This window comes from Taudactylus pleione, unplaced genomic scaffold (assembly GCF_031769625.1).
Source record: "Taudactylus pleione unplaced genomic scaffold, aTauple2 ptg000021l, whole genome shotgun sequence".
NCBI lineage: Eukaryota > Metazoa > Chordata > Amphibia > Anura > Myobatrachidae > Taudactylus > Taudactylus pleione.
Genome location: NW_028284423.1, coordinates 9,506,845 through 9,795,202, shown reverse-complemented (window position 1 = coordinate 9,795,202; position 288,358 = coordinate 9,506,845). Strand labels below are relative to the sequence as shown.

The 288,358-nt window shown below is 43.0% G+C and overlaps 1 protein-coding gene across 1 annotated transcript; it reads left to right on the top strand.

The window, feature by feature from the left end:
* Positions 1-82,131: 82,131 nt before the first annotated feature.
* Positions 82,132-228,114, top strand: HHIP (hedgehog interacting protein). Its single transcript, XM_088448037.1, has 13 exons — positions 82,132-82,700; positions 93,001-93,196; positions 112,662-112,818; positions 115,720-115,921; positions 174,760-174,911; positions 177,719-177,892; positions 178,951-179,094; positions 183,735-183,856; positions 192,140-192,263; positions 199,863-199,993; positions 201,751-201,832; positions 226,075-226,223; positions 227,485-228,114. The coding sequence occupies exons 1-13, from the start codon at positions 82,428-82,430 to the stop codon at positions 227,676-227,678; spliced, it is 2,100 nt and encodes a 699-aa protein (XP_088304163.1). The 5' UTR covers positions 82,132-82,427; the 3' UTR covers positions 227,679-228,114.
* Positions 228,115-288,358: the final 60,244 nt, after the last annotated feature.

The following is a 288,358-nucleotide window of genomic DNA, read 5'->3' as shown; positions in this document are numbered from 1 at the left end:
TACAGTATGTACAGCATATATGTGTCCAACTCTAAATACAGGCCGACGGGGGTGTAACCCTGAATCAGGAACAGTATGTGCAATGAATATAGATCCATTCATTAGAAAGAAGTCTGGACTAACTGGACTAACTTTAGTACATTAATAACACATATGACCCCTACTTTTATGTGCAGTTTTCTTGTAAATAATAATAATAATGTTATTTATATATTGCTTATAAACTTATAATATTAGGTATTAAAATGTTTTTAGTAAAAAATAAAGGGGTCATTAATGAAATGCTTGAGTTAACAGGTAAATCTGGAGTCTATTTCAGAAATTTTTAGAGTGGAAGCCTCTCAAACTGCGAGGCAGCGAGTTCCAGAGAATCAGAACCACAAATGTAAAAGCTAAATCCCCACATGAAGTATTGGAATTTAAAGATACTACTAATATACTTGTGTAACCCCCCTTCAGTGTCCAGTGATGCAAGGTGCATTTGGAGCGATATACCTCCCATTGCATCAGGCAGGGGCGTAACTAGACCTAGGGGGGCCCCATAGCAAAATTTTAACAGGCCCCCCTCTGGTTCACGCTCCTCCCCTGCACCCTCCTCACTCTCCCTCTTCTCGACTTACCTGCTCCGTGGTCGCACTGCGCAGGACAAGCACACTTTCCCAGTTGGCTCCATCTCTCTCTCCTCACTGACTTATGGTGGGAGGAGGTGGCCACACCTCCTCCCAGTATTAGTCAATGAGGAGAGCCAGAGGTGGAGTCAACCGGGAGGACGCGACCATGAAGGGGGGGACACAACCACGGAGCAGGCTGCAGGTGAGTCAAAAAGAGGGAAGTGAGGCAAGGTGAGTGTGGGAGCGGAGAGTGTGGGGCCATGGACCAATGCCTGGCACCGTAGGTGCAGGGGGAGGGCCAGGCCCGATTGCAGCCACACACTAGCTCTCCAGAGTGTGGGCTATACCTGAGAAGAGGAAGGGGCAATACCTGAGAAGGTATTGCAGTCAGACATATACTGTAGATTCAGGTATAAATATACTGTATGCAGCAACAGTTCTTGTTGAATAATTTGGGTGCCAGGCCTTCTCTTATAAAACTATAACTCTTTATTTTTTCCTCCTGCACATGACTTTAAAGAACAGGAATATTGTTACAGCAAGCTTCTCCTCTCCCTCCTAGTACTTGGCATGCCAGAAGATGATGATAAGTCAACTCATCAAAAATGGCAAAAAAATTCCTTTTCTTTCCTCACAGTATTCAAAGGAACTGTGTGAAATTCTAATTTGTACATTGACATTAAAATAACCATCCACTATTCTCCATCAGTCTATTGATGCATACTGTATCAGATTGAGTCATGTCACTTGAGCTAACAACTTGCTCACAAGGAACTCATAAGATCTGTTTCAGTTGGAAAGAAGACATTACATATAACTTAAACCTGGGGTCAAGCATGGTTGCCAAAATGTAGTGAATCAATTGCAAGATATTGCAAACCCTTTGGTTCTGGTGAAGGGATTAAAGAACTTGATCTACAAGTCCAATATACTTAGCAGAATTGCTACATTTCATCTCCTCCTTCAGCTTCTCTAGCTACTTTTCCTGTAGTTTAATTAAGGGAATCACTTAACTCAGATGGTCAGTGTCTGAACTCACTTCATTGGGTATAATTTTAAATGGTTATAGTAGCTTGCATAAAATGAAGCGCAATCTCCACTGTGCTGGACTAAGATACAATGACTCCCCCAGGCCCTATGTCATAGCTTTGCATAAACTGCATATTATGTATCAGGGAGAAAGTCCTTAGATGGTTAATGTCCCTATCCCTACTTACTTTGGCATATCACATGGTAGAGAAAAAATATTCCACACAAAAGGTGACTTTTTGGTCTTATGCCCAGGCATGACAATGCCCTTCTTCTTCTTATCAATGGCAAGAACTGCTGCCACTGGTGGCTTACACACTTTGACACATTCATCATCATTAGCCTCATTAGTGTCAAATACATAAATCCTGTTGCACTTCCACAGTAGTATCCTTAATTTCCATGTCATCATCATTACTTTTACTACTACTCATCCTCACATTTGTAGAGGGTGCAGAAGTGATTGAAGGAGGCTTCTCTATGATTATAGTGTGAGAATGTCAGACTCTCACATAGCATTCATGGATCTCCTTAGTCTCTCCTCAGAGTTCTGTGAAGTTTGTGAACACAGTTTGTTTTTCAGTCTTAGTGTTCTTTTTGTGCACTGATTTGCCAGTTCTAAATTTGACACCTATAGACTCAGAGCGAGCAGGTTTTGCATGTGAAGTTACAGCAGATGCCTGACTGTATTTGACACCGGATTCTGGAATAGGCATTCTAGGACATGAACCAACAGTAGCAGGACCACAACTCGCAAAAAAAGGCCATAGTCTGAGCCTTTTCTTGCCACTGTGTGTGGTAAATGGCAAGTTGGCAGTAAATTTTACCTTTATTGTTTTAGGTGATGTTTTCTTTAAGATTGTTAAATATTGTATTGATTTCAGGACAGGAGTGAAGCTACTGTTGTTCAACTTAACTGCCACTACACTAAGTGAATGTAAAACAATGAGATAGGGAAAAGAGGCACTGTTACCATGCAGTTGATTTTTTTTCCTTTGGCAATTATTTTCACACACAAGAAACAGAACAGATCTCCTTTACGATAATTGTTTTGGGGTGCATAGAATGAGGGGATACCACCACACACTGTAGATGACAATGGAAAACTCACTATGCATTTTTTAAATTCCTTTACAAAACACTTTCAATTGTTTTCATGCACCAGGAACATAACAGATCTCCTTTGCGAGAATTGTTTTGGGGTGCAGATGATGGGGGAAATCACCACACAGTTCTTGAAATATACAATATTTTTCAATTGAATTAGAAAAGACTGCATGTTTTTTCTTTTTTTTTTTAGACAACAGGAAACAGGAAATATTTTTTTTTATTATTTGTACAATTATTATTTGTTTTATAACAGGATAGTGCTCAAAAGATGTCTTCTTGGGGTGCAGCTCAGACACAACCAAGTATTTTTTGCACAGATAATCTTGAAATCAACACTGTCTCCTCATATACACAAGTGACGAGCAATATACTGCAGATTTCTTTAAGGAAATAAAGTGCAGGTTCACTTCAACAAACAAGAGCCTATTTTACTTTTTGCAGAACCACACAAAGGGCCTGATTCAGCAAGGATCACTATTCTGCCAATACACATGCAACGCAGTTGCTAATATTAGCGGTGATATGCAAATTAATGCATTGTGATCGCAGCCTAACATAAGGACGCCCACTCCCTCTTACTTACATCCGTATACTTTAGCAATATAGCAAAACAATCGGTAACATCGGACTCATACGCACACTTGCACAATCCCAGACCTTACTCAGAAATTACTAACATCCTCGCACATCCTCAGGCTGCGTATGGCAACGCAGTGGCTAATTTGTACACGCCCCTGCAACGGCGTGTGAATGCACTGGCACATCTGCGTTTTCACGAACACACTCCCATTACCACCCACAAATGGCACTTCCTGTCAATCACTCTGCGATGGGTCTGAATAGCTGCTGCTATCGCAGTCCCCATCACAGCGGCCGGTTCGCGCACTGCGATGAGTATGCATGCACAGTGCAAAACAATCGGCAGATTGCGTGCGTATTCGCAGTTGCATACAGTAGTGAATCAGGCCCACAGTACATTAGCCTCTTTGCTTGCAGTGTGTGAGTGTGCGACAAAGAAAACATATGCCCTGACAATGATGCCAGCTGTCACCCTTTCCAGGCACCTTCTCCATCTACCTACTACTACTATTATATTAAAACACTTTGGGCCTGATTCAGACCCACTCGCGAGCGGCTGTCTGCTCGCAAGTGGGTCGATGTTATGCACTGAGCATGCGCACGACGGAGGGAGCTCCGTCGTGCACATGCACCAGACGCGACGAGCGAAGGAAATTCCTTCGCTCGTTGTGTCCGATCAAAGGGGGCGTGCTGTCAATGTTGATTGACAGCACGCCCCCTTTGGTGGGCGTGCCGGGGGCGTGCCTCCCTGACGGGGGCGTTCCCACGGGAACGCCTCCCATCAGAAGCCGGCCCACTGACATCACTAGTGATGTCAGTGGGAGTGATTTTGGCTCTGATAGAGCCAAAATCACTCCGGAGCTTGCGGTTGAAAACCTCAACCGCAGGCTCCGGCTCGCAAATTCGATGGTCGCGATGGTCTCGACCATCGCGGCCATCACAAAGCACGCTCGTATAGCCTGTGGGTGGTGACCCACAGCTATACGAGCGTCCAGGAGGACGCTCCATGAAAATGGAGCCCGGCCCTCATTCAGAGCGTGCGCTCTGCTCAGAGCGTACGGCTCTGAATGAGGGCCTTTGTCCTCCTAAACTCCTAAATAGCACCCTAATGAAGCCTTGCTGGCGTGCTAATGGGTTTTTCTATGCAAAGCTACAGCCCAAAATCCCACAGCCTCTTCGTCCACTCTCCTGTGTGAAATGACGCTTGATCAGGAGGGTAGGACTTTTATATGCAATCCAAAACATGCGAGATCCGAATCCGGGAAAATTACATTTTGGCTCGTTCTGGGATCCGAGCTTGGTGGGAAGACCCGAGCTGGACTCAAATACACTTGGATCCCCTAAGTTTGGTTTTTGTAAATATCTAACCGCTCATCTCTAGTTTCTACTCTCTGCCTCTTTTGACATCTCTGCAGACAATGTACATAATGCCTCACACCCAGTCTGCCTCTCTCTGTACCCTGTGGGTCTGCAATATACAGATGTCACGCACACATATGCCTGTCTTTGAATGCCTTCTCCTTCACATGCAGAGCTGGCCCTAGCCCATTTGATGCCCTAGGCAAAATTTTGATTGGTGCCCCCTATAAACTTCCCATACCGAGCTGAACAGCCCCTGAGGAAATAAACAGGCGGCACTCCTCAGTAGGTGCTGTCGTTTTACGACCCATCTGTCTTTTCATCAGGACATCTCCTGATGAAAAAAACAATGAGTCTTGAAACATTAACAGCACCTATGTGATTTGTGACAATATATCACTTTTTTACAACTACTGACAAATGCCGTCTATTTTTTTTCCTGAGGGGGCTGTTCAGCTCGGTATAGATCACCAGTAAATTAATTCAAACAAACCGGCACTCCTCTAAACCGACCAATACATGCTCCTGTGCCTTCTGCAAACAAGTGGAACACATCAGCGGCACTTGGAGACTTGTGAAGAAGTTTAATGTGACCCTTAACATCACACCAATGTTTTTGGGCTCACACGCCTCTTTGTCAAGGTAGAAGAACTTAAAGACAGCTTACATTATAAAGGGAGAAGCCCGCCAAGAGAAGCGAACCGGACGCCGCCTGGGACTCCATGTGTCGCAGCCGGAGTCCCGCAATGATGACGTCGTCACATTGCATGTCTCCCGTTGTCAAGACAACCAGGACGCCAGCGGATCGACGCGGCTGGCTGACCTGTTACAGAAAAAAAGGTAAGATGGAAATAGCTAAGTGTAAATGTTAGAGACAATTATACAGGAAAAGCAAATACCTATGTGCATTGCAGCATATAATAGCGTCGGTGTGATGTGAGGTGTCACATTAAACTTCTCCAGAAGTCTCCAAGTGCCACTGATTTGCTCCATTCACATATGATATATATATATATATATATATATATATACAGTCAGGTGCATAAATATTGGGACATTGACATAATTTTCATATTTTGGCCTCTATTCACCACCACAATGGCTTTGAAATGAAACAAACAAGATGTGCTTTAACTGCAGACTTTCAGATTTAATTTGAGGGTATATACATCCAAATCAGGTTAACGGCGTAGGAATTATAACGGTTTCTATATGTGCCTCCAACTTTTTGAGAGGGCAAAAGTAATGGGACTATCAACTCAAAGGCTATATCATGGACAGGTGTGGGCTATTCCCTCGTTATTTCATTATCAATTAAGCAGGTAAAAGGTCTGGAGTTGATTCTAGGTGTGACATTTGCATTTGGAATCAGTTGATGTCGACTCTTAATATGAGATCCAAAGAGCTGTCACTATCAGTGAAGCAAGTCATCATTAGGCTGAAAAATCAAAACAAACCCATCAGAGACATAGCAAAAACATTAGGTGTGGCCAAATCAACTGTTTAGAACATTCTTAAAAAGAAAGAACGCACCGGAGAGCTCAGCAACACCAAAAGACCCGGTAGACCACGGAAAACAACTGTGGTGGATGACAAGAAATATTTCCCTGGTGAAGAAAAACCCCTTCACAACAGTTGGCCAAATCAAGAACACTCTCCAGGAGGTAGATGTATATGTGTCAAAGTCAACAATCAAGAGAAGACTTCACAAGAGTGAATATAGAGGGTTCACCACAAGATGCAAACCATTGGTGAGCCACAAAAACAGGAAGACCAGATTAGAGTTTGCCAAACAACATCTAAAAAAGCCATTACAGTTCTGGAACAACATCCTATGGACAGATGAGACAAAGATCAACTAGTACCAGAGTGATGGGAAGAGAAGAGTATGGAGAAGGAAAGGAACTGCTCATGATCCAAAACATACCACCTCATCAGTGAAGCATGGTGGTGGTAGTGTCATGGCGTGGGCATGTATGGCTGCCAATGGAACTGGTTCCTTTGTATTTATTGATGATGTGACTGCTGACAAAAGCAGCAGAATGAATTATGAAGTGTTTTGGGCAATATTATATGCTCATATTCAGTCAAATGCTGCAGAACTCATTGGACGGTGCTTCACAGTGCAAATGGACAATGACCCGAAGCATACTGCAAAAGCAACCAAAGAGTTTTTTAAGGCTAAAAAGTGGAATGTTATGCAATGGCCAATCCCCTGACCTGAATCCGATTGAGCATGCATTTCACTTGATGAAGACAAAACTGAAGGGAAATGCCCCAAGAACAAGCAGGAACTGAAGACATTTGCAGTAGAGGCCTGGCAGAGCATCACCAGGGATGAAACCTAGCGTCTGGTGATGTCTATGCGTTCCAGACTTCAGGCTGTAATTGCCTGCAAAGGATTTGCAACAAAGTATTAAAAAGTGAAAGTTAGATTTAGGATTGTTTAGATTGTTCCATTACTTTTGGCCCCTTAAAAAGTGGGAGGCACATATAGAAACCATTGTAATTCCTACACTGTTCACCTGATTTGGATGTAATTACACTCAAATTAAATCTGAAAGTCTGCAGTTAAAGCACATCTTGTTTGTTTCATTTCAAAGCCAATGTGGTGGTGAATAGAGGCCAAAATATGAAAATTCTGTCAATGTCCCAATATTTATGCACCTGACTGTATATATATATATATATATATATATATATATACACATACACACACATCATCATCAAAAGTTGATAAAACTACTGAAACGTTAATTACACTTATGGAGTAGTGTCTCCTGATGTATTACCGCTAATATCAAGTCCGGTGAGTGCCACTGGTGAAAACGTTCTACATACCTGGGCTGTGGGGTTCGCTACTACGCAGCAGGGAGGGCACCAAGGCAGAGTATTTTTAAGAAGGAGCGAAGGAGCTGAGTGCCAGTCTTTTTGGAAATATATTTATATATATATATATATATACACATACATATACACACATATATACATTTACACACACACATATATATATATATATACATACACACACGTATATATATATATATATATATACATACACACACACATATATATATATATATACATATATATATATATATACATACACATTTACTGTACATGGTGCCCACCCCAACATATGTCCCTCTCCCAGCTAGAGATAGCTAATAAAGCTAAAGGATTTACTAACCTTTATTTAAATTATGGAGCGCAGCGCAGCTAATCCTGCTGCTGAAGATGCCACCTGGTCCGATGGCTGGGCGGCTAAAATGGGGTCGGAGGCGGAGCCGTGAATTGTCACTCATGGCACTGCTCTGCAAAGGCCCATGGGAGGAGAGGACGCAGCTGGGCATGCGCAGCATGCCCTCCCGCGGCCTTCTTGTTTTCTCCTGTAGTCTGAATGAGCTTCTGTCCAGAAGCTCATTCTGACTTGGGCAGCTCACCTGACCACTGCGCTGTCTGATCGGAGCTGAGCTCCGATCGCAGCAGCAGCGTCAGCAGCAGGGAAGGGGCGCAGGGCGCTGACCGATCGGAGCTGCTCTGACCGTGTCAGCAGTGCAAGGGAGCGCGGCAGAGCTCTGGAATGCCCCTAGGCATTCCAGTCGTCCCTAGGCATATGCTTATTATGCCTATGCCTAGGGCCGGCTCTGTTCACATAGGATCGCACTATACAGACTTCTACAATACTGTTATGACACTCTCTGCTGCAGCCCACCCCTATCCTACAGGGATGGTTCTTATAGCTGCACTGCTCCAACAGTGACAACCCCCCCCCCTTTTAATGGCTTCAGGGGTCTGTTATGTATAAAGGTCTGCTTTTCTCATCCACTCAGCAGGCCTGGCAACAGGAGGGCAGAAACGGGACTTTTGTACCGGACCCAGAGATTCCTCTCAAATTACCAAGAAGTGAGTTTAGCTGAGAGTGAGATGGCCGATGGTGAAGCAGAACGAGATATCTCCCCGAGTAGCACGTTTTGAAGGAGATTACTCACCCACGATTGCAGTGTCTTCTCATTGCAAAACTCTCCCGAGCAAGCAGCCTGCACATATCAGTGAGATATGTGAAGGCTGCTTGTCGTCTAGGCTGTTAAAAAATGGGTTAAAAGTTAGAAAAAAAATTACATAGGGTCCCCCCTAAAGCTTAACCAGCCCCAGACTTGCCAGCCAGTCCTGGCTCCTAAAATTACAGGGAACAAAATGAGTAGGGTTCCACTGTAATTTAGGAACCAGCACCTGGCTGCAGGGCCAGTCCTGGTTTTAATTATAGGGGGAAAAAAATTGCATAAGGGTCCTCCTATAATTAAAACCAGCACCAGACCCAAACTGGCAGGGCTGTAATGCCATTGCCTGGAGACCCTTTTACTGGGGCTCTGTGGCCAAAGCATTATCAGCCCAAGCCGGTCAGGCCAAGCCGGGGATCTCAGGAAAAGTGGGGAAATATGGGGTCCCCCCCTAAAGCCCAAGCTTGGTCTGAAGCCCGGGGCCCTTTCCCGCACACCTGGAGCAGTGGGTATGGGGGTAATAAAGTAAAAAATGTAAGTAAACTATTATATTTTACAGTGGGACTACAGGTGCCAGCATGCCTGCCCTTTGGCACTTGTGGAACTACAAGTGCCAGCAGGAGGCCGACACCCGTAACCCCACTGTAAAATAAATAGTTACATAAAGACACCACACATACCATGCCAAGTAAAACTTTAATCCATACACCTACCCACTCCCACATACTTACCTGCTTCCAGATGTTTCTTTCCCCTTCTCCAAGTTGAATCCACGGCTGGAGCTGAATAAATAAGTCTATACTCACCTCCATCCTCGCGCTAGTCTCCCCAGCATCCAGGGGGTCTTTGTAAAAAACATAATGAGTACCCGATCCATATACTTACCATTAGCGGTGTATGTGTGTGACCACATACCACGCTAACCGGCTCCCAGCTGATTGGCTCTGGCTCCTGACAGTTCCCACGTGGGCTGACTCGCCCATGGCTGGAGCTGAAAAAATAAGTCTATACTCACCTCCATCCTCGCGCTAGTCTCCCCAGCATCCAGGGGGTCTTTGTAAAAAAACATAACGAGTAACCGATCCATATACTTACCATTAGCGGTGTATGTGTGTGACCACATACCACGCTAACTGGCTCCCAGCTGATTGGCTCTGGCTCCTGACAGTTCCCACGTGGGCTGACTCGCACACGTGGGAACTGTCAGGAGCCAGAGCCAATCAGTGGCCACTCTACAGTAAGCGGTCGCTGATTGGCAGGCGACTCCTGACTGTTCTCACTGAATAGTCGGGAGCTCGTTAGTGGGGTATGAGGTCACAAACATACACCACTAATGGTAAGTATATGGATCGGGTACTCGGTTTGTTTTTTGCAAAGACCCCTGGATGCTACGGAGACCAGCGCGAGGATAGAGGTGAGCATAAACTTTTTTTTGCAGGTCATTCCACACGGATATAAACTCGGAGAAGTGGACAGACAGGCTGGTACAGGTAAGTATGTGTGATTGATGTTTGTTTGTACTAAACTTCAACTGGCTAAAGTGTGTGTTATGTCTTTATTTAACTATTTATTTTACAGTGGAGGTACGGGTGCCTGCCGCCTGCTAGCACTTGTAGTTCCACAACTGCCAAAGGGCAGGCATGCTGGCACCTGCAGTTCCACTGTAAAATACAATAGTTTTTTACTATTTACCACTTTATCACCCCCATACCCAGGGGTGCGGGGAAGAGCTCCAGGCTTCAGACCAAGCCTGGGGTTTTGGGAGAGGGGAGACCCCTTTTTTATGGTGTCCCCAGCATTATCACCCCAAGCAGCTGAGGCCAAGAATGCTTTGGCACTGGAGACCCGGTAATAGGGTCTCCGGGCTGTGGCATTACACCCCGGTCATTTTGGGTCCGGTGCTGGTTTTAAATATAGGGGGACCTCTACGTATTTTTTTCCTCTTATATTTAAAACCAGGACTAGCCTGGTGTTGGTACCTAAATTATGGTGGAACCCTACTCATTTTGTTCCCAATAATTTTAGGTACCAAGACGGGCTGATAAGTCCGGGGCTGGTTAGGCTTTTGGGGAGGGACCTCACTTCATATTTTTATAAAAATGAACCCTTTTTTTCTATTTAAAGGCAGAAATATACATGGATCACACTGATCTGTGTATGTTTCTGCCAAACTCGCAGCTGATAGGCAGGTGAATTTATTTCCCAAATGTTTACAGGAGAGTTGTCCCATCTCATGAGAGTTTAGAAACTCTCTGCTTGGTAAATTCCCAAATCCTATCCTCACTAGTGAAAAGGTTCTCGAGTTTAGCCGATGGTGAATTAAAGAGAGTTTGCTAACTCTCCAGTATTTTCCCGTAGCAAAGGAGATCTCTCTCCCGAGTTTAACATTAGTAAATTTGCGCGTGGAAAAAAATGCCCAAACTCTCCAGAGTTTGCTAACTCAACCAGACTCAATTCTTAGTAAATTTACCCAATGTAATCAGGTTGACAGGGTTAAATGGTCAACACATTCAAAAGGTCGACATTTACCATGTTGACACTAAAATGTTGACATGTTATTATTTGTTATTTTAGCATAACCCTAAACCTAACCATCTTGGTAAAATCATATGTCAACATTTTAGTGTGAACGTGTTAAATGTCCATCTAACCATGTCAACCTAAATACATGAGTCTACATAATTATGGTCGACCTATGACCATGTCGGTCGGCCTTTTGACAGTTGACATTCAGAATGTGTCAACCTTGTGGTGTCGACCAATCGACCAAATACCCAATGAATTGTGCAGAAAGGAGTTTAACATATAACTTAATTAGACATTTGAAAGTGTTGCTAGAGGCTCTGCAATCAAGGTTCCTTTGGTTGTCTGATGCATGAAGTACAATGGATTTGAACAGTTGCTTAGGTAGTGAGGGTGGGAGAATGGTAATGGTCAATGTGATGTGTGTTGTAGATGGGAAGGCAGGACTAGACAAGTTAGCAATTTCCTTTTAAAATATATATTTTTACAGTGTCCTTTTCCTGTATAAAGCTGGAGGGGGTACTACTAACAGATGATTGACACTGTTAAATTTATCAAGCATTGCCTCAGAACGTAAGGGAATGCCTGCTGAACTCAGGTGACCCATAGGATCACCTCTGAGCACCTGAGAAGGAAGCAGCTGTATCTTTCAGCTGTCCAGCCATTTCCATTATTAGCTGAGCCCTGCTAATTAACATGGATCTCTGGCTTCCCCTCAAGCCAATGGTTTCTGTTAAACAGCAAGGATCAAGACAAAATGAAAATGGCCACACCATTGACATGACAGCCAGTTCTTGTACCCAGTGATAGGATGAACCCCTGGAGCCCAACAGATATGATCAATGGGATACAGTAATATTAAGAAGAAATTAAAAATATATTTTGTCAGATATTAGCTAAAGCAGGAGATCTTTTATTTTATTTTACATTTAGAAATAGGGGAAGGAGCCCCCTAATTATAAAGTTAATAAAAATAGAAAAAGAGGCAGGCAGGTTTGGAGAATAAAATAAGTTAAATACAGCTGACAGCTTGATTTTCATTAGGCCAGATTGAAAGTATGTAATGCCATAAAAGAGATTGGCAAGCACATGTAATGCATTCTCCCTAGCACCATGTGTACATTTACAATGTTAGTTTTAAGTTGGGTAAAACAAATTATATATTTGGTCATGTGTTCTATAAAATAAATATACAAAACGACACCTTACATGCCACCCTGACTCATGCTAACTTTGCTAGTTCTGAATTTTCCATTTGTTTTTTACAGTAAATTTACTTAAATCATCTGAAGTAATTTTAACATCAATTAATTCATTTGGCTGAGATTATTGTAATTGCAAAATAAATGAAATAAAATAAGAAGCTTTAAACCCCACTGTGGATAGGAATAATAACATAAGGTAATGTGTAATGGGATTACAACATATATTCAGTATATATTATAATGCATAAGCCAACAAATTACACAAAACAGTCAGTGTTCATATATTAACAAATGTATACTTACACGTTTCATTAACTTATCAGAACTAAAGTTGAGAAAAAGTTAGATCATGGTGGATGCAGAGCAGTAACTAGACTTTTTGGTGCCCTGTGCCAGAAAGAGCATTGGCGCCCCCCTCATTTTTCAAAGGGACATAATGCACCCAAAAAAGGGCCATGGCCTCATGGGGAAGGGCCAGGGAAGAGATAGGAGAGGCCAGGAGATGCTGGAGATGAAAGAGGAAGCTACAAGTGAGAATGATAATAAACAGAAATTTGACAGGCCCTGTGGTGCCCTGTGCGATGGCACCGGACGCACTACCCCAGCTACGGCCCTGGGTGGATGTATGGCTTCATATGCACATTCCATTCTGCATCGGTAAAATTGCTTAATATATCAAGTGTGTGTGCAGAGGCGTATCTATAATGGGTGTGCTGTGCACACGGACCCTGTGTCCATGGGGGCCCACACCCTGCACCCATATAGTTTCATACTTACCCGTCCGTAGTCACCAGCATGCTGCTCTGCAGCTCTAGGCCGGCACTGCAGAGCCGGAAAAATTACTGATAAAATGGCGTTGACATTTTCACGGAGACCCGCACATGCGCAGTAGATTCTGGGCACTAAGCCACAATCTACTGCTGCACCACCTGCCGCGGCACCACACGAGAGAGGAGGGGACCTGCATGTGTGTGTGTGTGTGTGTGATAGATCTATCTATCTGTCTATAGTATCTATCTATAGTATGTAATCTATCTATCGTTCTCTATCTATCTATCTATCTATCTATCTATATATCTATCTATCTATCTATCGTTCTCTATCTCTCTATCTATCTATCTCTCTATCTATCTATCTATCTATCTATCTATCTATCTATCTATCTATCTATCTATCTATCTATCTAATCTATCTATCTATCCCACAATTAATTATTACACCTGCACCTTTTGTCATGCACTACAGGTTTAGATTCCATTCATTAAAATTGTAAACAAATCTAAGCATTCTACATTGTTGTATGAAGTTATATTTAACCCTTTCATTTACACATTTCAGTCAAATTGGAAATGCTGTTTGCGGAATTACTAAATTTATAATTCAATTTTATAATTAAGGCATTTAAATATGTATTATTGTTATGATATGATGCTTTCATTAATATGCATCCTATGTTTGACATTTGATCATTTCATAGACTTGAATAAATATTCAAAAGATCAATTTCTTCTGCATGGCAGTAACTGGTTAACTTGCTTAGCTTAGAGCACAGTGGGGTCACTGTGTTTCCACAATGTGTCAGTCCTTTGTCCTCAGAAATAGGAAGATATTTCAGCCAGGTGTTCTGTATGACCTTGCTCACATAACTTAACCCTGCATTGTGCTAAACATCTGTAAGTTACAAGTGTTCACACTCCCAGCCCCCGAGAACAAGAATGTTCTGCTTCACTTCAGCTTGCTCATTCAAGTACTAGTGTTTCCACCTATTGTCCTGGTAGAGAACATAGGGCCTGATTCACTACGGATCGCTATTGTGCACACAGTTCTGCTGCGAAAATATGCTAATGTCAGCAACCGCCAAGCCAGCATAGAGACGCCCACTACCGCTATCTCACATCCGCAAGACCTCGCAGACCTGCGTATACATCGGTACCATCCAGTAAAATCAGACCCTCACTCACAATTACAGCAGCCCTGACCTGTCTCAGAAATGACAACTCTCGTCGCACGCAGTGAGTACTCAAACTGCGTATGCCGTCGCAGTGGCTAATTTATGAACACCCAAGTAACGGCGTTCAAACAGACTGGTGCGCCTGCGTTTCTCCGACCACTCACACGTCACCACCCCCAAACGCTGACGTCCTGTCAATGACTCTGCGATGGCTTTCTTTCTGTGTGCGTGATCGTAGAGCGCTTGCAATGCTAACTCACGCACGCGCACTGCGATGCATACACATGCGCAGTATGCACCAGCGACCGATCTGCGTACTTGGTTGCAATTGCGATCCATGCTGAATCAGGCCCATAGAACATAGAAGCATTTCATAGGACCATTACACAGGTTCATTTTGCAACCAATATATATTAATCTTAATTTACATTTGATATACACCTGTATAAACATATTCTATAGATTTACCGCAAATAACAGAAAACAGACGTACAAGTATTTGGATTTGAAGGCAACACAAATATATGTATGGAAAAAACCTTTTACAGTATTGTGTTTCATTTGAAATAAGTTGGCCTGCTTGCTAAATAAGATAGCACATAAATTATACTTTAAAAAGCAATAACATGTATTTATGGAATTTTAAAAGTCTAGTTATGGCTCTGATCATCGAACCTCCCCCCCCAAATGCCACTCCGCTCTACTCCGTGCCGCCAATCCCTCTCCCACACGTACAGAACAAAAAATACACTGTCTGGTCTCTTTAGACCACTGGCCACTGAGGCATCCCAGTAACAGCGCTGCGGCACACAGTTTGGGAACCGCTGCACTAACCAATAGTAGTTACTGTACCAACCTGATATCTCTATCATTGTTAATAACTTAATAATAACAAACAACCCTACCCCTCAAGCTTGCTGTCTAGGTTTCGTCCTTGACTCTGAACTGTCTTTATTTCTCACATTTAATTTGTTCCCAAATCCTGTTGCATCTGAAAAACATTCAGAAGACACTGCAAAAACTTTAATTCATACACTCATAATCTCCTGCATTGATTATTGCAATAGTCTCCTTACTAGTCTTCCGCCAAATGACTTCTACCATTACGATCAATTTTGAATGCAAGCTGCAAGGGTGATCATCCTCGCCAAAAGTTCATCGTCTGCTGCTCTGCTCTGTCAGTCCTTCCATCATTTAACTGCATATTACCAAATTCAATATAAATTATTTTTACTTAAACATAGAGCTATTAAAAAAATGACAACAACATACATCTCTTCACTTATCTCAAGATATATCCCAGCTAGACCTCTCCGATCTGCACAAGATCTGCGTCACTCATCAATACCTGCTCCTATTAATGGTTGCAGGACTTTTTTCCTCCAAACCTTCAATTGTTCCCTTCAAACTCACCTCTTCAGGCAAGATATCAAATTCCTGAACCACCCACATAACCTCCAGAAGCTATTCTACCCAATTACAACCATTGAATACAGGCCCTGATTCAGACTCGGACGCTCTGACAGAGCTCTCGCTCTGAATCAGGGGCGAGCTATTTTTTTTGTTTTTGAAGGGCCTCCTGGCCGCTCGTATAGCTGTGGGTGACCACCCACAGCTATAGCAAGCGGCCAGGAAGATGGTCCAGATGGTCAAGACCATCGTGACTATCGGGCTTGCTGCGAGACCCTTGTGGTAGGGTCTCGTTGCCGCAAGCCCCAGAGAGATTTTGGCTCAAACAGAGCCGAAATCTCACCCACTGACATCACGAGTGATGTCAGTGGGGCCGGCCCCAGACGGAGGCATTCACATGGGAACACCTCCGTTTGGGCAGCCACTCCCCTGGCCCGCCCACCAAAGGGGGCGTGCTGTCACTCAACATTGACAGCACGCCCCCTTTGGTACGAGACCCGGAATGACGGATTGCACGTCGCTATCCAGGTCTCGCGCATGCGCACGAAGGAGCCGGCTCCGTCGCGCGCATACGCTCTGGGCCACCATCGACCCGGTTGCGAGCGCTCAGCGCTCGCGACCGGTTCTGAATCAGGCCCACAGTCCACACATAACAACATATATTCTCTTTTTTTACTTTCACATCCCACTGACCTTAGGCCAAAAGTGTCATGTGACTGGATCATACAGCCCACCAAAAACCTCTGCAATCTAGCTAATTCAATATGCAATAGGTAGCACTTATCCTTGTGTATCAATGACTGTTTCATTATAGATTGTTATCTTGCAAGCAGGACCCTCTTACCTCTGTGTATGTCTGTTATTTCTCAGTCTTGTTTTATTACTGTTTGTTCCCAATTGTAAAGTGCAACAAAATATGCTGGCATTATATAAGTAACTGTAAATAAATAAATATATGGTGCTAGGACTCACTAATCAAATACTGAACATTATATTTTAACAGCAACCTCTTGCCCCGATAATTAAGTATCCAAAAGTATTGGATACAAATTCTCTGGAGCAATTCAACATTGTGCACAAAGCCCAGCTTCTGGTGGAGGAGCCGGACAGCGGCAGACGAATCCGAAAGGATCCCTCTTCACAACCCGGAACGTCTTTCCATAGGGAAGGAGAGGGGGTACGGGAGCAAATGCCATCTAAGATGGTGAATGCTCCCGCCGCCAAGCTCTGAAAATTTTAATTTTTTCAGAGCTTGATGAATTTAGGTCACCATACTAGTGTATGGGGACATCGGGACAGATCGGGGCTGAAAGGTAAGCAGGAGATATCAGTGATATATCCTGCGTTACCTTTATAATGAATTGCCCCGATCCATAATTTCTATAAATATAGGTGAAAATTTTATTTTTCACCTGCTTGATTGACCCCTAAAGGTTTTAAGGAATCTTTTTCAATAAAACCTCACCTGAACAATTGTGGTAATAAACATATACAGATTTAATATAGCTGGAAAAAAACAAATTCATAAGTGTTGCAGATAGGTTTACTCACTTTTGAGACACTTATGATGATGATAATGAGTTACCTTATGTAACCACATAAAGGATCAAAAGATTATTTATCTGCAGACTTTTCCACTGGCAAGGTAAAACATTTTTTGAAGCCAGAGAAAACAGCAGGAAAATACTGCATTGAAATATGTTAAGGGTAAAAATAAGAGAAACTAAAAATAGAACTGCACCCATGATTTTTAATTTTTTAATTTTCTATGTAAGATATATAGAGATATAGAATTTAGTGCCAAAAAATAAATAAATGGTCTATCTAGTCTCCCATTAAAGCATAAAAAATATGCTCTCACTATAATTTCGCAATGCCCATACATTATAATTGATAAGAAGAGAGAGAGAGATCTAATGCTGTTACCTAGCTTTTAAAGCTGAAATGTAATAGTCTCCGATCTGGTGTTCTCTGTGTGATTTAGGCTAGATTTAATTCTGCAATTAGATTAAAGGCAAAAACCAGCGACTACATGTATGTCACTAGAATCACACAGAGACCAGCAAATCAGTGTCTATTACATTTGAAACATAATGTTAATACTTCTTCCTTAACATGATTTTTCTACAAAAGTGTGATTAAATAAAGTAATGCTGAGTCTACCATAAATAATGGCAAAAAATACACCCCATAGTTTATAGCCAATGACAAGAAAACTGGTTACGTGGATTGCAAATCTATAACAGCAAATTATAACACGACAGTCGTACCTCTGCACATAGTAACTGGTGGATCTTGTCTCTCTGTCTCTGAATCCAGTAAAATATACATAAGATTTCCATTAGTAATGAGAATACAGCGAACTACTCACACTTCCTCTCCTCTTTCTGCTCATTACAGAATGATTAACATGCATGGTAATGGAGAAGTTTGAGCCAGGACAATTCATTAAACATGTCAGCTGTCAGCAAGGGAATGAAACAGATATAAAAATGAACAGCTAGTTATTAATTATGATATATATATATATATATATATATATATATATATATATATCCCGTGTGATGTTTGAAAGGCACTCCTACGGTAAAGAAATAAATTCACACCACCCGGCGTCTGTAGTCAACGTTTCAGAGGACTTTAACCTCTTTTATCAAGACATCATCCATGATGTCTTGATAAAAGAGGTTAAAGTCCTCTGAAACGTTGACTACAGACGCCGGGTGGTGAGAATTTATTTCTTTACCGTAGGAGTGCCTTTCAAACATCACACGGGACATGTATACAGCCATTTGGCTGTCAGAAAGTGCACCCTGGATCTATTGTGTTAAAAGGAGTGCCGGACAATAAACTACATATATATATATATATATATATATATATATATATATACATATATATATGTATATATATGTATATAAAAATATATAAATGTACACTGTATATATATATATATATATATATATATATATATATACTGTATATATTTATTATTAATAACATGTAATATACTGTATAATTACATGTGCTAATAATTGTTGTTTTTTTCTGCTACCACCTGGTGGAAATAAAGTGCATTTTAAGCAGATCAACTTATCTGCTGAAGAATTAACCTAAATGTCCTCAGTGATTGTAATAGTTTACTGAAAATACAATTAATATTTATAGTTTAAAACCTGTCCTTAAGTACTACACTACTTCATTTATGCAGGGTTCCGGTGAGAAGACCAGAAGGGGCAACATTATTGTCCCACATAGCAGTCCAACCTTGTGTGGCCCCGGCAATTGCATATTTTTATGCTTAGTGCAAAATACCTGTCATTGTGACAGGTTTTAGGCTAGGAATGGTGCAGTGGCAAAACCAAATTGCTGTACAATTTTGTTGATGCGGTCCTGTAAATCACAATGACAGTTCAGCATAGAACGGTCACTATATCCACAGGTCTTCAATGAGTAGAGTCAGATGACAACGCAGACCAGCTGAAAACAATCTCCTTGTTATACAGAGTATGTGGTAGTAACATTATCTTGGTGGAACTTCTCACTGAAGGCCTGTACAAACTGTAGAGAGTGCAGAGGGAAGAATTTACAATAGGTGAATGAGGAATATATTTTTTTCGGTTTACACATAGATATTGTATGCAGAATTTGACAACTACACTTGTAATTTTGAAAAGTTTCATTAGTAATGAAACTCTTGTAAGTAATTACTGCACCTGAAGAATGTGGGAGGAGAGCATCCCTCCCCCTTAGAAAATGTCATATTGATTAGTTTGGGTTGGGTATATGAGTTTGTTATTTAAAATGTTGATAACGAGAACGGGGACAGTGTGAGATCGAACCCAGAGTGCCAACATGTTAATAATGTGATTTATTGCATTTTGACTAGAGATGAGCGGTTTGGTTTTGGCTCGGATCTTCTCACCAAGATCGGATCTCAGAACATGACAAAACATCATCTTTCATGGTCATCTTGGCACAGATATCCGTGAAAGATTAAGTTTTCCTTGTTTATATCCCCATCTGACTTTAATGGATATTAATAGAAAAATGAACGGCGCTAAAATAGAATTTAAATGATGCTTAAATGGAATGGATAGTGTACATGAATTATTTAATAAAAATAAAAATATATTTTCATACAATTAATAAAACCATATATATCAATATGAATAATCATGTATCATCATAATACAGTGATTCCCAACCTCGGTCCTCAAGGCACACTAATAGTCCTGGTTTTAGTGATATCCATGGTTGAGAACAGATGGTTAAATCAAAATAACTGAGGTACTAATTAAGTCACCTGTGCTCAACTATGGTTATCCTTAAAACCTGGACTGTTAGTGTGCCTTGAGGACCGTGGTTAGGAACCCCTGTCATAATACAATGAAAAGTAATCACAATACCATAGTAGGATTTCAATGATCTATAAGCATCTGGGGTCATAAAAGTGTATAGCAGTAGACATCTGCCCCTTGTAGAGCCTCTTTATGATGGTGAAATATATTGGCTGGTAACATATAGATGGTATATGGATGGATGTCAGGCAGTCTCATATAATTACCACTGAGATCCAGGAATGTAGGTTTCACTAGCAGAAGTTATCCTGCATGATGGTATTCCCTTTATTCGCTTTATTGATATATATGGTTTTGTTGATTGGATGAATATATCATTTGATTTTTATTAAATAATTAATGTACACTCTCCATTCCATTTCATAGAAGCATCTTTTAAATGCTATTATAGAGCTGTTCATTTTTCTATTAGTTTATTTACTTATTTAAGGTTTGACAAGCCTTAATCACAACAGCTGCTTTGGAATCACTGCCCCACGCAGTGCCTGAACTAGAACCACTTGATAGTTCATCTTTAATAGATATTAACTTGATTCATTAACCAAGTGTTGAGCAGTGACAATTGTATAAGAGACTGTGGATTTAGGAGAACCACTGTCCCTTTTGGTAAGAGATTGAGAATTTACACAGTCTGTATATATAATACTCCAGCAGACCTTGCCAGGCACAAATATTACTGATACACTCAGCGCCGGCAACAGAAATCTTGGAGCGTGGGATAATCTTGTTTCCCCCCCCCCCTCCCATTCATACATGGTTGGTACAGGCCAGTTGGTCATTGGCTCATCCCTCCGATCTCTCCCCAGCCTCATCCCAGTCTGTGTCTCTCAGCTTTAATCCCTGTGTCTCTCCAGCCTCAGCCTCCCCTCTCTCCAATGTCATTCTTGCCTGTGTTACTCCAGCCTCATCCTTGCCTATGTCTCTCCAGCACCATCCCTGCCATGTCTCTCCAGCACATCCCTTTGTCTCCAGCCTAATCCCGCTATCTTTCCAGCTTTAACCCCCATCTCTCCATCTCCAGCCATCCACTCATCTCCCCTGTGTCTCTCAGTCTCATCCACTCCTTCCCTGTGTCTCTTAGTCTAATCCCCTCCCCTATGTCTCTTAGCCTCAACCCCCCCTCACACCTGTCTCTCAGCATCATCCCCCCTCTGTCTCTTAGGCTCACCCTCCCCGTGTTTTTCAGTCTAATTCCCTGTGTCATTCAGCCTTATCCTGATGTGCCTCTCAACCTCATACTCCCCATGTCTCTCAGCCTCATTCTCCTCCTGTGTCTCTCAGCCTCACCCTACCCATGTGTCTCTCAGCATCACTCTCACTGTGTCTCAGGGCCTGATTCAGCAAGGATCACTATTCTGCTTATATGCATGCAACTGCATTGTGAATATCTGCAGTGCTATTTAAATGTGTGCATTCACATTGCGTACGCAGCCTACTTCCCCTTACTCACATTCCTTTATTAGGGAAACATAGCGAAATAATCAGTAACATCAAGTAACATCGGACCCATGCGCGCAGTTAAGGAAACCCAGACCTCACTCAGGAATTGCTAACTTCTGCGCACTCTATGAGACCTCAGGAGGCATTGGGTAATGCAATGGCTAATTTATGCACTCCTATGCAACAGCGTTGAAACGCCTGCGTTCGCCCAATCACCCCTCCAACACCACCCACAAACGGCACTTCTTGTCAATCACTCTGCTCTGAGTCTGTATAGCATCTGCAAATGCATCACAATTGCTAGTTCACGCACGTGCACTGCGATGCATACACATGTGCAGTGCAAATTAATCGACCGATTGCGTGCGTATACGCAACTGTGTTTTTTGCTGAATCAAGCCCTCAGTCTCACCCCCCCATGTCTCTCAGCCCACTCATCCTGTGTCTCTCCAGCACATCCTCTTGTATCTCCCCAGTCTTCAGCTTCATCCCCATCCTGTGTCACCTCATTTCCATCTCCCCCAAATCCACCCGACCCGCCATGTCTCTCCAGTCCAGCTTAGCCCACACGTACCTCCTGATAGCTGCTGCAACTGCTGCTCCTCTGTGCAAGCTGTTTGCTCCTCTGTGCTCTACGATCCAGTGGTGTGACGTCATGGCATCACGAGTGCTGTGCCGGCATAATAAAAAACTTTAAAATAAAAATAAAAAACTGGGAAAGACCCATGTTGTGGAATGTAGAGCAGCTCAGTTACAAAAAGATACCATAAATGAGAATAGGAAACTGAGCGTTACTGACTGCACATTCACCTTAACTTTGTGTCTGCTTTTCAAAGGTGAATGTGCAGTGTGTAACAAATAGCAACATTCTACACCACTTGCAAACACAAAGCGCTCAGTTTCCTATTCTCATAAGAAAAAAAATTATTGTACTGACTGCCAGGGTCCTATTTCTGCCTATGCCCTGCTGAGTGCAAGGCAAGGGGAACACATGAACTGGACTCCTGAGATTCCTGATTCCGAGGCCTGATACAGGTGTCCCCCTTGCACCCCCTTGTCGCCCGGCCTGTACTCTACAACTCTAAGAGATTGAAAATCACCACTTGCACAGTATCAAAAAGATCCATCTACAAATCTTGGGAGCCATCAAATGTATAACAAATTTCACCCAGATCTAGCTGCCAACATTCTAGCCAAGTTGTCAAATCTGCCAGGGCATATAAAATGTTAGTATTGTAAAAAAAGAGCTGATACATTTCCTGGAATACAGTATTTGTCCTAAATATCAACTAATTCTCACAAAGACATTCTGGCCATTATAAGATTTTTTTTTCATTTGCCAATGATTTTTTCCATTTGCCAGTAATTTTTGTCTTGGAATTGCTTTGTTTTACTAGGTTCAAACCCAGCACAAAACCCATGGAAAAAAACACATTTTAGAACAGAACTGCCATTGTAATTTTTCCCTCTAGAAGCATAACAACCACTAGATTTACCATGGAGCAGGTTTTAAACCCACTTGAAGAATCACTCCATAAGTTAGTTGCCTCTTAGAGGCATTTTGTGACAAAAAAAAAATAACCAGCACTAGGCCTTTAAAAAAAATAAAATGATTTGGAGTCCTCCTCCATACTGATAACCAGCACTAGGCCTTTAAACTAGAAATGTGTTAAGACTCCCGTGTTTTGGTTCTAGTTCTAAACCATCAACATATGTTTTTGATTTTGGCGATTTTGGCGAAAACCACCCTCAAGTGTTTTGGTTCGATTTCGGTTTTGAATTTCATTAAAAAATTATAAAATCAACTAAAATCAAGTCACATGGACCTGTTTGTGTTCCTGTTGTATTATTAACATCAATAACATTTATTTCCAGTCATTTGCAGTCAATTTTGACCATCTCACAGCACCTGAAATTACAAGGGAGTGACTTAAATGCAATCCAAAATACGCAAAATCCGTTTTTTAGCTCAGAAATTGGTGAGAATACCCATCTCGGAACTTGATTCTACTCGGAACCCCAAAGAGATCTGGGCTGGGACTCAGTTCAACTCGGAACTCCAAAGTTTGAACCGCTCATCTCTACCTTAAACCTAAAATTGGGGGGGGGCAAAGATCATAGGGTCTCCCAAAATTTTCCATTCACACTAGACTTTACCAACAAGGGCTGATGGCATTATAGCAGGAAGAAGACATAGGGGCATATTTAATTGGGCGCGAGGTTTAGCGAGGTAAAAAACCTTGCGCCCAATTTTGGAAGATCGTGGGTATGCATGCTCCCGACACCCGTGGTATCCAATAAAAAAAATGGTCGCAGGGTTTTCAACTTTGAAAACCCTGCGGCGTGAGAAAAAAAACAAACCTTCATTTACCTGGCCGGGGGTCTCCGGTGGTCCCCGCAGCTCCCAGTGGCCTCCTCTCCATCTTCTCACTGGAGAGGGGGCTGCTGGGAGCCCCGGGGGCTGCTGGTAGGCTCGAGGGGCTGTTGGGAGGGGCAAGGGCTGCTGGGAGATGTAGTTCTCCCAGCGCCCATTCCGGGGACATACACACACAGGCACTGGGGGGGGACCACACACACCAGGGGTCACACACAGAACACTTATGCACACTTACAAACACTCACACACACTGACATACTCAACCTGCAGCAGAGGACCCGATTTCCGACGCTGGATGAAGAAGAAGATGCAGAAGACAGCGCTGCAGAAGGTGAGTAATTATGGACTAATTAAGCTAATTGGATACAACCAATTGCTTAATTAGTCCTCAGGGGGATTGTCGCCGAGGTCCCAGAGCAAATCCCAGCGATTTTCCACAAAAATAAGATTTTGAGAAAAATCACACTTGCTTTGGTGGTGTTGGAAAAAAAACCTCCCGGGGCACAAAAATGCAAAAAACACGCACCTAATGGAATAGCAAAAATCCCGCACCTGTAGGTAAAACCTTCCATGTGCAGGATTTTTGCTATTCACGCACCCTATTGAATATGCCCCTTAGAGTGGAGGTACCCCGACATAGTGCCAACCAGCTCCCGGTAGAATCAGCTCTGTGCTGATAGCACTAGAGCTATTCTTCACACCCCTGGTCTAGTGGATCTGTGGTTAATATTGTGTATTAATTGAAGAAATAATATTGTTCTTTACTGGCACACTACAGGTTCCAGCTAGCCCCATCATCCTCAAATTAAATGGCTGCCAGGGCATGCTGGCACTTGGAGAAGCACAAGTGCCAGCATGCCCTGGCAGCCATGAAAATGTTTGAACACATTCCCTCTCACACCCTCATTCACCACTTTATCACTTGCTCAGATCCATATGGATAGGGTCTTCTATATTCCATAGAGGCAAAAAAAAAATAAGAGAGTACATATACAGTAAATTTATTTATTGCCATAGGATTGCTTTGTAACACTTTGATTGGTCAGGATGGCCCTATTTAGAGTCATATTATTTTACAACTAGAATGGCACGATATATTAAAAAAAAGTACAATTAACTTTGCTTAGAGCTACTATTGAGTATTAATACTGCAGCTGTTGAGCAATAATACTGCAAACATTGAGCAAGGGTTGGGTATATTAGGTTGACAGTGGCCATGTCGACATTCATAATGTCAACACAATAAATGTTGAAATGATCATAATGCCAACAATACAGTTTTCAGGTATCCTTGATGCTAACCCTAATCCTAACACTAACCCTAACATCAAAATTTTTACTATGTCGACATCATAAATCATAAATACCATGAGACAATACTGCTAATTGTAAACCAGTCATGTGCTTGAATATACTTATCATCAACTGATTATAAAAAACAGCTTTTCCACAATTATGCAGCTATGGACAATTGTGAAATTAAAATTAGCTTCTAAATATAGCCACCATTTACTTATCTTTGGTAATGTAGTCTATAGGTATCTTAAACTATGATACTAGGCGCAAAATCTGGTTTGGGGTTAAAACAATGGCACAAAAATACAACCAAATTACATTATGCCACAAATGTGTGAGAAGTGAGACCTCTGTCGGTGTGACCGTGCACGGGATTACTAGAAAGCCTTAGAATGTTCTTCCTAATTGTAAAGGAAAACACACCAACTGTTCTTAAACAATGGTTTTACAGGGAAATCCCATTGGGAAATCAGACCTCATTGTCTAACTCCATTTAAAATTAGTAATATAAAGTGGACAACTCTAAGCAATAATGGGAAATATCAGCAACTTTTGAAACAGAGAGGAGTGAGGAGTGGGCAAACATTGTTGAAGAAGTAGGAAAATTACATAACTCCTTGGCATTTGGCATTAATGACTCCATCCATATGCGTATGGTTTCTTAGAAACTGAGAAGAGACAAAAACCTTCCTTCATTTAAGAGCGAACTCTCCTAAACAGACTAATATGAGTTAAGCAAAGTATTTACATTTTGTTGAAATATAAAATCAAACTGCACCCTTTGGATTCATTACTAGGCTTCTCTATCACTTACTAGGTAAGAAAAAGAAACCATATTGGTTGCAGTTATGCCTGTGTTTTTATAGTGGGCACACTGGCAAACACTTGGGACAAGAAATTAATGAATAAAAATTGCTTCTCTTAGACATTATTTAAGCCATAATACAGACTTTGGTTACGTCTTTCAGACCTACATCAAAATCCAAGGTTTTTGCACGTGAATGCGCATTGACCCGGTATTTTGTTATGTTTGAAGTCCCGGTTCCACAACTTTGCTCTTTATCAGGGTCGGGGTGAGACCCAGGTTTTCCCGTGTCTAAAGTCTTAAAGACGCATGACTGACAAGAGAAGTATTATTTCTGTAACATAGTCAGAATGCTGCAATTAAACACACCGGACAAAATCATATGGAATGCTCACATTAGATGTTAATATGGCATTACATCACCGCCTGCTTTAATGGCAGCTCAGATTGTCATAGGTATTCTATCAATATGACTCTGGATCACATTCATATCACTTTACCATGACCAAGTGGTACTTCAATGCAGCCAAATTCGGAGGGTGTTTGTGTTTTTTCTTCACAGCCCGTTTCAACATGTCCCAAATTTCTCAATAACATTGAGATCTGGCAAATTGGAGGGCCACGTGAGATGGGGCACGTCAGTCTGGTGCTCTGCAAACCAATCCTAGCACAATAGACAGTACAGTTATCATCCTGACACAGTGGATCCACAAGATGGTCTTCGTCTTTCAGAAACTGGACAAATGGCACAACCGTATGATCCAACAATGTCACATAGTCCACCCCTTTCATGCGATTGGATACCTCGACCAAGGATCCAGCTCCAGCACTCGAAATACACCCCAAAAACATGACACTTCCACCTCCTTTCTGCACAGCTTGTAGGACATAGCATGGTTCTGGAATGACCGTCATTGGAATATAAGAAAAATCTGGATTCATCAGACCATACACAGTTGTCCAGTGACAATGCTGTTTGGCCCATGTCAGGCACTGTTTCTTTTGTATAGTTGTCAACCTGGGACGCACCTGGGCTATATGACTGAAAATTCGCAACCCATGCAGTTCACGCCGAAGTGTTCTTTCTGATACTGTTTGGAGCAGTTCCTGATGCATTTGGAACCGATTGGTGGTTGCTAGGTGCCCTAATGCCTACGGTCCCGACTGAATTTTGGCCATTGTTCCACGCTGAGATTCTTGGTGTCCATACTTCTTCCACTGTAGATGGATACTGCTCACTGTCTTCGAGCGCACACCAAAAAATGCCACCACCTCCTCCAGGCTATGGCCATGCTCACGGCCAAAAACAATGGCTCCCTTTTGCCACTCACTCACGTCACATGTACGACCCATAGTTCCACCTGAAAAAGAAACAATATCTCAACAAGTTAGCATTGTATTAATAGCTTAGACATTCACAATGATCATCCAATAGTTTTAGTGTCACCATCTACACGCTTGTTCACTTCCTGCTTCGTTGAACTTATACCACCTTGTCTTTCCGCATTCCATATTATTTTGTCCGGTGTGTTTTATATGACAAGTTTTTAATTACTGCAGTGGCCAACTAGTACTTAGGAAATGCTGAATAATAATAATAATAATAATATACTATCCATTACTTGGAATACTGACCCCCTGAAAGAAAAATTATTGCGCATATTGTTAAATTCTTGTAATAAACACAAAGGGCAAATAACAAACTGATGCAACAATCAAAACTATGATTGTGTAACACAACAAAGGAGTATGAAACATTATTAAATAATGTCTATTTATTATATTGAGAAGCATGAAGTGAACCTGTCACTGTGTACTACAGAGGAGGTATATATTAAACTCCCAGTCCGTATACACAAGCTAATTTGTTTTCATTCATTAATAGGTAACTAGCAGCAATTAGCTGAATTAACAATTTACTTTAATTTCACCTCGTTACAGAGGAGGAAATTCCCTATTTACAAAAAATATTTTAGCATAACATTATTCTTTTCAGCCCTCACATTTAAAAGTAAAAAGGAAATACCTGATTATAGTTCAGTGGCAAATCTCATGGGTCACTTACAGTCAGAATTGTGCCTCTCTCATGCTCACCATAGAAGCGGTGGTGTATTGTGAATAATGAAATAAGAAAGGAGCTTGGTGGAAGAAGGAAGCAGAAATGGGTAGAAAACCATTGAACCATAACTAACAGCAACTGTGAACCATTATTAAAGCAAATGTTACCCCCTTCCTCTTATTATCCCAGCTTAACTATTTTCCTTTACATTAGGGGGTAAAGGTTAACAAATAAGCACATATAAGTATGGGATTTCCTGGTAACTCCAATTTAAACTGCTATTTCAAATATGTATACTGAGCCTAGAGGAGCACAAAGTCAGACCAACACAAAAAAATCACTCAATGCTTGATGTTAAAGAAATTCAATGTGATTATTTTAATGTTACTTATAAAATGAATTTGGCTGCAGATGCAATGTTCTAGCAACTGGTAATCATAGTAAATAGGGCTCCTGGAATGAGATTCATAACTCATAGCATTTATTTAGACATTTGTTTATAAGCATGTTTTGATGCAAGTTCAAACATATTTTATGGGATAGTAATTGTTGTTTATGCAGTAATTATGTGCTACATATTCTGGACTAGTTTCCAAGGACAATTTCCTATTGCCCATCTAAAATCTTTAACTCACAAGTGTAATTCAAGATTCTGATGTTTCCAAAATAAATGTTATAATAGTTGTTTTAGTTCACTTGGGAACTTCATTTGGGAAATAGAGGGACATAAAAGTTGCATGGTCTGAAAAAGTCTCAGGTTGAATGACTGTCCTGGTTGTGTTATGCAGTAAGGGCCATCAAGAGAGAGTGAGAACATTGTGGAAAACCAGCGCCTCTTAACATTCATTCTACTGAAGGGGGTGTGTAGTTGCGGCTTCCTGACACTCCCGGGTCTCCATTGGGGCCCCAGACAACCCTCAGAGGTTTGTTCTAAACCACATATTGAATTCAATTTCAGTTCTCGCTTCAAAACTGATGTATACAAAGCCTCTTCTTAATAAATCTCTCCATTTAAATTTAAAGGGAATCCAATGTAGACAATCCCTCTATGGAACAATTAAGGTTTCCATCCCAGCAACTAACTTTAAGGCATTTTGGAAGTGTACTAAACCCAACCTTAAATTTAAAAGATATCTAGTCCCCCTACACTATTTGCCTGAATTCTAGGAACTTCATAAAACATCTCCACTTGTCTAACAAGGACCCAACTTAAAGGAAATAGGAGGGGGACATAGGAGAGATCTTGGTGTCAAAGACTTTCTGTCTGTTCTTGTTATGATATCTATTTACACATATAAAGCTGAAAAGTGATAACATTCATGGCATCACACTGGCATGTAATGACAGTTGGTATGACTTCTGACCCCCTCCCAGCAGTATCTGACCCCTCCCAGCAGTATCTGACCCCTCCCAGCAGTGTCTGACCCCCTCCCTGTAGATGTTACTTCCAGAGAGTTTCAACCTAACACACGACTACAGCCTTAAACACATCCATTGTTTTCCATACTTAAGCTGGGTACACACTATATAATCCATCATACAATATATTGTTCTGTCGCGAACCGGAACTATATACAGCATCATACGGATCATGCAGTGTGTACACCCATTCCATCATTCACAATGGTCATTCATGGCATCGTCCCTTCTGTTGTGCTACATGCAGCATGTAATGATATATTGCACAGTCGTACACCGAATCGTGCATTGTGTACGGTGCACACGACAGTGGCATAAGTTTATCCAAGTTGCTCGGTGGCAAGGTATAGTTTTGCACCCTCCCCACGAAAAAAAAAGGGAATATAAATGTGGTGCATATCTATCCATCTATAAACGCACATACAAACACACTAAAATAGATTATGTTTCTATTGAGCCTATTTACTAAAGTAAATTTGCAGGATATCACCCGGTGAAAACACCCATTTTCAGGAGACACCCGAATGGGTTGGGTATGAAGTCTCGGCAGCTAACCCTACTCCCCCACCCCTAACCCAAACCCTCCTTTAGGGGTGCCTAACCCTAAAACTCCCGGGGTGGTGCCTAACCCTAAGTGCCCCAGGGGTGTCTAAGCCTAGCTCCCCCTTCCCGCACCCTAAACCTAACCCTCCTGGGCTGGTGTCTAACCCTTACCTCCCCCCGGTGGTGCCTAACCCTAGCCCCCCTTCCCGTAGCCTAACCATAGCCCTCCCCGGGGGTGCCTAACCCTAAATCCACCGGGGGTGCCTAAACCTAATCCTCCCCCCCACGGCTAACAGCTAACCTTTCCCGCTTACCTTCGTTCGGGAAGCCGTCTGTCAGGATTCCATTGTCAGGCTAAAGATAGGCGTCGGTATTTAGATGCCTATCTTTAGTACTAAATCGGGATTTCGATGCCGGGATTCAGTTAGACGGCTTCCCGTGCATCTGGATTTTGACTACACGCCCCGCGCTGAATGTATCTAGGGGGACCTCACCAGATATCGGAGATATCTGCTGTAGTCCCCCATTTTTGCTCCCAAAAGCGAGCACACACCTATATGTGGCCATCTGTGCAGAGGAATAGGTGCAGTTCAGTTAGAACCCACAGCATACACAGGGAGAATACCGTTCCAAGGCTCAGAGGTGCTGAATCATTGGAGACAGTGCAGCATGAAGGACTGTCACAGCTGCACTGTCAGTATAGCCGGGCCTGTGTGGTTTACTGTAATTAAACATGTTGGTGCCAGCTGTCGGTATATTTGCCAGACGTCTGACCCCACCCTCTGAAACCAGACACACTTGCCTCTACGCCATTTTTTATTTGAAAACAAAACAGTCAAGTGATCTGTCAACAACAAGTAATTTATTGTGTTTACTAAACCAACCAATTACACATTTCCTTCTATCTGTACTCCCTTCTATCATTGCTTCTATATGTGTAGGCTTGCCAGATCATCCCTTTAATTCAGGACACATATTGCAAAGGTTTTGTGGCTGGCTGACTTCAAGTCTCCATTTCACATGGTTTTAATCAGCCACAGAACCTGTGTAATCCACATGTGTCTTGAGTTAGGGAGGATATGGCAAGCCTATACACTGCATGAGCCCCATTCTTCCTCTCAGTTCCCCCCTCCTACCTTTCTGTGCCTCTACCTGTACCCCTTCTGTCTCTCTGTCTGGGCCCCCTTCTGCCTCTTTGTACCTCTTCTATACCCCCTTTTGCATATCTGTGTCCCTTGTGCCTCTATCTGTGCCCCTTTCTGCCAGTTTTCACTTCTCTCCTTTCTCTCTTTTACCCCCTCTGTGTTCTCTCCTGGCTACCATGATACCCCCCCCCCCCCGTGCCTGTTGAATGCAGCTTCCACTCACTTTGTTATTCTTGCCTGTTACTATATAGTTCAGCATCAGCTATAGCCTGTTCAGTGTCCCTTCCCAAGGTCTGGGGTGCCTTGCTGGGACATCTATAGCCAGGGTCTCCCACTCCCTCCATGCCATGCAGGTGAGTCAAAGCACCAGTGCCTGCCCATGGACGTGTCTCCAAGTTTCTCTCTTTGCAGGAGCCCAGCAACCTGCTTCCTTCACACCCCCTCGTGCCATTGGCTCCAGCAGCTCCCTCTCCGCTCACACACTACCTCTCCTCAAATAATGTGCTAGCCGCTATATATGGGATAAAGTCAACATCTCGGCGGCTACGATGTTGGCGCTGATATTACAGCCGCTGCAATCCTGACACCTCTCACAATCCAGGTGCCGGCATCCTGACCGCCGGGATACTGAAAGTAAGTAGCATGGTGGGGGGAGGGTTAAGGTTAGGCACTAGGGGGAGCATTAGAATTAGGCATTAAGGGGGAAGGGTTAGGTTTAGAATGCGGGGAGGTGGAGGTTAGGTTCAGGCACTAGGGAGGAGGTTAGGATTAAGCACCAAAGAGGGAGGGTTAGGGTAGGGAGAGGGTTAGTATACCGACCCACAAGTGTCTGGGTTAGTATACCGCCCAACGACTGCCGGCATCCCATACACAACCCAAATATATGTGTATAAATATATATATATATATATTGGCACGGGAGGTGTATCTCTTAAAGACATTAATACACCATCTTTACACTAACTTGTTTTTCTTAAAATGTGAATATGGAATATGTAATGCCGCCCCCCTCCACACACCACCTCCTTCCCCACCCCACAACCACATAGGTCTTGCACTTACTATAATGTTTTTCAGCCACTGCCCTGCTTATCTGCTGGCTGCTCTTCTGACTTCCATCCATTCCCCACAGTGACAGCCACCATGCGGTTCTCTGTATGAACACCCGGCTGCATTGTCTCCGGGTTCCCAGTCAGCAGGCAGGCTCTGGGTCACGGTCACATGCATGTTATGTGACTTCTGCGACCAGAGCACAGAAACCAGGTCATGGAGGAGGAGAGCCACTGATGCTGATCGGCGCTCAGCTCGGTGGCTCTTCTGTTAAGCAGGAAGGACATGGAAAGGGGACAATGGAGGAGGTGCTCCCTTCAGGGCTGGAGCCCGGCGGCAACTGACTCCATTGTCTCCGGCAGTTCCACCATTGGCGCACAATATATCATTACATTACTTTGTTCTTTGCTGGGCACAATATCGTATAGTGTGTACTCAGCTTTATTCATCATATTTCTGTCAGAGTTCAGCCGGGGATCGGCCATCCCTTACCGTCCCGCCGGCTTCCTCTGACTTCCCGGGCAGTCGGGCGGCTGGTGCGGTGACGTGGGAGGTGCTGAGCATTCTCCCTGATGCTGGTGTCTCGGGCGGCTTGGTGCGCGGGGATCGGAGTTCCTGTCATGGGTGCCACCATGACACTTCCTTCTCTGACTATCCTTCCTTCCCTGACAGTCTGGCCGGTCAGATGATGCTGTGGACCAATCAGTGGGCTTCCAGGGGTATATATCCGGCTCCTGTGTATCAGGTAGTTGCCTGAACAACCATTGTCGCTGCTAGTGTTACTAGTGGTCTCTCGTTACAGGTTCCCTTGCTTCCAGTGATCTATTCCTGTGTACAGCTATATCATCCATCTCACCAGTGCTTTACCATCTCAGCCTGTGTGCAGCTATACCATTCATCTCATCAGTGCTTTACCACCTCAGCCTGTGTGCAGCTATATCATTTATCTCATCAGTGCATTACCACTTCGCCTGTGTGCAGTATACCTCCATTCCACCAGTGCGTTACCACCGCCGCCTGTGTGCAGTATACTATCCATTTCACCAGTGCTTTACCATCACAGCCTGAGTGTAGTTATACGTACCCACCTCTCCAGCATCATAATCTCTGGCTGGCTCCAGTACCACTACCCACCTCATTACTGGACTCTGTGGTCCCTACCTACGTGTTACAGTATTGCACCGTGGTGCACTCTTTCTAACCAGCAACCCGGTAGAGTGTGTCCGCAGTGCACACTTCCTTGTACCTCAAGTACAGTGTCCCTACGTGCCCCTTACTGGCACAGACCCTTTGGGCCACGAGTGTTTGTCTCTCCTTTTTCCAGCAGGCTTTGGTCACCTAGTCAAAGGACCGCGACCTGCTTACGAGAAGCAGCTCAAGCCCATATCCCGATTGGTGGGGTCACTGGCGAACACCATCTCATGGGTTAGATTCTGCACCTTTGACTAGGTCTCGCCAACGACCAAGACCCGTGGATGCGGAGGTCGTACATTCAGGCCCCTAGCCTCCGTTTCCTCCCGCAGCCTCAGGCCTCAGCTTCCAGAAAACCGCCTCCCAGCATGACAGTTTGTTCAGGCCAAATGGAAGCTACAGGCTCCCCAGGTACTGGGAATCTCCAGGAGCTAACGACTCGCATGGACAGCCAAGAGGCGGCACAGCAGCATGTGGCCCAGTACCTACAGGAATTATCTGGTCAGCTCCTGTCTATTCAGAACACTCTGGCAGCTATGTCTCATGCTCCACCTTCTGTTGCTCCTATGGTTTCTCCTGTATTACCTTCGGGGGTCGTTCCTCAAAAATCCCGTTTGCACTTGGCTACTCCCGAGAGGTTCGATGGTACTCCTCAACGATGTTGTGGTTTCATAAACCAGTGCAAGATCCAGTTCGAATGCCTACCTCAGCATTTCCCTACCTCCCGGTCTAAGGTGGCCTATGTAATTTCATTACTAACCGGGGCAGCTTTGGATTGGGTCTCCCCCTTGTGGGAATGAGCAGATCCGCTCGTATCTAGATATGAAGAGTTCGTGGCAGCTTTCAAAAGGATCTTCGATGAACCCGGGAGATCTGTCTCTGCTTCTTCAGATTTGCTTCGTGTCCGTCAGGGTACCCGGTCCGTCGGGCAATATGTAGTACAATTTCAAACCCTGGCGTCCGAACTAAAATGGAACGAGGAAGCACTTAAGGCAGCCTTCCTACATGGCTTATCTGAGAGGATGAAGGATGAATTGGCATCTAGGGATTTACCTCCCACCTTCTCGGATGTTATATCCCTCTGTATAAAAATTGACCTTCACCATAGAGAGCGGTGGGGAAATAGGGGGCGTGGAGATCGTCCTCGGGATCGCCCATCCTTGAGAGGTAATTCCTCTCCTTCCTTCTCTAGCAGTGAGGAGCCGATGCAAATGAACAGATCCCGGTTAAGTACCGCCAAATGGAACCGGCGTTTTCAAAATAAATTGTGCTTGTATTGTGCTGCTCTGGAACACACATTAAGGAATTGTCCTGTGTTGACGGGAAACGCGAAACCCTAATTGATGTTGGGAGCATGCAATTGGGGGTTATTTCTGACTCCTCCCAAATAAATGACAGTTTATTGCCTGTGTCGCTCTCCTACCAGTCCAGGACAAGGATGGTTAAAGCCCTTGTGGATTCTGGGGCTGCCGGCAGTTTTATTTCTAAGTCACTGGTTCAGACCCTAGGCATTCCGGTGATTCCATTGCCAAACAGATTACTGCTCTCTGGTGTAGATGGCAAGACCTTGCTAGGGAGATTCATTTCCTCAAAAACCCTGCCAGTGTTCCTCCGGATTGGATGTCTGCACCAGGAGACTATTGAATTTTTTGTTCTTCCCGACTCAGCCTATGAACTAGTTTTAGGCCTCCCCTGGCTACAAAAGCACAATCCTACGTTTGAGTGGTCCAGTATGCAGATTTTATCGTGGGGTCCAAGTTATTTCCATGGATGTCTCATCCAAGTACTCCCTGTCCGCACTAACGCGGTGTCCTCCAGTGGAAATATAAGCTTCCCCCCGTCTGACAAGCCCAAGTGTTCCTCTGTTCCTGGTCTCCCAGCAGCTTATCAAGATTTTGCTGATGTATTTTGCGAACAGGCTGCGGATAAACTTCTACCTCATCATTCCTGGGACTGTGGTATTGAGCTCCTGCCAGGGAAGAACCCTCCTCGGGGTCGAACCTACCCATTATCAGTTCCTGAAACAGCCGCTATGGCGGCATATATAAAGGAGAATCTAGCTAAGGGGTTTATCCGGCCCTCCACTTCTCCAGCAGGGGCGGGGTTTTTTTTTGTTAGCAAGAAGGATGGCGGGCTTCGGCCTTGTATTGACTACCGGGGTCTCAACCAGATTACTGTAAAGAATCGATATCCTCTGCCTCTGATTCCGGAGCTTTTTGATAAAGTTTGCGGGGCCTCTTTGTTCACCAACTTGATCTGCGGGGTGCGTATAATTTAGTATGTATTAAAGCTGGAGATGAGTGGAAGACCGCTTTTAACACCAGAGACAGCCACTTCGACTACCTCGTAATGCCCTTCGGACTCTGCAACACCCCAGCGATATTTCAGGGTTATGTGAACGAGATCTTCCGGGATGTACTCTACAGTTTTGTTATAGTCTATTTGGATGATATTCTAATTTTTTCCAAAAATTTGCAAGATCATCGCCAGCATGTCCGCAAAGTCTTGTCACGCCTCCGGAAGCATCATCTTTATGGAAAAATATCCAAGTGCCTTTTCGAACAAACCTCGGTACCCTTCCTAGGGCACATAATTTCTGGAAAGACCCTCCGGATGGATCCGGAGAAGTTAAAAGCCATTTCTGACTGGCCGTTACCAAAATCCTTGAAAGCTACTCAACGCTTCTTGGGTTTTTCAAATTATTACCGGCGGTTTATACCAAATTTCTCCACACTGGTGTCTCCTATCACAAATCTCACAAGGAACGGTGCCAATCCCATTTGCTGGCCAGATACAGCCATCCAAGCCTTCCAAAAATTAAAAGAAGCCTTCTCCACTGCACCTATCCTGTGCCAACCCCAATTGGACAAACCATTCACAGTTGAGGTAGATGCTTCTTCAGTAGGGGTAGGGGCAGTACTGTCTCAAATCTCAAGTGATGGAAAGTACCATCCCTGTGGGTATTTTTCTCGTAAGTTTTCCATTGCCGAAAAGAACTACGGAATTGGTGACCAGGAACTACTAGCAATGCGGTTAGCTTTAATGGAATGGCAGCATTTGTTGGAAGGAGCCAACTTCCCAGTTACCGTGATCACAGATCATAAAAACTTAATCTACCTCCAAACGGCTCACCGTCTAAATGCTAGACAGGCCCGTTGGTCCTTGTTCTTTTCAAGATTTAATTTAAAACTTCAATTTCGTCCTGGCAGTCTAAACAGAAAAGCTGACGCCCTCTCACGGTCTTTCTTGTCCAGCACTCAGGAAGAGGATCATCAACGTTCCCGACCAATTTTAGATCCTGTAGTCTTCGCCACTACTCAAATTTAGACTCCTCCCCCAGGGAAAATTTTTGTGACCCCAGAACTACGGGGAAAATTACTAACTTGGGCTCATAGCTCTCTGTTTGCTGGCCATTCTGGTATCCTCAAGACTTACAAGTTCCTTCAGCGTTCCTATTGGTGGCCCACAATGAAAGGGGATATTCGAGAATTTATTCTTTCATGTGTAAAATGCGCTCAGCATAAGACTCCCCGCAAGAAGGCAGCAGGTCTCCTGCGACCCCTGTCCATTCCTAATACTCCATGGACCCATATATCCATGGATTTAATCTCTGAACTACCATGCTCCCAAGGATACAATACCCTATGGGTAGTGGTGGATCGCTTTTCTAAGATGGCACACTTTATTCCATTGATGGGTCTCCCTTCTGCTCCTCAGTTGGCAAGAGTCTTTGTTAAGAAAATATTCAGGTTGCATGGACTTCCTAAAGAGATCATTTCTGACCACGGAGTTCAATTCGTAGCTAAATTTTGGAGAGCCTTATGTAGCACTTGTGGAACCAAGTTAAAATTTTCTTCAGCCTACCATCCACAAACTAATGGGCAAACTGAAAGAGTTAATCAAGAGCTGGAGACTTTCATAAGACTCTTCGTTCCCTCCTCACAAGATAATAACTGGCTGGATCTATTACCTTGGGCAGAATTTTCACACAACTTCAAATATCACACTTCCTCCAAAGCCACTCCTTTTTTTACGGTGTTTGGGAGACATCCTCGTGTCCCAGATTTTCAAAATTTGCCTACAGTAGAGGTCCCTGCAGTTTCTGAATTGGTGGAGTCTTTCGCAACCGTTTGGAAGAGGGTTCATTCCTCTCTGAAGCAGTCGTCCAAGAACTACAAAAAATTTGCGGATAGACGACGTGTCGCTGTTCCACTGCTGAGAGTTGGAGATAAAGTCTGGGTATCCTCCAGGAACATCCGATTGAAAGTACCCAGTATGAAGCTAGCCCCATGCTTCATTGGTCCTTACCGTGTTCGCAAGGTCATCAACCCTGTCGCGTATAAGTTGGAACTCCCTCCTCAACTAAGAATATCCAATACCTTTCATATTTCTTTGCTGTGTCCTCTAGTGCTGAATCGTTTTCAAACTTCTGCTCCCAAGTTACCTCAAGTGCAAACTTCTCAAGGTACAGAGTTCGAGGTAGGGAGGATTTTGGACTCTCGATTTACCAAATCTAACAACCTCCAATATCTCATTGACTGGAAAGGGTACGGTCTGGAAGAAAGGGCATCAATCAGAGCCACAGACGTTCACGCGCCTCAAATGGTTCGAGCCTTCCATATTAGATTTCCTGGTAAACCTGGTGGGTGTCCGGTGTCCACACTGAAAGGGGGGGGTACTGTCAGAGTTCAGCCGGGAATCGGCCGTCCCTTACCGTCCCGCCGGCTTCCTCTGACTTCCCGGGCAGTCGGGCGGCTGGTGTGGCGACGTGGGAGGTGCTGAGCATTCTCCCTGATGCTGGTGTCTCGGGTGGCCTGGTGCATGGGGATCGGAGTTCCTGTCATGGGCGCCACCATGACACTTCCTTCTCTGACTATCCTTCCTTCCCTGACAGTCTGGCCGGTCAGCTGATGCTGTGGACCAATCAGTGGGCTTCCAGGGGTATATATCCGGCTCCTGTGTATCAGGTAGTTGCCTGAACAACCATTGTCGCTGCTAGTGTTACTAGTGGTCTCTCGTTCCAGGTTCCCTTGCTTCCAGTGATCTATTCCTGTGTGCAGCTATATCATCCATCTCACCAGTGCTTTACCATCTCAGCCTGTGTGCAGCTATACTATTCATCTCATCAGTGCTTTACCATCTCAGCCTGTGTACAGCTATATCATTCATCTCACCAGTGCTTAACCACCTCAGCCTGTGTGCAGCTATATCATTTATCTCATCAGTGCGTTACCACCTCGCCTGTGTGCAGTATACCTCCATTCCACCAGTGCGTTACCACCGCCGCCTGTGAGCAGTATACTATCCATTTCACCAGTGCTTTACCATCACAGCCTGAGTGTAGTTATACGTACCCACCTCTCCAGCGTCATAATCTCTGGCTGGCTCCAGTACCACTACTCACCTCGTTACTGGACTCTGTGGTCCCTACCTACGTGTTACAGTATTGCACCGTGGTGCACTCTTTCTAACCAGCAACCTGGTAGAGTGTGTCCGCAGTGCACACTTCCTTGTACCTCAAGTACAGTGTCCCTACGTGCCCCTTACTGGCACAGACCCTTTGGGCCACGAGTGTTTGTCTCTCCTTTTTCCTGCAGGCTTTGGTCACCTAGTCAAAGGACCGCGACCTGCTTACGAGGTGCAGCTCAAGCCCATATCCCGATTGGTGGGGTCACTGGCGAACACCATCTCGTGGGTTAGATTCCGCACCTTTGACTAGGTCTCGTCAACGACCAAGACCCGTGGATGTGGAGGTCGTACATTCAGGCCCCTCGCCTCCGTTTCCTCCCGTAGCCTCAGGCCTCAGCTTCCAGAAAACCGCCTCCCAGCGTGACAATTTCTCCTCAAACACAGACACAGATAATCAAGAATAAAGGGAGGCAGTACACACACATGCACAGAAAGATAATACACTCTGTATAGAAGAAAAGGTGTGAAAATCCCAAAAAGAAAAATAGTAAAGATGAAAAGAAAAAAGGTAATGCTAAGACAACCTATGTAATAAAATCAAGTGCTGATTCCAAAAATAGACAGATGAGGGGGAAGACAGAGAAGAAGTAAGAGGGGAAGAAACACTAGTTTGCAGGAATCTATGATCTGCAAACTCTCTTTGTTCTTGGAAATAAGATTGCCACCTAGCAACAGCTGGTGGGTTAGGTGCAAGCCTCCCAACTATGCTGAGAAGGTAAAGTGAAAGAAAGTTTAAATTACCTTCTCACACAGGCCGGGGGAGTGGGCAATGCTGGTGCCACGGGATGCTCATGCACGTCACCGTAGTGCACGTGCGCATCATGTGCACTACCTAGGCAGGTCACGCGCACACTGGTCATATTTGCGCACTCAGAGCACACAGTCACTAGGCTCCGCCCCCGACTAAAAATTTTCAGAAGCTTACAGATGGCAATCCTGAGTAGAACAAACGAGCGTGAGACCAACCAGATTCCTGTATCCTATTAACAAAGAAGACAGGAGACCATGTAGATACAGAAAAAACTAAGTTTACTTGAAACCATTGTGAATGTGAACGGAAATTGTTTAGGAGCCCAACTGGTAGTGGGTAGAAGGAGGAATTATCATGTTGCCTTGGACCACGAACATACTCCATCCCCCAGGAACTTGGGGAAACTTCCAAAGAGAAAGGCAAAGTCATTTCTGTTCTTTAGGTGGTTGGGCCTGCTGCTACTTCTGTACTCTCGGAGCGTCTGGCACCAGAGATAGATCAGGTATAAAATACTGAAGCTTAGAGAATACAACCAATAGACCTAGCAAGGTAACTTGGTGGGAGCTGTTGCTAGGTGGCAATCCTATTCCCTAGAACAAAGAGATTGAAGATCAAAGATTCCTGCAAACTAGTGTTTGTTCATCAGGAGGCTTGCCACCTAGCAACAGCTGGTGGGCAGACTACTACATACCTGGTGGTTGCTCTAAGGAATTCTATCCTCTGAGTGTCTGAAGGCCTAAAATAATGTTTCACTGAAGTACCAACATGCAGCCTGCATTATGGATTGTAAAGGAAGACCTCTAGCGGCAGCCGAAGTAAAGGCTGCTCTGCGTAGGGAGTGACCTTTGAATAAAGAGGTGTCTATTCCTGAGCTCTGTATGGCAGAAACAATCCAGCCCCTGATCATAGAAGGCCTAGCCGGGTGAAAGGGCTTATGACACATGATGAATATGTTGTAAATGTCACCTCTAATTGGTGCCATGAGTTTGATGTAAGTGGATATATACTGAACTATGCAGAAGTTGGGATCGGATTGGTCATTTACCAGGTTGAATTCCATCAGGGGGTTTCGAACAGAACTGTTTTTTGTGTGTCCTTTAAGAACGACATGAAAACCCTCTGGGATGGGGTTCATCCATGGCTGTGAAGTGTGGATCAATGCAAGCTCTGCGCCTCTGGCAGCAAAGGCCAAAGCCAATAAAGAATCTAACTTCCGTGAAAGACAAAAAATGTCAGCCGAGGAAGGGATAGTAGCTAAAAAGTTTTATCAAATGGTTAATGTCCCACATAGAAGAGTAGCATGGGCAAATGCCCTTGAGCAACGTAAGGTATAGCTTATTTTCTGTAAGGCCGGGGATTAAAAGTGCCAGGGCCAAGCCGTATGAGTGTATCGTGGTGGAAGCTAGGCCTGTTTCAAACTTAGTGGTCAGAAAAATCTATTGCCGAGTTGATTTTGGAATTTGAACCTAAGGTAGGAGCGTGTGAGTTCCCCCAGGAAATTAACTCGACTACGATAGACTGGTATCTAGACCTCATTCTTGGCCTGAGTGAAGCATTTATCAAAGCCATGGAAGAGACTGAGAAATTGGCATGGGCTAGCAGCCAAGTATTGTTGGAGTGCTTGCAGTAGATCTGGAGTCCCCTGAAAGCAGTACCTGGACAGTCCTAGGGGAAGTTTGTGTCCCTTCCAGAGTTAAGTGATCAAGGGGAACCAGATTCTGGAGGGCCAGACAGGGTACACCAGAATGAAGCAAGACACTCTGATGTTTCAGTCCACTCTGACCTTGTGGAGTACCTTCAGTAGCATGGCAGGAGAGGGAAAAGCATATGGGAGGGAAATATTGGTCCATAGAAAGAACATGGCATCTATGTCAAGGGATCCTTGGGTCCTAATTTTGGCCATGAAGGTTTGGACCTGTGCGTTGTATGGAGTTGCAAAGAGTTCCATATCCAGTTGGCCGAAGTCCTTTGTTATGGAAAGGAAGATTTCTGGCCTGAGGCTTAAGTGATCCAATGTGAGGCGTTTTCTGGACAGGGAATCAGCCAGTTCGTTCAGCTCCCCAGGGACATATATGGCAGACAGGAGTATGGATCGATGCACCGACTAGTTACAGATGTCTACTGCCTCTTGACAGAGTGCGGGATCGTGTGTCTCCCATTCTGTTGAGGTAAGATACTGAAATCCTGTTGTACAGGCAGAGCTGCACCGAGATCTTCCGAGTATTCAGAGGAACTAAAGAGGATAGAGCTATTTTGGCAGCCCTTAACTCCAAAAGGTTGAAGTGGGCTGTTGATCCCGAGCAGACCATCACCCACTTACTGCTTTTTGTTTTGTGAATGCTCCCCAGCCTTTGAGAGAGGCGTCAGAGGTAATGACAATTTCTGGGGGAGGGGTTAATAGGGGTCTGGGATGAGGTAGCGGAAGGGTCGTCCAACTGAGAATCTCCCTGTGAGCTGTGGTAGGTAGGGGAATGACGTCTGACCAAGCAAACCCTTGTCGAAGGAGACATGAAAGAAGGTCTTGGGAGTGTCTGCATATGAGGGGACCGTGGATGAAACCTGGATCTAGCGCTCTCATTTTACCTATGACCTTGGCTAAATCTCTCAGGGAAAGCTGATGGTGAAGGACTTGGGTTACAAGTCTTGAATGTCTCTCCATTTTTCTGAGGGAACTGAGATTGAGAAAGAAGGGGAATCTATGAGAAACCCCAGGAAAATTATTTATTGACAAGGCATCAAAACTGATTTGTCTAGGTTCACAGTGAAATCTAAATTCTGAAAGAGAGACAAAATGATGCCCCTGTGAGAGAGAAGGACTTCTCTATCTGGGTGGATAACCAGGAGATTATCCAAGTATATGACACAGTGGACTCCCTCCTAATGGTGGAGTGTCACAACAACCTTCATGAGGCGGGTGAATGAGTATGGGGCGTTGGACAGGCCAAACACCATCACTGTCAATTGATAGAAGGCATCGTTCCAGAGGAACCTCAGGAGTCTCCAGTGGTTCAGGTGAACTTGGATTGTATGAAAGGCCTCTTTAAGATCTATTCTGATACAAAAATCATTCCTGATGAGCAGGAAAGACATATCTGCTAGGCCCTCCATACAGAAGGAACAAGGCTTTATGTACTGATTCAGGGATTTGACGTTTACAACGGGCCTGTAGGAACAGCCTTGTTTCATCAGGTGGCTGACACAACCCTTTTTGGACATGTCTGCTAGCTCGATTTTGCCTTAATGTAAAGGTAGGGATATGACCACGTTTAGCAGGGGACTGGCATTCTTTTTGCATGGTTGTGGAAATCAAAAAAGGGACAGACTATTTTTCTATGATCTTTAGCAACCACCGGTCTGTGTTAATCTGCTTCCAGACATCTATTGCTTGAAAAAGACAAGGAGAAGTGGTTGTACAGAAGCAACTTACCATATCCTCTGTCTTTCCTGGAGGACTTGGAGTTATTGAACACTGCATGTCTTGCTGCTCGTGTTCAAGAGAAACCTCCTCTAGGTGCTCTGGGGGCACCTCGCTGATCTCGGGTTGAGCTACTGGCTCCAACAGAATGACCCTCCTGGCGAAAGGGTTGCTTTGGAGACTGGGGGCCTTGCAGATCTGCAAAGGATTTACAAGCTTTATGTCACGACTGGCTCAGGAGGATCTCCTACTGAGGAACTGAAAGCTGAGGTCTGGGGTTGAGGAAGAAATCGGAGGCGAGGGGCCTGGATGTACGACCTCCTCATCCACAAGTATCGAATGTTGGTGAGACCTCACCATAGGTGTGGACGCTAACCTGCTGGAAGGTGTTCACCAGTGACCCCTCCAAGTGGGATATGGGTTAAAGCTGCACCCAGCAAGCAGGTTGTGGCCCTTTGGTCAGGTATCCGATACAGGTGGGAATGGAGGGAGATAACACCGATAAGGCCCAAGCGAGTTGACTTCAGAAAGAAGCACTAGTGAGGATTCTGAATTATGATGTTGTACTGAGTGTGCGGGGAGGTATCAGATGCACCACTGGCACAGGAGAGTGACACTGTAATAGTAATTGAAGGATGTACCAAGCATGCGGGCAAGGTATCCAGATGCACTGCTGATACAGTAAAGAGACACTGTGGTTGTACTCAGAGGATGTACAAAGTACATGGGCAAGGCATTGGATGCACCACTGGCACAGGAGAGTGACACTGTGGTTGTACTCAGAGGATGTACAGAGTACGTGGGCAAGGTATCAGATGCACCGCTGGCACAGGCGAGTGACTAGAAATTACTTGAGAGTAGAATAGTAAGGGAACCTGGAACAAAGTGATGGCAAGCAAACACTAGTAGTAATGACATTGTACAGGCAACTTCCTGTTGTCCAGAGCCCAGTAATATACCCCAAGGTAGCAGTCCATTGGAGGACAGCGTCAGCTGACAATAACCATGCTACCATTGGAAGACGGGTCAGTCAGATGATGAAGACTGTCATGGCTGCGCCTATGACGGCAACCTCGGTAACCAAGTCATGAGGCAACACATGGATGTCCAAGTGCACCTAAGGCATAATCCTCAGCGCGTCACTTGCCGCCACTGATGTCTGACTGCACGAGAAGACAGGGGAAGTCGGCACTGTGGTGAGTAATGGCAGATTCCAGGCCAAAACCTGACACTTTATAGCTGACTTTTACCTCATCTATAAAGTCGGGACCAAATAGGTCAGAGTCTGTCAGGTTGGGAACGTCAAGCCTGGGAGCTAGATTGGTCAGACCCACACTAACCCTGATAATAGCTTTTAAGAGGGCCATTTTGGAAGCTACCAGGGAGTCTAGGGAGCCGCTAGAGACTCCTTTTTTTCTCCTCCTTGTCTAAGACAACTGAAAAGAGGCCCAGCTGCATCTGAGACTCTAAACTGTATCTTTCTTAGCAACTTATAGATAATGTCACTCTGGGTTTTATCCCCGACTAGTAACACAAGAGCCGGATCGATCTCCAGAGCAAACAGGTCAGGAATGTCTGGAATGCCAGTATGGTTGCAGAGAACCATCTCGTGCTCCTTAATGAGGGCGGTTCTTAAGGCCAATTGAGCAAACTGATATACCTGGGAGTGCTCGCTGAGAGCCCATTGGGATGTATATAATTTAGAAGGTGGTATTTGCCTCAGCGAGAGGACACACTGGTGCTCATTACCTCCTCCGACTCCCAGTCCACGGAGGGGTAATTGATATCTTTATATGAGTGAGCAGGCGATAATGATTGGTGCTTACTAGCTCCTTTATGAGTGCGTTGTTGCGCATAATACCTGTCGGAAGCAGGGAAGGTGTGCCGGCCATGGGCAGGAGGAAGCAGTCTGCTGCGGACCTTAGAGGTATTCCAACTACGGGCAATACCTGAGAAAGAGATGTTTTTTCCCAAACAGGCATCTCTTGAAGTAACACCATGTGCTTCTTTTTAGAAGTGCATTTTCTTACCACTCTGGGAGAAAATGGGGGAGGGGAAGGAGACTCCACAACTTGATTCACTGTTTCTTTCTCAGAGGAATCCCTGCTGTCTTTCGACCTGACAGAGTTAATTAACTTCCTCCTTCCTACTTTGTATCCCGATTTTCTGTGAGGGCACTGGCAGCAGCTACAGTACGTTAGTGGGAGTGCCAGGCCTTTCGTGTTTGTATATATATATATATATATATATATATATATATATATATAGACATTTACACATACACACATATACATATATATATATACACACACACATTTCCCCATGCTTACCTCCTCCTCCTCCTCCTCAAGGAACAGCCTGTGTCGCATAGACTGCGTGGAGAGCCCCCCAGTGAAGAGAGAGGCCATCAGGCTAGAACATCTGTGTGCTCGGTGGCTCAGGGGTCAGCACAGGATGGGAGGAGAGGTGCATTGGCAGATGGGAAGGGAATCTATTCACTACCCAGAGCTGGATTAAGGCTTTGGGGGGCCCATGGCACTTAATACTGGGTGGCCCTAAAGACCAACATTTTTGGGAATGGGGATCAAGTCATAGTGCGTAAGCCATTGGCTTGCACATGAATAGGGGACATGGCTACATGTTACGCTCCCAATTCACTTCATGTTCAATGGGTGCACATCGCTGCCACCAGACACATGTACAGCAGGTGGGAGCGTTCCAGCACTACATTTCCTCAAGTCCACAGGTGGGACAGTACCCAAAAACAAGACTGTCCCACCAAAATTGTGCTGATTGGGGGTATATGCATACATAGTCACAATTCATATACTGCACACATACATACAATCCACACATATACACATACATACATTCGCACACATACACAATCATATATACAGTTGCACACTTAAATACATACTGTCCACACATATACACATACATACTGTCCACACATATACACATACATACAGTCCAACACTTATATACATACAGTCAAACACTTATACACATACATATATAGTCACATACATACATACATTATATATAGTCACACACTACATACATACAGTCACACACTTATACACACACTGTAACTTAAAATATACATACATATGTAATATAAAGTCACACAAATATATACATACTGTCACACATGTTTACACTCACATAGGGCCTCATTTACTAATGAGTTTTATCACCAAAATGAGTGATAAATTTCACTGTGTATGATAAATGGTGCTCCAGCCAATCAGCTCCTAACTGTCAACTGTTAGAAAAATGACAGTTGGGAGATGATTGGCTGGAGCACCATTTATCATACACAGTGAAATTTATCACTTAATTTGGTGATAAAACTCATTAATAAATGGAGGCCATAGTGTCCACATCTCTGTTATCTTACACTGTGTACAGTACACTGTCTGCTGTGCTTCCTCCCCCCCCCATGCTGTTCACTGAGTCACCGGCTGTTGCACAGTGCTGCCATGTAACCCCACCTCCCTGCTCAGACTACTCTGTCCTCCCTCCCTCTTCCCTTCACTTTCTACAGCTCTCATAAGGCTGGGAGTCGGGGGGCCCTGGATAGAGGGGGACTCTTGGTAATTACCCCTTGTGCCCCCCTTAATGTCACTGAGAAATGGAGACAAAGCGGCAGAGTGGGCCGGCCGGGGACATCATTAGATGCTGTGGGTTGTGGGTTGTCCCCTGCAGCTTTTGAGTGGTTTTTTTTGCCTTGTCTGGGGAATAGATGGGCGACAGCCTTCACCGGGTGTCTTCAAGTGGCTGCCAGGAGGAGCAAGACCATGCCCCCTCTAAAAGGCAGCTTTGCATAGCCCAGACATCTAACAGACATCTATCACATTCGTTAGGTATGCATTACCAATGGTATGGCAGCTTTAAAAACACATAGTGCACGCTAAGAGCTATGACGCACGTTTCGCTGGATAGCTTACTCATAGGAGCAACCCGCCTCCGGGGTTGTAACATCCTATATTGGATTAATTCTACAATCACCAACTACTGTGATGATTGACAGGACCATTAGCCAATCCCCTAAACCTGTCAGCATAACTCACTTATCTGGAACAATGATAAGACTTTCTACGTAAATCCAACCAAGGGAGACATTTTTTTAAATAAACTATTAAATGCATATCCTCATTAACAATTTATTATAATTATATCTTATCTATATGTAATGGATTCTGACCATTTATCTAGGATACGTTTTATTTATTAATTAATTTAACTATAACTCTGATTGTAATAAATGAGTACACCGAGTAGTTATAATCACTTCTAGGGTCTATGTATATGAATACATTTTGAAGCATTTTTATTTAATTCACACTATTATTGAATATCACCGTTAGGGGTAACACACTTAATATAACACAAAATATATTTGTACACTCTATTTATGATCATAGTCTAAGATTTTTTAGTAGCTCATTATCACGAGGTATTTTGATACACTAAGTCAATGATAATTAGGGTATCATGAATGAGGGATTTACACTTAACAATACACTATACTATATACTTTAGTAATTTTATTAATATAAATTTTTTATAAAATCTTTTTATTATTCTTTCTTAATATCTATTTTTGCATTCTGAATTGTTTATTTTTATCACACTGTATATATATGTTTTACTGTTTATTTTTTATTTTCACACATTTTAAATATGCATTTTCTGTATTATAGGAAGGATATTGAGTTTATAGAATATAATTTTTTTCTTTTTCTATTGAATTAATTTATTAATAAGGATTGACATTAAAATAATGGCACTAATATGGTTTACTGTAATTTATTTGATTATGTTGGTTCACGTAAAATTAATTATTTTACAATCAGAAGTGATATTATAAATGACATGTTTAGAACATTAAAATAAGGATATTTTATAGTGAGGGATTATTTCAATATATTTTTTATGGCACATTATTGGTTTGGAATAAATAGTTATCTATTTTGCCTACTATATTGATGAAGTTATCGGTTCACTTTCTTTTTTATGTATGAAGAATGATCTCCTTTGGTTGGATTTACGTAGAAAGGTCTTATCATTGTTCCAGATAAGTGAGTTATGCTGACAGGCTAAGGGGATTGGCTAATGGTCCTGTCAGTCATCAGAGTAGTTGTTGATTGGAGAATGAATCCAAAATAGGATGTTACAACCTCGGAGGCGGGTTGCTCCTATGAGTAAGCTATCCAGCGAAAAGCGTGTCAGGAGACACGCGGTGCATAGCTCTTAGCATGCACTATGTGTTTTTAAAGCTGCCATACCACTGATAATGCATACCTAACGAATGTGATAGATGTCTGTTAGACGTCTGGGCTATGCAAAACGGGCACTTGTTACCCTCAGTGATCCCTTGTATAATCCAATGTTACTAATATACCGGTGGTAGCCGGGGATGAGTCACTAATTGTGCGGTGCAGAGCACAAAATGAATGGTGCTTAATATAGTATGCACTGCACACTCATTTGAATACTGCAGCAGTATGAGATAGTTGGATTATATGGGTTTTGATATTTATATGTGTCGCTAAATACACTGTTTCCAGTGTTAATGAGAGATAAACATTGTTTTATACAGAGACCTATATTAATTACTTACTGCGGACATGGAGCGTACCTTAAACTAATGTGACAATATGATACTGCAAGATATTTATCGGTACACTGTTACTTTAACCAAAGCACTGGATTCAATTGTATCATTAGCCCTTTGATCTGCAGCCATCTACCCATATGGCAAATATCACTATTGCCCAATATAAGATCAATAATAATTCTGAGAAGGTGGTTATTAGACACGTGGTGCATAACTTTTAACGTGCACTATGTATTTAAATTGCCATACCACTGACAATGCATATCTAACGAATGTGATGGATGTCTGTTAGACGTCTGGGTTATGCATAATGGGCACTTGCTACCCTCAGTGATCCCTTGTTTAAGCTAATGCTACTAACATACCGGTGGAAACCGGGAATGAATCACTAACTATGCGGTGCAGACCACAAAATGAATGGTGTTTAACATATTATGTACTGTACACCTATGTGAATATTACAGCAGCATAAGATCGTTGGATCATGTGGTTTCTTGATATTTATATGTGCCATTAAACATACTGTTCCCAGTGTTAATGAGAGATAAATATTATCACATATAGAGATCCATATGAATCACTTGCTTTAGATACGAGCGCACCTCAAATTGATGTGACAAGTGGACACTGCAAAATATTTACTGGTATACTGTTACTTTATTCAAAGCATTGGATACAATTGTATCATATTTGGATATATCAATTCAGTTACAAGTAGAACCTGTGGATTTGCAATATTGGCTATACTACTAAAGATACGATGTGCCTCCGGAAGTACTAATGAGGCAATTTGTCACATATAAACTAATTTTCAGGGCACCATACGATAAGAATATTCTCTATCTGTATACCGAAAGTGATATGTATAGTGATATTTCTACAATAATTATATACAGTGGTTAGTATTGTTTAATTGATTAGCCCTTTGATCTGCAGACATCTATCCATACGGCATACATCATTATTGACTAATATAAGTTCAATAATAATTCTGAGAGGGTGGTTAATGGCAAAATTATTTTAATTTGTTTCCATATATGGTTTTAAGGAATATTTAATATTTGAGTAAGTAATATTATTTATAAATAAATATTTCGCTGACTTAATTTTAATATATCAAATAAAAGTTATTTTTTAATATTGTACAACAGTATAATTGCTATCTTATTAAGAACATTATGGTAGTATCATAACCAAACATGATATATGTACAGTGAGTGCCCCGTTATGGGAATACTTTCTTCTTTTTTCTGTAACTGTAATCCATTTATTCCCGGGTGCACCTCCCCATAGTGAGACACTAATTTGTCCTGATCTGATAATACAGGGCATTATTTGTTCATTATTGAGATTAGTCTGTGCGGATCATTGTTTTCTTTTTCACACTGACTCCCTGCCAGCAGCACATATTGAACCCTTTTAGCACTTACCCCTCCCTGCATGCACTGACTCCCTCTCAGTTCAATGCTTTCTCCCAGGTAGTGTCAGCACCAGCACACTTACTTTCTTTCTGGTTTTGTTTCCTGTTGCACACTTAGGGCCTGATTCAGACCCACTCGCGAGCGGCTGTCCGCTCGCAAGTGGGTCGATGGTCTGCACTGAGCATGCGCACGACGGAGGGAGCTCCGTCGTGCGCATGCACCAGACGCGATGAGCGAAGGACTTTCCTTCGCTCGTTGTGTCTGATCAAAGTGCTGTCGATGTTGATTGACAGCACGCCCCCTTTGGTGGGCGTGCCGGGGGCGTGCCTCCCTGACGGGGGCATTCCCAAGGGAACGCCTACCGTCAGAAGCCGGCCCACTGACATCACTAGTGATGTCAGAGGGAGTGATTTTGGCTCTGATAGAGCCAAAATCACTCCGGGCCTTGCGGTTGAAAACCTCAACCGCAGGCTCCGGCTCGCAGTGGCGATGGTCGCGATGGTCACGACCATCGCGGCCATCAAACTGCACGCTCGTATAGGCTGTGGGTGGTGACCCACAGCTATATGAGCGTCCAGGAGGACGCTCCATTTTTATGGAGGGCGGCCCTCATTCAGAGCGTGCGCTCTGCTCAGAGCGTACGGCTCTGAATGAGGGCCTTAGTTTAATAGTCAGTAGGGATGGCCATCAACCGTCAATGATTCCTAATCATCGATGGTTTATGGCCAATGTAGAATGCTTTTACCAGATGGTTCCCTCCATCAATGGCACAGCATAACCGAATGTTTTTTTTGCCCACAAACCTGTGTAGCCCCACCCCCAGGTTCTGATTGGCCCACGGGCCAGTCTGCCAAAGTACAGGGATGACCATCGGCTGGTCATCCATTGCATATGGTAACCATCGATGGCCACTTGCTATATCACCATTGATAGTAACCACACCGATGGCCATCCCTAATGGTCAGTGGCACTATTCTGTTCATGGCCCTGCAGTTATTGGACCGTGGGGAACTTAGGCTCAACGCTCATCTGGACAGTGAACAGGCTCCTCTGAGTCTTCACATTGATGTGGCACACAGTGCGTCATGACATCATGAAAATGTCTCCAAAGCTTGCTGAGAGAGGAGTACAGCGAGGCAGAGCTGCTCATCCCCAGCATCGCCCCCCTTACCCTGATGCTGATACTGATTACACAGACCCAGCAGGCAACTGTATGTTCTATACAGCAGTGTGACTGAGCGGAGAATGAGGCGGACTCTGCAGGCAGTATAGGCCCCATAGCATCCACCTTTGGCTGTGACCTTAGCATCAATCATTGTCTGCAATAGTGAGTGCAGCTGCGTCACTGGTGGGGTGAATGTGACAGCGCCCCAGGCAATAGACCTGCCAGACTGTCCCTTGAGCCAACCCCTGCGTATATATCACCATGCCCCGTTTGTGCTATCAGACTCCTCCACATGCCCCTTTTATCCCATCAGACTCCTCCACATGGTCCTTTTATCCCATCAGACTCCTCCACATGGTCCTTTTATCCCATCAGACTCCTCCACATGGTCCTTTTGTGACAACAGACCCCTCCATTTGTGCTAATATGCTTTTCTACTTTCTTTAAATTTACTGCTTTAGCAAAGGACTGTCCTCTGTTCCCCTAACTCCCCCCCCCCCCTCCCTGCCCCTCCACACCACCACCTTTCCCTGGGAATGTTCATCCGCCATTGCTGCAGCTGCTGGGACAGCATAGGTGTCTATTTTCAGCACCACCTGCGACCACCCTGGCTATGCTACTGTGTATACCCTGAGCTTGTATTATCCACATGGCACGATGTACTATTTTTGTTTAAGGAAGACCTGTTCAGATAGGTAGGTAGATGAAAAGTTTCTTTTAATAAAAAAAGTACATTATATTTTAGCTAGTGTAATATTTAATTAATGTACTTGACAGAACCATCTTAATCATGGAAATTGTTATAAGGGAACTATGGCCCTCATTCAGAGCCGTACGCTCTGAGCAGAGCGCACGCTCTGCATGAGGGCCGGGCTCCTTTTTCATGGAGCGTCCTCCTGGACGCTCGTATAGCTGTGGGTCACCACCCACAGGCTATACGAGCGTGCATTTTGATGGCCGCGATGGTCGTGACCATCGCGACCATCGAAATTGCGAGCCGGAGCCTGCGGTTGAGGTTTTCAACCGCAAGCTCCGGAGTGATTTTGGCTCTATCAGAGCCAAAATCACTCCCACTGACATCACTAGTGATGTCAGTGGGCCGGCTTCTGACGGGAGGCGTTCCCGTGGGAACGCCCCCGTCAGGGAGGCACGCCCCCGGCACGCCCACCAAAGGGGGCGTGCTGTCAATCAACATTGACAGCACGCCCCCTTTGATCGGACACAACGAGCGAAGGACTTTCCTTCGCTCGTCGCGTCTGGCGCATGCGCACGACGGAGCTCCCTCCGTCGTGCGCATGCTCAGTGCAGACCATCGACCCACTTGCGAGCGTACAGCCGCTCGCGAGTGGGTCTGAATCAGGCCCTATATCTTTTTTTTCTTTCAGATCCCATGAGTAGGAATTGGTGCTTTGTGATAACTTTGAGTCGTATTGTTCTCGTCCTTATGAGGGTAAAAAGATTCTAAATCAGTTTATACTTTGACCATTTGGACGTCCTTCTCTCATTAAATTGAAGTTATCCTGAACTGCTCTTATGACCCCTGTTAAGTTGTTAATTACCTCAGGAAAATAAGGGGACAGCATTGCTGTGTTTATATTTGTTAAATATGTAACATAAAAAACATTAGTTTATTTGATTTACTTGCACTATATCGCAGGTTTGCACAATGGTTAGCAGACTCCTTATATTGTATTTGCTCCCGTGTGGCTATGATTTAAACAGTGCAGACACAAGAAATCGGAGTGAGATTTCTGTGATCCCAAACAGTTAAAATTCCTAAATGTCACCAACCCATTGGTGATTGCCAATGACGTCCCCAGATGTTGAGCACAAATATATAATGTTTTGAAAATATGTTTTACTTTTGCTCTTTAATACTGTGGCTGTATTGCTAAAATTGTCATATTGATTTTATTTGAACTTAGCAAAACAAGAAGGAATAAATACAGTGGTTTATGTATGGGACCCAATGCCAAGTCAGTGCACATCAGTAGCGCAGAAACATCACTAGAATTATCATGGGAAAGTACTATAGCCATGTCATCACACAGTGACCTTCATTTAGAACTGCCACACAGACCACACTGGTGCTTATGCAGTTGCAAGGTGAGAGAACAACCAACCAGACCTGTGTGCGTATCATATTTCAGTTGCAGTCTGGCTCCTGGTACTTTTACTTCTGCCGCTGCTAACAACACTTCTGTGGCTCTTTTTCTGTGGGACATTGTCAATGCAAATCTCTACTAGACATACGTGTTTGCTGTTTGCCTTCACAATGTTTCAGGTTGAGTGCTACACAGTGGCGTATCTAAAAATATTGCTCCCCCCTGCCAAAACAGTTTCTGGCACCCAGAGAGATAAAGACATTTCGTGAAAAAGATATACTGTATTATAAAAGATATATTATAAAAAGCTGACATCAAGCTTTTTATAATAAATCCTTTTCATGATAACCAGAGTTTATTTCTTTGATTACAGTTGCAGACCCTAGTTTGTTACACATATATATGTACTGAAATAAATGTCCCCCCCACTCCTTCCCAAATACTGTATATATTTAATGATTTTATGCCCCACCCCATGCCATACATACAGTATATTTAGTAATTTGGTGCGCCATATACTGTTTCCCTTTATACAGTACATATTTTATTTTATGTTTTGTGCTCATCTCTCCCAACCCTTATATCTTTTATACCCATCACCTATCAGCCCTTATATATTTTATAGCCATCACCTCTCACCCCTTATATCTTTTATATCCATCATCTATCACCCCTCATATATTTTATACCCATCACCTCACCCCTTATATAGTTTATACCCATCACCTCCCAGCCCTTATATCTTTTATACCCATCACCTCCCAGCCCTTATATATTTTATACCCATCACCTCCCAGCCCTTATATCTTTTATACCCATCACTTCCCAGCCCTTATATAATTTAAACCCATCACCTCCCACCCCTTATATAATTTATACCCATCACCTCCCAGCCCTTATATATTTTATACCCATCACCTCCCACCCCTTATATCTTTTATACCTATCACCTCCCACCCCTTATATATTATATATCCATCACCTCCCAGCCCTTATATCTTTTATACCCATCACCTCCCAGCCCTTATATCTTTTATACCCATCACTTCCCAGCACTTATATATTTTATACCCATCACCTCCCAGCCCTTATATAATTTATACCCATCACCTCCCACCCCTTATATAATTTATACCCATCACCTCCCAGCCCTTATATATTTTATACCCATCACCTCCCACCCCTTATATCTTTTATACCTATCACCTCCCACCCCTTATATTTTTTATACCCATCACCTCCCAGCCCTAATATCTTTTATACCCATCACCTCCCAGCCCTTATATAGTTTATACCCATCACCTCCCAGCCCTTATATAATTTATACCCATCACCTCCCACCCCTTATATATTTAATACCCATCACCTCCCAGCCCTTATATATTATATACTCATCACCTCCCACCCCTTATATATTTTATACCCATCACCTCCCAGCCCTTATATATTATATACTCATCACCTCTCACCCCTTATATAGTTTATACCCATCACTTCCCAGCCCTTATATATTATATACTCATCACCTCTCACCCCTTATATATTTTATACCCATCACCTCCCAGTCCTTATATCTTTTATACCCATCACTACCCAGCCCTTATATATTTTATACCCATCACTTCCCAGCCCTTATATATTTTATACGCATCACCTCCCAGCCCTTATATCTTTTATACCCATCACCTCCCAGCCCTTATATATTTTATACTCATCACTGCCCAGCCCTTATATCTTTTATACCCATCACTTCCCAGCCCTTATATCTTTTATACCCATCACTTCCCAGCCCTTATATATTTTATACTCATCACTGCCCAGCCCTTATATCTTTTATACCCATCACTTCCCAGCCCTTATATCTTTTATACCCATCACTTCCCAGCCCTTATATATTTTATACCCATCACTTCCCACCCCTTATATATTTTATACCCATCACCTCCCAGCCCTTATATCTTTTATACCCATCACCTCCCAGCCCTTATATATTTTATACCCATCACTTCCCACCCCTTATATATTTTATACCCATCACCTCCCAGCCCTTATATCTTTTATACCCATCACCTCCCAGCCCTTATATATTTTATACCCATCACCTCCCAGCCCTTATATCTTTTATACCCATCACTTCCCAGCACTTATATATTTTATACCCATCACCTCCCAGCCCTTATATAATTTATACCCATCACCTCCCACCCCTTATATAATTTATACCCATCACCTCCCACCCCTTATATATTTTATACCCATCACCTCCCACCCCTTATATCTTTTATACCTATCACCTCCCACCCCTTATATATTATATACCCATCACCTCCCAGCCCTTATATATGTTATACCCATCACCTCCCAGCCCTTATATCTTTTATACCCATCACTTCCCAGCACTTATATATTTTATACCCATCACCTCCCAGCCCTTATATAATTTATACCCATCACCTCCCACCCCTTATATAATTTATACCCATCACCTCCCAGCCCTTATATATTTTATACCCATCACCTCCCACCCCTTATATCTTTTATACCTATCACCTCCCACCCCTTATATTTTTTATACCCATCACCTCCCAGCCCTAATATCTTTTATACCTATCACCTCCCAGCCCTTATATAGTTTATACCCATCACCTCCCAGCCCTTATATAATTTATACCCATCACCTCCCACCCCTTATATATTTTATACCCATCAACTCCCAGCCCTTATATATTATATACTCATCACCTCCCACCCCTTATATATTTTATACCCATCACCTCCCAGCCCTTGTATATTATATACTCATCACCTCTCACCCCTTATATAGTTTATACCCATCACTTCCCAGCCCTTATATATTATATACTCATCACCTCTCACCCCTTATATATTTTATACCCATCACCTCCCAGTCCTTATATCTTTTATACCCATCACTTCCCAGCCCTTATATATTTTATACCCATCACCTCCCAGCCCTTATATATTTTATACGCATCACCTCCCAGCCCTTATATCTTTTATACCCATCACCTCCCAGCCCTTATATATTTTATACTCATCACTGCCCAGCCCTTATATCTTTTATACCCATCACCTCCCAGCCCTTATATATTTTATACCCATCACTTCCCACCCCTTATATATTTTATACCCATCACCTCCCAGCCCTTATATCTTTTATACCCATCACCTCCCAGCCCTTATATATTTTATACCCATCACCTCCCAGCCCTTATATCTTTTATACCCATCACTTCCCAGCACTTATATATTTTATACCCATCACCTCCCAGCCCTTATATAATTTATACCCATCACCTCCCACCCCTTATATAATTTATACCCATCACCTCCCACCCCTTATATATTTTATACCCATCACCTCCCACCCCTTATATCTTTTATACCTATCACCTCCCACCCCTTATATATTATATACCCATCACCTCCCAGCCCTTATATATGTTATACCCATCACCTCCCAGCCCTTATATCTTTTATACCCATCACTTCCCAGCACTTATATATTTTATACCCATCACCTCCCAGCCCTTATATAATTTATACCCATCACCTCCCACCCCTTATATAATTTATACCCATCACCTCCCAGCCCTTATATATTTTATACCCATCACCTCCCACCCCTTATATCTTTTATACCTATCACCTCCCACCCCTTATATTTTTTATACCCATCACCTCCCAGCCCTAATATCTTTTATACCCATCACCTCCCAGCCCTTATATAGTTTATACCCATCACCTCCCAGCCCTTATATAATTTATACCCATCACCTCCCACCCCTTATATATTTTATACCCATCAACTCCCAGCCCTTATATATTATATACTCATCACCTCCCACCCCTTATATATTTTATACCCATCACCTCCCAGCCCTTGTATATTATATACTCATCACCTCTCACCCCTTATATAGTTTATACCCATCACTTCCCAGCCCTTATATATTATATACTCATCACCTCTCACCCCTTATATATTTTATACCCATCACCTCCCAGTCCTTATATCTTTTATACCCATCACTTCCCAGCCCTTATATATTTTATACCCATCACCTCCCAGCCCTTATATATTTTATACGCATCACCTCCCAGCCCTTATATCTTTTATACCCATCACCTCCCAGCCCTTATATATTTTATACTCATCACTGCCCAGCCCTTATATCTTTTATACCCATCACTTCCCAGCCCTTATATCTTTTATACCCATCACTTCCCAGCCCTTATATATTTTATACCCATCACTTCCCACCCCTTATATATTTTATACCCATCACCTCCCAGCCCTTATATCTTTTATACCCATCACTTCCCAGCCCTTATATATTTTATATCCATCACCTCCCATCCCTTATATATTACATACCCATCAATGCCCAGCCCTTATATATTTTATAACCATCACCTCCCATCCCTTATATTTTTTATACCCATCACCTCCCAGCCCTTATATATTTTATACCCATCACTTCCAAGCCCTTATATATTTTATACCCATCACCTCCCAGCCCTTATATATTTTATACCCATCACTTCCCAGCCCTTATATATTTTATACCCATCACCTCCCATCCCTTATATATTTTATACCCATCACTGCCCAGCCCTTATATATTTTATACCCACTGCCCTGCCCTTATAACTTTTGTATCCATCATCTCTCACCCCTTATATTAAGGCTGCATAAAAAAAAAAATGGATTTCTCCATAGAGAATTCTGAAGGGGGGCAGGGCGTTCAAGGGGCTACACCTCAAAAACTATTAGAGGTACGGATCTGAAATTTGGCATGGCTAGGTAGAACTGTCACTGGGTGCTGCATGCCAAATTTTAGGGCAAAAACATAAAAAATGAGGACTTGGGAGTAATCTAAAGCTCCAACTGTCACATTTTTGTGACATTCTCAATTAGGAACTTTTTTTTGCTGTAGTCTATGGGGGATTTTTGGGAAGGCAAAACTCAGGGTAGGGGTGGAATTAGACTTGGTTTTTTTTTTATTAGGTAGCTATTGTGCCAAGGTACGTGCTTTTGGGGCTCAGGTAAAGTAGAAAGTTACTGTTTTAAACTATTACCTCAAGAATGCACCATTATAAAGATAGGACTTTTCAACTTGTTGTGCAGCCGCAGTAGGAGCCTCCAGCAGGTGTAGTCAATGTGGCTTCACTTGGGTGCACAAAGATGGCCGTCATTTGTGGGCGATAGCGGGCAATGGTAGCAGCATCAGGGACACGGATGCGGCGGTGGCGGCGAGGACAAAAGCCACTGCGGGGACATCAGCGGCGGCAGGTCGCGGGTGTCAGCAGTGGCGTGGGGGAGCGGCGGCAGGTCGTGGGTGTCGGCAGAGGGTCCGGTGGTGTATGGCGGCGGTGAGGGCGTTGGCGGCGGGCCTGGATTTGAGAGGATACAGTCCCCGCCAGCCATTCTGCCGAATACGGCAGCGGTGACCATTTAAAAAAAGGCGCCCCATCACCATTTTTGAAATTCAAAGATGGCCGCCGCAAGCCAATCACTGCCTTCCCCTAAGCCACGCCGCTGTCTTCCTTTCCTCTGTGCCACTCTTTCTTCCTCCATCTGCACCACTCTGTCCCCCCCAACTGTGCAACTCTATCTCCTCCCCCATCTGCACTACTCTGTCTTTCTACCCATCTACACTAATCTGTCTTCCCCAATCCCTACTGTTGTGTGTTCTCCTATATGTGCTAGTCTGTATTCCCTTATCCGTACCAATCTGTCTTTACCCATCTGCACTGCTCTGTCTTCCCATGTCCATGCCGCTCTCTTCCCCCATCTACATCGCTGTCCCTCCAAACCATGCCACTCTGTTTCCCCCCTTCTGCACCACTGTTTTCCACCCATCTGCATTACTTTGGCTACCCCCCCTGTACTGCTTAACCTTCCCTCCACTACACGCCTTTGTGTCTCACCTATCCACGCTGCTGTCTCCTCCCCCCATCCACACCACTTTTATCCCATCTGCACAGCTCTATTTTCTGCTTTGACCTCAGTTGCATAGACTGCATATGTGTATTCCAATGAGCACACAATTCTGTGAATTAGCAGCTCCACCATTCTGTGAGTGACAGCAATCTCATTCTGTGAGAGTGCTGAATCTGCAGTGAACCACGGGATGTGATGGCATACCATATCTGTATTGCACAAGGAACACATCCATTAAGGCGTCAGCCTTAGTGATCGCAATTTCAATGCTTTTTGAAGTTTGAGTGGCTGAAAATCAATAGGTTTTGTGAATTTTCAGATCATGTCTAAGCAGTCTTAATGGGACATATGAAACCATAAGGTTTTTTGTCTATGGAATATATTTTATACCCATCACAGCCCTTATATCTTTTATACAATTCACCTTCTTGCCCTTATATTTTTTATACCCTTCACCTCCCAAATCTTATATATTGTATACCTATCACCTCCCAGCCCTTATATTTTTTATACCCATTACCTCCCAACCCTTATATATTTTATATTCATCACCTCCCAGCCCTTATATCTTTTATAGCCATCATCTCCCACCCCTTATATATTTTATACTCATCATCTCCCAGCCCTTATATCTTTTATAGCCATCATCTCTCACCCCTTATATATTTTACACCCATCACCTCCCAGCTCTTATATATTTTATACCTATCACCTTTCAGCCCTTATATCTTTTATAATCTTCACCTCCCAACTAGAGATGTGCGCTGACCCCAATTTTTTTTTTTTTATCTGGATCTCCCCTGGTTTTGGATCTGGATTGGTTTTGCCAAAACCTGACCTCCATGTTTTGTTTTTCAGTTTTGGTTTTGGATCCGGATTTTTTCTTAAAAAATCATAAAAACAGCTAAAATTACATAAAATGGGCTTGTTTTGTTCCTACGGTATTATTAACCTCAATAACATTTATTTCCACTCGTTTCCCGTCAATTTTGACCACCTCACAGCTCACAATATTGATTTCATCCAGTTTCGGCCCAAAATTTGCAACAAGCTAGCTGGCTGACTAAGCTAAGTGGCAGCAGTGGGCAGCACAAACAAGTGGCCGTTTAACTTCCAACATGGCACATCAGGAAACAAATGTTTTTATTATTCAATTGAGGCCTGAGGGAGTTGGAGTATGTATGTAGTTGAAGGCAGGGCTGGGACAGGAAGGGTTGATTGCTAGTAAATTTAATTTCATATTCATATCACATCAGTCCTTTGCTGAGAAAAATCCTTGAGGACCATGTCTGCTGCTGGGAGTGTATTTTCTCATCCCAGAAGGGGACCAGGAAGACTTCTAGTAGTGCTTTCCACATGGAAAAGCATTTCCCAACCTGTACAGGGACATTAAAAAAACATAGTTAGTGGCCTCAAGGTGCTACTTAACCAGCACAGATATGAGGACAAGCGTAAGATCTATGATTTAAGGAAGGGGAGCCAACCCTGGTCCTCGAGAGCTACCAACAGTGCATGTTTACCAGGTCTCCTCACAGAATCACAAGTGTAATAAATAATTAACTCCACTTGTGGATCTTTCCAAATATGTTGGTGAGTAATGAATACACCTGTGCATCAGCTAGGTGGTCTGGAAAACGTGAACTGTTAGTAGCTCTCGAAGGCCGAGGTTGGCTACCCCTGATTTAAGGCCTTCCGTTGTGTCTTTCTTGAGAATCCTGCACCTGCTTCTGCGGCTAGGAGTGGATTTTCATCCCAGAAGGGGACCAGGAAGAGTGCTTTCCAAAAACAATTGACTGTTAAATAATCCTTTGCAAACCTTCCGAAAAAGCATTTCCCAACCTGTACAGGGACATCAAAAAACATAATTAGTTAGTGGCCTTCAGTTCAAACTGCCGTTGTACCCACTGTCCACTTAACTGGAGCAGATATTGTGGACAAGCCGAACAGAGAAGCAAACGCAACATTTACGTTGTGTCTTGAGCACCATGCCTGCTGCTGGGAGTGGATTTTCATCCCAGAAGGGATGAAGACATTTGTTTTTCTTCCCAATGGACACAGATCTGAAGAGATGTAAATAACTACTGATAGGAAAAAGAGGCAATTTGGAGGCCCTTACATAAAACTGAATTTGTTTTATTTGAGCTGCCCACCTTCCAGTGTGTACTCAAAGAGTTTTCAGCACAGCCGGGAACCTTGTCAGTGAATGGCCTGAGACTACTTCCCCAAAATGTGGAAAAGATGATGCTCATCAAAATGAACTACAAATTCTACGAGAAAGACCTTTACCATCAAATACGTGCAAAAATTACAGAGGCACCTGTAATGGTGGATTCCAGTGGGGACAAATTAATATTGTGTGAAGATGATGTATACATCACCCCAGATTATACCATCACCCAAGCCTATATCATCATCCCATCCTGTGCTGTGTATAAATTACAGCTGTGTTCCCTGTTAGGCTGGGGATTCATTGTCCACTTTAGTGGATGTGAGCTCCATTTTAGTCCACATCATCACCACACCCCCTACACATCTTCTGACCTGGGCTACAGGAGGAGCAGCTGCACTCTTGAATACGGTTGCATGGAGTTGCCCCTCTGACTCACTGAAATTCAGGTAGAGGGGCCATGGGTACGGAGTAGGGTCACTATAGTCAGAGAACGCAGTTTTAGCTGCTTTATTCCATATTTTAAACCATTTCCTCTATTTCCACCTTTAAAAATGTTTATGCAAATCTCAGCAGAGGCGTTTGTGATGCCATGGCTAACACACATACACACACAAAAAAAAAAGATTGATTGATTGCTTGAATTAACTTTTTGGGGGCACTTGGGAGGGAGAGCACCCAAACGAAGCAGCAGCCTCTTGATAAACGACACAGGCAGCACCCCTGCACAGCTACATTGCTGGTGATAAGTGTGGCTAACGCGCACACACAGAAAAACAAAACCACATTGAATGATTGAGTTTGATTGATTGATTGATGTCATTAATTTTTAGCACCCGAACGAGGCACCAGCCTCTTGAGAGGGAGAGCACCCGAACAAAGTAGCAGCCTCTTGATAAATGACACAGGCAGCACCCCTGCGCAGCTAAGTTGCTGGTGATAAGTGTGGCTAATGCGCACACACACATAAAAAAAATACATTGATTTTGATTGATTGATAGATTGAATTAATTTTTGGGGGGCACTTGGGAGGGAGAGCACCCGATCGAGGCAGCACAGCACCCTTGCGTACCTACGTTGCTGATAAGTGTGGAACACACAAAAAATTGGTTTTATTTTTATACACGGCAGGTGTGGCTAACACGCACCCACACCAAAAGTTGGTTTCATTTTTACACACGGCAGGTGTGGCTAACACGCACCCACACCAAAAATTGGTTTCATTTTTACACATGGCAGGTGTGGCTAACACGCACCCACACCAAAAATTGGTTTCATTTTTACACACAGCAGGTGTGGCTAACACGCACAAACAAAAAATTGGTTTTATTTTTTTCACACTGGGGGAGGGAGTGGGGGAAGCACCCCTGAACAAGGCAGCAGACCCTTGATAAATGAGACACAGGCAGCACACCTGCGCACCTACGTTGCTGATAATAATATGTGTGGCTAACGCAAACACAGAAATAAAAAAATATATTTTAATTTTTTTCACACTGGGGGTGAAGAGCACCCCTGATGGACAGAGCACCCCCTGGACAACAGAACAGCCAGCCCCTATGGACAGGACAACAGCCAGCCAGCCAGCCCCTATGGACAACAGCCAGGCAGTCCCTATGGACTACAGCCACCCCTATGGACAGGATAACAATTAGCCAGCCCCTATATGGATTATGTTATGGACAACAGCCAGCCAGCCCTTATGGACAGGACAACCTCACAACAGCCAGCCAGCCCATATATGGACACAGCCTGCCCCTATGGACACTAAGCAGCCAACCCCTGAGTGACTAACAATGACAAGTTCAACACAACTGTAGACAGCCCCTATGCACAGCACAGCACAGCTCCCACCTCCCTCCCTCTTCACTCCACAGCTGGAATGAAAAATGGCGGCGATCGCAGGACCTTTTATACAATCCAAAACCTGTGAGAAGTCGACAGCAGGATGATGACATTTTGCCTCGTTTTGAGATCCGAGTCAGGTGGGAAACCCTAGCCGGATCTGATTCAGATCACCTAAGTTCGGGTGGGATCGGATCTTTAAGATCCGAACCCGCTCATCTCTACTCCCTACCCTTATATATTTTATACCCATCACCTCCCAGCCCTTACATATTTTATACCCATCACCTCCCAGCCCTTATATCTTTTATATCCATCATCTATCACCCCTTATATCTTTTATATCCATCATCTATCACCCCTTATATATTTTATACCTATCACCTCCCACCCCTTATATAGTTTATACCCATCACCTCCCAGCCCTTATATCTTTTATACCCATCACCTCCTTGCCATTATATATTTTATACACATCACCTCCCAGCCCTTATATAGTTTATACCCATCACCTCCCAGCCCTTATATCTTTTATACCCATCACCTCCTTGCCCTTATATAATTTATACCCATCATCTTCCACTCTTTATATATTTTATATCCATCACCTCCCAGCCTTTATATATTTTATACCCACCACCTCTCACCCCTTATATATTTTACACCCACCATCTCCCCCACTCCTTATATAGTTTATAGCCATAATTCCACACCCCTTATCAGTTTTATACCCATCATCTCCGATATATTTTTTCCCCATTACCCCTCCCCCCTTTATAGATTTTAAGCACTATTTTAATGTACTTTTCACCAGGCTGACTGTGGCTGGGGTGGTTCCTCCAGGATGGGAAGTTCTAGGGAAGGCGCTCCTCTCTGTATGCTGAGCACTAGTCTTTTCTTTCACAGCCAGGAGGCAGAGCCGGCCAGGGTCATGAACTTTGATAGATGAACCAGGGACAGCCTGGGCCATGCATGCCTCCCTGCCTCTCAGAGAGGGGCCACTGGTTTGGCTGCAAAGAGGAGGAGGGCCCTAGCTGACCAGGAAGAACTCAGTGGGAGGGGACAACATGCTGCTGGAGTCGGAGTCCACGGAGCGAAGCAAACAGCAAAGGCCCATGGGAGGTGCTACTGTGGCTTGACATGCGCAGCAGCCCCCCCATGGCCATTATATTTTATCTACAGAACCGCTGCCCAGCAGAGCTACAATCGCTGTAGCCTCCATCCAGCCCAGCAGGCATTGTAAGCCAGCCAGGCAGAGGGGATCATGGGACCGGCCCAGCGGGAAATATCCAGCTGTTCCAGTGGCTCAATCCGCCCCTGTATGCAGCAACCAATGCGCCCCTCCACTGGCCCTGCTGACGCCCCAAGCCACCGCAGGGTCTGCAGGGACTGTTGTTACGCCACTGGTACTACATTATAGTAGTAATCAAGAAAGAGTTTAAATATTATCATATGCAGTAGTCACCATGGCTTTAGACATTGACCTGGAAAAGTTATATTTAAAATGTAAAAATTTATTTGGATGGGTCTTGTGACAACATATGCACAGAGACTAAGGGGCATATTCAGTTAGATGCGAAAAGTCCCATACTTTTCGCATGAGGGACTTTTCACTGACATCGCTGGTTTTCCATGCGAAAAAGTATCGCGCGTGTCCCCATTTATCCCCGTATTCAAATAGAAATCGGCAAAAACTGCACCCGGCGAAACGCAAACAGGCGAAAAGTGCTGTCAGATTTAGGGAAATCAGCCTGACACCCCCCAAAAGATGCACTAACATTGGGGATCATGGTAGATGCCCCTGAATAGCCCCGCTGAAGCTATTTGGGGTACGTAAATGCTCTCTTTAACTGCTAAATAGCGTCTTTGCACAAGTGGTGAAGAATAGCATTTCGCAGTTTCTTTTGGTGAAAATAACTAGTCCCAGCAAATTTGGAGTACATGAAAATGGGTGCAAGCATGGTTAAAAATCGCAAAAGTGAGGTTTTAAATAAAGTGAAAAATGCACCATCAGCAAGCACCTACGATCAAAAAAAACCTCCCCCATACTTGCAGACCCCCCCAAAAGTCTATTTCACTAGTTTTTAAGTTTGTACCCCAACTTTTTACTTTTTCGTAAATTTTTGGGGTGTTCTTTTAATTTTGGGGGGATTTTTTGTCCGCAGTTTATCTTTGGGGACCTGTCCTAAGGGTGCAGGGTGGTTTTCCCACCTTTGATCCCAAAACCGCAATTCTGCACTTTTTTTCGACAGCTATTCATAGGTAAAACTTTTCCGCCGGTTACATTACATTGCGTTTTCGCACAGGTGAAAAGTCACCACAATTGAATACAGGGATAAGTTTCCGCTGGTAAAATAACGTCACTGGCAAAACTTTTTTGCATAAAACGGCTTTTCGCTGCTAATTGAAAACGGCCCTAATAGTGGGATGTACTAAGGGCCTGATTCAGAGCTGAACGCTCTGACCAGAGCGCTCGCTCTGAATCAGGGCCCTCCTACCTTTTTTTGGAGCGTCCTCACGGACGCTCGCATAGCTGTGGGTTACCACCCACAGCTATAGCGAGCGTCCATGATGATGGTCGCGATGGTCTTGACCATCGCGACCATCGGGCTTGCGATGGAGACCCTACGGTAGGGTCTCGCTGCCGTAAGCCCAGGAGTGATTTTGGCTGTTTTCAGGGGTTTTACCACATTTCCCATATGTACTAAGCACTGGAATGCGAAGCATTTCTGTGCTTTGTCCTGTGGGTAACGTCTTCTTTAGACAGCGTTACCCCAAAGAAGCCTGTGGGTTTCTTTTCAGGACATCCCCTGAGAGGGAGCCAATTGGATCCCTCCCAGCTCCCCACGCAGAACACACATACTTCAGACCAATTCCATCACAAAATAAATAAAATTATGCAAAAGTGACATTTTTGAAAGTTACTGTATTTGCCCTGTTATTACTGTCTGCATGTTTAGATCCACCCTGCTTGCATGTTTCAGAGTGACAGAACGGTCGGTATCAGCTGAGAAAAATAAAGTATCTGGTCCAGAAGCTGGCTGGCAACTTTAAGCATGTGAGAAAGTCCACCCAAGTGGCCCAAAGTTTGCCACCAGAATTGACATGGCTAAGTCAAGGAGCGGGCAAGTCTAGTACTAGACTACACTTCAACCACTTCCTCTACATCTTCCCTGGACATGTATACACAGTTACACACACTCCACAATTTACACAAATCAAAATCCACAATATGAATAAATATCAATCTGTACTACCTGACTGAGGACAATGTGATGGACTGAGTGAGTTCATATCTGAGCACAAAGGCTGGCATTAGTAGCAGCAAATCAGGATGTAGTATGATCATCATCAGCCATGTAAGTAACAGGGAATAGAGGCCCTGATTCAGAGCCAGACGCTCTGACAAGAGCGCTCGCTCTGAATCAGGGCCGTCCTACCTATTATTGGAGCAGCCTCCTGGCCGCTCGCATAGCTGTGGGTGACCACCCACAGCTTATGTGAGCGGCCAAAAAGATGGTCGCGATGGTCAAGACCATCGTGACCATCGGGCTTGTGATGAGACCCTGCGGTAGGGTCTCGTTGCCGCAAGCCTAGGAGTGCTTTTGGCTCTATCAGAACCAAAAGCACTCCCACTGACATCACAAGTGATGTCAGTGGGGCCGGCCCCAGACGGTAGGCGTTCCCATGGGAATGCCTCCATCTGGGCAGCAACGCCACAGCACGCCCTCCAAAGGGGGCGTGCTGTCACTCACCATCGACAGCACGCCCCCTTTGGTGCGAGACCCATAACGACGGCTTGGCCGTCGCTATTCGGGTCTCGCGCATGCGCACGACGGTGTTCCCTCTGTCGTGCGCATGCGCACTAGGGCACCATCGAACCGCTTGCGAGCGCTCGCGAGTCTGAATAAGGCCCAGATAGTCATCCTGAATGTAATGGAGATGGTATTAGGTGACAAAACCAGCAGCAGCACCCTAAATTCAAAATGATCAGGGAACATCTCTGAGTACGCAGAGACCTCTTGACTTTTAGCGACTGAAGCTCAATACTGCGATCATCCATCCCGTAATCATACAGGTGAGTCTCCTCGCACAGCGTGAATTCATGGCCCTCCAATATCAATTCCTGACATCGCCTATATTAATTCAAACAACACCAAATTCATGATGCTCAATCCAATAATTCATAGCTGCCCTGAATCACTCCTTGTGCTAAATTTAATTTATGCCGTCCCAGGTCACTTTATGCACCCCCTCCTACCAACTTTTGCCCTATGTAATTAATTTCTTGCCAAGTGCCACCCACCTCAATTAATTTCAACTCAATTTGTTTATGCCCCAGTAAACATACACATGCCATAGTCACAGTCGACAATAGATGTTGCGCATTTTTGGCAACAATTTAGGACTCGTGCCTCTCAGTGAATGCGTCATGCCCCCTAAGTCTTTATAAAACTGCTTGTGACAGTCCTGTATGCAGAGTCATGCATGCAGTCATAAATTCACATTATAGATTATACAAATTATTATACACAGATAAAAAGTGATATCACACACATAAACACCTAAGGTATGAAGACTAACCATGGGCTCCATTTATTACCAATAATAAATACTGGTGGCATATTTTGCTTAGTATCACATTAACATTACTTAGCTGTCTGGTGAGGTCCATCAGTGTCCTTCTCAACTGTGGTAATCTCTGCCAGGCTGTTGGCGGCCTACTGCTGCCAGCGATGGGTTTTTCACTAAGGCTCATGGCAGACGGAAGGCTTCACTGAAAATCAAAATTTTTTACTGAGTACCCATTGCCGACAATGAGGCCTGTACCGCTTATACCATCTATAGATGGCGGTAAAGTGACTAACAGTGCTCAGCATACCACTCTTTGATAAATACAGAACGGAGCCTTTAGCTAGTGCTAACGGGATTATGTCTCATGCTGTGCATTTGTGTAACTAACTCATGGTTATTTCTCATTCTATGCATTTGTGTAACTAACTCGAGGTTATGTCTCATTCTATGCATTTGTGTAACTAACTCTGTGGTGAATTTGAATGGAAATTTGTACATTTAAAAATAAAAAAAACATTTAGAGTACTGTGTGAATATATACAGATACCAATACAATCTAAAAACATTAATTTACAATCAATAAAAATGCAGAAACAAATTATTAAAAATAAATGCATGTGTGAAATTTTACACACAATGTATAAGATATAAATATATATATATATATATATATATATATATATATATGTATGTATATATAATGGGATGTGCAGGCTCGGATAGGTTCGAGTTTGCACGTTGAGTTCGGATTTTTCCCTCCAAAAAAACGGAACTCAGAAAGAGGCAAAACGTCATCTTACATGGACGAACATCATCATTCCTGGACTTGTCCAGGAATGATGATGTTCGTCCATGTAAGATGACGTTTTGCCTCTTTCTGAGTTCCGTTTTTTTGGAGGGAAAAATCCGAACTCAACGTGCAAACTCGAACCTATCCGAGCCTGCACATCCCTAAATATATATATATATATATATATAAAGGTTGGGTAAGGGATCCCGCTGGTCAGAATAGCAACAGCGTCATCCTGACAGTCAGAATCCTGACAGCATAGGGTAGGGAACCTAACACTAACCATTACCTCTGCCCCTAACCCTCCATCCCCAGTGCCTAACCCTAACCTCCCCCTGGTGCCTAAACCTAACCCTAACCTCCCCCCTTAGTACCTAACCCTAATCCTCCACATAGTGCCTAACGCTAACCCCTAAACCTAACCCTCCTCCTAACCCCCGATACTTACCTTCCGGATGCATACGTCAGGATTCCAGAACCAGGATCCTGAAGCTGTCGGGATTCCGGTGCCAGTATTTTAATCGTCGGCATCCCGCACGCCGGGATGCTGACTACATCCCATCTATAAAATATACTGTAAAAACATATATAGGTAATGGACTATTATCACAATATTCAGTTAGTGTGCTGTAAATGTACAGATGTGTCCTAGGGGTATATTTACCTAGGGGTATATTTACTAAAGGTCGATTTTAATCAATTTAGAAGAGATGACAATCGATCAAAGTCGATCAATATCAATGTTGTATTTCTGGGACTAAATCACACATTTACTAATTTTTAAATTGTATGTTAGTAAATGTCAGATTTATCCCCAGAAACTCAAAATTGATTAAAATCGACCTTTAGTAAATATACCCCATAGCCTCAATACACCATAAGGCATGAGAAGCCCAGCCCTTAGATGCATCTTACTCGCGTCTGCTATATACCGCACATATGATACCACTGGAATCACAGATTTTTGTTTGCAGCCCTTTAGGGATGCGTAGAAAAATCCACAAGTCTGGGGCAAGAGTGGGCCATGAGGGTTGCAAGTTGTGGGGGCGGTTGGTGTCGTTTCCACATAGTTACAACAACAACCTTGCCCCTCTCGCGGCTCGCTCTCATCCCAGACTTGTGGATTTTTGTTACACAGAACTATGAGGCTGGAAACATCAGTGTCCTGAGGTATCGTAAATGCGGCATTCAGTATAGACTCACTCATTCGCTAACTCCAGTAAGATGCATCTAATTGAATTGACACCTTAGAGTTCTCGGCAGAAAAATAAGGATGGGAAAGGGGGGGAGGGGAGGGGGATTGAATCTAGTGACAATCAGCAAAGGGCTTGATTCCTGTAAAAATCAGAGGGTGGGAATTCTGACAATAGAGAGGGCAGAGATTCCTGTCGGAAGCAGTCAGGAAGGAAGAGGGTCACAGCCAGGACACTTGTCATACTAAATATAGTTAAGAGGCAGGATTCATACTACCTATACAGAAAAAGACAGATACATACAAAATATATAGAAAAGTCTGAATACACACTAAATTTGCACAAACACATTGGAACAGGGGCGCAGAAAGGGATGAGGATGTACAGAATATGTGAGCACTTGAGCATGTCAGGGAGGGAGGGGGGGGTTTAAGCCAACCAGGGAGGAGGAATGCACTCCATTATGATCTGTGTGAAGCCACAACCCCATGCATGGTCATGCTCCATCTCTATCACCAGGGTCTACCAGATGTCTCAGCGGCCCCTAGGTAGCAGCCCCCCCAGTAAAGTCTGCTACCTCAGAGAGACAGTTGCAGTCTATGACAGCACTGGCTACACTGTGACTGGCAGTGGCTTCCCACAAAGGACAGGCAGCCCCAGGGGGAGGTGTTTTCTCCCCCTGGGACTGCCAGTTCAGGCTGCATTTAGCAGAGAGGAAGCCACTGCTCTGCCTTTCGGGCAGCCCTGCATGGCTTCTAGGGGCTGCAGCCAATGTAGTCCCTAGAAGCTGGTGTTATGTGCATACGTGGCATCACCGCCACTTGTGTGCATTCGCCGGTCCAGGTGCCTTCCAGATCCATTGCACAGGTGCAGGGACCCCCTCATGCAAGAGAGTAGGAGCCGCTGCTGCATTAGATACACACTAAACCACTCTGATCCACACTAAATTCACCCAATCACACCCGGATCCTGCTGGATCGACACTTAACAAACAAAACCACCCACCACCACTGACACTAAATTCAGACAAGCACATCCAAGTACACACTAAATTCAACCAAGCAGCACTAAATCATCACTAAATGTACACAAATAGCCAGATCCACACTAAATATATAGAAAAGGCCAGATTGTTTGTAATATATATGCAATAAGTGTGCCCCCACAAATAGTTTATCTTTCTTTCTTTTTGCTCACTTGTAAAACAATCCTTTTATAATTATCCAAAACAAAACAGTAGAACGCATACAGCAAGGCACAGTCGGGGCTGTAACTAAAGGTGCGTACACGCCGATATTTTAAGCGACTGAACGATAATGATATCATTATCGATCAGTCGTTCACTATATCATACAATGTGTATGCTAAAACGATGAACAATAACGATGAACGACCAACCATGCGCGGCCCCGCATGTCGTTGGTCATTGTCGTTCATAGCCCGAACATGCAGGCCAACCTGACAATATTATCAGGTTGTTGCATGTTCGGGGATGAGGGAGGGAGCCCGACACTGAACGTTCGGTGTGTGTGCACAATGTCTTTAACGACATTGAGCACATCCCTGCCAGGGACACATTAGACGATATCACTACATTACATGTTCAGGGGTGGGGCTTGCACAGAGCAGAACATCATCCTGCTATGGCCCTGAGCACAATTACAGAAAATTGGTGCTTTTCATTAGAATATATGGGAAAGTTTTCTGGACTGCACAACCTGACTATATATATATATATATATATATATGATGGGAGGTGCTACCTAATGAGACTAATTGCAGGCATAGAAATAGACAAATCCCAGGTGCACAACTCCAAATTATTAATAATATATATAAATGCAATAAAATGTTGCAATCAATAGAGCTTTTTAGCATAATCATGGCCATGGTTATTGGCCTACCCACCATATCCAGGTAACCTCTTTCGGGTAGGTCCCTAACATACTAGGTTTCAAATCCAGAGTGCAGGACCCCCCAAAACTGGCCCAGCCAAGCTGCCCCAGGGCACCACCATAGTAAGAAAAGTGCAGTGTAAAGAGATAGTTAGGAGCAGCTGCATATAAAGAATGAAAATAAAAAAGTGAAGTACATATATATTAAACACACAGTGAAGGGTTAAAATGTGTTAAAATTCTAGGTAAGTCCTCGTAGGGCGGGAGTAGCGGTGGTTGACTCGGGTAACCGACTGGAAGTGCTTCCACTGCCTGTCGGTCCTTCTTCATCATCACTCAGGTGGTCGGGATCCTCTGGGTGTGCACGATCCCACTCCAACAACCGTAGTACCAGAATCTCCCGGGTGTCAGTCCCATTATAAGCAATTCCCTTCATCCTGCAAAATCCTTGCAGGTGCGGTTTCCGGGCTGTCCGGTAAAACTTCTCCTGCTCTCTCATGACTTTTTCAATTTGGCCGCCGGTTGCAACTGCTGACTGACTCTCCATGCTGATATTCTCTGGTATTAGCGTGGCTTCTACTCACTCCCCTGGAATTACTGCAGGAACTGTGTGACGTCCCACCGCTGCCACCAAATGTGAGGATAGTTATATACTGTAGTGCAACTTTGGTTCAATTTTGGGGCGTGGGTCCCCCTGGATTGCATTGGTTGATCTATCTCAGGGCACCGCATTATAACACATTTTCCTTTATAACACATTTTAACCCTTCACTGTGCGGTTAATATATATGTACTTCACTTTTTTATTTTCATTCTTTATATGCAGCTGCAGCTGCTCCTATCTCTTTACACTGCACTTTTCTTGCTATGGTGGTGCCCTGGGGCAGCTTGGCTGGGCCGGTTTTGGGGGGTCCTGCGCTCTGGATGTGAAACCTAGTATGTTAGGGACCTACCCGAAAGAGGTTACCTGGATATGGTGGGTAGGCCCATAACCTTGGCCATGATTATGCTAAAAACCTCTATTGATTGCAAAGTTTTATTGCATTTATATATATTATTAATAATTTGGAGTTGTGCACCTGGGATTTGTCTGTTTCTGTGCTTTTCATTAGAAGTTCAGACCAGAAGGAGCTTCGGATCTCTTAAAAATGATATTATTAATAAAAGTAAAAAAAAACTTTATTTAAATTATGACATTGACAAGATTTCCTGCTTCCCTCTCACTTTGTGCATGAGGGAAAGCAGGTATTGGCAGTTGTTGATGGCGATATTGGTGCTGGATCCTTGAAGTACAATTTTCCTTGATAATACCAGGTGTGTGTAACACCACCATAGTTGTCTGTGGCAGTACTGATCAGAGCTGCCTGCTTTACCATTTGCAAGGGCAAAGGCAGATCTCTTTAGTACATATCATGAAATTATATGTACATTCATAAATATTAAGTGCCTGTAGCGTTTTGTGCATTCTACACATAATTCATTGTCCCACTATTATAGTGAGGAGAGAAATATGATAAAAAATAATAATAGGAGCAGGCTGAGAGGAGCAATTTGTGGGGCAAAAGAGAGAATTGGACAGGAAGAGAGTAGAGACAATACATTTTGTTGAGAGGCTCTGTCCCTATTTATTAATTATTGCATTTGCATGTGCTGTGATCATTGTCGGGGGAGGGTTCCGAGGGAACCCTCTCCCGGCTAACTATGTGATGTATCCCATAGACTACAGCAGATAGCGCCATCTTAGCTGAGGGGGCCAATATCGGGAATGCATCGCATTCCTGATATTGGTAAATCTTGTGGCTGCCAGTGGGAATGGAGGGATCGCAAGAGGTATCAGAGATACCCACTGCGGTCCATCCCTAATACATCCGGGGGAAACTTAATATTTGAGGATAACCACCAAAAACTGGTGTTTTCGGGGATTATACCTCCTCAAATATGCAATGAATAATGGGCCCCTCTGTGAGAGCAAAGTGACAGTCCAGCTGCAGTGAATGTCAGCAGGCTGAGCAGAAGCACCCTTCTTCTGACACTGCATCTGAAACCTGAGGAGACATTCCCTGAGATAGGTTGGTCCCTTATTGAATAGACCACCTGAGGGAAAGGTGAGATAAGTTGCACAGTGTGCTTACTGTGGGAAAGATTTGTACTATTGTAGTTGTAAGTGACCAGTTTGTGACAGCCTTATGTCATAGCCAAGAGGCATGATTTCACCACTGACTTATGGCAGCGTCGTTCAGCTATAATTTCCCGGTGTTTGTCAAAGTGCTCAGAGACTTGTCATAAAAGAAGTCTGATAACATCCAGGCCATAGATTACAAATTGGCCGTAGTGTATTTATTAACTATATATACACACTTCTGGATTTATATTTTAACTAGGACAACTTGGTAACGAGCTGCAATGAGGGTCATCAGGGGGACTGTGTGGAGCACAGATGCCTAGAGGGGGGGAGGAAGGGTACTAAAATGTATACATACCGCCCTGTAATAGTTTACCTCAAGTTTTGTGTTATTACCACTTCAAAGGAATAACTACTGTATTGCTGATTACATGATGATTTGCTTGTGTTATCACATCTCAAAGACGTATGCGAATACATACAGTAGCGATGTTGTTCCAATTTGGTCGATTTGGCCAAATCAGAATGACAAATCATGCATAACGTGCAGTGTGTATACACGATATGCGAGTTCCCACGGTCAGGTTGATCTGCTGCAAATCAAACTTGATGATATCTCATGCAGCACTAGGACGGAATCCTTCATTAATCGTTGCAGTGTGTACCGGCAATCATGCAATGTCCAGAGTGTCCCTGGACATCGGCATAATTGCCGGTCGCACAAGTGTGTACCCACCTTTAGAGCTAATAAAGATTAAAGCAGTTTGGGCCATTGAAATGTGTACACACAGTCAGGGGAAGACAGATGCCCTGAGGGTGACTTAGAATGAGACACTACCCCTTCTGACAACTCAGAAGCAGCACATTTTACCTTAGCATATGAAAGGTGGGGGCAACTGGGAGTGTGGTATCTGTCTGTGAATCCTTAGCCAAGCGCCATGTTGACAGCATACCACTGACACGGAGGAGCAGCAACTTCACATGTGCTGTCTCATGATGGACTCATGATGGTTGTTCATACACACTGAACATGCATCACTGCGGTCCCGTAGGAGGGTTATCCCCCTTATATAACAGTAACCAGCACCAGGCTGAACCAGCCAGAAAGATAATGCCATAGCAGGGGTACACTCAGTGTGGGGTCCCCCTGCCATCACATTAACCAGCCTTATACTAGTCAGTCTAGGGCTGGAATTCCCCCTTCCCGAGCAACAACCAGCACTGGGCTAAAAGCCCAGTGCTATGGCCCGCACTCCTGGAGGCGGTGGGTGCGGGGTTCATGGTATAACATTGTTCTTTACAGGCGGTTTACAGGTCCCAGCAAGCCTGCTCCAGCATGCCAGCACGTGGAGAACCACAAGTGCTTATATGCCTGGACATAAAGGGCACGCTGGCACCTGTAGTCCGCCTGTAAAGAAAATATTAAAATAAACACAACACGCTTTAATATTTTAATAAAAGTTTATAATACAGTATCTTCACCTGGGGGGCGGTGGCCTATCAGAGGGGTGAGCTGTGGATGTTGTGAAGTTACAGACCCCATCTGATGCTTGTGGCTCTCCTGAGGTGACAACAGAGCCATAACCAGTGGTCCCAGCACCCGGTGAAGGCCACGCCCCTTCTGTGTGATGTCATATGGAGGGGCGGGGCCACAAATGGGAGTTACAGCATGGATGCTTTGGGATGCTGTAAGCGCAATGGCTTGCACGCTTGAAGCGTCCTAAGCACGCTTCAGGCGGCACTGCTGCAGAGATTCTGGCTACAGGGTGCCTGGAAATGCACCCTGGTAGTCAGATGCACGGCCCGTGGGTGAGCGGTGGTGTCGCCCACGAGCCCTGCGCTCTGTGCACCCACAATGCTTGCACACCCCTAGTTACGGCCCTGGGTGACAGTCAATTATTTAGGAATCACCTCCTTCTGACCTGGTTCTTCCCTCAGATGGGCTGGCCCCCTGCCCGCCTCCTGAAAGAGAAATCCCACCTTCCTTCACACAGCTCCTGCCGCAAGTATCAGAGAGCTGTGGGTCTGTAACACACTTGTGGGGGATCTCTGCTGCTTCCGCAGTCAGCGCTGCCTCTCTCTGTTCTCCGGCTGTCAGCTGCAGTGGATCAAATTGCCTAATGCTCCAGTCCTATCGGTCAGCTGCCGCTGTTCTGTATGCCACTCTCACAGACAGCACCCGTAACGCAGCTCCTGCTCCTTCCTTACAATTTCCCCAGGACTCTCTGCAACCAACGTAACTGTCCACCTCAGCCACCAGCAGCTGGTCCCAGCAGATGCTGACTCACCAACAGTCAGGCAGCTGGGCTTTTTATAACCTCCCTCCAGTATTGGCGCGTGCCAGCTTTGTTCCCGTCTGTCCCTTGGCGAGCAGAGCTCCCCATTTAGAGTCTGATGGGAGAGTCCCTGTCTTGATAGCCCCCACAGACTTGCATAGGCTGAGGCTGTTCGAAAGGGACATTATGTCGCTGCTGAAGGGTGTAGCCAGCAGAGCTAATGGCAAAGGGATAAAGGGCCTGATTCAGAGCCGAATGCTCTAACCAGAGCGCTCGCTCTGAATCAGGGCCCTCCTCCATGAAAATGGAGCGTCCTCCTGGACGCTCGCATAGCTGTGGATGACCACCCACAGCTTATGCGAGCGTCCATGATGATGGTCGCGATGGTCAAGACCATCGCGACCATCGGGCTTGCGACGGAGACCCTGCGGTAGGGTCTCCCTGCCGCAAGCCCTGGAGTGATTTTAGCTCTATCAGAGCCAAAATCACTCCCACTGACATCACTAGTGATGTCAGTGGGGCCGGCTTCAGATGGAAGGCGTTCCCATGGGAACGCCTCCGTCTGGCAGCCACGCCCCCGGCGCGCCCACCAAAGGGGGCGTGCTGTCAATCACCTTCGACAGCACGCCCCCTTTGGTGTGAGACCCGGAGCGACGGAGAGCCCGTCGCTATACGGGTCTCGCGCATGCGCACGACGGATCTCCCTCCGTCGTGCGCATGCGCAGTGGGGCAACATCGACCCGCTTGCGAGCGTCCTGCGCTCACGAGCGGGTCTGAATGACCCCCAAAGTGCCACTAGCAGAGAATGAACATATTTTTGTCCACAATATTGGGTTAAACTATATACACAATGCTTACACAAGGGCACTCCCCCTGGGATGCTAAATAAAGGAGAAATAATTGTGGCAAATATAACAAACAGGCAATCTTTCCATACATTGGAATTTGCTTATGTACCCTTTTTACACCTATATATACAGTATATATATATATATATATATATATATATATATATATATATATATATGTTTCTTGGGGCACACTTACATTCACCTGGTTTACCCAGATTCTGGGGTACCGCATTAGCATATAATGTAACTCACATGTGCTCTTGGGCCTTTCAGAAGTAATCTGCCCATTACAAAATGATCCTTCCTTGGTGTGATTTTACGGATCAATTACCTGTTCCTGACATTACAACCTATTTACAGTTGATCGCATATGCAAGTTTGTACTGTAGCTGCACTCCCTCCCCTTCATGTACCTGGGTGAGATATAGCTGGAATACAATTGGAGGCTTGGCTTCTGAGTGACTACTACAAAAGATACCAATTGCAGTACACAATGCATGCACATTTCATGTAATGGCCATACAGTGCAGATAATAAGTAGTCAAGTGACTTGAAGCATCTGAACTGCAAAGTGAACCAGACACAGGTAACAAATTGTATATTTTCCTTTGAGTAAAACCATTGTAAATTGACTTTGAAAACACTGCCAGCAGTTTTACTGTTTTTTGCATAAATGGGTGTGCTTTTAAAGTACACAGTCATCTTCATCAGTGTGCAGCTTACATCAGGGATCAGGGTTGTAGCAACACAAGTCTGTGTTGGTCACTTTTTGCTGGCATATTTAGTCACAACTCAGGACTACATTCCTAACCATGTCCTTAAAATATTTTGCCTGTATCTTCAAGCCCACTGCCTACATCTAAAAGTCCACTCCAGCCCTGTTCCCTATCCCCCAGGTGTACACATTTTAAAGTCCAGTGTATGCTTAAAAAAAAATGCTTGTGCGCTTTAAAAAATTGCAAATTGTAGCTGAAAATAGCCACAACTTTACTTTATGTCTGACTCTGAATAATGCCCATTGGCTGGACCTGATTCTTGCTACCTGCTTTTGTCATTTCTGTCCAAATTACCTTGACAGGATTTTGGTCTGTATACATAAATTTTTATTTTGTCCCTCTCACTTTGATTGGGATGTAGTCGGCATCCCGATGGTCAGAATAACAGCGCCAGAATCCTGACCGCTGAAATCTCATTGGTAAGTATTAGGATTAGGGGAAGGTCAAGGTTAGGCACTAGGGGGAGTGTTAGGGTTAGGCTGCAGGGGGAGTGTTAGAGTTAGGCTGCAGGGGGTGGGTTAGGGTTTGGCTGTGGGAAGAGAGGGTTAGAGATAGGCTGCTGGAAAGGTGGGTTAGGGGGTAAGGTTAGGGGTTAGGGTTAGAATACTAACCTAATCCTGTCGGGATGCTGCTGTCGGTACTCTGGGCCTGATTCAGAGCCGCTCGTAAGCGGCCGTTTGTTCGCTATGAGCGTTGTTCGCCCAACTGCGCATGCGTATGGGTGGTAATGCGCATGCGCAAACCAGTCATTGCGGTCGGAAATCGTGCACTCGCAAAACAGCGAGGGGCTGCTAATTTGATTGACAGAATGTACCGTTTGTGGGTGGTAACAGGGGAAGGAACTTGAAAACGGGGGAGTGGAGATCCAAACGCAGGCGTGCCTAATGGTAAAAAGGGCATTTAATGGGAGTGCATAATTAGTAAAGGAGCGTCATCGACCACGCAGTGATAGCGGTAGAAAAAACCTACCACAAGCACTGCGAGCAGTTCAGATGCCTTTCGATGTACCCGATTAATACCGACGATGACGTGTGATGCGAACAGCAAAGGGGCGTCTTTACAAAATAGTGAGCGCATTTTTCGTTCGCTCGCTCATACATAGAGGCGTCAACAAACCGCAAAGAGCGAGCGCTCAATTTAAATAGCCGGCCCCTTTTTTGGAACGACCATCCGCAAATAGCGTCCGACTCTGAATCAGGCCCTCTGTCCGCCGTGATCCCGTACCCAACTCGTTTGATCATAATTTTGGGACCAGTGACTTACCCTGGCAGTAAGAAATAAAATGTACAATAGATCTAACTCATAATACATTATCATTATCTTTTTTCTTTAGATATTATTTTGTACAGATGTGTTTTAATATTTTTGCTGTATTTTGTTGCAGTGAATGTTTCTACATTATGGAGCTGCAAAAGTTATCTCCATAGCTTTTTATCTGATTCTCTATGGTTTGTTGCTATTTCACTATGCTGCAAACAATAGGAAGTTGTATTATAGCTAGTCTGTCTGGGCCACGCTAACTGAAGGAATTATGTTAATCAGTCTGCATGTCCATAATTGTATAATTGTGCACTATTCGCTGCCTTGGTAAGGGAAGTTCTGAAGATCCCACCAAAAATCAAAGTGCAAAGTATCGGACACAAAAAGAAATGTGTGTCTAGGTTAAATGACTGTTCTCCCCCCAAAAAATTGTATTGCTTGTTGGGCAATATGTTTCAAATATATTTAATATATATTCTCATTATTTACATTTTTGTAAATATTCTTATTAATTGTATTAATTGTAAGTTTGGTGGTTGTCGTTATGTATTGAAATCTACTTATCCTTTTATTCTGAATGTTTACAAAATGTTTCTGTCATAATGGACACTTTCATTTATAGCCTAGACATACTGTATATTTATAATGTACACTACTTTGTTGCACTTTTAATGAATGAATCAAGCAGGAGATAACATATCAAAGTGAATCCTAACTAATGTGCAGAAGTCCCCACAAACTGTTTATTACAATTTAAATGTACAATTTAGTTGTTTTAGATCAATATGTGCCAAATGGGCATATTTACTAAACGGTAGGTATGGAATCGCAGAGGGATTGCATCCTGACGATTTACTAAGAACTAAACTACAGTACTGCAAAAATGCAGAAAAACCACACTGTAGAATAAAAATCTCCATCCGAACCTTTCCCCATTGAAAGGATACAAACCACCAGATATACCAAGGGATGGGTTTGAAACCTCCAGCAAAACTGCCACAAAAACACCCCAAAAATGAGTTACCTCTGAGAAAATATAAGGAATCCCTCAGTATAAGGGCAGCACTGTTACAACAGGATGCTTACACAGGCAGCTAGTGGAGTGAATGCCATAGTAAGTATAGGTATATGGAAACAGCGATGGTAAGGAATGAATTTATTAAAAGTAAAGATAGGTCCATCTGTCACAAGGATTGTAATAGATTTTTGGGAGAGGCTGTGGAGTAACCAATAGTCTTATGCTCATATTGACTCCAATGGCAAAGTTAGAGGCAGCTAGATGGTTTACAATAATTATTTCAGACATTTAGGGGCCTATATATCAGGGCTGTAACTAGGGTAGTGCAGCCTGTGCCATGGTGATGTTCGGACCTGTCAATTTTCTGTTTATTATCATTCTCACTTGTAGCTTTCTCTTATTTTATCCCCAGCATCTCCTGGCTTCCTCTATCTCTTCCCTGGCCCTTCCCCATGAGGCCATGTCCCTTTTCAGGTGCAATATGTCCCTATTTGAAAAATAGGGGGGAGTCCAATGCTCTTTTTGGCACAGAGCACCAAAAAGTCTAGTTACGGCTGTGCTATTTATTATAATATAATATATAATATTTGAGGGAAATCCCCCTAAAACAACTGCTTTTGGAGGGGGGCTGTTTCTGATCAGAGCTGCTTTTTTGACGAATTTACCAAGTTCCAAAATGTTATGCATTGCATTAGCCATTGTAACCTATAGGCCATATTCCGCAACAGTTCAGTCCATCATCTATGGCTTAGCAAAATAACAAACCATATACAGTACGATGATGACTTGACGCTCTGGATGTCCAGGGTGAATGACTTAAAATGGGCCCATGTTCTCTATTTATACAATGTGTTTTCCCATAACCTGGGTCAGATTATAGGGATTCCCTACTGTAATATAATGAAGTGATTTGCCTCTAGCGTAACACACACTGGGCGGGATGTATGACGCATCGCACTCACGATGTGATGCATTCCGCCAGTCATCCCATGCATGCCGGCGTTCTGTCGGTAAAAGCGTCCCTTTGCGATGGAGGGACTTCCGGGTCTAAGACCCAGAAGCCCCTCCAGCGTCCTCTGTGCATGCGCAGAAGGACGCGCATGCTGCGGGGGGTGCCACGGGGGGGATGCTGGGAGGAGTCCAATTGGATCCCTCTCACAGCACTCTGCGGAAAGAAGCCCATAGGCTTCTATGAGTAACGCCATCAGGAAGATGGCGTTACCCACCACAACTAAGTCCCAGATTGCATTGCACTCCGGGGCTTAGTGCATTTGAGAAATGTGGTCAAACCGCATTTTTGGGGTTTGACCGCATTTCTCCCCTTCCTACATCTCGTCCACTAATAGAAGTTCTTACTCTATTAGAATATATTATACTATTTGTGTAGATTACAAAGAAGAGATGCAAGAATTGTAAGATTTAAACTGCATGTACTCAAAACCGTCTTACACATCTTGCGTATATATCCAGCTCAAGCCGCGGAAAATGCTCTTTTTTTTTAAGAGGGGTGCATTCTGCACTTTCAATTTACATTCAATTTCCATTTGGATGTAGTTATGACACTGGTGGCTGCGATCCCGCTGGTCTCAATACTGTGCTATTTGAGGATAGGTGGTTTAGGAAACATCTGTACTTTTGTGATGGTATATAATTGATATCAATGTACTGTATACAGGTCATGAAAAGAGACATATGCACAAGTTTTAAAACCACCTGAGATGTGTTATAATAAGCGAGTACAGTACATAAGACATCTCACAGTATCGTCACCTGAACATGTTGCAGTGTACCAGACACAGTCCATTACTAGCATGTGTGCACACTAAAATGTCTTGCTCAGCCCACCGGAGCCTATGTATATACAGATCCCAACCCCACTCTGGTGCATGCATGGCGTGTGTGCAGGGGGCAGTGACGTCAGGGGGCGCTCCACTTAAAAAGAAGCAAAAAGAGGAGCGAAACATGAGAGCCCTGCGGAGGAGATGCGAGAGCAGAAGCAGCACAGGCAGCAGTGACCGGCAGCAGCAGCAGCATCCACAGCCAGAGGAGGGAGAACATTGCAGCGCCCTGGGATCCCATCCAGCAGCAGCACACTGAGCAATATACCCCCAGCACATGAAAACTAGCAGCACACCGCAAGCTCACCTGTCCCCATCATCAGTCTCCATCTACTCTGCACCGCAATCCTAGCTACTTATCCAAAGTCCCATCATCACGGGGAGTCTGCACTTAGGAGAGGACACTTGTTGCTGGAGGACTGCGGAGCGGGGTAACAATGAAGAAGATGCTGATGGTTCAGTGGATGCTGATTTGGGGAACCGCTTTGCTGCTCATCCTTGAATGTGAAGCTAAGTATGGAGAGAAAGGTGAATCAGGGACCAGGAGGAGAAGGTGCTTAAATGGGAACCCCCCAAAACGCGTGAAGAAAAGGCATAGGAAGTTACAGAGCCTGGACCTGGGGGGAGCTGGCGATGGGTGCAGAGGGCTGTATCCCCGTCTCTCCTGCTGCTCTAAGCCCGAGAGCCCAGGATGGCAGCTGGACCCCAGGGTAAGTCCCACAGGCACGCGTTGAATGAGGCCATGAGAGGATGAGTGGAGGTTGGTACCTTGCAGGACACTGAGTGGAGCGCACACGTGTTCCCAGCTGGGGGCTTGGCGTCTGTGCGCACTTTGCAGGTGTTTGAAGCGCTGTTTGTCGGTAGTAGCAGCGAATATGACACATCCTATGCCCTGAGTTACAGTATGCAAACGTTTGTGTTTTATTATGTAGTTATTCTCAACCTGCTGTAGCTATCATGTACACAAAAGGCGATCACACCACTCCAGCAAAAAGCTACTATTGCCATGTGTCTATATTATGTATATTTGGTGGCCATCCACGTGTGTAACTAATCAGAAGTCAAAAACTTCCTGCGAGGTTGTAACATTATTTATAAGATCACCTATTGCTGGATTATGTGCAAAACACAGGTCATATTGTTTCTGGTTTTGATTAGTAGTTTGTGTATATGTAACTAGTTAGGGTGTAGTTGCTGTATGACACTTATGAGGCATGTTACTGTTAATTTGTTGATGAACTATAATATCCAACATGTCCTGCCTATCATATATTTGCATGGCATGCTGGGAATTGTGGTACCCCAACAGCCAGTGCGCCAGTGCATTCCACAATCGCTGCAGAGCTTACCTACTGTACTCTATCTGTTTTATGCTTTCAGAACTTCACCATCTGTGCTAACAACTCTTGACACTAAGAGGCTCCAGATCATCACATGTGAGGAAAGCAGGCAGGCATGGAATTTGATTAACATCCAATACTTCATACTAACATACTTCAAAAGTTATCTCAAGCTACAATGCCCCATAGATAAGACATTCAAGTAACTTTTTAAAAAATATGTGCGCAGTTTATTTTTATATCATCATTATATACAGGGTGAGAGCTTGAAAAACATTTTCTTGTCATATTCCAATATAATTGATTGTGTGTAATCTATCAACCACTTCACAGAACATTCATGTGTGTCATTCTAAGTGAATATCTCTAAATGATCTAGAATAAATGGGACTTTATGATTTCTAAGGATATAAATCTACTCCACTTGCTTATTTATAAATCATAACATGCTCTGTCATTAACTGACAGATAAAGCTGGGAGCTTTAGTTTAACAGCACTTGACTGAGTTAATCTAACAAGATCTCCATCTTAACGGCTGGGTTGCCAATATGCCTTTCAGGACAAACTGTGTGTAATAAGAATTTGCATTGTATTTATAAGATTTATATGAGTAGAAAATGTCATGTGAACAGAGGTTGAATTGTGCTTCTTATTTAAGAAAGTGCAACTGAATACAACAGTTCCTAAAGCACCTTATTTTTTGTTTTCTTGACATTTTAAAGATTGTGAACCACAGTAAATTATGCTTTGGAGCTGCAATATTGTATTTCACGTGGGGTCCTGTGTGATGAGACACCTGGGGCCAGTGTAATGCCAATACACAGGAAGCATGGGTGCAAGGGGTTAATAGTGAGTCTGTATGTGTAAGTTTGTATACACATGTCTATAATGTTTGTGTTACCATCTGTGTACCTTTTAATGGTGTTTATAAGTCTGAAGGAAAGGATACATGCATGTGTTTATTTATGGTAAGTATACAGTACATATGTTGGAGTTAAATATATACTATGTATATACACAAATTGTTTTCCTGTGCATAAATAAGAGCTGTGTATACATATAGGTAAGCACACATTTGTAGAGAGTGGGTGTATGTTTGTATGTGACATAAGATATTTTATTTAGAATAAAGTGTAGGCACATGTTTTTATACTGTATGTTTGTATATGTTATCCTGATTAGCCTTAAATCAGAAGGCTATGTTTATCAGCATTGTGTGTCCTTATAAAAATACATTACAGGCAATTCTGTGTATAAACAAGCTTCTTATTTAATCTGTTTGTTACCCTCATGGTTTTTACATTCATAAAAGGATCTATGGCATGTTAGATCCATATAAGTCCTGTTACTGAGATAAAGCATATACAATCAGCTTCCGAGAAGTGGTGTTAGCAGGACTGGGCATCATTGTATAACGAGGATGATCACTAGGAGTTTTGTTGTTGTTGCTACGGTGATTACCTCAGATGCTCAGACGTTGTACCTCAGATCCATACCATGGGCAGAGACATCCTTGCAAACAAACCTCATGTTACAGACCACACAGAAAAGATCTCACCAAACGCCAGATTTTAGAGTAGAAAAAAAATTGCTGGAGAAGATGTTTATCTTGACACCTTTATAACTTCCTTCACTTTCTGTAAAGATTGCAACATCTTGGCTGTCTGAGGTCTAACATGTAATGAGTGGAGAATTGGGCAGCACATTACTGTGTCTGATGTCTAAAATAGGTTCACTTTCAACAAGTATCCATTTGGTTGCCAGTTTTAACTTGGATTTTATATGTTAATGACTGCGGGGGTACCAATAGTCGTGTCAATGTCAGTGGTTTTAGTAGCAAGATGCTAAAACTATTAAACCACTGGAGGTTTAAAAGGCTCTTCTGAGGTTATTTAGTGCAGAGTATTACCGCCTTAACCTAAAATAACTGCATAAATCAGAGGTAGGCAAACGGAGCTTGCCACTACTCCTAGCAGTATACTCAGTGTGAGGAAGAGCAAGGTTGTGGTGTGAGTTCCACAACAGCTGGAGAGTCACATGGTGCCTAAACCTGACCTTAGGGCTGCTAGTTAGTGATATCATAGAGCTTAGTGTCCTTCCCCTGGAGGCTCCAATGCATTACATGTGCTGTTACATCAAGTGGACTTATTACCTCTCCCTTTAGTACGGTATATAAGAATGTATGTTGTTGTTTATTGTTCATAGTCATGGGGTAGTAAAAAAATAATTGGCACATGCCATATGTTAATCTTGGAATTATTCTATCGCTGTCTAGTTGATAAATTTTTCTATACCAGGCCCTAATAAGGTTGGACAATGTCAAAGGGTAGTGGTGGTGTTCTAGTCTTACCAATATTTCAACAGCACAAAAATTACATGCAGGCTGCTGGCTGTCAGGACTTTGGTTTGATTGATATATTGGATTGATAACTGACTTGAGACAGTTGGGGTCTCAAAAATGTTCCTTGGAATGATGAGATACCCTTGTCAGGTTCCGGAATAATTTTGAAGCCCAGAGCTGTTTTAGAGTTGTGACAGGACAATAGAGGACAGGCCCAGGTGAATGGTGAATGTGCTAAATGTATCCATTGTATTGTGCGTTTATCTGTACTGCCCGTAATGGATCATATCATTAAGAACCAGTGCACGTGAAATAAACGATCAGGTGTCCCTTTTTTTTCCTTACTCTGGTTTTAGTTTAATTGCAAATTCCTCAGTGACAAGTGTCTTGTTGTCAGGTCCTCGGAGTCTCTTGGAAAACTTGTGTTTCAGCCTTTCTGGCCCAAGCACAGTAAAGAAAAATGGCCATTGCTGAATCGAATTTTTATGCTTAGTTCACGGTGGATTTCATTCTATTCTCATGTAAACAGCTTCTTCGAATCAACATATGTGTCTGGGTGGTATCTTTCACTTTGTTTTGTAACAAAAAGCCATATTGCATCATTTAATTTGCTCAAGTCATGCAAATAGAACAAAATCAATAGGACAAAAAGGGGTCGACTTCTCCTCCTCCTCACTAAACTGCTGCCCACACACAGAGTCTTGTTGCTTATGGCAAAAGAATAACAACACCATTGTGTTTGTTAGTTGGTTCTCTAATGGGTGAAACTGGAGAACATCATTCTCGTTCAGTCCCCGTGCTCTGTCCAAATGTTCTGGCCTTTTCAGGGGGAATTCGGGATAGGCCCCTTCTCTTATCCTAGATGAGTGAGAACTGTCTTGCTGCAGGTTTAAGTGTCAGCGTGTCCATTATTCTCCTAGTGACCAGGAGCTGTTCTTACAATAAGTAATAGTCCTTTAGGATTTATTTCACTTTAGATAATAAAGTATATCATTGATACATAGGCCAAAAACAGGCGGTTGAACCCAATTGTTTTCTAGCTGCATACATCACATAAATAACTAGCTGCAGTGCACAGGGTTTACTCACCATTGGCTATGCCAAGTGCATTGTCTATTGCCCATGTATTCTTTTGCTCACAACCCTCAGCTAGGAACAGAGTGTATGGTAGGTTTACACTGTAGCAATGATGAGATGCATATGTGTTCAAAGCTTTGATTTTCAACCCTGATAACCCAATCAAGGCCTACTACTGTATAGCACAAAGAATTCACAGCCAGTGCTGCCAAGATGTAGTGTGAAAAGTGTGTTCTCTTACAACCATTTGTTTTCTTTAGCTTTTCAGAGACAAAAGCTTTTGTCAGACTCATCTGACTAAACAAACAGTGTCACCTAGGGTCTTCTCTAACAACCTCCAGGGTATTATCATTTATTTACACACTGGCTTAAAGTTGAAATTGAACTCTTTAATAATATAATTCAGGGTCACAGTTTAGACTAATTACCTTATATCAGTGGTTTTTAACTCCAGTCCTCGAGAACCCCCAACTGGTCATGTTTTCAGGATATCTGTATGTGGAAAGAGATGGCATAATTACCGGCCAAGCCAAAAAAAAGAGTAACTTACCTGTGTATATGATTAAAGAAACCTTGAAATATGTATGTAAGTTAAAAAAAAGGGGCAACTTAGGCAATAAAGTTTCCAAGGTATCTACAATGTTCCATATAAGCCAAAAGAATAGTATTTTGTTAACAAACCTGATCTACTGTAAGTATTTTAAATATGGAACTGATGATTCCGTAGGTTTCTTGTATTACATAAGTAGCTTTGGTATTCTATGGGCCGGATTCAATTAGCCACGAAAAGCTGTGGTTTGGCGAAAAGTTTTTGCAGGTGAGAACTTTCCGCATAAAAATGTGTATCGTGCAATCCTATTGCTGAAGTGTTCGCATTGTACGACTTCTCCATAGCCAAAACTATTTTCACCATCTCAGAGCAGGTGAAAACTTAAAGTTGTGCAAAATCCCTATTTTTGCTTAAATATGTGGGGACTTGATTCAGAACCCCTTGGACACTCCCCCTAATAACAAATTAGGCAAAAAGAATTGTTTAATTAGCTTAATTTGGCATTTCAATTTTGGGGTGAAACAATTTAAAGTAGTGGAAAATGGGATTATAGTAGTGGGCCAGGTATTTAGGGGGTCTGTATGGATAGAACAGGTGTTTTGAACATTGCTGGTGTCTATACCTGGTGTATTTTTTGACTCAAAAATATACTTGCACCCATTTTAATGTACCCCCAATTTAACTGCAGCATTTATTTTGATAAAAAAAGCTTTTTATTATTTTTCCACACTTATGCAAATGTGCATATAACAGCCATGTGACACAATTTAAGAACCCCAAATACTCTTATTAGGGCCACTAATACACTTCTAAAATGATTACTTATGTCAGTTACCTATTTTAAGGGGTACAGACAGATTTCCCCAAATTCACCTGTACTTTTCGCTGGTTAATCCAAGAACAGTTTTCGTGCTAATGTATTTTTGCGTATTTTGTAAACGGATAGTACGAAAAATGGAAACAATTTTATTCAAAAATATCACACCAAAACATGCTAATTGTGCTAAAACTTCTCCGACTTTAAGTTTTTGCTTTTTTGCGTCTAATTCTCCCTTATGTCTCGTATACTTTTATTTTGTATTTCCTCATTATAAATCTCATCTGCATGTATTGCCCGTCCTGTCAATGGTAACCTATGTTAATGCGCCCAAGATGGTTGCCGCACTTGGTATCTCAATGGGTTGTGTGAAAATCTGTGGAACTGATGATTCTGCCGTTAACTTGTATCTGTACTTTGTCATATTTTGCATGTAATGTAAGGCTGGTGCAAGGGAGCACTGATAATGATGGGTATCAAACCAAGCGTACGGATAGGGGCTCCCAAATATTCATGCAACATTGTGTATTGGCAAATATACGCATTTAGTTCCGTACACACAATATGGCACAATTACGGCCAATTTGCATTCAATTCTACATCATTCCTTAAGTGTATATGTCAACATGGGCCATAACGATCACAGTGCAAATGAGAAATTCTATAATTATACAGCAAAGCAGCATATGAAGAATCCGTTTAAGGCACAGAATCTGCAAATGCGGCAACCTATGCAGATTCAGTCCTGTGCCTTAAACGGATGCAGACAGATTCAGCCCTTGTGCCTTAAACGGATGCAGACAGATTCAGCCCTTGTGCCTTAAACAGATGCAGACAGATTCAGCCCTTGTGCCTTAAACGGATGCAGACAGATTCAGCCCTTGTGCCTTAAACAGATGCAGACAGATTCACCCTGTGTGCCTTAAACGGATGCAGACGGATTCAGCCCTTGTGCCTTAAACGGATGCAGACGGATTCAGCTCTTGTGCCTTAAACAGATGCAGACAGATTCAGCCCTTGTGCCTTAAACGGATGCAGACAGATTCAGCCCTTGTGCCTTAAACGGATGCAGACAGATTCAGCCCTTGTGCCTTAAACGGATGCAGACAGATTCAGCCCTTGCGCCTTAAACGGATGCAGACAGATTCAGCCCTTATGCCTAAAACGGATGCAGACAGATTCAGCCCTTGTGCCTTAAACGGATGCAGACAGATTCAGCCCTTGTACCTTAAACAGATGCAGACAGATTCAGCCCTTGTGCCTTAAACGGATGCAGACAGATTCACCCCGTGTGCCTTAAACGGATGCAGACTGATTCACCCCTTGTGCCTTAAACGGATGCAGGCAGATTCAGCCCTTGTGCCTTAAACGGATGCAGGCAGATTCAGCCCTTGTGCCTTAAACAGATGCAGACAGATTCACCCCATGTGCCTTAAATGGATGCAGACTGATTCACCCCTTGTGCCTTAAACGGATGCAGGTAGATTCAGCCCTTGTGCCTTAAACGGATGCAGACGTGGCTGCGTCTTTTGCTAATACCATGCCCAATTTTTGTAATACTGAGACGCCCACTTGCAGAGTCTTGCGAAAATGCATTTCCATCTTGGTGCATCTTTAGACGTCACCGTTGGACACACCATCTATGACAGGTGCAGTTTCTCCTTTGACCATGGCCTCCAGCGTGAGCGGCTGTACGCCTTTGGGTGCACCCGCTTCTAGAGACACGCCCACATTGCTTAGCCACCCCCCTGTTGCCTTCCAAGAACTCCCACTGAATACCACAGTCCAAATCTGTACATTGCTAGCAATCGGGGCATCAGCCAACTGCGTACGTCATCGACACTGCGTCTGACCCGGAATGTCAAATATTTCCTCAATACTGGCACAGTTTAAGAAAATGTTTTAAAGCATTATGGGAAAAAAAACGACTTTGCAATATACTTAAATGTGTCCCTATGGCTTTCTTTCATTCTGCGTTCTGTTCATTAACAACATTTACTTCATAGTGGGTCCATCAGTATATGAGATTGAAAGGGAAAAAAGGAAATGGATGAAAAAGAAGCCAAGAGAGTAGTACTGTCCATGTCCCAAAGGAGTATTGCATGTCTCACATGCCTGTCCAGCAGTTCATGTGTTAAATAGGGCCCTAAGGCGTTATAATTGACTTCACAGAGAGTATTAGTTTATTGAAACCAAACCTGGAATGATGGCTCTATCAATCTTCCGGAAAGGTAATTCCACCACAGACCTCACACAGAACAAGATGTGAGACTCCTGCTGTTTTGGAACGACAAGAGACACACAAAAAAAGGAATCATATAGCTGAATTTTGACAATTTATGGAACCCTATTCCACATCTCATTTCTATAAAGATTTTTTTGCGTGTGCCTGCAACATTCATTAATAATTTCCTTTGACAGTTCAATAGAAGGAATTGCATTTTGCCAAGAACTGATATATCTCTTCCAATTATATTTTCTTTTGCAGTACTTTAATTTCACTACTGAGGGTGCAGGTCAGCAGGCTACTTAGCTATTTTCTTTTACATATTCATTCACCTTAACCAAACCGAACCATCCTGTGTTTCAAAATCAGTTATTCAATATAAAAGCAGTCTCAAAGACCCTAGGGTCCCATGACACGAGTGTGATTTCCATTAGGGTCATTGGTTCTGCATCTTATTGGCCTACTATCGGCAATGGATGAGACATGTTCCGTGTCCCTAACAGCACACCCCATGATCTATAGGCCTATATTCTATACTTTCTAACTTTAATATGGATAAATTAGGAAAAATCAGGGTATTTATTTTGTATTTTAGCTGATAATGGCCCTCATTCAGAGCCACTCGCTAGCGGCAGTACGCTCGTTCCGAGCGATGTTCGCACATCTGCGCATGCGTACGGATCGTTATACGCATGCGCGAACCAGTCAGTGCGGCCGAAATTCATGTGCTCGCAATATAGCGAATGCCTGCTATTTTGAGTGACAGAATGAGGCGTATGTGGGTGGTAACAGGGGAAGGTGCTTGAAAATGGGGAGTGGAGATCCGATCGCAGGCGTGCTTAAAGGTCAAAACGGGCGTTTTAAGGGAGTGCATAATTAATACAGCAGCGTCATTGACCACGTCACTTGGTTTTTTTTAACTCAGAACTGCTCGCAAAATAGCGGCTGAAAAAACCAACCACAAGAATAGCGAGCAGTTCATACGCTGTTCGATGTACTCGATTAATCTAATAAATAGCGGACATGACGTATGGTGCGAGCGGCCAGGGGGCGTTTTCAACAAATAAACGAGCGTATGTTTTGCACGCTCGTTCAGACTTAGAGGTGTGAACAGACTGCAATTTGCGAACGGATCATTTGAATAGCCACCCCTTGTTTTTGAACGAACGACCGCAAATAGCGAACGGCTCTGAATCAGGCCCAATGACTCCAAACTAAGGACCTGATTCAAAGATAAATGGAATTGCAATTGCATCCATCTAAAATGCTAATGCAGCAGGAGGTGTCTTTAGGAAACAGACATATCCTTGCTGCATCTGTGATCCTAGCGCAGCAATCGATGGTCGTGATGGTTCACCCATTGACCAGGCTGCCGTGCTGAAGCTTACCGCAGCCTGGCTGGGTGCTTGCAGCTGCGAAGCCGGGAAATCTGTGTTCACCGACACAGACCATGGTCTCATCCCTTCCAGAAAAGGGAAGGGATGAGACCATCCCGCTCCGCCCCCAAACTCTGCAGCATGTCAATCATGTTCCGGCTTGAGGTTCTGTGAGCGAGATGACACGCCCTGTTCTGCACATGTGAAGAACGGGTCCGGCACTTGCGCAGACCCTAAACCATCGTAGATGTACCCTAACCATCGGGTCAGCATACTGTACATCTCTAAATCAAGCCCTAAGTATTGAATTATTCCAAAAATACATACGGCGGGATTCAACAAGCATAGCATTTTGCATGCAATGCAATCCGCCACTCATCACATGCATAGCGGCGCTTATTATGCCGGTAGGCATGAAGATTTGCGAGTAAACTCGCAAAGGACAGCTCTCCCAATTAGAGCTGTGCTTAGCAATAAAAGGAATTCCGGGTTTATGACCCAGAAGTCCCTCTGCGCATACGTCGTATGATGCGCATACTGTCGGGGGGTACTAGGACACCATAATAAGAAGCCAATAGTCTTCTATTGGACAATGCCATCTGAAGATGGTGTTGCCCACTAGGTCCAAGCTGCGGAAAGCTTTGCTTTCTGAAGCTTGGTGCTTATGACAAACCCCTGAAAACTGCATTTTCGGGGGTTTGACTGCATACCTGATAATAGTACATCCCACCCATAAAGAGTAAAACTACGGAAAAATATTAAATCTGGAAGTTTTTTGTTTTAACTCTGCGAATGTCCAAAAGGAAATTTTAAAATAAAATCACAAATGATTTAAAATTTATGAAAAACAATATATTCCTAGTGGAAGACTTGTGAAACAAAATGACCTCAAAGGGGATATGGAGAACCCCTAGTGGGAAATTCCACAGTAGGAATTTCAGGAATAGGATCAAACGCTGTAATCTAAAGCATGCATATTTTACCCACCTGCATACAGTTTTTTTTTTGTAATGCTTTTTGACATTAGAAATTGAATGCTTAATCTAAATCCACATAACCTCAATCAGATACAGTGCCTGAGCATAGAACAACTAAAGTCAACTACAAATATTAAAAATACGATATACTCAAAGCCGTTCTGTGGATACATCAAGGAAAAAAAATGTGCATCCAAAATGTTTTTCTCCATTGCAGTTTATTGTTATAGAGTCTCTGCTTTAACTGTATGCCCCAGTGAGGTGAACCGCCAATGTTTATTATTCTTTTATTTGTGACTTTCAGATATTCTCAGTTACCAACAACACAGAATGTGCAAAAATCCTGGATGAAGTCAGATGCGCCTACTGTTCACCATATGCTCAGAATCTTTTTCACCCACCTGAGAGAAGAGACACATTTGACAGACAACTGGTCCTCCCCACTCTGTGCAAGGATTACTGCAAGGAATTCTATTACACGTGCCGAGGACAGATACCAGGTAATGGGATTGTTTTAGTCAAACTGTGGAAGTAGAGATGAAAAGATCTAGACGTAGCTGTGCGCAGTTGACTGCAATGAAATACTGTACATTCCAGCTCAGACTAGGATACAGTGATCATCATATAGGTAGTGATTCTGATTCAATGACACTTAACACGTAAGTTTCAAAAATGTCCATGTTTGGTCATTCAGTAGTTTATTGTGTTACTGAATAATTCCCTTGCAACAAATCAGGTGTAAGCAAAGTACCCATAGATACTGTATTTATTTATTAACAGTTATTTCTCAGGGACGAAACTAGGATTGTTGTCACCCGGGGCAAGGCAGTCATTTCCCACCCCACCCTCCCCCATTCCCTGCCATAACTGTATACAGCCTTTGGTTATGTTACCCATCCCCCCACCACCTGGATCTTCTCCTTGCTCCTCCTTAAGGCAGTGACCGCAGCAAGCTCCTTACACACTGTCCTTCAGTCTGTGTAACGCCACGGCAGGCTTCTGACTCGTCACAGGTTTCCCGCTTTGTGTCTCCGACCATCTCGGCACCCCCTCAAATCCGGCGTCTGGGGCACGTGCCCCCCACCCCTAGATGCGACCCTGCATTTCAATAGCACACACATATTCATTCACTTCAGTGCCTGTTCTATTAAATCTATATTCCCTACTACAAGGACACACATGCACACTGGGGTTATTTTTTGTCAGAGGCCAATTTACTTATCAGATTTTGAGAGGAAACCAAAATACCTGACACAGATTTAGGGGCCCATTTATTAATGATCACATTTTGCAATGCGATCAGGGCATGCAGTACCGCCCCTGATCGCCCCGAGATCCCTCCGCTGGCTAAATATGCGGTAAGTTGCCTTAAGCTGGCCACACACTAGACCAACTTACATCCAACCAGCCAACTAGTTGTCTGGTTGGAATGAAAATCTGGTAACGTATGGGAGTAAATGATGATCAGCTCTTTGCTCCTAAATGCCAGAAAACATGAAAATGGTCGTCAGACAAGTTTGTTAAATGTTTGATCTAAACAACAGTTTTTGTCCATTTTCCGGCATTTGGGAGCAAATTGCTGATTGTCATTTGCTGTCATACCTTACCAGATTTTCATTCCAACCAATCAACTAGTTGGCTGGTTGGATGTAAGTTGGTCTAGTGTGTGGCCAGCTTTAGACTACAGCGGCTAACGCTATCTACAGATAGCGTTAGCTGCTGGGGCCAATATCGGGAATGCGATATAATACATTTGGCAGCATCGCATCTCCCATAGAAACCTATGGGGAAGGCGGCTGCCAGCGGCAATGGAGGGATCGCAGCAGGTATCGGAGATACCTGCTGCGATCCCTCCTTCATACATCCAGGGGATACTTAGTATTTGAGGTAAACCCCCGAAAACAGGTGTTTTCGGGGAATTTACCTCAAAATCACTTTGATAAATGGGCCCCAAAGTCCTGGTCAGGAATTGAACTCATAATCTCAGGGCTGTGAGACAGTAATGCTAACCACTATGATGACCGTGCCTCATTAGCATATTTGTTAACATCGGTAAAATGTGTTTTTCCCTAAGATTTGGAGCTCACTAGGCTCCCACGTTACATATACCAATGGCAAATGCATATTTATAGAGTAGCAAAACATCATCCACTGAATATTGAGTATTGCAGCCTGGCAGCTTTTATTAAACCAAATCACAATGTATGAAGATGAACTGTGACCCATAACCGAGGAGCCTCATTCACTACAATAATCTCTATCCAATTTGTATTTTATAATGTAGTTAGTGGATCTAAGGATAGAGGAAAAAAATTACATTTTTCTGCTATATTTTAATGAATAGAATAGGTGTAATATAGGCAACAACCTCATTAGTCCAGTGGCTTTGAAAGCAAAACAGACTGACACATTGGGCCAGAAACAGAGATGAAAAATTGTGTATTTTTGCCCATATGCAGAGTTTTATGCATCTCGAGAGGTGGCTGCATTTGTGTCCATAGCATATACCCCTGGTTTACTATTAGTCGTTATCTACAACGTGAACTTGCACCTGCCCTATATCAGGTGCCAAAGATAAGCCTTCATAAAGGAGTATGTTCACTTTATGTCCAGGTCTGCCTGGGACATACAGTATCTGCCTGAGTGTGCCCCCATTCAACTTTGCCTAGATGAGAACGCCCGGTCACAGGTCACTTCCGCATATTTGTTTCTTAGGGCCTGATTCAGAGATGTACGCAATGGCAATTTTACGCAGGATGAGCGAATTTTTTTTTGCTATTGCGCATGCATCAAAGTCGCACTGTGCACACGCAGCGTTTGTCTTGCGATTCTACATGCAAAGAGAACCCATTCCCAAAGTGAGTGTTTGGGAGAAGTAACGGAGGTGGTTAGAAATACGCAGGTGTGTCTTACATGGGCACGCAAAAATTAGCCATTGCGATCTCCTACGCAGCACGAGAGATCTCTGTGTGTCAGGAGAGCTGCTGTATTTGAGACAGGTCAGACCTTCCGCAAGGGCAGCATGGCGGGTCCATGTGCATCGATGTTACCGATATTTACACTGGTATGCGATGTCAGACGCAGATGAGAAGGCAGCAGTGGGTGTCCCTATGCATGGGTAAGCTTTAGAATTATTAGCATATTTTCGCAGCTGCAGTCTGTGCGAAATCACAGCTGCGATCGCATTAGCATCCATTTTGGAATCAGGCCCTAAGTAAAGATGCAATCAAAATGTGTGCGACTTGGTATTTTCTGAGGATGCGCAGTGCTAATTTACACAGGGTGTGATCAGCAAATGGGTGTATTTTCAACTATGCGACAGTCCCATTATATTCATGTAGTACTTTAAACATCATACATAGGGGCTAATTCAGAATTGCACATATATGAAATGCTGCGCGTGTGCAGGACCCCTTCTGTGAATATTCAAAACGGGTCCTGCGTGATCGCACACAGGGGGTCATTCAGACCCGCTCGCGAGCGCAGGACGCTCGCAAGCGGGTCGATGTTACCCCACTGTGCATGCGCACGACGGAGGGAACTCCGTCGTGCGCATGCGTCAGACTCGGCTAGCGACGAGGTATCCGTTGCTCCGGGTCTCGCACCAAAGGGGGCGTGCTGTCGATGTTGATTGACAGCACGCCCCCTTTGGTGGGCGTGCCGGGAGCGTGGCTGCCAGACGGAGGTGTTCCCATGGGAACGCCTACCGTCTGAAGCCGGCCCCACTGACATCACTAGTGATGTCAGTGGGAGTGATTTTGGCTCTGACAGAGCCAAAATCACTCCAGGGCTTGCGGCAGCGAGACCCTACCGCAGGGTCTACATCGCAAGCCCGATGGTCTATCGCGACCTTCATCATGGAGCTCGCATAAGCTGTGGGTGACGCTCCATTTTCATGTAGGAGGGCCCTGATTCAGAGCGAGCGCTCTGGTCAGAGCATCCGGCTCTGAATCAGGCCCACAGCCCCTTCTATTTCTCTGGCTGATTGACAGGCAGAGACATTTAAAGGGCGATGTCGGCCCAGTTTTCCGGGAGTGGCAAGGCAAGGAGAAGCTCAGTGGCCAGCATCGCGACCAAGTGTTGCAATGGTGTTCCCAGCCTGCAACCTCAGTCGCAGTGCTCGGATCTCAAATGCAGCAGGGATGTCATACACCTCCTGCTGTATTTGCATATTGTGTGCAGCTTTGCAATTCGGTCCTAATAGTGTATTTGGCCACTTTGTAAATATACCCCTTAATCTGATATTTATAGAACTATAGCAGCTTTTTATGAGAGAATAGGTAATGTTTGTTACTATTTGTTGAGAAAACAATATCAAATTTCAATAAAAATTATTAAAACACAAAAAAAGAAGAATTAAATAAACTCCAGAATTGTTTGTTATTATATGAAAACGTGTTAACATGAAATTTCTAGTCAACCTTAAAGGCTGATTTCACTGTTTTAAAAATAACATTAAAAATGATTCCACCCACACATCTTGCTTGAATTGTGTGAAGCCTATCTAGGATTCCATTCCACATTCCAAATTAGGCCTCCCCAATGGAGGACTTCATATGTGATGGCACCTCAAGAGAGCATTATGTCTGCTCATCCTTCACCCGCTTCAGGCTAGTATTCCACAACTCCCATATGTGTCTATGGATCCCAGAAAATATTTCCACCAGACATTATGTTATTGTAGACTTATCTGCACTGCCCGTCGGGGTCCAAAATAACTGTATATAGTTAATGAAAGGTAGTGAGATCATGAGGATAATATTATCACATGAGCAGGTCTCTCTCTTTTTTTATTTCTCTCTCTCTCTCTCTCTCTCTGCAAACCATATTGAGGAACATACATTATCTGTCGTGATAAAGTAATGTTTGGGAAATACTTTAAAATATGTTAGACACATACAAACTCTCCATGAAATCCAACATCAGGTATTAGGTGTAAGGGTTAAGATCACTCCTTTCAGTGGTTCCCCTTATCACCACAGTGCACATATGGTATGCCTTTTGTGGGGTAGGTTTCATCGGCACCCTAGTTACATTTTTATTGTGATAACTGCACCGCACACAAATTACCATATCAAAAATCTATCAGATATTTATAGAACTTTCTTCTTTTTTAGGCTTGTTACTGTAGCTTTCTATGTATGGTGGGTGCACATTGTGAGCTTTGTATTTTACTTATGTGACTTCCTGGGTATCTTGAACACTGTGTGTTGGATGAGAAGTGCTCTGCGCTGCCTCCATTCATTTTGATGAGCTGGCAGTCTCTAGGACCCGCTGCCGCTCAGTCGGATGGTCTGACCTACAATAAGCACTTCTACGCATGCGCTCCTTTACTGCGCATCTTTCTCCTCTGTGTCCATAGCATGTGAACGTGTCCCTGGGAGTCTTTGCAACATTAGTGCTATTAACACCCCCCAGTGTGCCCTAATCCTCTATTACACCACTGCATAGGACTAGGAGCATACCACTGTGCTGCCAGAAGCATAGGTGCTGTCATCACCTGGCACATTACAATGCCCAGCATACCCTTATAGCTCCAGGCTGCATATGGCACAGAAACTACCTTGTACCAATTTAACCCTGTGTTCAAGCCACCTGTTAATCATCCTGGTTAATTAACCTAAAATCTGGTTTAAGTTGCTTCCTGTGTGGAATAAAGCTGGCCACACATCTATAGATTATCTGTCCAACCAGCCAACTAGTTGATTGGTTGGAATGAAAATCTGGTAACGTATGGGCGTAAATGATGATCAGTTCTTTGCTCCTAAATGCCAGAAAACATGAAAATGGGCGTCAGACAAGTTTGTTAAATGTTTGATATAAACAATTTGTTCAAACAACAGTTTTTGTCCATTTTCCGGCATTTGGGAGCAAATTGCTGATTGCCATTTGCTTTCATACCTTACCAGATTTTCATTCCAACCAATCAACTAGTTGGATGGTTGGACAGATAATCTTTACGTGTGTATGCAGCTTAACTGCAACTCACACACCTGCTGCGCAATCCAGCAAACAACACTAGTACTTCCTAGGCTAAGAGTACTATTAGGCGTCACATTCTACTAAACTCTTTTAACAGTTTATGGGCCCAGAGTGCTGTCCCAGCCAGTTCTGCTAAACTCTGCTAATACTGTGCAGTTTTCACAAGAAGACGCATTGTTCCTTTTTAATCTGTACTGCCAATAAATAATGCATACATTAGAATGTCAACATTCTCAAAATGTCAACATGGTTACAAAGTCAACATCTGAAATGTCGCCATATGAAATGACGACATTCTGAGGATGCCAATAGTTGGGGTTAGACCACTAGGAGAGGATTGTGTTCAGCTGTGGGGGGAGGTTAGGGTTAAGCTGCGGGAGGAGGGAGGATTAGGGTTAGGCACTAGAGTGAGAGCTAGGAATAGGGGAGAAATACTTACCAGAACGCCACTCCTCAGACACCTCCACCGGAACTGCTCCCCACCTGGCCGTCGGAACCCAGAAGAAGATGCTGGAGCCGCTGCTGCCACCAGGGGAAGGTAAGACACCACTAAAACTATAGCGATGGTTTGTAGACAGTTCATCATATCAACCGTGTAGACATGAGGAATGTCGACATGCTAAACATGTCGACAGTTCAACCATGTCGATATTCTGATGTTGATCTGATGACTGTTGACATAATAACTGTCGACAAACCATACCATACCCATGCATATTAGGTCAGTGCATTATACATACATGCCTACTTTCCCGGAAGTGGCGGGAGGCTCACAATCTTTCGGGTAACCCCCCTGCACCTACGGAAGAGTAGGCACTTCTCCCACATTCCTGCCCACTTCCTAGTGAAGTGGGCAGAATGGGGAGAATTTTCACGGTGATCGGGCATCCCTGAGTAGGGGCCGGGGTTTAATGATGCGATTCTACAATGAATCGCGTAATTTAGCCCCGTCCTCTATTTAAATATGCGCTATTCAAGGCATTTTACCATGAGGGGGTAGGGCTTAATGATGCGAACTGTCAGGCCCCACCCCCATTGCCACCCACCTGCTTCTTCTCCCCAGACTTCTCCCGGGGAGGAAGAATGAAAAGTAGGCAAGTATGGCATTATACAGTATAGTGGCTTGCATGAGTATTCATTCTCCGGTTTCTGTATTACAAATGACTGGGGTAACTTTACTAAAGTGAGAGTTTTTAGAAGTGGAGATGTTGCCAATAGCAACCAATCAGATTATAGCTATTATGTTCTCTAGAAGGTGCTAGTTAAATATTAAGTAGAATCTGATTGGTTGTATGGGCAACATCTCTTCTAAAACTCACTTCTAAAAACTCTCACTTTAGTAAATTTACCTCTTAGATTGTCCCAGACAGTATTTTCTCAGTAAGCTCTTAAAGTACATTTTCAAATTCATAATTCATAATTTGCCTGCAGGTTTTTGTTTCCTCAAAATAATACAAATTTAAATATGATGCTTACAGTATTCAGATCCAAAACCAAAACACGAGGGTCGGCGCACATCTCTACTTTTAATTAGCCTCTACCTGTCCCGTGAAACATTAAAAAAAGGTCAGCGCTTATAGGGCCTGATTCATTAGGGATCGCTATTGCGATTACGCATGCAGGCGGCCGATTGTTGCATACTGCGCATGCATATGCATCGCAGTGGGCGAGCGCGAAGGCTACACTGTGATGGCACTGTGACCGCAGAGACCATGCAGAGTGATTGAAAGGAAGTGAGCGTTTGGGGGTGGTGATGGGGGGTGGTAGGAGGAACGCCGCAACAGGGACGTGCATAAATTAGCCACTGCGATGGTATAAGCAGCTTGAGTAACGGGGATAGCAACTTCTCTGTATGGTCTGACCTTGCAAAGTATTATGGATGTGAACAGTGACAAACACAGGATTTTTATATATATACAGTATATATATATATATATATACAAACACACAGCATACACACACACAAGCATGCATGCATACATGTCATGCACACATAACATACATACACACAAATATCATACATACACACACAACATACATACAGTACACACTAATAGCATACACACACGCATAGCATACATACATACAGTACACACACATAGCGTACGTACGTACGTACGTACGTACATACATACATACAGTACACACACAGCATACACACACATAGCGTACATACATACAGTACACACACACAGTATACACACACATAGCGTACATACATACAGTACACACATATAGCGTACATACAATACACACACATAGTGTACATACATACAGTACATACACACACACATAGCATACGTACGTACGTACGTACGTACGTACATACATACATACAGTACACACATATAGCGTACATACATACAGTACACACATATAGCGTACATACATCTTGTACACACACATAGCGTCATACATACAGTACATACACACACATAGCGTACGTACATACATACAGTACACACACATAACATATAGTACAGGTTGAGTCTCCGATATCCAAAATGCTTGGGACTAGGGGTATTTTGGATATCGGAATATTCCGTATTTTGGAATATTTGCATACCATAATGAGATATCTTGGGAATGGGACCCAAATCTACACACAGATGCATTTATGTGTTATATAAACCTTATACACACAGCCTGCAGGTAATTTTATACTATATTTTCAATAATTTTGTGGCTCAAACAAAGTTTGTGTACAAAGATAAAATTTAGTTATGTTTCATATACACCCTATGCACACTGCCTGAAGGTAATTTTATACAATATTTGTAATCATTTGTGCCTTAGACAAAGTTTGTGTACATTGAACCATCAAAAATCAAAGGTTTAATTTTCTCAGTCAAGCCCAAAAAATTCCGTATTTCGGAATATTTGGATATGGGAAACTCAACCTGTACTTACAAAAGGGCTGAGGAGAGGAGGCTCACTGCCGCAGCTCGGGTCCCATAACAGTTGGTATGTGAGCGGACTTGGAGCTGCTGCTGCTGTGCATGCGCCTCTTCTCCAACCGCTGTCTGTATCTAGTGCAGAGAGCTCTTCCGTTCAGAGCTCTCTGCCTGAGGAGCTGATGCAAATGTGCGGCAGCTCGACTCACAGGTCGTCTCCGTCTTTGAAAAAAATGTGGTTAATTTGGGAAGGAAGAGGGGGAAACCCCCCCCCCTGCGTGCGCTTCAGGTGAGTAAGGGCAAGTGGGCGTCTTTATGTTGGCCTGTGACAGAATTGCGATTGCAAACAGCATATTTTCGCAATAGGTCTGCGTGCGTAATCTCAGCTGCGATCGCAATGGCGATCTGTAATGTATCAGGCCCATAGATAAAGACCCCACATTTCAAATTACATTGGTCATGCTGATGGAACGCTGTGAAATGTAGACCAAATACCATACTAAAAAAAATTGATCACTGATGGATCAATTGTCAGGAAATGAGAGCAGCATCATACCACCGAGGCGCTGCCTAGATATCCATCCTCAGATCTCAGCATCAGACCAAGGAGACTTGTGAGGAAAGCCACAAAGGGGACAATAGTTACTGAGTTCAGTGGCAGAGACTGGAGTGAAGGTGCACCAGTCAGTCATAGCAAGAGCTCTGCATACAACTGACCCGAATGAAAGAAATCATTATTGAAGAAAAACATATCAAAGCATATCAGTAATTTGCCAGAGATCGTCACAGTGACTTAGCTAAAATGTGGCATAAGGTTTTGTGGTCAGATGAAACAAACATGGAGCTTTTTGCTTCCAGTTCATGGCACACATCTGACACCGCTCATTCCTCAGTAAACACCATCCTAGCAGTGAAGTATGGAGGTGACAGCATCATGTTGTAGGGATGCTTTTCCTCAGAAGGGACTGGTCATCTTGTTAAAATAGAAGGACTGAGAGGTGATGCAAAATACAGGGAGATACTACAAGATTACATGATTTTCAGTCTGCTAGAAAACTAATGTTTGGAAGAAATTCCACCCTTCAGCAGGACAGTGATCCCAAGCTTAAGGCCAAAGCAACACTGGTGTGGCTGGTGTGGTTGAACAACAAAAAAGGTGAATGTTTTACAATAGTCAAGTCAAAGTCCAGATCTCAATTCAATTGAGAATCTGTGGCACTAATTTAAATATTTCAGTCCACAAACGTCATCCAACCAACCTAAAAAACCAAGATCAAATCTGCAAGGAAGAATGGACAAAAATCACTCTCAAACAGTGTGCAAACCTGGTAGAAATTTACAAAAGAGACTTAAAATTATTATTGCAGATCCCCATGTTTTGGTTTTGGATCTGTATCTCTTTCAAGGTTTTGGATATGGATTTGGTTTTGCAAACCACCTTCAAGTGTTTTGGTTTTGGATCTGGATTTTTTAAATATAAAATAGATAACAAATTTGAAAACCAGCTAAAATCATGTAATTTATGCAATCCAAAACCCGAAATTCGGAAAATCCGGATTCCAAACCGCAAAAAGATCAGAACCGCAACCCAGATTTACCCGGATCTCCTCAGGAGATTAGAACCGTGACTCGGATTTACCCGGATTCATGAAATTCGGGTGGATTCGGATTTCTGGAGAACCGAACAGCACATCTCTAGTTTGAATACATATGCAAGATATTTTTTTTTGTTTTTAGTAAAATAATAATAATAATAATAATAATAATAATAATAATAATAATTTAGCAGACAATGAATTATGAGTTTGAAAATTTACTTTGAGTAACTTTGTTTACTTTTTAGGGGTTTGAATATTGTTGCAAGCCACTGTATATAGTATATAGTGGGTAGGCAATTTGCTGCCATCAATAACAAATTATTGAGTTACTGAGCCTAAAGCTGAGACGTACACAGTAATGCATTTCTGCCCATATGTTGACCGAATCATAAGAGGCAGCTGCAGCACGTGCTGCAGATTTATGTCAGTCCTACATACAACCAGAAAAACCAAGAAAAGTTTTTCAACATTTCTTTTGATAGTGAAAAACACATTTAGCTATTCAGTTTCATATGAAAAAAGACCCAAACAACCTGTATATCACAGCATATTTAATATTCCTTTTAGTGTGTGAATCAAAGTAGCAAAAATTATTTTTAGAATATGCCTAGAAAACTATGTAATAAGGGCACAATGAATAGATAAAGCACCTTCTGGAGTGAACTTGCAATCAGCCAATCAGAAGTGGCTAGCTATCGTGGGTGCCATTTTTCCGGGGATCCATTCATGCTCGGTAGAGCAATCACAGGGAAAATGATAGGGGGTGGCCCTCAAGGATTCTGCACATGAGCCCCCTTCACTCTTAATCAACCCCCTGGTGTGTGTTGTAATGTTTATAATGAATCACAAAATAACCTTTTCATTAGATTGTACTTTGGGTTAGACTTAATAGACATGTTATCCCTATTTTAATATGTAAATATTATTATTGTCTTTGCTAACCATGATTTAGGAGCGTGTCCACAAGTCAGGCCAAGACAAATATGTCAAAATTGTCAAGAGTGTATTGGTGCCGTTTACAGAGACATTTGTGATCTGACTTATGACTCGGTATGTATTACTAGAGGACACAGACTATTCTCTGGTTGAAACAACACTTAGCTCACTCCAGAGGGGTCAAAATAACAGCTCTGTAACAAGATCCTGGACACTGACTTTTGGGAAGGTCAGCTGTGGAGAGTCAAATATAAAAATATTAAACAGCATAGATACTAGTACACTGGTTATAGAGTTTGTAGAATTGATCTGTGATAGAAGTTGTTCCACCCAAAATCATCTTAAGCTTTCAGTACTTTATGTAACAATTGGTGACACTGCACCCTTGAGTAACATAACACTTCAGTGTTGTCTAACTTTGAAAGGATTAAAGACCGCCCACAGTGGTGCTGCAAAGAAGATCAAAGGCAAAATAATGACCTTGGCTTTTTTTTAAAATTGTGTAATCAACAAGAGAATCTTTTTAACATAATTCTTAGATCTTGTGTCAGTGCCAGAGGGAAGACAGTAAATTTTGACAATTTCTTAACTTACCCGTAATCGGCAAGAGTCCTGTGATGCAGTATTTTGACATCAAGGCAATGTTTGCAGGAAATCATTACTATTTTACTTACATGAAATTCACTCCAATGGAATTTATTTTAATCTTACTATTAATAATGTTTCTAGTATAATTATATACATTAGTAAATCAGGTGAGCAGCATAGCATAGTGGGTGAGAGGAGTGTACAAAGCCATGCAACCTACACAACAGAGCTAGAGTTTAGTCATCCCCTACACAAGCCGGGTGGAGCAGCAATGGACTTTCCAGTGGCAAGGTATACATTAGTATAGAATATGATTTACAAGCTCTAAAAACAAATTAAGATACTCCAAGCTTATGAACTTCCAAATAAAGATAACCAAGGAACAGACTTTAACGTTATCCTGCAAATATTGGAACTATATAATAGGTGAGGGAGTATTCCTTCCTTACAGTGGCTGTGCACCTGATTCATGAGGTCAAATTAAATTATCATCTGTAGGCAAAAATCAGGCTGAAATAGAGAACAATGTGGTTACAAGTACAGGTAAGCTTGTCCACAGTACTAAAGGTAGCAATAGACGTCAATGAGTAAGAAATAAATAAACTAGCATACACCATCTGAGATATTTATTCTAACAAAGTTACAGAAACAGGGTGTCATGAAACTGACTCTTGATCATTTCAAACTGACTAAAGTTTCACTCATAGGCAATATAATGGCTTATGGGTAACCAGATAGCGGGTGACAAATCTATTATATTTTTCTTTGGATTTATAAAAGTAGAGCCCCAGATAGAGAAGAACATGGCCTCTTTCCTAAACAATGGATGCAATGGTAAATTAGGGGGGGGGGGTTTGGACGATGACGACTCATGTTGTGTGTACATGATCAATTTGTGCAGACGCACTTTGAGTACAGCTGCTGAATACAACTGCACATTGCCCACTGAGATAGGAATTTACCCATGCTGTTTACCAGCAAAATTTGCTGTATTGCTGAGATTCGTTTCCATATGATTGTTCCACTCTTGAAGGGAAATTTAATAAACCTTGATGAGAGATATAGTAGTGAAGTTTCCCATAGCAACCAATCATATTATTTCATTTTACTTAATACTTTTGGCAACTTCTTTGGAGAGCTAAATGAAGGCCTTGCTTTTTAACTCTTTTTAGTTCACGAATCCTCCCAATGAGACCCCTCAGAGGAATTCTAAGACCAGAGGAGGCATCTGGAATAGAACTGTGCTTGGCAGATTGCCAAATGAAGTAGTGATTGGCCACATTGGTCCTTTCCTCCTTCTTATTCTAAGCTGGAGTGGAAGATGTGTGCAGTAGATAACCTCTACACTCTTAGCAGTCTTGATACCTTCAGACTAGGCCGACTATCTCACATTGATGTACACATGGCCTCCCAATCGTGTGTAACATTAATATTTACTACATCATACTCTGTGTGGTCCACAGAACCATTTCTAATGCATGTTTACTGACTAGTGTTGTACTGTTTCTGAATTCTGATAGTGTCACCGGAACACACTGTACTTTATGAATCATTCCCAGCTTAGTCCAAGAACGTTATGCTGAGATTGGGCGGCTGGTGGTGTATGATGTATGTCTCCTTATTATGATACTTTGTTTACCAAGAGCATTCTGTAGTAAAAATGACTCCCTGACTAAACAAGTGCTGTTGACGAAGGAGTTAAGGTGATACAAGAGAATAGGGTCTTAGAGAAGGATGGAGGAACACAGGAGCCAGAGCTGCTGGAACCTCACTCCCCAGATCAACATATGTGGTGACGAATGACAAATTTATTTTTCTACAAAGGCTGTGTATATGTAAAACTGCTGAAGTGCATCAAGATGTCAAGTGCTTTCTGTGACCACCCAGGCTGCTCTGAAGGATAACCAGATGAAAGCATAACTCTCGCACTGGACAGAGCCATGCTGCTCTGTACCAGAGGAAGCGAGAGAAGCGATCACACACTGTACAATCAAGGAGAGTCAGATGCTAATAATTAGTGGAAAATCCTAGTATAAGAGATAACAATTATAGAGGCAGACAGAAACAGAGATAATTGTTTTCATTGTTAGTAGTTTAAATGTAAAAACTCCTTTTAAGTATGGAATTGGAAGAGATTTTCTCCTTGTCCTTTTTATTATTTTTCATTTTCATCACAGTAATTCTTTTTACGGTATAGACTACTGCAGGAATGTGTCTAAGTATGGAGACTAAGGGCCCTATTTACTAATCAGTTCCTGGATTTAATTACTGCGCACGCATGGCCGAAAGTCAATTAAATTGCAGTTAGTGAAGCTAACTAGTGCCAGAGCTTTACCATGTGAATATGGTATGTAATGCCATCTTCAGCTACCTAAGCTTTCCAAGGATTCATTAATTGTATAATATTGCCGCCTCAATAGAGAGCTATGGGGACAGTGGTATCTGCTGTTAGTTATGTTAATGTCATAGAAACCAGTCATTTCTCTGAAGTTAGGGCTTTTAATAAATTGCCTTGATCATAAAATGACCTTTTCACCGGTGAAAACTGCAGTTTTTGGCAAAGTTTGGGTTTGATAGATTGGCCCATTAATCTGGTAATGTACAGTACCAACAAATTCCACACTGCTACAAAAACATCAAAAGGTTGTTAATAGAAGATATCACTCAGTTCTGTCTGTAATTTGATTATTATTTACACTGTGTTATTAGCTGCGGGCTGTGTATGAAATCCCGGCTGTCGGGATGCCGCTGGTCAGAATACTGACAGCGGTATCCCGACAGCCAGAATCCCGACACCCATAGGGAAGACTGGTAAGTGTTTTTCTAAAACCTATCCTAACCCTCCCTCCCTAATGCCTACCCTAACCTCCCCCCTAGTGCCTAAGCCTAACCTCCCCCTCCCCGCACCCTAAACCTAACACCCCCTTCCTGGTGCCTAAACCTAACCTCCCCCCTAGTGCCTAAACTTAACCTCCCCCTCCCCGCACCCAAAACCGAACACCCCCTACCCGGTGCCTATCCTTAACCCTCCACCTAGTGCTTAACCCTAACCTCCCCTTAACACCCGATACTTACCTTCGGGATGCCGGCGGTTGGGATACTGGTGATGGGATCCCGACCTGTCTGGATTTCGGCGCCGGTATTCAGACTGTCAGCATCCCGCACACCGGGATGCCGACTACATCCCATTAGCTTCATACAAGTGTACAAAACTAGACTATTGAGTACATACGGTCTGACAGACAGATCAGACAAATGGGATGTAGTTGGCACCCTGGCACACAGAATGCCGGTGCTCGGAATCCCGGCAGCTGCGATCCCGACAGTAAGTATTAGGGTTAAGGTTAGGTTTAGGATTAGGCACTAGCAGGAGGGTTATGGTTAAGCTGCAGGGTGGAGAGTTAGGGTTAGGCTGCGAGGTGGAGGGTTAGGCTGCGGGGTGGAGAGTTAGGGTTAGGCTGCGAGGTGGAGGGTTAGGGTTAGGCTGCGGGGTGGAGGGTTAGGGTTAGGCTGCAGGAAAGGTGGGGTTGGGTTATGGGAAGGGCTAAATTACTTACCTGCATGCATCGGGATTTCCAACCTTCGGTATTAAGGCGTCGGGATTTTAACCACCAGCATTGTGTACGCTGGGATCGCGTACCCAACCCAGACAAATGGTACCTGTACACCTAAAAAGATGCAAACCGTTGCAAACTGTAGTGAGACAGTAGACTGTGACTGGGATGCCAGAGAGGGAATAATGGAGATATGCAGAACAAGCTAAATTGGAGAATAATAGGTTTTTATCTCCTAGCATTAGCTTAACACTGTGCCCTGTAAACTGTGTATGTTACAAATTATATGTTAATAGCTAAACTTTCTGGGAAAAGTCCATTGTGCATGGGTTGCACGGAACAGCAGATTCTTAATGCAGTCCGCCAGGATGTAGTTCTTTTTTAATAAGCTAGGATACAGTGATGAGTAGAAAAGTTCTTGTGAAGTAAAGAGCACAACATGATGTTATAGCAGATGGATATGCAGAAAAGTAAGGAATAACATGATCCCATGATGTGTATTTACCTGAAGGTGTGGAAAGGTGCTGTGTAAGTTCTACAGACCTAGTATAGTGGCATATTACCCATAAAGAGGCAGCAGATCCTTAATGCCAATAACATTCCTGTACTAATTATTACCCTATCTCACCTGTAGGGTCAGAGGCATGTGGTAATAGCATCCCTGACAGTTCTACACTAATTAGTCATGTATAGAAGAGTTCATTCTGAATCTTATCACTATCTCATCAGCATTGACACAAACAGAGAGTCTTTAAGGGTGGTGGCTGTCTTTCAGGTGGAATCTGATGAAGCTTATACTAAAGCTATATAATTCTTACATAGACACCTACGCAGGAAGAACAGAGGTGATTACATAGGTTGTAAGCGTGATTGAAAATTATGATCAGTTGTTGCCAGCAGCTGCTGGAAGGAAAGTCTTCTTGCTCCCAAATATGCAAAGGAGACAGGAAAGTGTTAAACTGGCCTCTATATGGATTTTTGGAGCAATGCAGCCAGGCTCTTACCCAGCCAGCATGAATATAACAGTACAGATGCCAACAATCTATGAACAAGCCTAAGCCCATGTTTCCTGACTCCTGGCTGAACTAGTTGTCAAGAAGAGGACTCGGAGCGATGTGAAAATGATCCCAACCTTGTCTGTCTTACTTTAAGCTTACCAGAGTATAAATCTATACACAAGACCAGGTCATGTCCAGGACAATCAGGTGGCTGGGACAGAGACATGCAGGAAACATCATGAAAGTGCAAAGGTGTGGCCCCCGTGGCACAAATTACTTTATTTTATTTATTGCTCCTGCTTTTATGCAGTACAAATTATTATTGCACCTCAAAATGGCAACATTGTATAGGCTTACAAACTCCTTCCATTGTGAACATCCGAATGTGCAAGGACTGAGATGCCCACTATTAGCACCCGTGCACGCTGTAATGCTGATTGGTGCGTCCTATTTCGCCACCATCAAAAATTGCACCAGTCCTATGGCAGATGCAGTGTATCCATCTGACCATGACCTCCTTTGCTTGCGTCTGTGTGTCTGGGGACGCATCCGCTTGCATTGACACGTTCACGACACTCCCATAACACAACCACTGAACGGCCCATTTTTATGTACACTACTGTTCACCACCCATCAGCCCTCTTCGTGATGCAGTCTGAAGCGATCCCAACAGCCCCTCTGTGCATATACTCTGTGTAACGCTTGTGCCGTTGGAGTCTTCAATTTTTTTTTTGCACATACGAAATTCCTAATAATCGCTCAAATACGTGAGCATCAGAATTGCGTGCAGATCACATGCATCTCAGAATTAGGCCCATAGTTTCAAGGTATGGCGAGGGGCCATTTATGGGTCTTTCCCTTGTTTATGGGCACTCACAAAGCCTTTGTGTTCTGCAAAAATCTGTTTTTTATCTTTTGTACCATCTAGGGGCACTCTGTGTGCAAAAGTAAATTTATACTAATATAATTCTTACATTTATATGTAAAAAGTGTAAATCTCTGCGCTATTATATATTTCTCCAAGAAGATCGATGTGAATGAAACACAATTAACACAATATATAGAAAATATATTTTATATTTTTACTAATATTAGTTCAGTTGACCGGTCAATATGAATAAATAATATAAATAGAACAATCACAAAAATGTAATCATTGTAAAATTTGTTAAATACAATAAACCAATATATTAAAAAAGGATCGCTGGAGGAGGTGGATCCCAAAAAATTATCTATATAGGATATTATTGTCATCCAAATTGAAAACGTGGGTTATTTCTTAAAAATCCACACCTGCAATATTGTATTCGATGATCTCACCAGAGAGTAAAATGCCTTGTGCTCAATCATGACATGCTCCTTGGAGCTTCATATCCTGGGAGACAGTATCATGTGGGGTTCAAATGCGGGTTGTTAAGTCCACATCCAAGTAAATGTGAAAACGTACAGGTATCGGAGGAGGCTGATGCACCTGGAGAGACAGGAGTAAAGCGGCTAACCTTACAAAGAGGTGATGTTGTTCCAACTACGTCTCGATCCTGGCCTCTACTACGACTGCCAGCATATGTCCACCGGGATCGCGGGTCTCGCGTCTCGGATTGCAATATTGTATCAGGTGCTCAATTGGATTTAGGTTGTCCCAGCAGGTACAAAGCTTATCCCCTGATGCGTTTCGCTCCACAGGTCTGGGGCTTTATCAAAGAGTATCCAGGCGTATACATGTGCTGCCACAAGCACATCGAGTTTTTCTGCAGCTAATTCAATGTGATTATCATGATGACCTATACTTTCTTTTTATTTGGATAAACACCCCATTTACAATTATATTTAAATAGCGCTGAGTTTTGTATCTTTCTTACATTTATATGTATTATAGTTACACAAGTAATAAATACATTTCCAGTGTCCTCTCACTCACATGGTTTATTTAGCACATGAATGGCACAAAACCAAGCAATCATTTGGGATAAAAATAGAATGGTTTACATTAATGAATGGTAGTGGTCCCAATGTAGTAGTAGTAGTAATCAAGACATTGAAGTGACTTTTCTACACTATCCGACAAGTGTATCAAGCTTTACCTGCAGACCCGCAAAGTATGTGTGCTCCTCTCTATGGCTGAGGAGGACAATTAGGCATATTCTAGCAAAATAAAAATAACCCTGACTTGTTCTTCAGCATTTAAGCAGCTGTATTAGCAGTGAAACTATTCAATTATAAAAAATACTTTTTTCCTAAAAACACTGATATTTTCTCTTAAACTTAAAACATAGGCCCATCATCATCATCATCACAGCATGATTACTAGCTGCCTAGCTGGCCACACAGTCAGCCATAAATCATCAATATTTAAATGGTTTTTCTAGTTTCCTACAAAATTATGCAATTTTTCAAATTTTATGTATTTAAGGTGACAGTGTGGCTAATAGTGTAAGGAGTGTACTCACTCACGTGGCTCTGGCCACACTCACACAGCACTGGTCACAACTCTCAAAATAGGCCCTTGGACATTTTCAGCACCAGGCCCATGTGGACCTTAATCTGGTCCTGCATATATTAAGTGGACAGGTATTTATAAAAATGTTTTATTGCTTATGGAAACCAGAAGGAAGTATGAACTTTCATTTACAAACTGAGAAAATGTCATGTACCCTGAATTCATGTTTCAAAATTATGGAATCCCTACAATAACCATACTCAACGCCATGATGTCATATTAATAGCTTAACGCGGTGTCTGTCAAACTGGACGCACTTTCTGTCCATCTTCTGTGATATCATCTATGGCCTGGAGGTTAACCGTTTATAATAAGCATCCTTAAGCAGTCATTAGCATTGGGTGAATTATGTTGTTAATGGTGCCACACACAATCAATACTCAAGCAGTTATCTCTGTACAAGTAGACTTGTTGCATTTATTTTCCAAAAGCAAATATCTTCTAGAACAGGGGTGGGGAACCTTTTTTCTGCCGTGGGCCATTTTGACATATATAACATTATTCGCGGGCCTTGTGCAGGCCACGCCCCCTCTGTGTGATGCCACACGGGGACGGGGACACAATCGCCTGTGATTACAGCAATGCCCATTGCATCCTGAGGATGCTCCGGGGATCTGTAAGGGCAGCAGTGTGACCGTCTGAAGCATCCTAAAGACACTCCAGGTGGCACTACTGCATAGATTCTGGCTGCAAGGTGCCATTCTAGGTATCCTGCTAGCCAGATGAGGCTAGCAGAAAAAAGCTCAGGGGGCCAGACAAAATGATTCTGGGGGCCTTATACGGCCCCTGGGCCTGAGGTTCCCCATCCCTGTTCTAGAACAATGAAGTACTGGTGTCTTAAGATGCAATGTATATGATATCTTGCACCAGCAGTAGAGTGTTTGCTGTTTGCACTAACCTTTTTCTTACTGCTCTTAGGGTTACTCCAAACCACTGCAGATGAGTTCTGCTTCTATCATGGGATGAGGGACAGCGGACTGTGCTTTCCAGACTTTCCAAGAAAACAAGTGCGAGGGCCAGCAACAAACTACTTGGACCAAATGGAGGAGTATGACAAAGTGGAAGAGATCAGCAGGTTCATATAGATAAATGTTCTTTTATCTTACAAAACATCTTTTTGTTGTTTTGACAGTAAATTAACTGAGTCTGCCCTGATGTTCAGCAGCTGTACCCTCCAGATGTTTTGTTCATCTGCTGTTTATGTGATTGCCTGGGAACAAATGCCTTTTTAATATTTTGGATGCTTGTCATGCTTTCTCAGTTGTTAGTATGTACTTCCGACCCACATCGCTCTCCCACAATTTTGTTTATAGATTTTCTGTTGTAATGAAATCTAAGTTTAATTTATCCTTTCTCTTTTTATAAGAGAATCAAAAATAAAAGTAAGCAATGCCTATAGTACGATAATTTCAGCACTTTTTTCCTAGCCATTAAAAAGAGGAATAATGGATCTATACACAATCTTTTACAGTATTGCTAAAGCAACTGTCACTAGACTGTTCCAGATGTATCAACCAAGTACAAGTGATATTAATTGGAACATAAAGGGGGCGATTCAATTGTGTCGCGTGCGGCGATAATTAATGAGTGCCCAGTTTTGCAATTCAATTGTTCTCAGCGACCATTAATTATCTCCATTTTCACGGCCTATTAGACCGGTTTAGCCGTGTAAAACTAACCCGTCTAAAGTCCTGGTTAAGGGGCCCTGACCATGGGTTTCTCGCACATTTGTGCTCGCATCCTCCTGCGGGTACGAGCAGGAATGCTGGCCCCGGCGGCTATCGCGCTCATACGGAGCAACAATTGAATTGCTCCATTGGACGCCTTAAAAAAAATAGCTGACCAAAAAACGATTGAATCGCCCCCATTCAGTGTATAAACTACACACACTTAGTAATTGTTAGAGCTGGCCATTGGACAAGTTAAATGTTTTAACATTCAGCTGATAGATTCTAATCCTAATTATATCTGCTGTTAAATCGCTTTCTATCTTTGTAAAGATGACAAAACTCAACAAGTGAAATTCCAGTACGTACATTGAGTATTAAGGGATAATGTTATATTCAGTGTCACGCTGACTTTTTCTTACAATGATAGAGAGAATGTATAGAGTGATGGAGAGAATAATTGAAGCTGGAGAAGCAGCCGTTGCCTGCTTATTGTACAGTACTGGTAGATGGCATGTCTAGCATACTGGACAGGTCTAGCTAAAGCAAGCGATCATGAAATTTGAAAATGCTGGACTGCCTATAATTGTGGCAAGTGTTGGGCAAGCGGAGACCTCAGTGCTTTTCAAAGAGGATTGACTATTGTGTTTGGCAAAAATGCCAATAAATATGACAGTACAACTTGCTAATGTTTTACGAACAATGGTGGCTTATATAAAGTCAGCATGGACCTCCAAACAAAAACATTATCAGCAAAGGTGGCTGGAAACACACACACCATGATCGTGATATTAGTTTAAAATGAGAGGTTTAATAGACGAGCCTCTACATTTCAATTCACTGCAAATTTCAGTCTGTGGCATGAGCAGTCACTTTCCTCTAAAACTTCTAAGAATCCTACAAAGCAGAATTTCACAGCCGGGTTGCAGCGCACTAGCAGTTCATCACACCTGACAATGTACGTTTACAAGTTCAATGGTTCAGAGAGCACAGGCAATGGGCTAGCAAGCAGTGGAGGAAGGTGATATGGTCAGATGAACCATCCTCTTGACAAACGGGCGAGTGCATATGTAGCACCAATTTAAAGAAATCTACAGCTCTGCTTGTTTCCAACAGCGAAGGGTTCTGGTGGCTCTGGAATATGGTGAGGAATATTTTCCTGGTATGGTCCTTCCAAACACAATGCAAGTCGCTACTTTATGGTATGGAGAAATCATCTCAAACCATGTTACAGCATTTCATTCATGACAGGCGTGTCTTCCAAGATGATAGATAGTGTGCCTGTCTACACAGCATGCCCAATAAACTGATGAACGTGACACTGATATATCCGTATGTCATGGAATTCTCAACCTGCTACATTCACATGGGTTGCTTCTGTGCTCTAATAAGGGACTATGGGGTCTATGTACTAAGCCTTGGAGAGAGATAAAGTGGATGGAGATAGAGTACCAACCAATCAGCTCCTAACTGTCATTTTTAAAACACAGCTTCTAAAGTGACAGGAGCTGATTGGCTGGTACTTTATCTCCATCCACTGTATCTCTCTCCAAGGCTTAGTACATAGATCCCTTAATATTGGTGGTTCCAATGTTGTTATTGCTCACTACCTGTGCATTTGACGACTCAGTTACCCTGCTCTGGTCGCACAGGATCCTCACCTCACTACAATGTTATTAAATTAAACTGTGCCAATTTGTAATCTGTAAAGGTGAATAAAACAAATGATTTTAATATTAATTCATCATTACATGATGGGCAAGAGATATATGTATTTAATATTCACCATTACATGATGGGCACCAGATACATACAGCTGTGTATTATAGTATCATAAACCCGTATGATAATGTCAGAGTATAAAAGAGGATAGTGTACTCAAATTCAGAGTAATAGATAGACTTTCAGCTGGTAAAACTGGGGTTGATGGATATTTCAGTTTATGTGTTATAAATATAATATACAGAAAATGAATGGAAAAAAAAACAGCTGATTCTTTCTTGCAATGCATATCCACTTCTCACTGTGTTACACTGAGGCTGATATTAACATGTTTTATTTACCATTATAAATATTTAGCAAGATTCCTAACCATGTAATGCTCCGAAAGCTCACACATATGTGTGATAACTGGTACTACAAGACGTCACAAAAACAATATCAGGAACATACGGCATTTTTCCTGCACTTGCTAAACCTTGGTAACCAATGGACTTAGCAAGAGCATGGACACTTTGAAGGAATATATTACATTAGTGTGTATTACTATACATTACAGGTACTTGATAACACTTTCAATCTGTTTGTAGGAAACACAAGCACAACTGCTACTGCATTCAGGAGGTTATCCGAGGCCTGAGGCAGCCTGTTGGAGCTATGCATAGTGGGGACGGTTCTCACCGACTCTTCATCCTTGAAAAGGAAGGTTATGTGAAGATTCTAAGCCCTGAGGGTGATTTGATAAAGGAGCCTTTCCTTGATATACATAAAGTGGTGCAAAGTGGAATTAAGGTCAGACATGATTGTGTTTTTCATACTTAAAATATTATGTTTCTTTAAACAATTTGTTCTTTATTGAAGCATAAGTACATAATATGATAATAACAAAGTTGTCAAATATAACAAAAAGAATATGTAAGACACAAAGAGTATCAGCACAATATATAAATAAATAACAAAATATCAACAAAGTTCACATATTACTAAATACAGAGTGATTAGACTCAATCAATAGCTATTGGGAGGACTTAAAATATTTTTCTCCACTATATGGCTGTCCCCAGATTTTACAGAGGCCTAAAATATTTCTGCTAGGTTTGGTATGGATTTAAATATGTTATGGCCTCTCGAACAGTCTACTAAAATAACTTGAAGTCTATATTAGCTTACCAAAAAGGTATCTATGTTTTGTGATAACCTAGACTCATGTCTTAAGCTGTGTACACATTAGACGATATGTGTACCCAGCGATGCAACGGGCGGCGGCGACGGGCCAACATATCGTGTAGCTGGTACACATTACACGATCCAATGCCCGTCCACCCGATATGTCGGCCAAATGTTTGGTACATGAGTGTTGTTTAGATGTCCCAGTTGGGGGAAAAATAGACACAGGGAGACAAAGGGTTAAATCTGTGTGACTGACGCAAACATTTTGGAAACTTGACTGGCAAGTCATTAATTAATTAAATTTTTTTTAAAGTTGGTCACACTTATTAAAATGCACTTTTTTTAAAATTAGGCCACATAGCATGTGTCCATATTGGAAAGTTCCACTTAGGCCAAATGACTAGAATGCACTGGATCTAATTTTCCAGGTTGTCCGATGACTGTATACACAGAGATTTCATTCCTAACCGGAGAAAAAAACTGATAGTGCACACAAAGGCTGATTTTTAAGATTAACTTTATTGGCTAAATTGGTTTGCAACAGTGCCACGTGTCATAACCTTAAGGCTAATGTAAGTGACACCTATTTATTGTATCTGTGTTACTGAACCACTTAACAAACTATTTCAGTCATATTTTATAATGTATTTAAAAATTATATTAATACTAATTTGTAAATATGGTAATATCAAAACATGAAGTCTGTGAAATAAGAGAAAATGCTATTATATCAGTGATTCCAAAAGGTTAATCTCACTTGCTACCTTGTGGGACAATCTGGTTACTCTGGAATTCAGTGAGGTGGTATTAGCTTTCTCACAGCCATTGACTTTAATGTCTGCCAAAATATTTCTACTTCACTATCTGTTCAAGCTACTCTGCCTCAATGTGTATTTCAAGGATGTGATTATTTCACATAGCTCAGTGCTATGTGCCATGCCTCTCTGCCAAACAGATTGAGTATATGTGTTTTTCATTATGTGGTTTCAAGAGTAGAAGTAGAATATTTACTTATTTCCCATCAAGGTGCTTAAATAATTCCAAATAATAATAACAAGTAATATTTTATCATATCTCTAAATATGTTGCTGTGATCTGATTATTACTCAATAGTTAAATAAATATACAATTTACCGTATCAACATTTATGTGCAATACTGACATTGGTGCCATCGTGCAGTGGGGGTGTAGCCATATTGATGTGAATTGCACCATTAATCCCCCATGTGAAGTGGGCAAGATCCGGGAGGGTGGTCCACTCTCCCAGGATTTTGAGAAAGGAGAGTAGGGAAGTTCTGCAACCATTGACAACCATCTGCATTAGAAATCACACTGTATACTTGCAGTAAAGTATTTGGTAAAAGATATCTGTAAATAACCTTTGAATGGGGACTGGAGAATCCAAGTTGTTCTCTCCTTGGATCTGGGTGCAGGATGTTGTTATTACCACCAGATTACATCAGTGATAATGAGTATGAATGTAACTAATGTTCTTCACTATATATTAAATGAGGTAAGGTTTTGTCATTATTTGCAGTTCGCAGAGAGGACAAATATCATTGTATAAAATTACACGTTGCCAACTTTAATTTGTACTATCTGTAATTTTCTAATTATATAAACAGAGCAGATCATGCAGTTTTATAGATGTACACACCTTTGTTCTGCAAAATTAAAACTCTTCAATTACTCTTAGAAAGTACAACATGAAATATGGAAGTTGTAGTTGTACTTTCTGCTTTGATTCAGGTAAAGATCCGCAAGATCATATTATATCTAAAGACACACTAATCTCTAAACACATCCTTGTTTCAGATTCTGCCTAGTATAGTAGGCCGCATATAATAGAGGCATAGCTTTATATCAGGGGCCCCCTCCTCCCTCCCCAGCTGCTGTCAGCGAACTGACAGCAGCAATAGACTCCGGCACTAGAGTGTACCCGGAGTCTACTGCGCTCAAGCCTGCCGCACAATTTTCCCGGTGATTTCCTACTGCGCATGCACAAAACGCTGGGAAAATGGCAGAAGCAGCCATTTTCCAGGCATTTTGTGTAGTGCTAGTCCGTGGGACTTCGGAGAGGTAAGTATAAAAAAAAGGTATGGGTGCAGGGTGTGCGGTGCATGCCCCCTGGACCCAATATAAATACGTCCCTGCTTTATATCATCTCTCTGCCAGGGCCGCTGAGGTATCACACGGGCCCTGATAATGAGGTGGGGGCCAGCCCTGTCTGGTGGTTGAGTCATCTTGGGTGGTACGGTTACTTAGGAGTTGTGTCTGTCTCCCCTTTTCCTGCTTTCAGTTAGTTTTGCTTGATATCTATCTTGAGTGTCTGTCTGTCTATCAATCTATCTGTCTGTTTGTTTGTCTCTCTCTCTCTCTCTCTCTCTCTCTCTCTCTCTCTCTCTATCCTCATTACAAATAATACAAATGTTATGTTACAGTGTCAGCGGCTGTGACACTGTAACGTAGCATTTCTCATGCAGATACACCCACAGTTGCAGACAGAATATGGGCATGCCACATATGAAGGTAAAAAGTTGCACGAAAAGACGCTCATCGCTGCCGGGTCACTGCACGGCATGGCTTGACTAGAAGGGCTGTTTAACGCGCATGGAAGCAAGATGTATGTGGACACATCTGTACAATTGTGAGTCCAGTATATACAGTCCCAAGTCCAGCATTAGATGGCAGAAATGTAAATATATACTCAAGATTTTTTCTATGAAGAAATGATGTTGTACAATAGAGGTTTTGGAAGTTACAGCAAAGATGAGAACGACAAAATACCTTTGCGTATGAGACATACCTAACGAGGTGCCAGTCGGATAGCCTTGGCCTTATGAAATACAAGCTCTGTCTTCCCTCCTGATAGAGAAGCTTCTTTCTCCTGACTGTCAGTGACAGTTGTCTACTAGGTAAAGCATTCATAGTGATGTATTAAATCTGTCACCAGGTTTCACCATTCTGTTTCAAAGAACACAGTAGACTTGTTTATGATTTGTTGCCATGATATTTCTTTTGGCTTCAGAAATAGTCATCTCATTCCTCGTGGGCAGCCTTGGACTGTTTTGATAACTTCCATCTCAACTGTGAATGTATTTTGTTAATTTACAATTGTATTTCCAAGTTACATATACCATGAATAATTCAGTAACACAATAGCTAACAAAATAAGCATACTATAGCTAATGATAGGAATGGGTATGAAATACCGGCGGCTGTTTAAACCCCAACTACAGAAACCCGACAGGACAAGATCCTGACTAGGGCTGGTAAGTACCCTAACCTTCCCCTCTTGCCTCTTAACCCTAACCATCCTTTAGTGGTGCCTAAACCTAACACTCCCGGGATGGTGCCTAACCCTAAGTCCCCCCCCCGGGGGTGCCTAAAACTAACCCTCCCGGGGGGGTGCCTATCTCTAACCTCCCCCCAGTGGTGCCTAACCCTAAGTCCCCCCCGGGAGTCCCTAAACCTAACCCACGGCTAAGTGCTATGACGTCCAGACTTACCTTGATCGGTCCAGCGTCCTTCTATATTCCGGCGTTGGGATTAAGTTAGGCATCGGTATTTCAACGCCTATCTTAAGTCCCCCGTCGGGTTTTAGTTGTCGGGATATAGACCGGCAGCATGTATTTCGCCGGTCTATTAACTACATCCCCTAATGATGTATTCTGATGTGTATACTGAAGGGTTGAAGGAACATTACACAAAATATAAGGCCACCCCATGGCCTAAATACTGTATATACATGGGAAGCTAACCTTTGTTGCCTTTTGGGTATTTTAAATAACTTTATTTTTAGAAAACAATCAGGAAGTACTAAGACAATGATGGTGCACAAGGAACCTTTTTCTTCAATGTTAAAAATATTACATCATGTACAATGATACATACTGTAACTTTTTGTTAAAATGTTTGTATGTATGTTGGGGGAATGTACCTTTTCTGGGATAGGTCAATAGTTAGCACTAGCTGATGGCATTTGCCTGTTCATTTCCAAGCTATAACTTGTTGGGTGACACTGGGCCTGATTCAGAGCCGGACACTCTGAATCAGGGCCCTCCTACCTAAAATTGGAGTGGCCTCTTGGCCACTCGCATAGCTGTGGGTGACCACCCACAGCTTATGCGAGCAGCCAAAATGATGGTCGTGATGGTCAAGACCATCGCGACCATCGGGCTTGCGATGAGACCCTGTAGTAGGGTCTCGCTGCCACAAGCCCAGGAGTGCTTTTGGCTCTATCAGAGCCAAAAGCACTCCCACTGACATCACTCGTGATGTCAGTGGGGCCGGCTCCAGACGGTAGGCTTTCCCATGGGAACGCCTCCCTCTGGGCAGCAACGCCCCCGGCACGCCCACCAAAGGGGGCGTGCTGTCACTCACCATCGACAGCACGCCCCCTTTGGTGCGAGACCCATAGCGACGGCTCCCTCCGTCGTGTGCATGCACACTAGGGCACCATCGACCCGCTTGCGAGCGCTCAGCGCTCGCGAGCGGGTCTGAATCAGGCCCACTGTGTTTTATTTAGTCCCTCCTCTGGGGGAATCCCAAAAGTGTTGCCTAAAGGGTTTAATGGAATATAAACCGCATTAGGAAGCAGTGGAGCCCAAGCCATGAGACAGAAAGAAGGAGTGCCATTATTGGCTGTACCTTGTTTCTATTACTAAAGTGAAGTATACATGACCTACACAGTAAGTATTATCTGGACCCCCTGCTTATGTAAACAGTTTGCATCTTGAAATTCAACTCAGGGTCCTGTGTATTACTGAGTTTCCAAAGATATACAGTGCATCCAGAAAGTATTCAGAACGCTTCACTTTTTCCACATGTTGTTATGTTACAGCTTTATTCTAAAATGGAATAAATTCATTTTTGTCCTCAAAATTCTACACACTATACCCCATAATGACATTGTGTAAAAAGTTTTTTTGCAATTTTTGCAAATTTAATAAAAAAAAAAAACTAATAAATCACACATACATTAAGTATTTACAAACTTTGCTCAATACTTTGTTGATGCACCTTTGGCAGCAATTACAGCCTCAAGTATTTTTGAATATGATGCCACAAGCTTGGCACACCTACTTTGGGCAGTTTCACCCATTCATCTTTGTAGCACCTCTCAAATACATCAGGTTGGATGGGAAGCGTCGGTGCACAGCCATTTCCAGATCTCTCCAGAGATGTTCAATCGGATTCAAGTCTGGGCTCTGGCTGGGCCACTCAAGGACATTCACAGAGTTGTCCTGAAGCCTTTGATATCTAGGCTGTGTGCTTAGGGTCATTCTCCTGCTGAAAGATGAACCGTCGCCCCAGTCAAGAGGTCAAGAGCATTCTGGAGCAGATTTTCATCCAGGATGTCTCTGAACATTGCTGCATACAACATTTGCTCTCTCCTGACTAGTCTCCCAGTTCCTGCCGCTGAATAACATCCCTGCAGCATGATGCTGTCACCTTCATGCTTCACTGTAGGGATGGTACTGGCCTGGTGATGAGCATTGCCTGGTTTGCACCAAACATAATGCCTGCCATTCACACCAAAGAGTTCAATCTTTGTCTCATAACACCAGAGAGTCCTTCAGGTGCATTTTGGCAAACACCAGGTGGGCTGCCATGTACTTTTTACTAAAGAGTGGCTTCCGTATGGCCCCTCTAATATACAGGCCTGATTGGTGGATTGCTGCAGAGATGGTTGTCCTTCTGAAAGGTTCTCCTCTCTCCACAGAGGAATGCTGTAGCTCTGACAGAGTGACCATTGTGTTCTTGGTCACCTCCCTGACTAGGGCCCTTCTCCCCCGATCGCTCAGTTTAGACGGCCGGCCAACTCTAGGAAGAGTCCTGGTGGTTCCGAACTTCTTACATTTACGGATGATGGAGGCCACTGTGCTCATTGGGACCTTCAAAGCAGCAGATGTTTTTCTTCCCCAGATTTGTGCCTCGAGACAATCTTGTCTCGTAGGTCTACAGACAATTCCTTGGACTTCATGCTTGGTTTGTGTTCTGACATGCACTGTCAAGTGTGGGACCTTATATAGGCAGATGTATGCCTTTCAAAATCATGTTCAATCAATTGAATTTAACAGAGGTGGACTCCAATTAAGCAGTAGGAACATCTCAAGGATGATCAGTGGAAAGAGGATGTACCTGAGCTCAATTTTGAGCTTCATGGCAAAGGCCATGAATACTTATGTACATGTGAGTTCTTAGTGTTTTTTTTTATTATTAAATTTGCAAAAATCGCAAAAAATATTATTACATGTTGTCATTATGGGGTATTGTGTGTAGAATTTTGAGGACAAAAATGAATTTATTCCATTTTGGAATAAGGCTGTAACATAACAAAATGTGGAAAAAGTGAAGCGTTGTGAATACTTTCCCGATGCACTGTAAACATCATACACTATAGTGTGGTCCATATTATACATCCCAATCCTAAAAACGTAAGTCAAATGTAGAATATAAATAGCCTAATTTTCATACATCTCCAGTGCAAATATCCAATGTACACAGCTCAATTTCCAAAAAGTAGGGTTCCATGTTCTGGATATATATCTTAATGTCCAGAACATACAAATGATGTTCCTATATTTTTTTCTACTATCAATCCAAAGCTCACATAAATGTCCCTTTATGTGTCTTAAACATTCTGGCGAATGTCTCCTGCTAATGGTTGAGGTGAACCTTGCGTTTACATCATTGGATACAATGTAGCTGTTCCTACAATAGACTTCAATGGAGATTTCACACCATTGAAGTCTATGGAGGAGACAGGCTGACCATGCACAGCCAATCAGCAGGCAGCTCCTACGGAGGCACCCGCTGATTGGCTGGCGGCTCCTGCAATGACCAGTCATTCATGTGGGGAAAGGTTTTTTATTACAGGTACCCTATGAATTCCTACTGGACAAGGGGACATGATGGCTTCAAGGATTCTAGGTGAGTATGTGTGATAGTGAGTGTGTGTGTGCATGTATGTTTTAATACATTTTTACTGTCACGGTGTGTGTGTTCTGTGTTTTTTTAAGTATTTCTTTTGCTGTGGAACTACAGGTACCAGCGGGCCCTGTAATGCCCCGCTTGCTGATACTTGTGGTCCTCCAAATACCAGCATGTGGGGGAGGCTTGCTGGGACCTGTAGTTCCACAGCAAAAGACAATATTATCACATCTAATTTTTACACCACACTACAAAGGTCAGGGGTGCCAGGGATAGCCCCGGGCTATCAGTCTAGACCTGGGGTGCCCTGGAGAGAGGGCCCCCTTTATTGGTGGGGTCCACACTTCCCCAGGGATCCAGCGGTCAGCGGTAATGCTTCGACATTACCCCCCACCTCGTTAGTAAGAGTCAGGTGCTGGTTATGGAATTTACAGGGGACCCCTACTCATTTTGTCCCCTGTATTTGCACAACCAGGACCGGATAAGAAAAGCCCTATGCTGGTATTTAAAATACAAGGGCCCCCTACGCATTTTGGCCCCTGTAGTTTTAGAACCAGGACAGGCTTTAAATAGCCCGGTGCTGGTACTTTAAAATACGGGGGCCCCCTACACATTTCAGCCCCTGTATTTTAAAAACAAGCACTAGCTGTACAGAACCCGGGCTGGTTATACTTTTGGGGAGAGGGTATACGTCTTTTTTTTTATTGTAAAAATATTTTTTATATGTACACACAGAAACATGCACATATCTCATGGATATGTACATGTTTTTGTGTTACTTTGACCTGCTCAGGATAAACTCGCTATCCTGAAGCTGGTCTATTGTTTTTGAAATTTCTCAGGCAGTAATGTGTTGCGAGTGAAGAACTGACACTCTATTTCATTGCCCGAGTTCTATCTGGGAAAACATCTGTATGCGAGATGCTTTTTTGTGAGTTATAGTAAAGCCCGAAAAATGCAAGTTTTACTATAGTCACAGCCTATCACATTTGCAAGTGAGTTAAAAATGCGAATTTAGTGCTGAACTCGCATTTTTTACAAATTCAGAACCCCATATCTGATGAACTTGATATTTTGATGCCTTCAGTCTGCCCCCAAGCAGCAATACAGCTGTACAAAAGTATCAGGCAATGGAAATGCTCAAACCTGGACAGTCATTTTTCGGGACAATGGGCCTGATTCAGCAAGGATCACTATTCTGGTTATACGCACGCAATGCAGTTGCTAATATCAGCGAGGATATGCAAATGTTTGCATTCACAATGCGATCTCAGCCTAACATGAGGACGCCCACTTCCCCTTACTCACATCCATACACTGAGGCAACATAGCGAAACAATCGGTAACATCGAGTAACATCGGACCCATACGCACAGTTAATGCAGGTCAGACCTCACTCAGGAATTGCTAACATCAGCGCACGCTATGAGGCCTCAGGCTGCATATTGGTTTGCAGTGACTAATTTATGCACGCTCCTGCAACGTCATCAACTGGCACGCTGGCGTTCGCCTGACCACCCCCCCTTCACCACCCACAAACGATACTTCCTGTCATCACTCTGCAATGGGTCTGTGTACACACTGCGCTCTCATTCCCGATCACAGTTGCTAGTTCGCACACACACTGCGATGCATACGCATGCGCAGATCGTGAAAATCGGCCTATTGCGTGCATCTTAGCTCTTGCGATCCTTGCTGAATCAAGCCCAATGTTCTCAATTAAGATATTCTGAGTAAGAAAGTTTGTGTGCTGCAGATGTTGTGATAAATGTAAGATCTCCTTGAATACGATCCTATATTAATAAAAAAAAAAATGCTGTTTGTGTAACATTTGATCATAAACACCTGCCAAACGTCCCATTGCTTTATATCAATGCATGCTGCCAAAGAATATATATTGCTTACAAAATGAATTGTGATACTTTAGAGCACCATGTAATTTAAGCTTAGGAAGTTTAAATGGCGCTAGCAGCAATGCTCATCATTAGTTTTGCATTTTTAATATTATCCGTAGAACTTTCAGTGAACGATTCAACTTGGAGTGTTACAAATACTATGAAATTACATTTGTCATATACTTTACACTGTATGTCATACATCACCATGGAAAATGTAATCTAGGTCTTGGTATCTGATGTTACTGGCTTTTCGGGTGGTGTGGAAGTGTTACATAACTTACAGCCAAAAACGGCTAAGAGTGTGTGTGTGTGTGTGTGTGTGTGTAGGGGGGGGTGGTATGCAGACTATGAGTGTGTGTGTGTGTGTGCGTGTGTGTGTAGGGGGGGTGGTATGCAGAATATGACACTACCAGGTGGGTGTGTGAGTGTGTGTGTGTGGGTGGGAGGGGGGATGTATGTACAAGATAGCCACCACCAGGAGAGAGAGAGTGTGCGTATGTAGGGGGGAGGAGTGTTATTCCGGAAATGGGCACTGCCAGGAGTGAGTGAGTGTGTGTGTGCGTGCGTGAGTGTGTGTGTGCGTGCGTGCGTGTGTGTTGGTGGTGGTGGGGTATGCAGAAGATGGCCACCAACACCAGGAGTGTGTGTGTGTGTGGGGAGTACGCAGCATATGGGCACTACCGGGTGTATGTGTGTGGGAAGGGGGGAGTGGTATGTAAAAGATGGGCACCACCAGGAGTGTGTGTGGGGTATGTAGAAGATGGGCATCATCAGGAATGTGCATGGGGGGGAGAATGCAGCACATTGGCACTATGGGTGAGGTGAGGGTTACAGGAATGGACACTGGGCCTGATTCAGAGCCGGACGCTCTGAATCAGATAGTCAAGACCATCGATAGTCAAGACCATCGCAACCATCGGGCTTGCGACGAGACCCTTGTGGTAGGGTCTCGTTGCCGCAAGCCCAAGAGAGCTTTCGGCTCAAACAGAGCCGAAAGCACTCCCACTGACATCACTTGTGATGTCAGTGGGGCCGGCCCCAGATGGTAGGCGTTCCCATGGGAACGCCTCCATCTGGGCAGCCACGCACCTGGCCCGCCCACCAAAAGGGGCGTGCTGTCACTCAATATCGACAACACGCCTCCTTTGGTACGAGACCCGGAGCGACGGTTTGCCCATTGCTATCCGGGTCTCGCACATGCGCACGACGGAGCCAGCTAATTCGTGCGCATGCGCACTGGGCCACCATCGACCCACTTGCGAGCGCATAGCGCTCGCGAGCGGGTCTGAATCAGGCCCACTGTCAGGAGTGTGAGGTGGATATACTGTAGGAGATGGGCACTACCAGGAGTTTGAGGGGAGTACAGGAGATGGGCAATAGAAGGAGTGTAGTGGGCGGGGGGGTGAAGGGGATGAGCACTATCAGGAATGTGTTGCGAGTTTAGGAGATGAACACTACCAGGAATGTGTGGCAGGTGTAGGAGATGGGCACTACCAGGAATGTGTGGCAGGTGTAGGAGATGAGCACTACCAGGAATGCGTGTCAGGTGTAGGAGATGGGCACTACCAGGAATGTGTGGCAGGTGTAGGAGATGAGCACTACCAGGAATGTGTGGCAGGTGTAGGAGATGGGCACTACCAGGAATGTGTGGCAGGTGTAGGAGATGGGTACTACCAGAAATGTGTGGCAGGTATAGGAGATGAGCACTACCAGGAATGCGTGCCAGGTGTAGGAGATGAGCACTACCAGGAATGCGTGTCAGGTGTAGGAGATGGGCACTACCAGGAATGTGTGTCAGGTGTAGGAGATGGGCACTACCAGGAATGTGTGGCAGGTGTAGGAGATGAGCACTACCAGGAATGTGTGGCAGGTGTAGGAGATGGGCACTACCAGGAATGTGTGGCAGGTGTAAGAGATGAACACTACAAGGAATGTGTGGCAGGTGTAGGAGATGGGCACTACCAGGAATGTGTGGCAGGTGTAGGAGATGGGCACTACCAGGAATGTGTGGCAGGTGTAGGAGATGGGCACTACCAGGAATGTGTGGCAGGTGTAAGAGATGAACACTACAAGGAATGTGTGGCAGGTGTAGGAGATGGGCACTACCAGGAATGTGTGGCAGGTTTAGGAGATGGGCACTACCAGAAATGTGTGGCAGGTATAGGAGATGAGCACTACCAGGAATGTGTGGCAGGTGTAGGAGATGAGCACTACCAGGAATGCGTGTCTGGTGTAGGAGATGGGCACTACCAGGAATGCGTGGCAGGTGTAGGAGATAGGCACTACCAGGAATGTGTGGCAGGTGTAGGAGATGGGCACTACCAGGAATGTGTGGCAGGTGTAGGAGATGAGCACTACCAGGAATGTGTGGCAGGTGTATGAGATGGGCACTACCAGGAATGTGTGTGTGACTACTAAATTGGGGGGAGAGCAGGGGCAGTGCTGTGTAACTTTGCCTAGGGCACCTGGAAAGCTTGCACCAGCCCTGTATGTATCTGTACTCTGTACCCGATCTCCAGCTCTGCTCCATACTTGCCAACTCTCCCTTATTGTCAGGGAGACTCCCTGAAATAGCAGCAATCTCCCTGTCTCCCTGAAGAGTCTAGCAATCTCCCTCATTTCACCTTACCCCCATTATGACACTTATATAAAAGAAAAAGCAGAGATATATACATTCAAATAGGATCATTAGTATAATTTCCCTGCATTGGGTATAAGGCACAATGATCCCTATGGCTACATGTATATTCTGAGAAGTATCAGTGTGTTTCATCAACAAGTAGATCTGACTGACTGCTTTGGTGCTCATTTACATGTGGATGTAAATCAATTTTAGGACACGCCTCTCAGATGTAGCAGTACACGCCCACTTTACCGCCTCGCTCATAGGTGCTGCTTTCACAATCTCCCTGAAATGCTTTTTCAAAAGTAGGCAAGTATGCTCTGCTCTGCTCCCTCATTATTTGCTCTGAAACCTGACTCCAGCTCTGCTTTGCACTGCACCCTCACTCTGTGCTCTGTAACTGATCCCCAGCTCTGCTCTGCATCCTCACTTTGGGGCCTATTCATCAACACTAAAATAACGTTTTTAAGGACATTTTCCTTAATTACCGTTTTTTTAGTATTCATTAACACACTTAGCACAGGAGATATCACTGATATCTCCTTATTAAGTTTGCCTGCATTTATTTCCACACTTCCCACATTAGTATGGGGATGTAGAAATTAATGTATTCATCAAATTCCGAAAATTATGTATTTTCGGAATTTGATGGTGTTACTATACCTGCTGTCAGCATGAGCAGGTCCCCCTCAGCCCCCCCCCCCCCCCGGCGCTCTATGGTCCCTCCTCCGGCTCCAGCTGTTTTCCCGGCAGAACACAGTAAAGTTTTTTCCTAAACTGTACTGTGTTCTGCCAGGAGAACACAGTGTCAGAGCAGCAGCCGGGTAGGTGGGGGACAGGGAGGTGAGTGGTGAGGAGGAGGGGGGGGGATGGGGGAGACACACAGATTTACTGCAGTTGTAGGCAGTGCTGCGCATGCGCTGCTTTTCTGAATGTAACGGCGCATGCGCAGCACTGATTACAGCTGCGGCAAGTTAGAGTAGAGAGGGAAAAGTATCTATTGCCCGAAAAGCTGTCATCGCAAAAATGACAGCTTTTCGGAATAGATACTGATGGAGAGGAGGAATGATTAATTCCTCTGGTAATTAGGTCGAACTCCATGCGAGTTCTAAACCTAATTACCTCCATCAAATTTTTAGTAATGATGAATAGGCCCCTTTGTGCTCTGTAAATGGGCCTCTGCACCCTCACTCTGTGATCTGGAACCGGGCTCCAGTTCTGCACTCTCACTCTGTAACCAGATCCCAGTTCTGCATCTTCACTCTGTGTCCGGGTCCCAGTTCTGCACCCTTGCTCTGGAACCAGGCTCCAGTTCTGCACCCTCGTTCTGTAAACAGATCACAGTTATGCATCTTCGTTCTGTGTCCGGGTCCCAGTTCTGCACCCTCGCTCTGGAACCGGGCTCCAGTTCTGCACCCTCGTTCTGTAAACAGATCACAGTTATGCATCCTTGCTCTGTGACCGAGCTCCAGTTCTGCACCCTCGCTCTGTAACCAGATCCCAGTTCTGCATCCTCGCTCTGTAACCGGGTCCCAGTTCTGCACCCTCGCTCTGGAACCAGGCTCCAATTCTGCACCCTCGCTCTGGAACCGAGCTCCAAGTCTGCATCCTCGTTCTGTGACCGGGTCCCAGTTCTGCACCCTTGCTCTGGAATCGGGCTCCTGTTCTGCATCCTCGCTCTGTGACCAGGTCCCAGTTCTGCACCCTTGCTCTGTAACCGAGCTCTGTGCATGTTCTTAGGGCAGACTAGATGGGCCAAGTGGTTATATGTAGTAAATTCTATCACCCCCACCCCCATGTTTGGCCCATCCTCCGTTATTGTCTCTGCTATCCCTATGTGTTTGTCACCATTTTTATGTTAATATTTCTGTCACCAACATACAGTATATGTGATGTGTACCTGTCTCTCTGTTCCCATATGTGAGCTACTCTGTGTCCCCCCTTTGTGTGTATGTCTCCCATTGTCTCCCCATCCCATATGTTCTCATATATGTTCCCCTTCTTTTTCTCCCATCTGCTCCCACAACCCACTATCCAATTGCCACACACCTCTCCTCCATTGTCTTCCACTTCTCCCCTCTTTACAGGGTAAGATCAGCACAATTTACCCTTTGAAGAGGGTGATAAATTAATAAGAGCAGAAAGTTATTTTTCTTTTTAAGAGGCCAAACAATTGAGTCTCAGCTGGTGACAGGAATTTTAAAGACATCTAAAATGTATTTCACATAACCAAAATCCCTTTAGTTTCTGGGGGCCTAGGTGGCCCCCACCATCAGTGGCACCTTTGGACCCCACTATCAGTCGCACTGTTGACGTATGTTACTGTGTCATTCATGTCTCTGTACACACCTACTATCAACAACCAGTGACGTATGGTGAGGTAAATGGCTGGGGAGGCACTGGCTAGTATCAGAGCCAGATTTACAGACACATATATGAACCCGAGGGTTCATGTGGACAGTATGGTTACAGAGCGAGGGTGCAGAACTGGGACCTGGTCACAGAGCGAGGATGCAGAACTGGAGCCCGATTCCAGAGTGAGGTGCACAAAGCATGATTGCAGTATCTGTAGACATTAAAAGTGGGTCGTCTCAGTCTCTCACGTTCAGATGCACGGATGTACACCAGGTAAGTACTCTGTAGCAGCATTAACATTTATACCCCTTTCAGATATACAACCCGGGAAATTTCCTGCTCAGACCCGGGAATTTCTCCTGTGCAAATTCCCGGGTATTTGGTCGAGACCCCCCTTTCACACTACAGTGTCTACCCGGAAAATTCCCAGGTAGACCCCTTTCAGACAAGAGCAGGGTTTTTCTGCTTACCTGCCTCTTCTCTGCCGTCTGCTCCTCCTAGCCTATCCCCTCTCTGGCTGATGATGATGATGTCATCATTCAGCTGCCGGAAGCTGGCCAATCATAATGCGGATTTTAATTTATTTTTTTTTCTTATTATTATTTTTTGAAAATTTATTTTAATTCCCGGGTGGTCCAGCGGGAGTGAACTGGTGGCCCGCTATGGCTGGGATCAGTCGGCGGTCTCCAGCGTGGGTGTCCCCGGTGTCCGGCTGGGGTCCTGTGTCGCTGACACAGCGACCGGCGTGGCGGGCGGCCCGCTGTGGCAGAGACCCACCGGCGGGTGTCCCCACCATCCGGCTGGGGTTCTCTGTACACAGCCGGCCGGCGCTGGGGATGGTGAGCAGCAGCGCTGAGTGTCCTATAGGACGCTCTGCGCTGCCAACTCAAAGCAGCAGTGCTGAGCGTCCTATAGGATGCTCTGCGCTGTCAACCCCATGTAAAAGCTGCTTGGTGCTGCCCGGGAGTAGTAAATTCCCGGGTAGCACCATTCAGACAGAAGCAGGGTAATTTCCCGGGACTTAAGTTCCGGGAAAAACCCTGGTCGATTGAAGGGGCGGCTACCCAGGAACATGTTCCCGGGTAGGTACCTTTCATACAGACGCGGCAACCCGGGAATTTGGCTGAGGCAGGCCAAATTCCCGGGAATCTCGAGATGTCTGAAAGGGGTATAAGTCACCAACGCAACTGCAGAAAAAGACAGTAGGAGAGCCACCACTGCATCCAACTCAGAAAACGTCCCTCTGCAGAGGGAGTGTCCCGCCCCCTCCCCCTCCACTAACCATACCCCTTCAACAGACCCCACCTCCATTAGGGCTGCTTCCAGAAATTTCCTGGGCTGGTTTTCCATCCCAATCTACCCCTGAACCACAGTGTGCATATTAAGTGAATTTATAAAAGAAACAAAATATTTGAAGGCACTTTTTTATTTTATTTTTAATTGGTCTAAACCTGTGCTACAGTTTTTTGTTATATCCACTTATGTTTTAACAATCTGTGATTCACTATTTCTCATTGTAAGCGGATTATTGTATAGTGAAATCAGACTTTCTTATATTAACATTAATGTATATTATTAATGGGAGGATAAATTATCTACGTGCTAGTTGTTGTCTATTTTATTTTACTAATAAAAGTTGTGAGGAAAGTTGGTATGTATTTAAGTATATGAATGCATACACCTCTTAAAATTATAGTAGACTTTGTGCAATTACCAGTGGGGTATCTCAATTAAAATACATTCTGTCCCTGTCTAAAATTCCATGAAACCTGATTGGTTATGGGACAGACACCTGTGTGAATAGCGCCATCTAAAGGTGAAACTGCATACTACATATTTTCATAATTAATTTTAAAAGGACAACTACTGCTAAGGGACAGTATCTTCATGCACCCCTAAGCAAAAGTGCAGAAAATAACAGCCCTTCCAGCATGACCGCTGGTTCAAAATGTTCTGCTACAAGAAATTCCCACTTTACTTACTGTTGCAATTGCCTGTCCTGAAGTAAAATGTGTTCTTTTTTTTAAGATATCAAATCATTTAAATCAGCCCAAGCAACGGTAATTAGAAGTTTGTGAGCGGAACATTTTGTAGCAGGTGGAAGGAGTCCTGTTGCATACTAGACTGAAATTAGATGAAATAAACAGGGAAAGTCAAATATGTTAAAACTGACCCCTTGCAAAGCATTATCACACAGATGATTAATAATCCACTGTCATTCTCTATTCTGACAGCCACAAATATGCTGACAAAGTTGTGGCCTCAGGATCAGCTTTCAAAAGGAATTTTTCCAGTCGTTTCAGAGCAACAGGAAATATGAATTGTGGGACATTTATGAAAACTTGGGCAATGAAAAAAGGTGATATTGACCCCTAGTAACCAATCAGATTTCATCTTTAATTTTCTAGTGTAGTTCAGAAATGAAAGCAAACATTTGATAGGGTTCTATAAATAAAGCTATGTTTTTCCTCTGTGATAGTTATCATAAATGTCCTCCCCTCCATGTTATGTGGTGGAGCTGCTCTCAGATGCATCCCAGTCTCCAAGAGCCCAAGGCAGCTGCCTGTTCTGACACTTTCTGTGGAAAATCCTGTTTATATGCAATTTTAAATTCTCCATATGCTACAATGTTTTCTGAAATATATACAACATGGCACTGTATGGCAGATGGATCAGTTTGTCAGTTCTACAAGGAGTTGTTCACACTTCATGCATGAGTTCATCTTGTAATTGGATATCCCTCTCAAGCGTTATTTGTGGAAGTCCTAATGAGTATGACAAGAGTAGAGGCACATTGAGCCTGAAAGGCCAGCATTTTTGTGGGGGAGCACCTTTCACCTACCCTACTAGCCAAGAATGCTGTTCACGGAGCCTTAGGAAATTCACTCTTTCTTGGTTTTGTTCCTATTATCTAACATTTCAGATTCTGGGAAAGAAGATAATACTTCATTGGTTTACATACACATGTGTACATTTCAATGTTCTCTGTTTCCTTGAGAGGAATCCCAAGGAGCCAATTAACCTAACGTGTTCCCAAACAATTCTCTGTTTGGAAAGAATAATTTTCAGTGTGGGTGTTCCTTGAAATTGTATGCTTCATACCCTGTTATTACTGAAATGTGTGCACTGCTCGACAGAGTGCCAGCTACGTTCTCATGCACTGTATAGATTATTGCAGTATCCCACACACAGTGCAAGATAATCCCTGTTTTGATTTTGTTAGGCGTACAAATCCTTTTTGAATGTTTAGTAATTTAAAAAATGTAGAAATCCCATCTGTATCTAGAACAACGATGTGTAAACAGAAATTGCTTAATTTAAATGTTTTAATTAGGGATTTATTTGGTTAAAACAGTAGTGTGACATGTTTAAAGAGCTTTTTATATCTAGAAATCAATGCTGGTTTTCTTCTACATTACACAGTGCTGAAAATGGTTTACTTACTGCGAGGCTTGTCCATTTAAAAACTATAAATTCAAGATTGTACTAATTGCCTTTGTAGAAGCATGACGTATTATAGTGATGATTTGCTTTTCTTGGCATTAGCTACATTGCAAGCATTTGCAATGTTTGATATGTTTAATAGTATGTAAATTATATGTTTAGTGAAATCAGTTCCCCTCAAAACTGCCTTTTTCAGTTTGAACTGTATCAAGAGTAAAGTATTGTCTTTTTAAAGGGAAAGAATAAGAGGCATATTTTACCTAGGTTGTAAAATAGAATTATCCCTGGCACTTCAATGTGAGGGTTTGTTAAAGGAATCAATGAACATGAATAAAAAATAAATTAAATTTATTTCAAGGTTAAGTAAAAAGGCACTCCAAAAATTATAAATAAATATATAAAACACATCTACTATTAGCAGACAACATATAAAAACAAACCACATAAAACATATATTATGGGTTGCAGCCCTTTGGACGGGGCAACAATGAGGAGATACACTTATGGCGTTTTACTCTTAACCTCTTAAATAATGGTATGCAACACCCTCCAGGGTGTGTTACTCCAATTTCCTATTGGACAAAAGTCAATGTCTGAATGTAAAGGGGTACCTTCATTAAGGGCTAATAGCCCAAGTTCCTGGTGTGTCAGGGATGTCTGTAGAGGTTGAGGTCGTTTGCCGGCAAACTTGTAAGGGTGGAGAAAGTGTGAACCACTTCTCTAGATGTCCCTTACCTCACTGGATCTACGCGTTTCGCCCCGCACCTCGGGCTTCGTCAGGAACCTAGGGGCTATAAGGCTGCAGCCAGGGCTGCCGTGAAGGGGTAGGAGCAGGTACTAATTACCCAGGCCCAGGCTTGTTGGGGGGGAACCCGGGTCCGATGCCGCCCCCCTTCCCTCTTACCTGTCAGCCGCTGAGCAGCAGCAGTCTCCTCTCCTCTGCCTGTGGGGGGAGTGATCACACCGATTGTGCCCCCCCTGGATCTGCACTGGGCTGAGGGGCTCACAGCGTCTCCCTCCTCAGCGCACAGTGCTGCAAATGGTGTAGCCGCTTCTCCCGCAATCAGGCCACACCCCCTATAGAAATGGTGCCAGGGCCGGACTCTCTACGGTCCTGGCTACAGCCTCCCTCCTCCCGCTCCCAGTAAAAATCTGTCACCTGTAGGGACTGCCTAGCAGTGGCAGTGACATCCCATTGAAAGTTCTCCCTTCTAATCACATGATGGGCAGGCTGTCCCAGAGGGCCATCAGAACTGTGTCTGGACTATCGGGAAAAATAACTTATCTTATTGGAGTGGACTTTGGAGCCTATGCAAGGTACTCTGGAGGTGCCTTGCATTCTTTTCACCTGCAGCTCCAACACCTATTCTGGGTAGGAACTGTCCGTTTATGTCCTTAATTTGACATTTACATTTGCACTTTACTCATAAGATTGAAAGTGCTTATTGGACGCTCCACTGGAACCTAGGAACACAATTATACGTGTTTACTTGCATAATTTCTTATATTTGTCCATTGCTGCTATATTTTAGAATTTTTATGTACTTTTTATTCATTGTTTCATTATGGTGTCATTCTATTTACTTATGTTGTAAAAAAAATATTTTTTTCTATCAGACAATTGATATTGAGTATCATATATAGCGCCAAAGGGTCAATAATATGTACTTTTTCTATTAGTCCCAGAGGGATGTGTTTTCTTCCCTACTGTTACGGCAGCCTTAATTGGCTTCTAGATAAATAGAAGCAGGACGGCTTGCTAATTTATGCGCATGCATCAGATCACGATCACAAATGGAAATCACACTTTATTAATAATTATGTTTTCTTTTTCCTTTCTTTACTATATTGTTGTTGTTTTTTTATTATTTATGAATGGTCAAAGTATTACACTGTGCGTTGTCGGGATCATGATACAAATAAATAACATACCATCAGTATAACTGAAGGTAACAATGTAAGAAGAGGGGGAAACGATTGATATATATGGTGTCCTGCATATGAGCTTGCCATTGTAGAAATCATAATACTGTCAGCTGCTGGCAAAAAATGAATGTCCTTCACCATTTATTTTGATTTAACGTACTTCCTCTTCTGTTCCCGGAGAAGGCATTTGATCTTGTGGTTACCTACCAGGGCGGAGTGGCAGTGTGCCCAGTATTTTCCTTCAGTTTAATGCTCATTGGTGGACACAGGTTATGGGGGTATACCATGCCTATCAGAGGTATTTATAGTGCTTCTAAATCAGTAGACTGCACAAACCCATCTCCCATCACCCCCAAAAAAGCTTTTGTATCTCCGCACTAACTAGTGCCAGGTGCTCCCAGCACTCTCAAAAAATAGTGATTCTCTGGTTCCTGGGGATCTGGGCAAAGGTCTCCCAACTGCCCCATTTAGGGGATAATAAGATCTATGACTATACTAATATATTTTAATTGTAACTTTCATCCAGTTTTTAAAAAAATATTATTAAATATAAGTCCTGAATAAATATGCGATTGCATATACACATACCACTAGTGATAAAATCAGATTTAAACTGTATCCTCGCTATCATTGTACTCCCTACTAAATATCTTAGGCATTATTTACATTCAATGTTGGTATGAATGGAATACTACATCTTCAAGCCCCTTAGGAAATTGCAGAATCCGACTTTGCCCAGCCTGTACAGGGATGCCCTATCTTGATTTGTCTGTGAATGTGCCAAGAGGATTGTGGTCGCAGGCATCGCTGGGAATACCCCACCTACATGATGTTCAGAGAGGCTACGGCCTTGCTCATCTCCAGGCCCCATAGACACTGCACCCTCGGCACCTGCCCTAATGTGAATGTAGCGCAAACTATAGAGCTGTAATGTTTATACATTGGCTATTCATCTTTTTAATATATTTATGATTGGCTTTTAACAGCCTAAATTATTTCAAATAGGACATCCACAAACAAGTATGTATGCCGTGTCCATTATACATTATACATAAAGTAGATATAATTTACTATAAATGTACAGTATGCAAACTAGGCAGATTGTGTTGAATTATACTATATCTGTCACGATAATCCCTGCCCTCACATGTTGCTGGTAATTACTGATATATTAACCCATGGTTCCAATAGCAAGTATAATACAATACTGAAATCATTGGGTCAGAAGTTCCCACTCACCTATAACCATGAGCAGATGTGACATTTTACCTAATGGACAATTGCCTGCTCCTGGGTTCTCCTATTATCAGTTGCAGTAAACTCAGCTGAATTACTTCATAGATATTACAGGTATTTTTTTTTTCACATCCGTTAATTAGTTCGGCATAGTTGACTGAAGTGTGACAAATGTGTTTAGACAGGTGTGTACCTGGTGGGTAATGCTGGAAAGAATGCAAATGGATTATATATTTTGAAAAGATAACAAAATCAGTTCTCTCTGGAAATAAAAGCGGCTAGTATCATACTTTAGAATAATTCATAAAATATTAGGAAAATAGACTTTCAGCTGCTTATGTGATTCTTATACTTATTTGTCTTATGAGTTTTGTACTGTTGCTACCTCTAAGTTATATAAGAAGCCACCTTTTGATAAAGGCCCTTGTTACAACTTTAATTCACCCATAACTAAAGACCTTACATCTGTACATTCCTGTAATGCTTCTTAATTGAACTTTCAAGGTACTGAAAGGGTAAATCCCTCCCAGACTCCGCAAACTGTTTAAATTACTTTAAGAAAGAAGTTTAGTGAATTTTTACATTACAGACCTACATTCCGAGGGTTTAAATTTCAAATGGCATGTCAGTCATTATTTGTAGTTGAATTATTTACCCCGTCAGTTTTTACTGTATCCTTTCTATCTCATTATTGTTTTATGTGTGCGCGTAATTCAATTCCTTTCTTGTAAATATCATTTGATTGTACAATATAGTGACTTCACCTGGTGAGTATACAGTATTGAACTCTAAAATATGAACACTTGATTGATTGTGTGTTACACAAATGGTCCTGTTTCAATAATTTATATATTTTTTTCACAACTATTGGAGCATACACACGGTCAGATTTGTCAGATGAACGATTGAATGATTTGAACGATTTTACCAAAGTTTTTGAACGATTTGAACGATTGAACGATTTTTGACTGCATTGAAATGAATGGAATCGTCCAAGTCTGACTGCAAACACATCAGATGTCAGATATCGTTATCTGACAAACGGGAACGCGCATCGTTCAACGTTCATCGTTCAGGCATGTCAGATATGTCTGATTTTCCTTCAGATATGAATGATTGAACGATTTTTTAAATCGTTATCGTTCAGATCTGAAGAAAAATCTGACCGTGTGTATGCATTAAAGTTCTGGAATACAAGCTGCCCCCCCTTGTCCCTTTAATTTAAATAAAATGCCAATAGCTACAGTGAGAAAAAGATAAATGAAGTAAATAACTAAAAAAGGATTGCAATACATTAAATATACGTGGTTTGTAACATAATATTAATAAATTATATGCTACAAATATATATACTAATTATAATTATATACTACTCCTTTTTAGATAATTATAATAAATGTACTATAATGAGGTTACAGTTATAGTTATATAATAGACTTCTGGGTTAAAACATCTTTAGGCATTTAATGTAGGAAGTACCGCTGACTCTCTCAACTGAACGCTACCAATGAAAGCAAAGCAAACACCTGTCCCTTTGAAATATTACACCACAGCTAAGCTTAACATTCTGCAAGAAAAATAACAGCAGAGACTAAACACAAAGCCAAAACTCCAGGCCAACCAAAATAAAAATGATAGATTATTTAGTACAGATTAGTCAGAGAAGGTGCATGAGGTATTATAAATTAATCATAAAAACACATCATAAATGCTTATAGTTATTGGGGAATTGATGTTGGTTTGGAGCAGAAGGAACTCCTAGTAACAGATTTAATTAAAATCTGTTATGACATGTGTGAGGCCACGTCTATTAAAAAGCTGACACTTTCTTTAAGGGTAACTGACTGCGACAGATTTATAAATCATACATCTTCTAAAACAAACTCATCAACCATAATCTCAGCGAGAAGTCAGGGATGTCTAAAATCCAGAGCATTTAGGGGCATTCTTGCCTACCCTCCCGATACGTTTGGCAGCCTCCCGAAAATTGGGTGCCTCTCCTGGCCCCCCGGAAAGGCAGGCAAGCCTCCTGGCCCCCTGCGATTCGTCCGTGCCCCACCGCCTGCAATTACAAGATATACCCCAGCAGCGGGGGGGGGGCGCAGAGGCGCGATTCGCACTGCATTGCGTCATCGTGGCCCTGTCCCGTTTCACATTGCCGTTCACAATCTGGGCATTGTGAAGAGGGGGCAGGGTCATGATGACACGATCGCGTTGTCACACCCCATGCTCCGCCCCCTTTTTCCACGACACTCCCCCCACCGTGGAAGCCTGACACCTCCTTCCCGAAAGGAGAGAGCTAAGAGTCGGTAAGTATGTTTAGGAGTAGAACTAAAGCTTATAAAACAAGCAGGTGGTGGTGTTGCCCATAGCAACCAATCAGATTCAACCTAGCATTTCTCTATTACATTCTAAAAAATTAGAGAGAAATCTGATTGGTTGCTTTGGGCAATGCCACCACTTGTCTGTTTTAGCAACTTTAGTAAATCTACCCTACAGAGTTGGAGGCAAAGGGCCTAATTCAGAGTCACACACTATGCCGATATTCACCCAGCCAATGTTTTACCTTCTGTGCATGAGTCGCACTGCACATTCGTCCCGATTTTGTTCGTGCACAGTCACAGATGGAATTTAGGCGCATGGTAGCATAAATGTAAATAGCGTTCCTGGATGGTGACTGAGAGGTAACAGGGGAAGTGACGAAAAAGATGCATGGATATGTTGCCTCTGAAACGGTTGTCATGTTACCTACAAAGATGCTGAACCGCTCACACAGTAAGGCCATACTCAGGCAGAAAAGCTGTACCTGCCATAGGACAGGAGCAATTATCGATGGTGCGACCGATGTTTCATCTAAAGATGCATCAATCAGTATTTCAGTGTCTACGGACGCTGACAGTGCTTATACATTTAGACACATGGATTTACACCTGGAAGAACTTTGTAGCAGCACTTTCATAGAGATGCAGACGTGACTGCGGCAAAAGACGCAGCAGCGTCTGCGTTCTACTCAGAATCAACCCAAAAGTGTGTTTTTAATTGTGAAATTCTCTTAAACAGGAATGTGCATTACATTGCATATCACTGTGTGTAATGCTGATTATACCGGCATCTCCATCTGTCAGGAGGTAAGTCTGTTGAGGGAGATCGTCCCCTGGAACCTGGCCTGTGCTGATGACGATGATCATCAAAGTGGACTTTTGCAGTGCGTATAGAAAGGTTTAACTAAATAAAAATGGCATGCCCCATCCTCCCCCCTTCCCTATAAGTGTAATCCAAATGCAGGGCTGTAACTAGGGTGGTGCGACCTGTGCCATGGCACAGGGCACCGCAGGGCAGGGGGCGCTGTTTGGGCCTTTCAATTTTCCTGTTTATTATCATTCTCACTTGTAGCTTCCTCTTCTTTTATCCCCAGCATCTCCTGGCCTCCTCTATCTCTTCCCTGGCCCTTCCCCATGAGGCCAGAGGAGTAGCGTGGAACCATGGCGCCCGGAGAAAGTGCATGTCATAGCGCCCACCCCCCTCCCTGTACTGAACTGTGCCCGTGGGTTATGGCCAGCCTGCAGGGGAATACTGAAATGAAGAGAAAAACAGCAAATAGTGGCAGTATCACGCTGGGTGTTGAGGTCCCATTGGGGGAATAGAATGCTTTGGTGATGCACTATCTGACATTAAGCACTGCTTTATTTATGTATAGCACCTAGGGTCTGACTTTTATCTCCTTTGAATCATTGTTATTAGTTAATGGAGGAAATTGTATGATATATTCTGATCATTTAACTTAAATGTACAGAATACATGTGCTAGAGTGAGATTCCACAGGGTGCACAGCTTATTACTGCAATTACTGCCCCAAGCAGCTAACACTGGAGTGGGAACACCTATGGGAAGCTCCATTCTCAGTTATGCTCCTACTTCGCAAATATACATTGCACCTATATTAATGTGAGTACTATTAATCATGTCATGTTCTGTCTACCACCTTTATTATTATTTCAGGTCTCCTAATATTTTAAAAGTCCTTTCAAATAACACTGTGTGGTCATGCCTTGGAACACCTCCATTACTTTAAATAGCAAAGACTTTTTTTAAACTCATACCTTATAATTGAAGTTTAGGATTTTACATCAGATGTGTTACTTTTAAGTCCATTGAAGCACAATGAGTGAATGAGGAGAGAAGAAGGGAGGAGATCAAAGAGGAGAGGGGAGAGGAAAGTGCTGATCAGAGAGTGAAGTTGACGAGCCAATAAGAAAGGAGAGGGTAGGTGACAGAGGCCAATAAGAAAGAAGAGAGGAAAGGCGAAGCCAATCAGAGAGGGCCAGTGAAAGAATCCAATAAGATAGAGTCCACAGGGGCAAAGAGCCAATCACATGGTACAGAGGGGAAGGAATGAAATAGGTGAGAAGTGAATGTAATCAATCTGACAGGAAGGGGGAGGTGACAGAAGATGATCACATAGGAGGGAGGCCAGAGGGGAGACAATCTGGCCAGTTTGAGGGAGCATGAAATGTAGAAACGGATCTCAGATCCTTACATTATTTAGGATATAGAGCAAACAAACCGAGATAAAACTAACAGGTGGCCGTCATACTGTGTAGCATCCCATGACTTCCAGAACTCAGGATGGTGCCCTCTGTCCATTTTGGTTCCCAGAGGTCATGCTCCACTGGAACCACCCTCGCTACTCCCCTGCATGAGGCCATAGCCCTTTTTCACGTTCAGTATCTTATGTCCCTATTTAAAAAATGGGGAGGGGGCACCAATGCTCTCTCTGGAACAGGGCACCAAAAAGTCTAGTTACGGCTCTGTCCAAATGCCGGCATTCATAGACTGGGCTTATTATGGCACGGTTTTAATTCTGTGCATGTGTCCGTGACGCACCGCGCATGTGTCACGATGGTTACCGCCATTGAACGCATATTAGAATTGCATGAAGATCCTTGCAGTTTTGATAGGCGTTCCTGAGTTGTGACTGGGGGGAGGCTGGCTATCGGCGGCGGGCGTGTTGGGGGCATTCCAGTGTCAGGGGTTGTGTTGAAAGACACAGTTCCACTGTCATCGACGGCCATGTACTATCAGACATTCTGAGCAACCATAGGGTTGCACTAATGTCCAATGGTGTGGTCAATGTCCACTCTGTGGTGCTACTTTCAAGGCACCACAGGAGATTAGAGCGGCAGTCAGTGCGCATCTCAGTAGGAGGTCCATCGGCTGCGGTATTAGCATAAATTTACAGTACCAGCTGTGACAAAAGTCGCAGCCACTACTACACCTCTGTCCACCTCTGAATCAGGCCCACAGTCTCAGCCTGTTCGGGCTTTTGGTTCCCGAGCGGCCTGCAGCGAAATGGGAAAAAATAAAGTGCAAATCATCCTTTAACATGTTTCGCCCCAACAGCATGAGGCATATCTCTTTGATAAAGCCTCATATTGTGGGGGGGGAACAAATCAGACGACTATTAGCACGCTCCTCATTTTGTCTACAAGCCGTTCCCTGTGAGGTATAGCCCTGTTCGTTCTGGAGATCATCAGTATCGGTGCATCTTTCATCATACAGTACTTCCGGATGAGACCGAGTTGCCGTGGCTGTGAGCGGAAGTGGAGCATTACAATTCGGTTGGCCAACTGCGTGTTCACTGGACGTGGGATATCAATATACAGCTGGAGCTTCTGGTAATAAAGTATTCTTAACTCATTCAACAGTTCCAGACTGTACTCATAATATAACACACTATGGGACTTGTGGTTCCTTACTTCACAAGTGATTTGTTCATTTAACTCTTCAAATGCCTCTATTGGAATCCTGAGAGCATTAATCGGCCTCTGTATGACAATATAGTTTGCTATACTTTTAAAGGGTTATCAACCCTATTAATTACCTCAACTGTGATTTTCTTATGTGAATATATATATATATATATATATATATATTTGTAGTTATTATTGAAGATTTTATATTTTTACATGTATGATACATATTCATTAAATTGTTTAATTTATAAGTAGCGTGTCTTGACGTTCTATTTCTGCCATACCAATCAATGTGGTGCTTTTTATGAGCGCAGTTCCCTATGCTTCCTTTTATTAATCCATCAAATGGACTGGAGGAGAAACATGTGCACCATGGAGTAGGTATCTCCCCATTTCATACTGCGGCAAAATAAACTGTGACCTGTTATAGCATAGCTTGTATCAGGTAAACAGCATACAGACTCCAGCAAGTAGCATTCTGACTTCTATCTGCTACGTTTGCCCAACATTTTCATAGATGACTACCTAAGCCGTCTAGATATTAGCAGGTGCATTGGGCATAAAGCAGTAGCCTCATACCTTTACTAACGGCTTTCACAGTAAATGTGGGCTGGTAATAGCTGTATTAAAATAGTTTTGTTATCATTTACAACATGCTTATGATGTGACCTCTGTGCAGATCTGGTGCTAAAAATTTGAATACAGAGAAAGTTGTATGTTTTGTGGTTGTTTCTTTCATGTTCTAAATAAAAACGCAGTTAATGACTTGTAAGACGTTTTCATGTTCAAAGTATTTTATGTGAATGTTATGTATGATCAGAAAACACACACACATATATATATATATATATATATATATATATATATTTATATATATATAAAATGAGAGGTTTAAGATTCCTCACACAAGCCATTGGTCAGACTAATTGAATAGTTAAATGACAGTTTGCTCCCTTAGTTGCAACAAACTCATTCAATGAGCCAGTAGAACCTAGCCAAGCCATGTTATTAAGCCATTAATTCCACTGAAAAATGAAGACCTAAATTGATTAGGAACATTATTATAACCTGAACCATTTGTTGAAATCCCTAACCAATTAATGACCATGATGACATTTTTATTGTGCGCCTCAAAAAATTTATACCATTGCTAGAGGAGACAGGTTAAGGAAACACATAATAATTGTAACAATTAATAATGATTTGTTGTTAACACATATTAGTAGCAAAAATGAGCCTAAACAAGATGCAATCTAATTCAAGAGCAGTTTGGGAGTACTGATTCCTTTTACAGTCATTACCTGCAGTATTTTTAACATATTCGAGTGTGGGAAAAAATCATACATGCAAAATTATTGATGTAGCTTTAATTTGTAATTTATTGTTTTTAGAATATTTTATACTTGCTTAATATTTACGCTTTCAATATAAACATTATAGCACCTTACTTATCTTGAGGGCCAAGAGTGTTAATATTGAAATTGTTTAATGAGTTTTTTCAATTTTAAACTGTTGTAGACTATTAAAGGTGAAAGTTTTAAAATATTTTTATATAGCTTTCTGAAGATTTTTAATATGGTTTCTCTTTCAGTTTTTGACAACTGCGCCATATTACACAAAACTCCTCGCTGTAGGCAACTATGATTACCGTAACAGCTCTGTATAACACTCAGCGGGAACTGATTTAAGAAACTAGAAATTATGAGACTTGGGAATGTGTATATTGCCCTTATATATTATTTCTTAATCAGTTTCCCAAGCTGGCTATAATGAAATAATAAAAGAATTGGTCCTGGCAGGCTTGTTGGCGTGTAGTTAGACTGCAGTAAGACTGGCAAATTACGATTTTGGATTTTTATAGCTTTATAACAAATCAGTTAAATTGCTAGATTTGCATTCCCTGATATCTGCAAAGCACAGCTGTGTCAATTCATTCTGTTGGTTATCCCTAATTAAGTGTTAGGTACTGGGCTAAAAAACTGGCTTTCCACACATCATTATTAAAGTATAGACATCTGTTTTGTCACATTCCCTGGTCTGTTCCATTTTTGAACCCTGACCTTAAGAGGGCAAATGTCATTGGCCTCCGGAAGGTGAAGCAATATGGCTATCAGACTCATCAGAACTGCCACTCTGCACACAGGGGCTAAATTGTGTTGTATGAAGGAGTAGGTTTACACTCTTACTCACTCAAGGTCACCTGACCTCTTTAAAGCTAATGAGTTTATAATGCAAGTCCTCCTCATTTAACTTCTTATTTCCTTACAAAGTATTCTCGGCTGTATTAGAGCAGTTTCATCTAGGTTTGCCCAAGCTATGACATAGGTGATTATGTAGCATTAATACATTATTGGTACAGTTGTGCACTGGCTGTGACACAGTTTAACATAAACCCACATTCAGTTTAGCTTTGTGGTAATGTATAATAACCAATTTAGAAGATCAATTGTTTAACTATATCTTTTACTGTACTTTTTAAGATTTGAGTTTATGTAATTAAGTAGTTCTGTTCTGTTCTGTTTCCGCCTTTCAAAGAACCTTCTGCAACTGACAACAATGTATTTCCAAGGCAAATGCCATATATGTGGTGTAAGTAATTACATTCTACTGTCACTCTTCAGTAAAACGATTTGTACTATTAAAGCTATGAAGGGTCTCCGAGACTTTGAGGTGCCAAAGAGGCTCATGAGGCAGCAACTGAAACAGGATGTAGAACACTAGTTATTAGTTACTCTGGGGCCCATGTATTAATGATGGTCATGATTTTGCCGCCCATGATCACATTGAAAGATGCGATCATAGTGCCAGAATGTATCATCCGGCACTCGCAGGTACAGGGGCTCTGTTAGGCTGACTCACATGCGCGGCTGCCATTGCCGGGAAGGGTTCTGGTGGAACCCTCTGCTGGCTAATTATGTGAAGTGTAGCCCGTGCGGTACAACAGGTTAACACCATCTCCAGATGGCGTTCGCTGCGGGGGCCAGTCTCCGGACGTTGGTAAATCTGGCAGTGTCGCATTTCCCTAGAAACCTATTGGGGCTGCAGCTGCCAGCGGGAATGGAGGGATTGCAGCCGGTTCCTGAGATATCTGTTGCCGTCCCTCCTTCGTACGTGGGGGTGATACTAAATATTTGAGGTAACCCTCCACCATAAACGGGTGTTTTCAGGGAATAAGCCGCAAATATTTAATGATAAGTGGACCCCATAGTGCTTAAAATTTAAAAGCTTCAGCTTGTGCAAAGTTCTAAGCATCCAGAGGAAGCCAAAGCAAAACCTCCATCGCAACATCTGCAGATTTACCCTGACAGGTAAAAACATTATTTTAAATTCTGGTAAAGAGCAATAATGGTGTTCTGTCAACTATAGTAGTTAAACGGGGGATGAAGTTAGCAGACCGGTGGCCGAGGTGCCGCTGGTCTAAATCTCGACAGGGCAAGCTCAACATGGGACTTAAGATAGATGTCGAAATACTGATGCCTATCTTAATCCCGACGCTGAAATCCAGAAGGACGCCATCCCGAACGAGGTAAGTCTGAGGCATCTTAGCTGTTAGCTGCTTGGGGGGAGTGTTAGTTTTAGGCAGCATAGCGGGGTTAGGGTTAGGCAATAACTGGGGAGGGTTAGGTTTAGGCACCAAGGGGGGAGACTTCGGTTTAGGCACTAACAGGGAGGGTTACGGTTAGGGTGCGGGGTGGGGAGAGTTAGGGTTAGGCTACAAGAAGGGAAGGTTAGGGGGAGTAGGGGGGAGGGTAAGTATACTTAGCCGACCCCTGTCAGGATACCGAACATCGGGATGCCGCTGTCTGTATTTTGACAGGAGGCATCCCGACTGTCGGTATTACATACCCATTCCGTTAAACGGGCCAGTGCTTTTTAATATATATGTTGGTGATATTGCAAATGGTATTGAAGGGAAAGTATGCCTTTTTGCAGATGACACAAAGGTATGCAACAGGGTAGATACACCAGGAGGGGTAAAACAAATGATTGAGGATCTTGGTAGACTAGAGGAATGGGCAAGAACATGACAACTACAGTTTAATGTCATAAATGCAAAATCATGCACTTGGGTCTCAATAACCTAAAGGCTGAATATAGTATCAAGGGCTCTATATTGGAAAATACAGAGGAGGAAAGGGATTTAGGAGTCACCATTTCAGATAACTTGAAGGCAGGTAAGCAATGCAGCAAAGCAATGAGGAAGGCAAGTCAGATGCTTGGTTGCATAGGGAGAGGAATCAGTAGCAGGAACAAAGGAGTGATAATACCACTGTATAGGTAATTGGTACGGCCTCATCTAGAATACTGTGTTCAGTTCTGGAGGCCATATCTCCAGAAGGATATAGACACGCTAGAGACGGTACAAAGAAGGGCAACTAAAATGGTGCATGGCCTACAGCACAAAACATACCAGGAAAGACTAAAAGATTTTAATGTGTATAGTTTGGAACAGAGAAGGGAAAGGGGGGACATGATAGAAACTTTCAAATACATGAAGGGTTTTAACAAGGTACAGGAGGGAAGAATTCTTCAAAGGAAGAGATGTACAAGAACACGAAGAATGATAATGGAGGGATGTAGGCTCAGAGGAAATTTGAGGAAAAATTACTTCACAGAAAGGGTAGTGGATAAGTGGAATAGCCTCCAATCAGAGATGGTTGAAGCTAAGACGGTGGAACAATTTAAACATGCTTGGGATGGGCATAAGAATATCCGTAAGAGAGACGTAAGGAGCAAATAGGGTTGAGGTTGCCAAAATGATAAATGAAAAGGGGCAGACTAGATGGGCAAAGTGATTCTTATCTGCCGTCAAATTCTATGTTTCTATGTTTCTCCTAGACAGGACTTCCTGCAACTCAAGCTCAAATGTCTGTGGCATACAATCAATTGGGTGGATTTAGTACAACACTAGTAAGCACAACCCTCACAGCTTGGGGACTCTATAGTTTGATGGAATGTGCACTAAATATACATATAGACTGTTGACCTACTTATTTATTATTTACAGAGTTAGGGGCCTCTTATTTATCAGGGTTTTCACTGCTAGATTAAGGCAACATTGGCAATATACTTACTTTTTTATTATTATCATTATTATTATTATTACCAGTTATTTATATAGCGCACACATATTCCGCAGCACTTTACAGAGAATATTTAGCCACTCAAATCAGTCCCTGCCCTGAACAGAGCTTACAATCTATATTCCCTACCACATGCTCACACACATACACACTAGGTTTAATTTGTGTTAGGAGCCAATTTACCTACCAGTATATTTTTGGAGTGTGGGAGGAAACCGGAGTACCCGGAGGAAACCCACACAAGCACAGGGAGAATATACAAACTCCACACAGTTAGGGCCGAAGTGGGAAATGAACCCACGACCTCAGTGCTGTGCGGCAGTAATGCTAACCATTACACCGTCTGTGCTGCCCCTACTTTGACATTTCTCTTGTATGCTTGATGCTAATAATGCCTCCATGTTCAGCATAGACCTTATACAGTGACATTCTGAATAAAGCTTTAACATCATTAGGATCTAACTGACCTAAAATATTAATTTCCTCTCCCCAGTCTCCCTTCAGCTTTGTGCCTTTTGTAGCTGCCCCTCTCGCACAACCTTAGCTACGGCCCTGGGTTAATGTGGAAAGGATCTCTAGAGGTTATGTATTTTATGATGTGATATGTAATTTGCTAAATGTACTGTGTATAACTAGCAGAAGATGTTGCCGTACATAGCTGACAGTTTTCACCGTGCGCAGGCTATGTTTAGGCATACTGATGCATAGACTAAACCTTGAACACTCTGTTAAAATAAATCATATGAAAATTATAATGCTGCTCTTTCCAGCAAAGCCGACATAATACACAATTCCCCAGTTTGACCTTAAGTGAATCTATCACTAGTTGTCAGGAAGACCATACTCTTAGTTTCGGGCAGATGGAAAATGATGGTTTGTTTTTAAGTGATATCATATTTTGTACATTTGCAATAATTATTTTGTACATTTGCAATAATTATTTTTTTCTATACAACTAAACGAATCACCCCACAGTAATAAACTTATGTTATTAAACCTTTGCTCTACATTGTGTTTTGTGGGTTCTACTAAATTACAGATAGGACATTGGGGAGGGAAGCAATCGGGAAGCCGACTGCCTAAATACCGGCAGCCGGCTTCCCGACTGTCATATCCCGGCAAGGGTGAAATGCCGGGCATCTAGATGTAGACACCCGCATTTCCCCGATGCCAGGAGACCGGCGCCCGGCATCCCGATCGTAGTGATGCCGGGCGCCGCGAGCGGACTGCCGCGGGGGGGAGGGTTAGGTTTAGGGCTCCCGGGGGGGACTTAGGGTTAGGCACCCCCCCGGGAGGGTTAGGGTTAGGCTAGGGGGAGGGTGGGTTAGGGTTAGGCACCCCCGGGGGGGATTTAGGGTTATGCACCTCCCCGGGGGACTTAGGTTTAGGCAGCGGGGAAGGGGGTGGTTAGGGTTAGGCACTTAGAGGAGGGATTAGGGTTAGGCACTTGGGGGGGAAGTTAGGGTTAGGCACCCCTAAGGAGGGTTAGGGTTAGGGGGGTTAGGTTAGTAGATACTTACCTATCCACGATCGGGATTTCCAGCGCTGTCGGGCTTCCGCTGCTTCTAACTCTGTTCTTGTCGGGCTGCCACTGATGGGAATCATACCCATTCCATTGGTATAGTTAAACAATACAGGTTTACAGAAGGCAGTATATGGTAATAAACCTTGCTGTACATTATAAGAATTAATCACGCTGCATTTTAATGTCAGTGCAGTGCTTAATATATTTTGAAATGTGATAATTGTATGATCGGCCCAATAACTGTTTAGTGTGTAATGCCGGAACATGGCCAATAAGCTGCTTCAAACGTTCCTACAATGGTCAGCAGCTCTTTCCCATCTGAACATATTTCACCTGGCTGAATTATAATTTCTTTTCACTACAATAAGATATTCAATTTCTAATTAACTTGGTAAATTTGTGTAAACTAATAAATAGGGGTCTACAAATCAAAATAGACAAGTGATGCCAAGCAAAAGCCATTGATTCCCCTACTAATGTGTTTTGTCGTACGTCATATTGGATTGAACAGTCCTGTTTTCTGAAGTGAGCTTACACAGTGACAGCCCCAGCCATTGCACAAGGAACATGTGTCTAATATTATTGACATGATGAGTGAAGGTTTTTTTTTTCTGTGACTTGATATAAAAACATAGGACCACAGTTTACAGTTGGCATTCTCACTAATGTGTATAATTTGCAAGTGAAATTTATGCATGTTGAACAATATTAACAGAGACATGTCATATAAATATAGCACTTGGTGCTCACAACCTGTGAGGCATACAACTATTGCTAATAGGCAAAGCCATGTTTGACATTTCATGTTATAACACTCATATTGTTAGTGTTTGACTTTTCATCTTAATAGCATTGGAGGTGGATTTTGGATTTAAATGTATTCATGTTCACTGTTATATATATATTATATATATATATATATATATATATATATACATATAGTATATAGTATATTCTTAAGAATGAATACAGTGTTGTTTATCATGAGACATCACAGAGACATCACTGGTTTAGGGCCAGAAGTCTACTTTGTAAAAGAGTGACAAAAAGCTGGGCAGCATGGATGGTGTAACGGTTAGGGAATCGGTATGAAATACCGACAACTGAATAGCCACCAATTCTCATACCGATGCTGGAAGTCCGATGATGTACAATCCCGACTGGGGCTGGTAAGTAAGCTAACCCTCCTTTAGTAGTGCCTAACCCTAACCGCCCCCCGGTGGTGCTTAATTCTAACCCCCCCTTCCCACACCCTAAACCTAACCCTCCTGGGGGGGATGCCTAACCCTAAACTCCCCCCTGGGGTTCCTAACCCTAATGCCCCCTCCCTGTAGCCTAAACCTCCCGGGGGGGGTGCCTAACTCTAATCTCCCCCTGGGGGTGCCTTAACCTAACCCCCTCATCCTCGGGCAAACTATATACTTACCCGGCTGTGGACGATCGGGATGGCGGGGGTCGGGATGCTGAGGCTTGTACACTGATGTCGTTCAGGATATCAGCGTTGACATTACAGCGTCGGTATATCGACGTCCGGGATCCTGACCGCCAGGAAACTAACTACATCCCATGGTTAGTAATACTGCCTTACAATGAGGTCATTGGTTCAATTCCCAATATGGCCCTAACTGTGTGGAGTTCGTATAATCTTCCCATGCTTTCATGGGCTTCCTCTGGGTGCTTCGGTTTCCTCTCACAATTGAAAACTATACTGGTAGATTAATTGGCTTCTGACAAAATAAATTAACTCTAGTGTGTGTACATATGGAAGGGAATAAAGAGTGTAAGCTCCACTGGGGACTGATTTGAACAGCCAAAATATTCTCTGTACAGTGCTGCGGAATATGTGTATGCTATATAAATAAAATAAATAATGAAAAGTTATACAGCTCTCATCTTAGCCAGTATCTTAGAGAAGATGCTATCTGCTTCTACTGATATACTATGAAGCATGCATTTATATTTATTGTAGTAGGTTGCATTAATAACCAACTTGCATCTTCATTCTCCAGTAAATAATTATGCTGCAGAACATTTCTTTAGCTCTTCATAAGTAATAACCAATAAATATACACCTCCACCCCATTGGTTCTAAGTTAACTGAACTGTCTCAATGTTTGACTGTGAAAAACTGTATAGCTTGAAAGTGTGGTCCATCATCCATACAATGTAGGTATGGTTGGGCATGATTTTACCAAATAATTTTTTTCCATCAGTGTTGGTCGGTACGGTGATAATAATATGTGACTTTGAATAGCAATTTTTACATTTGAGTTAAATAGTGCCACTCTGACAAACCTGCGACTTCCCCAGTCCCAAAATACACAAGATTAAACTTGCACTTATACAGTCATTGTGTAACTAGAATGGAAGACATAAGTAGACCTGAATTTACAGTCAGTCCATGTGATTATAGATATATGCAGCACCTTTCATTTACATACCTATTGGCACAGACTAGTAACACACAAGGCTTTCACATGCTGTTTCCAGAGAAATTATAGTCCATCTGTACAAGTGACTCTTTTAGAATAAACATTTGCAATCATTGAAAAGCAGTAGGGTACTCACAGGGCTCTGGTTGTGACATTCTCCAAAATGTAACACTTTCACTGTTTCTTAAGTAAGGGTGTAAATAAATACACCTGTAACACAATGTCTGTACATATTGTGGGCCAGAAGGTATTAGCACTTAATTATAATACTGAGTAAATGCGTTGCCACGTGGTTACACTGCCAGAGCTGGGATCCCCGAGATTCGATTAGCTGGGTCTGTAGGCTCAGTGTTAATAGCCAGGTAATTCCTCACACCTCCAGCAATTCACCATTCAGTCATTTAAGAAGACTGAGAATCTCTATTTTTAAATTAAGAAAAAAGACTATTTTATGTGTGGTGAAAATACATTTACAGTCCTGCCAGGCTTCACATTCCCAGCTTGTAAAGTATATTTTATCCATATTATCTGAGCAGAGTGAAAATGCTGTTGATATCAATGTTACCAAATAAGTTGCAATTTTATTAGTAAAGAATAACCATTAAAAATAAAGATATTTAATTTTGTTCATTGAGAACTAATGTATTCTGTTAATAATTTAGCAATACACGCTGTAATACTGTAGCTGAGCTAGTTCATTTAAACTTAGGGTGTCAATGCAGGTGTCAATGCAGATTTTGAATGCAAGTCAGTATAGTGTATTCATCATGTGTTTTCAATGAGTGCATGCTACAGAGGTGACAGTACACAGCTATGGGTGATACTGATGCTGCCCATCCACTAGGCGATTAAATTGAGCGATTGAACGAAACTGAAATCGTTATTGTTCAATCGTTCATTAATCGTTTGCAAATCGTTCACTAAAATGTCTAAAACGACCAGCGATGCGCTTTCCCGCTGGTCGTTTTAGACATCTATCATCGGGCAAACATGCTGGACAACCTGACAAGTCAGGTTGAGCATGTTTGCAGATGATTGATGTTCCTACACTGAACGACTGCTCGTTCAGTGTAGGCACATCACAGACTGACAAACAACTGCACGATTACAATGTTGTAATCGTACAGTCTTTTGCCTGTCTTATGGTGGATGGGCAGCATAAGTCTTATGCAACGCAATTGCATCCAGAGGGGCAGATTCAAGGTGGGAGGGATGATCAGTGTGATTCCTCCAGCACCTTTGCCTGTAACACTTCTCACCTGCCCACTACATTGAACAGGGAGAAAAAGGAGACTGCTGTTCCTTGGACCCACCACAGCCCAGCACAAAGTGGCCAGCGGTAATGGGAAGGTGAGAAGTGTTACGGGGGGGTGGAGGGATATTTCAGTGGCTTCATTTCCACTTGTGGATGAATGGGCGTAACTGTGTGTTAAATGGGGTGCTTGCACATAGTCAAAGGTTAGCAAAGGCATGTCATGGAAGTAGCAACGGAATTGAAGGCTATGCAGTTGTGCATACACAAATGTATGCCTGTTTTCAGATGGATCTCTTGCACAGGGATAAGGCTGGTGCAAATGTGCACTGATAATGGTACAAAGTGTTTGGATAAAGGCGGTGAGGCCCCAGAGATGCCTGCAACGGGCAAACATCTGAATTTTTCTCCTTGCACGCAATGCTGGTGTAATTAGTAATGGTGTAATTACTAACAAACATGTTTCATTTTTTTTGTGTTTGTTTTCGTGTCATGTGATAAAACATGACAAATATAATTTGATTATATTTTGTTTTCAATCACATTACAGTTTTGTAAAGCAGGCAAAACGCATTGATTCAAAGGGAAATGAATGAATGAATCGATCTGCGGGTCTATGACTAGTACTGCGCATACAATATGAAATAAATGTCTTTCATATTTTTCTTTAGTAAACGTAATACATATTGCTGTGATACTGGTAACATTCGTTGAGCCGTCTTATTCTATAGAGTTGAAGCTAGTCAGCCACCAGGAATAAAGAGGTGTGACTCAGCCATGAGTTAATTGACAAAATTATTACTGAGCTATGTAATGCTTCTCTGAAGATTACCCTATTTTCGTAGCTGGTTCTTTATTAGTTGCAGGAGCCAGTGGGACTTTTGCAATTGTGTGTGATACTGCCTGAATAGGGAGGAGGCATCAGGAAAAGGCTGATTATGTAATCTACGTGCCACTGGGAGAATGAACAGGGGAACTACAGGAGCTACTGAAAAGTGCACTTGTGCTGTTTCACTCTGCTCTGTTCTGTGGGGATTTTCATCATCCTATGAAACATGTGAGGCCTGTTTTATTGATGTGCAAAATGGATAAACTTCTTAGACATCTTACTATAGAAATCCTTTCCAACCAAGAAGGTTTTTTTTTTAACAAACAGGAAACACCACTAAATATTATCCAACATTGAGGAATGGAAAGCTGCATGGATGAAGTCGCACATTACAAATATTATTTGTACTTTCAGACTTTTTTTTAAGACATTATGAGCATGACATCATACATATGACTAGTTTTTAATAGCTTTTTCTTCAAAACCCTAGACTGGAACTGTTAAAACCAGTGTTCCAAGATATGCAAACCTCGTCCATACTCCAAATACTATGTTAGACCAATTTTGTTAATAAAATCTTGAGTATAGACCTGTACAGTAATTTAACAAATGCTTTTAATTTGCTTATAATGTACAGCTCTGGGATAAAAGATGATACAGATTTATTGTAAGCTTGTAAAAAGAGGGAAATGAGCACATTTTATTTGATTCCATTCAGCTTTATGCTGCTTGGATTGGCTGACGGAATTTGTTATATTTATTATGTTTGGGGAAAGATTGTGCAGAAGACGAGAGTAACTTATTACATTTTATCCATTATGGAGCAACCTTTATTCCCAAAGATATTGTCTACACAAGCTGCTGCTTTCTCAGTCTTCTACACTCCTCATTGCATGGTCAACAGTTCAGTCTTGTTCCTGGGGGGCTGAGAGGGGTTTGGGACAAGTACAGATTACCTGGACACGGGCCAGCGCACACATTCATAACAGTGCACAATATATTGAGAGGGGTGTGGCCATGCCTTCACTCTAGCACCGGGGCCTGACTGACATCTGTCATTTGAATTTTGGTAAATAATGTTCAGTCTTATGTTTTAAAAGGGAAATAATAAAAAGCAACAATACTTTGGAACAAATATTTATGCAAAATATTGACATGAAAGTGTTAATAGCTTAATATTATCATAATCCCATGGTGGAAGACATCATAAGAATCTGCTGTTTAGTTCAGCCCTGCCACGCACACTTATGATGTCTTCACTTATAGACAGTGACCATCTGGAATTTCTAAAGCTCCGGATTCCGGACATATGTGAGGATATCCTGACAGCAGCCTAAAATGGCTGGCAACCCTAATCCAACTCAGCATCAGCCCCTGTTATCTCTCCTAACCATGTTTCTATTTCAACTGAGCAACAGCCCCTGCGTTCTCTCTCCTCATGTTTTATTTCAACTCATCATCAGCCCCTGTGTCCTCTTTCCTACTCATGATTCTGTTCCAATTTTGACAGCTCCTATGCTCAACTTTCCTACTCATGTTTCTATTCCAACTCCGCATCAGCCCCTATGTTCTCTTTCCTACTCATGATTCAATTCCAACTGAGCACCAGCTTCTATGTTCTCTTTCATACTCATGATTCCATTCCAACTGAGCATCAGCTTCTATGTTGTCTTTCCTACTCATGTTTCTATTCCAACTCCGCATCAGCGCCTATGTTCTCTTTCCTCCATATGTTTCTATTCCAACTCTGCATCAGCCCCTATGTTCTCTTTCCTACTCATGATTCCATTCCAACTGAGCATCAGCTTCTATGTTCTCTTTCATACTTATGATTCCATTCCAACTCCGCATCAGCCCCTATGTTCTCTATCCTACTCATGTTTCTATTCCAACTCCACATCAGCCCCTATGTTCTCTTTCCTCCATATGTTTCTATTCCAACTCTGCATCAGCCCCTATGTTCTCTTTCCTACTCATGTTTCTATTCCAACTCCGCATCAGCCCCTATGATCTCTTTCCTCCATATGTTTCTATTCCAACTCCGCATCAGCCCCTATGTTCTCTTTCCTACTCTTGTTTCTATTCCAACTCAGCATCAGCCTCTATGTTCTCTTTTGTACACATGTTTCTATTGCAACTCCACTTCAGCCCCTATGTTCTCTATCCTACTCATGTTTCTGTTCCAACTCAGCATCAGCTCCTATGTTCTCTTTCCTAATCATGTTTCAGTTACAACTCATCATCAGTCCTGTTTTCATTCCTATTGATGTTTCTTTTCCAACTCAGCATTAGCCCCTACGTTCTCTTTCCTACTCATGTTACTATTCCAACTCAGCATCAGCCCTAATGTTCTCTTTCCTACTCATGTTTCTATTCCAACTCAGCATCAGCGCCTATGTTCTCTTTCCTATTCATGTTTCTGTTTTAACTCCACATCAGCCCTAATGTTCTCTTTCATACTCATGTTTCTATTCCAACTCATCATCAGCCCTAATGTTCTCTTTCCTACTCATGTTACTATTCCAACTCCGTATCAGCCCTAATGTTCTCTTTCCTACTCATGTTACTATTCCAACTCCGCATCAGCCCTAATGTTCTCTTTCCTACTCATGTTTCTATTTTAACTCATCATCAGCCCTAATGTTCTCTTTCCTACTCATGTTTCTATTCCAACTAATCATCAGCCCTAATGTTCTCTTTCCTATTCATGTTTCTATTCTAACTCATCATAAGCCCTAATGTTCTCTTTCCTTTTCATGTTTCTATCCTAACTCCGCATCAGCCCTAATGTTCTTTTTCCTACTCATAATTCTTTTCCAATTTAGGATCATCCCCTATGTTCTCTTTCATAGCAATATTTCTAGTCCATCTCATCATCAGCCCTAATGTTCACTTTCCTACTCATAATTCTATTCCAATTTAGGATTAGCCCTAATGTTCTCTTTCCTACTCATGTTTATATTCCAACTCATCATCAGCCCTAATGTTCATTTTCCTATTCATGTTTCTATTCTAACTCATCATCAGCCCTAATGTTCTCTTTCCTACTCATGTTTCAATTCCAACTCCGCATCAGCCCTAATGTTCTCTTTCCTACTTACGTTTCTATTCCAACTCTTCATCAGCCCTAATTTTCTCTTTCCTATTCATGTTTCTGTTCCAACTCCGCATCAGCCTCTATGTTCTCTTCCTATTCATGTTTCTGTTTTAACTCTGCATCAGCCCTAATGTTCTCTTTTCTACTCATGTTTCTATTCCAACTCATTATCAGCCCTAATGTTCTCTTTCCTACTCATGTTTATATTCCAACTCATCATCAGCCCTAATGTTCTTTTTCCTATTCATGTTTCTATTCTAACTCATCATCAGCTCTAATGTTCTCTTTCCTACTCATTTTTCTGTTCCAACTTATCATCAGCCCTAATGTTCTCTTTCCTACTCATGTTTCAATTCCAACTCCGCATCAGCCCCTATGGTCTCTTTCCTACTCACGTTTCTATTCCAACTCATTATCAGCCCTAATTTTCTCTTTCCTACTCATGTTTCTATTCCAACTCCGCATCAGTCCCTATGTTCTCTTTTCTACTCATGTTACTATTCCAACTCCGCATCAGCCCTAATGTTCTCTTTCCTACTCATGTTTCTATTCCAACTCATCATCAGCCCCTATGTTCTCTTTCTAGCTCACGTTTCTATTCCAACTCATTATCAGCCCTAATTTTCTCTTTCCTACTCATGTTTCTATTCCAACTCTGCATCAGTCCCTATGTTCTCTTTTCTACTCATGTTTCTATTCCAACTCCGCATCAGCCCCTATGATCTCTTTCCTCCATATGTTTCTATTCCAACTCCGCATCAGCCCCTATGTTCTCTTTCCTACTCTTGTTTCTATTCCAACTCAGCATCAGCCTCTATGTTCTCTTTTGTACACATGTTTCTATTGCAACTCCACTTCAGCCCCTATGTTCTCTATCCTACTCATGTTTCTGCTCCAACTCAGCATCAGCTCCTATGTTCTCTTTCCTAATCATGTTTCAGTTACAACTCATCATCAGTCCTGTTTTCATTCCTATTGATGTTTCTTTTCCAACTCAGCATTAGCCCCTACGTTCTCTTTCCTACTCATGTTACTATTCCAACTCAGCATCAGCCCTAATGTTCTCTTTCCTACTCATGTTTCTATTCCAACTCCGTATCAGCCCTAATGTTCTCTTTCCTACTCATGTTACTATTCCAACTCCGCATCAGCCCTAATGTTCTCTTTTCTACTCATGTTTCTATTTTAACTCATCATCAGCCCTAATGTTCTCTTTCCTACTCATGTTTCTATTCCAACTCATCATCAGCCCTAATGTTCTCTTTCCTACTCATGTTACTATTCCAACTCATCATCAGCCCTAATGTTCTCTTTTCTACTCATGTTTCTATACGAACTCATCATCAGCCCTAATGTTCTCTTTCCTACTCATGTTTCTATTCCAACTCATCATCAGCCCTAATGTTCTCTTTCCTACTCATGTTACTATTCCAACTCCGTATCAGCCCTAATGTTCTCTTTCCTACTCATGTTACTATTCCAACTCTGCATCAGCCCTAATGTTCTCTTTCCTACTCATGTTTCTATTTTAACTCATCATCAGCCCTAATGTTCTCTTTCCTACTCATGTTTCTATTCCAACTAATCATCAGCCCTAATGTTCTCTTTCCTACTCATGTTTCTATTCCAACTCTGCATTAACCCCTATGTTCTCTTTCCTGTTCATAATTCTATTCCAACTTAGGATCAGCCCCTATGTTCTTTTTCCTACTCATGTTTATATTCCAACTCATCATTAGCCCTAATGTTCTCTTTCCTACTCATGTTTCTATTCCAACTCATCATCAGCCCTAATGTTCTCTTTCCTACTCATGTTACTATTCCAACTCCGTATCAGCCCTAATGTTCTCTTTCCTATTCATGTTACTATTACAACTCCGCATCAGCCCTAATGTTCTCTTTCCTACTCATGTTTCTATTCCAACTCATCATCAGCCCTAATGTTCTCTTTCCTACTCATGTTACTATTCCAACTCCGTATCAGCCCTAATGTTCTCTTTCCTATTCATGTTACTATTCCAACTCCGCATCAGCCCTAATGTTCTCTTTCCTACTCATGTTTCTATTTTAACTCATCATCAGCCCTAATGTTCTCTTTCCTACTCATGTTTCTATTCCAACTAATCATCAGCCCTAATGTTCTCTTTCCTACTCATGTTTCTATTCCAACTCTGCATTAACCCCTATGTTCTCTTTCCTGTTCATAATTCTATTCCAAGTTAGGATCAGCCCCTATGTTCTTTTTCCTACTCATGTTTATATTCCAACTCATCATCAGCCCTAATGTTCTCTTTCCTATTCATGTTTCTATTCCAACTCATCATCAGCCCTAATGTTCTCTTTCCTACTCATGTTTCTATTCCAACTTAAGATCAGCCCCTATGTTCTCTTTCCTATTTATTTTTCTGTTCCAACTCGCATCAGCCCTAATGTTCTCTTTCCTACTCATGTTTATATTCCAACTCATCATCAGGCCAAAAAGTTTTGTTTCCTATTCATGTTTCTATTCCAACTTTGCATAAGCCCTAATGTTCTCTTTCCTACTCATGTTTCTATTCCAACTCCGCATCAGCCCCTATGTTCTCTTTCCTACTCATGTTTATATTCCATCTCATCATCATCCCTAATGTTCTCTTTGCTACTCATGTTTCTGTTCCAACTTAGGATAAGCCCCTATATTCTCTTTCCTACTCATGTTTCTATTCCAACTCCCAATTAACCCTAATGTTCTCTTTCCTACTCATAATTCTATTCCAACTCATCATCAGCTCCTATTCATGTTTCTATTCTAACTCATCATCAGCCCCTATGTTCTCTTTCCTATTCATGTTTCTATACGAACTCATCATCAGCCCTAAAGTTCTCTTTCCTACTCATGTTTCTATTCCAACTCATCATCAGCCCAAATGTTTTGTTTCCTACTCATGTTTCTATTCCAACTCATCATCAGACCCTATGTTCTCTTTCCTATTCATGTTTTCTATTCCATCTCCGCATCAGCCCTAATGTTCTCTTTCCTACTCAGGTTTATATTTGAACTCATCATCAGCCCAAATGTTTTGTTTCCTACTCATGTTTCTGTTCCAACTCTGCATCAGCCGCTATGTTCTCATTCCTACTCATGTTTGTACTAATGTTTGTTTTAGGATTATAAAGTATTTGGAATGAGCTAATGAGGCAGATAATTAATTGTACCAAAACTATAGTTAGCAATAATAAAACAAATAATAGTGACAGTATGTGTATACATTGTAAGAGCATGAAATTATTAACCTTATTAACCTTTACTTATTTAATGCCATCATATTATGCAGCACTTTATAGAGAATATGTAAACACTCACATCAGTTCCTGCCACAGTGGAGCTTACAGTCAAATTCTCAATCACACAGTCACTAAAAGTTTGTTATGACAATCAATCTACCAGTGTGTTCTTGGACAGTGGGAGGGAACTGGAACCCCCAGAAGAAACCCACATAAACACTTGTAGAACATGCACACTCCACACAGCTGAGGTCATAACTTTCATTCCTGGATGCATATGCGCACGCAGGGGGGTTTCCGAGTACCTAGAAACCCCCCCTGGCCGCCACTCCATCGCCATGCAGCTGAATGATTTTTTTTTTTATAAAGAGAAGGAGCAGCCGGAGTTCAGCTAACTTGCAACTGGCTGAATGTAGGGAGGCTGTAGCGGCAGCGTGCAGCTCCTCCCAGGCAGTTCCGATGGGGCATGGTGAGAGGCGGTTGAGAGGCTCTCTATTCCCGGTGCCCTATCTTGGAGCCACAGGTGAGGGGGTGGGGTGGGTTTATTTAATAAATGATGCTGTCATTGTTTGCTTGTATGTGTGTGTGTAGTCTGTTTTGGTGTGTGTGTATTCTTTGTGAGTGTCTGTCAGTGTGTGTGTGTGTGTAGTCTGTGTCACTGCCGCCATCAGGGGGGTACAGCCGGCACTTATGTAACAGGCGCAGAGGGGGCCCTGCACAGTGCAGATGATCCTGCCTGGGAACTGCTACAGGCAGATGTCTGCTTGTAAGTACAGAGCAGTTTGCTGTTAGGATCAGCTGCGCCCTGCGGGCCCCCTGTTACTGTGACTAGTGGCATGCAGGCAGCTGCTGGCACCCTTCTCATAGGAGGGCAGAGCAAAGGCTCTAGCACTGCTCCATTCACAATCTGCGATATTGTGTCTATGCAAGGCCACCTGTTCTTCTTTCTCCCCTGCAGGGGATGAGTTAAATCCCCTCTCCCCTCCCCCTAACTGAGTCCCGATCCCTCCTCTCTCTCTCCTGCTCTGCCTGGCCTGTCTATCTCAATGTGAGGTCCCTTCTCAATGTGAGGTCCCCGATCCCTCCTGCTTTGACGGGCCTGTCCATGTCCCATGCAGACAGCAGCTGGTGTGTGAGGGACACATAATGCTGCAATCAGAGGTCGGTACCTTAGGGTGATGTACAGTACTTATTCATGTTATGTGGGTGAGGTGGGGGTATATACTTATATTACCTGGAGGGTGAGGTGGGTTTAGGGGTGTAATGTATGGGGGGTAAACATATTGTCTGGGGGTTGAGGGTTGTAATGTATGGGGGGGGTGAGGTGGGTTGGGGATATAGTAATGTATGAAGGGGGTGAGGTAAATGTATCTGGGGGTGTATAGTTATGTATGCATCAGTGATGGGAATGGGGGATGAGAGGTATAGTAATGTATGAAGGGGGTGTATACTTATATATTATCGGTGATTTGAGATAGGCTTAAGGATGTAATATATTAGGGGGTGTGTATACTTATTTTATCTGGTAGGGAAAGTAGGTTAGGGTGTGCACTATTGTGGGGGGTCGTATACTAATAGTTTTTTTGGGATTGAGATGGGTTAAGAGTCGTAGTATTTCTGGGTGGCTGTGTAGTAATATTTTGTGCCGTGCGGTATATCGGGTTGTATACTATGTTCTTTCAGGATATAGTGACATTATTTGGCAAGTCTATAGTGTGTATATATATATATATATATATATATAGTGTGTGTGTAATTAATTTAGGGGGTAGCTCAGTGGGAAGAGGAGGTGGGGGGCCCTGCTTTTTTTGTTTGTACTGGGCCCCACAATTTGTGATGGCAGCCCTGTGTGTCTGTATGTGTGTGTGTAGTCTGTGTCAGTATGTCTGTGTAGTCTTTGTGAGTGTGTCTGTCACTGTGTCAGTATGTGTATAATACTGAACAGTCCATCAAATATATATATATATTTCAAACAACGAGTGCTGCTGCTTGTTTTCATCTGGTTTCATATCAAATCTTTCCAAAGGGCACCGTTGGACATTTAGTAAGATTGTGGGAGTGCCGGGCTATTGCCATGTATACTGTGTATATATACAATATATATATATATATATATACATATATATATATATATATATATATATATATATCTGTGGATTTTTTTCATTGGCTCTGTATTACGTATTTGGAGACCCCCGTTTCAAAATCCTGTGTTTTCCACTGCATGGCCTATCGGTGCGAAGTTTGTATGTTCTCCCTGTGCTTGTGTGGGTTTCCTCCTGGTGCTCCGGTTTTCCCCCACACTCCACAGACATACAAGTAGGCTAAAATGAAACCTCGTCTGTATCTGTGTCCGTAACACCGACCTTTTCTCTGTAAAGAGCTGAAAAATATGTGTGTGCTATATAAATAATTATTAATAAAATAAATAATAAAATAAGTAATAGTAACAATAAGTAACATATTTTATATCTCATGTACTGGAAATGTATACCTATAATCATAACTATAATATTAATGTTGCTTAGTTTTTAATGTGTATTTTAGTCTGCGAGCATTAAATAACACAGTTTTAAATGTTATTGTTTTCTCTTGCTCTTTGTTTGCTATAGAAGAATTGTAGTTGTTCACAAACGCTGTAATCCTATTTATATTCCTGGCATCTAGTCGTTGTCACCTTTGTTGTAAAAACAGAATACTTTTTTATTACAAAAGTATGCCGTACATTTTATTTTAACTTGACCTTTAAAGCAATCTGTTGCAAAACTCCGCAGGGGCAGAAACATGATAGAAACCTCATATTTCAGAAAATTTATGACTGTTTCTTGGTGGTCTACAAGCCCTTCAGGAAAGGGAGTACTTAGCCTTCTAAATTGTTTAATGTTTGTTCTTAGGGAAGGTCAGTGTAAGTTCTTATTTAGATTTATTGTTGCAAATATAGAATGTCAGTAGCAAATCCAAAGTCTAGCAAGTTACAAGTCAGGGTTACTGGATTTATGTTTCATTATAATGATGTGAGGATAATTCTTTTAGCTGCATGACCATTCCATTAGTCACAGTTTGTAGAAACAAATCTTTGTACAAATAAAGGTTTGAATTAAAACAAAAACAAATGAAGTCACGTTTATCCTGGTCTTCCGTTTGGCAAGAGCATCAAGACATTCTTACTGATTGCTCATCCAGTTAAAATAGCAGCAAATTCAATATTTTGAAACTGTCTATTGCTGGGGCAATGGCACCTTTACTAGTTCAAGTATTGGAGTAAAAACCAGAAGTAGAGCAGCCAGAAGTAAAGTGTGTGCGTGTGTGTGTCTGTGTGTGTGTTTATATATAGGTATATATGTATGTATATATATATATATATATATATATATATATGTTATACAGCATATATTTATACGATATAGATACACACCGTTCAGCCATAACATTACAATGTAAATCTTGTTACAGTGGCACCTTTCAAGGGGTGGGAAATAATAGGCTGCAAGTGAACACTCTTGAAGTTGATGTGTTGGAAGCAGGAAAAATGGGCAATGATGTGAGCAACTTTTCGCAAGGGCCAAATTGTGAACGCTAGACGACTGGGTCAGAGCATCTCTGAAATGGAGATGTTCCAGATATGCAGTGGTTAGCACCTACCAAAAGTGGTCCAAGGAAGGACAACAGGGCCAACAATGGGTCCCCAAGTCTCATTGATGCATGTGGCGAGGAAATTGCTGAAAAAGTCAGTGCTGGTTATGACAGAAAAGTATCAGAACACACAGTGCATCGCAGCTTGCTGTATATGGAGCCTGTGTAGCCGCAGACTGGTCAGAGTGCCCATGCTGACCTCTGTCCACTGCCAAAGCACCTACAATGGACACATGAGAGCAGGGCCATCTTAACGTATAGACTCACTGGGCAGCTGCCCAGGGCCCCACGATTCTAGTGGCCTTTGAGCATGGGTGGACTGTTACAGGAGGCATCTACATGGAGTGTGCAGCCGCTTGCTCTGTGCATAGTGCAGCCAACATAGAAGCAGGCAGAGAAAGATGCTCCCCTGCCACTGTGATTGTAAATTACATACAATCAGAGCAGCCAGACAGCATTATCTACTTGCCTCCCAGCCTGCAGCCACAGAGCCGAATTTAGGGGTGGTGGCACAGAAGGCACGCCCCCCTGGGCCACCCATGCTTTAATCACAGCTGCAGGGCAGAGCAAGAACTGCACTGTGAGCTAGACAGTTGTTGACAGTACCAATAAATCTAAAGGTTTATTTTATTGACCGCTTAAATTTTTATTCCCGTGGTTGGGTGGGTAGGGGCACCGTTGCAATGCTTTGCCCAGGGCCTACAATTCTGTTGAGATGGCCCTGCGTGAGAGTCAGAACTGGACTATGGACCAATGGAAGAAGGTGGCCTGGTCTGATGAATCACATTTTCTTTTACATTATGTGGATGGCCGGATGCTTGTGTGTTGTTTACTTGGGGTAGAGATGGCATCAGAATGCACTATGGGAAGTAGACAAGCCTGCGGAGACAGTGTAATGCTCTGGGCAATGTTCTGCTGGGAAATCTTGGGTCCTGGCATTCAGGTGAATGCTACTTTGACATGTACCACCTACATAAACACTGTTGCAAACATCTATCTAGATCGACCAGAAAAATCCAACGGGGAATCTTCAACGTATCAAAAAAATTAACTTTCCATACCACAAGTAGATGTTCTTAATAAGGGTTTCAAATTCACTCCTGATAACCATGTTAATAAATTTGATTAGTTTGTTGGGTTAAATAAGTTTGTTTGAAATCTAACACTCCAACGTCACTTTCTGAAAAATATTGTTCCAAAATTGTCATATGAACCTATACAGAGACCACTAGTAACCCATCCTTCAAAATACTACCATTTGAGTCAAACTGGAGTTGTGATGATAAAGAGTCCTGGAGTGTTATATGCCAGCCTTTACTGTGTCTATGTACATGTGCATTTGTCTCAAGTAAAGATTTTGAATGTTAAAAAACATTCTTCACTATTGAGAGCCCCCTCTCTTTGTGGGATGTTCCCGGTATGCAGTGGTCAGTACCTATCAAAGGAAGTTGTGAGATCTTGCCATGACAAAACACATTAAGCAGAATACCTACCTGAGCTAACTATACACCTGGAACATTTTGGATCATCTTGTATATGCATCTGGACCAGCCGAATATATTCTTCCTTTCCAGCATTACTTACTGCCAGCCATCCACTATACTGTGAGGACACCTTGCTAAAGACAACTGGATGGACATTCTGGTTTTTACCAAACTGGTAAAATCTTTTTTTAATTTATATATATCTTATTGATCATCCCATGATTTTTACTGAATTTGCACTTCATTCACACCAGCATTGTTCACCCATCTTTTTTTGTTGCTATGGATATATAAGAGAGACTGTCACCCTCCTTTGAATAGCTGCTTTGTTTGACAGCGCCCATTTTTTCATTACATTTTTTTATTCACTTACTTTAAAGAGGTGGTACAAAATCTAGCAGACTTGTCTGGAAATGCTTCCATGGATGTCACAAATAGTTTCAGCTCCATACAGGCCAGTCACTTTCTGCAAAAGATGACAAAGAGTGATGACGTTGAAATGTATTTAACAACTTTTGAAAGAACAGCTGATAAGGAAAGTTGGCCTAAAAATCAGTGGGGAGTCCTTCTGGCACCCTTACTGTCAGAGGAATCGCAAAAGGCATATTTTGACTTGAGCTTTACTAATGCCAAAGGCTATGACAAACTAAAAACTGAAATTTTAACTAAGTTTATAATTGCTGTTTATCCCAAGTGGATAAACCTCCCCGCTCTCAAGTGCATGACCTCATCCATCTCACCAAAAAGTGGCTATTGTCAGAGACTTAAACAGGCCCATAGATCGTTGAAAGGATCATTTTGGACCAATATCTATAGTCCCTGCCTGCAGTTCTGCGCAAGTGGTTGAGCCACGGAGACCCTAAAACAGCAGACTAGCTTGTGGAAATGGTGATGTATGTGGCGGCTGCAGAACTGTTGAATGTATCCCAACAACCCCTAGTCCCACAAAGGCGATCTCCAGTTACTTCTGGTAGACTATTCCAAGGGAAAATGGTGCTGAGTGGTGGAATGAATTTAAACCATCCAGAGACTGTAGGCTTGGAAGGTTCCTGCTTCTTATAGGACTTGATAAAAATATAGTCAGATGTTATAGATGTGATTGCTTGGGCCATGTTGCTCTCCACTTACCTATGAACCTATGCAATGTGGTACTACTTATGTATATTGCAGAGTACCTTTCTTAGCTTAGCTAGTCTGCACTGCAGACCGACAAGCTCAGCCAGATAAACAAATGTGTATAATTACTGTAGAAGGCAAACGGTTAAAGACTCTGTTAGATTCTGTTAGCCTGGTTACTCTTGTAGTTGGTGAGCCTTTTAGAATATCAGGGAAAAACAGTTGGTGTAACCTGTATACATGGGGATACTCGGTGTTATGTTAGTATTGAAGTGAACGTAGAAACCTAATGTGGTCCCACGGAAGTCACTGTGGGAATAATTCCTTCTTTGGTGTTTGATGCTATATTGGGAGAGATTTTTCCCACTTCTGAAAGCTTTATGAAATCCAATTGGCTACAGAAGTAAATAACCCAGTAAAAATATTCCCAGAGTCTGAAGTATTCCCTTTTCCAAACATGATTTGGGAGTCAGAAAATGATGAGAGCAGCAGTGGAGCGCAGAATGATGAACTCCCTACTGAAGCAGAAATTGTTGTTGAAACAGTTTACTTAATGCCTGATCTTGAAGTGAGAAAAATATATTTTTGCCTCAGAACTGTTGAACTATTAAAGGCTAGACAGCATGTCAAAGTGGTTAATATAAGAGCCTGATTGTAGTTTGTCATACCATTACATGACAGTACATCACGATTTGTTGTATCAAATGTCCAAGAAAGGAGAATATATAGTGGAACAATTGTTAGTTCCTTAGGCATATAGAAGAATGATGTTCAACTTGGCACATGGTTTCTCTGGTTGTATCTGACTTCTGTGTATCTGACTACCCTGAGTGTCAGTACCAAGCCCCCAGGCCACATTATAGAAGTTCGCTTGTCCCCTTACCCATTATTGAGGCCCCATTTGATAGAATAGCTATTGATTTGGATGGACCTCTACTAAAGTCTGTGGGGGATCATCAGTATATTTTGGTGGTAATGGATTACCCTACCAGCAAACTTGCACAATACATCAACAAAGACACTTGCTAGGCAACAAGTATATGTCTTTAACAGAGTAGAAATAGCTAAGAAAATCCTAACTGATCAGTGTATCCCATTTATGTCAAGAATTAAGAGTTGTGCCACCTGTTTAAGGTTATTTAACTAAGGACCTCCATATGTCACCTTCAGACTGATGATTGAACAAATATAAACTTGTAAATGATATAACTGTACAAAGAAAATATGGGAGATTTAATATCCGAAGATGGACCTGACTTGAGATGAGGAAGAATCTTTTCTGAACACTTTATAATTGAATCTGTCAGGCAAGTTACAATTTGTGGAGTTGATTTAATAATATGAGAGTAAAGGTGGCGTATTCTAAATTTATATGAACGGCAAGAAGTAAGTATGCTGGAGAGGACTTTTGGAGGGTTTGAAAGTGTTAGAGGGTTATCTACATATTGAATATAGTGACGGGTGTGTAGAAACATGAAAGAATGAGAACGAGGGAGGCCATATTTCTCTTGCAACTCCGTTAATGAGAGGAAGTGGCCGCCTGGGTCAAATACATAGTTAATAGACATGGTACCCTTTTGACACCAGTATTTGTAGGCTGAATTAGTGAGAGATGGAGCAAAAGCAGGACTACCCCAAAGAGGTATGTAGGGAGAGGAATGTGGGTCACTCTTTAGGTGTTTATCAATGTTTAACCATGCTCTGTAAGTGTCCCAAAAAAGGATGTTAGAGCGAAACATTGTATACAGCAACGCTGCTGAGGCGTATGGATGGAACAGTGCCTCTTCTAAGGCGGAATTAGTATAGTGATCAGTGTGTAATAGCCACATAGCGGAACAGAGTGGAGTTTGCAAATACTGCTGTTTGAGGAACATTAAGTCCTCCTTTAATTTTTGGTAGATAATTGCGTGCATGATTCATTCTAGGTTTGTGGTGATGCCAGATAAATTTAGAAAAGATTTGTGTGCATTGCAGATTAGCAGCTTTTGTAAGTGTAATGGGCAATGTTTGTAGCAGATACGCTAATTTAGGAAATACTATGCTTTTGACTACCACTACACGCTCTAACAAAAAAGCTTGAGCTCTTTCCAGAACAATAGTTTGGATCGTATTTTGTTTATTACTGGCAAGAAGTTATAATTAATGATGAGATAATAATACATAAATATTTAAGTTTATGTGACATAACAGTAAATACTGAAGCTATATGTGGTTGGGAGCACAAAAGTAATGAAGTATTGATAGGGAGTAACTCTGATTTATCCAATTTAATGCGGTCTCCTGTGAAAGAACTAAAAATATTTATGAGTTTTAGTATTGCAGGTATAGAGTGTATTGGATCTGAAATAAAGAGCAACATATTGTCTGCAAATAATAATAATTTGCATTCTTGGTCTCTATTTCTTAATCCTCAGAAAGTAGGGCATATCTGTAAGGCTATTCCTAAAGGTTCAAGGACAGCTGCAAACAAAGGTTGGATAGGGGACACCCTTGCCATGTGCCCCTCTGAATATAGAAAGGTGACGAGAAATATCTACAGTATTAGTTAAAATTTGAGTAGTAGGAGCCAGTTTTGAGGACACTCAACTTTAAAATGAATATTTTGTGCAGCTAGATGCATCAGATATAGGGATAGGTGCTGTGTTGTTTCAAAGATAACCAGCTCCAGGCTAAACCAGCCAGGGGGAACACGGTTTGGAAGGTAGACAACCAGCCTTGGAGAGGGATACCCAATTTTGGGGGGGATCCCAACGTTCCAAGAGATTCCAGTCCTGGGCTGGGCAGTTTGGGCTGGTTATAGCAGAGGGACCCCACGTTGTGTGTCTCCCTGCTATAGCATTATTCCTCCCAGCTCCATCAGCCTGGTGCTGGTTATACAAAAATAGGAGAAACCCGGTGTTGTTTTTCCCCTGTTTTCTAATACCAGCCCATGCTCAGAGGTCCAGGGCTGGTTATTGGTTTAGGGGTTGGCCTAAATTTAGCTATTTCTACACTTTTAAACATAATGAAGCCTGCACAGATCATAGAGATCTTTGCGGTGCTTGTCTATTGTTTAGCTTCTATTTCACAGTGATTTCATTTGAAACCGCTGTGGAATAAAACACTCCACGCTGGATTGTCATTTAGAGACTGCCAGGGATCAGTTTAGACATCAAGACTGACCGTTAGTAAATTCTGTTAATTAGACATAGAAAATGCCGTCAATTGACGGCGGTTTATAAATCACACCAACACTGGCACTTAGTAAATTTTGCCATATGTATTGCCGGAATGTACCATTATTCACATGCAGGGACAGGGGCGCCAAAGAAGCCTGTCACTGCTAAGTGTAAGAACTAAAGTGATTGTAATGTAAGAACTAAAGTGATTGTTAATGCAATCACTTTACTTTCAGTACTGCACATGTGTGACTATGAGTGAACATTACTGGATGATGCCTCTCCCAGAAAATGTTGCAATACGTAGCTCATAGGCTACAATGACTAAAGGTGGCCATACACGGCACGATATACCTGCCGATCCGACCTGATACACGGTATCGTACCTGATATTGTGCTGCGCGCTCCCGCGGGGTCGTACATCGCATTCCCAGGTCTTCCTGCAAAACCATCTGACCTGGGATGTGATGTACAATCCCATTCAAATGGTGGAGGGGGGAGCCGGCATATCGTGCGGTCTGCGGGGACCGCGCGGTCTGCTGACGGATCGGCAGTCACACTACACGGTGCATCGGCCCTGATTCAGAGCCGGACGCTCTGACAGAGTGCTCGCTCTGAAACAGGGCCATCCTTCTTAGTTTTTAGAGCGACCGCCTGGCCGCTCGTATAGCTGTGGGTGATCACCCACAGCTATAGCAAGCGGCCAAAAAGATGGTCGCGATGATCAAGACCATCGCGACCATATGGCTTGCAACGAGACCCTTGTAGTAGGGTCTTGCTGCCGCAAGCCCTGGAGTGCTTTCTGCTCTATCAGAGCGAGCCGAGAGCACTCCCACTGACATCACTTGTGATGTCAGTGGGGCCGGCCCCAGACGGTAGGCTTTGCCGTCGCTATCCGGGTCTCACGAATGCGCACGACGGAGCCGGCTCCTACGTGCGCATGCACACTGGGCCAACATCGACCCGCTTGCGAGCGGGTCTGAATTAGGCCCTAAGTTCCATTATACTTTACATAAGATGAATTCAAAAATATATCCACAAATCATCTAAAATAATATAGCGATGTGCTCACGATCAGCCAATGTGTACAATTTCCCTTGAAACTCTCCCCGGCAGCTCTGCACACAATCTGCACACGATTTGGTGTCCAATCTTCATACGATGTCTCCTGCATCCAGACTTTCACAGGTCATTGCTTTCCTAGATTGTCAGATCTGCCCTACTGCACGGCAGATCTGACGATGCAATGTGCGACCAGCAGGGACGCGCATTGCATCGTGATCGTGAGTGGGGACTCACAATTTCCTCACGATTTTGGCATATTTTACACGTTTTGATCGTCACGATTCATCAAAATCGGCCAAATCGTGTAAAATATCGCTACGTGTGTGGCCAGCATCAGGTCCAATCAAGGAAAAAGGCACTAACAGCTTCAGAGTAGTAATTGCATCACCCCTCAGGCATCTCTATTACTGACTGTGTTTAACTGGCCCCTCCCTCGCCCATTCCGCATCTCCAAGCATGAGGAGATATAATTGTCAGATCTGTGAGCGGGTGCAGGTGTTGCTTTTTTGCGGACATGTGCAGTACAGATTTTCACATTTTTCTTTAAACAAATTTGTGCATGCCCAACTCAGCATGAGCCCCTTGAGAATAAGATAAAGGTAAATTCCAGAATGTAAAATGATATTATCTATAATTTTAAAATCTATTAAATCAATTATACTTATTGATGTTATTATTTTTTCAATTAGTTTCACACCCGCGATACTTTTGCGCCTGTCGGACTTTTTGCCTACATCGCGTGTTTTACATGCGAAAAAGTATTGGGTGCGCTCCCGCTATTCCCCGTATCCAATTAGAAAGGACGCGACAATGGCACCCGGCGAAAGTGAAACAGGCGTTAGGTGTTCTAAAGTCTATTTAAAAAAAATTTGACACAATTTATCTTTGGGGGACTGTCCCAAGGGTGCAGGGGGGTTTCCCGAAGTTTGCACCCCAAAACCGCAATTCTGCACTTTTTTCCGCCTGCTATTCATAGGCGAAACTTTTCCACCAATTGCATTGCATTGACTTTTCGCATACGCGAAAAATCTTTGGAATTGAATACGACGAAAACGTTCTGCTTGGCGGAATGACGTCATCCACGATACTTTTCTGCGAATTTTGACTTTTCGTTTCTAATTGAATACGCCCCTTAGTGCTCTGAATTCCTATACTTTCATGTTGTCACTTGTTCATATCGCCAAACATTTAGTCTTAATGAGTCAGGCAGTTGGCGTTTCGCAAGGTGAGTCCGTTTTCTGTTACCCTCAAACCACACATTCACTTCTGCGTGTTACAGTGACCTGTGCTCACTGCACCCATTCACGCATAGCAGAACAACAATGGATAGAATATACCTTTTTAACTTGCAGGCCATTCTGGACAGTGGAACAGAACTCGCAAATCGGGACTGAGGGTGCTCTTGTTAACTCCTCTCCCATTGCTGAAAAATGCCACACATAGACACGGCCATTGGCAGTGGCAGCAGCAATATTTGGGTGCTCAAACACCCATAGCACCCAGAGAATTGGCTCCTAAGGTTGGGAGGTATGCATGTTGACCTTATGGCACAACAAAAATTAGAAGCGGAATCCTAAGGTCCCGTGGAATTCTCCTACAGCACATTCTCTTTGTCTAGGAGGAGACTAACACTGAAATGCCTTTTCTAATTACAGAGTCTTGCTGGAAGTATTTAATCATGAGGATCACAGATTACAAGTTTTTTATATGCTTGCGGTAATTGAAAACGATGACAAGGAACTCTGTTGAACCCTTTAGAAGCATCTCATTCATTTGGAAATATGTACAATAAATATTTCACTCCTAATGCAAATCTTTGGATTTTTGAAATGTTTCCCATTTGCATTCATCAGCTGGAACGTGGCATTCTAATCTACAGTGGGACATGGTGCCAGATTCCAGTGACAGCACGAGTGGCACTAATATTTGGGAGCTGGAGTGTTTTCTTGCCTAACAAGATATTGAGTATCATGCATTTTGGAGATGCTTTCAAGGCACGCTTAGCTAGGGAAGTAATATTTTCACTGACTGGGTCACTAGGTACTGCATTGTCTGAGCCTGTATCCAGAGTTTGTCACTTAGAGGGGTATTCAATATGAAACGTTAACTTCACTGTCGAAGTTAACGTTTCATATCGGAGTTTTTACCTGCGTTAAAGTATCGGGCGCGCTCCCGCTTATACCCGTATTCAATATAAAATTAACGAAAACGGGAAACTCCGAAGTTGGATTTGCGTAAAGTTACGAATTTTTCCTTAAAAAATTGTAAGACCCCCCTAAAGTTGTAAAAACATGGGGGATCACTATGGGTACCCCCGTTTTAGCCTTTAATTGAAAGTCGGGGATTTAAATAGCCGCAGCAGGTGTTTTTTTTCTGACATTGAAGAAGTGATGCAGAAGAGCACTTAGGGGTTTTTTTTCGTTTTATTAAGTGGTCCCCTCAAATTTGGGGTACATGAAAATGGGTACTAGCATATTTTTATGTCCCTAAAGTAAGTTTTTAAAAATTCTGCATTTGGGCACCTGACGTTATAATTCTATTCTAGAAAACACCTGCCGCATACTTGCAGAATAGCCCTGAACCTATTTCCCTATTGTTTAACAATTTTTTCCCATTTTTTTTTTTCACCCCAATTTTTAAATTAATTTTTTGGGGTGTCCCTATTTTTTTTTTTTTTTTGACACAGTTCTTTTTTAAATGTCAGTCCCAGGGGTGCAGGCTATTTTTTTTAAGCCTGCACCCCTAAACCCCAATTCTGCACTTTTTTTCGACACCTATTCAATGGTGAAAACTTATCCCCGTTTTATATCAAAGACTTTTCAAAACTGCGATAAGTCTTTGAAATTGAATACGGTGTAAAAGTAAAACCTGCGATAATGACGTCATACCTCCGATATTAACGCAAAAACGATGTTTTCGCTCCCATATTGAATACCCCTGTTAGTGGGTTCTATTTAAACATTGATATTAGAAGAGTGTGTTCATGTGAACTAGAATATGAGAAGAATTATTTGCAACAGGTTTGCTGATCCTTTGAAGGTGGCTTAATTTCTAAATTTTCTACATTCCTACCTTATGCTGTAGCATCTTACCAGGGCCGTCCCGAGGGCACAGTGACCGGAGCTGCCACCCAGAACGCAATGCTGAGGGGGCAACACAGTTGCTGCCCCAGCAGCACCTATCTCCAGCTTATGAGTTGCCTTTGCTTTCCAGATAGGCGCATCCTTAGGTTGTGCCCAGTTATCTCCTCTGATGTAACATTATGACTTTTGCTGGGAGCTGGGGGCATTAGTGGCTGTCCTAAGGAGTAGATGTGCCCTGATACGGCACTGCAGTCTTACTTAGGACATTACATAAATAAAATGAACCCTTGTTAATAAGTCAAAATAAACTCAAATATTCTGAACAATCTCCCAGTAACTTACTTGTTGGATGATGTCTTTTGTCTTGGTTTATTACATGCATATATCATAAATGACAAAAGTATTAAATGTTCCAAATGTATAATTTAAAGACATTATGTAATGAGCAAATTTGCAATTTAATAGAGCCTTTGCATAGTCATAAATAAAATGAAGCCTTTACTTTTGCCAGTTCTAAAATATAAAGATGTAAAATATTGTTAAAAGCAATTACTTGCAGTAAAAATATGTGCAAGCACGTGTTTTCCGAGGGCTGATTTGTTGCATCTATATAAAAAATGCCTCTGCTAGCACTGACCGCATGCTCAGCTACGAGGTCAGTGCAGGAGTCCAGAGATAGTGGGTTATTAACTACAGTGAGCTATGAAGAGGAGACCACCGGAGTTGTGACAAGTGATGTAGCTGCCCCCTAGGGTAAAACAAAGGTTTACATATTACACTAGCAATTTAAATGTTTTCAAACATATTGCCAAGTTAGTGGGGCTTGGCAACCATGACTGTTTTTTTTTTTTTTTGTTAGTTTTGCAGTAGGATCAAATGTCATTAAACTTTTTTTCCCTCATTTGCCTACAAGAAACTACAAACATCTTGGTAACCCAGCTAAGAATTCTTCACAGCACTTAAACTTGTCTTCATGGCTACCAAAAGATTACACACACAAATCACTTCACACAAGTAGTATAACAGCCTAGTGCACAGATAACCATGCAGGACAATTGTCTTTCCAAACTCTTAAATAGTCTCCCAAAGTGAAATGTTTTATAATCTTTTTTTGTGCAGTAGTCAGAGAAAAAAGAAAGACGTTTGGGCACAGATTATCCATCAGACAGAAAGAAACTTTTTCTTTTTTTTTTTCGGGGTTCCAGCTAAAACACAATAAACCACATAATTAACTTTACAATTCTTTGTGTTTCTGGTTTGACTGCAGGGAGGAGATGAAAGAGGACTGCTAGGACTTGCATTCCATCCCAATTATAAGAAAAATGGAAAGCTGTATGTGTCGTACACCACCAACCAGGAGCGCTGGGCCAGCGGACCTCACGATCACATTCTTCGAGTTGTAGAATACACAGTATCTAGGTACTGCATCGACATAGCAGCATGTCACTGTTCTTTTTATTAATAATATGCTTACAAGATCTAATACACTTTCAGGTGTGTATGTTATTTTATACAGGGTGTAAATTTGCACCTCGACAAACCATGCCGCAATGCGAGGGGTACAAACGGAATTTTTATTTTTATTTTATCGCTTTAAAACAACCACAAATACTGTCAGATTTATTTTGCACTGAGAGTCAGAGCTGAATTATGTAGGGATGCCCTCCCTACTCACGCATGTTCAATTTGTCCCCTCCTTAATGCAATACGATTTTGTGTAAGTGTCAACTTGCACTTTGTAAATGGATTTACTCCTAATTCTAAATAGCCCATAGTTTGTAAATACTTTTGGTGAATTCAACACTGTATACTGTACATTGGACCTTATTCTGAGGTGGGATTAAAGCAATAAAGAGGAAGTAACTGTGCATCTTGGTAAAACTATGTTGTACTGCAGGTGGGGCAGATTTAAAATGTGCAGAGAGATTTAGATTTGGGAGGGGTGTGCCCTAACTGACATCTAAATTGCAGTGTAAAAATAAAGCTGTGCAGTATTTGTGGGCTGCATGCAAAAGCAGCCAGTATTTACCCCACATGCAAAGTAAAAATAAAACCCCTTGCATTGCAACATGGCGTGTCCAGGTTCACACATACTTGCTATTTTTTGCTTTACTCCCACCTCAGAAGAAGGCCCATTATTTTCTGCAGTTATGCCCTATCTCTTTGGAACGAGACACCTGCCACAGTTCCCATGCTACATACTTTTTCCTCAATTTTGCTACGTTTTCCTCAACTTTTTCCCTAATTCTGCATCTTTGTTCGCAAATAGTGTACTAGGTACTTAAGATTAATTTTTTTTGTCACAAAGGCATTAGTATAAAGAAGCAGATAAAGCATAACAATGCATGGCGTGGGTCACTCCTATCAAACCTGTCTTTTGCCTGTTTAACCTGGATTGTGTACTTTTTCCTCAATTTTCCTACTTTTTCCTCAGTTTTGTATTAGTTCACTTATAATGTACTAGGTTCTCAGGATTAGTATCTTGGCACAGCTAAGTTGCAAAGTCTGTGGCACGCTAACAAGGGCTATTTGGTGTGATTTGAGGATATGTGTTTGTGGATACATTTGTACCTCCAACAGGTGATATTTTCACAAATGTGAGACCCCATTGTAAGCTATACATAGTATTAAATAAAGTCCTTAGTAGGCGTCTGTCTGTTTGTTCAAGCTAACCCCGAGAATCATATATAGAGCATTTGTTAAGAAAGGTTTAGGTGTAAAAAACATTAATGTATGACAAAGGGAGCTGAGCAGTGACAATTTTAGTGAAGCAAGTCACTGAAAAAACAGACGTCAGCAATTTATTGGCTTATGCTGGCTAAACCATTACATATCTATCACAACAAAGGACTTTATTTTATACCATGTAGAGATTGATACGTATTATCCGGTTTCTCCAGAAAAATTGATGTAATCCCTGTTTACTAATACAAAATTTCAGTTCTTCCCTTTTTTTTGTTACCGTTCCTATTTCATTTATGTGAAAAAACAATTCTTTAATTTCAAACGCGTCCAATTCCCGGTAAGAGTCTGCTTTGGCATGACCATAAATAAAGCACAGGGACGGACATGTAACGTGGCTGGAGAAGACCTAAGTAGGGACTGTTTTTCTCATGGACAACTTTACGTGGCCCTTTTACATGTCATGTCAAAACTAAATCTAAGGCCCTCATTCAGAGCCGCTCGTTAGCGGCAGTACGCTCGTTCCGAGCGATGTTTGCACATCAGCGCATGCGTACGGTTTTTAGTACGCATGCGCGAACCAGTCAGTGCGGCCAAAAATCTTTTGTACGCTATATAGCGAGTGCCTGCTATTTTGAGTGACAGAATGAGGCGTATGTGGGTGGTAACAGGGGAAGGTGGGGAGTGGAGATCCGAACGCAGGCGTGCTTAAAGGTCAAAACGGGCGTATTATGGGTGTGCATAATTAATACAGCAGCGTCATTGACCACGTCACTGGGTTATTTTATAGCCAGAACTGCTCGCAAATTTGTGGTAGCAAACACCAACCACAAGAATAGCGAGCAGTTCATACGCTGGTCGATGTACTCGATTAATCTAATAAATAGCGGACATGACGTATGGTGCGAGCGGCCAGGGGGCGTTTTTAACAAATAAACGAGCGTATGTTTTGCTCGCTCGTTCAGACTTAGAGGTGTGAACAGACTGCAATTTGCGAACGGATCATTTGAATAGCCACCCCTTGTTTTTGAACGAACGACCGCAAATAGCGAACGGCTCTGAATGAGGGCCTAAATCTTTTCGTGTTGATGTCAGGAGGATAAACGACTAATGTCGTCTACAAGGCAGTCTTATAAGACCTCGGTTAAAAAACACTATCGCCGTAAATTCTAAATTGCTCCCGTGTGAAGGCAGGGTGGGTCACTAGTTTGAGTTCAAGAAGAACTAATGAAACAACTTGTGACCTGTATAAAAGTTAAAGGTGACTTGTAATATACAAATTATACAAAATGAATTACTCTATAATACATGTGGTTTCTTGGTCTTATTGATGTGAATGTAAACATATCTAAGCATCCATTGCATAAAATATACAATGCAGCATATTGCTCACTCAAACCGTCAACAATCTGAGGTCTCCAGTATATTGTTGTTAATATTTGTTTGTTTTGAATTGAATCTGATTCATTATAATGCAGTATTACATATGGTATACTTCAATTGTAAAATAGAAGTAAGTGGTGTTAACTCCTCATTTGATACAGGAAGAACCCAAGCCAAGTTGATGTGAGAACAGAGAAGATGTTTCTAGAAGTAGCAGAATTACATAGGAAACACTTGGGAGGACAGCTTTTGTTCGGTCCAGATGGCTTTTTGTATATTTTTCTAGGAGATGGAATGATAACTATTGATGATATGGAAGAAATGGATGGTTTGAGGTAAAAATACACACATTTAAAAACAGTTTCATATGATTTCTGGATAATGTTGTGTGTTCCTAAAGTTAGTCACCTCACAAATGTAGAACAATTGGTCTAATCTATTAAAATTGCATTTAAGGGCAACATTTTTACTTAACCATCAGCAACCAATCAGGTACAAATTCATAGACAAATTCATTGTCTAACATTCATTGGACAGATGAAAGCTTTGAGCTGATTGGTTACTGTACTTCCCTCTAAAGGCAATGTAAGCAAATGAGCTAATTTGTATTATTCAGTTATTTATTTGTATGCTAGCAGTGGCAGCTCCTGGGGTGGGGCTGCAGCGCAGTCCAAAATTCAAATATGGGAGTCACACCAACTGCCAGTGAGTCACCGCCGGCGACGTATAACAGTATTTGGAAGGGCAGTAGGTGTGGCTCCCCTATTTGAAAGTGGAGATACAACTGAGTATATCTGTGAATGGAGCTACTGTAACTCTATAATACACCAGTACTGCGTGTTACCTCACTACTGATACGTTGTATTGATGAACCTCGGACAAGTGAGAGATACATTTAAATAAAGCGTTATTGGCAAATTTTATCACTTATGTTTCCTGCTTGATAGTATTATGAATTACTGATGGTCAGATTTTACTTACACATCATTTTTTTACAAAACGATATCTAAAGCTGAAAATAGAGAGGAAGAAAATGTATTAGAGCTTTTCAGCACTAGAGGGTCTCAAAGCCATTGTTAAGATTCTATAATATGGTTTCATTTTGCCAGAATACTGTGAAATTACCTACTGATCTTTTAGTTTTTGTTATGCAATAAAATATTTTATTTAAGCTTAAGGTGGCCAAACCGTGAATTTTGTTTATGTTTACAGCAAAACATAACATTAATGGACAAAATAAGTTAAAGTATGTGTAAGTTATGTATCATTATTTTATGCATACTGTAATAATGTATAGTTTGTGAAAAATTAAATCTTGCAAATTTCCTTCCTGTAATATTATGAAAATTACACAAAGCAATTTACAGATTTCTGTTCTTTTTGATTTTTTTAGTGACTTCACAGGATCAGTGCTGAGACTGGATGTTGATATAGATGGGTGCAATGTCCTTTTCTCTATACCAAGAAGCAATCCTCATTTTAATAGCACTAACCAACCCCCTGAAATCTTTGCTCACGGACTACATAACCCAGGCAGGTAAGCCACATGCATTTGCTGTGAACACCTCAAGATTTCTTTATCTTCATAGAATCTTATCAATTTTGCATCATAAGACCAAAGCACCTATAGAGATCATACCCTATGCAAATATATATTGTTATAGTTTTTAGATATTTCCCATAAGAACCAAAGTAGCATGAGCAGGTTTTTTGGCGGACCAAGGACACCAATGTTTTAAAAAAAAAATAATACCAACATAACAACTGGCAAGATTGGAAGGAAACGGCCTAAGCAAATTTTTAAAATTAACCTTAGTCTGGATGTGTGTCCATGTGATAAGGAATACAGATTACAAGCTTCACTGGGGCAAGAACTGATGTGAATGACTAAAATATTCTATGTAAATTATCAAATCTTGGAGAGAAATAAAGTGGAGAGAGATAAAGTATCAACCAATCAGTTCCAAGCTGTCACATTACAATCTTGAAAAATGACAGGAACTGATTGGTTGCTACTTTATCTTGCTCCATTTTATCTCGCTCCAAGCTTTGTAAATCTCCCCTAAAGTCTGTGAAAGTCTTGGTAAAGAAGCACTGCGTCTCACACTCACCAGCTGAAACACGGTCTCCACCAGCTCTCAGGTGCTAACTTCCCCAACCTCCAGCAGCATTGCGAACTTACATGCGAATGCCCCAAGTGGACACCCCTGGGCGTAGGGCCATGGCACCTGAGGTGGTACTGCTGTGGGTTCTGGGATCTAGGCCAGGACTGTTGCGGCTGCAGCACACTGGAAACTTCTCCCAGACAGGTGCATCCCCCTCTTACTCACTGCCAGTCCCTGTTCTCCCTATGCAATGTTGCTATTTAGCTTGTTTCTGGATGCCAGCCGCAGACTCTTGCCATGGCAGCACTTGTTTTTCAGTTTTTTTGTTTTTTGTTAAATAAAAGTACAAATTTATTACAAGCAGCAATAAATTAAAATATAGTAAAAATGGAAAATGGTTCTATTTATGAAGAGCAGATAAGCCAACTCACTGTTGTTTTCAGCATAGATATGGGTTATCTCCGCTTCTCTCAATTATTGATCATTTGCAGTGGTGGAATGGCTGGGATTTATAGTGGTACACAATGATTATTACTGTATGGTCTTGGTAAATAGATCCCATAGTTCTTTACGTTTAATGATTTCTCAGAGTAGAAAGCGGTACAGCTGGGGGTCTGTGGTTCCTCCATGTGTCTATGACAGAGGTTCCCAAACTTTCTTGAATTACGGCGCCCTACAGTGTCAGTATTTTTTTCACGACTCCCCTAAGCCAAAAATGTCTTATTAAGAAATTCAGAAAACAATATTAAATGAAGTAAATTGTGCCTATATGTCATCCTTAGGGTCAGGTATGGGGTGGTGGACAGGGTTGTGCTTCTGTTTGCACATATTTTTGATTGGCAGCCACATGCACTAGTTATGCCTATCACACTGATCATAAATAATTTGATTTGGTCGCAAACCACCAACCTGAGGCACCCATGCAAGTGTCCTGAGGCACTCCAGGATGCCACGGCGCCTAGTTTGGGAACCACTGGTCTATGATATTGTAATAGTGTTTATGCAATCATCATGCTGACAAAGACTGTTTAGACAATCATTATGTCGAGACCACAATGCCGAATTGTACCATGTCAACATGGTTAAAATGTTGCTAATGTTGCTATGCTACCTGGGGACAACTGCACCATGTCAACAACATGTCAATACCTGTATAGTCATAATATCGACAAAACAAATCTTAGGGTTAGCGTTAGAGGGGTCTGTGTACTAAGCTTTGGAGAGAGATAATGGAGGAGATGTACTAAGCTTTGGAGAGAGATAATGGAGGAGATGTACTAAGCTTTGGAGAGAGATAAAGTGGACTACCAATCAGGTTACTTTACAGGCTTTGTTTGAAAAATAACAGTTAGCAGCTGATAGGATGGTACTTTATCTCCGTACACTTACAATTAGCATTAGGGTTAGGGTTTATCGACATTTCAACATGTTGACATCATAGCAATGTTGACATGTCTCAAGTTGACATTATGATAATGCTGATGTGCTTTGTCGACATAGAGTAATTGCGACATTGTGGAGTCTACATTATGATTGTCAACATTATAAATGTAAATAAGCTACATCAAACCCAATGTAATAATTTACACTACTACAGTGCATAAAGCATAAATACAACGTGTGTTTATAAATTCTGTTTTTGTTTTACCTTAACTGGTTGTGTTAAAATTAATTTTAAAATGATGGGAGCTCTAAATATAGGATGCAGCTTATTATGAAAAGCCTTAACAAGATTGCTAATAATAATATTTATAAAGGTAGATAGAATAACATTAAACTTGGGAGTCATATATAAAACTATAAATAAATATATTTGGAATCCAGAGATGGTTTGCATTAGAAATCCAAACAAGGATTAATGGCACATTACAGTGAAGGAAATGTATATGCATTGTACTGACCCATTATGGGCACTGGTCCATTGCAGTGGCAGAGGCTGGATTTTAAAAGAAATTCTATGAATAACAAAGATATAGCGAGACTAAAGAAAAGAAAAAAAACACAAAAAATTGTAAACGTGACAAATATTTATAAAACAAATAAAACAAATAACAACAAAAAAGGTTGGTTGCCATTTATAACCGATATTCAATTATTGGAAAATGAAAGCAAATGTGTGATTAGTTGCTATGTGTAATACTACCTTTTTAGAACATACATGTCCCCTATAATATTTATATATGTCCATAAGCTACTTTAGATAGATTTGATTTGACTGATTGATTGATTGATTGATTGACTTACTTACTTTACTAGTTATGTTTATGGATGCACTGAATATAAAACATTTTTGCAAAGTACAAATGTGCAAAAATAATTTTTTCCAGAAAGAAAAATAAAAGATATTTTGTCTGGACCCCTTTTAATCAGTTGTAATCCGAAGATTATAAGTGACATTTGGTTTGGTAATCAGCTAAATCATTTGTAAAGCTGCATACACACACAACAATTTAGTAAATGAACGATTTTAGTAAACGATTTTCGGTAATTTTTTCAAGGGAAAAATGAATGAAAATCATTTACTAAAATTCTTCTTCTTCTTCTTCTTCCTTTAAACAATTGAGCTGTTTTTATTACAGGCATTACAACAACAACTAATTAAATTTAAACTAATGCGACACCACACTGGATAAAAACATACATATAAGTTGCCAACTATTAATTCCACATAAGTTTGACATAAAACAAAAAAAATCATGATAATATATGGTATAATGTATCCCATAAAATGACAAGGATATTAGAAAACACATATAAAGTCACAGGAAGTGCTGTTACATACACCTATCTTCGCCAAATAGCGCCAAATAGCCCCGTTTGACACGCCATGTAAAATGCGACTAAGCGGCACATGGTGCCAACTTTGCAGTGGACGTGGCTGCCTCTTTATGCTGATGCTGTTGCCGATTCTGAGCATACTGAGATGCCCACTTGCGGCGGCACTAATCCGTCATGGTACGTCTTTAGACACACCATCAAAACTTGTACCAGCTCTATGGTAGGTGTAATTTCTCTGTCTGAACATGGAGTCCTGTGTTAGTGCTACAGCATCTTCAGACGCAGCCGCTGTCAGCCACCCCCATGTTATGAAATCCTCAGTTCAAAATTGTTCTGCGTCCATCTGCGGTAACCATTAGGACACATGAGCAGTGCAACTCAGATGCAAGTGCAGACCCACAACATTGGCCAACTGCGTGCGACATCGACACTGCGACCACCTCTGACTAAGGCCCCTAGTCTGTTGGTGTGCGGCTGCTGAGAAAAAAGACATCACTATACGGTGTCTAAAAGATGTAAAATTGGACGTTCGCTGCATCTATGTCATGCAATGTGTCTTGCATCATGTGGCACAAAAACGCTAGGTGTACAGTATGCTTGTCTCAGAAGCTGAAGCAGTGGTGTCACTAGGGGGAAACCAAAATGCTGAAGCTGGGCACAGCACTGTGATGTTATTGTGTAGTGCCCGGTCCACTGAGTAGGAGCCTGCAGTGTGGGGAAAGTCTCTGGGGGCAGCCCGGCATCTTGGGAGTACTGGGCACTCTCCAGAGTGATACATCCAGGGTGCCACAAGACCACGGCCCTTCCCAGCGATGCCACGCCCCTGTTTGAGTTAGAGCACACAGGGTGTCACCAACCCCAGTGACGCCACTGAGCTGAAAGAGACTTCTAGTATCTGTTATAATGTACAGTGAGGGGAACATTAACTAACTGAGAGGGATCTAATGGGATCCCTCCTAGCACCCCCCGGCAGCACACGCGTCATTCTGCACGAATCATAAACCCAGAAGTCTCTCTATTGCAAAGGACAGCTTTTATCAGGAGAGCTGTCCTTTGCAATCAGAATCACAAATCTAGGTACATACCGCCGTAATTAACACCGGTATGTACCCAATAAGTGGCAACTCTCTTATACTTTTAAAAACAAGACTTCCTAGCATACACTGAAGTGATTAGACCAGAACTCACTGTTTATACAGGGACAGCGGAGATTACACATACATTAGCATCACTTGTATTTTATAATATAAAATGTTTCCTTATTTGAATGACTGTTTATTGTTTCTGTGTGTAGGTGTGCTGTTGATCGCCATTCCAAAGACAGCAGTATGAATTTAACAATTCTTTGCTCAGATTCAAGCACGAAGAACAGGTCCAGCACAAGAATCTTACAGATCATAAAGGGAAAGGATTATGGTAGGCTATACTGTGGTTTTAGCTGCCTTTATTCAATTGTTAATATGTTTATGAACTTATGACACACACTGCAGTTGAATACATTAGTCCAACTTAGAGTATATGTCAGAAACAGAAGATTTTCTTCTTTCTTCAGGAAATAGCTCATTGTAAGAAGTTTCATTACTCTAATGTAAATCTATTTATTAAGCTCACTGAGGCTTACCATTGAAACCGCTGATCTTATTTATATTGCTCACAAAATATTTTTCTTTTAGAAACTGGTTCTGCTCTTATTTTTTCATCCTAATTACATATGTCATGATTATGTACTCCATTCCCTTTTATTTTCTGCATCTAACTATGAGTGATTAAACTGAATTTTTTAAACTATTTTCTCAATTAGGTTTACTGCAATCTCTTCATATCATTTGATTTTTTTGGTATGTTGTTAAAACAGGGACATTTAGTTTTGTCTTGGATTTGTGTTGCCAGTCCTGTTATTTATTGAGCAGATTATGCTATGTAATGGTGCATACACACGATCAGATTTTTCCTTCAGATATGAACGATAACGATTTAAAAATCGTTCAGTCGTTCATATCTGAAGGAAAATCGTTCATATCTGACATGCCTGAACGATGGACGATCAACGATGCGCGTTCCCGTTTGTCAGATAACGATATCTGACATCTGATGGGTTTGCAGTCAGACTTGGACGATTCCATTCATTTTAATGCAGTCAAAAATCGTTAAATCGTTCAAATCGTTCAATCGTTCATCTGACAAATCTGACAAGTCTGACAAATCTGACCGTGTGTATGCTCCATAACTGTAGGGCCTATTCATCATAACTAAAAAAATCGATGGAGGTAATTAGGTTCAGAACTTGCATGGAGTTCTACCTAATTACCGGAGGAATTCATCATTCCTCCTCTACATTAGGGGTAAATTTACTAAGATTCGATTTGGTCCCGATTTGTCCCGTTTTTCAACTCGGATCGGGTCGATCAGAAACGGCTGTTTATTTCACTTAAAAAATCGGGTATTTACCAAGCTCCCGGTTGTGACAGGATCGTTTTGATTGATGGTGTTTTTGGTCTATCCTGTCCATTTGGAAGTCCCGATTTAACTGCCCAAATTTCTCTCCTGAACAAGCAGGCTGCACATATCAGTGAAATATGTGCAGACTGTTTGTTGTTTTTTTGGGTTTTTTTAGGGTTAATTTTTGTTAAAAAAATTACGTGAGGTCCCCCCAAATGGCTAACCAGCCCCGGACTTGCCAGCCTGTCCTGGTACCTAAAATTACGGGGAACAAAACGAGTAGGGATCCACCATAAATTAGGTAGCAGCACCAGGCTGCAGGGCCAGTCCTGGTTTTAATTATAGGGGGAAAAAATTGCGTAGGGGTCCCCCTATAATTAAAACCAGCATCGGACCCTTTCCAGCGGGGGGCTGATGCCACAGCCAGGGGAGCCCTTTCACAGGGCCCCCCAGCCGCAGCATCAGTCCTGACCACTAGTCAGCCCAGGCCAGGGATCTCTGGGGAGTTGGAGACCCACCAATAAATGGCTTCCCCTCTCCAGGGCACCCCTGGCCTAGACTGATAGCCCGGGGCTATCCCCGTCACCCTTGGGCAGTGAGTGGCGGGTTGATAGTGTATGTAGTGTGTAAAAAATAGAAATATCAACATTGTATTTACAGTGGAACTACAGGTCCCAGCAAGCCTCACCCGCATGCTGTTACTTGGAGAACCACAAGTACCAGCATGCGGGACATTAAGGGCTCGCTGGTACCTGTAGTTCACCTGTAAAGAAATGTGTAAAAAAACACAAAACACACACACTGTGAAAGTACAATTTTATTACATACCCACACATACTCACCTACATTACCAGGAGTGGTCCCATTGTCCAAAGTAGGCATCCAAGGTCTTCTTAAAACAAAAGAAAGAAAATCGCGATCCACACAACAGAAAGCAACTAGGATCGTTGATAACTCCCGAATTAAATGCTCTGACGTTGCTAATGCTTTTATAGAGCCGTATCTGAGCGTTCATTGGCTGAGATAGGTGAGCCCCCATCTCTCTCAGCCAATGAACGGCTCCTCCATTGAAGTCAATGGAGAGCCGCAGGTTACTAAAGTTTATTCTGCAGTTCACGCCTAGTTCTATCTAACTTACCACAGCTGTAATCAGTGCAGCGCATGCGCCGTTACGTTCACAAAATTGGCGCATGCGCAGCACTGCCTACAGCTGCGGTAATTTTGTTTCCCCAACCCAACCCCCCCTCCTCCCCTCCACTCACCTCCCTGTCCCCCACCTACCTAGCCTCAGCTGCTGTATTAAGTGTATTAATTAATACTAAAATAAAGGTAATTAAGGAAAATGTCCTTTAAACCGTTATTTTAGTGTTGAATAGGCCCCGGTGTATCTCGAGATTTCTAGGCAGATATTTGTTGAAGGGTGAACACATAAATAGGTAACATATTTAGTTATTTACTTAGAGACCTGTTTATGAAGTGAATTTGGGGAAAAGGGAGTCATTCAGACCCGCTCGTGAGCGGCAGTACGCTCGCAAGCGGGTCGCTGTTCCCCACTGCGCATGCACACGACGGAGGGAGCTCCGTCGTGCGCATGCGCGAGACCCGGGGAGCGACGGGCTTTCCATCGCTCCGGGTCCGATATTGATTGACAGCACGCCCCCTTTGGTGGGCGTGTCCCGAGGGCGTGCCTGCCAGACGGAGGCGTTCCCATGGGAACGCCTACCGTCTCAAGCCGGCCCCACTGACATCACTAGTGATGTCAGTGGGAGTGATTTTGGCTCTGATAGAGCCAAAATCACTCCAGGGCTTGCGGCAGCGAGACCCTACCGCAGGGTCTCCGTCGCAAGCCCGATGGTCGCGATGGTCAAGACCATCGCGACCATCATCATGGACACTCGCTATAGCTGTGGGTGGTAAGCCACAGCTATGCGAGCGTCCATGAGGATGCTCCAAAAAAAGGTAGGAGGGCCCTGATTCAGAGCGAGCGCTCTGGTCAGAGTGTTCAGCTCTGAATCAGGCCCAAAGTTCTTCTCTGTAAATACTTAGGCCCTGTTTGAGAGCCGGACGCTCTGACAGAGCGCTCGCTCTGAATCAGGGCCATCCTTCTTCATTTTTAGAGCGGCCTCCCAGCCGCTCGTATAGCTGTGGGTGACCACCCACAGCTATAGCGAGTGGCCAGGAAGATGGTCGCGATGGTCAAGACCATCGCGATCATCAGGCTTGCGACGAGACCCTTGTGGTAGGGTCTTGTTGCCGCAAGCCCTGGAGTGCTTTCGGCCCTATCAGAGCCGAGAGCCGAGAGCACTCCCACTGACATCACAAAGTGATGTCAGTGGGGCCAGCCCCAGATGGTAGGCGTTCCCATGGAAACGCCTCCGTCTTGGCAGCCACGCCCCCGGCACACCCACCAAAGGGGGCGTGCTGTCACTCACCATCGACAGCACTCCCCCTTTGTAGCGAGACCCGGAGCGACGGCTTGCCCGTCGCTATCCGGGTCTCGCGCATGCGCACAACGGAGCCGTCTCCATCGTGCGCATGCGCACTGGGCCAACATCGACCCGCTTGCGAGCGCTCAGCGCTTGTGAGCGGGTCTGAATTAGGCCCTTAGGGCGGAGATTTTGTCAAACTTTCGAAAGAGCACAAGTGGAGGAGTTACCCTTAGGAACCAATCACTGTTGCTACAATTCATCTAGTACCTTCTATAAAATGATAGCGAGAATCTTATTGGTTGCTATGGGTGATAAATCCACTTGTCTTATTTGGAAGGTTTGATAAATCTTCCTCTCAACTACTAAATGCAGTAAAAGAGTAGTGAGCTTTTACAGTATCTAGTAAATAATAATCAAAATACTTTGCAATGGTGTTCAAGATATTCAAATTAAAGACTCTGGGCCTGATTCAGACCCACTCGCGAGCGGCTGTCCGCCCGCAAGTGGGTCGATGTTATGGACTGAGCATGCGCACGACGGAGGGAGCTCCGTCGTGCGCATGCGCCAGACGCGACGAGCGAAGTAAAGTCCTTCGCTCGTTGTGTCCGATCAAAGGGGGCGTGCTGTCAATGTTGATTGACAGCACGCCCCCTTTGGTGGGCGTGCCGGGGGCGTGCCTCCCTGACGGGGGCGTTCCCACGGGAACGCCTCCCGTCAGAAGCCGGCCCACTGACATCACTAGTGATGTCAGTGGGAGTGATTTTGGCTCTGATAGAGCCAAAATCACTCCGGAGCTTGCGGTTGAAAACCTCAACCGCAGGCTCCGGCTCGCAAATTCGATGGTCGCGATGGTCTCGACCATCGCGACCATCACAATGCACGCTCGAATAGCCTGTGGGTGGTGACCCACAGCTATACGAGCGTCCAGGAGGACGCTCCATGAAAATGGAGCCCGGCCCTCATTCAGAGCGTGCGCTCTGCTCAGAGCGTACGGCTCTGAATGAGGGCCTCTATTTGACATTTACACATACACTGTGTATTACTGAACTGAATTAGCTACACGAAATATCTGGCGTGTATATGCATAGGTCCCTTTCAATCATCTACAGTAGATAGCCACATGTGATACCCTTGTGGCTTGTGGGGTGGGGTGGAGTGGATGGAGGTACCTTGATGTAGGATGGTCCTCTTCTGGGAATACTTTCCTGCTGTACCCTGACCCTCTCTCTCCCTCAGGATCTCTGAAACCACTGTTTATGCTCTTCTACTATCCTCACTCATTCTGCAGCTGCTGTTCCATCCACCTCCACTATTTTCAAGATGGCATCAGCCCTCCTTATGGTACTAGTGCTCTTCTGGTTGTAACTGACATTTTAGGCAATGGCCACTGTGGGATAAAGGAGCTTCTCTGCTGGCAATTACTGACACTCATCTGTCCTCTGCCCAACTGTCAGGTTTTTGCACCCCAGAGGATTGTGGGGGCTGTACCCTCCTGCGGCAGTGTAGCACACAGACAGAATAAAGTGACACCTTGTGATTGCAGGGTACCACACATGTTAGGGAGATGGTGTGTCTCTAAATCAACAAGAGGACAGTGACTGACAGATAGAAAGACTACAGTAATACATGCCTCACAATCATTGTTTCCACTTTGGGTTTTCTTTCCTGGTTTTCTTGGTTTGCAGCAGCCTGCCTCCAGGGAAATCTGCAATGTTAAGGTATAGTGTTTCCACTTTTGAATTATTTTTCCTGGTTGGATAGTTACAACTCTTCAGTCTCAGCCTTTTGACCTGTATTAAAGTGGTTACACAAATAAATGATGGAACTTAACAATCCTACTGAATGTTATCATCCGACCGTCAGTGTACGTACTAGTCAATCAAGGATCATTCTGCTCCAAATGATTATAGGATAACTGTTATAGATACCATCTCAATACATCAGGCAGCAGGTCCGATCCAGTTATCGGATCTGACTGCTTTGCACACTATAATCACCCCTGGGTATTGCAAACACACTGTGAGATAATCGGAATGACCAGCTGACCAATATGATTTTTAATAGAAAAATACTATGCAGAGTTAGAACAGGCCTGGTCCTGTTTTGGAAAGATGCCTGCAGCAAACCATATGTTTTACTTTCTCCACAAGTAACTAAAATACAGTCAACACTTCTCCCACCATCCTCCTCTGCCTCAGGTATATGAAAGCTAATACAATGTAATGTTCTGGTAGTAGCTTTCCAAAATTGGACACTTCCTCTACAGGCATGAAGGGAGCCTTTCAAGTGTACCTCTAAATGATTACATGGATTTGTCATGACATGTGAAAGCCATTATATCCGCAGGCAAGGCCTGCTGATTAGAAAACTGTACACAAGTTAATCAATAGATTTTATCAATACATTAGGATTTTTCATAATTGTGTGGATTTGACACATTAAAATGTATTTTTGTCAATCTTCCAAGTCACTTTAATGTTGTAGTTTTACACTTGTCAGCACAAAAATGTAAGTACTTGGTATTCTATGGTGAATCCATTACACAGTTTATTGCAGATTTTGATAATTAGACCTTGTCCTGTAATGAGATAGATTTAGGTGTCTATCTGAGGTTGTATAATCTAGTGGGGAGGTAAATACACTTTTGTAGGCATACATATTTTACTCTAATCATTGTGTGGTTGAGTTTAGTTGCTGTCTCAATGAAATAAATAATAGTGTCAGTTCTCAAACTCGGTCCTCAGGACCCCAAACAGTGCATGTTTTCTAAGTCACCTCACAGAATCAAAAATAAAATAATTAGCTCCACCTGTGGATCTTTTAAAGTGTGTCAGTGAGTAATGAATATACCTGTGCATCTGCCAGGAGACCTTGAAAATGTGAACTGTGTGGGGTCCTGAGGACCGAGTTTGAGAACCAGTGATATAAGCGGTTACACTATTGGTTTATATAACCCTCACTCAGCAGTTCTTCCCCTTCATACACCTGTGAGCTTATCACTAGGTACACCCCAGCTTGACCTCTCCACTCCAACTCTGACTTCTGCCTCTCCGCTCTCATTACCTCCCCTGGCACACCCACCTTCAAGGTTTCTCCCGCACTGCTCCCCACCTGTGGAACTCGCCAGGGCTGCCATCAGAAATTGTGGGGCCCGGGATTAACAAAATTGTCAGGGCCCTCTTTCCCCCACTACCTTATTCCTTCAAAAAAAAAGTACCCAAAAAATATCAAGCCTGCTCTCTTATGTGCGTCCAGCCAGCCCCCCTTTCTGTGCGTCCAGCCATACCCCTCTTATGTAAATACAGCCAGCCCCCTTATGTGTCCAGCCAGCCCCCTTATCTGTCCAGCCAGGACCCCCCTTATCTATCCAGCCAGGACCCCCCTTATCTGTCCAGCCAGGTCCCCTTATGTGTCCAGCCAGCCCCCTTATGTGTCCAGCCAGGACCCCCCCTTTATGTGTCCAGCCAGGACCCCCCTTATGTGTCCAGCCAGCCCCCTTATATGTCCAGCCAGGACCCCCCTTATCTGTCAAGCCAGGACCCCCCTTATGTGTCCAGCCAGCCCCCTTATCTGTCCAGCCAGCCCCCTTATCTGTCCAGCCAGGACCCCCCTTATCTGTCCAGCCAGCCCCCTTATCTGTTCAGCCAGGACCCCCCTTATGTGTCCAGCCAGCCCCCTTATGTGTCCAGCCAACCCCCTTATCTGTCCAGCTAGGACCCCCCTTATCTGTCAAGCCAGGACCCCTCTTATCTGTCCAGCCAGGACCCCCCTTATCTTTCCAGCCAGCCCCCTTATCTGTCCAGCCAGAACCCCCCTTATCTGTCCAGCCAGAACCCCCCTTATCTGTCCAGCCAGGACCCCCCTTATCTGTCCAGCCAGGTCCCTTATCTGTCCAGCCAGGACCCCCTTATGTGTCCAGCCAGGTCCCCTTATGTGTCCAGCCAGCCCCCCTCCTCTGTGTGTGTCCAGCCAGCCCCCCTCCTCTGTGTGTGTCCAGCCAGCCCTCCTCTCCTCCGCTTTCACAAGCGCTTCAGCACAGCACTTTTAAACTTACCGTCTGCTGCTGTGTGCTGTCTCCTCTGCTGAGTCCCGGCCCCCGAACACTGACGTGCCTGCACGTGTTCCCGGGCTGTTGGAGCCGCGGCGGGTCCTAGTGCCCGCCGGCTCGACTGAAGCTGCTGCTCTCCGTTAAAAAAAAAATGCTAGAAACGACAGTTGGGTGGAGCGGCCCCCCCCCCCCTTTCTGCCAGGTGTCCGGGCCCGGGACACTAGTCCTGGCAGTCCCCCCCCCCCCTGATGGCGGCCCTGGAACTCGCTGCCTCATCTGACTAGACTCTCCCAGACCTAAAATCTTTCAAGCGCTCCTATAAAACCGACTTTTTCACTTTCGCCTACCCTACCCTAATCGGCCATGTCCATTTGTGTCCCATTGCTGCTACTGTCTCCACTTTCTCAGTCACTTTAGGCTGTGAGCTCTGGCAAGCAGGTACCTGTTTCTGTCTCCTCTCTGCCCCTTCTCTGTCTACCTGATTTCTACCTAATATGTTATTTGTTGCAGTTTTATTTAAGTAGTGTTATTTAGCTACATTCACCTTATACATACAAAATTTGTGTTTGTTCTGTGCTACATGTCATTATACTGTAGCCTGTGCAACTCTTAATGGCATTTGTACCACATGCCTTGTTGTGATGTCGAATTTGTACCCACGTATTTGTATGCTGGCTGTCCAGCTCTGCAGAATTTGTGACTCCATACAAATGATGATGATAACAGCAAATTCCCTTTGTACTGTTTTGGCCTAATGCTACAACAGTTCCTTTTCTTTTTCAGAGAATGAGCTCCCACTTTTAGAATTCAAGCCATTGAGCAGTGGGCAAACAGTTGGTGGTTTTATATACAGAGGTTGTCAATCAGAACGGCTGTATGGAAGCTACGTATTTGGAGACCGCTATGGGTATGTTATAATCTTTATGTATTTGGACTTGCAGGGGCATATTAACGCCAAAGGGGTCCTGTGTGCATCGGGCTCCCTCCAGTCCCACCCATACTTACCGTGTGCCAACAAAGAAGTCCCTCCTCCTCTGTGGCACCATCTTCCTAGTGATATTCTGGAAGATGGATCAGGCTCACAAATGAGAAAAGGCTCTGGCAGAGCTAGCTTCTTCAAGATGTCACTGGGAAGATGGCGCCACAGAGAAGGACGAACCCACTAGCTGGCACATGGTACAGGGTGTGCAGCACAGTGGTACGTGTGTATCGCACACCCAACACCTATTTTAAATATGCCTATGTGGACTTGGAGTATTTATATACCGTAGCATTTTGGTGAACAACAAGACAGTGGGCCTGATTCAGCAAGGGACGCAGTTGCTAATACACGCGCAATTGGTCGATTAATTTGCACTGTGCATGCGTATGCATCGCAGTGTGCGTGCGCGAACTAGCAATTGCGATGGGAACTGTGTTTGCAGAGGCTGCGCAGACCAAGAGCAGAGTGATTGACAGCAAGTGGCATTTTTTGGCTGTTCCGGGATGTGGTCGGGCAAACGCTGGCATGCCAGTGCATTTCAACACCATTGTAGGGGCGTGCATAAAATTATCCACTGCGTGGCTATAAGCAGCCAAAGCACTGGTAGCGTGCGTGGATGTTAGCAATTTCTGAGTAAGGTCAGGGCTTGTGCAAGTGTACATATGGGTCCGATGTTACTCGATGTTACCGATTGTTTCGCTAGTATACGGATGTGAGTAAGGGGAAGTGGGCGTCCTTATGTCAGGCTGCGATCGCAATGTGAATGCAAGCATTTACATATCACCTCTGATATTAGCAACTGCGGTGCGTGGGTATAAGCAGAATAGAGTTCCTTGCTGAATCAGGCCTAGTATCCAGTACATCAGGAAAGAGGCAGATGCAAAATAGATACAGTTTGTACTGCTCTGTTTAAAATGCAAAGCTATTGTTATACATAAGAGCATTGTTCAATAAACAACTTTATTATTTTTATTATTTTAGTGTACTTTCCATTAATACATTTCATGTCCATTTCTTGATTTACTGTCATATTGTGTCACATCAGGGCCAGATAAACAATGGGGCAGGTGCACTACAGTTCCAGGCCTCCACATAAACATAGGCCTATCATTATGGCAGCATGATGATGAAATCCACCCAGCTGGCTACACAGTCAGCCATAAGTCGAAGGGGCCTATTCATCAAACGATAAATGGCCCAGTAACCATGTGGAAACGCATATTTAGGTTACCGGGCTATTCATCATTAGGGGTCCTCCTCGGTATTCAGCAAACTCCGAAAACTGAAAGTTTTTGGAGTGTGCTGCCGAGAACAAGCTCCATCTTCAGACAGCGTTTGTTCTCAGATCCCCGCGCCTTCCTATGGGAAGGAGTTCTGGGGATGTGAAGAGGGATCCGGATCCCTCCGCCGCCTCCTCACTACCTCCCCGGCGGCTTTGCGCATGAGTGACCTGAAGTCACACATGCATAGCCGGGACGACGGGGATCAGGTAAGTAACGCAGCTACAGAAGTAAATGCGATACTAACCACGGGGACAACTGCTTTTTGGACACAGCACTGGCCACAGCTTCTGCCCTTCTCTGTATACTGTAGGTCCTTGAATAAATTATTTTAGCCCTAGGCCCAAATGGCCCTTAATCCGGCCCTGTGTCACATGACTTATTCTGAAAATGCTTCAAATCAGAACTCATGAATGTCAGTAAAGGTAGAGTTTTTTGCTGGTATGACTGTGCCAGTCACCCGTTTATAACAGTATTCAAAGGGGATGATAAGCAATCCAACAAACGCATGCATTATTCCTTGTCTAGAGTGTATGTATTGGTTTAGCTATGTTGTCTATTGTGAATGTATAAGTCTTACAGTAGGAATTGTGAACCTGACATTTGCAGTACACCCTATACACCAGGACCGTCCGTAACTAGGAGTGTGCAAGCGGTGCCACCACACAGAGTGCAGAGCTCTGTGAGCGGCACCGCCACAAACCCACAGCCTCTGCAACTGGCTAGCAGGGTGCCTGGAAAGGCTCTCTGCAGCCAGAATCTCTGCAGGAGTGGCGCCTGGAGCGTCCTTAGGATGTGCGCACCGCTGCCATCACAGCCCCCAGGAGCATCCTGGGGATGCTTCGGGCATTGCTGCAAGTCCAGGCATTTGTAGCCCCTCCCCTCAGTGTGACATCACACGGAGGGGGTGTGTCCTGCACCTAGCGACGGGACAACTAGACACGGCACTGCTATACACCATGGCATTTTCTGGAGTATTGATTGCATGAAACAGGTAGAAAACACATAGACCTCCTTCTCTGTTGTGTATTTTTTACTGAGACTCTAGGAGTAGATGTAATACTATTTTCATTAAATATCATGCATTAAATTAGCTTTTTAATCACATAATGTCCCAGAATGCATGCAGCATAATATAGTTAATGATTTTTATGTAATATACAAGTCTATGAGCCTCATTTAGAGTTGCACATAAATGGTTTTGATTGGTGACATTTTGCTGTTGCAATTACAGATACCTGGAGTTTTAATCAATAAAAGTTAGGGCCGGCAGTGTTGAGGCACAGTGAGTATCCAATGAACCACCCAGGGGCTGAACTATGGGAGACAACGGAGGTGCCTGCTGCCGGGCTCCAGCACTGAAAGGGCACCCCCTCCATTGCCCACAATATATTCACCCCACTTAGGGTTGTAACTATGTACCCAATACATGGTACCTCTTCCCGGCACCTGAGAAGCCACTATACACTGGTGGAGAGCTCCATATCACACCATCAGCTGCCACCTCCGTCTATCTACTCATTGGTGTTGCTGCTGCTCGTCAGCTACTTTTGTTAGTGTGACAGGTCCAGCGCCCCCTCACCCACAACTCTCTGTCTCACTCCTCCATGGCATGCCTATATTCTGTGTACAACTGCGAGTGTATCTGCTTGCGAAATGCTACATTACAGTGTTAAAGTCTGTGACGGGGGGCAACAAATTATAACTTGCCTCCGGGAGTCTAGGATGAACTTATGCCACTGGAACCACCTGGTCTTCACTAATGGGAGCCTGCAGGACGCTGCCCTCTCTCTGCCCATATTTACATGACTAGCTGTGACATATGAACCAATATCACAGTATAATATCCTGATCTTAGAATGGTCAAACATAGCCAACAGGTCAGGCGCACAGGCTCATGTTCAGTGGTAATACAACAAGATGGTCACGGTAATAAGCTCAAGTGCAAAGTCAGAACAGCAGGTATAGAAATGGTGCACAAGCAGACAATCCTAAACAGATATAGAGGAAATGTGTCAAGCCTTGGAGAGAATGAAAATGGAGAGAGATAAAGTGCCAACCAATCAGCTTCAAACTGCCACCGTTTGGAATTAATGACGAGTGGTTGGTACTTTTTCTTTCCCCTTTATCTCTCTCCAAAGCTTGATACATCTCCCACAGAGTGCTGGAGCTAGGGATATAAACCTAATACTCTGGCAGCTTTCAGCAGCCAGGGTGGGGTTAAAATAGGCAAACCAGTTCTGAATCTCATGCAAAAGTGACGCCAGCAGTCTGGTGCTGACTGGCACTACAAATCCCTGAAGATGAAACAGGTACGCCACTAGAGGGTACACTTATGGCACACATCGCAGAGCACATTTGGCAGCAGAGAAAAATACTTGAGCAGGGCTTCTCTGAGGGAAAGAAGATAGGTCACAACTGGGTAGTGCCACGCGGCAGGAGGCCAGATGTCCCCGCCAAACAGAGTAGGTGGGTGCTAAATGACATTTTCAGGATAGTCACACTGCACATCAGGCCCTATGTTTCATAGCAGAGCTGGAAAAACGAATGAGAAAATGATTGAGCTATACACATCAGGAGAATCTCTTGGTGTATGTGAAATATTTACCACATAATATGCATATAAGATATTCTAGTTACCCTGAACACCATGAATATTTGTGAAAATCTGTAGAATTCCTTGTTCCCTTTGTAAAATAAGACTGCCACAACTCTACTGTAAGTGTTTAAAAATGTTTTTGTATTATGTGCAGAATAATGTAATAACTCATATGAAGAAGAGTAAGCCACTAAATTTGACAAACGTCATATATTTAGTTACATAACATTTATTATGTATTATAAAATCAGTGCCGTAGCAGGGCTCTAATGCACACTGGGTTGCATCTGCCACCCCCCTTTCCCCACACATATGATGGCATGTAGTGAGGGTGAGACCAGAAAGCTGAGGGCAATGTCTGGGGGTAAATTTACTAAAGTTCGATTTTGCATTCGATTTTGGTTCGATTTTTTATGAAAGGATTTACTAAAGGCAAAATCGAATGTCAAATCGAACAGAAAAAGGAATATGAAATGAAATCGAATTTCTGAAAAACATCGATGTTTTCACATTGAGGACAATAGGATCCCTTCATTTATTAACATTCGATTTGTAAATCGAATGAAAAACTAACTCAAACTCTAACTGCAAATCCCCAAATGAATAGATGAACTTCATGCATTAGTTTTCAGCATGAGCAGTTCGATTTGACACCAACACATGCATACATCAGTGAAATGTATACATGGATCTTACTGTAACAAACTTGGAAAGAGTTAATGTTAAAAAAATATGACGTGGGGTCCCCCCCCCCTAAATTTTCATAGCCAGTCTTAGCTATGTAAGTACAGGGAAAAAATTGCGTAGGGTTCCCCCTGTACTTAGCACAACCAGCACTGGGCTTTGATCTGGTCCTGGTTCTGGAATTACAGGAAAAAAAGCATAGGGTTCCCCTGTAATTTCCACAACCAGCACCGGACCCTTTCTAGCGGGAGGCTGATGCCACAGCCAGGGAAGCCCTTTCACCAGGCCCCCCAGCCGAAGTATCAGCCCTGACCACTAGTCAGCCCAGGCCAGGGGTCTCCCTCTCCAGGGTACCCCTGGTCTAGGCTGATAGCCTGGGGCTATCCTGGCCACCCCTGGGCGGTGGGTGATGGGTTGATAGTGTAAGTGTAGTATAATAAAAAGATAAGTGTAAACATTGTCTTTACAGTAGAACTACAGGTCCCTGCAAGTCTCCCCTGCGTGCTGGTACTTGGAGAACCACAAGTACCAGCATGCGGGGCATTAAGGGCCCGCTGTACCTGTAGTTCACTTGTAAAGAAATGTTCAAAAAAACACAATACACACACACCGTGATAGTAAAGTTTTAATACATACTCACACATACTCACCTACATTACCTGGACTGGTCCACTTCATCCTGTAGGCATCCACAGTCTTGGCAAAATAATAAAAACGAGTAACGTGATCCACACAATAGGCAAAAACCACGATGGTTGTTACCTCCTGAATGAAGAGCTCAGACGTGGCTTCTGCCTTTGTAGAGCCGTAACTGAGCATTCATTGGCTGAGAGAGGTCAGCCCCCGCCTCTCTTAGCCAATGAACGGCTCCCTCCATTGAAGCCAATGGAGAGTCGCAGGGTTACAAAAGTTTATTCTGTGGCATCAGCTCCTCACTAGAAAGGGTCCGGTGCTGGTTGTGGAAATTACAGGAGAACCCTACGCTTTTTTCCCCCTGTAATTCCAGAGCCAGGACCGGATCAGAGCCCAGTGCGCAACTACTCAATTTTTTCCCTGTACTTACACAACCAGGACTGGCTATGAAAAGTCTGGGGCTGGTTGTCTATTTAGGGGGGTGCCCCACATCATTTTTCTTTTAACAGTAACTCTTTACAAGCTTGATACAGTAAGATACATGCATGAATCTCACTGATGTATGTATGTATCTGTGTGAAATCAAACTGCTCATGCTGAAAATGAAAGCAAGAAGCTCTTCTATTCATTTGGGGATTTGCAGTTCATTTTAGAGTGGGATTTACTGTTCGATTTGGACATGAACATGAAAAATTGAACAGCAAATCCCTTCTTCGGGCCGTATTCAATTAGAGGTGAAAAGTCTGAATCCGCGGAAAAGTATCTCGGATGATGTCATTTCCCCAGGCGAAAACTTGTCCCCCGTATTCAATTCCAACGCGAAAAGTCAATGCAATGTAATCGGTGGAAAAGTTTTGCCTATGAATAGCAGTCGGAACAAAGTGCAGAATTGCAGTTTTGGGGTGCTAACTGTCGGGAAACCACCCTGCACCCTTGGGACAGTCCCCCAAAGATAAACTATGTAAAAAAATTATAAAAAAAAAAAGACTTTAGAACACCCCAAAAGGTACTTTCATTTTGGGGGTGAAAAAGTTCAAAGTTGGAGGAAAAACTTTAAATCTAGTGAAATAGACTTCTGGGGAGTCCCCAAGTATGGGGCAGGTGTTTTTTTTATTGCAGGTGCTTGCGGCAGGTGGATTTTTTATGTGATTTAAAACTTAACTTTAGCAACTTAAAAATATGCTAGCACCCATTTTCAAGTACCCCAAATTTTCTGGGAGTAGTTATTTTCTAACAAAAAAATACTGCTTAATGCTCTTCTTCACCACTTGTGTTAATGCGCTAATTGGCAGCAATTGTCACAACTTAAGTACCCCAAATACTTTCATTAGGGCTAATCGGGGGCATCTATAGTGATCCCCAATGTTAGTGCATCTTTTGGGGGGTTTCAGGCTGAGTTCACCATTTTTGACAGGACTTTTCGCCTGTTTGTTTCGCCAAGTGCCGTTTCCGCGTCCTTTCTAATTGAATACGGCAAATACCGGGAGCGCACCCGATACTTTTCCGCATGCAAAACACACGATGTAGGCGAAAAGGCCAGCATGCGAAAAAGTATCGCGGTTGCGAAACTAATTGAATATGGCCCTTAAACTGAAACAAGATCGAAATCGAGTTAAAAATCGCAAAGCAAAATCCTTTATTAGTAAATTTGAGATTTGCTAAGGCATTTTGCTGTTTGAGTTCAAATCAATCTCAGGAGATTTCAGAGATTCATAAAAATGAATCTCAAATCGAACCATAGTAAATATACTCCCTGGTCGGCTCTCTGGCTCCTCTCCAGGCTGATACCTACAGTAAGTGAACAGAACAGAGTTATGATATATATCTGTCGCATGCTTCATTGTTCTGGCTTTCAACCCTCCTTTTCATCCATACCTTTATGTCATTCATTAGGTAGAGTTTATAGCTATTGCATTAGACATTACACAAAGCTACTCTCTGGATATGATTGTATTCAATACTGAGAGCAGTTTGCCATGTAGCAATGAGAATAAACAACAATGTCTAATAATATAATATTACTTTAAAGCATTTATGGAAATTTCACAAAGACATGTACCAATTAACAAAGTAAAGGCGCTATATTTATGAAACGTCAGCTTGGAGCTGAAAATTGAAAGCAGCATTCACATTCACTATAAAGCCCAGAGTGCATTTCACTGAAAGTGCCGCTTTAAATCTTCTTCCCCAAAAGCCGCCTGCTTAGTAAATATAGCCCAGGGTGTCTGAAGATAGGAAATGTCTTAAAGTGAAATTATACCTGCATTAAATCTCTGATATTTCATTGTTGTTTGTATTTATGTACAAGTGATGATTCTCTCATTTCAGGAACTTTGTAACGCTCCATCAAAACGCCATCACTAAACAGTGGCAGGAGAAGCTGTTCTGTCTTGGCAGCGGAGCTTCCTGCAGAGGACCCTTCACAGGCCATGTACTGGGATTTGGAGAAGATGAACTAGGTACAATGCACAGAGAAAATCACCAAACCGTACTATAAACAAGACTTTACATAGATCAATTGCAATTCCCCACAATATGTTTTACTTTGTTTTTCATTAAATAGACATAGAGTAGGTAAAAGAAAAAGACAGCTGCAGCATAAATAGTATATATACCACATAACATTAAGTCAGAATAGCTTTCAGACACTTTCCTTAAATGTAAAATATAAAAATACACATAACAAACTAGACACCCATACAAGAAGGATGGAACTCTACAGAATGTTTATAAAATGACTAAGGGCCCTATTTACTATCCACAGTTCAAATGCGGTTGCAGTGTGATATTTTCACCTAAATTCGCATTACGAATTTAGGAAATATCACAGGAATTTATCAAAAAACCTTTTCAGGGACAGAGTTTGCGATAAATCTCCGTCCCTGCGAATGTCCTCCGTAGTCTTCTCACTCAAACTCCCCCCCCCCCCCCCCCAGTAATCGCACCCCCCCCAGCGACCCCTCCGCGGCAGCCCCCCCATTCACTTACACATACCTCGGTGCTCCGATGAGGTGATCCCTCTGAGGCTCCGGTCAGCTGGTCTCCCGGCTCCTGCACTGTTACCCCGGTCAGCTGCTCTATGCTGCAAACAGTGGGATAACATACAAACTCCACACATATATGACATTGGTGGGAATTGATCCCAAGACCTAAGTGCTGTGAAGCAGTAATTTCTAATTAACCTAAGTGCAGTCAATAGGTACAATAAAAAATGACATGGAATTGATTGGATTAATTAAATTAAAAGTAAATAGAGAGAGTGTAATATGTAAAACATTTGAATACTTAACTGATATGAAATTTAAAACGAATTTTTGTTATCCCTGAAGGTTAAGCTGTTACAAAGGTTCACGATCAGGTGGAGACATTAATAGTAGAAATAATTTATGACAGGCAAGCGTAGCTGAGTGCAGCGGGCGATATTTGTTAACCTATTGTTTCAGCTTTGTGCCAGTGAAAGCTGCTTTCTTTCTCTAGAATAGACCTTGGGGGTGTTTGGCAGTCCTAAGTCATTAACATGCAAAGTAAAATTAATAATAGGGAGCTGACTGGGCAAACTTGGAAGTGCATCCATCACGTGTGAGAGCACAGAATTTTCCTGCAAACAGGTTGGCATTTGTTGCCTCATCGGAAGTGATGTAAACTTTTCTATTGAATGTAATCAAGTCACTTGATGTGTTGATGTGCACATGGTAAACTAATGTACTGGAACAGCTAAAATGACTAACCAAAATGATAAGGCAGAACAACAAGATTGGTCACTTAGTTTCCTGAGTTATTTAATCACAATATGAGGGACATATGAGTAAATAAGGGACATTACTCAGCTGTATTTACAAGGGAATCGGATATAGGAACACTACTTAGATTTGACATGCACCATGAGCATATAGACAGTACTTTCCAAGATGCCATAATTTCATATCAGACTGCAAAATCAAGATGTTCTAGGTGTCCACATATGTAATCACAGTCACATGTGCAAGAGGATAAAGCGGGCAGTATACTGTTGCAATGTGATTGGCTGATGTAAATGACTGGAAATATCACATGAACAGAATTGAGAAAGTCTTCTACATTGCACTAACTAAATATCCCTGGGAGCTAGTGAGCTTATTACTATGCCATGACCAAGCCCAAACTATGTTAAACATGAGGTCTGACAAATGCCTCCGGCATGTCATAAAATAATGTGCTATATTGGCATTTCTAACAGGTGAAGTCTATATACTGTCAAGCAGTAAAAGCATGACTCAGACGCACAGCGGAAAACTCTACAAGATTATTGACCCTAAAAGGTAAAGATTTTGTTTCTGTTCAAAATGTGTATAGAGGTTTAGTTATATTGTCTGGGCATATAAAACAAACTAAGTATGAAACATATTTTTCTATGCCTTTTCACACTGATAATGTTACAACAACTAATTAATAATATTCAAATGTCAATATATTCTGTTGAAAAAAGAATGATGCCCCATTTTATAGTGAGTTATGATATCATCAAATATTATTGGTTAGTTCTGATTTCATCACTTCAGTATTCATAATAAAAACTTGTCTGTTATAATATACACCGCACCCCCTACTGTAAATTGTTACAGATATTAAAAAAGTGCCCCTTGATTTCTGTGACTTCCCCATTACCTCTAATACAGTCTTACTCATTTTTAATCTCAAACTAACCCTTTAAGAAAACAGGGTACTGTACATTGCAAGCTTGTCAGCCAGTTTATGTGATTATGATGCTTGCCTTGCCATGAATGGCCATCGTTCCAAGACACGCATGAAACAGTTTTCAGTGTTTAAAGCTAATATTGAATCAAATAAAAGGAAACGTGTAAAACCCTGTTCTCTTGTATGGTCATAGAACATCTTTGTAAATTCTAATATGTATATAGATTACAGTATGAGTGCATTATCCAATTTATAAGTAGCAAATCTGACAATAAAAAAAAAGTGTTTGTATCATATGAGTATATTATAATGTTACACGAGTGCTTACACATTCGGTGTACTTTCATTCTAAGATTACCTTCCACATACCTATTATAATTAGGATATACAGTAATCCAAATGATTCATTCAGTGATTCACCGATTCCTCTAAAACCTGTCTTACTCAATCTTTAGATGGTTACACACCTCACTGACCAACCGATTTGGTAAGCTATACACAATTACCAATCGGCCGCTTGATCTGTCTGGCCAGACTTCACAACTGGGTAAGTATTTAAAATTGTACACCCAGTTGTGAATTAGTGTTGTTGGTTCCTGTGGCCAGTGTACGAGGGTCGGCAGGTTGCCCTTGCAGACAGGCAGGTGTGTTGCAGGGCTGACCTGTTATGTCTGTAAACAGCATCATTTACAGACATATCATCTATCCACACGGACAGATGCACTTAGCGATATGTCATTCGTCGGCTGTACAAGCGACATATCGCATAGTGTATACCCTGCTTAAATCTCAAACTATCCTCATTGAAAAAAAACAGGGTACTGTGCATTGCAAGCTTGTCAGCCAGTTCTTGTGATTATTTTCAGTGTTTTAAGATTGAATTCAATAAATGTAAATTAGACACAATTTTTCCAACCCCAATATACTCTCAGTCTGAGCACATAAACTTAGATTGTATTACAAACATGGCAAGGCGCATGAATATGATAAAAACAATGAAATGTAAATTAATAGATTAACTAGGTGCTTAACACTGTTGTAGTTTGCAAGGTTCAAGGATTGTCCACATAATATAAATGTAAGTAAACAAATCTAATTAGCTGAAATAATTACATACCTTTAATTTTGTCGTCAACTCCGAAAAAAATCACTATACACTAGTATAACGAAATATATAAGTTTTGTGTGTGTGTGGCTTTATAATGTCCAACAGACAAGCAGCTCCCAAAATGGCTGTGTTTACAGCGAGAGTAAACGTTTAGAAATAAATGAACCTCATAGCATTCTTCTACAGGAGTGTTAGCAGAAAGAAATGGCTTCACATTTATTTGGAAACCAGGGTCAGGCGTTAACCTGTGAAAAAAATAATTAAATAGAAGACGGGGAGGGGAATGTCCCACACAGTTGATATTGAATAAGTCACCATGACATACTTTGACCTTTTTACTGTAAAATGTATATAAATGCAAGCTTGTTGCTAGCCTTTGCCTCCGAATGCTGCTAGTGCTTGAAGCTAATTCTGTCAGCCGCTGGGATCTGATTACAAAATAAATCTAAACTGACCTTGACTCTTTTCTAGGATTTTAGTCAACTAGTAGGGTGGTCCCAGAATGTCATACCTGAAAGGCCAGACCCCCCATTGTAGCAGTCTTGCTGGAGTTATTCAGTGTGTGGGTGAGAAGGATGTTTTGTATTGAATATCAGAGAGGATTTGGATAAAGCAGATTGCTAGAATGCTAAACCTATCGGCCCCAATAGTGTTAATGAATAAATTGCAATTCTGACAAATGGTAATATAAGTATTATATACAGTTTGGGAAATTGTTTTTTTCTCATGTCTTGTAAAGTTTATAGCAATAGCATTATATACATAATGATGAAGCCATGTGACACAAAACATTACTCCAAACTTCTCAGATGAAGTTACTCATCTAATGAATTTAAAAAATATCAGAAACTAGTATTACAGGGACATTGTGGTAGTATTATTAAAAGCATGTATGAACCTCTTGCATTACAATGATTAACTGGACAGATTCATTTCATTAGTCTAGTTGTAACAAAGATATCTGAATTCTGGAAGGGTAATACTACTGATATACTGATATTATTATTCCTTATTTTTATGGCGTCACAAGGGTTCCACAGCGCCTTACCAATGAGCAAAACAAGAAAACAGTTATTAATAGCACAAAACAATGCAAGATAAGGACATGGTTTATAATCACTGCTGCATCCACGATTATAACACTCAAATAAGCAGCAGGACGTCAACAACCAAGTGTTAGGTGATGTTGTGGGGAGTTAGGAGTATATGATTGTACAAGTAAAGTTAGGAGAAGTATGTGAGGGAAAAGGGCCCTGCTTGTGAGAGCTTACATTCTAAAGGGGAGCGTCAGACAGACAGGGGTGATACAGATGGGGTAGAAAGTGAGGAAGGAGCAGTTGTATAAGTCTCCCATACCTGCAGCAAGTGCAGAGATGTACTTACTCTCAATATAAATCCCCTTACATCAGGAGGCTTTTAGATATTTTTTTGTACTTTCTATGGTCCAAATATTATACCTGCACCAGGACATTGCACTGCACCCCTCTGCTTCATCACTTAGCATGGCCAAACACTACAGCTCATGGCAGTATACCACTTAGCATAGACTCATTACTCGTTAGTGAGATGTCAGTGGCAGAAATTAAGTCTGTCCTGCAGAGCTGGCATGTGGGGAACTCCTGCTCAGTGAAGAGCACATTAATTAGTACAATGTATATGTAAGTAATATGTACACTTTATACACAGTGCACTTTATTTCAACGGAGGAGACGACAGCACTGCCTTTATTATATTTGCCACAATTACATGATTTAAGTTTTCTTTAACATTAGGCAAAGTGCACCTAGAAATGTGGTTCTACCCTGAGGTACAATTGGACTGTGCACAATAAGGCTGATTCTGAGTTGGAGTAAAGCAAAAATAGAATGTAATACCCCTTTCACACTTGCTGCAATAACCCGGGTTACTGTGCATTGTGAAAGGGTCACGAGAAGGGATGATCACAGGTTCAACCCGGCCTTATGATGCAGTGTGAATGGGTCCCGTTCACTGTATAGGAAGAGCTGGTGCTTGGAGATGATCTCCACTCATGGGAAGGACCTGTGAACAGAAACCCGGCATTCTGATGTGAAAGCGGTATTACTATGCACCTTGGGAAACCATGTTACGCTGCAGGTGGGGCAGAGAGATGTAGATTTGGGAGGGGTGTGTCCAATTTCAAATCTAAATTGCAGTGTAAAAATGAAGCTGTCCAGTATTTCTGGGCTACATGCAAAAGCAGCCAGTGCACAGTTACTTGCTCTTTTTTGCTTTACTCCGATCACAGAATCAGGTCCAATCTGACCCATTATGGGGCATATTCAATTGGGGGTGAGAAAAGCAATAATCCCACACCCGTGAGGTTTTCCTGCAGGTGCAGGATTTTGCTATTCAATTAGGTGCAGATTTTTTTCCTTTTTTGAGCGCCGGGAGCTTTTTATTCTCGCACCTCCTGAGCACCTCCAGTGAGAAGATGGAGGGAGGCCAACGGGAGCCACGGAGACCTCCGGGCAGGTAAGTGTAGAATTTTTATTCTTTTTTTTTCATGCGGCGCGAGGTTTTCAGCTCTGAAAACCCCGCAACCACTTTTTTTAAAATTGGATACCACGGGTATCGGGAGTGCACATACCTGTGGTAATCCAAAATTGGGCACGAGGGGTGTGATGTTTTTTCTTCGCTAAACCTTTGCTAAAGTTGAATATGCCCCTATATGTATAGGGCAAGAGCTCCACCAGCTCTAAGTGGGTGCAAAAATTAATGGTTTTACAGAGTGAAAATGGCTGTGCATTCTTGTGCAACGCAAGAAAAGTCCCTTAAATGCGCCCTCTCCATCCCTTCTATCTCATTTTAATATTCAAGCTACGTACCTGGGCCCCAAAGTGTCTACTCTGCAAAAACAACCCACCCAATTCCTCCCATCCTCGTTACTGATCCTCCATTGCCCTCTTGCTCTACAGGCAAATGTACTATGACAGAGTTTTAGACCCACCAGCATAAAGCAGAGCACATGATGTCACCAAAGAGGATTGAGCACCATATCTTGGCTTTATTACCTGCTGTAACAATGAATTGTGATGTCATCACTTCAGTATAAATAAAGTACAAGTGCTTTAGATTAAAGGGATATTAGCTGCTTCGGGCCTCATTTACTAACGAGTTGTATGATAAATGGTGCTCCAGCCAATCAGCTCCCAACTGTAATTTTTCTAACAGTTGACAGTTGGGAGCTGATTGGCTGGAGCACCATTTATCATACACAGTGACATTTATCACTCGTTTTGGTGATAAAACTCATTAGTATATGGGGCCTTCATGTGGCCATGAAACTGTTGGTTAATGAAAATTATGTTTTCATTTTATGCTGGAAATCACATGGGTAATATTAATATGACATCTTAAGCACAAAGGGGTCAATCCTATTATGTGCGAAGGGTGCGAGTTGCCGTAGCAACGGCGTTAAAATGACTGCAATGGGCCGAGACCTCGCTCCCTTCGCAGCCCGTTCTGAGCCCGAATTCGCAGAATTTTGCTCGCAGCCCTTTTGTGCAAGGTTCAGCAAATCCAGGCTGCCGTAAAGTGCGGCCATTGCCGCGATGACTCGCACCGGCGAGATCATCGCGGCTAATAGGATTGACCCCGTAGTATTGTCAACATGGGTGACTTTAGCGAATTGAATGGAATACATGTATTCATAATTGAAGGGATTATGGACCTCATTCAGAGGCGGTCGCACGGAGCGATTGGTCGTAGCGAGCGATGTTTTTTTCAACTGCGCATGCATGCACATGGCAGTGCGCGTGCACAAGCCTGTCTTTCCGACTGCAATCCTCTTGCTCGTTAGTCACTACGAGGTCGTAGCTGATATTGACATTTCGTGCTGTTTGTGGGTGGTTACAGGGGAAGGTGCTTGTGAACGGGGGTGTGGTGGTGCAGACGCAGGCGTGGTTGACCTCAAAAAGGGCGTTTTAAGGGCGTGCATATATTACTGAGTGAGTCATCACACACGTCATCTCGTTGCAATAACGATACTGCTGCTCGTAGTGCTAAAGGTAGCCCAGGGTCTACCTTTAGCATTGTGAGTGCAGGCAATGGTTTCTGCCTCAACCGATGTTTGTAGGCAATTAACACTGTAACAGGTGTTAATCGTGCTGACGTAGGTTGCCGCCTGCGACCGACTCTGAATTAGGCCGTAGAGATAGGAGGTGTGCTTTCATTGTTGTGGGTGTTTCCGCGCTTACGATGTGCGTTGCGACTGAGCACTCATTTTGCATATTCTCGATGACTTTGGGTGTTACTGATTGCTCCCGAGCGACCGCCTCTGAATGAGGGCCTATGTGTAAACATAATTTTATATAGAGCTATTAGTCCAGCGGTGACGGGAATAATAATGAACATTTTCTATTAGTTTTTTGCACCACTATTCTATCAGTCTATAATTGATTTTAAAACATATTTCACCTCAACTTGTAAAACCCTGAACCTACTATTAAATATTAAGAAAGATTTAGATTTTGTCTGATAACATTTGTAATATCTACAAGTCAGGGGCGTTTCTAGAGAGGAGGGGGCCCGTGTGCAGTCTCCATCACAGGACCCCTCCTCTCTGTCCGGCGGCCAGCAGCGCACTGAGCGAGTCCCCAGAGTCTATAGTGCATGCGATGGTCACTGGCGCATGCGCAAACAATGGGAAAATTGGCCGCGGTGGCCATTTTCCAGCCATTTTTTACAGCGCAGACACTGGCGCCGACGTGGGTCTCACGAGAGGTAAGTATAATATGGATGCAGTGTGTGCAGTGCGGGCCCCCCCTGGACCCAGGGGCCCGTATGCCCCGCACACCCTGCACCCATTATAAATACGCCACTGCTACAAGTGTAGACTGTGATTTTAGAAGCACACCACACACTTTGCTTTCTATTTGTGTTATTTGTGTGTGTGTGTAGAAGTACAAGTACCGTAAGCCCCAATAGTAAGTGTACACTTGAAATCTAGTTTTTATCGCTTGTTGTCCTTTTAGTAATGCAAATAAGATGGACATTTTAAGTAAGAAAGATGCTTGGTAAGGCTAAGTCGCAAGGTCCATGGCATGCCAAGCTGGGCTAGTTGGTATATGAGGATACAGCTGTAGAAAGCAAGGTCCACTGTCCCAGCTGAACGTTCATTGACTAGGTCTGCTTGTTTGACCATCTTAGAATGATAAGAAACCATTGTGATGTCTTTACTTCAAGTGTAACAATTATGAATTCATTAAAATAATGAGCAAGTTTAGACTTCTTGCCATTTTCGGGGTGGTACAAAAAGTCTTCTTGCTAAGTCAACTGTATCTTCAAATATACACAATGCATAGTCTATACACATGTCATAGAAACAGAATTTGACGGCAAGTAAGAATCACTTGGCCCATCTAGTCTGCTCTTTTTTTACCTTTTAGTAACCTCAACCCTATGTGATCCTCAGTTCTTTGTAAGGATAATCTTATGCCTATCCCAAGCATGTTTAAATTGTTCTACTGTCTTAGCCTCTACCACCTCTAATGGGAGGTTATTCCACTTATTTACAACCCTATCTGTGAAGTAATTTTTCCTCAAATTTCCTTTGAATCTACTCCCTCCAGTTTCAGTACATGTCCTTGTGTTTTAGTACTATTCTCTTCTTTTGAAGAATGTCTCCCTCCTGCACCTTATTAAAACCCATGATATATTTGAAAGTTTCTATCATGTCCCCCCTTTCAATTCTCTGTTCCAGACTATACATATTGAGATCTCTTAGTCTTTCCTGATAAGTTTTGTGATGTAGACCATGCACCATTTTAGTTGCCCTTCTTTGTACAGTCTCTTATGTATTTATATATTTCTGGAGATGTGGCCTCCAGAACTGAACACAGTATTCTAGATGAGGCCGTACCAATGACCTATACAGTGGCATTATCACTTCTTTCTTTCTGCTACTGAGTCCTCTCCCTATGCAACCAAGCGTCTGACTTGCCTTCTCATTGCTTTGTTACAATGCTTACCTGCCTTTAAATCACCTGAAATAGTAACTCCTAGATCCCTTTCCTCCTCTGTAGTTTCCATTAGAGTACACTCAATACTATATTTAGCTTTTTGGTTCTTGACACCAAAGTCCATATATTGCTTTTTTTAGCATTAAACTGTAGTTGCCATGTTCTTGACCATCCTCTAGTCTATCTAGATCCTCCATCATTTGTCTTACCCCTCCAGGTGTGTCTACCCTGTTGCATATTTTTGTGTCATCTGCAAAAAGGCATACTTTTTCATTAGTACCACTTGCAATGTCACCAACAAATATAATAAAAAGCACTGGTCCAAGTACAGAACCTTGGGGTACACCAATTGTCACAATTCCTTCCTGAGACTGCACTCCATTTACTACAACTCTCTGTTTCCTATTCTGCAACCAAGTTTTTATCCATTTAACCATCTTAGAATCCAGTCCCAAGCTTTCAAGTTTATTTATCAGTCTGCAATGTGGGACCGTGTCAAAAGCCTTACTAAAGTCTAGATAAGCTGCAGCTATGCCCCCCCCCCCCCCCCCCCCTTGATCTATTACTTTAGTCACCCATTCAAAAAAAATCAATAAGATTGGTTTGGCATGATCACCCCCTAGTAACCCCATGCTGTTTGGGATCCTGTAAATTGTTGGATTTGGGATGTTCACAAGTGTTTCTTTTAATAGTGATTCCATTATTTTCCCTACTACTGATGTAATGTTCACTGGTCGGTACTTACTTGCCTTTTCCTTGCTTCCACTTTTGTACAGTGGGATTACATTTGCTTTTTCCCAGTCCTCTGGAATTACTCCTATAGCTAGAGACTGGTTGAATAATTAAGTTAATGGTGTTACCAGCACCCCTTTAAGTATCCTTGGATGTATCTCATCTGGCCCCATTGATTTGTCCACTTTCAGTTTTGTCAGGACCTTTTCCTCTGTAAATATATTTGTATCTACCTCATGTATAACCTTGCAACTTAACTGTGGCCCCTTTCCCTCTCCTTCTGTAGTGAATACCGAGCAAAAATAACCATTTAGATGATCTGCTATGGCCTTGTCTCCCTCCACAAGACTCACTTTCTGTCTTCATTCTTATTATTCCACCATTTCATTTTCTTCTTTCATTTATATACTTAAAAAAAGTTTTGCCCATTTACTTACTGACTGGCCCTTTTCTCTTCAGCCTGTGCCTTTGCACATCTGATCAGCTTCTTGGTCTTCATACTGACAAAATACACCTCTTTGTCTTCATTATTCTGAGTCTGCTTATATTTCCTAAATGCCTTGTTTTTTGCTTGCACACTAGCTGATACTTCTTTTGTAAACCATACTGGCTTCCTTTTCCATGTGCCTTTCCTAACCCTTTTGATACAAAGATCTGTTGCTTTCTCTATTGCACTTTTTAATTCTTCCCACCACTCCTGCACTCCTTCCAAGTTCCTCCAATCTGCCAATGAATTGCTTACACATCTCCCCATCTCTGCAAAATCAGCCTTCCTAAAATCTAACACCTTTGTTTTTGTGTGGCATGAGTAGAATCCTGTCTTTATACTAAACCATACTGCTTGATGGTCACTGGATCCTAGGTTTTCTCCAACACTTATATCTGATATCCTATTGCCATTTGTGCGTATGATGTCCAGTATAGCATCTTTGCAAGTGAGCTCCTTCACCAGTTGCTTGAGGGATGCTCCCTGCAAGGCATTTCGAACGTCCCCACTTCTAGTGGAACTTGCAAAAGAGCCCTCCCAATTTGCATCTGGTAGATTAAAGTCTCCCATGATTATTACCTCTCCTTTTAAAGTCATTTAAGTGATGTCTTGCAAAAGGTTCCTGTCCAGTTCCTCCCCCTAGCCTGGTGGTCTGTAAATCATCCCAGTGCAAATAATGTCTTTCTCCCCTGTTTCTATGGTCACCCAAAGGGCCTCAGTTTTTTCTGCAATATTTTGTATTGAAGTAGTTTTTATGTAGTTTTTCACATACATTGCTACTCCTCCAATCTTTCCTATTCTGTATTTTCTAAATAAAGTATATCCCAGTATAGCTATATCCCAGTCATATTTTTCATTGCACCATGACTCCATAATAGCTACAATATCCAGATCATCCCTAGTCGCTATTGCTATTAGCGCTGAGATTTTATCTCCTAAGCTCCTAGCATTTGCACACATAGCGCTAAGGGTTTTGTTTGTGCCTCTCTTAGTTTTAGGCATGTTCAGACAGTACATTTGTAATATTATGGCTTTTTTGATTTTACCTGGTTGTAGATGTTGTTAAACGTTTGTTCAACTGTTTTTTTTAACTGTTACATAAATTACACTTAGTACTTATAATACACGGCTGCCATCATCATCCAAGGCTGCCTCTAGACTGATTCTAAACTTAAAGTAAGTCTGAGACATGCTACAGCTGAGCACAAATGCCCCACTAATCAAAGAAGAAATGTAGCACTGGGTTTGAGTAAACACAAGCAGTATCCTACAATAAACTAGGCATCACTGAACAACATCCCCCACCCAGGTAATACCAATTACAATCAAGTCATTACATAACAAGCTTTGCAAACATAGATAAATTCCATGAGACAGAAGTGTAAGTAACAATATGTAGCTCTCTAGATGTAAATGCATTACATACTTTATAAAAAACCCAGCTGATCTGAGTGAGACCGAATTGCAAAGGAGTAGTGAGAATGTGCAGCTTGAGAATGGTTTACATACCTGCAGGGATGAAAAGAAATAGAAGAAGATGTTCAGTCCAGTTTATGCAGATAACTAACTGTTTTTTTAACTGTTACATAAATTACACTTCGTGTTATAATATACTTAGTGCTTATAATACACCACTGCCATTGTCATCCACGGCTGCCTCTTTACTGATTCTAAACTTGTCCTACTATAAATTATAATAGTATTGTCACCGAAAAGTTGTGGGTCCCAAAAAAGGCACAATAGCTCTACCATAACTTCCTAAATCCAAGTATTTTAAAATTTGGAGTTATTATTTAAAATATATCAATATGCATTGTGCTTATTGAGAACTGCTGTGTATGAGCGGGTTATGTTACTGTGGGACAACAGTCCTAGCTCGGTGCAGAATGAGAGGAGGGGGAGGCAGGCAGAGATGAGATTATGCATGGAATGATGCACACCTTATGTGAAATAAAATGTAAGGATACTAGAAGTCCCCTCCGGAGTCCTTGGAGCATACAGATGCAGGGTATGTAGGAGAAGTTGCCATGCACAAGTTTTAACAAGAAAAATGTAGTTACAATATTTTGACCAGAATTAAAACGATATCCAACCTGTATAATGCAGGAACTAAGGATAGATTCTCTGACGGTGCTCCCCTAGAGTTTGTATAGATAAACAGCTCTTCCCTTGAGCATACAGATACACCAGGCCATAGACCTTTTTTAACAAAGAAATGTAACTTTTTATTATGTTATTATTATTTTATTATCTTTGTATTAAATAAGCTTTGATATCAATGTTGATTGTACTTCTTAGAGCTGCACAATCCTCCTCTGACCCTTGGTACTACTCCTTCTCACCCCCAATGCCTTATTTTCCCCTTTCAGTTACACTGATGCCTATCCCATGCTCTGAGTGCCATCAAATGAATTTGGAATTACTTGGCTCCAGTATTGGATTAGATATAATTTATTTTTATTTCTCCCTCTCTGCTATCCATCTCTTCCCTTTTGTGTTCTTTGTCATCACCCCCCCCCTGTCCTCTCTGCCATCCATCTCCCACTCCTGTCCTCCATGCTATCCAAACCCCCCATGCCCCCCTCCCCTGATATCTTTTTCTCTCTTCTCCTACTTTCCCTTGCCTCCCACACCCCCCACCACCATCTTCCTTCTCTTCCCTCCACCTCCCCTTTCATTTACCTTATTCTTCACATAGCGGTGCTCAGAAGGAGCTTCTCTGGTCGGTGGGCGCATGATCTGTCCTCTCCCAGGCCCAGCTGCAATAGAAGAGCTGGAGTCCTGTGATACAGCTGCTTTCAGCCACTGAATGGCTAAGAGCGCTCCTCACAGTGATTATGTAATTGAGAAGCACACTGCCACCCTATCAGGTATTTGAACAGCAGCACCATGGGACTCCATCTATTCTACGGGCAGCTAGGAGAACCTGAGATGACCGGATATTGTGACCGAAGCTGAGAAGGTAAGTATTGTCTAACTGTCCCCTGGCCCAGTCCACAATGTGTTTTGAATATATAAAAATAAGAAATACATGGGGATTGGGAACACAAACACAATATACACATACATTTAATTATGGCCTAAAACATCTGTCAAACCTTCATTAAACTGTAAATATTTGATTCCCGAGTAAAACTTTACAAGTCACAGTATAAATAATTTTGTATGTTAAATTAACTGTTAAAGTATCTAAGGGAAGAATAAATTAAAATTGTTTCTGCTGAACTTTGGTACCAAAACAAATCCCTATTTGTCTCAAAGAGATAACGGCAACAACACATTTGTTTAGATACAGTCAAAAGTAAAAAAAAAAATTGTGAGCTAAACCCAGGGTACATACCCTTTATCCTACTGAGGCGCAGTTTTGGTACAGACCCTTTGGGCTAAATGTAATAGCCTCTGAACTTCTGACGCTGCAGGGAGTTATGTGAGTATCCCCGTATTTTTAAAGTGATAAACCAAACTGGTTTAGGCTTTAAAATAAGGGTGGGCAATAAGGGGTCCACCAGCTTTTGTAGAACTATACATCCCATCATACACTGCCACATTTTTCCTATATGGCCATTCTAAAACTGCTGCAAGGCATGCTGGAATGTGTAGTTCAACAACAGCTGGAGGGTCGCTTATTGCCCACCCTTACTTTAAAAGGAATGTCACTTTAAAAATATGGGGAGACTCGCATAAATCCCTGCAGCATCGGAAGTTCGGAGACTATTACATTTAGCCCTTTGTCTTACTGAGGTGCATTGTACAGGCGCTTTGTCTTACTGAGGCGCATTTTTGGTACAGACCTTTTGTCTTACTGAGGCGCATTTTTAGTACAGGCGCTATGTCTTACTGGGGTGCCATTTTAGTACAGGCCCTTTATCCTGCTGAGGTGCAGTTTTGATACAGACCCCTGGCAGCAATATGAGTAGGGGAAGGCCACAGATGACGACTCGGTGACTAGGGGATTTTTATTCAATGAAGTGTGATTTGTCAAAATTGAAGATTTTCAACAATTTTCTCCAAGCGATTTAAAGTTACGATATTCATTAAAGGCAAACCTGGTGCTTTATATCTCAATGCAAAAAACGCTAAAAATGTGTGATTTTGAGAAATCGCACTTTATTAAATTAAATGAATATATTTTTGACCTGACCTGTCTCATCAGTCTCTAGTTTGTCTTTTCAGCTATCTGTACACCTATTTTGTGCATGTGGAGCTTTAATAATAATTGTCTTTGTCCTAGAAACAAATATAGAATTGTACACAGTAACCAGAACTATATAAAATATTAGTTGTACATAAACAAATATACACACATAACATTTGCAACCTGGCGAAGAGAAGCTACATCCCTACACGAGGACATCCACCTTTAATTGTCTGATTATTAAACCAATTGATTAATTAATTGGGCCGCGGGCGCCAATGAACATTTATAAAGGAGCAAATGTCTAAAAGACTCCATCAGTTTGGCAAAGATGAAATAACCTTCAATAAAACACCTGCCTGAAGCATGGATGCCCAGGAGGGTTAAAAATGCTTTTGCAAACACAGATTAAAGGTGTAATGTGTTTGCTCTGCTTTACTTTTGCACAGCAGTCACCAGCATAATGTACTCAGAATAGTCTGTGAATGACATGCAGCCCTGAGAACAGCCGCACTGACTGCAAACACATTCTCCCATTCACAATGTAAAGGTTTTATTAAGTGGTTCTGTATATGTTCCAGAAGTGTGTGATGTTTGGAGTAACAAGTGTGTTGTTTGGAAATATTTAATGTACAGCTCAACCGCCCCCCCCCTTACATAAATTAACTCTGTACCAAAATGCATTCATGCAGTATAAGACTTAATCCAACAATATTTATTCTTATGTTGCACATTCTCAGTATTGTTATTAATTACTTGTGGGTGGGAGGAGAAGGATGCTGGAATATAGCAACAGGTGTGAAATGTGTTCCAGAGTTTTCACTTCTTTTCCATAATCAAAAAAAGACTAAGATTATATTAGTAAAAAAAAAGTCCATTTGAAAACATACAAAAAGTGTTAATTTTCACATTAAAAAACAATCCATTAGGGGAATTTAACATGTAACGTGTTCTAAAAATAAATCAACCCTTTTTTCTTTATTTCAGTTATTAGATAGAGGTTTCTGTGTCTTCCATCTCCTTATTTGTACATTTTTTAATTGTTTGCAATTCTAATATCCCCCTCCCCCCAAGAAAAGTATCTCGTAGCAATAAGCCCAGTGAGCTTGCTCTCCACAGTCATACAGGAACAGTTTTATGCAAGTGGCCCCTTTAGTTGATAAACCCTTACAGGGCCTGTTGACCCAGCTGCTAAGTGCTTATGCAGCAGGTGGTGTTTTTGCGACCACCCTGCTAGTAGTGCAAACTGTTTAGCACTTGCACTAACCTCTGAGCTATTAATCCCTTCTCTGGGCAAGCTGGCAGTGTACTGGTTAATAATCATTGTAGCTCCACAAGTGCTTTCAAACAGAACGTAGCTTTGTAAGAAGAGAGGTCAAGAGCGAGTGTGTTATAGTTTAATTCATTTCATTCAGTTATTTAAGAAAAATGGATTTAAAAAATTGCAAAGTTTCACAATGTCCAATCTGATAATATGATTTTACAGAGCTTTAACAAAAAAAACACCCATTTTCTCACCCACAACAACATTTTGGTTTGTTTAAGCCAACAATTTTCTATTTGTATCATAGAATTTGTAACACCAGTATATTGAGGAATATAATATCTGTGCCATATATATATATATATTTGTGCAAAAAACAATTAGCATACTCAATTTGTCTTTCGTTAAGTGACTAATGTTACATTGATTCATGTTTTTGTTTGAAACATTCCGGAAGAGCTTTTAGTAATATTAGAAGCTTAGCAGAACTGAATGATATATCATCTACCATCCTATCCATGGCAGATCTATGTGCAGACTGTATAAAATTATTTCATTTAATTTTGGAATGAAATTCTGATAGTGTATGGGAGCAAATGACAATCGACCATTTGATCACAAACACTGGAAAAATTACAAAAATGGTTGTTCAGACAAATTGGTTGAATCAAACGATTGTAACTAATTTGTACAATCGTTTTGTCTGTTTCACAGTGTTTGGGACTATATGGTCTAATTTCATTTCTCCCATACACTATTCCAACCAGCCAGTTTGGACAGATGTCTGATAGATTATTGTATAGTGCATGCCCTGCATAAGCTGCAGTTGCTATTGGATATAGAAACACTGTATTTGATAGATTATTGGTTGTTAATTTAGCAGTTTTACGATGTGATACAAATTTCTCAACATATACAAAACCTGGGGTTTGTGAAGGCATTAATGGAGTCGTGTTTATGGAAAAGCTATAGCAATATATTTAATTTCTAACTGATCTGGATCACAGGTGCTATTATTTATAGGCCCTATTAAAATATGTGAATGCATGCAAGGCAACATATATATTGAAATAGCCATAAAACTTGCATACTTATAAAGTGAGCTTCAACTTCAATATGCTCATTCTATATTAGTGTGTTTATTTTGGCTGAATTAGTTTCAGGTTATAGAAATGTTTTCGTTAGGCTGCGTTGCTCCCTTCAAAAGACATTTTGTTAAGCCTGAAATATATGTACGATTGCATAGAAATGTATATATAGTAATTAAAGAACTTAATGGCCATTGTAAATTTATGGCAATTGTAATGCTTTGGTTGTAGGCATGAGTAGCTTTAACTACTAGTTTAATGTGTGATTTAGGTTAATACTATACAACACTGAACATGATTCTTCTTTATTCAGGATATTTGCATATATTAATGAGCTATGTTAAGGCGATTGACAATATTGGTCTAATAGTTTGATATTTCACAGATTTTTTATTAGCAATTCAAACAAATATATAAATGCTAAATATGTGAGCTACATAAATACTGATAAAATATACTTTTGAAGTGTAAAAAGGTCCTTATAATGTTCATTTCCATTTTTTTCTCAACATTTTTGCTTTTTTATTTACATTTTTTTGTTCGAAAAGTTTGTTTGTTTGTTTTTTTACTTTTTTTCAGCCCAACCTTTATAAACCAATTAGTTGGCCTGGAAAAATGGATATTCATAGACACTTAAAACTATACTGTAGAAATGTTATGCCATACACACTGCACGATCCGGTGTACAATGGAGCGATATATTGTTACATTCTGCATGTAGTGACATGGCATCATTCATTGCATCGTCCCATCTGCTGTGGAGAACAGCAAATGGGAGGATGGGATGAACGACCATCGCAAACGATAGATCAGCCGTACACACTGCACGATCCGTAGAATATTCCATTCCAATAAACGACGGAACGATATATTGTACGACAGATCGTATAGTGTGTACACAGCTTTACTCATCATTTGTTACAACTATTGTTTGTTTTTATGTGAAAATTAAATATTGTTGTACTGTAGAATTTATTAGACAACCATCCATTTAATTACATTTACTGGCCTATAAATGACACTATTTCTAATGTACACAGTGGTTGTAAAAAAGTTTTCACCCCTTTTACATTCTTGAATTTTTTTTCCCTTACATAATAGCATACATAAGTATACATTTAGCTGCAGTTGCAGCTGTGGGTCTAATGGTGGGTACACACTGGGCGATATTACTGAGCGACTGCACGATTACGACATCGTAATCGTGCAATCGCTCAGTAATCGTGCACAAATCGTGCACCTTTATGTCGGAAACGACCAGCGATGCGCACTCCCGCTGGTCGTTTCCGACATTGTCCATCGCCTGAACATGCAGCACAGTCTGACGATAACGACAGATTGGCATGTTCAGGAATGATGGACAGTGCCTGCATTGAACGACTGATCGTTCAGTGCAGACACTACAGGGGATCAGGAACGATGGTACGATTACGATGTCGTAATCGTACTGTCTTTCCAGATCCCCTAGTGTGTACGCACCTTAAGTCTATGCACATCTGCACAATACAATTTCCTCCAGTCGTCTCTGCTGTGTTGCTCAAGTTCCATCTGGCTGGATAGGGACCATATTGTGCACAGCATTAATTCCGCAGACTGTCGGTAGAATTAAAGTCTGGCTTACACCAGGACATATTTTTGGTATATATAAACCACTCCAATGTAGTTTTTGATGTATGCTTTGAGTTGTTGTTCTGGCAGAATAATTATTTCTCAAGTCCTATGACACTGCAAACTTAGGCAGGTTTTTCTGTAAGTCTAGAGGGTCTGTTCATTATGTTAATTATCAGGGTCCGGACAGACCCCGATAATTAACATTCCTACTTGTGGCGAGCACCGGAGCAATTCATCATTGCTCCAGCACGGAGACAGCTGATACGAAAATCATCTGTCTCCCCGAATGTTTTCACTGCTCCTTTCAGGAGTTTGACTCAGCAATGCTAGTGCTCCTGTGTGAAATATAGTTCACGCACGTGCACAGACCCCCATATCCAGACAGGGGCAGAGGGAAGGAGCGGGGTGTGTGGGGGCAAATGCCATCTGAAGATGGCGAATGCTCCCGCAGTCAAGCTCCAAAAATATTGTATTTTGGGGGCTTGATGAATTTAGGTCCCAATACTAGTGTATGGGGACAGCGGGGCATATCGGCATATGATGAATGGCCCCAAAACGTAATTTCTCCAAAAGTAGGCGAAAATGTTAATTTTCACCTGCTTTTGTAGAAATTAAGTGAAATAGACCCCTACAGTATGTATTGTGCCTTCCAGTTTGCCTTCTGTTTTGACAAGCTTTCCAGTCCCTAAAACAAATAAGTTTCCCCATTTTGCTGCCACCACCATACTTACCTAAAGGGATGGTGTTCTTGGGACATGCGCAGTGGAAGGCTTGAGACTAATAATAATAACACCTAGCATTAAAGTCAAAAAGGCAATTCTTGTAATATTAGACCATAGAACCTACCCTCTATTTGTTTGTGGGTCTAGTAAAACTTTTTTTTTTCAAACTCGGGATGAAATGGGATTTTTATTTATCAATTGTTTCCTTCAGGCTCCCTCCGTTAAAACACTGATTTATGAAATATCTAAGCTGTTGGTTTCCCATAGGCAGTTTCTCACATCCTGACCATGGAAAATTGTAACTCCACAGTTGCCATAGGCAGGGTACTGACCTCCCTAACAGGTGTCTTTTTTACACAGTGCATGATTATGGAGTATATAGAAGACACACACTTGTGCCATAATCTCAGCCTTTCTTTATGACTGACTTCAGAGTGCACTTAGGGCCTGATTCAGAGCCACTCGTAAGCTTCCGCTCGTTCGCTCCGAGCGATGTTCGCACATCTGCGCATGCATATGGGTCGTAATGTGCATGCGCCAACCAGTCAGTGCGGTCGGAAAACGTGTGTTCGCAAAATTTCGAGTGCCTGCTAATTTGAGTGACAGGATGAGGCGTTTGTGGGTGGTAACAGGGGAAGGTGCTTGAAAACGGGGAGTGGAGATCCGAACGCAGGCATGCCAAACGGTCAAAACGGGCGTTTTAAGGGTGTGCATAATTAACAAAGCAGCGTCATCGGCCACGTCACTTGGTTGTCTTTTAGCCTGAACTGTTCGCATGATTGCGGTAGGAAAATCCTACCACAAGCACTGAGAGCAGTTCAGACGCCTTTCGATGTACTCGATTAATCAAATAAATAGCGGAGATGACCTAGGATGCGAGCGGCCAGGGGGCGTCTTTACAAAATAGCGAGTGCATGTTTAGTTCGCTCGCTCAGACATAGAGGCGTCAACAGACCGCAAAGAGCGAGCGCTCAGTTTAAATAGCCGGCCCCTTTTTCTGAACGAGCGAGCGCAAATAGCGTCCGGCTCTGAATCAGGCCCTTAGTTATAAGAAATATTATTTTAAATCCTGCATTTTTCTCCCCATTGATACTTTTCAGTTAATCTTTCTCTGATATTCTTTGACTGTTCATTCATTTTCTTGATGAAGATCTTGTTTGTAAATGCACTAAACATGGGATCTCTCACAACAGGTATATAATTTCAATTAAAATCAAAACACTGTCATTTTATACATGTAGACTCCAATTAGAAATGACCAAAATGCTCTAAAGTGTTGCAAAACTTACACCTTGTTCCATATTTGGCTGGGAACTTACACACTGATTGCCAGTGAAATTTGGCCTCAGTATTTCCCAGTCCTACCCCAGTCACACTGCAAATTAGATGTCAGGACAATACTGCTACCATTTTTTTTTTCTCACTCCAATCATTTAATTATGAAAATAAAATGAAAGAAATGCAAATATGGATGAATCCTTTTAATAACATTGTATGTTTAGATGGAGCGATGGAAAATACACTATATACAGTTTCAGTATATGACCAGTATGCATGCCATTTTCCAAAGACTATGTTGCTTTTTTCCATGTATTTTAACCAATATTAAAGGTTAAAATATTAATATTCTTAAATTATACAGAGGAAAAGAAATGACAGTGCTAATATAGTTTTGATTTCATTTAAACTCAATATCATTGTAGCTGTTAGCAAAATATAATTTAAAAATGCCACACATAGAATTTGTATGTTCACCACACAGTTTTATTTGATAATACAAATCATCCATTTGATTTATTTTCATATGTAATACATGTTATGCCTTTCTCCATGCTACTAAAATACAGCATACAACTGTGCTACATTTATGGTACCAATTTATTGGCTGTTTTCAGTGCATTACTGTCACTGGATTTATTATGGGTTTTAACTGCTTGCACCTGGGACTAAATAGAATATTTTTTTACTAGTTAGCATGCAGTAATAATGGTTATGGCTGTGTGCTGAAGTACACCAAATCTGGGTGGAAAAAATACTGTTCAATGTTGCAGTTTTATTTACAGTACACTAATGGACAGCAATAATGCTATTACTAATCAGCCGTATGCAAAACAAAATTGCTATCTACAAGTCTTAATTCTGCATTTTATCCAATATATATTTGTAACCCCCCTTCAGTGTGCGGTGTGGTACATAGGTGCATTTGGAGTGATACACCTCCTATTGCCTCAGGCTAGCTCTCCAGGGTGTGGGCAATACCTGAGAAGGGGGTCCCTGCCATGCAGGCTTTATAACAGTCACACATATAGATACAGGTATAGATAGACACATGCAGCAACAGTTCTATTGAATAACTTGGGCGCCAGACCTTCTCTTATAAAAATAAACCAATTTATTTCTCTCCTCCTGCACATGACTTTACAGGACAAGAATATGGTTACAGCAGCTTCTCCTCTCCCTCCAGCTCATATACTTGGCATGTCAGATGGTATATGACAATCTTATGGATATGGTTACATGACATCACCCTCTTCTTCACCAGCACAGTCTTTAAGCATAGTCACAATGAATGCTTTGCATTTTACCCACACAGGTCCACCTGGCCCTTTGCTGGCTGGTGCCTGTAGTTCTCCACTTCATATGTGCAGGTCCACCTAGCCCTTCGCTGGCTGGTGCCTGTAGTTCTCCACTTCATACGTGCAGGTCCACCTAGCCCTTTGCTGGCTGGTGCCTGTAGTTCTCCACTTCATATGTGCAGGTCCACCTAGCCCTTTGCTGGCTGGTGCCTGTAGTTCTCCACTTCATATGTGCAGGTCCACCTAGCCCTTCGCTGGCTGGTGCCTGTAGTTCTCCACTTCATACGTGCAGGTCCACCTAGCCCTTTGCTGGCTGGTGCCTGTAGTTCTCCACTTCATACGTGCAGGTCCACCTAGCCCTTTGTTGGCTGGTGCCTGTAGTTCTCCACTTCATACATGCAGGTCCACCTGGCCCTATGCTGGCTGGTGCCTGTAGTTCCACAGCTTCACACACATCTCACATAACTTCTTTTGCACTCTGCCTCTCCTTTGTCTCTTCTAAGACAATATACAGAGTGTCTCATACACAGTCTGCCTCTCTCTGCTTCCCTTCTCTATCACATGGGACAGCAATATACAGACTTTGCTATTGCAGCTATCAGACTCTCAGCTGCCGTCCATCCCTATCCTACAGGAATGGCTCCTATAGCCACACTGCTACCACAGTGACCCCCCCTTTAATGGCTGCTAGGGGGCTTTTATGCATAAGGGACTCCTCTGGTACCTTAACCGTAAAAGCTCCTGGGAAATTACTCTTCCCCATCTCTTCACCACATATACTTGCGTCTCTTACCCCTCTCATGGGTGCTGAACACTTCACTGAGCGGCTCACACTGCAACCTTCCAGCTCTTTCTCTGTGGTCTCTCACAGACTTTATCTCAGTGGTCTCACTCCAGACCTATTTCTCCTTTGGCGTTAGATGGGCATCGTGGCAGTCACCACGGCCCCGCCAATCTTCCCCTGCCAGGGGAGCACGAGGGCTACATTTCTGCTTCCAGCTCTGAAGCTTCCCAAAGATGTCTGCCCTCTCCCAAATTCTTCTTCTCCACTCCCTTTGTTCTCTCCCCCTCCTCCCTCTGCTCTGCCAGCTACACACCCAGTCTTCCCACCCCTGCGTGTCTATCTCTCCAGCCCCTCCTTTACCTGAAAACTGATCCGGGTCTCAGGCATGTAATATCTACAACAGGAAGCAAGCTCTAACACTGAGAGGGGTGTATTTACAAATACCATCCCTTAGAGGGTGTTACATATTTATTAAAAAAGATAAGTAATTAAAGTAATTCACATTTGGGCACTACAAAATGAGCTTTTACAATGCTTGGCAACGTCAGCTACAGAGCAGAATTATTGATTATGTGCTATGCACATCCACTAAAGCTAAAATGAAACTACACTGCAAGGTAACACAAAAGTTTTAATATAATATATATATATGTTAAAGCACATTTGGTTACTTAGATACAAGTTGATTCTGTGTCATATTTAAATATAATTCAGTGGCGGATTTTACCTAGGAGCTGAAAATCCACCACCCGCAGGTAGGGGCATAGCTAGACCTATGCGCCTCACGCACGCACTCGCAACCTGCACTACTCGCCTCCTAACCCCTGTGGCTGGTTTCTCATTTCTGTCCCAGCCGACTCTGTCTATACTTATTTATGCTGGGAGGAGTCAAGGCCGTGGTCTGGGGAAGTCCCAGCAGGCTCACCAGAGCTGTAACTAGACTTTTTAGTGCCCTGTGCCAGAAAGAGCATTGGCGCCCCCCTAATTTTTCAAAGGGACATAATGCACCCACAAAAGGGCCATGGCTTCATGGGGAAGGGCCAGGGAAGATATAGGAGAGGCCAGGAGATGCTGGGGATGAAATTAGAGGCAGCTACCTGACCTGTGGTGCCCTGTGCGATGGTACCGGCCGCACTACCCTAGCTACGGCCCTGAGGCTCAGCACATCTTCCCAGCATCAGTGAGGAGAGTCATATGAGAGGGGGTACAGGGGAAATGCTGCCGATCAGTCTAACAGGGGGCCCACAGAGCTGATGATCCTTGCAGCAAACTGCTTCCTAGTCACAGGCTGAAGTGTTCCTGTGACTAAGAACAAAGCAGTTCGCAGAAGGGATCAACGGTGCCCGCTGTCCTGACAACATACACCACTCACTCCACGAGTCCCACACCAGATGTTGCGCCCAGTAGCACCCTGTGTAGTCCCCCCCCATAGTGACAGAGTGGAAGTCACCAGAAGCGAAAGAGTGTAGCTGTATCTGATCAAGGGGTCTATTTACTAAGCTGTGTTAGGAGATAAAGTGAACGGAGATAAGGTACCAGCCAATCAGCTCCTAACTGTAATTTTTCAAACACAGCCTGTGACATGGCAGTTAGGAGCTGATTGGCTGGTACCTTACCTCAGTTCTCTTTATCTCCTAACACAGCTTAGTAAATAGACCCTCAAGTTCCCATATGGTTAGCGCTGCTTTGTGCAGCCAGTGCTGCGGCCATTTCTCACACTGTGTAATTCCCCTCGCCTCTGAGGTGAGCTGGGTGCAGGGGGAGGTGGGCCCCGAAATGAGCTATGTGCCCCATAGCAACCGCCCCCTTTCACCCACGGTAGATAGCTAGGTCCCCTTCCGCAGGGACTGCCTAGATGTGGCCTCCCATTAGAAATGTACCCTGCTAATCACACCCGGACAGGCAGTCCCAGTTGAAGGTGTTTTCTTCCCCTGGGATTGCCAGTCTGGACTCTGGGTCTGATTCAGCAAGGAACACACATTAGCAGACGCACGCACCCGTCTGCTGCGAGGACATGCTAATCAATGCATACGCACGGAGACCGCAGCACAAGATGCAGACGCCCAGCCCCATATTAAGCCGTCCATCTCCCTTTACTCATAGCCTGTTCAGCACGCAAGATAGCGTAAACATCGGTAACATCGAGAACCATCGTACAATTAGCATAATAGTGATAGACCTGAACTGCCGCAGGATTTCAGCTGCTTCCTGCGTACAGCTTACGGTATGGCTGCTTATGCCGCCGCACTGCCTTATTTATGCACGCCCCTATAACAGTGTTACAACGCCTGCGTTTACCTGACCACCCCCTGTCTCCACCCACAAACGGCACTTCCTATCAAACAGTATCGGAAGGGTCTGCGCACACACTGCGTGCAGGCTGCGTACCATAACCCATCGCACTGGCTAGTTCACACATGCCCATTGCGATGCATAAGCATGTGCGGTGCAAAAACATCGGCCAAGTGCGTGCGTTCTCTCCTTTGCGTTCCTTGCTGAATCAGGCCCTGTGTCCTTTGTCGTTTCATGTATGAGATTTAAGACTCCACACGCTAGTCCTTTCCTCTATGTTCTCTAGGTTATCACAAGATTGTTTTGCCCTTTCTATGGTTTCATTTCTTTGAATCATTAACATATATATATCGGCAGACAAGAAATTATATTGTATAGAGCAGAAACTTTGGGTGCTGAGCAAATTAGGGAAATGTTGAAGTCTGCCCTGATTCCACCTTAGAGCTCACACGGATAATTGCAAAGCGATATTAAACCACAAGACGTCTGACGTCCTGAGCTGTCATTTACACCTAGGAATAAGATGGCATTTGGACATGTGAAGCCTGGCGCACTGGCATGAAAGGTGCTCCATCATCTCACATTAGTAAAATTTAAATATTTTGTGTGCACTTCTGTATTATATTTTAGTGATTCCCAATGTGTGCAACATTATAACACAATCTAATTTCACATATGGTTTGTGATGTGTTTCCCCTTGCTTCAGTAATATACATGTCCCTAGAGTATGCATTTCTCTTACCATCTAAGGAAAAGAGAACTTGTACAATATTTTGTTGAAATCAAAATTAGCATTGCTTATAAATTAATAATTATATAAAGTCAATTTAATTATATCACACAAAAACATTATTTTCAGTAATCAGCTCCAAACTTACAGCCACTTTCTTTCTACTCTTGCACTAATACAGCAACACCTAGTTTTGCTGTTACAGTAGGCACAGGTTAAACTCTCAAAACCTATCACGATTTCCTAAAGGGGTTACTGTAGCTGCTGAGATTAACATTTATTAGCAGATGAGCAATGAATAACATTCCTTGTAAGGGTGAACATTTATTAACTTGTATTTTTGTTGTTTGCTGCAGACCAACCGTGCCTGAAGAATGCAAGAGGCCAGTGATACCACCGCAGCCCCTTTCATCCGAGTGCTCCCGACAGTGTAAAAATGGCCATTGTACACCCACAGGGAAATGCTGTTGTAATCAAGGATGGGAAGGGGAATTCTGCAGAGTGGGTTAGTAATCTTCCTATTACATGTACCATGTCAGTTTGTTTCCATTAACTTGTCATCATCACCACAGAGCAATAACTACACCCAGATTCATGTAACCGGAGGAAAAAGGATTAGTGGGATTAAGTAACATAACCTAAGAATGCTCTATATGTTTCCGGGCGCCTCCGAATATATAATTTAGGGCCTTGGTACTTTTATAGTAATTTTATAATGGTGGCTCAATGCTAAAAGGGTACGGTGTGTCAGCATAATGACAGCCTCTACATCAAATAGTATGTTCTCTACTCTATATTGCTGTGCCTATACCATGATGTGAAGTCTCTCTTGGTTGTCATCTGTACCACACCTTGATTTTCTACTAATTCTTACTGAGAAGTCAGAGCTGTGTGTAGATTTGCAAAGTCGCAAAATAACAGAGAAATGTATCATTAGTAAATGACAGCAATCCTAAAGTACAAGTTACCTCACAAAATACAGCTGCTAGTAACATTCTTAGTTATAATAACAAAAGGTTAGTAATGTGATATATGCCACTTTTATCTGTTGGTCCAGCTTCTGTAATAAGTGCTGGAATGGGAAGGGACCAGACCCATAGCTAGAAATGGTCGTCCATTATGCAATCATGTTTTGTGTCAGTTACTCCAATTCTCTTAGATGGTTGTGAAAGCAGAACAGCAAAATTTCCCACTAAGCCACTAATAATAAGTACCCTGCTTCATTATCATTTGTATATTTGATAATGGATAATAACATAGATTATGTTATTTGTTAATGTTGTAGCATTTATTTCTGTATTGTTTGTGTTCTAGGTTAATAAGCCATTTCATTCATTTGTAACCTATTTATGTATTTATTTTTCGCTTGTGATACAGTAAACTGTATTTGTGCAAAGACACAAATTAAGTGGCATTTGACAAGCATAGGGTATTGAAATTGCAAGTGTCAATTTACTGAAAAACTTTAAGCATGCCAATTATTTCCTCTAAATACCAGCTTTTAATTTGACCATCTTCCGTGGCCTCAGAAAAGGGCTTAGCATGATGAATTCTGCATGTTGTAAAATCAATGCTCTAATTACTCTCATACTCCCATGCTAAATTAGAGCTTTACATAAGCCTTTCCAATGTTGTTGTTTTTGCTGTAAGAAGTAATGGAACACTTGTTTTTGGAAAACTGGATAGTTTTTTTTTCTCCTGTAATGACCTCATTTGTTCCTAGAACACATGTATAAGCCACTTTGCATTTCTTGTGTTTTCTACAGCAAAATGTGAGCCAGCATGTCGCCATGGAGGTGTCTGTATGAGGCCGAACAAGTGTTTATGCAAGAAAGGCTACCTAGGCACACAGTGCGAGCAAATGGATAGAAACATCCGCAGAGTGGCCAGGGCAGGTATTCTAGAGCAGATCATTGATGTGACGTCATATTTGCTGAACTTTACCAGCTACATTGTATAGTTATCGCGGACTGCTTGGATTCAATCTGAACGGGCATTTATTTTTAAACCATGTAAATTAAACAAACAAAAAGGACTTTGTAATTCTGCTCTAAATCCCTGTGTTTTAAATATTTTTATTAATTTAAATATATTGTCCATAAAAGTGAGTTTGTGTGTGTAATTTATGAATATTTGAGTGTATAAGTATGTGTGAAGATATAGAAATATTCATTTATTAAACATTCTGGTATTGTAAACACTGGCTGCAACAAGGTCATGTGTGCAAGATTATACTTTTGGTTGTCTTTAAAATAACATTAAAATAGTTATTTAGATTAAAATATGTCATGTGTACAGTATTTCATTTGTATCTACCATGGGAGGGGCAATTTCTCGTAAATCACATTTGCCTTTTTATATATAATTATCTCAGGTAATTGCATTTTTAGCTTTCACAGGTAATTTTACTATATTATTATAGTAATGCAAAAAAGTATTCTTTGCAATAAACCTGTAACTGATATATTACTTTTTTGTTTGTTTGTTTGTTTGTTAGTATTCACTAAAAATGTATAACAGCATTAATACTAGTGTGCAGCATGTCTTGGAGAACACAAGATTGTAATACATACTAATGCCGTAGGCAAGAAGGAAAATGTATGAACCCAGTGACAGTAGACAGCTGTCTCTTGGCATTAAAACCTATTAAATGAACTCGAACAGTAGATTGTAAAGCAGTCTTTAATGCACCACCTAATAGGACAACACCATTACTTTATTGCAGTGGCGTAACTAAGGTATTTGGAGCCCAGGGCAAATTTTAAAATGGAGCGCCCCCCACCCCCCATATGCGCGGCAAAAAAAGGGCGTGGTCTCAAGAGGAGGGGTCACTTGACAATGGGGCGTGTCAACAGGACACATATACCCTTTCTCGTCACTCTTAACATTCCTTTCCATATGCACCTTAACCCCTGTAGTGCTCCTTGTATAGTCCGCCCTATGCAGTGCCCCCAGTAGTGGTCCCTCTTATGCAGGCCCCCAGTAGTGCCCTTTATACAGCGCCCCCAGTAGTGGTGCCCCTTGTGCAGCTCCCCATTAGTTCCCTTTATACAGTACCCCCAGTAGTGGTCACCCTTGTGCAGCTCCCCATTAGTTCCCCTTATACAGTGCCCCCAGTAGTGGTCCCCCTTATGCAGGCCCCCAGTTGTGCCCCTTATACAGTGCCCCCAGTAGTAATCCTCCTTATGCAGCTCCCAGTAGCGGTGCCCACTATCCAGTGCCCCTTGTAGTGGTCCTCCCTATTTAGTGCCCCCAGTGCAGTGTCCCTTGTGCCTCCAGTAGTAAGCCCCTTATATAGTGCCCCCAGTAGTAGACCCCCCCTTATGCAGTGCCCACTATATAGTCCCTCCGATAGCAGTCCCCCCATGCAGTGCCCCCAGTAGTAGTCTCCCCAGTAGTGGTCCCTGATGGAGTGCCCCAGTAGTAGTCCCCCCAATTAGTGCCCCCAGTAGTGGTGCCCCCAATAGTAGTCCCCCCGATTAGTGCCCCCAGTAGAGGTCCCCCCTATTACTGCCCCCAGTAGGGGTCCCCCCAATTACTGCCCCCAGTAGTAGTCCCCCCAATTAGTGCCGCCAGTAGAGGTTCCCCCCAGTGGTGCCCTCAATTACTAGCCCCAGTAGAGGGTGCCCCCAGTTACTGCCCCCAGTAGAAGTACCCCCACTCCCAATACATAGCAAAAAAATAAATAATGTATAAAAAACTTACCTGCATCCACGCTTCTGCTCCGGCTCCCGGCGCCACAACTTCCGCATGTCAGCCCTCCCGGGCTGGAGCGCTCTGCATTATGGGAGAGACGTCATGACATCATGACGTCTCTCCCATTACCCACTGCAGGAGCCGGACGGAAGCCCGGCTCTTGCAGTGGGCACTGCAGCAGCCAATGAGAGTCAGACAGACTCTCATTGGCTGCTGTTTAACACACACATCGCCGCCAGCGCTGGCGATGTGTGCAGCAACAGCAGCTGATGAGAGTCTGTCTGACTCTCATTGGCTGCTGAATAACACACACATCACTGTCGTGCTGGCGGCGGTGTGTGTGTTAGCACAATCTGAGCCCGCCTGCCACCCTACTCCTGGCGCTATTTGGCAAGCGCTCAGGGGTGAGGGATGGAAGCCTAGCGCCGGTCCTGTGTAAATGTGTAGCGCTGACCGCACTCACCGCGGTTGGCGCTACAGTGGCTAACTAGGGCGGGCCAGTACCGTGGTCGGCGGCGCCCCCCCGCACCACCGGTCCCACGGCGCACAGGGCACGCACCCTGCTCGCCCTGCCCTAGTTACCTCACTGCTTTATTGCCATGTTGCACTGATATCAGCACATTTGCGTAGAGCAATCTGATTAAAATGACATGCTGGAAATGCAGAAGGCTTTCACTGTACATGCTATCAGCCTAGGTGCCACTTTCATCAGCTGACAATACTACAATGCCCTACAGCAGGGCTAAACACATTTTTCTAAAATCTAGGAGCCAGTTTAAAAGTTTAGGAACCAGACCATCGTCACCAACCAAAATATATGAAAACTTGTATAGACCACCATACAAGCCCCTTCAATGTCCCTCAGACCTCCCCACGTAGCATTAGGCCACCATACATGCCTCTTCCCATCAGATGCAATCACATGCCTATCTCTGGTGCCCAGTTTACAGTATACCACACAGTACTGCCACCAATTCATAGCATGCCACACAGCAGGGCCCACAACTCATAGCATGTCACACAGCAGGGCCCCCCAATACATAGCATGCCACATAGCAGGGCCCCCAATGCATAGCTTGTCACACAACAGGGCCCCCAATTCATAGCATGCCACAGAGCAGGGCCCACAACTCATAGCATGCCAATGTCACAAGCCGCTGCATTGCTAATGCTGTGCGAGCTGTACGCCGGGCCAGCGTTCGTTGAGACTCCACCTACTTCCTGTCTGTCATTCTAGGGCTGATCCGGATTGGCCTCTAAGTCCATATCCTGCTGCTGTGAACACTGCTCCGATGCCGGTGATAGCGTTTATTCGTGTTTCCGGTTGTGCCAGTCTCCTGTTGTTCAGTACCTGAGTCCAGTTTACCGTATCTATCCTCTGCCGTTTGTTAAACCCAGGCGGCATGGTCCACATAACATCTGCCGTGTGCTGCTTGAGTCATCTAGGCAGCACGGTGTGCATCTCTGCCCTTAGACGCTTGTGTCATCCCAGCGGTACGGAGGGAACTCCCGTCCTGGGGTGCATGCCAGCGTCCGGCGGCTTGTGTCAACCCGGCGACATTGGCCACATCTCAGCATCCTGAGTATGCAGCCCGGCGTACCAATGCCAGTGTCAACCCGGTGACATTGTCCGCTCCTCAGCATCCAATGTGCGCAGTCCTGTGTGCCAATGCCAGTGTCAACCCGACGACATTGGCCGCACCTCAGCGTCCAAAGTGCGCAATCTGGTGCACCAATGCCAGTGTCAACTCAGTGGCATTGTCCGCACCTCAGCGTCCTAAGTGCGCAATCCGGCACACCAACACCTGTGTCAACCCGGTGGCATTAGCCGCACCCCAGCGTCCTAAGTGCATGATCCGGCGCACCAACACCAGTGTCAATCCGGTGACATTGGTCGCGCCTCAGCATCATAGTTTGCACCCTAACCAGAGACTTTTCTGCTCTCAAGGCTGCCACACAGCGCAAAGGCTGCATCTCATCCTCGGCCACAGGCCGCAGCAAGCCAAAGCATACCTGCACTAAAGGCAGCTCCACAGCCTAAGGCTGCATCTAATTTACGGCCCCAGGCCACAATTTATTTAGAGTTCAACCCTCAAGGTTGTAAAAAGACTCAATCTTGCCTGATTAACCCTCGCATCCTAACAGCCACACAGCAGGGCCCACCAATACATAGTATGTCACATAGCAGAGCCCTTCATGCATAGCATGCCACACAGCAGGGCCCCCCAATACAAAGCATGCCACACCATAGTGACCCTAAGTCATAATATGTCACATCATGGTGTCCTAAATTCATAGTATGTCACACCATGATGCATCCAATTCATATGCCAAACAGCAATGTCAATTCATAGTACTGTATTTCACATAGTTGGGCCTCTAATCCATAGTATGCCACACAGCAATGATACCAGTCCATACTATGCCACACCATAAAACCCCCAATGCATATGCCACACAGCAGGCCCAATTCATAGTATGCCACATAGTAGGGGTCCCAATCCATAGTATGCAATTCAGCAATGATACCAGTCCATAGTATGCCACACCATGATGCCCCCAATGCATAAGCCACAGAGCATGTCCAATCCATAGTATGCCACATAGTAGGGGTCCAAATCCATAGTATGCCACACAGAAGGCATAACAGTCCATAGTATGCCACACAGCAGTGATACCAGTCCATACTATGCCAAACCATGATGCCCCAAATTATATGCAGTTGACCAGCACAGCAGACTGGCTTTAGCACCAGACACTATATAAGGCACAGCATGAGGCCAAGACAGTATGGAGGCATATGGAAGATGGTGACACAATATTAATATCTAGTCATAAGCAACGTGTCTTACCATGTTTGATGGCTGCTGCTGCTCTGATTCTCCACTGGGGATGCTTGGGCCAAGGTCCTCTGGAGATGCTGAGCCTGGGACTTCCGGGGATGCTAAGACCATCGGGAATGCTGGGACCTGAGACCACCATGAATGCTGGGACCAGTGGGTATTGCTGAACTTGCTGCTGTGATTGCTAGGACCTTTAGGGCTTCTGAGGATTCTTCCTGCCACTGGAAAATCTTACGGCCCAGGATTATTCAAGCCCTGCCCTATAGGATTAACGCCCAGTAAACTGATCTGTCCAATTAAATAAACATTATGTGTCATCAAATTGAAACAAGCAACAAACGTTGATCACCAGATATTTAGCACACAGTTCTTCCCTCTTTCGCCTGTGATCACCAGATTTCTGCACTGGTCAAAATTAGACATTTGGCCACTTTGGTTACATTTTATTTGATGTGTTACAGTGAATAAAAAGTGGTATTTTTGGAAAATACGTCTTCTGAAAAAAAATAAGGTATAACTTGTGTGGGTCCTGCATAAAAAATATCAATGATATGGATGTTGGAATGTGACAAGCCTCTGCACAGGGGGGAGAAAACCCTCAGCAGTGGAAGGGTTAAAGCCTAAACAGTGAATGGAGTGAAGTCTGGAAAAGCAGACCCCTCCCAGCTGAGGCATAACTAGGATTGATGTTGCCCAGGGAAAATAAAAAAAAATAGAGCCCCTTAAAATTTAAATTCTTTTTATTCACATAAATACACACTGGAGACACAAATTAGGGAAGCCTGAGGGCAAGTCAAATCATTAGCATGACAGCAATAAACACCACACTCATACTCTTGTTCAATGGAAATTTTAAGTGAACGGACTGGGACCTAGGGGCCACCTGAGCTCCCAGAAACTGTAGGTATTTTGATAGTGTGAAATACATTTTAGACGCTTTTTTAACATTCATTTCAACAGTTGTAATTGTTGAAATAATTTTCTGCTCTAATTAATCTATCATCTTCTTCAAAGGGTAAATTGTGCTGATCTTGATCTGATCTGAAAGTCATAAAGAGGGGGCAAGTGGACAGTGGGTTGTGAGCGCATACAGTATGTGAGAAAAAGGAGGGGAACATATGGAATGGGTAGTCAATAGGCGACGTACACAAAAAGTGGGGACACAGAGAAACTAAAATGGGGACAGAGAGACAGGTAATCCACGGGGAGATAATCCCCGCCCTCCACCCAGCTATCGTAGAAATTATTATAAGGTGAGGAGGAGGACACATGGAAGGAGCGGGCAGAGGGAAAACATGGAATGGCGCTGGGCACAAAGACACCTAGCGCCGGCACTGGGTGTACTTTTACCAGTGAGTGGATTGGGAGTCCATTAGTACATTCTCTGTTGCAGTGAAATGAGTCACTTCAGTGTATATCCAGTTTTGGATCGATCAGTTCACCTGTTCAGCTCAATTGTCTGTGATATGAAATATTCCTCAAATTGGGTCCAGGAGGGATATAGAAAACGTCCTGCTGTCTCGTTTCGTTGGACATGTGCAATTTTTTTATAGAAACAGAGTAATCTTGCAAAATGGGTATGCAGTAAACATAGATACAAGAGTCCTAACTTTCCAACAAGTAGGTAACATTTGTTCCTTGAGACTAAAGTCTAGGAATCTTGCTATCCCTGGATGTAACCCGGCATTGGCCCCCTCCATTTCAGGGCTGATATTACGGGTCCTCTCAATCTAGGCAGTATCAAGTTCAGCTTGCAAGCACAGAGGACAGCGAAAGACTAAGGGCCTGATTCAGAGCCGGACGCTCTGACCAGAGCGCTCACTCTGAATCAGGGCCCTCCTCCATTAAAATGGAGCGTCTTCCTGGACGTTCGTATAGCTGTGGGTCACCACCCACAGCATATACGAGCGTCCAAACAGATGGTCGCGATGGTCTTGACCATCACGACCATCGGACTTGCGACTGAGATCCTGCGGTAGGGTCTCCCAGCCACAAGCCCTGGAGTGATTTTGGCTCTATCAGAGCCCAAATCACTCCCACTGACATCACTAGTGATGTCAGTGGGGCCGGCTTCAGACGGTAGGCACGCCCCCGGAACGCCCACCAAAGGGGGCGTGCTGTCAGTCACCATCGACAGCACACCCCCTTTGGTGCGAGACCCGGAGCGACAGCTTGGCTGTCGTAGTCCGGGTCTCGCGCATGAGCACGACGGAGCTCCCTCCTCGTGCGCATGCGCAGTGGGGAACATCGACCCACTTGCGAGCGTACTGCCGCTTGCGAGTGGGTCTGAATGACCCCCTAAGGCAGGGTACACACCTGAACGACTTGTAATCGTTCCGATTTCATATCCAATTTCCCTTGAAGGCAGAACTTCCTAAATTGAGCGTACACACTGTCCAATTTCGCATAAGATTTAATGATTTGTTGAATCGTCAAATCGAATGCGATTTATCGTTGCTACCATACACACTAGAACAACCATCCATAGGATACCCTGGAAATTAGAATAATGGGCTGTACAGTGTACAGTGGGCTGTGCTGTAAAAAAGGAAATGGGAAAAACGCCATTTTAGCTGTGCAGTATTGCTCTGTATTTGCTGAGGTTAGGTTATCCTGCTGAAAGCGCTTCATAGCTTACTGCTCTACTTTGTTCTATAAAGTGGTTATTTGGTTCAGAAAGTATGGATAGTTATCGCTATCAAGCTGGGACTGCCTATGCTGTCATTGTGGCATCACTCCCTGATATCCAGAAGGCTCGCAAGAGGAGGAGAGTGGAGAGGGCCTGCTGGACCAAGGAGAGGTTGCTTCAGAGAGACTCCATGTCTCATATGCCCATGCTCTCTGAGATTCGGGAGAACAATCCAGATGACTTCGGGAATTTTATGAGGATGGATGATGACACCTTTGACGAGCTGCTTGTTATGGTGACTCCATATATTGAGAAGCGAGACACCAAGTTCCACAAGGCCATCACTGCTGAGGAGAGACTGGTGGTAACCATACGTTTCCTGGCTACAGGCAGGTCCCTGGCGGATCTAAAGTTTGGATCTCTAATATCTCTGCAAGATTTAGGGATTATCATCCCAGAGACGTGTGAAGCCATCATACATGTGTTGAAACAGCAATACCTCAAGGTAAGTAAAAATAAGGACCATTTTTTTTGTTTTTCATACATTTATTTCAAACTCTGCAATCTGTGTAACAATGCAGCTTACTGTATATTAACCATTGCACTACCAGTGCTCCACATTTTGTTTTTTTATCAAATTCAAATAAAGGACATTATGTCCCACATAGTATAAACATACATATATTTCCAAATAACAATACACAAAGTCCTTAGAAATTAAAGCAATATAAATACCTTGACTGCCTCAGCACAACAATTGGGAAGGCAAAAATGAACTGAACCAGCATTTGCCCCGACATTGTATAAACATAACTGTTTATCTGGGAAAAACAGCATGGGGCTATAAAGATGAAAGAAAATCACATATGCTGAAAATTGGACTGACCATGATTGTCATCTTGTGACCCATATAGCATACCACTATAAAAGGCGGAATGTAAGGGAGTAGAAGCCCTATGTGTATTGCTGCTCTCTCCACCATAATTGTGGTGTGGCTGGAAAATGTGTTTGGGGGGATGTGATTGTGGCTGTTGCGACAGTGGCATAAATGTATTCTCATGCCTTGCTTGTAGGTTTGAATTTTGCGTTAATTGACCAGCTAACCCGATCCTAAAAACATCAAAAATAATGCGCTCTGCGTGGGAACGCTGATCATCTGTCATGCAACGCATTTTAAAGGCCATTGCTGTTCCAAAAGCATCCCACTCGTCAGGGGGATTTTGAAGAACATTTTGTGCTGCTGTCAGCCAGGGCCGTAGCTAGGGTAGTGCGGACGGTACCATCGCACAGGGCACCACTCAGGGGGCGCTGTTTGGGCCTGTCAAATTTCTGTTTATTATCATTCTTGCTTGTAGCTTTCACTTATTTCATCCCCAGCATCTCCCGGCCTCCCCTATCTCTTCCCCGGCCCTTCCCCATAGAGCCAAGGCCCTTTTTTGGGTACATTATGTCCCTTTGAAAAATGAGAGGGACGCCAATGCTCTTTCTGGCACAGGGCACCAAAAAGTCTAGTTACTGCTCTGCTGTCAGCACTTCATGTGTTAGCTGCACGTTGTTGTGTTGCTGTGAATATTCAGCCTGAGCTACCCTCTTTCGTCGCCGTGGTGGTATAGGCTCCACCGTTCTGACTGTCACTTTCTATATTGACGCTTGACACCCCACTTTCTTGAGACAACTCCAAGGCATCCTCAGGTGTCGACAAAGCAGATGGCTGGAAAGGAAAATTAAATATTACATGATTATTTGTTTACATATATATATGGCATGAAATTGACTTGTAATTAATTAAAAACATTGATATCTATATTTTTAATTACAGTTACCCACAATTATGGAGGAGTGGAAAGCTATTGGGGAAGAATTTGATGCACGCTGGAATTTCCCCAATTGTGGAGGAGCCAATGATGGCAAGCACATCAGAATAACACCACCTCCCAACAGTGGTTCTTATTTTTATAACTATAAAGGCTTCTTTAGCATTGTACTGATGGCTGTGCTCAATGCTAATTATCAGTTTATTTATGTCGACATTGGTAAGAATGGCCGATGTTCTGATAGTGGCTCCTTTCAGCAGACATCATTTTATGAAAAACTGACGTCAAACACTTTAAACATACCCTCGTGTGAACAAAATAAGCATGGATTACCATTTGTATTTGTGGCTGATGAGGCATTCAGTCTCCATGAGAATATTATGAAGCCATACCCCCAAAGGACACTTACCAGAGAGAGGCAAATTTATAATTATAGACTATCAAGAGCGCGCCGCATTGTTGAGAGTGCATTTGGAATTCTAAGCAATAAATTCCACATTTTCCATGGTCCAATTAATTTGTGGGTCAACAAGATCGACTGTGTTGTCATGGCATGCTGTGTGTTGCATAACCTACTACGCGCTAAAAGCCAACTGGAAAGGCCCAATAGAACATTTATGCCTGATCAATTGGATCAACCAGTAGTGGAGGACAGGTGGACATCACTGGGTCTTTCATGTCTGCAAACACTCAGTGTTCATGCAAAGCAGACACAGGAGGACTACATGACATACTTCAATGGTGTGGGGGCTGTGCCCTGGCAAGAGGAGTTTATTAATGAAATATAAATGTACAACTTTTATTAGCAAATAAAATATTGTTTTCCTGTTGTACAGTTTTTTACTTACCATCTCCATGCCGCTATTTTCTAAATCCTCTTCCTCGTCCTTTTCTATCAGGTCAATTGAGTTGAGCGATGTTCTTTGTTCCACTTGATCCAGGGTAAATTTCATCAAATTAAAATACCATAATGTAGGTATGTAGATGTCATCAGTGCCAGCCCCAGATCTTTTTGATGATAAACTTTTTTTGTGTTCTTTTAAGAAAACGGTTTTAAAATTTAGAATTTTCTGTTTAACCCATTTGGGATCTGCTTCACTATGGTACGGCTTGGAAATGGCTATCAATCTCTGAATAGCACTCGCTCGCTTCTGTTTATTACAGTAATCTTTGGACCGTATTTTCCAAAGGCATTCATTGTCACGATACCCTTGAATAAAGTCTTTGACAAAATCAGCATCTTTCTCCAAAGGCATTTGGACATTGAAAAAAGGGGAAAATAAAAATGAAAAACTACACACACCCAGGCACAAACACACACATGCAGGCAGATGCATGTATCACTCACACACACTCACATGCAGGCACACACACAAATGCAGACACATGCATGTATCACTCACACACACACTCACATGCAGACACACACAAATGCAGACACATGCATTTATCACTCACACAAACTCACATGCAGACACACACAAATGCAGACACATGCATGTATCACATGCAGACATACACAATTGCAGACACATGCATGTATCACTCACACTCACATGCAGACACTCACAATTGCAGACACATGCATGTATCACTCACACACACTCATGCAGACACCCACACACATACATGAAAACCTTGAAAAAAGGGGAAAAAACAATGTTAAACTACACACACACCCGGGCACAAACACACACACACATGCATGTATGTATCACCCACACACACTCACATGAAGGCACACACGCAAGCAGGCAGATGCATGTATCACTCACACACACTCATGCAGACACCCACACACATACATGCACACATACAGACCCGCGTAGGCACACACATACATGCATCAATCACACACATGCAGACACACACACATACCAGTTGTAATAAGCAGGAGCTGCAGCGGCTGCACAATAGCAGAAATTGCGTCTTCAGGCCTCCAGGGAGGGGACACTATGCTGGGGAGGCAGAGAATTGTGGGAGGAAATGGGAGTGGCTATATGAAGACGTCAAGATTGCCGTAATTGGACAACAAATCGTATGGTCGTCCGGTTGGCCGTACACACTGTGCGATTGGCACCTTATCGTATGCGTTATCTTATGATTGCCTGTGCAGCACAGACAATCATAAGACGTCGCATACGACCAGCGGGAGCGCTCAATTGTGCGTACACACTATGCGATTTACACAATGCATCGATCCAATTGGCTAAATCGTGCCAATATCGTCCTGGTATGTATGCACCCTAAGATAGTCAAATAGAGCTTAGCCTTTAACTGGTTCAGTTATACTAATGAAATGCATGATATTCCTGTGGTTCATATTCTTGATATCATCATGGGAAGAATCATTTTCTGCGCCTTATGTGCAGCTAAATATAGTAATGTAAGATAGAATCATCCTTATCATTAACTATGCTCCAGGGTTATAAATCCTAGAAGTATTATCTAATATTACATCTACCAGAAGATGTGTGGCCAGCCACCACAGAGAGACTTGACCAACAATTAGGAAGGATAATGTCAGCCTGCAAAGGACAAGGCCCCTATATAAAGGAGGGGGAAGAGTGTGTTGAACCTGCCCCCTAGGGAAGGGAGTGGGGTCCACCAGGGATTTCCCCTGCACACCTGTAGGCCAGTCCAACTGTGTATACAGTGCATAAGGCTCCGCTCTGATCACACCGCCACGCAGACCCATCACAGAGTGATTGACAGGAAGTGACCATTTGGGGGTGTTGACGGGGTGGTGGTCTGGGAAATGCGGATGTGTCAGTGCATTTGAAAGGGGAGTGCATAAATTAGCCACTGTAATGCTATATGCAGTTTGAGCCTTCACTGCTTGCGATAAGGTTAGCAAATTCTGAGTAAGGTCTGACCTTGTACAATTGTGCATGAGGCTCTGATGTTACTCAGTGTTACCGATGGTTTTGCAGACTTGCTAAGTATTACGGATATGTGTATGGGGAAGTGAGCATCCTTATGTTAGGCTGCGATGGTATAGCGATCGCAGACATTAACATATTTTTGCAGCGGGACTGCATGCGTAATCTCAGGTGTGATCGCAATAGCGATCTGTAATGAATCAGGACCAATATATTTTTTAAAAGATTCTGGGCCTGATTCAGAGCCGTTCGCTATTTGCGTTCGTTCGTTCAAAAACAAGGGGTGGCTATGCAAATGATCCGTTCGCACATTGCAGTCTGTTCACACCTCTAAGTCTGAACGAGCGAGCAAAACATACGCTCGTTTATTTGATAAAAACGCCCCCTGGCCGCTCGCACCATACGTCATGTCCGCTATTTATTAGATTAATCGAGTACATCGAACAGGATAAGAACTGCTCGCTATTGTGGTTGGTTTTTTCAACCGCTATTTTGCGAGCAGTTCTGAGTTAAAAAAAAACAAGTGACGTGGTCATTGACGCTGCTGTATTAATTATGCACACCCTTAAAACGCCCGTTTTGACCTTTAAGCACGCCTGTGAACGGATCTCCACTCCCCGTTTTCAAGCACCTTCCCCTGTTACCACCCACATACGCCTCATTCTGTCACTCAAAATAGCAGGCACTCGCTATATTGCGTACAAATGATTTTCGGCCGCACTGACCGGTTCGCGCATGCGTACTAAAAACCGTACGCATGCGCAGATGTGCGAACATCGCTCGGAACGAGCGTACTGCCGATAGCGAGTGGCTCTGAATGAGGGCCTCTGTCTATACAAAATAAAACTGTAAAAGAAAAGACAGTATATAACTGAGAAAATAAAAGCATAAAGCACTCTCACTATCAGAAATAGACAAAATAGTGAAAGACAGACAGTGTAAAGAGTTGTGAAACAAGAAAAAAAATAGACAGCCTAAACTTGAAAAACCACTTTGAAGAATAAAAAGGGGGACAGGGGGAGATTCCATTTATTCTGTAAACCCGATAACGCTAACCCATAGAATCTGCGCTAAGTGTCGGAATCTATGGGTTTCCCCATATGTCAAGCCCCAGAGGGTGCATTTAATGCAGATTTTTCCTTGCAGCTGCATTAAGTGCACTCTCTCTGGGGCTTAATGCGCGGGGATGCGGCACCTAATTGGGGATGTAGTTAACATACTTACAACCGGCATCCCGGCTGACAAAATCCCAGCACCGGAATGCCACTGCCCGGCCAGAACACTGGCGAGGGAATACAGACAGTAGTGGACATCCTGACGCCGGAATCCCAACAGCCAAGACGCCGATCGTAAGTATAGCGGGGCTTATTAGGTCTTAGCCGCGGGGAGGGGGGGTTAGGTTTAGGCTTCAGGGGGTTAGGGTTAGGCTAGGGGAGGGGTAGGTTAGGGTTAGGTACCCCCAGGGATGGGTTAGTTACCATTGGGGGGGGGGGGGGTTAGGCACTAAGGGAAAAAGGTTAGGTTTAGGCACTAAGGGGGAAGGGTTATGTTTAGGCACTAACGGGAAGGGTTAGGGTGGGGTGTGGGGAGGGTTAGTGTTAGGATGTAAGAATAGAGGGTTAGCGGGAGAAGTGGGGGCGGTTAACATACTTACCGTCCCCTTGTCAGAATCCTGAGCATCGGGATGCACAAATGCACAAAGGCAGCTGGATCATATTTAGTGGGGTTGAATGTGAGACTTGAATTCAGGCTATGTCAAGCTGAGCGGCTAAAGTTTGATCTGATTACAGCGAATGGACAGTGCTAATCATATAAATAATAAGTACGTAAATATTTCTGTTTTTTCACAGATTAAGGATAACTTAATTTACTTACTAAGTCATAAGAAGGAAAATGTGGGGTTATGGGATATTTGTTGACTACTGAATAGATTGCAAGCTTTTGAGACTACCTGTAATGTGGCCAAAACATAGACAGATGTTTTCTGGTCTATTATGGATGTAATGAAAGGGTAGTGTTATCTACATTTGCCTTGGTTATCTGCTCTCCTGTAAACATCTGATCAAAAATTAATATTCCAAAAGAATTCACCTTTATCAAATGCTCCTCATCTCACACTTATGTATGAATAAAAGTAAACATTTCCATATCCATCTAGTGTGCAAACTCCTTGCCAGATACTGTACGCTGATTGATTTCTATACGGCTTGCTTTCATATTTGTACAGTACAGGTACAATAGTTCATATTACATGTCATAGAAAAAAAACAAAGTCATTGCTTTGCACTGATGTGTTTAAATATATGGCATTTCAGATTTTATATTGTGTCATGTCTGACTGAAATTCCTAAGTAGTCCCAATAGCTTGCAATTGAAATCTTTTCAGTTAGCCCATAAAGGGTATCACTTTTTTCTGCTTCTATCAATGGCTAAAATGGTACAACACTTCCATGCTACTTAATATGTCATGTGAAAATGGAGATTAGCTGTGACATCTGTATTGAGCTTTCGATGGACAATGCTCGCCATAAAAGAGGGCATTCATAATGCTACACAATGTGTACTCCGTTGACAGCCTATTTAAAATAGCATTGGGAAGAAAAGAGCATGAAGGCCAAGCTGCCTTTCTAACCAGTAAAAGTCCCATTTAACCACAGGAGCGATTCATCGGGTGAGCAGTGTGACCAATTCCCAATCATCCAGCCTGCATTTGACAGTAAATAGCAACCTTTTGTGCTCAATCAGTTCACTCTGAAAAGATTTGCATGGTCCATGTTTTATCCTATTTGCTACTTTAAAGGTATACTTGATGTTTGTGTATGTTATATGTCATTTAATATGGTTACATTTGTACTATGCCAGTAATAAAATGATTATGCTGTCCAAGATGTTATCTTTCATGCATCCAAAATCATACTACATTGTTTGAGATCGTTTAAGGGTTCTCTTGTCTCAAAGATAAAGTCCGCTTAAGCTTTAGACTGCAGCACCATTTTGTCCTGTGGATGGAAGACCAATCATACAGGGCTCAATTTTCAAATTACCCTTCCAGTGGCTATCACAGAAAATACTCTATAACCACCAGTGACGTACATTCATCCCAGACGCCAGGAGGCAAGTTATAATTTGGTGCCCCCCGTCACAGCCGCTGACACTGTAATGTAGCAATTCACATGCAGACAGGCTATAGATAGAAGAAGGCAGCAGATGATGGTCTGACATGTAGTTCTCCACTACTGTATGGTGGCTTCTCAGGTGCTGGGAAGGGGTGCCATGTATTGGGCGGCTGTGACGGTACACTCTGGGTACATAGCTACAGCCATAAGTGGGGTGAATATGTTGTGGACAATGGAGGAGGTGCCCCTTCAGAGCTGGAGCCCAGCAGTAGGTGCCTCCATTGTCTCCCATAGTTCTGCCCCTGATAACCACCCAATGACCAGAGAGTTTTCATCTCTTCATGTGCAGACTAAATTTTTATGTTTTGGAGATCTGTCAGTTTTTCTGCGAAAAATCTTATTTTTTTGGTAATAGTAGAAATTATAATTATTTTTAGAAGCTTTGTGAACAGAAATGTGCACCTATAAGGAAACTATCCACTTTTCCAAAATTCTTCATACAAGTTTTTAATGCATCATTATCAAGAGAGTGAGTGACATAATTTTGGGGGCTGGAAAGACACCTAGGGTGTATTGGATATATAAGAATTGGCCTTTATTATTATTAAATAAAAATCCTCTACAATACAGCAGGTCTTTGCTGCAGTCGTGCCAAACAGCCCCTCTCAGCACGCCTGGCCCTGTGAGACTGTGATAGCGGGCGTGTTTTTTGCTGAAAATATGTCTCGCAGTGCAAAGCATCTAGGATGCCCAAGGAGACTGCGCTGATTCATTTCATTTATGACACTTGTATATCTGTGTGTGACTACAGAGCCATAACTAGACTTTTTGGTGCCCTGTGCCAGAAAGAGCATTGGCACCCCCCAGATTTTTCAAAGGGATATAATGCACCCAAAAAAGGGCCATGGCTTCATGGGGAAGGGCCAGGGAAGAGATAGGAGAGGCCAGGAGATGCTGGGGATGAAATAAGAGGAAGCTACAAGCAAGAATGATAATAAACAGAAATTTGACAGACCCAAACAGCGCCCCCTGCCCTGTGGTGCCCTGTGCGATGGCACCGGCTGCACTACCCTAGCTACGGCCCTGTGTGACTGAGTCTCTCAATCAGAATGTGAAGTGCTACGATGCAGCGGCAGCAGCTGTTTTCCACGCCAAGTTCCGTTCACAGACTGAGAGTCACACACATATACAAGTGTCACATATCATATAAATCAGCACAGTCTCCTGGTGCGTCAAAGATGCCCAATGCTAGCAGAGCTGTACGGTACCTGGCGGCTCACTCACGCCAGGTATATCACGTTGCATGTCGTATTGAGGCTAACTGAGCAAGGACTAGGGGTGTGCACCGGCCACTTTTCGTGTTTTGTGTTTTGGTTTTGGATCTGGATCTTTCTTCGTGTTTTGGATCTGGATTGGTTTTGCCAAAACCACCCTTCCGTGTTTTGGGTTCTGGGTTTTGTGTTTTGGATCTGTATTTTTTTGAAAAAAAGCATAAAAACAGCTAAAATCACAGAATTTGTAGGTTTTTCTGCTCCTATGCTATTATTAACCTCAATAACCTTAATTTCCACTCATTTCCAGTCTATTCTGAACACCTCACACCTCACAATAGTGTTTTTATGTCCAAAAGGTTGCACCGAGGTAGCTGGATGACTATGCTAAGCGACACGAGTGGGCGGCACAAACACGTGACCCATCTAGGAGTGACACTGCAGTGGCAGGCAGGATGGCAGTTAGAAAAACTAGGCCCCAAACTGTACATAATGCAAAGAAAAAAAGAGGTGCAAGATGGAATTGTCCTTGGGCCCTCCCACCCACCCTTATGTTGTATAAACAGGACATGCACACTTTAACAAATCAATCATTTCAGCGCCAGGGTCTGCCACACAACTGTGGCTGAAATGATTGGTTCGTTTGGGCCCCCACAAAACAAGCTGGCAATTAATGTGTCCCTGCACAAACTGGCTCTACGGAGGCAAGATGTCATCCTCATCCTCCTCATCCACCGATTCCTCACCCTCTTCAGTGTGTACATCCTCATCCTCACAAAGTATTAACTCGTCCCCACTTGAATCCACCACCACAGGTCCCTCTGTACCTTCTGGAGGCTGGTCTCCCTGGAAGAGCTGATAATTCATTTTGATGAACATCATCTTCTCCACATTCTGTGGAAGCAACCTCCTACGCCTTTCGCTGACAAGGTTCCCGGCTGCACTAAACACTCTTTCGGAGTACACACTGGAGGGGGGGCAACTCAGGTAAAATAGAGCCAGTTTGTACAGGGGCCTCCAAATTGCCTCTTTTTCCTGCCAGTACAGGTATGGACTGTCTGACATGCCTACTTGGATGCTGTCACCGATGTAATCCTCCACCATTCTGTCAATGGTGACAGTATCATATGCAGTGACAGTAGACATGTCAGAAATTGTTGCCAGGTCCTTCAGTCCGGACCAGATGTCCAAACTTGGTCCTGCCTGCCCTGCATCACCGCCAGCGGGTTGCTTAGGATACCTAAGTTTTTTCCTGGCAGCCCCAGTTGCGGGAGAAAATGAAGAAGGAGCCGTTGACGTGTCACGTTCCGCTTCAGCTGACAGTGTGTTCACCAGCAGGTCTTTGCACCTCTGCAGGCTTGTGTCGGCCGGAAAGAGAGACACCACATAGGCTTTAAACCTAGGATCGAGCACGGTGGCCAAAATGTAGTGGTCTGATTTCAACAGATTGACCACCCTGGAATCCTGGCAAAGCGAATGAAGGGCTTCATCCACAAGTCCCACATGCCGAGCGGAATCGCTCCGTCTTAGCTCCTCCTTCACTTTCTCCAGCTGCTTCTGCAAAAGCCTGATGAGGGGAATGACCTGACTCAAGCTGGCAGTGTCTGAACTGACTTCACGTGTGGCAAGTTCGAAGGGCTGAAGAACCTTGCACAACACGGAAATCATTCTCCACTGCGCTTGAGTCAGGTGCATACCCCCTCCTTTGCCTATGTCATAGGTGGATGTATAGGCTTGTATGGCCTTTTGCTGCTCCTCCATCCTCTGAAGCATATAGAGGGTTGAGTTCCACCGCGTCACAACCTCTTGCTTCAGGTGATGGCGGGGCAGGTTCAAGAGTGTTTGCTGGCGCTCCAGTCTTCGGCACGCAGTCGCTGAATGGCGAAAGTGGCCAGAAATTTTTCGGGCCACCCAAAGCGTCTCCTGCACGCCCCTGTCGCTTTTCAGAAAATTCTGCACCACCAAGTTTATTGTGTGAGCAAAACATGGGACGTGCTGGAATTTGCCCAGATGTAATGCCCGCACAATATTGGTGGCGTTGTCAGATATCACAAATCCCCAGGAGAGTCTAAGTGGGGTAAGCCACTGGGCGATGATTTCCCTCAGTTTCTCTAAGAGGTTGTCGGCGGTGTGCCTCTTACTGAAACCGGTGATACACAGCGTAGCCTGCCTTGTAACGAGCTGGCGTTTCTGAGATGCTGCTACTGGTGACGCTGCTGCTGTTGCTGCGTAAGGTGATACATCTACCCAGTGGGCTGTCACAGTCATATAGTCCTTAGTCTGCCCTGTTCCACTTGTCCACATGTCCGTGGTTAAGTGGACATTGTGTACAACGGCATTTTTCAGGACACTGAGGACACTTTTTCTGACGTTTCTGTACAGTCTCGGTATCGCCTGCCTAGTGAAGTGGAATCTAGACGGGATTTGGAACCGGGGACACACTACCTCCATCAATTGTCTAAATCCCACTGCACTAATGGCGGATACCGGACGCACGTCTAACACCAACATAGCAGTCAAGGCCTCAGTTATACGTTTTGCTTCAGGATGACTGCTGTCGTACTTCATCCTCCTCGCTAAGGACTGTTGGAGGGTCAATTGTTTAGTAAAAGTAGTGGTGTTCCTACTTCCTCTCTGGGATGATGAACGACTCCCAGCAGCAGCAGCAACAGCAGCAGCGGCAGCAGTAGGCGTAGCAATGCAGGATCCTCCGGAGGAATCCCGGATAGGAGAGTCAGTCATGCCAGTGATATGGCCTGCAGGACTACTTCCGATCCTGACTAAGGAGGAAATTGACGAGGAGGGAGTTGACGGTGTGGTTTGCAGGCGCTTGGATACAACAGGACAACGGGATTTAGGTGTCCCTGGACTGCTTACGGTCTGAGCCAAAGTTTCTGAACTTGACAGTAACTTTTTATGAACGCGCTGCAGGTGCCGTATAAGGGAGGATGTTCCTAGGTGGTTGACGTCCCTACCCCTACTTATTTCACCTTTACATATGGTACATATGGCAAGACAGTTGTTGTCCGGATTTGGATAGAAATATTGCCAGACCAAAGAGGTGGAATGTTTGGTCTTCTGCCCAGGCATGACCGTGATGGGCTTTTTCATCCCACGGACAACAACTGTCTCCCCCGGAGCCTGATTTAAACAAACCACATCACCATCAGAATCCTCCTCGCCAACTTCCTCCTCAGCGCCAGCTACACCAGTATCCTCATCCTGTTGTACTTCAACAGTGACATCTTCAATTTGCATATCAGCAAGTGGACTGTGGGTGCTCCTTTCAGCACTTGCAGGGGGCGTGCAAATGGTGGAAAGAGCCACCTCTTCCCGTCCAGTGCTGGGAAGGTCAGGCATCGCAACCACCACCACACTTGGACTCTCTTTGGGGATTTGTGATATCTTCTTAGAAAGCACAGTTCTTCGCTGTGCTTTTGCCAGCTTAACTCTTTTGATTTTTTTAGTGGGAGGAGTGCTTCCATCGTCATGTGAAGCTGAACCACTAGTCATGAACATACTAGGGATCGACCTTAGCCGTTCCTTGCCACTCCGTGTCGTAAATGGCATATTGGCAAGTTTACGTTTCTCTTCAGCTGATTTAAATGTCTTTTTCAAGGTCATTTTCCTGAACTTTGCCATTTGGGATTGTATGTGCCCTCTACTATGACATTGGGCATCGGCCTTGGCAGACGACGTTGATGGCATGTTATCGTCTATGTCATGACTAGTGGCAGCAGCTTCAGCACTAGGAGGAAGTGGTTCTTGATCTTTCTCTATTTTATTTTTATCGGAGAAAGTTTGGTCCTCCATTTATGTTATATCGATTTGATATATACGTGCGGCTAAACACAGAAAATAAATTTTTTTTTGGTTCGGACTGGAGTGTACTTTGTGGGTTACAGCACCCTTTAACGGTCAAGCCAGCCGGCCCTTTACTTATGACACAGGCGCACGCTTGGCACTACTTTGTTGATGCACGTGCGGCTACTGCGCACACAATTCACAAACACAGAAAATAATTTTTTTTTTGGTTTGGACTGGAGTGTACTTTCGGGGGTTACAGCACCCTTTAACGGTCAAGCCAGCCGGCCCTTTACTTATGACACAGGCGCACGCTTGGCACTACTTTGTTGATGCACGTGCGGCTACTGCGCACACAATTCACAAACACAGAAAATAATTTTTTTTTTGGTTTGGACTGGAGTGTACTTTCGGGGGTTACAGCACCCTTAACGGTCAAGCCAGCCGGCCCTTTACTTATGACACAGGCGCACGCTTGGCACTACTTTGTTGATGCACGTGCGGCTACTGCGCACACAATTCACAAACACAGAAAATAATTTTTTTTTTGGTTTGGACTGGAGTGTACTTGGGGGTTACAGCACCCTTTAACGGTCAAGCCAGCCGGCCCTTTACTTATGACACAGGCGCACGCTTGGCACTACTTTGTTGATGCACGTGCGACTACTGCGCACACAATTCACAAACACAGAAAATAATATTTTTTTTGGTTTGGACTGGAGTGTACTTTCGGGGGTTACAGCACCCTTAACGGTCAAGCCAGCCGGCCCTTTACTTATGACACAGGCGCACGCTTGGCACTACTTTGTTGATGCACGTGCGGCTACTGCGCACACAATTCACAAACACAGAAAATAATTTTTTTTTTGGTTTGGACTGGAGTGTACTTTCGGGGGTTACAGCACCCTTAACGGTCAAGCCAGCCGGCCCTTTACTTATGACACAGGCGCACGCTTGGCACTACTTTGTTGATGCACGTGCGACTACTGCGCACACAATTCACAAACACAGAAAATAATATTTTTTTTGGTTTGGACTGGAGTGTACTTTCGGGGGTTACAGCACCCTTAACGGTCAAGCCAGCCGGCCCTTTACTTATGACACAGGCGCACGCTTGGCACTACTTTGTTGATGCACGTGCGGCTACTGCGCACACAATTCACAAACACAGAAAATAATTTTTTTTTTGGTTTGGACTGGAGTGTACTTTCGGGGGTTACAGCACCCTTAACGGTCAAGCCAGCCGGCCCTTTACTTATGACACAGGCGCACGCTTGGCACTACTTTGTTGATGCACGTGCGACTACTGCGCACACAATTCACAAACACAGAAAATAATATTTTTTTTGGTTTGGACTGGAGTGTACTTTCGGGGGTTACAGCACCCTTAACGGTCAAGCCAGCCGGCCCTTTACTTATGACACAGGCGCACGCTTGGCACTACTTTGTTGATGCACGTGCGGCTACTGCGCACACAATTCACAAACACAGAAAATAATTTTTTTTTTGGTTTGGACTGGAGTGTACTTTCGGGGGTTACAGCACCCTTAACGGTCAAGCCAGCCGGCCCTTTACTTATGACACAGGCGCACGCTTGGCACTACTTTGTTGATGCACGTGCGGCTACTGCGCACACAATTCACAAACACAGAAAATAATTTTTTTTTTGGTTTGGACTGGAGTGTACTTTCGGGGGTTACAGCACCCTTAACGGTCAAGCCAGCCGGCCCTTTACTTATGACACAGGCGCACGCTTGGCACTACTTTGTTGATGCACGTGCGGCTACTGCGCACACAATTCACAAACACAGAAAATATATTATTTTTTTAGCACTTGGGGGGAGCACCCCTGATGGACAGAGCACCCCCTGGACAACACTACAGCACTCCTTTAGGACTGGGACACTGCACAGGACTTTGGAGTGGACACAGCCCCTATGGAGAACTGACTGCACAACACAGTCCAGCCAGCCCCTATGGACTTTGAAGTAGTGGACACAGCCCCTATTAACAACAGCAGCACAGCACAACACAGCCAGCCCCTATGGACTTTGAAGTAGTGGACAACAGCAGCACTACACTACACTACACTACACAGCCCTAACTCCCACCCTCCCTCTTCACTGTCCACAGCCGAGTGAGAAAATGGCGCCGACGTGTGTACCTTATATAGGATCCAAAACCCGCGAGACTCGGAAGGCGGGAAGATGACGTTTTGCCTCGATTTCAGATCCGAGTCAGGCGGGAAAAGTCGAGCCTGACTCGGATCGGACTCGGATCGGGGGGGCTCGGGGGGGTTCGGATTTCAGAAATCCGAACCCGCTCACCCCTAGCAAGGACACATCTTTACCTTCTCCTATACAAATAAAAGTAACAAAAACTATGCCCTGCAAATCATGTAATAAGCACGAGCAATGTAGAACATTATCACCTTCAGAGGAGTTATCCAATCCAAAGCATCTGGCTAGTGCTGGTGACTTTCATCATCCTCAGTGTGTATACTAACCATCCCGCTCAGGCAATTACAAGACGTCTCTGTTCGGCTTTAGCACACTCACAATTATGCGAACACACCCCTACTGTACTTGAACTAGAGATGTGCGCCAACCACCGTGTTTTGGTTTTGGTTTTGGATCTGAATCTGGTTTTGGATTTTTTTCCTCCGTGTTTTGTTTTTGTGTTTTGTTTTTGGTTTTGGATCTGGATTTTTTGCAAAAAATCATAAAAACAGCTAAAACCACATAATGTGGGCCTGTTTTTGTTCCTACAGTATTATTAACCTTAATAACAATCATTTTCAGGCATTTCTAGGCATGTTTAACCACCTCACAGTTCACAATATTGATTTCACTATTTTTCACCAATATAGGCCAAAGGCTGCAGCGAGCTGGCTGGCTAAAGTAAGCAACATAGCAGCAGACAAACGCACGGCAGTTTAAAAAAATATTAGATATCTATGAAACATTGCCACACAGCAGTGGCAGACAGGATGGCAGTTTAATAAACTATAATAATGTCAGTCGGCAATGCCCCAAATTGTTCCAAATGTAAAGGAAAGAGGTGCAAGATGGAATTGTCCCTCCCACCCACTTTTATATGGGATATTAAAAAGGACATGCACAGTTTAACAAACCAAGCGCACTTAAGCCACTAGGACTGACACTTTTGTGGCTGAACTCCTTGGTTTGTTTGGGCCCCACAAAACATTTTTTGGAAGGACTACCTTCAATTATTAAGGAGGAGGTTGATGATGAGGGTGTTGGTGGTGGAGATTGCATGTTATGGTCCAAACTGCTGGTAACTGATACAGGACTGCTTGTTATTAATTTACAAGTTATAATTTTGTTAAACAAATTGCATGAACTTGCTGCAAATGACGTAACAGGGAGGAGGTACCTAGATGGTTAACATTCCTTCCTCTGCTAAGTTTGGCTTTACAAATGGAACAGATGCCTTCACAACTGTTGTCAGAATTTAGATTAAAATAATTCCACACCCAAGACGTTGCTTTTCTAGCTTTCTTTTTATCAATAGCAAGAACTGCTGCCACTGGTGGATGATTTACGCAAACCACATCCTTATCATCAACATCCACATAGCATCGGATAGGACACAAATTTCCCCCTCATCCTCCTTTTGCACTTCCTCCACACTATCAGCCTCATTTTTTATTATTTCACCATCTAATACTAGCAGAGCCGTCATGGCGTCAGTGATCCGCTGTGAAACTGGGTGACAGCTGTTATACTTACTTCCTCTATCAAAGGACTGTTTAATAGTCAACTGTTTTTTTAAATTACTTCCGATCACGAATGAGGATGTAGATGATGATGCAGGTGTTGGTGTTGGAGATCGAAGGCGCTTGGATCTCACAGAGAGTGAGCAGGTAGGGAGACACTGGACTTGTTACATTTTGAGTTTTGGAACTTGGCAACGTACACTTTGATATTTGATGAATGCGCTCCAAGTGACGTAACAAGGAGGAGGTTCCTAGGTGGTTTAGGTCCCTCCCTCTACTCACTCTTGCATGGCAACGGGCACATATGGCTTGACAACTGTTGTCCGGATTGGGATGGAAATAATTCCACACGTGAGAAGTAGATTTTTTTGTCTTTTGTCCCGGCATGACAACAATGGGCTTTGACTTTTTCAAACCATGGGCAACATCCTCATCACCAACACCAACATCCTCATCATCCTTAGCGCCTTCATCCACCAAAATATCCTCCTCCTCCATGTGCAATTCCACAGAAGCATCCTCAGTGACTACATGTGCAAGATGTTGACTGCCCATCCCCACATTTACAGAGTGCACACAAATGTTGGAACTTGGAGGATCCTCCAGTACACTAGTATTTAGGTCGGGCTCACACATGGCAACCGCAGACACACTTGCAATCTCCTCTGGGATTTGTGATTTCGATTTCTCAAGGCGCACAGTTGGTTTTTCCGGAGCTGTCTTAACAACTTTCACATTTTTAATTGGACCACCACTACTACTACAAGCAGAAGGCCTATCAGAATCAGCAGTCTTCTTCATAAAGTAAGAAGGCCAAGGCCTTATCCTTTCCTTGCCACTTCGTGTAGTGAATGGCATATTGCCAATTTTTTGTTTATCTAAAGTCAAATATCCTTTCAATTTTTTTTTTCTTAATTTCAGTAAAATCTGCTTTACTATTACTACCATATCGATGGCGTGACTTAAGCCCTGGGGCATGGGCCTTCCTAGAGGTCGAGGAAGTTGATGGCCTTGCACTGCTGCCAGCAGCTACAACATGTGGTTCTTGGCCTTGCTCTCCTGTCATGTGACAGCCCTCCATATTTTTTCTGCAGTCTAGAAGCAGTGTCACAATCACCAATAGCGTAGCCAAGGTGCGGTTACAAAATGAACACACGTGCAGTCGTGCACACACACAAAAATATTAGAAAAAACGACAAATGATGATTTATATTTTTTGTCAGCTCCAGAAGAACTTGGCCCCAGAATAACGATAGATCACAACTGGAGTCTGGCAACACAAGGTTGCAACTTGCGTTGCTGGCTGGATCTTGTCCACTAATGGGATTAAGCCGAAAACCCACCCACACAAACAAGAAAAAAATATGACACTTTAATTGTATTTTTTTTTTTAGAACAATTGGAGTCTGTCAGCACTAGGTTGCAACTTGCATTACTTTCTGGATCTTGTCCACTACTACGGTTAAGCCAAAAACCCACCCACACAAACAAGAAAAAAATATGACACTTTAATTGTTTTTTTTTTTATTGAACAGGACTGTAGTCACTGTATCTTGTGCGCTACTGTGGTTAAGCCTAACACCCACGTACACACAGACGAAAAAAATATATAAGACAGTGACACTTGTATTGTTTTTTTTTTATGGAACACGACTGTACTGTAGTCACTGGATCTTGTGCACTAATGTGGTTAAGCCTAACACCCACGCACACACAGACGAAAAAAATATATGACAGTAACACTTGTATTGGTTTTTTTTTTAAGAACGACTGGAGTCGGGCAGCACAAGGTTGCAATTGCAATGTGCATTGCTGGCTGGCTCTTGTGCGCTACTGTGGTTAAGCCTAACACGCGTGCACACACAGAAAAATATAAAAACTTTAAAAGACACTTTTTTTTTTTTGGAGTCCAGAAATTGGGCCCAGAGATGGACACAGCACAAGCCCAGGACACAGCAGACAGCCCAGATGGATCACCAGACAGCACAGTGATAGTGACAGTACCGTGACCAGAGATCAGAATGGATCAGCACAGACAGCACAGTGATAGTGATAGCACCGTGACCAGAGACCAGAATGGATCAGCAGACAGCACAATGACAGTGACAGCACCGTGACCAGAGACCAGAATGGATCAGCAGTCACCAGCCCAGGACACAGCAGATAGCACCAGTACCTCTCCCAGCCCTACACTACCCACCCTCCCTGTTCACTTTACACAGCCGGAGTGTAAATGGCGTCTGTCACGTGCTCCCTTATATACTACATTGATCATAGAGACGAAAGCTCGCGAACTACGAGATTTCCGTCTCTATGGTTTTGCCTCGGTTTCGAGAACCGAGTAAGGCGGGAACCTCCAAGCCTGCTTGGATTCGACTCGGTTATGCTAAATTCGGGTGGCCTCGGTTCTCTGAGAACCGAACCCACTCATCTCTAACTTGGACTGTATTGCACCGCCCCTTCCCTTCCCAATACAAGTTCTCCAGTTGTAGTGAGACAACCATATACGCAAACTGACATAGGTGTGCACTTTTTGTCAGCATATGTGGTACCAATTATGTTAGATTTTACGATAAACATATAGGTGTATGCCCAAGTCAGTACGACTCCTATGTATGTAATGACTGGAACCAGAGGTTGTGAGTCCAGTGACAGCTCCTACCTTCTTTTTGTAGGGGGACTGCAGTGTGTGTATGACTGATTTGCTCATGTCACAAAACATCATGCCAACTTCTAGGGACTGCATGGACTGCAACCCCTAGAAGCTGGGTAAGGTTGCCGTAATAGCAGGCAGCATTTTTTGCTAATCGCAGACCAGACTTGCAGCCCCAAGGGGAGAGAACACCTTCTCCTATCACTGACTATCTGGTGTTTGATTAGCAGAAAATGCTTCCAATGGGAAGTCACAGCCAATGTAGTCATTGGGGGTGCTGGATTTTACTCGTGGTTGGGGGTGAGGCCTGCAGCCCTTAGGTAAAACCCACCTCTGGTTGTTTCTCACTGCTGGACTGTCATCATATTAGGTTGGACACTTGTGATCCCGGCGGTCAGCATCCCGAAGCCGGGGTCGCGACAGGGTTAGGATACCCCTAACCCCACTACTTACCTTCAAGATTTCGGCAGTCAGGATGCCGGCCCCTGGGATGCGGACAGGTGTCGGCATTCCAGCGCCGGAACCCCAGCGGTCAGGATTATAACCACATCCCCATTAGATCAGGGAAGTGTCTATTGCTTGTATGAATAGTAAGAAAGTGGTAATTTCTAGGACATAGATATAGACATTCATCTTTCATTATGGGTCACATTCTGAATACGTGAGAATTTCTAATCCGCACTCTCCTATTGCCATGCTGCTGGATGGTTTAATTGCTGCTATAGGGACACTGTTTCCACAGGTGTTCTCCTGTTATGTAAATATGAGTATTTAGGGTTTGGGGTTTGTGTTTGTATTAAGGAAGTTAGATTACAAGCTTGGGAACTGAACATGATGATGTCATACAAAGAAAGGGTAGTATTACATGAATACTGATATACATGGCAGTTCATTCCATAGTAATCCATAGTATACTGCAGCAGGAGATAGTCATCCATACACAAACCTGCAAGACATAGGAACTACAACAGAAAAGAGGAAATAATGGTCATATAGATGTAGTATGTTTAAAGTTTGAAAGATAGAATAACATGTAGAAAAGAATAAAACGTGCTGTACTGTAAGCGTACAGGAGCCTGATGGTGGCATAATGACTGTAACACTGACACGCTAGTGCCACTCAGATTGGGAATATCTGGGAAGAATATGGAAAGGTTTGTAGAATCCAGGGTATAAAATTAATGACTTATCTCCATGTAGAGAAAATATACAGTAGAGCTTTTATTATGATAAATTAGAAAAAGAAATGCTGTCACACATACTGTAGCAATTTATCTTTGGAATGGATATATGGGTTGTCAAGATTAGACTTACATTCTGCAGAGCCCATACGCTGCCCTACAGCCATATATATTCTATGACATCATCTCTAAGACATGTCTCTTCATTATGAGTTCCATTACTACACTGAGGCACTGCAAGGCCCATACACTCTAGAGGGTTTGCCAATGACCATGTGGATTACTTATGTATGCTTTGTCTGACAATTCAGTATTTCTAGGCCATAAACAGTATAAAACAGGTGCTAATAGATACAGGCTGGATGACTTATTTTATTATAGCGATTACAAGGGAAATAAAAATACTGCAGAAAGAAGACACTGAGGGCCTGGTTCAGAGTTGGATGAAGTCGCGTCTCTGACTTTATGCAAACGCAGCTACAAAGCCTTTCCCTGGTGTATATCAGTGTGCCTGAATGTGCAATTACTGAGACGCCCACTTGCAGCGCCTGTATTACTTGCATTACCATACAGTGCCCCCTGTCTAAGTATGGCATCCTATGTAAGTGGTTCAGCATCTTCATATGTAACCGCTTTCAGTGACAATCCAGCAACATGCCTGCGACACCCACATAAGACGCAACATCTCCGTGCGTCTTTTTAGCCACCCCTCTGTTATCTTCCAGTCAGGAAAGCCCCTTACATTTCTAATAACACGCATCTAAATTTCATCTTTGACTCTGAGGTCTAAGTACTAAGGACCTCATTCAGAGTCGGTCGTAAGCGGGCGCTCGGTCGTACGCATCCGATGTTTCCAAACTACGCATGCGTACGGTTTGTTGTGCGCATGTGCGTACGAGACCTTGCGAATAAAATGCTGTTGATCGTTCGGCTTACGATCAGGAAGTGGCTTCCGGAAGTTGATTGACATGAAAGGCCGTTTGTGGGTGGTGATGGGTGTGGTGGTTTGAAAACGCAGGCGTTCCTCACCGTCTTCAGGGCGTTTTAGGGGCGTACATAAATTACCTGCTACGACCGACATAGAAGGCCGGAAGTAGTAAAACGTCACTCTGCGAGCAGGTTAGAGGCCTGGCTGATCGTACAGCTTAAGGTTGGGTACCTGCTCTCTCAAGAGTACAATCGATACTATCGAATGTTACTGATGTTTGGAGTGATGTTTCTATTTTGAGCCACACAATGCAAGCAGCTAATAATCGTTTGTTGTAGCTAATAACACTGCTGATTGACATGTAATTGATACAGCTGCGTTTGCATTAGCGAATAATAAGAATAAATACATTTCTGGGGAATGGCTTATTCTATGCGGTTTTTTGGTAATTTTTGGAGTAATTTGCACTAGGGGTGAGCGGGTTCGGATTTCAGAAATTACCCGAGCCCCCCCGATCCGAGGCCGATCCAAGTCAGGCTCGACTTTTCCCGCCTGACTCTGATCTGAAATCGAGGCAAAACGTCATCATCCCGCCTTCCGGGTCTCCGGGTCTCCGGGTCTCGCGGGTTTTGGATTCTATATAAGGTACCCGCGTCTGCGCCATTTTCTCACTAGTCTGTGGACAGTGAAGAGGGAGGGTGGGAATTAGGGCTGGCTGGGCTGTGTAGTGTAGTGCAGTGTAGTGCTGTGCTGTGCTGCTGTTGTCCATAGGGGCTGTGTCCACTCCTCCAAAGTCCATAGGGGCTGGCTGTGTTGTGCTGTGCTGCTGTTGTCCATAGGGGCTGTGTCCACTCCTCCAAAGTCCATAGGGGCTGGCTGGACTGTGTTGTGCAGTCAGTTGTCCATAGGGGCTGTGTCCACTCCAAAGTCCTGTGCAGTGTCCCAGTCCTAAAGGGGTGCTGTAGTGTTGTCCAGGGGGTGCTCTGTCCATCAGGGGTGCTCCCCCCAAGTGCCAAAAAAATAACTATTTTTTCTGTGTTTGTGAATTGTGTGCGCGGTTGCCGCACGTGCATCAACAAAGTAGTGCCAAGCGTGCACCTGTGTCGTAAGTAAAGGGCCAGCTGGCTTGACCGTTAAAGGGTGCTGTAACCCCCAAAGTGCACTCCGAACCAAATAAAAAAATATTTTCTGTGTTTGTGAATTGTGTGCACTGTGGCTGCACGTGCATCAACAAAGGAGCAGCGCCAAGCGTGCGCCTGTGTCCCATAAGTAAAGGGCCAGCTGGCTCTTTTCTTAAAGGGTGGTGTAACCCACAAAGTGCACTAGTCTCCAACAAAAATAAAAAATTATTTTCTGTGTTTGTGTGCGCCTTAGCCGCACGTATATATCAATATAACATAAGTGGAGGACCAAACTTTCTCTGATAAAAATAAAATAGGGAAAGATCAAGAACCACTTCCTCCTAGTGCTGTTGCTGCTGCTGGGAGTTGTTCATCATCCCAGAGAGGAAGTAGGAACACCACTACTTTTACTAAACAATTGACCCTCCAACAGTCCTTAGCGAGGAGGATGAAGTACGACAGGAGTCACCCTGAAGCAAAACGTATAACTGAGGCCTTGACTGCTATGTTGGTGTTAGACGTGCATCCGGTATCCGCCATTACTGCAGTGGGATTTAGACAATTGATGGAGGTAGTGTGTCCCCGGTTCCAAATCCCATCTAGATTCCACCTGCATCCTCAAAGCAGCAGCGACAAGCGTGCGTCTGTCTGTTAAAGGGTGGTGTAACCATCAAAGTGCGCTCCACAAACAATAAAAAAAATCTTCTTTTTTTTCTGTCTTTGTGAATTGTGTGGGCTGTAGCCGCACCTGCATCCTCAAAGCAGCAGTGCCAAGCGTGCGTCTGTCTGTTAAAGGGTGGTGTTACCCTCAAAGTGCGCTCCACAAACAATAAAAAAATTCTTCTTTTTTTTTCTGTCTTTGTGAATTGTGTGGGATGTAGCCGCACCTGCATCCTCAAAGCAGCAGTGCCAAGCGTGCGTCTGTCTGTTACAGGGTGGTGTAACACTCAAGTGCGCTCCACAAACAATAAAAAAATTCTTTTTTTTTCTGTCTTTGTAAATTGTGTGGGCTGTAGCCACACGTGCATCCTCAAAGCAGCAGCGACAAGCGTGCGTCTGTCTGTTAAAGGGTGGTGTAACCCTCAAAGTGCGCTCCTAAAAAAATAAAAAATTATTTTGTTTCTGTCTTTGTGAATTGTGTGCACTGTAGCTGCACGTGCATCAACAAAGGAGCAGCGCCAAGCATGCGCCTGTGTCCCATAAGTCTGTTACAGGGTGGTGTAACCCCCAAAGTGCTCCAAAAAATAAAAAACAATTTTTTTTCTGTGTTTGTGACTTGTGTGCGATGTAGCCACACGTGCATCAACACAGTAGCAGCGCCAAGCGTGTGCCTGTGTCATAAGTCAAGGGCCGGTTTGGACATCTAGTCCGGAATGAAGGACGTGCCAACAATTTCTGACAAGTCTACTGTCACTGCATATGATACTGTCCTCAAAGCAGCAGCGACAAGCGTGTGTCTGTCTGTTAAAGGGTGGTGTTACCCCCAAAGTGCTCTCCAACAAAATAAAATAATCTTCTTTTTTTCTGTGTTTGTGTGTGAAATGTATGCGCAGTAGCCGCACCTGCATCCTCAAAGCAGCAGCGCCAAGCGTGCGTCTGTCTGTTAAAGGGTGGTGTAACCCCCAAAGTGCGCTCCAACCAAAATAAAATAATCTTCTTTTTTTCTGTGTTTGTGTGTGAAATGTATGCGCAGTAGCCGCACCTGCATCCTCAAAGCAGCAGCAACAAGCATGCGTCTGTCTGTTAAAGGGTGGTGTAACCCTCAAAGTGCGCTCCACAAAAAATAAAAAATTCTTTTTTTTCTGTCTTTGTGAATTGTGTGGGCTGTAGCCGCACCTGCATCCTCAAAGCAGCAGCGGAAAGCATGCGTTTGTCTGTTAAAGGATTACATCGGTGACAGCATCCAAGTAGGCATGTCAGACAGTCCTTACCTGTACTAGCAGGAAAAAGAGGCAATTTGGAGGCCCCTGTTCAAACAGGGTCTATTTTACCTGAGTTGCCCCCCTCCAGTGTGTACTCCGAAAGAGTGTTTAGTGCAGCCGGGAACCTTGTCAGCGAAAAGCGTAGGCGGTTGCTTCCACAAAATGTGGAGAAGATGATGTTCATAAAAATGTATTATCAACTCTTCCAGGGAGACCAGCCTCCAGAACGTACAGAGGGACCTGTGGTTGTGGATTCCACCAGGGACGAATTAATACTCTGTGAGGATGAGGATGTACACAACACTGAAGAGGGTGAGGAATCGGTGGATGAGGAGGATGAGGACGACATCTTGCCTCCGTAGAGCCAGTTTGTGCAGGGACAGATTAATTGCCAGCTTGTTTTGTGGTGGCCCAAACGAACCAATCATTTCAGCCACAGTCGTGTGGCAGACCCTGGCGCTGAAATGATTGGTTTGTTAAAGTGTGCATGTCCTGTTTACACAACATAAGGGTGGGTGGGAGAGCCCAAGGACAATTCCATCTTGCACCTCTTTTTTTTCTTTGCATTATGTACTGTTTGTGGCCTAGTTTTTCAAACTGCCATCCTGTCTGCCACTACAGTGTCACTCCTAGATGGACCACGTGTTTGTGCCGCCCACTCGTGTCGCTTAGCATAGTCATCCAGCTACCTCGGTGCAACCTTTTGGACATAAAAACACTATTGTGAAGTGTGAGGTGTTCAGAATAGACTGGAAATGAGTGGAAATTAAGGCTATTGAGGTTAATAATAGCATAGGAGCAGAAAACCCCACAAATTCTGTGATTTTAGCTGTTTTTATGCTTTTTTAAAAAAAAATACAGATCCAAAACACAAAACCCAGAACCCAAAACACGGAAGGGTGGTTTTGGCAAAACCAATCCAGATCCAAAACACAAATAAAGATCCAGATCCAAAACCAAAAACACAAAACACGAAAAGTGGCCGCTGCACACCACTAATTTGCACACAACACAAGCGGCCGCAACCATCAGAAGAAAATTAACATACAGCGACTGACAATGACTGACAACGATTGACTCGATCGCTAGCTGCTATCACTCATTAGCTAGAGGAGGTGCATTGTTCATGTATGGGTGTCACTTTGGTTACGACTGACCGGCCGTGCGATCGCTTCCTTTTACAGTTTTGCGGTCATTAGGCGTATGACCGTGCGGCCGCTTACGACCGACTCTGAATGAGGTCCTAAGTCTTGCAGAGAGATAAAGTGGACAGAGATAAAGGTGTCTATTTACTAAGCCTTGAAAGGAGATAAAGTGAACGGAGATAAAGTACCAGTCAACCAGCTCCTAATTGTAAGTTTTCAAACACAGCTTGTGACATGGAAATTAGGAGCTGATTGGCTGGTACTTTATCTCCATTCATTTTATCTCCATCCAAAGCTTAGTAAATAGACCCCAAAGTAACAAACAATCAGCGTCTAACTGTCACTTTACAGGCTGTGTTTGAAAAATGGCAGTGAGGAGCCGATTGGTTGGTACTTTATCTCCTACCACTTTATCTCTCTCCTAGGCTTAATACATAAAGCCCTCTGTATGAACAAAATCAGGATGAGATCTGTTCGTGGAATATTGGCATAGGGTCGTATTCAATTAGAGGCGAAAAGTGCCGTTTGGCAAAAAGTTTCCACAGATTCGGACTTCCAAGCTGTTTTCAAAGTATCTTCATATTCAATTCCAGGACAATTTCACCTAAGCGGAAAGTCAATGCATTGTAATAGGCAAAAAAGTATCTCCTATGAATAGCAGGTGAAAAAAATGTGCAAAATCCTTATTCTGGGGTGCAAACATGGGGAAATGACTCAGAGCCTTGGGACAGCCCCCCAAAGGACAAATCAACCAAACAATTTAAAAAAAATTACCTCAGAACACCCCAAAAAAGTGCTTTCGTTTTGGCGGTGAAAAAGTATAAAGTGGGGGGACAACTATAAAAATTAGCGAATGAGACTTTTTTGGGTGCTGTAAGGAGGGGCCACGAAAAGCGGGGATGTGCATGAAAAGTTTCCGCCTCTGAAACAGGCGAAGGAGGCGGAAAGTCGGACAGGCAAAACTTTTCGCCTCTAATTGAATATGGGCCATAGTGTGCAACTCTGAATCAGGCCCTGAATAAGAAGTCATCTTGTAAATATAGATAACAATAAATAGATAACAATAAATATAATTGCAGTAGTTGGCATTTAAAGCAGGGTTTCCTAGTTTGAAAGTGCTTTGTTGTAAACTCAGGGCCTGATTCAGCAAGGATCACAAGTACAAAAGCACACACACACGGTCGATTGTTGCCTTCTGCGCATCTGTATGCATCGCAGTATGCGTGTGCAAACCAGCCACTGCAATCTGAACTGCGATCGCAGTGACTAAGCAGAAATATCGCAGAGTGATTGACAGGAAGTACCATTTGGGGTTGGTGACGGGGGAGTGGTCGGAAAAACACAGGCATGCCAGTGCGTTTCACCGCCATTACAGGGCTGTGGACAGGAAGTTTAGCAATTTCTTGGTAAGGTCTAACCTGCCTTAACTGTGCGTGAGGCTCTGATGGTACTCGATTGTACCGATGTTTTCGCAGACTTGCAGGGTATTACGGATGTGAGTAAAGGGAAGTGGGCGTCTATAGGTTTTGCTGCGGTGGCATTGCGAACACAGTCATTTGCATAATTTCACAGCAGAACTGCATACACACTTGCTGCCGCGATCGCATCAGCGATCCTTGCTGAATCAGGCCCTCAGTTTACTTTGATCTTTTTTCTGCTTGGAATGAAGGTCACAGTCTTGTCATTAATACATTACTGGCTACTGGCGTTCCAAAGTGTTGTATTTAAATTAGAACTGATATTTATTATTAGATATTTGTGTTAATAGTAAATAAAAGTGAAATTGATTACAACGGAATCATGAACAAGTGAAATATGATTTTAAACAGACGAGGATGCATTATCGTGGTTACTCTGTAATATTCTGATACAGCAAATCTTTATAAAAAATGAAGAATAGATTCATAATTAAAGGAGGACAATAAAGTAATGAATATTGTAATCAGTTAGTTTATTTCATATTAAACATAAAATTAAAAGCATCTAAATAAAAATATATATTTTGCATTAACATGCCACAGATGAAAATTAGATAACTTAATGACAATTTTTAATAAAAACAGCATAAATATTGCACTGTCATATATTGAACCAAGAAGAGAATTAAGTAGCAATAGCAAAACCACCTTTTGTTGTATAATCCAGAAGTCAATGTCACTAATCCAGGTGATTACCAAAAAGCACTACAGTATATATAACTGCCAGATTAGATAATAAATCATTCCTTAGAGTAGAAAAACAAAAGAAGTGTAGCCCCTGCCCGCACCCCTTTACTTATTCTAATAGGCCTTTGCTTACTAGTATCAAACCTGGTAATTTAGTGAGGGGTAAGAACAAATGCATTTCCCAGCCTCCCCCAGTATGTGTGACATGATGTCACATTGTGCCTTACATCCATCCCATCAAGCAGAGCTAAAAGATAAAACAGGACCCTAGGTGGGATGTTAGGTTGTGTGATAAATAATCCAGCTTTGATTCACAAGATATTTCCATGATTATTAGTTCATGCTACAAAATGGCTGCCTTCAGAGTGGTACAATATTGGAGCTCTTTAAGCCAAAGTTGGAGCCCCTATTATGTATAAAATTGCAAACAAACTTCACTAAGAACAATGGGCCTGATTTAGAGGGGCTCGCTGTTTGCGAGCGCTTGCTCTGAATCAGGACGTTCGGCCTGGCGATGGTCGCGATTATCGTGACCATCGGGCTTGCGACAAGCCCGAGAGGACTTCCTGCTCTAATAGAGCAGGAAGTCCACTACTGATGTCCACGAGTGATGTCAGTAGGGCCGCCCGCAAACGCCAGGCGTTCCAAAGGGAACGCCTGCGTTTGTGCAGCCACCCCCCCCTCCCCGCCTTCAAAACGGGGCGACAGCCGCCCCATCTTGTAGTGAGCCCTGGAGCGATGGAGCTGCCTTCGCTTGCTGGGGCTCGCGCATGTGTAAGCTGGAGGCGGCGCATGCGCAGGGACCGAACATGGACCTGCTTGCGAGCGCTATGCGCTCACGAGCAGGTCTGAATCAGGCCCAATGTCCAGACCATTGGCAATGTTCAGACCATTAACCAGAAATATAAGCAAACTATAATATATTAAATTGATACATAAAACAAGATAACTATAAATATATAAGAAATATAAATATTGTGGAAGTTAATGGACAATTTCTTTATCTAAAATGATTTGCTAAAATTCTAGCTAATAGATTGGCTTGGTTTACCCTGACCAAGTTGGCTTCATTCCAGGACAGTAAGCCCTCAGTAACATTGGATGATGCACCAATGTAATACATTTAGCTCATGCCACAGCTTTTCTCTCCTTGGCTTTATGTGTAAGACTCTTTGGCCTAGATGATACTTTACCCATGGAGATAGCAGCGTTACATCAAAACATCATAATGTCAGTTTATTGATCAGTTTCTCCTTTCCACCCTTCAACATTTGCAATGACCCATGGCAAGGGTGTCCTTTGTTATCATTGATTTACTTCCTCATGATCCAATGGCGTAACTTCATCCCAGATGCCCGGAGGCAAATTATAATTTGGTGCCCCCCGTCACAGCCGCGGATACTGTAATGTAGCAATGCGCATGCAGACAGGCTACAGATAGACAAAGGCAGTAGGTGATGGTCTGACATGGAGCTCTCCATTAGTGTATGGTAGCTTCTCAGGTGCTGGGAAGAGGTGCCATGTATTGGGCGGCCATGACGGCATACCCTGGGTACATAGTTACAGCCCTAAGTGGGGTGAATATGTTAGGACAATGGAGGAGGTGCCCCCTTCCGCGCTGGAGCCCCGGCGGCAGGCACCTCCATTGTCTCCCATAGTTGTCATGATCTAACCCCTTGCCTCCATCCATATTTAAGAACAACCTTTATATTTTATTCATTTGGACTGGCCCCTCAGAATTCATTGTTCCTTTATGTCAATGTTATACTGATAACAATCATTAACACCACTAAATTATCTTCATCAGGTCTTCGATGAGGTCTCTGACTATATAATCAATTCTGTTAAACCTGACATACTCAACTGACCCCATCACTAAAAACTGAACTCCCTGATAATTCTAAATTCCAATGGGAAAATGACCATTTTAAATACCGTGATTTTTTTCAACAGAGACAATATAGTATGACACCAAATTATCCTGCGCTTTTCTCAGACTGTGATAGCAGACCTTAATAGGCGGAACTCTTTTATATATCCTGGACAGCTCGAGCTAATGTACTAAAACTGTAAATATTACCCAGATTGCTATATATATTTCAGGCTCTCCATAACACACAGATATTCTAGATACAGTATACTAGATACAGTAACATATGTGAAATAAAAGTACTGTAACTATTCAAGTGTGCCTCTGTTAGGTAATCCTTAAACTACCAAATGGATGTTCAATAAAGCATAGCCTCCAGTGAGTCCATCACTGATTCTCCATTATGCCTTTAATATTCCTCAAAAAGAAAAACAGAAAAGACCACAAGTGTAGAAAGTCAGAATAAAACTGTTCTTGTAGCTTTCAAATTACTCAAACTACATAATGGAGAATCAGTGAAGGGACTCACTGGAGGATTGTCCAATAGAGACTTTTATTTTTCCTAGTACTGATGCCTTCAAAAGAAATTCTTTCGCTTCAGCTCAAGTTTTCATAGTTTTTGAATTCGGGTCAAGATTGAATCACATCTTATGAAAATGATTTCTATAGCCTCCAAATTCTGGTGACCCAAATTAAAAGGGAAGGTTACTGTCACAAGCATCACCTAAGGAGTCCCGGCTGAAGAGTTGTGGACTGTTGATGAGAGTTCTGGGCTTCCCACGGGCTGCTGCTCATTGCTGGTTTGGATGGCATGGTTCCGATGGTTGGGCTCTGGGTATGATTAACATCAGTTCTCTGCCATTGATCATCAGGCTACACCCATAAGCTGGACCTCAAAGACCATGCAGTATTTGCACCAGTCCTAGTCTTGTTATTGCTGTTGCTGTTGTCACCAGGCTTAGATTTGGTCTTCCTATGTCTAAGTCATGTCAGAATTTTACTGTACTGCCAAACTGACTCCTGTGCACTGATCCTTGCTAATCTCCAGTGACCACATTCTCTGCTTAAATCCTTATATGCCATGCTGCTAAATTGACTGCTGTATACCGAGCCTTGCTATCCTCTAGTGACTATATTCTCTGCCTAAGTCCTTGTCTGCTGTGCTGCCAAATTGACTCCCATGTACCAAACTTTGCAAACCTCTAGTAGCCACGTTTTCTGCCTAAAACTTTGTCTACTGTACTGCCATACTAACTACTGTATATCGAAACATGCCAAACTCTTCTGACCATACTTGCACAATCCTTAATTTTTGTGCCACGCTCTTTACTTTTAATGCAATTGGCAAATGTTCTTAATTTCTGATCTAATGGCATTTTCTTAATTTGCGATTAATGTAACAACATTTATAATTTGTAAACCAATAGAAATTTCTAAATACGTCCATAAAATACTCTGGAAAAATATTTTCAATAAACTGAAAATAAAAAATGTCTATGAACTAACTTATCCGGGGCTTGTTGCAAGTAGGGGTGAGCGGGTTCGGATTTCTGAAATCCGAACCCCCCCGAGCCCCCCCGATCCGAGTCCGATCCGAGTCAGGCTCGACTTTTCCCGCCTGACTCGGATCTGACATCGAGGCAAAACGTCATCATCCCGCCTTCCGAGTCTCGCGGGTTTTGGATCCTATATAAGGTACCCGCGTCGGCGCCATTTTCTCACTCGGCTGTGGACAGTGAAGAGGGAGGGTGGGAGTTAGTGCTGTGTAGTGTAGTGTAGTGTAGTGCTGCTGTTGTCCACTACTTCAAAGTCCATAGGGGCTGGCTGTGTTGTGCTGTGCTGCTGTTGTTAATAGGGGCTGTGTCCACTACTTCAAAGTCCATAGGGGCTGGCTGGACTGTGTTGTGCAGTCAGTTCCAAAGTCCTGTGCAGTGTCCCAGTCCTAAAGGGGTGCTGTAGTGTTGTCCAGGGGGTGCTCTGTCCATCAGGGGTGCTCCCCCCAAGTGCTAAAAAAATAATATATTTTCTGTGTTTGTGAATTGTGTGCGCAGTAGCCGCACGTGCATCAACAAAGTAGTGCCAAGCGTGCGCCTGTGTCATAAGTAAAGGGCCGGCTGGCTTGACCGTTAAGGGTGCTGTAACCCCCGAAAGTACACTCCAGTCCAAACCAAAAAAAAAATTATTTTCTGTGTTTGTGAATTGTGTGCGCAGTAGCCGCACGTGCATCAACAAAGTAGTGCCAAGCGTGCGCCTGTGTCATAAGTAAAGGGCCGGCTGGCTTGACCGTTAAGGGTGCTGTAACCCCCGAAAGTACACTCCAGTCCAAACCTAAAAAAAAATTATTTTCTGTGTTTGTGAATTGTGTGCGCAGTAGCCGCACGTGCATCAACAAAGTAGTGCCAAGCGTGCGCCTGTGTCATAAGTAAAGGGCCGGCTGGCTTGACCGTTAAAGGGTGCTGTAACCCCCGAAAGTACACTCCAGTCCAAACCAAAAAAAAATTATTTTCTGTGTTTGTTAATTGTGTGCGCAGTAGCCGCACGTGCATCAACAAAGTAGTGCCAAGCGTGCGCCTGTGTCATAAGTAAAGGGCCGGCTGGCTTGACCGTTAAGGGTGCTGTAACCCCCGAAAGTACACTCCAGTCCAAACCTAAAAAAAAATTATTTTCTGTGTTTGTGAATTGTGTGCGCAGTAGCCGCACGTGCATCAACAAAGTAGTGCCAAGAGTGCCCCTGTGTCATAAGTAAAGGGCCGGCTGGCTTGACCGTTAAAGGGTGCTGTAACCCCCGAAAGTACACTCCAGTCCAAACCAAAAAAAAATTATTTTCTGTGTTTGTGAATTGTGTGCGCAGTAGCCGCACGTGCATCAACAAAGTAGTGCCAAGCGTGCGCCTGTGTCATAAGTAAAGGGCCGGCTGGCTTGACCGTTAAAGGGTGCTGTAACCCCTGAAAGTACACTCCAGTCCAAACCAAAAAAAAATTATTTTCTGTGTTTGTGAATTGTGTGCGCAGTAGCCGCACGTGCATCAACAAAGTAGTGTCAAGCGTTCGCCTGTGTCATAAGTAAAGGGCCGGCTGGCTTGACCGTTAAGGGTGCTGTAACCCCCGAAAGTACACTCCAGTCCAAACCAAAAAAAAAATTATTTTCTGTGTTTGTGAATTGTGTGCGCAGTAGCCGCACGTGCATCAACAAAGTAGTGCCAAGCGTGCGCCTGTGTCATAAGTAAAGGGCCGGCTGGCTTGACCGTTAAGGGTGCTGTAACCCCCGAAAGTACACTCCAGTCCAAACCAAAAAAAAAATTATTTTCTGTGTTTGTGAATTGTGTGCGCAGTAGCCGCACGTGCATCAACAAAGTAGTGCCAAGCGTGCGCCTGTGTCATAAGTAAAGGGCCGGCTGGCTTGACCGTTAAGGGTGCTGTAACCCCCGAAAGTACACTCCAGTCCAAACCTAAAAAAAAATTATTTTCTGTGTTTGTGAATTGTGTGCGCAGTAGCCGCACGTGCATCAACAAAGTAGTGCCAAGCGTGCACCTGTGTCATAAGTAAAGGGCCGGCTGGCTTGACCGTTAAAGGGTGCTGTAACCCCCGAAAGTACACTCCAGTCCAAACCAAAAAAAAATTATTTTCTGTGTTTGTGAATTGTGTGCGCAGTAGCCGCACGTGCATCAACAAAGTAGTGCCAAGAGTGCGCCTGTGTCATAAGTAAAGGGCCGGCTGGCTTGACCGTTAAAGGGTGCTGTAACCCACAAAGTACACTCCAGTCCGAACCAAAAAAAAATTTATTTTCTGTGTTTAGCCGCACGTATATATCAAATCGATATAACATAAATGGAGGACCAAACTTTCTCCGATAAAAATAAAATAGAGAAAGATCAAGAACCACTTCCTCCTAGTGCTGAAGCTGCTGCCACTAGTCATGACATAGACGATAACATGCCATCAACGTCGTCTGCCAAGGCCGATGCCCAATGTCATAGTAGAGGGCACATACAATCCCAAATGGCAAAGTTCAGGAAAATGACCTTGAAAAAGACATTTAAATCAGCTGAAGAGAAACGTAAACTTGCCAATATGCCATTTACGACACGGAGTGGCAAGGAACGGCTAAGGTCGATCCCTAGTATGTTCATGACTAGTGGTTCAGCTTCACATGACGATGGAAGCACTCCTCCCACTAAAAAAATCAAAAGAGTTAAGCTGGCAAAAGCACAGCGAAGAACTGTGCTTTCTAAGAAGATATCACGAATCCCCAAAGAGAGTCCAAGTGTGGTGGTGGTTGCGATGCCTGACCTTCCCAGCACTGGACGGGAAGAGGTGGCTCTTTCCACCATTTGCACGCCCCCTGCAAGTGCTGAAAGGAGCACCCACAGTCCACTTGCTGATATGCAAATTGAAGATGTCACTGTTGAAGTACAACAGGATGAGGATACTGGTGTAGCTGGCGCTGAGGAGGAAGTTGGCGAGGAGGATTCTGATGGTGATGTGGTTTGTTTAAATCAGGCTCCGGGGGAGACAGTTGTTGTCCGTGGGATGAAAAAGCCCATCACGGTCATGCCTGGGCAGAAGACCAAACATTCCACCTCTTTGGTCTGGCAATATTTCTATCCAAATCCGGACAACAACTGTCTTGCCATATGTACCATATGTAAAGGTGAAATAAGTAGGGGTAGGGACGTCAACCACCTAGGAACATCCTCCCTTATACGGCACCTGCAGCGCGTTCATAAAAAGTTACTGTCAAGTTCAGAAACTTTGGCTCAGACCGTAAGCAGTCCAGGGACACCTAAATCCCGTTGTCCTGTTGTATCCAAGCGCCTGCAAACCACACCGTCAACTCCCTCCTCGTCAATTTCCTCCTTAGTCAGGATCGGAAGTAGTCCTGCAGGCCATATCACTGGCATGACTGACTCTCCTATCCGGGATTCCTCCGGAGGATCCTGCATTGCTACGCCTACTGCTGCCGCTGCTGCTGTTGCTGCTGCTGCTGGGAGTCGTTCATCATCCCAGAGAGGAAGTAGGAACACCACTACTTTTACTAAACAATTGACCCTCCAACAGTCCTTAGCGAGGAGGATGAAGTACGACAGCAGTCATCCTGAAGCAAAACGTATAACTGAGGCCTTGACTGCTATGTTGGTGTTAGACGTGCGTCCGGTATCCGCCATTAGTGCAGTGGGATTTAGACAATTGATGGAGGTAGTGTGTCCCCGGTTCCAAATCCCGTCTAGATTCCACTTCACTAGGCAGGCGATACCGAGACTGTACAGAAACGTCAGAAAAAGTGTCCTCAGTGTCCTGAAAAATGCCGTTGTACACAATGTCCACTTAACCACGGACATGTGGACAAGTGGAACAGGGCAGACTAAGGACTATATGACTGTGACAGCCCACTGGGTAGATGTATCACCTTACGCAGCAACAGCAGCAGCGTCACCAGTAGCAGCATCTCAGAAACGCCAGCTCGTTACAAGGCAGGCTACGCTGTGTATCACCGGTTTCAGTAAGAGGCACACCGCCGACAACCTCTTAGAGAAACTGAGGGAAATCATCGCCCAGTGGCTTACCCCACTTAGACTCTCCTGGGGATTTGTGATATCTGACAACGCCACCAATATTGTGCGGGCATTACATCTGGGCAAATTCCAGCACGTCCCATGTTTTGCTCACACAATAAACTTGGTGGTGCAGAATTTTCTGAAAAGCGACAGGGGCGTGCAGGAGACGCTTTGGGTGGCCCGAAAAATTTCTGGCCACTTTCGCCATTCAGCGACTGCGTGCCGAAGACTGGAGCGCCAGCAAACACTCTTGAACCTGCCCCGCCATCACCTGAAGCAAGAGGTTGTGACGCGGTGGAACTCAACCCTCTATATGCTTCAGAGGATGGAGGAGCAGCAAAAGGCCATACAAGCCTATACATCCACCTATGACATAGGCAAAGGAGGGGGTATGCACCTGACTCAAGCGCAGTGGAGAATGATTTCCGTGTTGTGCAAGGTTCTTCAGCCCTTCGAACTTGCCACACGTGAAGTCAGTTCAGACACTGCCAGCTTGAGTCAGGTCATTCCCCTCATCAGGCTTTTGCAGAAGCAGCTGGAGAAAGTGAAGGAGGAGCTAAGACGGAGCGATTCCGCTCGGCATGTGGGACTTGTGGATGAAGCCCTTCATTCGCTTTGCCAGGATTCCAGGGTGGTCAATCTGTTGAAATCAGACCACTACATTTTGGCCACCGTGCTCGATCCTAGGTTTAAAGCCTATGTGGTGTCTCTCTTTCCGGCCGACACAAGCCTGCAGAGGTGCAAAGACCTGCTGGTGAACACACTGTCAGCTGAAGCGGAACGTGACACGTCAACGGCTCCTTCTTCATTTTCTCCCGCAACTGGGGCTGCCAGGAAAAAACTTAGGTATCCTAAGCAACCCGCTGGCGGTGATGCAGGGCAGGCAGGACCAAGTTTGGACATCTGGTCCGGACTGAAGGACCTGGCAACAATTTCTGACATGTCTACTGTCACTGCATATGATACTGTCACCATTGACAGAATGGTGGAGGATTACATCGGTGACAGCATCCAAGTAGGCATGTCAGACAGTCCATACCTGTACTGGCAGGAAAAAGAGGCAATTTGGAGGCCCCTGTACAAACTGGCTCTATTTTACCTGAGTTGCCCCCCCTCCAGTGTGTACTCCGAAAGAGTGTTTAGTGCAGCCGGGAACCTTGTCAGCGAAAGGCGTAGGAGGTTGCTTCCACAGAATGTGGAGAAGATGATGTTCATCAAAATGAATTATCAGCTCTTCCAGGGAGACCAGCCTCCAGAAGGTACAGAGGGACCTGTGGTGGTGGATTCAAGTGGGGACGAGTTAATACTTTGTGAGGATGAGGATGTACACACTGAAGAGGGTGAGGAATCGGTGGATGAGGAGGATGAGGATGACATCTTGCCTCCGTAGAGCCAGTTTGTGCAGGGACACATTAATTGCCAGCTTGTTTTGTGGGGGCCCAAACGAACCAATCATTTCAGCCACAGTTGTGTGGCAGACCCTGGCGCTGAAATGATTGATTTGTTAAAGTGTGCATGTCCTGTTTATACAACATAAGGGTGGGTGGGAGGGCCCAAGGACAATTCCATCTTGCACCTCTTTTTTTCTTTGCATTATGTACAGTTTGGGGCCTAGTTTTTCTAACTGCCATCCTGCCTGCCACTGCAGTGTCACTCCTAGATGGGTCACGTGTTTGTGCCGCCCACTCGTGTCGCTTAGCATAGTCATCCAGCTACCTCGGTGCAACCTTTTGGACATAAAAACACTATTGTGAGGTGTGAGGTGTTCAGAATAGACTGGAAATGAGTGGAAATTAAGGTTATTGAGGTTAATAATAGCATAGGAGCAGAAAAACCTACAAATTCTGTGATTTTAGCTGTTTTTATGCTTTTTTTCAAAAAAATACAGATCCAAAACACAAAACCCAGAACCCAAAACACGGAAGGGTGGTTTTGGCAAAACCAATCCAGATCCAAAACACGAAGAAAGATCCAGATCCAAAACCAAAACACAAAACACGAAAAGTGGCCGGTGCACACCCCTAGTTGCAAGTAGTTTCCCACACTGTTGCTATATGATTATAATCCCATTGTGCCATCTGAATGAATAGACAATTGGAATAAATGGACCGTTGACATGAATTGGTAAGATTCAGTAAAACACTGGTGTCACTGCTCTAGTTAAACAGTAGTAGATACAGTATGTACACAATGTGCTCCTATAGAGATAAATGGACTTTCAATGTGCAGTAACATGTATTGAAATAAAGTTAGTGTTATGAAACACCCATGTATATATATATAAGACCCCTAGAGCCTCATATTGAGATTTTCTGTCTATAACAACAACCCATTGTTCCCATAGAGTTGAATAGACTCACCAGTACTTAGGTGGCTGCCAGGTCTTAAGCTTTGGCAGTAGGGGCTTATGCAATACAAGGGTGATCGCAGGATGCTGGCAGTGACTGCACTTTAACAGGAAGAGTTACCAAAGCAAGCCAGCCTCCTAATTGCAATTACAGCTGAACTGCACACAACTGAGAGCTTGATTACAGACTGGCTGCAGCTGAATGCCTCCCGTATCCTGACAGCTTCCCTGCTGCCTAGCAACAGCCAGGACTAGAAACTGCTAAGGCTGTCAGAAATCCTAACAGTGGATTGTAACAGTTAGCAGGAGCCCAAAAAATTGCCATTAAGCACCAATGGGTTAGGGTCCTACATATGGGGTCCAAAGTGATAATACAAATGAGAAATGCACCTCTGCATCACTTATGATGATATGTTAATGAAATAAGGAACACTAGAACATTTCAGATGTTATTTAACAACTTTAAAATGTACTCTGTATAAATAGCTGTTAAAAGGAGCTTTGAGAGCTGGCCGGAGTGGGTGAGGTCCTCTGCTCCTTCCAAGCTCCCGATTGACGCAGCTTGCAGGTAAGGGAGTGCTTGCCTGCTCTGGCTGCAGTCTGCAAAAAGTAATAACAACTGAACCTTGCCAGTCAATTAATGTACGTGAAACAATTGGGGGAGTCTATCAGCAGTCATGCACAAAGTTGGGGGGAAGGGAGATCAGTAGCCATGCACACAGTCAGGGGTGGGGTGTCTAACAGCAGCCAAGATGTGCTCTCCATCTTTCTTCCTCCCCTGTGTGCTCCTCATCTCTATTCCTCCCCTGTGTGCTCCCCATCTCGCCCCCCTCAGTATGCTTCCCATCTGTCCTCATGCATGCTACCCTATGTCCGTCCTTCTCCATGTGGTTCCATGCCTTTTCCCCTATCCTTATGTGCTACCCTCTCATTTGTTCCCCTGTGCTACCTTACTTCTGTCCCTCCCATCTTATCTCAGCTGTTCCCTAATAATGCCTCACAGCACCCCAGCAGCTTCTTATTTCCCTCATGGTCACATCAGTTTTTCCTCCCACATATTTCTATAAAGAATAGTTAGAGCAGTCTGATTAATCTTTGCATCCCATCTTATTTTATGTTTAAATATTGATTTTAATGAAAGTACCACTAAATCTAAAGGTTTCATTTTATTGACTATTTAAATTTTTATTCCCATAAATCAGTGAAAAGGTTGATCCATGAATCAGTGGGTAGGGACTCCAGTGCAATACCAGTGCAATACTCCATCCGTGTCACACCTGTGTGTCTGCCCCCACCCTTTACAATGTAAGCTCTTATGAGCAGGGCCCTCTACCCTGTTGTGGTTCTCCTTACTTTACTTTCATCTACTTCTTACTCCGCACTAGGGCACCTAAGACTTGGTTGCTTTGCTCTGTTGCTTATCTGGGCATTATGGTTGCTATTGTAGCAATGTATATTATCCTTGTTCTCACCCTGTATTGTATTGTTCTGTAAGCCACTGGTCAACCTATTTGTTTTTGTACTTTGTAAGGCGCTACAGAACACTTGTGGCACCATATAAATAAATGATAATAATAATAATAATACTTTGCCCAGGGCCTACAATGCTGTTAGACGGCCCTGGCTGTTGATAAATAAATACTCTGCTTCAAGAACATATAAGATTTGTATACTGCAATCAGATATACTTTGTTTTTAATAAAGACTGTTTTGAATGTAGCTTCATAGTATCTAAGATGTTTTAGTATTCTGTAATAAAGTTTTAAAGGTGAATGTTTTCACACCCTTATTGTTGTCTATGGTGAGTACATCAACTGCAAGACTAGAAAAAGGCACAAACCTAAACAATTGGAATAAGGATTTGTATTTATGGAATAGCACAACTGACCTGAGAAGAAAATAAAGGTTGCACATAGGTAACAGAGTCACAGGAGCAGCTGATTACACACAGGTAGCAAAGAGTAGCTGATGTTAGCACACTGGTGGAAAAATCACAGTAGCTGAAAAGTATACATTGGTGCTAAGTAATAGTAGTTGAACATTTTGCCATTGATTACAAATAAGCTGTGTGACTATTATTACAGAAATAGCTAGAAAACTGGCAATCCTTGTAAATAAGATGTACAAATAACAATGCTGAGTAGCTTCATTTTCTGGCAATGTTTTAAATAAACTGTAGGTACAGTAACAAGGTAGAAGTAGCTGGATACTGTATCAATGCTTGTAAATAAGAAGCACAGGTAACACAAAATTGCCAGGTCAAGAATGAGAATTGCAGATTCACAGAATTATTCAACAGTTCAAACAGTTAATTATGTAACAGTTCAAACAGTAATCAAATAAAATATAACCTTTATTAATATTTTTTACAACTGCAAATTTTAAAACCCTAAATAATGATATATTGAAGTGAAATACAATTCTTACATAACTTAAAAAATGAGTCATATGGCTGCAATCATCAGTTAAATTAAATAAATAATAAAATAAAATAATTAAATTAATTAAAATAATTAAATTAAATAATTATATCACATTAATGTTAGGGGTTAAGTATACTTGGTATCTTTATCCATAGGAGAGCTTCAATAACAAACACTAACTGTTTCACTCTCCACTGATATATTTGTAATGTTATTGCTCTGGTTTCCTTGTACTTTGTTCAGGTAGAAAGCAGCCTTTTAACATAGAATTAAGATCACAATTCCAGCATATTACTTTCACGTTTTTTGTTTATACTTCTTTTGTCTCAACATACCAGAACCCATTAATGAAATTATCAATTTCTGCTGAAATATGAGAGACTATACATTGTATAAAAATATCATACAAAAACGCAGCATCATATAATTTATTAGTGCAGTCAGCATTAACAGACATTGGGCCTAATTCATTAGGGAGTGCTATTGCGATCGTGGCTGTGATTACGCACGCAGGACTGCTGCGAAAATATGCTAATGAATGCAAACACCCACTACCGCTATCTCACATCCGTAATACCTTGCAGTCCTGCATATACATCGGGAACATTGAGTAACATCAGCCCCTCGCGCACAATTACAACAAGTCTGACCTTACTCAGAAATGTTAACCTCGTCGCACGCAGTGAACATTTAAGCTGAGTATGCTGTCACAGTGGCTAATTTATGCACGCCCATGCAAAGGGGTTCAAATGGACAGACACGCCTGCGTTTTTCCAACCACTCCCCCGTCACCACCCCCAAATGCTGACATCCCGTCCCTTGGTCTGTGATGGCTTTTTTTTCTGTGTAGGTGATCTCTGTGTGCACCATTGGCCGATCTGAGTGATGAATCAGGCTCATTCTTAGAGAAGGGGAGGCTGCTAAGCAGAAACAAATTTACAGCAAAATTGATCTACTATATAGAGAACACTAAAGCTGAATAAACACTGTGCCGACGGGTCTGCCGACTGGCGGATCCACTGACACAACAGGCGATCAGGTAAGCTATACAGACTTACCAATCAGCCACTCGATGTGTGTTCCCTGACATCACAACTGGGTGGGCATTTGAATTTGCCCACCCAGTTGAGCTGTCAGTCACCGTCAGTCCCTACAGCAAGTGTACAGGCGGTCAGCTGACCACCCATACACAGCCATCTGCTGTGCTGCAGAGCTGATGGGATATGTCTGTGAACTACATCGGGAACACACCTACTGACGTTCTCGTGATATATCGGACGTTTTATTGTTAGGGGCGCTGCTGGTGGGGGGAGGCTACAGCTGGAGATCTGATTAGAGATCTGATTAGTGTGGCAGGTCCCTCCTCAAGAACCAGTTGCCAGTGCCTGGACTGTACTGGGGATGGCCAGAGTACTCCCACCTGTCCTGGCCTGGCCTGAGACCATGCTCCTACTCCTAATACCTTGTAGCCTGTCTCTCTATTCCACTACTCCCTCATATCCTTGCCTGAGGCCATGCTCCATCACCCTGACTACCTGCCCCATCCTCTCCTGTAGCCTGTCTCTTTATGCGTCTACTCTGGAGCTAGACAGAGCCCAGGGAAGTGTCAGTGGAGGTGTAGGGATGTTTATATGTTATCTAGGGAGTACTTATATTATGTGGAGGGTGTAGTTTTGTCTGTGGCAGGGATTTTTGTGAATTAATATTGTTTTTGGATGGGGGTGATGTATTAATATTGTGTGTGTGTGGGGGAAGTGTACTAATATTATCAGTGTTATTTATTGGTCACTGATTATCTGTATTATATAGTGGTTACTGATGCTCTCAGTATTACATAGCAATCACTGGTGCTCTCAGTATTAAATAGTGATAAATTATTGTCTTTGTATTATATACCGTAGCTGTCACTTCGAAGTTCTCTGCATTATATGGCAGTCACTGTGATGTTCTCTCTATAATGTGGTGGTCCCTGCAATGCCCCCTGTATTACATGGCAGTCACTGTGATGTTCTCACTATTATATAGTGAACTCTGTGATGTGTTCTCTTATATGGCAGTCACTGATGCTGTCTGCATTATATGGCGGTCAGTGTAATGGTCTCTGCATTGTATGATGGTTACTGTAATGTTTTTTGCATTATATGGTGGCCACTTTGACGTTCATTGCATTATCTTGATGGCTGTATCCAAGCACTACTAAGTGGAGGGGGTGCCAAGCTGTGCCTTTGCCCCAGGTGTCATAATGCCTAGCTTCATCCCTTTCCCCACAAAAGCTGATGAAAAGGAACTACCGGTACAAAATCACATTCACCGTGAGAAGGCAAATGTGAAGGGCATGCAGTGAGAGATACAAATCATACAGCGTGCCTGGACAACATTCTCTAATTAAAAAACAGACATATAGTAAACCAGCACTGTCAGAAAACCGATCCTGCTTGATAACGCAGGGATGTCTGCGTGAGAGTATCATTATGTAAGTTTTTGACATCCTACTGTCACAAAGAAGCTGCCCTTGAAAGCATAAATAGTCATCACAGACATCCCTGCATTATCAAGCAGGATCGGTTTTCTGACAGCGCTGGTCTGTTTTTTTATTGTATATCTGTGGTTACCTTTGGGTTTGCCCACATTACATAGTTTACCAGCTGCCAGTCATTTTAGCGCAGGTGGATCTTTTCTTCCTTTATTTAATTGTACTAACATTCTCTAGTTAGATAAAATAAATATCTATAAAAATATATATTTTTTTTTAAAAAGTGTTTATTGGTTACAATCGGGGCAATCACATATCATTTACAATGGCTCTACATGCAGGACTGGAAGAAAGAGAATATAGTAAATGTTATGGTTGGCTAGTAAACATGTTTAATATTGTTTTCTCATACATAAACACCTAACACAATATTCATATTCTATTAATGTAGCATTTCTTAAAAATAAGGCTTATATAGTCCTGGTTAATGAGGATAAAAGTTATATTTACATATTTATGTATGAGATTACTTTTGGTTCTTTAAAACATTAAAAAGTGTGTATTTACTATAACTCAGCATATCTGAACTATAATAAGGTAGTAATGGGGATGTGGCAGTATATCATAAGTATTACATACACAAACTAGTCAATAAGGAGACAATTGCTTACATATAAAAAAAAAAAACATTTAGTTCAGAAGGAGCTAGCTCTAATGCCATATGTAACGACTTACTGTGATCATTGCCTCTGTATATGACTGAAATATTATATAAACTGCACTTTGCATGAAACAACAGACTATAGTTCGTTAAGTGCTAAGTGTGCCCTCTTCATTGGCTGACCACACTCACTCTAAAATCAAAGATTTGCAAGAAACCCCCACTAGAAATCCAGCAATTGCTCCTGGCTGCCAATACGGTGCTGATTGCATCACAAGATATCTCGCCATAGACAAGAAAAGATCTTACTTTTGTGTGTGCTTTTACAAATTCGTCATCATGAAGTTGGGATAGCGAAGTACAGCTATTCATTTCCCTCAAATGTCCACTGACAGTAACTATTAGTGTACATTTGTTCCCAACTGAGCACACTTTTCTTATATTTCTATAATTTAATATTTATGACCTTGTTTTCACAATAAACTCTATTCAGTGACGCCATTACTCAGATCATTCTCCAGATAAGGAAACAATTTGCAAAACAATTTTAAGAGCTTTTCAAAGAAACTTATAGAAAAATAGCTAATTTTTTCATCCTGTGCTTCTCTTTCCGCCCAGGGGATGAAATAGACTATTTGCTTACACTAATTATTTTAGTATCCCAATTAAAATAGATGTGTGTGATTTATAGCATGCAGCCAGAACTTTAATTCTATATTGCAATACCAAAGGGGTTAAGTACCAATGTGATTTAAGAGCAGCACTCTAGAGCATAATCAGCAGCATATCCCTAATACCCTCTAATTTCCCCAAACATCATTTATTTTAAGCTAGAGCAAATCCATAGTCATTTATATACTTGATTTGCGGTAATTTTATCCCCGCCAGAGAAACATTAAAATATTTGCTGCCCGAATCAGTGAGGCGCTCAGACAAGATGTTGGTGTCTTGGCGCCAATGCACTCACATGACTGTTAGTATCATCTAACTCAGTAATTGGAAGTGCGTGTTAATAAAAAGGCATAATATAAAACAAATAAATGTTAATAAATAACATAAAAGGAAATGGATAAAGAGGGGTCTCTTTTAGTGTGGGCCACTTTCTGTTGAAAATAAAAACGTGCTTATTATAAAGAATAATGTACTCCTTACTGTGAGTTATTATGGATATTAGAAGGTATCTTAGTGCTGCATGGCCTATATACAGTAAAAGTAGTTTGCCTTCAGCTTTGTGCTTTTATATGGCTATAGAACTCTTCTGCAACTTCTAATATCATTATAATTTATATTAAGGAGTACATGATCTAATTTCTCTCGATATACATTTGTGTTATTGGTGTTATATCTTCTTTTTCTCTATAACAGGTTTATATCCCTGTAATGCACCACTTTGGGGTTCAGAGAAGAGAAGAGAGGTAAAAAAAGCCCTTATTAAAATATGAATAAGCAAACATCAAAATACGTTTTCAAAATACAATATATGCAAAATATTGAACACAAATGTAACGTCTCATGCATAACAAGAAAATGTATGCAGATGTGTCCTCATACACCTAGGGGTATATTTACTAAAGTGAGAGTTCTTAGAAGTGGAAATGTTGCTCATAGCAACCAATCAGATTCTAGCTATTATCTTCTAGAAGGTGCTAGATTAATGTTAAGTAGAATCTGATTGGTTGCTGTGGGCAATATCTCCATTTCTAAACACTCACTTTTGCAAATATACCCCCTAGCTTCAATACGCCATGCAGCTTCACAGTTAATTTGATATGCAACACTTGTATATCTGTGTGCTACTGAGGGCCTGATTCAGAGATGGACGGCTTTGCAGAATCGCACACAAGTGGCTGGGCAATTATGTCCATCACAAGTGCAGATGCAGAAGGAGGTGTCAGACACCTGCTTGCTGCCTTGGCGATCTCAGCACTGACGTTGCTGGCTGTGATCATCATTGCGACCGATAGTTGCTCCATTGGTCAGGCTGCGGGAGCGGAGTTAGTTTTGGGTGCATTAGCAAAAAAAAAAAAATATATATATATATATATATATATATATATATATACATGACCTTACAAAAGGACATTAATGCTGCAGGTCCAGAATGTTACACTTTTGTAAATGATCCTCAGTGAGCGAAGTTTCATGAATTGGGAATAAGTTTAGTTTAAAACATTTGAAAAGTGAGAAAGGTGGTCACACTCACACAGTGTAATTCGTCTGTACACATGTGCAGTGCTTCCTTCTAGTTATTAATCTATCCCATAGTTGTGCCAATATGCTATCAGGTAACACACCTCCTTCATAGACACACAAAAAGTTCTGAAAGATATATAAAATGCACTAGAGTAGATTTGACATGGGCCTGAAGACATTAAGTATGATCATCAACTGTTGCTTTTGTGAAGAAGTGAATTTACTTTGGCATTGAAAGACAGTTCTAAACAACAGTTGAAGGATTCATAAGGTAATTAATGAGATCCTTGACGGAAGGGAGCCAAGGGAAGTAATGCTTCCCCAGGAAAGTGCTTTATCCCTTCTATGAAGAGGTCAATTGTTGAATGTAAAGCGTTACTAAGATCATTTTTATGGCCAACGACAGAACAAACTATCAATAGCAATATCCTAAACAAGCTTTCCAGTAATATCATAACATGCTTTAAAGGTATTCTTAAAAGGCATTGTTTTATTCCACTGAAAACCTGAATTAATATTTGCTTATTAACTTCCTAACTACTTTATTTTTGTTCTCCTTTGTTAATGCCTTAATGTAGATACACAGTTATGCTCTCCCCTACCATTAGGCAGCTTAAGGGAGCTGCCTAAAGTGCCTGGATTTGGTGGGTGATGCAGGGTCACCCCTTCATCCATCTCATGTAGTGGAGTAGTCACTGAGCCATATGGAGCACAGACACACCCCCTGCCTACATTACTCCAGCCATGGAGAAAGCTGGAGGCAGAGATGGCCATCAGTGGGTTAACGGATCGATGGTATGAAACCATTAATAGTAAACTGATTCCCAGTTGTATGTGGTCACACACCAGCAGCAGCCTTGATGTGATGAGATCTGGACAGGTATTTTTATAGCTCCTGGCGGTAGTGAGGACGCTGTTTTGGAAGGGTTTTAATTGTTGGGGCCCAATCACAATAATTACAAAGTACTGTGCAATAATCCTTCAGATCTAGGAACGGCTACAAAGACCAGCAATAATTCTGACACGTTTCTCATCTAACAAAAGTTTCATCAGAGGTGTCCATTTTGCTCAATTATGCATTCACAATTAATGTTCTCAGATTGTGTTCTAAAGATTTCAGCAAATTGTTGTAACTATTCAACAGTTAAGGGATCTGTAGTAGCGATGTAATGAAAGATAATAGAATACATCAGGAGGATGTAAGATAATAGAATACATGCAGCATTGTACATAGCCTTATAGATTAATGTAATAATTTGAATACAAAGTCACTTAGATCTCATTTCATTCCCATTCTATTGTGTGGTGTGCAAAACCTCTTAACTTCTTGACCATGTCTTCTGCATGATATTATGCATTGAGTTGCTACCACATGATTGGCTGATTAGTTGTTTGCAGCAACGATCTGGTGTACAGGTAGGGGCGTATATATATAATGGGTGCAGGGTGTTTGGCACATGGGCCCCTGGGTCCAGGGGGGCCCCATACCGCACACCCTGCACCCATAGAATTACTTACCTCTCCGGAGTCCCACGTCGGCACGGGGGTCCGGCTCTGTAAAAACGACTTGAAAATGACCGCCTCTGCCATTTTCCCATTGTTTGCACATGTGTGGCCATTTTCCCGGTGACCAGTGCATCCTCTATAGACTCTGGGCACACTCCAGTGCCCAGAGTCTATAACTCCGGCGCTGGCCGCGCACAGCTCAGCGCGCTGCCGGCTGCCGGACAGAGAAGAGGGGGCCCTCATCGGAGACTGCACACGGGCCCCCTCCTCTCTAGAAACGCCCATGTGTACAGGTATAATTAATAAAATGACCACTCAAGGTGTTTCCTTGGGTAGAGAGTGACACATCTTAATAAAGCAGAGAGCAATGGTGCTTAATGATGAGCAGGGGAGAACTGGATAATTGATTTGCTTAGCTAATATATACATTATTATACAAATATAGTTCTCATCTCCTAGAAAAGGCTAGAATGTATTTCTAGTGCTCAGCAATCATTTCTAGAAATTGAACGGTTGAGGCAGAATCGTTGTCGCTGCCCTAGAACAAAACTGGCTGCTACATTACTCCACTATATAACCTCATCTTGAATAGGTCCAGGATTGTTTAGGAAACACATTGTCACCTCATCAATATAGAGATTAAAGCAAAACATTTAAATTGTAGAATCCATTAATTATTATTTAATACTTTAAAACTGGGGATTTGACCAGGAAACCTGTATTTCAATGAGTTGAATTTATTAATTCATTTCAAGAAAGCATCAGTTCTGAAAATGCACAATATGTACGATATGTAATGTGAATAGAGATCTGAAGCTAGATTTGCTAAACCTCTGCTTCTGTAAGTCATCAATTCTCAGCAGGTTTGACCACAAAATGTAAAACAGCAATAAATACATAACATGTCTGGCTTTGCATTTAATGTTATTTCTATTTTAAATTTTGGGGACAAACTCAAAGAGAATCAGCAGCTTACAAAAGCCACCTCTAAGTAAGTCTAGTCCCTGATGATAATTAAAGAAAAGGTGCAGGTGTTCAGCACTCCGGCCAGTTCCCTACAGAAATGTAATTCTGAAAGAATATCCTAATAATTCCCTCAGTATTTGTTATATTTGTTTTATACTTTAGAATAGAAAATTCTACTAATCCACTTACAGAATTATTAATCACATAAAGCCTTATTTAGAGTTGGACAACTTTGCCACCGAACGTACACAGAAAACAATATACTGTATGCAAAAAAGTTGCATTGCCTTGTTTCCCTGTGAAAAAGAGCAAAGTAGCATTTGTGTACGATGTACAAGTGTGTATACTTGTACTTTAAATAACACTAACATGTGTAAAGCATGTGTATATGTGTGTGACTATATGTATGTGCATATGTGTGTGTGACTGTAAGCATATGTATACTGTATGTGTGTGAAATTGTATTTATGTGTATTTGTGCATGACTGTATATACAGTATGTATGCATACCCCACCAAATGTCTCGATATTGCCTGCCAGGACAGTCAGGCATTATGGGAACTGCCCCATCAACCCACCAGTTGGCCACAGTGTCCCATATAGGGAATAGCATGGAGGGAACTCTCTCATTTGCTGTGCAAGTGAGACTGGGGGCAGCCCAGCAGCTGGGGAAGTGCTGTGCATGTCCCCAGCATTACACAAAACAGTAGTGTGACACATGGCCATGCCCCCTCTAATGTGTGCATGCTGAAGTCATGTGTAGTACGAGGACCCAATTCCCCGACTTCCAAATGTTGCTCTGTAGGGCCCCCTAGACTTAAGTACCCAGGGAACCTCAAAGTCTTAATCCAGTTCTGGATGAATCACTGTCTGTGGGAGAAATGCCAGATAGATTTCAATAAACCAAATGAGAGGTCGTATTCCACTCTTTAGGTTCCTGACTAGTTTCTGTGTCAAAGATACTTTTTTCAAAGGATCAGCAAGCAATTCTTTGCATTTTATTCACTGTTATATTTGTTATATTGAATAAATTGTGTCTTAATTATGAGGCACTTTTATAGTATTGTTATAGTTATTTATATTTTCAAGTTGACAAGCTTTAAGAAAAGTTCCCCTTTTAATTCAGTCAGCTGCTTTAGGTTAACTTCTATCTATAATGTAAACTGTCACAATCCGGTGCAAGTGTTCCTCTTGTGGAGGATGGTGGGCCGGGGGTTCGGTTGACTAGGGAAGTGACAGTAACTAGGTCTCCTAGTTGTGGCCAAACCCAGGTTTGGCTAGACCTGCCCAGAGGCGCGGAGTCTAACTCACTTGGTGGTTTTCTCCAGTGACCCCTCCAATTGGGATTTGGTTTTCTTTGCACCAAGTGAGCAGGTTGTGGCTCTCTGGACAGGTACCAGGGAATGGCAGAAGACCGAGCCTATATTAAATGCTAGAGCACTGGAGGTGAACAGAATGCTTGAACTCTGGAGATGGATCTGAATGCTTGAACACAGGGGAAGAGGCTGAATGCTAGAACACAGGCATGGACTGGGAATAGTTAAATATGCAGGTGCTGATTTGCACGGATAAACACAGAGAGATGTGGACACAGGCATATACTGGGAGATTGCTAGGAGGTCCAACTGTGAGCTAACTAGTAATTAGCAGGAAATCTGACACCTTAGTAACACAGAGAAGCTGCAATAGAACTTGCAGCACATTTACAAAGACACACAGGAAAAAGACATAAAACACTGAAGTTCTGTGAGGGAGCTAAAGTCTCAGACTGAGAATTAGCATGGAAGCTAATACAAGAAATACTGGAACACTGTGAATAGGCTGAAGGATAACACACAGAGCAACACTGGTGAGAATCACAGGCACTGGAACAGCGAAGTTGAACAGCAGTTTCCTGTTCCTGGAGTCAGACATAAATACCCCTGGGTATCTGATCAGAGGATCAGCTTAGTGACCACAGGACTACCTTTGGGAGAGACTAGTCAGGTGATATGAACCAACATGGTTTCGCCCATGCCCGGCACCCCAGAAACCAGGACGCACGCACGGAAGCCTTAGCGGATCCCAGGGAGAATACTCAGTCACCACTCACCTCCACTCCCAGCATCTGGACACCTAAGCCCAAGGACGCCAGTGCAGAGGTGAGTAGCGGCCGATCCCAGGCCGCATCCTGACATAAACACAGCACCAGGGATAATTTTATTTATTTGTTTGGTGGGGTTGGGTACTGGATCCCACCAGTCGGGATGCTGGCAGTCAGAATACCAATACCTTGATGGTAAATATGCTAATCCTAACCCTCCTCCTAACTCTGTTCCCTAACTCTACCCTTCCGCAGCCTAACCCTCCCCTTCCCCAGTACCTATCTGTAACCCTCCCCCTAGTGCATAACCTCAACCTCTAAATCTAACCCCCCCCCTAACCTTAATACTTGCCGGGGTACAGGTGGTTGGGATTCTGGCACCGGGATTCTGGCTGCTTTTGGGATTATGGTGCCGTCATTCTATGCACCAGCTATCCAACCACTGGGATGGTAACCACATCCCATTTAGTGGTACCAGAGACCTGCAAGGTGGTGTTTACTGATTGGTCAATGTACAACTTTGTTCTTAACAATCGGTTCTAGGTCTTGGAATAAAAGGATCAGAATAGAGCTACTGCTTTCTTGCTTTTTATCCAGGATGATAGACAATTATTAAATCAAAATGAACTGAACTAAAACAAAGAGACCACTCATGGACAAAGACACTGTGCAGTTTTTAAATATGCAAAACAAATATATGTGTGGAGTCCGCACTAAGACAAGAACAGCCTGTATAAACCGGTGAGGGGAAACAATATATTTGAGCGCTAAATTGCCAGCAAAGATCAGGAACCCAAATGTTCTAATGCCAACTCGAACAATTCAACATGCAAGCTGCAATATATCTAGAAATGGTTGGCGGTATACAACATTATAAGGAAAAAGGGAAAGAAAAATCTTGGTTGGGGGCACTCATATGTGAAAATGGTATAGTTAAAACATAACTTTTAATAAGCCATATAAAAATAGATGAGAAGGATTTTTTTATTATCTAATAAAAAACAAGAAACAATGCAAAAAAAAGACAAAAAGGAAATATCCCAGTAAGCAGTGCCAAATTGTCAAGGCAAATTGTTTAGCGTAACTAGATGCTGTTAGTAATTATTGACTATACCAGTGGTTCCCAAACTATGCACCACGTCACCCTGCGGTGCCTCGGAACACTTGCAGGGGTGCCTCAGGTTGGTGGTCCAGCAAAAAATCTAATTCTTTATGGTTAATGTAATGTAAATATGTGCACAAACAGAAGCACAAACACGTCCACCACTATATAACCAAACCTAAGGATGACAGGTAAGCACAACTTACTTCACAAAATTTTTTGGTGATTTTCTCAATAGCAAACGTTTGGCTTAGGGGTGCCGTGAAAACAATGCTGATGGCTAGGGTGCCGTGATTCAAAAAAGTTTGAGAACCACTGGACTATACGCTTGTGTTATAATGTATGGGATGTACATCATAATACCTACAACCAGCATCCCTCATGGCGAAATCCCAGCACCGGAATGCCACTACCCGGCCAGAACACCGGTGCCGGAATACCAATAGTAGTGGACATCCCGATGGCCAGGATGTCGATCGTAAGTATAGCGGTGCTTGTTAGGTCTTAGCCGCGGGGGGTGGGTGGGCGGTTAGGTTTAAGTGTCACGGGAGGGATTATGGTTAGGAAAGGGGAGGGGGAGGTTAGGGTTGGGCACCACTTGGGTAGGGGGTTAGGGTTAGGCACTAAGGGGGCTGGGTTAGGTTTAGGCACCAAGGGGGGAGGGTTAGGTTTAGGCACTAACGGGGAGGGTTAGGTTTAGGGTGGGGGTTGGGAGGGTTAGTGTTAGGATGTAGGAACAAAGGGTTAGGGGGAGAAGGGGGGACGGTTATCATACTTACCGGACCATAGTCGGTATCCTGAGCATCAGGATGCAGCTGTTGGTATATTTACAGCAGGTATCCCGAGTGCCAGGATTTCCTACCGATTCCATAATGTACAATAGCTGTAATGTATAATAAATGCTTAGCAGAACAGTGCATCCTGAGTGATCACTGCAGCATTAGAAAGGTATAACTTAGTCAGTATATGACAAGCTCTGTTAGTGATTGGAATGGAAAGTTGGAGAAGCTGTCAATAAAATCTCATTCATCAAACTGGGAATCAGTAATTGCTTGGTCTCAGCATAAGCAATGATACTTTCACCACCGGAAAGAAACAAGTAACAAAATAGCCAGTGAAAAGAGATACATTTGTATCAATCAGAAGTAGTCACCAGTGTGTTACTTTACGCTTGTATCGTATAATGCAGGGGTGGGGATCCTTTTTTCTGCCGAATGCCATTTTGATATATATATATATATAACATTATTTGCGGGCCTGGTGCTGGACATGCCCCCTCCATGTGATGTCACACAGGGGCGGGGCCACAATCGCCAATGATTACAGCAATGCCCGGGGCACAATATCGCTTACACCATCCTTAGATGTCGACAGCAGCCTTTCTGGCTTCAGCAAAGCCTTCCAGGCAGGATAAGATGGTCACAAATTGTTAAACCAGCATTAATAAAGCAATGCACATACAGTAATTGATTGTAGGTATCAGTCGGTGGGTCGTCCCAGTTAATTGAAAACATACAGGTGATTAGCTAGTAACTGACAGATAGAGATAGCACATAATAGCAGCAGAAGATAATGTTAATAAGCCAGGTAATGCAATAATATCGCCACTGGCCTAGTCAGTGAGAAATGGAGTCTGGTTCCCTGGCAGGGAATCTTACCAGTCTTTCCGACCTGCTGCTGTGATATGTGAAGTGACAAACTGCTGAAAGCTGGAGAGACAGAGATTTTGATGCCATAAAGATCCTGGAACAGCTGACTGCGTCTGGAGACATACAGGGGCAAAGTCACTTATGTGTTTTGTCCTATAGGCTGGACTTTCTCAAAGGGGCATTGTAGAGCACAAAAAGTATCACAAAGTATCTACAGCGGGCTACCCTGTATGCAGCTACTGTGTGAAAATATGAAAATGTTGCAGACACTGAGGAATGTAGTAAGATGCCCACCTGAAGATTTTTCAAATCCAAGCATCTGCGTACAAAGACGCAGCATCAGTCACAAATCATTAGGTTATCGCAGTTCTGAGTAACCCCATGGCTATTCAGAATGGCTGCAGAACTGAGATGCTGGAGCCATTTTCACTGTGTAAGGGGCACAGGCTGTGACACTCCCCATAGGCAAACTCAGGGGGGTGTTACAGTTGCCCCCCAGCCCATTACCACAATAGAAATTGTAATATAATAGAATTTTATTAGTGCTGCATGTTCTTCTCAGTATCACAAATGAAATAAATAGCACCCCCAGTTGATCTTTTAACATGTGTCAGCCAGTAATAAATACACCTGTTCACCAACTAGGAGATCTGGAAAACATGCACTGCTAGGGGTGCAATGCTATAGACCATCAATAGGGTTAATTAGTAATACAGTATAATACACTATTCAGTGTATAAGAAGACCAATATGTACATATATGTCCAGGGCTGCTCCCCCCACTCCCGCACTTGCTCTAATGCCCTGGAATGGTTCCCACATCTGAAATAAAAACATTTAGCTCAGGCAGGATGGCCCTACTGCCACATTTAATGGCTTACTGTGATCGCTGGTGTTGGATAT

What these genes read in the sequence shown, in the direction of transcription:
- HHIP (XM_088448037.1), top strand. Translation starts at nt 82,428, where the DNA reads ATGAAGAAGATGCTGATGGTTCAGTGGATGCTGATTTGGGGAACCGCT. An exon ending in GTGCCGAGGACAGATACCAG is followed by an intron (nt 93,197 to 112,661) that starts GTAATGGGATTG and finishes TACTGCTCTTAG; the next exon opens with GGTTACTCCAAACCACTGCA. An exon ending in AAGATTATTGACCCTAAAAG is followed by an intron (nt 201,833 to 226,074) that starts GTAAAGATTTTG and finishes TGTTTGCTGCAG; the next exon opens with ACCAACCGTGCCTGAAGAAT.